This window comes from Agelaius phoeniceus, chromosome Z, assembly GCF_051311805.1.
Source record: "Agelaius phoeniceus isolate bAgePho1 chromosome Z, bAgePho1.hap1, whole genome shotgun sequence".
NCBI lineage: Eukaryota > Metazoa > Chordata > Aves > Passeriformes > Icteridae > Agelaius > Agelaius phoeniceus.
The window spans coordinates 33,044,166-33,326,351 of record NC_135303.1 but is presented as its reverse complement, the minus strand read 5'-3'; positions in this window follow the sequence as shown (position 1 = coordinate 33,326,351).

Here is a 282,186-nt window from a genome sequence, read left to right as displayed (position 1 = left end):
TGACTGAGCTCCAAAAGTGTTTGGACACTGCTCTTGGGCACAGGCTGTGATTGTTGAGGCTGCCCCGGGCAGGCCCTGCAGTTGGCCTCAGTGATCTTTCAGAATCCCTTCCAAGGCAGAAAATTCTGTGCTACTGTGATTGTGCTCTTGAGGAGATGGCATTTGACGGCCACCCCTGAGCATGAGGTAGAACCAGCCCTACGTGCACTGAAAAAAGAATCTCTAAAGATATTAAAATAGAAGGGATCTATAGGCGATGCAAATACGTAAGTAGATAAGAATTGCTGATCCCAGATGGTTTTTGAAGTTGAAAGCCTGTGTTTGCAGAGAAGCCCAGTCAAATGCTTCCATGCCCTGAACGACAGGGATGCCAGAGGAGAAGTGCCATCATTGTGGTGTTTGAAGCTTTGGAGCGGGTGTGAGCAGAGTCAGGGCATAAGGGGATTTGTTGACACTGAAGCCCTGACCTGCTCAGCCAGGAACAATTTGTTTTGGGGTCAGCACAAGATAGTTTGAGGACTGAAATGGGTGCCAAGAACGTTTAATCAGGTGATGCGTGGACGAGGATCTGCAACTGCACTGGGACACCTCTCTAGGTCCTCTATGGAAAGGTCTGTGTTTCCCCTGGAGGCAACACAATTCCTTCAGAAGCTGCACCCTGCTTTCACGTGGAAGCTCGTCTGGGGAAAGTGAGCACGCAGCCTGTGTGTCGTGCTTGGTGGGAGAGGCAGCTGGAGCCTCCTGCCCTTGTGCTAGTGCTTTGAGGGCAAACGGGGATTTTCTTACCTTGGAGGGTTCCCAAGTGCTCTGGGGATGCCCGGAGGCAGACGAGGAGACCAGGATGTCGGTGCAGAGGCCGGGTCTGGCGCTGAGTGCAGAAGGCGGCTGGTCAGGGACAGCCCAGGAGCTGATCCTGCAGCTGCTGCTCCAGCGCTGCTCCAGCAGTGTTCCAGCAAGGGCCGCAGGAGCAGGAGACAACGACAGTTGCTATGGGCACAGCCCAACATTCCATCTAGAACCCCTGGGGGAGCCATGGGACAGAAAGGGGCATGGGCCGCCTCTGCCCCTTGTACTTCTTCTGCTGCAAGTTTGCTCTGAGAAGCTTCCCATTGGGCCTTTTCTCCTCAGTCGTCTGATGAGACGGGCAAAAGCAGTGCAGGGACAGCCCTGGCTCTTCCCGGTGCTTCTCTGCAAGGTGCCTCCAGCTGAAGGTGCACAGGAGCCTGCCTCTGTGCAAGGGCCCAGACCTCATCTCCTGCCCTGGAGAACCAGAAGGGCTCCTCCCACTGGCTCTCCTCCAGCTCTGAGAGGAGCTGGAATTTGCAAGTTGCCTAGCGCAGAGCCAACTCCAAAGCTTCCTCTCAAAGTGGAGGCATTCATCCTGCCCCCTTTCTCAATTCTCCTTTTGCTGCCCAATAATGTCACTGCATGGTTTCCCTCCTTTGGGCCTCTGAGCTGGTCTCTCACCTCATCACTCCTCCCTTGAAACTTGGAGAAACAGGATCTTTTTCAGGCCAACTGATGGGGACACACACACACACACCCAGGGACAGCACACGGGCATTTCTCTAGCAAACATTCAGGCAGAATTTCTAGATCCCTCTTCCAGCTCCCTTGGAGAAGCTCGGTGGTTGTCCCAAAAGACTCTGGCATTCCTCTAAGGAAGCAACACTTACAGAATTGCCTTTCCACACTGCTGGCCTTCACATTGCTTTTAACGCCTAGATCCCAGATATGAGAAAAAGCCAGGCAGCTTTGCTGCTTTCCTGCCTGTCCTTAAGGAAAAGCAAATCTTGCTTCAGTCCCAATCTTGCTTCCTTCCCAGCCTGCATGTTACCCACTGGCCAGCAAACTGAGGGGGCAGCTGGAACAAGTCCCACTGCAAGGCAGATACTTTGTAGCCTCCAAAGCCCACCTGCACCGGCTCCATCAGACAAGGGCAAGCTTGCCTCGGCTTCCCAGAAGCAGCCTGCCAATTGCCCCCTCCCTCGCCCCCTCTCCATCCACCCTCCACAGCCCCTGCCACCAAAGCCTTGCTAGGCAGGGCCATTTGCTGGCCTCCATAAAAGAGTGACTTGGATTCTTCTTTGGCGCAAGTGCCCCAGCTGTGACAAGTCAGAGGATAATGATCACACCCGCTCGGCTTTAGCTAAGGAGATTGCTGGAGGCCCAGAGCGGGACACTGGTCCTTTCAGGAGAAACTGCAACTGAACTAGCCATGCCTTTGTGGTGCATGCCGATAGGAATTGGATAGAATCGGAGGGCTTAGAAACGTCCTCCAAGCTGGTCAGCTCCATCAGTCCCCCAAAATGAAAGAAATTTTTCTGTCTGGGCTCCAAAAAGGACTCAACCCGCTGCTTTTATGCCAGAAAATATGGTGAGACCAGACCACTCATCTAGATGCAATTCAGTGAATTAAACAAAGCCTCCCTTTCCACTCCCAGCTGAGATGTTGAGGAATCAAAGGCTGAAGCCCCAGCGGTATTTCACTGGCAGTAAAGGAGACACACCTCAGGAAGTCCTGCCAGCTGAGCAAGGGGCTGGGCCTGGGGGAGGTGGCGCCTGCCCAGCTTCTTCTCTCAGGGCAAGTGCCGTCTTTGCAACACCAGGCAAATGGAACAAACATTGCTGGAGTGCTTTCATACAGACAAACAGACAAAATGGAACAAACATTGGTTTAATGATAAAGACAGATTAGGTCTCAACAAAGGCAAAATGACAAAGAGCATATGGCAGAGCATACAAAACACCCAACCTCTGACATTTACTGATAAATCTAATAATACTAATGAGTCCTGAATAATACTAATGTACCTTAACTACTAAATTGAGGAGGTTACTATCATGTAAACTAACGAAGTAGAAGATTAAACAACCCAAAAAGCTTAAAAACCAGTCCTATTCCTATCTAACTAATATCTAACAGTTGTATTCCTATCTAACTAATCTGCCTAACTCTTGCTAGCCCTGGACAACCTGCAGGGTTCTCTAATTTGGTCTTTTCTTCTTGGGGAGAGGCTCTGCTGTCTTCCGAGGCCGATGTCTTCTGCTGTGTTTGTTCCTTTCCTTCATGCTTTCAAACACCCTGCAAGATAGGAAGCAAACCATCCATTGCTGACGCTAGTACACACCATGAAACCAAGTGCCAAGATCTCCGTTTGAGTATGAATTTCTGTCTTTTCGGGCAGTGGCACATTTGTCAATGGATCAGCACCATGAGTCTGATGGTTCTACTTTCAATGCCTTGAAATGTCTTCCTCCTTTTGCTGCATCCTCTTTTGAATTTGATCAGCAGCATCAAACCAAGCTTTGATGGATCTATTCCTACTTGTATCAACTGTGTCTTGTTGGGGCACGGCAAGGTTTCATTGTGAAGGCTGGGTTTTACCTAAGCTCTTTGGGTTTGAGGTGGGTGTTAAGCTTGAGCACGGCTGCCGGGGGCGATGCTGCAAGTGCCCCCAGCTTCCCCTGCGGTGCCTTTGAAAAGGGTCAGCCCCTTTTAGTCCAAAGGCGCAGCTTTGAGCAGAAAGAGGAGGAACTTGTGCACCGTTTGCACTGCCCGCAGGGAAAGGGGCCTCCCGCCGAAGGGGGCGGCTGGCACGGTTGGCAGCAGGGACACTGGGCGCTGCGAGCCCTCTTGCGGCTTCTCTTCCCTGGCTCCCCGTTCTCCTTTCTGGGAGGGCTTTTGCTCCTCTTTGCTTTGCCCACGCTCTGGAAATCAAAGAGTCCTTATCAATGCTTCCTTCCTCTCACAAAGCTGGAAATCAGAGCATCCAGCAGAAAAATCGATCGGCCTAAGCAAATCCTTCCAAAGCCTCAAGAGCTGAGAAAACGGCTGCCTTTGCCAATGGGCTGCGGCGGGCTGCCAAGCCAGAGCTTGGAGGAAAATACTCCTCTTTTCTACAGGCCAAAGGGGTGGGAGAAAGACCTGGCTATTTAGAGCTCTACATTTCTTATTTCTACCTTTCTGCCTAACATCTATTTCTCTCTGCTTTTCCTCCACAAATGTCTAGGCAATGGCATTTCAATTCAGTCCAATTAGGGTAGACACATGCTTAGCCATTTTCTAGTCCCCAAAATAATCTCCCTCCCTGTCTCTCTCTCTCTCTCTCTCTCTCTCTCTCTCTCACATGATGGGAAGCAAATTGCTCTTTGCCGCTAAGGAAAGATTTAGGGGAGCCACAGCACCAGCAGCTCCTTCTTGGGGACTATGCTGGCATGCTAGAAAAACTCCCTGAAAATCTGCAGCATATCCACAAAGGCAGCCTGGACTGCTGATGTCAGCAAGCAGTGGGGAATTTGGGGTCTGATTGGAGTCAGCGAGGGTGCCAGCCCTTGAGAAGCCCATCTGTAGAGAGTCAAAGCCCATTTTGGTGGCGGTGCTGCTTTCTTGGGTCAAAGTTAGGCTCCAGAATTGCATACTTCAGGGCAGTAGCACAAGGAAGGCCCGGGCAGCATCTGCTGTGCCTTTCCCAGCACATGGGACGATGTGATCCTGGCAAAGGGGCATCTGGCATGGCTCGCCAGCAGCTTTTCTCCCCTTCTCCCAGTTTCTCGACCTTCCTGGCACCTCTCCATTTTCTTGCCCCTCACCTGAGCAAGAGTGCTGGCAAGTTTATGCTCCTTTTTCCAGGAGTAGTAGTACTCCACACACTGGGCCACGGTCTTAGTCTGGATCTGTTGTGAAGAGAAAAAGAAGGAATCGCAAATGGTGTCGGGTGCACTGGGGAAAAAGTAGACTATGGAGTCAACTAGGAAGTAAAAGCATGAAGTAAATGGAGTAGGGTGTAAAATGAAATCAACATGGAGAAAGAGAGGCATCATGCAATGTCTTAAACCCTGTATGATGCTAGGTGCTAATACACGCAATGCACAGATCAACAACAAATCCACCTAGCACAGTTCTTCTTTCCCCGCTTCACTCCAGTTATGCCAGCACAGCGTCTTGTGGAAGCAGCAGCAGACCTGTGCCACAAGTCTGACAGAATAAAGCTTCATCTTCCAAAAGAGCTTGGAGAAAAGGGCTGGAGAGGCAGGATCATCCTTTTGACACAGGCTTTTGATGTCCCCTTTTCTTACTACTTGAAGATACTTGCTCCTTGAGAAGAGAGAGACTGAAGCCCAGTGCTTGTTCCCAGAAATAAGCAAGCTTTCCTGCTGCTGATCTGCTCGGGTAAAGAATGTCCCGTGGCTTTACCTGCTTCTGGATGAGATGAAAATCCTTGCCGTAGGTGTGGAAAGCCTTTTGGAAGGACTCCTTCTCCTCAGGTGTCCATCTATCAGAGCCTGGCAATAAAAAGCAGCGGCTAGTAAACAGATCCCTTGATCCACACCAAGTAGATTCCTCTGGCTGCCGAAAGAAAACGGTCGCAGGCCGTCATTCACGTGGGTGTACGTGTCTGCTCCCTCAGAAGGGCGTGAAGACAAGAGCAGGCATTGCCCGGGGAGAAGGATTGGAAAACAAGTAGAGCTGAAGGACTAGATGCTGGTGCTTTGCCCACCCACAGAGGAGACAAGACCTTGTGCTGGTGTTAAGCACAATTTCTTGAAGCAGAAACGCTTGCCACAAGAATGAAGGGGCCGGCAGCATCTGTCAGGGACGCAAGAAGCTCTGCTTTGCTTACCTGCGTAATGATAATCAGCCATGGGATGGCCTTGAGCTGTTGCAGGCCCCTCTGAGAGCAGCATCTCCAGAGCCTCCTGCAAGATCAAGAGGGAAAAGGCTTTAGCCGCCCCAGCACATTAAAAATGAGCCAAAAAATCACAGGTGCTGCCTTTCAGCTCCTTTGCCTCTCCAGACATTCAAGCGACTGTATCCCATGTGGGTGAAACACTGTCATTTGCTCCCAGTCCCTAGTTTTTGCTGCCCGACCCTTTGATCCTGGTCCCCAAGAGTGGCCTTTTGCTCACCAAGCTGAGGATTTTGCTGCTCCTGCAGCCAGAATGGCCTCAGCTGACTGAGGCTTCTGGGAATTTCCCCTCCAAATGTCTTAGAGAAGCCAAATCTCCAGGCCATTTACAAGGCAGCAGGACCTTCCGCCGCCGCCGCCTCCAGGAGGGAGATTCTCCCTGCTGGAGCCCTTTGGGCTCAGCCCTGACGCAGCTGGAGGAGACCCAGCAGGCAGCAAGTGCTCTGCTCCCTGTTAAGACCCTTCTTCCAAGAGCAGCCAGGAAAGGCTGTCCCAGTGCCCAGGCCTTCTGCATTCCCTGTGCCCTCTCCTCTGCGCCCAAACAGCCGCTTCTTACCGGAACGCTGCCGCGTGCCTGGTGCAGGCAGTGCAGGGCGCGCTCCAGGTTAGCTGCTGCCCCGGGAATGCCACGGGAGCTGGCCATGTCCAACAGTTCTCTTACTGCAAGCACAAGAAAAAACCCACCGAAAGTCAGCCTGGAGGCCAGCAAAGGGCAAAGGTTGCCATGCAAGGCAGAAGGAAAGGCCGGCAGCTAAAGACAGCAGCTTGGAGAGAGAGCATGAAAAGGAGAGCAAAGACAGAGCCAGATGAAGCAAGGGCCCACGCAGTGCTGGCTCTCCCTCCAAAGCAGCTTCTGTAAGAAGAAGTGGGGGCCAATCTCCCCTCTTCCAGTGGCAAACGGCCCTGACCAGTTTGGAGAGCAAGGTGCTTGCTCTTTCTCCTTGCCTCTAACACTTCTACATGGGAAGATGGGCGAGACAAGGAGAGAAGCAGAGCCTGCAAAAGGCTGCCTTTTTAGGCATAAGGAGCCTTTTCAAGACCCAAGTAGCTCAGGGCTGGAAGCAAAGCTTGAAGCAAAGCTACCTCTGTCAGGTTTTTCCATGTCAGAGTCATCCTCTCCCCAGGGCTTCCAGACCAGGCTTGCAGGCTCTTCATCCTCACTTGGTGCTCTGTTCTGCAGCTCTGGGAGCTCAGCCTGAAAGTCGCTGCCAACATTGATGTGTCTAAAGGAAGAAGGAGGTGGAGGTGAGAAAGGCAAGTGGTCAAGAGAGCCTTGCTGTGCACCCACAGGCTTGAACCAATCCCAGCCTGACTGTGAAAGAGCAGTTCTCCTCCTCGCCATTCTTCCAGTTTGCTGTCCTTTAACCCTAGGCCAAAACTCACGGCTGAATCTGGGCTCTTGCTTTCCTTTTCATTGTGCCTCTCCTTTCCACCTGAAAGAGATCAAAGCAATGCTCCAGTTCAAAATCCTTCTGCCAAGGATGTGTCAGTAGCCTTCCTTCTCATCCTCATCATTGCAAAGCCCGAGCTCCCGTGTCCCAGCTCCTTTCTCTTTGCTGTCATTGCTGCCTTTTTGACATGGAATGTCCTAGGCAGGACCCTCCAGCAGTCAGCAGCTTCCTCAGGAGGGCAAGCAGAAGGCCATGCACTACTCTCTTCACTCCCGGGGCCACGGAGAAGAGCCAAGAGAATGGCAGGGGAGATGTGCCAGTGCAGGCTTAGGTTGGATCGAAGGAAAAGCTTCTTCAGCCACAGGCTGCTTGGGCACTGCAACAGCCTCCCCAGGGAAGGGGGCACAGCACCAAGGCTGACTGAGCTCCAAAAGTGTTTGGACACTGCTCTTGGGCACAGGCTGTGATTGTTGAGGCTGCCCCGGGCAGGCCCTGCAGTTGGCCTCAGTGATCTTTCAGAATCCCTTCCAAGGCAGAAAATTCTGTGCTACTGTGATTGTGCTCTTGAGGAGATGGCATTTGACGGCCACCCCTGAGCATGAGGTAGAACCAGCCCTACGTGCACTGAAAAAAGAATCTCTAAAGATATTAAAATAGAAGGGATCTATAGGCGATGCAAATACGTAAGTAGATAAGAATTGCTGATCCCAGATGGTTTTTGAAGTTGAAAGCCTGTGTTTGCAGAGAAGCCCAGTCAAATGCTTCCATGCCCTGAACGACAGGGATGCCAGAGGAGAAGTGCCATCATTGTGGTGTTTGAAGCTTTGGAGCGGGTGTGAGCAGAGTCAGGGCATAAGGGGATTTGTTGACACTGAAGCCCTGACCTGCTCAGCCAGGAACAATTTGTTTTGGGGTCAGCACAAGATAGTTTGAGGACTGAAATGGGTGCCAAGAACGTTTAATCAGGTGATGCGTGGACGAGGATCTGCAACTGCACTGGGACACCTCTCTAAGTCCTCTATGGAAAGGTCTGTGTTTCCCCTGGAGGCAACACAATTCCTTCAGAAGCTGCACCCTGCTTTCACGTGGAAGCTCGTCTGGGGAAAGTGAGCACGCAGCCTGTGTGTCGTGCTTGGTGGGAGAGGCAGCTGGAGCCTCCTGCCCTTGTGCTAGTGCTTTGAGGGCAAACGGGGATTTTCTTACCTTGGAGGGTTCCCAAGTGCTCTGGGGATGCCCGGAGGCAGACGAGGAGACCAGGATGTCGGTGCAGAGGCCGGGTCTGGCGCTGAGTGCAGAAGGCGGCTGGTCAGGGACAGCCCAGGAGCTGATCCTGCAGCTGCTGCTCCAGCGCTGCTCCAGCAGTGTTCCAGCAAGGGCCGCAGGAGCAGGAGACAACGACAGTTGCTATGGGCACAGCCCAACATTCCATCTAGAACCCCTGGGGGAGCCATGGGACAGAAAGGGGCATGGGCCGCCTCTGCCCCTTGTACTTCTTCTGCTGCAAGTTTGCTCTGAGAAGCTTCCCATTGGGCCTTTTCTCCTCAGTCGTCTGATGAGACGGGCAAAAGCAGTGCAGGGACAGCCCTGGCTCTTCCCGGTGCTTCTCTGCAAGGTGCCTCCAGCTGAAGGTGCACAGGAGCCTGCCTCTGTGCAAGGGCCCAGACCTCATCTCCTGCCCTGGAGAACCAGAAGGGCTCCTCCCACTGGCTCTCCTCCAGCTCTGAGAGGAGCTGGAATTTGCAAGTTGCCTAGCGCAGAGCCAACTCCAAAGCTTCCTCTCAAAGTGGAGGCATTCATCCTGCCCCCTTTCTCAATTCTCCTTTTGCTGCCCAATAATGTCACTGCATGGTTTCCCTCCTTTGGGCCTCTGAGCTGGTCTCTCACCTCATCACTCCTCCCTTGAAACTTGGAGAAACAGGATCTTTTTCAGGCCAACTGATGGGGACACACACACACACACCCAGGGACAGCACACGGGCATTTCTCTAGCAAACATTCAGGCAGAATTTCTAGATCCCTCTTCCAGCTCCCTTGGAGAAGCTCGGTGGTTGTCCCAAAAGACTCTGGCATTCCTCTAAGGAAGCAACACTTACAGAATTGCCTTTCCACACTGCTGGCCTTCACATTGCTTTTAACGCCTAGATCCCAGATATGAGAAAAAGCCAGGCAGCTTTGCTGCTTTCCTGCCTGTCCTTAAGGAAAAGCAAATCTTGCTTCAGTCCCAATCTTGCTTCCTTCCCAGCCTGCATGTTACCCACTGGCCAGCAAACTGAGGGGGCAGCTGGAACAAGTCCCACTGCAAGGCAGATACTTTGTAGCCTCCAAAGCCCACCTGCACCGGCTCCATCAGACAAGGGCAAGCTTGCCTCGGCTTCCCAGAAGCAGCCTGCCAATTGCCCCCTCCCTCGCCCCCTCTCCATCCACCCTCCACAGCCCCTGCCACCAAAGCCTTGCTAGGCAGGGCCATTTGCTGGCCTCCATAAAAGAGTGACTTGGATTCTTCTTTGGCGCAAGTGCCCCAGCTGTGACAAGTCAGAGGATAATGATCACACCCGCTCGGCTTTAGCTAAGGAGATTGCTGGAGGCCCAGAGCGGGACACTGGTCTTTTCAGGAGAAACTGCAACTGAACTAGCCATGCCTTTGTGGTGCATGCCGATAGGAATTGGATAGAATCGGAGGGCTTAGAAACGTCCTCCAAGCTGGTCAGCTCCATCAGTCCCCCAAAATGAAAGAAATTTTTCTGTCTGGGCTCCAAAAAGGACTCAACCCGCTGCTTTTATGCCAGAAAATATGGTGAGACCAGACCACTCATCTAGATGCAATTCAGTGAATTAAACAAAGCCTCCCTTTCCACTCCCAGCTGAGATGTTGAGGAATCAAAGGCTGAAGCCCCAGCGGTATTTCACTGGCAGTAAAGGAGACACACCTCAGGAAGTCCTGCCAGCTGAGCAAGGGGCTGGGCCTGGGGGAGGTGGCGCCTGCCCAGCTTCTTCTCTCAGGGCAAGTGCCGTCTTTGCAACACCAGGCAAATGGAACAAACATTGCTGGAGTGCTTTCATACAGACAAACAGACAAAATGGAACAAACATTGGTTTAATGATAAAGACAGATTAGGTCTCAACAAAGGCAAAATGACAAAGAGCATATGGCAGAGCATACAAAACACCCAACCTCTGACATTTACTGATAAATCTAATAATACTAATGAGTCCTGAATAATACTAATGTACCTTAACTACTAAATTGAGGAGGTTACTATCATGTAAACTAACGAAGTAGAAGATTAAACAACCCAAAAAGCTTAAAAACCAGTCCTATTCCTATCTAACTAATATCTAACAGTTGTATTCCTATCTAACTAATCTGCCTAACTCTTGCTAGCCCTGGACAACCTGCAGGGTTGTCTAATTTGGTCTTTTCTTCTTGGGGAGAGGCTCTGCTGTCTTCCGAGGCCGATGTCTTCTGCTGTGTTTGTTCCTTTCCTTCATGCTTTCAAACACCCTGCAAGATAGGAAGCAAACCATCCATTGCTGACGCTAGTACACACCATGAAACCAAGTGCCAAGATCTCCGTTTGAGTATGAATTTCTGTCTTTTCGGGCAGTGGCACATTTGTCAATGGATCAGCACCATGAGTCTGATGGTTCTACTTTCAATGCCTTGAAATGTCTTCCTCCTTTTGCTGCATCCTCTTTTGAATTTGATCAGCAGCATCAAACCAAGCTTTGATGGATCTATTCCTACTTGTATCAACTGTGTCTTGTTGGGGCACGGCAAGGTTTCATTGTGAAGGCTGGGTTTTACCTAAGCTCTTTGGGTTTGAGGTGGGTGTTAAGCTTGAGCACGGCTGCCGGGGGCGATGCTGCAAGTGCCCCCAGCTTCCCCTGCGGTGCCTTTGAAAAGGGTCAGCCCCTTTTAGTCCAAAGGCGCAGCTTTGAGCAGAAAGAGGAGGAACTTGCGCACCGTTTGCACTGCCCGCAGGGAAAGGGGCCTCCCGCCGAAGGGGGCGGCTGGCGCGGTTGGCAGCAGGGACACTGGGCGCTGCGAGCCCTCTTGCGGCTTCTCTTCCCTGGCTCCCCGTTCTCCTTTCTGGGAGGGCTTTTGCTCCTCTTTGCTTTGCCCACGCTCTGGAAATCAAAGAGTCCTTATCAATGCTTCCTTCCTCTCACAAAGCTGGAAATCAGAGCATCCAGCAGAAAAATCTATCGGCCTAAGCAAATCCTTCCAAAGCCTCAAGAGCTGAGAAAACGGCTGCCTTTGCCAATGGGCTGCGGCGGGCTGCCAAGCCAGAGCTTGGAGGAAAATACTCCTCTTTTCTACAGGCCAAAGGGGTGGGAGAAAGACCTGGCTATTTAGAGCTCTACATTTCTTATTTCTACCTTTCTGCCTAACATCTATTTCTCTCTGCTTTTCCTCCACAAATGTCTAGGCAATGGCATTTCAATTCAGTCCAATTAGGGTAGACACATGCTTAGCCATTTTCTAGTCCCCAAAATAATCTCCCTCCCTGTCTCTCTCTCTCTCTCTCTCTCTCTCTCTCTCTCACATGATGGGAAGCAAATTGCTCTTTGCCGCTAAGGAAAGATTTAGGGGAGCCACAGCACCAGCAGCTCCTTCTTGGGGACTATGCTGGCATGCTAGAAAAACTCCCTGAAAATCTGCAGCATATCCACAAAGGCAGCCTGGACTGCTGATGTCAGCAAGCAGTGGGGAATTTGGGGTCTGATTGGAGTCAGCGAGGGTGCCAGCCCTTGAGAAGCCCATCTGTAGAGAGTCAAAGCCCATTTTGGTGGCGGTGCTGCTTTCTTGGGTCAAAGTTAGGCTCCAGAATTGCATACTTCAGGGCAGTAGCACAAGGAAGGCCCGGGCAGCATCTGCTGTGCCTTTCCCAGCACATGGGACGATGTGATCCTGGCAAAGGGGCATCTGGCATGGCTCGCCAGCAGCTTTTCTCCCCTTCTCCCAGTTTCTCGACCTTCCTGGCACCTCTCCATTTTCTTGCCCCTCACCTGAGCAAGAGTGCTGGCAAGTTTATGCTCCTTTTTCCAGGAGTAGTAGTACTCCACACACTGGGCCACGGTCTTAGTCTGGATCTGTTGTGAAGAGAAAAAGAAGGAATCGCAAATGGTGTCGGGTGCACTGGGGAAAAAGTAGACTATGGAGTCAACTAGGAAGTAAAAGCATGAAGTAAATGGAGTAGGGTGTAAAATGAAATCAACATGGAGAAAGAGAGGCATCATGCAATGTCTTAAACCCTGTATGATGCTAGGTGCTAATACACGCAATGCACAGATCAACAACAAATCCACCTAGCACAGTTCTTCTTTCCCCGCTTCACTCCAGTTATGCCAGCACAGCGTCTTGTGGAAGCAGCAGCAGACCTGTGCCACAAGTCTGACAGAATAAAGCTTCATCTTCCAAAAGAGCTTGGAGAAAAGGGCTGGAGAGGCAGGATCATCCTTTTGACACAGGCTTTTGATGTCCCCTTTTGTTACTACTTGAAGATACTTGCTCCTTGAGAAGAGAGAGACTGAAGCCCAGTGCTTGTTCCCAGAAATAAGCAAGCTTTCCTGCTGCTGATCTGCTCGGGTAAAGAATGTCCCGTGGCTTTACCTGCTTCTGGATGAGATGAAAATCCTTGCCGTAGGTGTGGAAAGCCTTTTGGAAGGACTCCTTCTCCTCAGGTGTCCATCTATCAGAGCCTGGCAATAAAAAGCAGCGGCTAGTAAACAGATCCCTTGATCCACACCAAGTAGATTCCTCTGGCTGCCGAAAGAAAACGGTCGCAGGCCGTCATTCACGTGGGTGTACGTGTCTGCTCCCTCAGAAGGGCGTGAAGACAAGAGCAGGCATTGCCCGGGGAGAAGGATTGGAAAACAAGTAGAGCTGAAGGACTAGATGCTGGTGCTTTGCCCACCCACAGAGGAGACAAGACCTTGTGCTGGTGTTAAGCACAATTTCTTGAAGCAGAAACGCTTGCCACAACAATGAAGGGGACGGCAGCATCTGTCAGGGACGCAAGAAGCTCTGCTTTGCTTACCTGCGTAATGATAATCAGCCATGGGATGGCCTTGAGGTGTTGCAGGCCCCTCTGAGAGCAGCATCTCCAGAGCCTCCTGCAAGATCAAGAGGGAAAAGGCTTTAGCCGCCCCAGCACATTAAAAATGAGCCAAAAAATCACAGGTGCTGCCTTTCAGCTCCTTTGCCTCTCCAGACATTCAAGCGACTGTATCCCATGTGGGTGAAACACTGTCATTTGCTCCCAGTCCCTAGTTTTTGCTGCCCGACCCTTTGATCCTGGTCCCCAAGAGTGGCCTTTTGCTCACCAAGCTGAGGATTTTGCTGCTCCTGCAGCCAGAATGGCCTCAGCTGACTGAGGCTTCTGGGAATTTCCCCTCCAAATGTCTTAGAGAACCCAAATCTCCAGGCCATTTACAAGGCAGCAGGACCTTCCGCCGCCGCCGCCTCCAGGAGGGAGATTCTCCCTGCTGGAGCCCTTTGGGCTCAGCCCTGACGCAGCTGGAGGAGACCCAGCAGGCAGCAAGTGCTCTGCTCCCTGTTAAGACCCTTCTTCCAAGAGCAGCCAGGAAAGGCTGTCCCAGTGCCCAGGCCTTCTGCATTCCCTGTGCCCTCTCCTCTGCGCCCAAACAGCCGCTTCTTACCGGAACGCTGCCGCGTGCCTGGTGCAGGCAGTGCAGGGCGCGCTCCAGGTTAGCTGCTGCCCCGGGAATGCCACGGGAGCTGGCCATGTCCAACAGTTCTCTTACTGCAAGCACAAGAAAAAACCCACCGAAAGTCAGCCTGGAGGCCAGCAAAGGGCAAAGGTTGCCATGCAAGGCAGAAGGAAAGGCCGGCAGCTAAAGACAGCAGCTTGGAGAGAGAGCATGAAAAGGAGAGCAAAGACAGAGCCAGCTGAAGCAAGGGCCCACGCAGTGCTGGCTCTCCCTCCAAAGCAGCTTCTGTAAGAAGAAGTGGGGGCCAATCTCCCCTCTTCCAGTGGCAAACGGCCCTGACCAGTTTGGAGAGCAAGGTGCTTGCTCTTTCTCCTTGCCTCTAACACTTCTACATGGGAAGATGGGCGAGACAAGGAGAGAAGCAGAGCCTGCAAAAGGCTGCCTTTTTAGGCATAAGGAGCCTTTTCAAGACCCAAGTAGCTCAGGGCTGGAAGCAAAGCTTGAAGCAAAGCTACCTCTGTCAGGTTTTTCCATGTCAGAGTCATCCTCTCCCCAGGGCTTCCAGACCAGGCTTGCAGGCTCTTCATCCTCACTTGGTGCTCTGTTCTGCAGCTCTGGGAGCTCAGCCTGAAAGTCGCTGCCAACATTGATGTGTCTAAAGGAAGAAGGAGGTGGAGGTGAGAAAGGCAAGTGGTCAAGAGAGCCTTGCTGTGCACCCACAGGCTTGAACCAATCCCAGCCTGACTGTGAAAGAGCAGTTCTCCTCCTCGCCATTCCTCCAGTTTGCTGTCCTTTAACCCTAGGCCAAAACTCACGGCTGAATCTGGGCTCTTGCTTTCCTTTTCATTGTGCCTCTCCTTTCCACCTGAAAGAGATCAAAGCAATGCTCCAGTTCAAAATCCTTCTGCCAAGGATGTGTCAGTAGCCTTCCTTCTCATCCTCATCATTGCAAAGCCCGAGCTCCCGTGTCCCAGCTCCTTTCTCTTTGCTGTCATTGCTGCCTTTTTGACATGGAATGTCCTAGGCAGGACCCTCCAGCAGTCAGCAGCTTCCTCAGGAGGGCAAGCAGAAGGCCATGCACTACTCTCTTCACTCCCGGGGCCACGGAGAAGAGCCAAGAGAATGGCAGGGGAGATGTGCCAGTGCAGGCTTAGGTTGGATCGAAGGAAAAGCTTCTTCAGCCACAGGCTGCTTGGGCACTGCAACAGCCTCCCCAGGGAAGGGGGCACAGCACCAAGGCTGACTGAGCTCCAAAAGTGTTTGGACACTGCTCTTGGGCACAGGCTGTGATTGTTGAGGCTGCCCCGGGCAGGCCCTGCAGTTGGGCTCAGTGATCTTTCAGAATCCCTTCCAAGGCAGAAAATTCTGTGCTACTGTGATTGTGCTCTTGAGGAGATGGCATTTGACGGCCACCCCTGAGCATGAGGTAGAACCAGCCCTACGTGCACTGAAAAAAGAATCTCTAAAGATATTAAAATAGAAGGGATCTATAGGCGATGCAAATACGTAAGTAGATAAGAATTGCTGATCCCAGATGGTTTTTGAAGTTGAAAGCCTGTGTTTGCAGAGAAGCCCAGTCAAATGCTTCCATGCCCTGAACGACAGGGATGCCAGAGGAGAAGTGCCATCATTGTGGTGTTTGAAGCTTTGGAGCGGGTGTGAGCAGAGTCAGGGCATAAGGGGATTTGTTGACACTGAAGCCCTGACCTGCTCAGCCAGGAACAATTTGTTTTGGGGTCAGCACAAGATAGTTTGAGGACTGAAATGGGTGCCAAGAACGTTTAATCAGGTGATGCGTGGACGAGGATCTGCAACTGCACTGGGACACCTCTCTAAGTCCTCTATGGAAAGGTCTGTGTTTCCCCTGGAGGCAACACAATTCCTTCAGAAGCTGCACCCTGCTTTCACGTGGAAGCTCGTCTGGGGAAAGTGAGCACGCAGCCTGTGTGTCGTGCTTGGTGGGAGAGGCAGCTGGAGCCTCCTGCCCTTGTGCTAGTGCTTTGAGGGCAAACGGGGATTTTCTTACCTTGGAGGGTTCCCAAGTGCTCTGGGGATGCCCGGAGGCAGACGAGGAGACCAGGATGTCGGTGCAGAGGCCGGGTCTGGCGCTGAGTGCAGAAGGCGGCTGGTCAGGGACAGCCCAGGAGCTGATCCTGCAGCTGCTGCTCCAGCGCTGCTCCAGCAGTGTTCCAGCAAGGGCCGCAGGAGCAGGAGACAACGACAGTTGCTATGGGCACAGCCCAACATTCCATCTAGAACCCCTGGGGGAGCCATGGGACAGAAAGGGGCATGGGCCGCCTCTGCCCCTTGTACTTCTTCTGCTGCAAGTTTGCTCTGAGAAGCTTCCCATTGGGCCTTTTCTCCTCAGTCGTCTGATGAGACGGGCAAAAGCAGTGCAGGGACAGCCCTGGCTCTTCCCGGTGCTTCTCTGCAAGGTGCCTCCAGCTGAAGGTGCACAGGAGCCTGCCTCTGTGCAAGGGCCCAGACCTCATCTCCTGCCCTGGAGAACCAGAAGGGCTCCTCCCACTGGCTCTCCTCCAGCTCTGAGAGGAGCTGGAATTTGCAAGTTGCCTAGTGCAGAGCCAACTCCAAAGCTTCCTCTCAAAGTGGAGGCATTCATCCTGCCCCCTTTCTCAATTCTCCTTTTGCTGCCCAATAATGTCACTGCATGGTTTCCCTCCTTTGGGCCTCTGAGCTGGTCTCTCACCTCATCACTCCTCCCTTGAAACTTGGAGAAACAGGATCTTTTTCAGGCCAACTGATGGGGACACACACACACACACCCAGGGACAGCACACGGGCATTTCTCTAGCAAACATTCAGGCAGAATTTCTAGATCCCTCTTCCAGCTCCCTTGGAGAAGCTCGGTGGTTGTCCCAAAAGACTCTGGCATTCCTCTAAGGAAGCAACACTTACAGAATTGCCTTTCCACACTGCTGGCCTTCACATTGCTTTTAACGCCTAGATCCCAGATATGAGAAAAAGCCAGGCAGCTTTGCTGCTTTCCTGCCTGTCCTTAAGGAAAAGCAAATCTTGCTTCAGTCCCAATCTTGCTTCCTTCCCAGCCTGCATGTTACCCACTGGCCAGCAAACTGAGGGGGCAGCTGGAACAAGTCCCACTGCAAGGCAGATACTTTGTAGCCTCCAAAGCCCACCTGCACCGGCTCCATCAGACAAGGGCAAGCTTGCCTCGGCTTCCCAGAAGCAGCCTGCCAATTGCCCCCTCCCTCGCCCCCTCTCCATCCACCCTCCACAGCCCCTGCCACCAAAGCCTTGCTAGGCAGGGCCATTTGCTGGCCTCCATAAAAGAGTGACTTGGATTCTTCTTTGGCGCAAGTGCCCCAGCTGTGACAAGTCAGAGGATAATGATCACACCCGCTCGGCTTTAGCTAAGGAGATTGCTGGAGGCCCAGAGCGGGACACTGGTCCTTTCAGGAGAAACTGCAACTGAACTAGCCATGCCTTTGTGGTGCATGCCGATAGGAATTGGATAGAATCGGAGGGCTTAGAAACGTCCTCCAAGCTGGTCAGCTCCATCAGTCCCCCAAAATGAAAGAAATTTTTCTGTCTGGGCTCCAAAAAGGACTCAACCCGCTGCTTTTATGCCAGAAAATATGGTGAGACCAGACCACTCATCTAGATGCAATTCAGTGAATTAAACAAAGCCTCCCTTTCCACTCCCAGCTGAGATGTTGAGGAATCAAAGGCTGAAGCCCCAGCGGTATTTCACTGGCAGTAAAGGAGACACACCTCAGGAAGTCCTGCCAGCTGAGCAAGGGGCTGGGCCTGGGGGAGGTGGCGCCTGCCCAGCTTCTTCTCTCAGGGCAAGTGCCGTCTTTGCAACACCAGGCAAATGGAACAAACATTGCTGGAGTGCTTTCATACAGACAAACAGACAAAATGGAACAAACATTGGTTTAATGATAAAGACAGATTAGGTCTCAACAAAGGCAAAATGACAAAGAGCATATGGCAGAGCATACAAAACACCCAACCTCTGACATTTACTGATAAATCTAATAATACTAATGAGTCCTGAATAATACTAATGTACCTTAACTACTAAATTGAGGAGGTTACTATCATGTAAACTAACGAAGTAGAAGATTAAACAACCCAAAAAGCTTAAAAACCAGTCCTATTCCTATCTAACTAATATCTAACAGTTGTATTCCTATCTAACTAATCTGCCTAACTCTTGCTAGCCCTGGACAACCTGCAGGGTTGTCTAATTTGGTCTTTTCTTCTTGGGGAGAGGCTCTGCTGTCTTCCGAGGCCGATGTCTTCTGCTGTGTTTGTTCCTTTCCTTCATGCTTTCAAACACCCTGCAAGATAGGAAGCAAACCATCCATTGCTCACGCTAGTACACACCATGAAACCAAGTGCCAAGATCTCCGTTTGAGTATGAATTTCTGTCTTTTCGGGCAGTGGCACATTTGTCAATGGATCAGCACCATGAGTCTGATGGTTCTACTTTCAATGCCTTGAAATGTCTTCCTCCTTTTGCTGCATCCTCTTTTGAATTTGATCAGCAGCATCAAACCAAGCTTTGATGGATCTATTCCTACTTGTATCAACTGTGTCTTGTTGGGGCACGGCAAGGTTTCATTGTGAAGGCTGGGTTTTACCTAAGCTCTTTGGGTTTGAGGTGGGTGTTAAGCTTGAGCACGGCTGCCGGGGGCGATGCTGCAAGTGCCCCCAGCTTCCCCTGCGGTGCCTTTGAAAAGGGTCAGCCCCTTTTAGTCCAAAGGCGCAGCTTTGAGCAGAAAGAGGAGGAACTTGCGCACCGTTTGCACTGCCCGCAGGGAAAGGGGCCTCCCGCCGAAGGGGGCGGCTGGCGCGGTTGGCAGCAGGGACACTGGGCGCTGCGAGCCCTCTTGCGGCTTCTCTTCCCTGGCTCCCCGTTCTCCTTTCTGGGAGGGCTTTTGCTCCTCTTTGCTTTGCCCACGCTCTGGAAATCAAAGAGTCCTTATCAATGCTTCCTTCCTCTCACAAAGCTGGAAATCAGAGCATCCAGCAGAAAAATCTATCGGCCTAAGCAAATCCTTCCAAAGCCTCAAGAGCTGAGAAAACGGCTGCCTTTGCCAATGGGCTGCGGCGGGCTGCCAAGCCAGAGCTTGGAGGAAAATACTCCTCTTTTCTACAGGCCAAAGGGGTGGGAGAAAGACCTGGCTATTTAGAGCTCTACATTTCTTATTTCTACCTTTCTGCCTAACATCTATTTCTCTCTGCTTTTCCTCCACAAATGTCTAGGCAATGGCATTTCAATTCAGTCCAATTAGGGTAGACACATGCTTAGCCATTTTCTAGTCCCCAAAATAATCTCCCTCCCTGTCTCTCTCTCTCTCTCTCTCTCTCTCTCTCTCTCACATGATGGGAAGCAAATTGCTCTTTGCCGCTAAGGAAAGATTTAGGGGAGCCACAGCACCAGCAGCTCCTTCTTGGGGACTATGCTGGCATGCTAGAAAAACTCCCTGAAAATCTGCAGCATATCCACAAAGGCAGCCTGGACTGCTGATGTCAGCAAGCAGTGGGGAATTTGGGGTCTGATTGGAGTCAGCGAGGGTGCCAGCCCTTGAGAAGCCCATCTGTAGAGAGTCAAAGCCCATTTTGGTGGCGGTGCTGCTTTCTTGGGTCAAAGTTAGGCTCCAGAATTGCATACTTCAGGGCAGTAGCACAAGGAAGGCCCGGGCAGCATCTGCTGTGCCTTTCCCAGCACATGGGACGATGTGATCCTGGCAAAGGGGCATCTGGCATGGCTCGCCAGCAGCTTTTCTCCCCTTCTCCCAGTTTCTCGACCTTCCTGGCACCTCTCCATTTTCTTGCCCCTCACCTGAGCAAGAGTGCTGGCAAGTTTATGCTCCTTTTTCCAGGAGTAGTAGTACTCCACACACTGGGCCACGGTCTTAGTCTGGATCTGTTGTGAAGAGAAAAAGAAGGAATCGCAAATGGTGTCGGGTGCACTGGGGAAAAAGTAGACTATGGAGTGAACTAGGAAGTAAAAGCATGAAGTAAATGGAGTAGGGTGTAAAATGAAATCAACATGGAGAAAGAGAGGCATCATGCAATGTCTTAAACCCTGTATGATGCTAGGTGCTAATACACGCAATGCACAGATCAACAACAAATCCACCTAGCACAGTTCTTCTTTCCCCGCTTCACTCCAGTTATGCCAGCACAGCGTCTTGTGGAAGCAGCAGCAGACCTGTGCCACAAGTCTGACAGAATAAAGCTTCATCTTCCAAAAGAGCTTGGAGAAAAGGGCTGGAGAGGCAGGATCATCCTTTTGACACAGGCTTTTGATGTCCCCTTTTGTTACTACTTGAAGATACTTGCTCCTTGAGAAGAGAGAGACTGAAGCCCAGTGCTTGTTCCCAGAAATAAGCAAGCTTTCCTGCTGCTGATCTGCTCGGGTAAAGAATGTCCCGTGGCTTTACCTGCTTCTGGATGAGATGAAAATCCTTGCCGTAGGTGTGGAAAGCCTTTTGGAAGGACTCCTTCTCCTCAGGTGTCCATCTATCAGAGCCTGGCAATAAAAAGCAGCGGCTAGTAAACAGATCCCTTGATCCACACCAAGTAGATTCCTCTGGCTGCCGAAAGAAAACGGTCGCAGGCCGTCATTCACGTGGGTGTACGTGTCTGCTCCCTCAGAAGGGCGTGAAGACAAGAGCAGGCATTGCCCGGGGAGAAGGATTGGAAAACAAGTAGAGCTGAAGGACTAGATGCTGGTGCTTTGCCCACCCACAGAGGAGACAAGACCTTGTGCTGGTGTTAAGCACAATTTCTTGAAGCAGAAACGCTTGCCACAACAATGAAGGGGACGGCAGCATCTGTCAGGGACGCAAGAAGCTCTGCTTTGCTTACCTGCGTAATGATAATCAGCCATGGGATGGCCTTGAGGTGTTGCAGGCCCCTCTGAGAGCAGCATCTCCAGAGCCTCCTGCAAGATCAAGAGGGAAAAGGCTTTAGCCGCCCCAGCACATTAAAAATGAGCCAAAAAATCACAGGTGCTGCCTTTCAGCTCCTTTGCCTCTCCAGACATTCAAGCGACTGTATCCCATGTGGGTGAAACACTGTCATTTGCTCCCAGTCCCTAGTTTTTGCTGCCCGACCCTTTGATCCTGGTCCCCAAGAGTGGCCTTTTGCTCACCAAGCTGAGGATTTTGCTGCTCCTGCAGCCAGAATGGCCTCAGCTGACTGAGGCTTCTGGGAATTTCCCCTCCAAATGTCTTAGAGAACCCAAATCTCCAGGCCATTTACAAGGCAGCAGGACCTTCCGCCGCCGCCGCCTCCAGGAGGGAGATTCTCCCTGCTGGAGCCCTTTGGGCTCAGCCCTGACGCAGCTGGAGGAGACCCAGCAGGCAGCAAGTGCTCTGCTCCCTGTTAAGACCCTTCTTCCAAGAGCAGCCAGGAAAGGCTGTCCCAGTGCCCAGGCCTTCTGCATTCCCTGTGCCCTCTCCTCTGCGCCCAAACAGCCGCTTCTTACCGGAACGCTGCCGCGTGCCTGGTGCAGGCAGTGCAGGGCGCGCTCCAGGTTAGCTGCTGCCCCGGGAATGCCACGGGAGCTGGCCATGTCCAACAGTTCTCTTACTGCAAGCACAAGAAAAAACCCACCGAAAGTCAGCCTGGAGGCCAGCAAAGGGCAAAGGTTGCCATGCAAGGCAGAAGGAAAGGCCGGCAGCTAAAGACAGCAGCTTGGAGAGAGAGCATGAAAAGGAGAGCAAAGACAGAGCCAGATGAAGCAAGGGCCCACGCAGTGCTGGCTCTCCCTCCAAAGCAGCTTCTGTAAGAAGAAGTGGGGGCCAATCTCCCCTCTTCCAGTGGCAAACGGCCCTGACCAGTTTGGAGAGCAAGGTGCTTGCTCTTTCTCCTTGCCTCTAACACTTCTACATGGGAAGATGGGCGAGACAAGGAGAGAAGCAGAGCCTGCAAAACGCTGCCTTTTTAGGCATAAGGAGCCTTTTCAAGACCCAAGTAGCTCAGGGCTGGAAGCAAAGCTTGAAGCAAAGCTACCTCTGTCAGGTTTTTCCATGTCAGAGTCATCCTCTCCCCAGGGCTTCCAGACCAGGCTTGCAGGCTCTTCATCCTCACTTGGTGCTCTGTTCTGCAGCTCTGGGAGCTCAGCCTGAAAGTCGCTGCCAACATTGATGTGTCTAAAGGAAGAAGGAGGTGGAGGTGAGAAAGGCAAGTGGTCAAGAGAGCCTTGCTGTGCACCCACAGGCTTGAACCAATCCCAGCCTGACTGTGAAAGAGCAGTTCTCCTCCTCGCCATTCCTCCAGTTTGCTGTCCTTTAACCCTAGGCCAAAACTCACGGCTGAATCTGGGCTCTTGCTTTCCTTTTCATTGTGCCTCTCCTTTCCACCTGAAAGAGATCAAAGCAATGCTCCAGTTCAAAATCCTTCTGCCAAGGATGTGTCAGTAGCCTTCCTTCTCATCCTCATCATTGCAAAGCCCGAGCTCCCGTGTCCCAGCTCCTTTCTCTTTGCTGTCATTGCTGCCTTTTTGACATGGAATGTCCTAGGCAGGACCCTCCAGCAGTCAGCAGCTTCCTCAGGAGGGCAAGCAGAAGGCCATGCACTACTCTCTTCACTCCCGGGGCCACGGAGAAGAGCCAAGAGAATGGCAGGGGAGATGTGCCAGTGCAGGCTTAGGTTGGATCGAAGGAAAAGCTTCTTCAGCCACAGGCTGCTTGGGCACTGCAACAGCCTCCCCAGGGAAGGGGGCACAGCACCAAGGCTGACTGAGCTCCAAAAGTGTTTGGACACTGCTCTTGGGCACAGGCTGTGATTGTTGAGGCTGCCCCGGGCAGGCCCTGCAGTTGGCCTCAGTGATCTTTCAGAATCCCTTCCAAGGCAGAAAATTCTGTGCTACTGTGATTGTGCTCTTGAGGAGATGGCATTTGACGGCCACCCCTGAGCATGAGGTAGAACCAGCCCTACGTGCACTGAAAAAAGAATCTCTAAAGATATTAAAATAGAAGGGATCTATAGGCGATGCAAATACGTAAGTAGATAAGAATTGCTGATCCCAGATGGTTTTTGAAGTTGAAAGCCTGTGTTTGCAGAGAAGCCCAGTCAAATGCTTCCATGCCCTGAACGACAGGGATGCCAGAGGAGAAGTGCCATCATTGTGGTGTTTGAAGCTTTGGAGCGGGTGTGAGCAGAGTCAGGGCATAAGGGGATTTGTTGACACTGAAGCCCTGACCTGCTCAGCCAGGAACAATTTGTTTTGGGGTCAGCACAAGATAGTTTGAGGACTGAAATGGGTGCCAAGAACGTTTAATCAGGTGATGCGTGGACGAGGATCTGCAACTGCACTGGGACACCTCTCTAAGTCCTCTATGGAAAGGTCTGTGTTTCCCCTGGAGGCAACACAATTCCTTCAGAAGCTGCACCCTGCTTTCACGTGGAAGCTCGTCTGGGGAAAGTGAGCACGCAGCCTGTGTGTCGTGCTTGGTGGGAGAGGCAGCTGGAGCCTCCTGCCCTTGTGCTAGTGCTTTGAGGGCAAACGGGGATTTTCTTACCTTGGAGGGTTCCCAAGTGCTCTGGGGATGCCCGGAGGCAGACGAGGAGACCAGGATGTCGGTGCAGAGGCCGGGTCTGGCGCTGAGTGCAGAAGGCGGCTGGTCAGGGACAGCCCAGGAGCTGATCCTGCAGCTGCTGCTCCAGCGCTGCTCCAGCAGTGTTCCAGCAAGGGCCGCAGGAGCAGGAGACAACGACAGTTGCTATGGGCACAGCCCAACATTCCATCTAGAACCCCTGGGGGAGCCATGGGACAGAAAGGGGCATGGGCCGCCTCTGCCCCTTGTACTTCTTCTGCTGCAAGTTTGCTCTGAGAAGCTTCCCATTGGGCCTTTTCTCCTCAGTCGTCTGATGAGACGGGCAAAAGCAGTGCAGGGACAGCCCTGGCTCTTCCCGGTGCTTCTCTGCAAGGTGCCTCCAGCTGAAGGTGCACAGGAGCCTGCCTCTGTGCAAGGGCCCAGACCTCATCTCCTGCCCTGGAGAACCAGAAGGGCTCCTCCCACTGGCTCTCCTCCAGCTCTGAGAGGAGCTGGAATTTGCAAGTTGCCTAGCGCAGAGCCAACTCCAAAGCTTCCTCTCAAAGTGGAGGCATTCATCCTGCCCCCTTTCTCAATTCTCCTTTTGCTGCCCAATAATGTCACTGCATGGTTTCCCTCCTTTGGGCCTCTGAGCTGGTCTCTCACCTCATCACTCCTCCCTTGAAACTTGGAGAAACAGGATCTTTTTCAGGCCAACTGATGGGGACACACACACACACACCCAGGGACAGCACACGGGCATTTCTCTAGCAAACATTCAGGCAGAATTTCTAGATCCCTCTTCCAGCTCCCTTGGAGAAGCTCGGTGGTTGTCCCAAAAGACTCTGGCATTCCTCTAAGGAAGCAACACTTACAGAATTGCCTTTCCACACTGCTGGCCTTCACATTGCTTTTAACGCCTAGATCCCAGATATGAGAAAAAGCCAGGCAGCTTTGCTGCTTTCCTGCCTGTCCTTAAGGAAAAGCAAATCTTGCTTCAGTCCCAATCTTGCTTCCTTCCCAGCCTGCATGTTACCCACTGGCCAGCAAACTGAGGGGGCAGCTGGAACAAGTCCCACTGCAAGGCAGATACTTTGTAGCCTCCAAAGCCCACCTGCACCGGCTCCATCAGACAAGGGCAAGCTTGCCTCGGCTTCCCAGAAGCAGCCTGCCAATTGCCCCCTCCCTCGCCCCCTCTCCATCCACCCTCCACAGCCCCTGCCACCAAAGCCTTGCTAGGCAGGGCCATTTGCTGGCCTCCATAAAAGAGTGACTTGGATTCTTCTTTGGCGCAAGTGCCCCAGCTGTGACAAGTCAGAGGATAATGATCACACCCGCTCGGCTTTAGCTAAGGAGATTGCTGGAGGCCCAGAGCGGGACACTGGTCCTTTCAGGAGAAACTGCAACTGAACTAGCCATGCCTTTGTGGTGCATGCCGATAGGAATTGGATAGAATCGGAGGGCTTAGAAACGTCCTCCAAGCTGGTCAGCTCCATCAGTCCCCCAAAATGAAAGAAATTTTTCTGTCTGGGCTCCAAAAAGGACTCAACCCGCTGCTTTTATGCCAGAAAATATGGGGAGACCAGACCACTCATCTAGATGCAATTCAGTGAATTAAACAAAGCCTCCCTTTCCACTCCCAGCTGAGATGTTGAGGAATCAAAGGCTGAAGCCCCAGCGGTATTTCACTGGCAGTAAAGGAGACACACGTCAGGAAGTCCTGCCAGCTGAGCAAGGGGCTGGGCCTGGGGGAGGTGGCGCCTGCCCAGCTTCTTCTCTCAGGGCAAGTGCCGTCTTTGCAACACCAGGCAAATGGAACAAACATTGCTGGAGTGCTTTCATACAGACAAACAGACAAAATGGAACAAACATTGGTTTAATGATAAAGACAGATTAGGTCTCAACAAAGGCAAAATGACAAAGAGCATATGGCAGAGCATACAAAACACCCAACCTCTGACATTTACTGATAAATCTAATAATACTAATGAGTCCTGAATAATACTAATGTACCTTAACTACTAAATTGAGGAGGTTACTATCATGTAAACTAACGAAGTAGAAGATTAAACAACCCAAAAAGCTTAAAAACCAGTCCTATTCCTATCTAACTAATATCTAACAGTTGTATTCCTATCTAACTAATCTGCCTAACTCTTGCTAGCCCTGGACAACCTGCAGGGTTGTCTAATTTGGTCTTTTCTTCTTGGGGAGAGGCTCTGCTGTCTTCCGAGGCCGATGTCTTCTGCTGTGTTTGTTCCTTTCCTTCATGCTTTCAAACACCCTGCAAGATAGGAAGCAAACCATCCATTGCTCACGCTAGTACACACCATGAAACCAAGTGCCAAGATCTCCGTTTGAGTATGAATTTCTGTCTTTTCGGGCAGTGGCACATTTGTCAATGGATCAGCACCATGAGTCTGATGGTTCTACTTTCAATGCCTTGAAATGTCTTCCTCCTTTTGCTGCATCCTCTTTTGAATTTGATCAGCAGCATCAAACCAAGCTTTGATGGATCTATTCCTACTTGTATCAACTGTGTCTTGTTGGGGCACGGCAAGGTTTCATTGTGAAGGCTGGGTTTTACCTAAGCTCTTTGGGTTTGAGGTGGGTGTTAAGCTTGAGCACGGCTGCCGGGGGCGATGCTGCAAGTGCCCCCAGCTTCCCCTGCGGTGCCTTTGAAAAGGGTCAGCCCCTTTTAGTCCAAAGGCGCAGCTTTGAGCAGAAAGAGGAGGAACTTGCGCACCGTTTGCACTGCCCGCAGGGAAAGGGGCCTCCCGCCGAAGGGGGCGGCTGGCGCGGTTGGCAGCAGGGACACTGGGCGCTGCGAGCCCTCTTGCGGCTTCTCTTCCCTGGCTCCCCGTTCTCCTTTCTGGGAGGGCTTTTGCTCCTCTTTGCTTTGCCCACGCTCTGGAAATCAAAGAGTCCTTATCAATGCTTCCTTCCTCTCACAAAGCTGGAAATCAGAGCATCCAGCAGAAAAATCTATCGGCCTAAGCAAATCCTTCCAAAGCCTCAAGAGCTGAGAAAACGGCTGCCTTTGCCAATGGGCTGCGGCGGGCTGCCAAGCCAGAGCTTGGAGGAAAATACTCCTCTTTTCTACAGGCCAAAGGGGTGGGAGAAAGACCTGGCTATTTAGAGCTCTACATTTCTTATTTCTACCTTTCTGCCTAACATCTATTTCTCTCTGCTTTTCCTCCACAAATGTCTAGGCAATGGCATTTCAATTCAGTCCAATTAGGGTAGACACATGCTTAGCCATTTTCTAGTCCCCAAAATAATCTCCCTCCCTGTCTCTCTCTCTCTCTCTCTCTCTCTCTCTCTCTCACATGATGGGAAGCAAATTGCTCTTTGCCGCTAAGGAAAGATTTAGGGGAGCCACAGCACCAGCAGCTCCTTCTTGGGGACTATGCTGGCATGCTAGAAAAACTCCCTGAAAATCTGCAGCATATCCACAAAGGCAGCCTGGACTGCTGATGTCAGCAAGCAGTGGGGAATTTGGGGTCTGATTGGAGTCAGCGAGGGTGCCAGCCCTTGAGAAGCCCATCTGTAGAGAGTCAAAGCCCATTTTGGTGGCGGTGCTGCTTTCTTGGGTCAAAGTTAGGCTCCAGAATTGCATACTTCAGGGCAGTAGCACAAGGAAGGCCCGGGCAGCATCTGCTGTGCCTTTCCCAGCACATGGGACGATGTGATCCTGGCAAAGGGGCATCTGGCATGGCTCGCCAGCAGCTTTTCTCCCCTTCTCCCAGTTTCTCGACCTTCCTGGCACCTCTCCATTTTCTTGCCCCTCACCTGAGCAAGAGTGCTGGCAAGTTTATGCTCCTTTTTCCAGGAGTAGTAGTACTCCACACACTGGGCCACGGTCTTAGTCTGGATCTGTTGTGAAGAGAAAAAGAAGGAATCGCAAATGGTGTCGGGTGCACTGGGGAAAAAGTAGACTATGGAGTGAACTAGGAAGTAAAAGCATGAAGTAAATGGAGTAGGGTGTAAAATGAAATCAACATGGAGAAAGAGAGGCATCATGCAATGTCTTAAACCCTGTATGATGCTAGGTGCTAATACACGCAATGCACAGATCAACAACAAATCCACCTAGCACAGTTCTTCTTTCCCCGCTTCACTCCAGTTATGCCAGCACAGCGTCTTGTGGAAGCAGCAGCAGACCTGTGCCACAAGTCTGACAGAATAAAGCTTCATCTTCCAAAAGAGCTTGGAGAAAAGGGCTGGAGAGGCAGGATCATCCTTTTGACACAGGCTTTTGATGTCCCCTTTTGTTACTACTTGAAGATACTTGCTCCTTGAGAAGAGAGAGACTGAAGCCCAGTGCTTGTTCCCAGAAATAAGCAAGCTTTCCTGCTGCTGATCTGCTCGGGTAAAGAATGTCCCGTGGCTTTACCTGCTTCTGGATGAGATGAAAATCCTTGCCGTAGGTGTGGAAAGCCTTTTGGAAGGACTCCTTCTCCTCAGGTGTCCATCTATCAGAGCCTGGCAATAAAAAGCAGCGGCTAGTAAACAGATCCCTTGATCCACACCAAGTAGATTCCTCTGGCTGCCGAAAGAAAACGGTCGCAGGCCGTCATTCACGTGGGTGTACGTGTCTGCTCCCTCAGAAGGGCGTGAAGACAAGAGCAGGCATTGCCCGGGGAGAAGGATTGGAAAACAAGTAGAGCTGAAGGACTAGATGCTGGTGCTTTGCCCACCCACAGAGGAGACAAGACCTTGTGCTGGTGTTAAGCACAATTTCTTGAAGCAGAAACGCTTGCCACAACAATGAAGGGGACGGCAGCATCTGTCAGGGACGCAAGAAGCTCTGCTTTGCTTACCTGCGTAATGATAATCAGCCATGGGATGGCCTTGAGCTGTTGCAGGCCCCTCTGAGAGCAGCATCTCCAGAGCCTCCTGCAAGATCAAGAGGGAAAAGGCTTTAGCCGCCCCAGCACATTAAAAATGAGCCAAAAAATCACAGGTGCTGCCTTTCAGCTCCTTTGCCTCTCCAGACATTCAAGCGACTGTATCCCATGTGGGTGAAACACTGTCATTTGCTCCCAGTCCCTAGTTTTTGCTGCCCGACCCTTTGATCCTGGTCCCCAAGAGTGGCCTTTTGCTCACCAAGCTGAGGATTTTGCTGCTCCTGCAGCCAGAATGGCCTCAGCTGACTGAGGCTTCTGGGAATTTCCCCTCCAAATGTCTTAGAGAAGCCAAATCTCCAGGCCATTTACAAGGCAGCAGGACCTTCCGCCGCCGCCGCCTCCAGGAGGGAGATTCTCCCTGCTGGAGCCCTTTGGGCTCAGCCCTGACGCAGCTGGAGGAGACCCAGCAGGCAGCAAGTGCTCTGCTCCCTGTTAAGACCCTTCTTCCAAGAGCAGCCAGGAAAGGCTGTCCCAGTGCCCAGGCCTTCTGCATTCCCTGTGCCCTCTCCTCTGCGCCCAAACAGCCGCTTCTTACCGGAACGCTGCCGCGTGCCTGGTGCAGGCAGTGCAGGGCGCGCTCCAGGTTAGCTGCTGCCCCGGGAATGCCACGGGAGCTGGCCATGTCCAACAGTTCTCTTACTGCAAGCACAAGAAAAAACCCACCGAAAGTCAGCCTGGAGGCCAGCAAAGGGCAAAGGTTGCCATGCAAGGCAGAAGGAAAGGCCGGCAGCTAAAGACAGCAGCTTGGAGAGAGAGCATGAAAAGGAGAGCAAAGACAGAGCCAGATGAAGCAAGGGCCCACGCAGTGCTGGCTCTCCCTCCAAAGCAGCTTCTGTAAGAAGAAGTGGGGGCCAATCTCCCCTCTTCCAGTGGCAAACGGCCCTGACCAGTTTGGAGAGCAAGGTGCTTGCTCTTTCTCCTTGCCTCTAACACTTCTACATGGGAAGATGGGCGAGACAAGGAGAGAAGCAGAGCCTGCAAAACGCTGCCTTTTTAGGCATAAGGAGCCTTTTCAAGACCCAAGTAGCTCAGGGCTGGAAGCAAAGCTTGAAGCAAAGCTACCTCTGTCAGGTTTTTCCATGTCAGAGTCATCCTCTCCCCAGGGCTTCCAGACCAGGCTTGCAGGCTCTTCATCCTCACTTGGTGCTCTGTTCTGCAGCTCTGGGAGCTCAGCCTGAAAGTCGCTGCCAACATTGATGTGTCTAAAGGAAGAAGGAGGTGGAGGTGAGAAAGGCAAGTGGTCAAGAGAGCCTTGCTGTGCACCCACAGGCTTGAACCAATCCCAGCCTGACTGTGAAAGAGCAGTTCTCCTCCTCGCCATTCCTCCAGTTTGCTGTCCTTTAACCCTAGGCCAAAACTCACGGCTGAATCTGGGCTCTTGCTTTCCTTTTCATTGTGCCTCTCCTTTCCACCTGAAAGAGATCAAAGCAATGCTCCAGTTCAAAATCCTTCTGCCAAGGATGTGTCAGTAGCCTTCCTTCTCATCCTCATCATTGCAAAGCCCGAGCTCCCGTGTCCCAGCTCCTTTCTCTTTGCTGTCATTGCTGCCTTTTTGACATGGAATGTCCTAGGCAGGACCCTCCAGCAGTCAGCAGCTTCCTCAGGAGGGCAAGCAGAAGGCCATGCACTACTCTCTTCACTCCCGGGGCCACGGAGAAGAGCCAAGAGAATGGCAGGGGAGATGTGCCAGTGCAGGCTTAGGTTGGATCGAAGGAAAAGCTTCTTCAGCCACAGGCTGCTTGGGCACTGCAACAGCCTCCCCAGGGAAGGGGGCACAGCACCAAGGCTGACTGAGCTCCAAAAGTGTTTGGACACTGCTCTTGGGCACAGGCTGTGATTGTTGAGGCTGCCCCGGGCAGGCCCTGCAGTTGGCCTCAGTGATCTTTCAGAATCCCTTCCAAGGCAGAAAATTCTGTGCTACTGTGATTGTGCTCTTGAGGAGATGGCATTTGACGGCCACCCCTGAGCATGAGGTAGAACCAGCCCTACGTGCACTGAAAAAAGAATCTCTAAAGATATTAAAATAGAAGGGATCTATAGGCGATGCAAATACGTAAGTAGATAAGAATTGCTGATCCCAGATGGTTTTTGAAGTTGAAAGCCTGTGTTTGCAGAGAAGCCCAGTCAAATGCTTCCATGCCCTGAACGACAGGGATGCCAGAGGAGAAGTGCCATCATTGTGGTGTTTGAAGCTTTGGAGCGGGTGTGAGCAGAGTCAGGGCATAAGGGGATTTGTTGACACTGAAGCCCTGACCTGCTCAGCCAGGAACAATTTGTTTTGGGGTCAGCACAAGATAGTTTGAGGACTGAAATGGGTGCCAAGAACGTTTAATCAGGTGATGCGTGGACGAGGATCTGCAACTGCACTGGGACACCTCTCTAAGTCCTCTATGGAAAGGTCTGTGTTTCCCCTGGAGGCAACACAATTCCTTCAGAAGCTGCACCCTGCTTTCACGTGGAAGCTCGTCTGGGGAAAGTGAGCACGCAGCCTGTGTGTCGTGCTTGGTGGGAGAGGCAGCTGGAGCCTCCTGCCCTTGTGCTAGTGCTTTGAGGGCAAACGGGGATTTTCTTACCTTGGAGGGTTCCCAAGTGCTCTGGGGATGCCCGGAGGCAGACGAGGAGACCAGGATGTCGGTGCAGAGGCCGGGTCTGGCGCTGAGTGCAGAAGGCGGCTGGTCAGGGACAGCCCAGGAGCTGATCCTGCAGCTGCTGCTCCAGCGCTGCTCCAGCAGTGTTCCAGCAAGGGCCGCAGGAGCAGGAGACAACGACAGTTGCTATGGGCACAGCCCAACATTCCATCTAGAACCCCTGGGGGAGCCATGGGACAGAAAGGGGCATGGGCCGCCTCTGCCCCTTGTACTTCTTCTGCTGCAAGTTTGCTCTGAGAAGCTTCCCATTGGGCCTTTTCTCCTCAGTCGTCTGATGAGACGGGCAAAAGCAGTGCAGGGACAGCCCTGGCTCTTCCCGGTGCTTCTCTGCAAGGTGCCTCCAGCTGAAGGTGCACAGGAGCCTGCCTCTGTGCAAGGGCCCAGACCTCATCTCCTGCCCTGGAGAACCAGAAGGGCTCCTCCCACTGGCTCTCCTCCAGCTCTGAGAGGAGCTGGAATTTGCAAGTTGCCTAGCGCAGAGCCAACTCCAAAGCTTCCTCTCAAAGTGGAGGCATTCATCCTGCCCCCTTTCTCAATTCTCCTTTTGCTGCCCAATAATGTCACTGCATGGTTTCCCTCCTTTGGGCCTCTGAGCTGGTCTCTCACCTCATCACTCCTCCCTTGAAACTTGGAGAAACAGGATCTTTTTCAGGCCAACTGATGGGGACACACACACACACACCCAGGGACAGCACACGGGCATTTCTCTAGCAAACATTCAGGCAGAATTTCTAGATCCCTCTTCCAGCTCCCTTGGAGAAGCTCGGTGGTTGTCCCAAAAGACTCTGGCATTCCTCTAAGGAAGCAACACTTACAGAATTGCCTTTCCACACTGCTGGCCTTCACATTGCTTTTAACGCCTAGATCCCAGATATGAGAAAAAGCCAGGCAGCTTTGCTGCTTTCCTGCCTGTCCTTAAGGAAAAGCAAATCTTGCTTCAGTCCCAATCTTGCTTCCTTCCCAGCCTGCATGTTACCCACTGGCCAGCAAACTGAGGGGGCAGCTGGAACAAGTCCCACTGCAAGGCAGATACTTTGTAGCCTCCAAAGCCCACCTGCACCGGCTCCATCAGACAAGGGCAAGCTTGCCTCGGCTTCCCAGAAGCAGCCTGCCAATTGCCCCCTCCCTCGCCCCCTCTCCATCCACCCTCCACAGCCCCTGCCACCAAAGCCTTGCTAGGCAGGGCCATTTGCTGGCCTCCATAAAAGAGTGACTTGGATTCTTCTTTGGCGCAAGTGCCCCAGCTGTGACAAGTCAGAGGATAATGATCACACCCGCTCGGCTTTAGCTAAGGAGATTGCTGGAGGCCCAGAGCGGGACACTGGTCCTTTCAGGAGAAACTGCAACTGAACTAGCCATGCCTTTGTGGTGCATGCCGATAGGAATTGGATAGAATCGGAGGGCTTAGAAACGTCCTCCAAGCTGGTCAGCTCCATCAGTCCCCCAAAATGAAAGAAATTTTTCTGTCTGGGCTCCAAAAAGGACTCAACCCGCTGCTTTTATGCCAGAAAATATGGGGAGACCAGACCACTCATCTAGATGCAATTCAGTGAATTAAACAAAGCCTCCCTTTCCACTCCCAGCTGAGATGTTGAGGAATCAAAGGCTGAAGCCCCAGCGGTATTTCACTGGCAGTAAAGGAGACACACGTCAGGAAGTCCTGCCAGCTGAGCAAGGGGCTGGGCCTGGGGGAGGTGGCGCCTGCCCAGCTTCTTCTCTCAGGGCAAGTGCCGTCTTTGCAACACCAGGCAAATGGAACAAACATTGCTGGAGTGCTTTCATACAGACAAACAGACAAAATGGAACAAACATTGGTTTAATGATAAAGACAGATTAGGTCTCAACAAAGGCAAAATGACAAAGAGCATATGGCAGAGCATACAAAACACCCAACCTCTGACATTTACTGATAAATCTAATAATACTAATGAGTCCTGAATAATACTAATGTACCTTAACTACTAAATTGAGGAGGTTACTATCATGTAAACTAACGAAGTAGAAGATTAAACAACCCAAAAAGCTTAAAAACCAGTCCTATTCCTATCTAACTAATATCTAACAGTTGTATTCCTATCTAACTAATCTGCCTAACTCTTGCTAGCCCTGGACAACCTGCAGGGTTGTCTAATTTGGTCTTTTCTTCTTGGGGAGAGGCTCTGCTGTCTTCCGAGGCCGATGTCTTCTGCTGTGTTTGTTCCTTTCCTTCATGCTTTCAAACACCCTGCAAGATAGGAAGCAAACCATCCATTGCTCACGCTAGTACACACCATGAAACCAAGTGCCAAGATCTCCGTTTGAGTATGAATTTCTGTCTTTTCGGGCAGTGGCACATTTGTCAATGGATCAGCACCATGAGTCTGATGGTTCTACTTTCAATGCCTTGAAATGTCTTCCTCCTTTTGCTGCATCCTCTTTTGAATTTGATCAGCAGCATCAAACCAAGCTTTGATGGATCTATTCCTACTTGTATCAACTGTGTCTTGTTGGGGCACGGCAAGGTTTCATTGTGAAGGCTGGGTTTTACCTAAGCTCTTTGGGTTTGAGGTGGGTGTTAAGCTTGAGCACGGCTGCCGGGGGCGATGCTGCAAGTGCCCCCAGCTTCCCCTGCGGTGCCTTTGAAAAGGGTCAGCCCCTTTTAGTCCAAAGGCGCAGCTTTGAGCAGAAAGAGGAGGAACTTGCGCACCGTTTGCACTGCCCGCAGGGAAAGGGGCCTCCCGCCGAAGGGGGCGGCTGGCGCGGTTGGCAGCAGGGACACTGGGCGCTGCGAGCCCTCTTGCGGCTTCTCTTCCCTGGCTCCCCGTTCTCCTTTCTGGGAGGGCTTTTGCTCCTCTTTGCTTTGCCCACGCTCTGGAAATCAAAGAGTCCTTATCAATGCTTCCTTCCTCTCACAAAGCTGGAAATCAGAGCATCCAGCAGAAAAATCTATCGGCCTAAGCAAATCCTTCCAAAGCCTCAAGAGCTGAGAAAACGGCTGCCTTTGCCAATGGGCTGCGGCGGGCTGCCAAGCCAGAGCTTGGAGGAAAATACTCCTCTTTTCTACAGGCCAAAGGGGTGGGAGAAAGACCTGGCTATTTAGAGCTCTACATTTCTTATTTCTACCTTTCTGCCTAACATCTATTTCTCTCTGCTTTTCCTCCACAAATGTCTAGGCAATGGCATTTCAATTCAGTCCAATTAGGGTAGACACATGCTTAGCCATTTTCTAGTCCCCAAAATAATCTCCCTCCCTGTCTCTCTCTCTCTCTCTCTCTCTCTCTCTCTCTCACATGATGGGAAGCAAATTGCTCTTTGCCGCTAAGGAAAGATTTAGGGGAGCCACAGCACCAGCAGCTCCTTCTTGGGGACTATGCTGGCATGCTAGAAAAACTCCCTGAAAATCTGCAGCATATCCACAAAGGCAGCCTGGACTGCTGATGTCAGCAAGCAGTGGGGAATTTGGGGTCTGATTGGAGTCAGCGAGGGTGCCAGCCCTTGAGAAGCCCATCTGTAGAGAGTCAAAGCCCATTTTGGTGGCGGTGCTGCTTTCTTGGGTCAAAGTTAGGCTCCAGAATTGCATACTTCAGGGCAGTAGCACAAGGAAGGCCCGGGCAGCATCTGCTGTGCCTTTCCCAGCACATGGGACGATGTGATCCTGGCAAAGGGGCATCTGGCATGGCTCGCCAGCAGCTTTTCTCCCCTTCTCCCAGTTTCTCGACCTTCCTGGCACCTCTCCATTTTCTTGCCCCTCACCTGAGCAAGAGTGCTGGCAAGTTTATGCTCCTTTTTCCAGGAGTAGTAGTACTCCACACACTGGGCCACGGTCTTAGTCTGGATCTGTTGTGAAGAGAAAAAGAAGGAATCGCAAATGGTGTCGGGTGCACTGGGGAAAAAGTAGACTATGGAGTGAACTAGGAAGTAAAAGCATGAAGTAAATGGAGTAGGGTGTAAAATGAAATCAACATGGAGAAAGAGAGGCATCATGCAATGTCTTAAACCCTGTATGATGCTAGGTGCTAATACACGCAATGCACAGATCAACAACAAATCCACCTAGCACAGTTCTTCTTTCCCCGCTTCACTCCAGTTATGCCAGCACAGCGTCTTGTGGAAGCAGCAGCAGACCTGTGCCACAAGTCTGACAGAATAAAGCTTCATCTTCCAAAAGAGCTTGGAGAAAAGGGCTGGAGAGGCAGGATCATCCTTTTGACACAGGCTTTTGATGTCCCCTTTTGTTACTACTTGAAGATACTTGCTCCTTGAGAAGAGAGAGACTGAAGCCCAGTGCTTGTTCCCAGAAATAAGCAAGCTTTCCTGCTGCTGATCTGCTCGGGTAAAGAATGTCCCGTGGCTTTACCTGCTTCTGGATGAGATGAAAATCCTTGCCGTAGGTGTGGAAAGCCTTTTGGAAGGACTCCTTCTCCTCAGGTGTCCATCTATCAGAGCCTGGCAATAAAAAGCAGCGGCTAGTAAACAGATCCCTTGATCCACACCAAGTAGATTCCTCTGGCTGCCGAAAGAAAACGGTCGCAGGCCGTCATTCACGTGGGTGTACGTGTCTGCTCCCTCAGAAGGGCGTGAAGACAAGAGCAGGCATTGCCCGGGGAGAAGGATTGGAAAACAAGTAGAGCTGAAGGACTAGATGCTGGTGCTTTGCCCACCCACAGAGGAGACAAGACCTTGTGCTGGTGTTAAGCACAATTTCTTGAAGCAGAAACGCTTGCCACAACAATGAAGGGGACGGCAGCATCTGTCAGGGACGCAAGAAGCTCTGCTTTGCTTACCTGCGTAATGATAATCAGCCATGGGATGGCCTTGAGCTGTTGCAGGCCCCTCTGAGAGCAGCATCTCCAGAGCCTCCTGCAAGATCAAGAGGGAAAAGGCTTTAGCCGCCCCAGCACATTAAAAATGAGCCAAAAAATCACAGGTGCTGCCTTTCAGCTCCTTTGCCTCTCCAGACATTCAAGCGACTGTATCCCATGTGGGTGAAACACTGTCATTTGCTCCCAGTCCCTAGTTTTTGCTGCCCGACCCTTTGATCCTGGTCCCCAAGAGTGGCCTTTTGCTCACCAAGCTGAGGATTTTGCTGCTCCTGCAGCCAGAATGGCCTCAGCTGACTGAGGCTTCTGGGAATTTCCCCTCCAAATGTCTTAGAGAAGCCAAATCTCCAGGCCATTTACAAGGCAGCAGGACCTTCCGCCGCCGCCGCCTCCAGGAGGGAGATTCTCCCTGCTGGAGCCCTTTGGGCTCAGCCCTGACGCAGCTGGAGGAGACCCAGCAGGCAGCAAGTGCTCTGCTCCCTGTTAAGACCCTTCTTCCAAGAGCAGCCAGGAAAGGCTGTCCCAGTGCCCAGGCCTTCTGCATTCCCTGTGCCCTCTCCTCTGCGCCCAAACAGCCGCTTCTTACCGGAACGCTGCCGCGTGCCTGGTGCAGGCAGTGCAGGGCGCGCTCCAGGTTAGCTGCTGCCCCGGGAATGCCACGGGAGCTGGCCATGTCCAACAGTTCTCTTACTGCAAGCACAAGAAAAAACCCACCGAAAGTCAGCCTGGAGGCCAGCAAAGGGCAAAGGTTGCCATGCAAGGCAGAAGGAAAGGCCGGCAGCTAAAGACAGCAGCTTGGAGAGAGAGCATGAAAAGGAGAGCAAAGACAGAGCCAGATGAAGCAAGGGCCCACGCAGTGCTGGCTCTCCCTCCAAAGCAGCTTCTGTAAGAAGAAGTGGGGGCCAATCTCCCCTCTTCCAGTGGCAAACGGCCCTGACCAGTTTGGAGAGCAAGGTGCTTGCTCTTTCTCCTTGCCTCTAACACTTCTACATGGGAAGATGGGCGAGACAAGGAGAGAAGCAGAGCCTGCAAAAGGCTGCCTTTTTAGGCATAAGGAGCCTTTTCAAGACCCAAGTAGCTCAGGGCTGGAAGCAAAGCTTGAAGCAAAGCTACCTCTGTCAGGTTTTTCCATGTCAGAGTCATCCTCTCCCCAGGGCTTCCAGACCAGGCTTGCAGGCTCTTCATCCTCACTTGCTGCTCTGTTCTGCAGCTCTGGGAGCTCAGCCTGAAAGTCGCTGCCAACATTGATGTGTCTAAAGGAAGAAGGAGGTGGAGGTGAGAAAGGCAAGTGGTCAAGAGAGCCTTGCTGTGCACCCACAGGCTTGAACCAATCCCAGCCTGACTGTGAAAGAGCAGTTCTCCTCCTCGCCATTCTTCCAGTTTGCTGTCCTTTAACCCTAGGCCAAAACTCACGGCTGAATCTGGGCTCTTGCTTTCCTTTTCATTGTGCCTCTCCTTTCCACCTGAAAGAGATCAAAGCAATGCTCCAGTTCAAAATCCTTCTGCCAAGGATGTGTCAGTAGCCTTCCTTCTCATCCTCATCATTGCAAAGCCCGAGCTCCCGTGTCCCAGCTCCTTTCTCTTTGCTGTCATTGCTGCCTTTTTGACATGGAATGTCCTAGGCAGGACCCTCCAGCAGTCAGCAGCTTCCTCAGGAGGGCAAGCAGAAGGCCATGCACTACTCTCTTCACTCCCGGGGCCACGGAGAAGAGCCAAGAGAATGGCAGGGGAGATGTGCCAGTGCAGGCTTAGGTTGGATCGAAGGAAAAGCTTCTTCAGCCACAGGCTGCTTGGGCACTGCAACAGCCTCCCCAGGGAAGGGGGCACAGCACCAAGGCTGACTGAGCTCCAAAAGTGTTTGGACACTGCTCTTGGGCACAGGCTGTGATTGTTGAGGCTGCCCCGGGCAGGCCCTGCAGTTGGCCTCAGTGATCTTTCAGAATCCCTTCCAAGGCAGAAAATTCTGTGCTACTGTGATTGTGCTCTTGAGGAGATGGCATTTGACGGCCACCCCTGAGCATGAGGTAGAACCAGCCCTACGTGCACTGAAAAAAGAATCTCTAAAGATATTAAAATAGAAGGGATCTATAGGCGATGCAAATACGTAAGTAGATAAGAATTGCTGATCCCAGATGGTTTTTGAAGTTGAAAGCCTGTGTTTGCAGAGAAGCCCAGTCAAATGCTTCCATGCCCTGAACGACAGGGATGCCAGAGGAGAAGTGCCATCATTGTGGTGTTTGAAGCTTTGGAGCGGGTGTGAGCAGAGTCAGGGCATAAGGGGATTTGTTGACACTGAAGCCCTGACCTGCTCAGCCAGGAACAATTTGTTTTGGGGTCAGCACAAGATAGTTTGAGGACTGAAATGGGTGCCAAGAACGTTTAATCAGGTGATGCGTGGACGAGGATCTGCAACTGCACTGGGACACCTCTCTAGGTCCTCTATGGAAAGGTCTGTGTTTCCCCTGGAGGCAACACAATTCCTTCAGAAGCTGCACCCTGCTTTCACGTGGAAGCTCGTCTGGGGAAAGTGAGCACGCAGCCTGTGTGTCGTGCTTGGTGGGAGAGGCAGCTGGAGCCTCCTGCCCTTGTGCTAGTGCTTTGAGGGCAAACGGGGATTTTCTTACCTTGGAGGGTTCCCAAGTGCTCTGGGGATGCCCGGAGGCAGACGAGGAGACCAGGATGTCGGTGCAGAGGCCGGGTCTGGCGCTGAGTGCAGAAGGCGGCTGGTCAGGGACAGCCCAGGAGCTGATCCTGCAGCTGCTGCTCCAGCGCTGCTCCAGCAGTGTTCCAGCAAGGGCCGCAGGAGCAGGAGACAACGACAGTTGCTATGGGCACAGCCCAACATTCCATCTAGAACCCCTGGGGGAGCCATGGGACAGAAAGGGGCATGGGCCGCCTCTGCCCCTTGTACTTCTTCTGCTGCAAGTTTGCTCTGAGAAGCTTCCCATTGGGCCTTTTCTCCTCAGTCGTCTGATGAGACGGGCAAAAGCAGTGCAGGGACAGCCCTGGCTCTTCCCGGTGCTTCTCTGCAAGGTGCCTCCAGCTGAAGGTGCACAGGAGCCTGCCTCTGTGCAAGGGCCCAGACCTCATCTCCTGCCCTGGAGAACCAGAAGGGCTCCTCCCACTGGCTCTCCTCCAGCTCTGAGAGGAGCTGGAATTTGCAAGTTGCCTAGCGCAGAGCCAACTCCAAAGCTTCCTCTCAAAGTGGAGGCATTCATCCTGCCCCCTTTCTCAATTCTCCTTTTGCTGCCCAATAATGTCACTGCATGGTTTCCCTCCTTTGGGCCTCTGAGCTGGTCTCTCACCTCATCACTCCTCCCTTGAAACTTGGAGAAACAGGATCTTTTTCAGGCCAACTGATGGGGACACACACACACACACCCAGGGACAGCACACGGGCATTTCTCTAGCAAACATTCAGGCAGAATTTCTAGATCCCTCTTCCAGCTCCCTTGGAGAAGCTCGGTGGTTGTCCCAAAAGACTCTGGCATTCCTCTAAGGAAGCAACACTTACAGAATTGCCTTTCCACACTGCTGGCCTTCACATTGCTTTTAACGCCTAGATCCCAGATATGAGAAAAAGCCAGGCAGCTTTGCTGCTTTCCTGCCTGTCCTTAAGGAAAAGCAAATCTTGCTTCAGTCCCAATCTTGCTTCCTTCCCAGCCTGCATGTTACCCACTGGCCAGCAAACTGAGGGGGCAGCTGGAACAAGTCCCACTGCAAGGCAGATACTTTGTAGCCTCCAAAGCCCACCTGCACCGGCTCCATCAGACAAGGGCAAGCTTGCCTCGGCTTCCCAGAAGCAGCCTGCCAATTGCCCCCTCCCTCGCCCCCTCTCCATCCACCCTCCACAGCCCCTGCCACCAAAGCCTTGCTAGGCAGGGCCATTTGCTGGCCTCCATAAAAGAGTGACTTGGATTCTTCTTTGGCGCAAGTGCCCCAGCTGTGACAAGTCAGAGGATAATGATCACACCCGCTCGGCTTTAGCTAAGGAGATTGCTGGAGGCCCAGAGCGGGACACTGGTCCTTTCAGGAGAAACTGCAACTGAACTAGCCATGCCTTTGTGGTGCATGCCGATAGGAATTGGATAGAATCGGAGGGCTTAGAAACGTCCTCCAAGCTGGTCAGCTCCATCAGTCCCCCAAAATGAAAGAAATTTTTCTGTCTGGGCTCCAAAAAGGACTCAACCCGCTGCTTTTATGCCAGAAAATATGGTGAGACCAGACCACTCATCTAGATGCAATTCAGTGAATTAAACAAAGCCTCCCTTTCCACTCCCAGCTGAGATGTTGAGGAATCAAAGGCTGAAGCCCCAGCGGTATTTCACTGGCAGTAAAGGAGACACACCTCAGGAAGTCCTGCCAGCTGAGCAAGGGGCTGGGCCTGGGGGAGGTGGCGCCTGCCCAGCTTCTTCTCTCAGGGCAAGTGCCGTCTTTGCAACACCAGGCAAATGGAACAAACATTGCTGGAGTGCTTTCATACAGACAAACAGACAAAATGGAACAAACATTGGTTTAATGATAAAGACAGATTAGGTCTCAACAAAGGCAAAATGACAAAGAGCATATGGCAGAGCATACAAAACACCCAACCTCTGACATTTACTGATAAATCTAATAATACTAATGAGTCCTGAATAATACTAATGTACCTTAACTACTAAATTGAGGAGGTTACTATCATGTAAACTAACGAAGTAGAAGATTAAACAACCCAAAAAGCTTAAAAACCAGTCCTATTCCTATCTAACTAATATCTAACAGTTGTATTCCTATCTAACTAATCTGCCTAACTCTTGCTAGCCCTGGACAACCTGCAGGGTTGTCTAATTTGGTCTTTTCTTCTTGGGGAGAGGCTCTGCTGTCTTCCGAGGCCGATGTCTTCTGCTGTGTTTGTTCCTTTCCTTCATGCTTTCAAACACCCTGCAAGATAGGAAGCAAACCATCCATTGCTGACGCTAGTACACACCATGAAACCAAGTGCCAAGATCTCCGTTTGAGTATGAATTTCTGTCTTTTCGGGCAGTGGCACATTTGTCAATGGATCAGCACCATGAGTCTGATGGTTCTACTTTCAATGCCTTGAAATGTCTTCCTCCTTTTGCTGCATCCTCTTTTGAATTTGATCAGCAGCATCAAACCAAGCTTTGATGGATCTATTCCTACTTGTATCAACTGTGTCTTGTTGGGGCACGGCAAGGTTTCATTGTGAAGGCTGGGTTTTACCTAAGCTCTTTGGGTTTGAGGTGGGTGTTAAGCTTGAGCACGGCTGCCGGGGGCGATGCTGCAAGTGCCCCCAGCTTCCCCTGCGGTGCCTTTGAAAAGGGTCAGCCCCTTTTAGTCCAAAGGCGCAGCTTTGAGCAGAAAGAGGAGGAACTTGCGCACCGTTTGCACTGCCCGCAGGGAAAGGGGCCTCCCGCCGAAGGGGGCGGCTGGCGCGGTTGGCAGCAGGGACACTGGGCGCTGCGAGCCCTCTTGCGGCTTCTCTTCCCTGGCTCCCCGTTCTCCTTTCTGGGAGGGCTTTTGCTCCTCTTTGCTTTGCCCACGCTCTGGAAATCAAAGAGTCCTTATCAATGCTTCCTTCCTCTCACAAAGCTGGAAATCAGAGCATCCAGCAGAAAAATCTATCGGCCTAAGCAAATCCTTCCAAAGCCTCAAGAGCTGAGAAAACGGCTGCCTTTGCCAATGGGCTGCGGCGGGCTGCCAAGCCAGAGCTTGGAGGAAAATACTCCTCTTTTCTACAGGCCAAAGGGGTGGGAGAAAGACCTGGCTATTTAGAGCTCTACATTTCTTATTTCTACCTTTCTGCCTAACATCTATTTCTCTCTGCTTTTCCTCCACAAATGTCTAGGCAATGGCATTTCAATTCAGTCCAATTAGGGTAGACACATGCTTAGCCATTTTCTAGTCCCCAAAATAATCTCCCTCCCTGTCTCTCTCTCTCTCTCTCTCTCTCTCTCTCTCTCACATGATGGGAAGCAAATTGCTCTTTGCCGCTAAGGAAAGATTTAGGGGAGCCACAGCACCAGCAGCTCCTTCTTGGGGACTATGCTGGCATGCTAGAAAAACTCCCTGAAAATCTGCAGCATATCCACAAAGGCAGCCTGGACTGCTGATGTCAGCAAGCAGTGGGGAATTTGGGGTCTGATTGGAGTCAGCGAGGGTGCCAGCCCTTGAGAAGCCCATCTGTAGAGAGTCAAAGCCCATTGTGGTGGCGGTGCTGCTTTCTTGGGTCAAAGTTAGGCTCCAGAATTGCATACTTCAGGGCAGCAGCACAAGGAAGGCCCGGGCAGCATCTGCTGTGCCTTTCCCAGCACATGGGACGATGTGATCCTGGCAAAGGGGCATCTGGCATGGCTCGCCAGCAGCTTTTCTCCCCTTCTCCCAGTTTCTCGACCTTCCTGGCACCTCTCCATTTTCTTGCCCCTCACCTGAGCAAGAGTGCTGGCAAGTTTATGCTCCTTTTTCCAGGAGTAGTAGTACTCCACACACTGGGCCACGGTCTTAGTCTGGATCTGTTGTGAAGAGAAAAAGAAGGAATCGCAAATGGTGTCGGGTGCACTGGGGAAAAAGTAGACTATGGAGTGAACTAGGAAGTAAAAGCATGAAGTAAATGGAGTAGGGTGTAAAATGAAATCAACATGGAGAAAGAGAGGCATCATGCAATGTCTTAAACCCTGTATGATGCTAGGTGCTAATACACGCAATGCACAGATCAACAACAAATCCACCTAGCACAGTTCTTCTTTCCCCGCTTCACTCCAGTTATGCCAGCACAGCGTCTTGTGGAAGCAGCAGCAGACCTGTGCCACAAGTCTGACAGAATAAAGCTTCATCTTCCAAAAGAGCTTGGAGAAAAGGGCTGGAGAGGCAGGATCATCCTTTTGACACAGGCTTTTGATGTCCCCTTTTGTTACTACTTGAAGATACTTGCTCCTTGAGAAGAGAGAGACTGAAGCCCAGTGCTTGTTCCCAGAAATAAGCAAGCTTTCCTGCTGCTGATCTGCTCGGGTAAAGAATGTCCCGTGGCTTTACCTGCTTCTGGATGAGATGAAAATCCTTGCCGTAGGTGTGGAAAGCCTTTTGGAAGGACTCCTTCTCCTCAGGTGTCCATCTATCAGAGCCTGGCAATAAAAAGCAGCGGCTAGTAAACAGATCCCTTGATCCACACCAAGTAGATTCCTCTGGCTGCCGAAAGAAAACGGTCGCAGGCCGTCATTCACGTGGGTGTACGTGTCTGCTCCCTCAGAAGGGCGTGAAGACAAGAGCAGGCATTGCCCGGGGAGAAGGATTGGAAAACAAGTAAAGCTGAAGGACTAGATGCTGGTGCTTTGCCCACCCACAGAGGAGACAAGACCTTGTGCTGGTGTTAAGCACAATTTCTTGAAGCAGAAACGCTTGCCACAACAATGAAGGGGCCGGCAGCATCTGTCAGGGACGCAAGAAGCTCTGCTTTGCTTACCTGCGTAATGATAATCAGCCATGGGATGGCCTTGAGCTGTTGCAGGCCCCTCTGAGAGCAGCATCTCCAGAGCCTCCTGCAAGATCAAGAGGGAAAAGGCTTTAGCCGCCCCAGCACATTAAAAATGAGCCAAAAAATCACAGGTGCTGCCTTTCAGCTCCTTTGCCTCTCCAGACATTCAAGCGACTCTATCCCATGTGGGTGAAACACTGTCATTTGCTCCCAGTCCCTAGTTTTTGCTGCCCAACCCTTTGATCCTGGTCCCCAAGAGTGGCCTTTTGCTCACCAAGCTGAGGATTTTGCTGCTCCTGCAGCCAGAATGGCCTCAGCTGACTGAGGCTTCTGGGAATTTCCCCTCCAAATGTCTTAGAGAAGCCAAATCTCCAGGCCATTTACAAGGCAGCAGGACCTTCCGCCGCCGCCGCCTCCAGGAGGGAGATTCTCCCTGCTGGAGCCCTTTGGGCTCAGCCCTGACGCAGCTGGAGGAGACCCAGCAGGCAGCAAGTGCTCTGCTCCCTGTTAAGACCCTTCTTCCAAGAGCAGCCAGGAAAGGCTGTCCCAGTGCCCAGGCCTTCTGCATTCCCTGTGCCCTCTCCTCTGCGCCCAAACAGCCGCTTCTTACCGGAACGCTGCCGCGTGCCTGGTGCAGGCAGTGCAGGGCGCGCTCCAGGTTAGCTGCTGCCCCGGGAATGCCACGGGAGCTGGCCATGTCCAACAGTTCTCTTACTGCAAGCACAAGAAAAAACCCACCGAAAGTCAGCCCGGAGGCCAGCAAAGGGCAAAGGTTGCCACGCAAGGCAGAAGGAAAGGCCGGCAGCTAAAGACAGCAGCTTGGAGAGAGAGCATGAAAAGGAGAGCAAAGACAGAGCCAGCTGAAGCAAGGGCCCACGCAGTGCTGGCTCTCCCTCCAAAGCAGCTTCTGTAAGAAGAAGTGGGGGCCAATCTCCCCTCTTCCAGTGGCAAACGGCCCTGACCAATTTGGAGAGCAAGGTGCTTGCTCTTTCTCCTTGCCTCTAACACTTCTACATGGGAAGATGGGCGAGACAAGGAGAGAAGCAGAGCCTGCAAAACGCTGCCTTTTTAGGCATAAGGAGCCTTTTCAAGACCCAAGTAGCTCAGGGCTGGAAGCAAAGCTTGAAGCAAAGCTACCTCTGTCAGGTTTTTCCATGTCAGAGTCATCCTCTCCCCAGGGCTTCCAGACCAGGCTTGCAGGCTCTTCATCCTCACTTGGTGCTCTGTTCTGCAGCTCTGGGAGCTCAGCCTGAAAGTCGCTGCCAACATTGATGTGTCTAAAGGAAGAAGGAGGTGGAGGTGAGAAAGGCAAGTGGTCAAGAGAGCCTTGCTGTGCACCCACAGGCTTGAACCAATCCCAGCCTGACTGTGAAAGAGCAGTTCTCCTCCTCGCCATTCCTCCAGTTTGCTGTCCTTTAACCCTAGGCCAAAACTCACGGCTGAATCTGGGCTCTTGCTTTCCTTTTCATTGTGCCTCTCCTTTCCACCTGAAAGAGATCAAAGCAATGCTCCAGTTCAAAATCCTTCTGCCAAGGATGTGTCAGTAGCCTTCCTTCTCATCCTCATCATTGCAAAGCCCGAGCTCCCGTGTCCCAGCTCCTTTCTCTTTGCTGTCATTGCTGCCTTTTTGACATGGAATGTCCTAGGCAGGACCCTCCAGCAGTCAGCAGCTTCCTCAGGAGGGCAAGCAGAAGGCCATGCACTACTCTCTTCACTCCCGGGGCCACGGAGAAGAGCCAAGAGAATGGCAGGGGAGATGTGCCAGTGCAGGCTTAGGTTGGATCGAAGGAAAAGCTTCTTCAGCCACAGGCTGCTTGGGCACTGCAACAGCCTCCCCAGGGAAGGGGGCACAGCACCAAGGCTGACTGAGCTCCAAAAGTGTTTGGACACTGCTCTTGGGCACAGGCTGTGATTGTTGAGGCTGCCCCGGGCAGGCCCTGCAGTTGGCCTCAGTGATCTTTCAGAATCCCTTCCAAGCCAGAAAATTCTGTGCTACTGTGATTGTGCTCTTGAGGAGATGGCATTTGACGGCCGCCCCTGAGCATGAGGTAGAACCAGCCCTACGTGCACTGAAAAAAGAATCTCTAAAGATCTTAAAATAGAAGGGATCTATAGGCGATGTAAATACGTAAGTAGATAAGAATTGCTGATCCCAGATGGTTTTTGAAGTTGAAAGCCTGTGTTTGCAGAGAAGCCCAGTCAAATGCTTCCATGCCCTGAACGACAGGGATGCCAGAGGAGAAGTGGCATCATTGTGCTGTTTGAAGCTTTGGAGCGGGTGTGAGCAGAGTCAGGGCATAAGGGGATTTGTTGACACTGAAGCCCTGACCTGCTCAGCCAGGAACAATTTGTTTTGGGGTCAGCACAAGATAGTTTGAGGACTGAAATGGGTGCCAAGAACGTTTAATCAGGTGATGCGTGGACGAGGATCTGCAACTGCACTGGGACACCTCTCTAGGTCCTCTATGGAAAGGTCTGTGTTTCCCCTGGAGGCAACACAATTCCTTCAGAAGCTGCACCCTGCTTTCACGTGGAAGCTCGTCTGGGGAAAGTGAGCACGCAGCCTGTGTGTCGTGCTTGGTGGGAGAGGCAGCTGGAGCCTCCTGCCCCTGTGCTAGTGCTTTGAGGGCAAACGGGGATTTTCTTACCTTGGAGGGTTCCCAAGTGCTCTGGGGATGCCCGGAGGCAGACGAGGAGACCAGGATGTCGGTGCAGAGGCCGGGTCTGGCGCTGAGTGCAGAAGGCGGCTGCTCAGGGACAGCCCAGGAGCTGATCCTGCAGCTGCTGCTCCAGCGCTGCTCCAGCAGCGTTCCAGCAAGGGCCGCAGGAGCAGGAGACAACGACAGTTGCTATGGGCACAGCCCAACATTCCATCTAGAACCCCCGGGGGAGCCATGGGACAGAAAGGGGCATGGGCCGCCTCTGCCCCTTGTACTTCTTCTGCTGCAAGTTTGCTCTGAGAAGCTTCCCATTGGGCCTTTTCTCCTCAGTCGTCTGATGAGACGGGCAAAAGCAGTGCAGGGACAGCCCTGGCTCTTCCCGGTGCTTCTCTGCAAGGTGCCTCCAGCTGAAGGTGCACAGGAGCCTGCCTCTGTGCAAGGGCCCAGACCTCATCTCCTGCCCTGGAGAACCAGAAGGGCTCCTCCCACTGGCTCTCCTCCAGCTCTGAGAGGAGCTGGAATTTGCAAGTTGCCTAGCGCAGAGCCAACTCCAAAGCTTCCTCTCAAAGTGGAGGCATTCATCCTGCCCCCTTTCTCAATTCTCCTTTTGCTGCCCAATAATGTCACTGCATGGTTTCCCTCCTTTGGGCCTCTGAGCTGGTCTCTCACCTCATCACTCCTCCCTTGAAACTTGGAGAAACAGGATCTTTTTCAGGCCAACTGATGGGGACACACACACACACACCCAGGGACAGCACACGGGCATTTCTCTAGCAAACATTCAGGCAGAATTTCTAGATCCCTCTTCCAGCTCCCTTGGAGAAGCTCGGTGGTTGTCCCAAAAGACTCTGGCATTCCTCTAAGGAAGCAACACTTACAGAATTGCCTTTCCACACTGCTGGCCTTCACATTGCTTTTAACGCCTAGATCCCAGATATGAGAAAAAGCCAGGCAGCTTTGCTGCTTTCCTGCCTGTCCTTAAGGAAAAGCAAATCTTGCTTCAGTCCCAATCTTGCTTCCTTCTCAGCCTGCATGTTACCCACTGGCCAGCAAACTGAGGGGGCAGCTGGAACAAGTCCCACTGCAAGGCAGATACTTTGTAGCCTCCAAAGCCCACCTGCACCGGCTCCATCAGACAAGGGCAAGCTTGCCTCGGCTTCCCAGAAGCAGCCTGCCAATTGCCCCCTCCCTCGCCCCCTCTCCATCCACCCTCCACAGCCCCTGCCACCAAAGCCTTGCTAGGCAGGGCCATTTGCTGGCCTCCATAAAAGAGTGACTTGGATTCTTCTTTGGCGCAAGTGCCCCAGCTGTGACAAGTCAGAGGATAATGATCACACCCGCTCGGCTTTAGCTAAGGAGATTGCTGGAGGCCCAGAGCGGGACACTGGTCCTTTCAGGAGAAACTGCAACTGAACTAGCCATGCCTTTGTGGTGCATGCCGATAGGAATTGGATAGAATCAGAGGGCTTAGAAACGTCCTCCAAGCTGGTCAGCTCCATCAGTCCCCCAAAATGAAAGAAATTTTTCTGTCTGGGCTCCAAAAAGGACTCAACCCGCTGCTTTTATGCCAGAAAATATGGTGAGACCAGACCACTCATCTAGATGCAATTCAGTGAATTAAACAAAGCCTCCCTTTCCACTCCCAGCTGAGATGTTGAGGAATCAAAGGCTGAAGCCCCAGCGGTATTTCACTGGCAGTAAAGGAGACACACGTCAGGAAGTCCTGCCAGCTGAGCAAGGGGCTGGGCCTGGGGGAGGTGGCGCCTGCCCAGCTTCTTCTCTCAGGGCAAGTGCCGTCTTTGCAACACCAGGCAAATGGAACAAACATTGCTGGAGTGCTTTCATACAGACAAACAGACAAAATGGAACAAACATTGGTTTAATGATAAAGACAGATTAGGTCTCAACAAAGGCAAAATGACAAAGAGCATATGGCAGAGCATACAAAACACCCAACCTCTGACATTTACTGATAAATCTAATAATACTAATGAGTCCTGAATAATACTAATGTACCTTAACTACTAAATTGAGGAGGTTACTATCATGTAAACTAACGAAGTAGAAGATTAAACAACCCAAAAAGCTTAAAAAACAGTCCTATTCCTGTCTAACTAATATCTAACAGTTGTATTCCTATCTAACTAATCTGCCTAACTCTTGCTAGCCCTGGACAACCTGCAGGGTTGTCTAATTTGGTCTTTTCTTCTTGGGGAGAGGCTCTGCTGTCTTCCGAGGCCGATGTCTTCTGCTGTGGTTGTTCCTTTCCTTCATGCTTTCAAACACCCTGCAAGATAGGAAGCAAACCATCCATTGCTGACGCTAGTACACACCATGAAACCAAGTGCCAAGATCTCCGTTTGAGTATGAATTTCTGTCTTTTCGGGCAGTGGCACATTTGTCAATGGATCAGCACCATGAGTCTGATGGTTCTACTTTCAATGCCTTGAAATGTCTTCCTCCTTTTGCTGCATCCTCTTTTGAATTTGATCAGCAGCATCAAACCAAGCTTTGATGGATCTATTCCTACTTGTATCAACTGTGTCTTGTTGGGGCACGGCAAGGTTTCATTGTGAAGGCTGGGTTTTACCTAAGCTCTTTGGGTTTGAGGTGGGTGTTAAGCTTGAGCACGGCTGCCGGGGGCGATGCTGCAAGTGCCCCCAGCTTCCCCTGCGGTGCCTTTGAAAAGGGTCAGCCCCTTTTAGTCCAAAGGCGCAGCTTTGAGCAGAAAGAGGAGGAACTTGCGCACCGTTTGCACTGCCCGCAGGGAAAGGGGCCTCCCGCCGAAGGGGGCGGCTGGCGCGGTTGGCAGCAGGGACACTGGGCGCTGCGAGCCCTCTTGCGGCTTCTCTTCCCTGGCTCCCCGTTCTCCTTTCTGGGAGGGCTTTTGCTCCTCTTTGCTTTGCCCACGCTCTGGAAATCAAAGAGTCCTTATCAATGCTTCCTTCCTCTCACAAAGCTGGAAATCAGAGCATCCAGCACAAAAATCGATCGGCCTAAGCAAATCCTTCCAAAGCCTCAAGAGCTGAGAAAACGGCTGCCTTTGCCAATGGGCTGCGGCGGGCTGCCAAGCCAGAGCTTGGAGGAAAATACTCCTCTTTTCTACAGGCCAAAGGGGTGGGAGAAAGACCTGGCTATTTAGAGCTCTACATTTCTTATTTCTACCTTTCTGCCTAACATCTATTTCTCTCTGCTTTTCCTCCACAAATGTCTAGGCAATGGCATTTCAATTCAGTCCAATTAGGGTAGACACATGCTTAGCCATTTTCTAGTCCCCAAAATAATCTCCCTCCCTGTCTCTCTCTCTCTCTCTCTCTCTCTCTCTCTCTCACATGATGGGAAGCAAATTGCTCTTTGCCGCTAAGGAAAGATTTAGGGGAGCCACAGCACCAGCAGCTCCTTCTTGGGGACTATGCTGGCATGCTAGAAAAACTCCCTGAAAATCTGCAGCATATCCACAAAGGCAGCCTGGACTGCTGATGTCAGCAAGCAGTGGGGAATTTGGGGTCTGATTGGAGTCAGCGAGGGTGCCAGCCCTTGAGAAGCCCATCTGTAGAGAGTCAAAGCCCATTGTGGTGGCGGTGCTGCTTTCTTGGGTCAAAGTTAGGCTCCAGAATTGCATACTTCAGGGCAGCAGCACAAGGAAGGCCCGGGCAGCATCTGCTGTGCCTTTCCCAGCACATGGGACGATGTGATCCTGGCAAAGGGGCATCTGGCATGGCTCGCCAGCAGCTTTTCTCCCCTTCTCCCAGTTTCTCGACCTTCCTGGCACCTCTCCATTTTCTTGCCCCTCACCTGAGCAAGAGTGCTGGCAAGTTTATGCTCCTTTTTCCAGGAGTAGTAGTACTCCACACACTGGGCCACGGTCTTAGTCTGGATCTGTTGTGAAGAGAAAAAGAAGGAATCGCAAATGGTGTCGGGTGCACTGGGGAAAAAGTAGACTATGGAGTGAACTAGGAAGTAAAAGCATGAAGTAAATGGAGTAGGGTGTAAAATGAAATCAACATGGAGAAAGAGAGGCATCATGCAATGTCTTAAACCCTGTATGATGCTAGGTGCTAATACACGCAATGCACAGATCAACAACAAATCCACCTAGCACAGTTCTTCTTTCCCCGCTTCACTCCAGTTATGCCAGCACAGCGTCTTGTGGAAGCAGCAGCAGACCTGTGCCACAAGTCTGACAGAATAAAGCTTCATCTTCCAAAAGAGCTTGGAGAAAAGGGCTGGAGAGGCAGGATCATCCTTTTGACACAGGCTTTTGATGTCCCCTTTTGTTACTACTTGAAGATACTTGCTCCTTGAGAAGAGAGAGACTGAAGCCCAGTGCTTGTTCCCAGAAATAAGCAAGCTTTCCTGCTGCTGATCTGCTCGGGTAAAGAATGTCCCGTGGCTTTACCTGCTTCTGGATGAGATGAAAATCCTTGCCGTAGGTGTGGAAAGCCTTTTGGAAGGACTCCTTCTCCTCAGGTGTCCATCTATCAGAGCCTGGCAATAAAAAGCAGCGGCTAGTAAACAGATCCCTTGATCCACACCAAGTAGATTCCTCTGGCTGCCGAAAGAAAACGGTCGCAGGCCGTCATTCACGTGGGTGTACGTGTCTGCTCCCTCAGAAGGGCGTGAAGACAAGAGCAGGCATTGCCCGGGGAGAAGGATTGGAAAACAAGTAAAGCTGAAGGACTAGATGCTGGTGCTTTGCCCACCCACAGAGGAGACAAGACCTTGTGCTGGTGTTAAGCACAATTTCTTGAAGCAGAAACGCTTGCCACAACAATGAAGGGGCCGGCAGCATCTGTCAGGGACGCAAGAAGCTCTGCTTTGCCTACCTGCGTAATGATAATCAGCCATGGGATGGCCTTGAGCTGTTGCAGGCCCCTCTGAGAGCAGCATCTCCAGAGCCTCCTGCAAGATCAAGAGGGAAAAGGCTTTAGCCGCCCCAGCACATTAAAAATGAGCCAAAAAATCACAGGTGCTGCCTTTCAGCTCCTTTGCCTCTCCAGACATTCAAGCGACTCTATCCCATGTGGGTGAAACACTGTCATTTGCTCCCAGTCCCTAGTTTTTGCTGCCCAACCCTTTGATCCTGGTCCCCAAGAGTGGCCTTTTGCTCACCAAGCTGAGGATTTTGCTGCTCCTGCAGCCAGAATGGCCTCAGCTGACTGAGGCTTCTGGGAATTTCCCCTCCAAATGTCTTAGAGAAGCCAAATCTCCAGGCCATTTACAAGGCAGCAGGACCTTCCGCCGCCGCCGCCTCCAGGAGGGAGATTCTCCCTGCTGGAGCCCTTTGGGCTCAGCCCTGACGCAGCTGGAGGAGACCCAGCAGGCAGCAAGTGCTCTGCTCCCTGTTAAGACCCTTCTTCCAAGAGCAGCCAGGAAAGGCTGTCCCAGTGCCCAGGCCTTCTGCATTCCCTGTGCCCTCTCCTCTGCGCCCAAACAGCCGCTTCTTACCGGAACGCTGCCGCGTGCCTGGTGCAGGCAGTGCAGGGCGCGCTCCAGGTTAGCTGCTGCCCCGGGAATGCCACGGGAGCTGGCCATGTCCAACAGTTCTCTTACTGCAAGCACAAGAAAAAACCCACCGAAAGTCAGCCTGGAGGCCAGCAAAGGGCAAAGGTTGCCACGCAAGGCAGAAGGAAAGGCTGGCAGCTAAAGACAGCAGCTTGGAGAGAGAGCATGAAAAGGAGAGCAAAGACAGAGCCAGCTGAAGCAAGGGCCCACGCAGTGCTGGCTCTCCCTCCAAAGCAGCTTCTGTAAGAAGAAGTGGGGGCCAATCTCCCCTCTTCCAGTGGCAAACGGCCCTGACCAGTTTGGAGAGCAAGGTGCTTGCTCTTTCTCCTTGCCTCTAACACTTCTACATGGGAAGATGGGCGAGACAAGGAGAGAAGCAGAGCCTGCAAAACGCTGCCTTTTTAGGCATAAGGAGCCTTTTCAAGACCCAAGTAGCTCAGGGCTGGAAGCAAAGCTTGAAGCAAAGCTACCTCTGTCAGGTTTTTCCATGTCAGAGTCATCCTCTCCCCAGGGCTTCCAGACCAGGCTTGCAGGCTCTTCATCCTCACTTGGTGCTCTGTTCTGCAGCTCTGGGAGCTCAGCCTGAAAGTCGCTGCCAACATTGATGTGTCTAAAGGAAGAAGGAGGTGGAGGTGAGAAAGGCAAGTGGTCAAGAGAGCCTTGCTGTGCACCCACAGGCTTGAACCAATCCCAGCCTGACTGTGAAAGAGCAGTTCTCCTCCTCGCCATTCCTCCAGTTTGCTGTCCTTTAACCCTAGGCCAAAACTCACGGCTGAATCTGGGCTCTTGCTTTCCTTTTCATTGTGCCTCTCCTTTCCACCTGAAAGAGATCAAAGCAATGCTCCAGTTCAAAATCCTTCTGCCAAGGATGTGTCAGTAGCCTTCCTTCTCATCCTCATCATTGCAAAGCCCGAGCTCCCGTGTCCCAGCTCCTTTCTCTTTGCTGTCATTGCTGCCTTTTTGACATGGAATGTCCTAGGCAGGACCCTCCAGCAGTCAGCAGCTTCCTCAGGAGGGCAAGCAGAAGGCCATGCACTACTCTCTTCACTCCCGGGGCCACGGAGAAGAGCCAAGAGAATGGCAGGGGAGATGTGCCAGTGCAGGCTTAGGTTGGATCGAAGGAAAAGCTTCTTCAGCCACAGGCTGCTTGGGCACTGCAACAGCCTCCCCAGGGAAGGGGGCACAGCACCAAGGCTGACTGAGCTCCAAAAGTGTTTGGACACTGCTCTTGGGCACAGGCTGTGATTGTTGAGGCTGCCCCGGGCAGGCCCTGCAGTTGGCCTCAGTGATCTTTCAGAATCCCTTCCAAGCCAGAAAATTCTGTGCTACTGTGATTGTGCTCTTGAGGAGATGGCATTTGATGGCCGCCCCTGAGCATGAGGTAGAACCAGCCCTACGTGCACTGAAAAAAGAATCTCTAAAGATCTTAAAATAGAAGGGATCTATAGGCGATGTAAATACGTAAGTAGATAAGAATTGCTGATCCCAGATGGTTTTTGAAGTTGAAAGCCTGTGTTTGCAGAGAAGCCCAGTCAAATGCTTCCATGCCCTGAACGACAGGGATGCCAGAGGAGAAGTGGCATCATTGTGCTGTTTGAAGCTTTGGAGCGGGTGTGAGCAGAGTCAGGGCATAAGGGGATTTGTTGACACTGAAGCCCTGACCTGCTCAGCCAGGAACAATTTGTTTTGGGGTCAGCACAAGATAGTTTGAGGACTGAAATGGGTGCCAAGAACGTTTAATCAGGTGATGCGTGGACGAGGATCTGCAACTGCACTGGGACACCTCTCTAGGTCCTCTATGGAAAGGTCTGTGTTTCCCCTGGAGGCAACACAATTCCTTCAGAAGCTGCACCCTGCTTTCACGTGGAAGCTCGTCTGGGGAAAGTGAGCACGCAGCCTGTGTGTCGTGCTTGGTGGGAGAGGCAGCTGGAGCCTCCTGCCCCTGTGCTAGTGCTTTGAGGGCAAACGGGGATTTTCTTACCTTGGAGGGTTCCCAAGTGCTCTGGGGATGCCCGGAGGCAGACGAGGAGACCAGGATGTCGGTGCAGAGGCCGGGTCTGGCGCTGAGTGCAGAAGGCGGCTGCTCAGGGACAGCCCAGGAGCTGATCCTGCAGCTGCTGCTCCAGCGCTGCTCCACCAGTGTTCCAGCAAGGGCCGCAGGAGCAGGAGACAACGACAGTTGCTATGGGCACAGCCCAACATTCCATCTAGAACCCCCGGGGGAGCCATGGGACAGAAAGAGGCATGGGCCGCCTCTGCCCCTTGTACTTCTTCTGCTGCAAGTTTGCTCTGAGAAGCTTCCCATTGGGCCTTTTCTCCTCAGTCGTCTGATGAGACGGGCAAAAGCAGTGCAGGGACAGCCCTGGCTCTTCCCGGTGCTTCTCTGCAAGGTGCCTCCAGCTGAAGGTGCACAGGAGCCTGCCTCTGTGCAAGGGCCCAGACCTCATCTCCTGCCCTGGAGAACCAGAAGGGCTCCTCCCACTGGCTCTCCTCCAGCTCTGAGAGGAGCTGGAATTTGCAAGTTGTCTAGCGCAGAGCCAACTCCAAAGCTTCCTCTCAAAGTGGAGGCATTCATCCTGCCCCCTTTCTCAATTCTCCTTTTGCTGCCCAATAATGTCACTGCATGGTTTCCCTCCTTTGGGCCTCTGAGCTGGTCTCTCACCTCATCACTCCTCCCTTGAAACTTGGAGAAACAGGATCTTTTTCAGGCCAACTGATGGGGACACACACACACACACACCCAGGGACAGCACACGGGCATTTCTCTAGCAAACATTCAGGCAGAATTTCTAGATCCCTCTTCCAGCTCCCTTGGAGAAGCTCGGTGGTTGTCCCAAAAGACTCTGGCATTCCTCTAAGGAAGCAACACTTACAGAATTGCCTTTCCACACTGCTGGCCTTCACATTGCTTTTAACGCCTAGATCCCAGATATGAGAAAAAGCCAGGCAGCTTTGCTGCTTTCCTGCCTGTCCTTAAGGAAAAGCAAATCTTGCTTCAGTCCCAATCTTGCTTCCTTCTCAGCCTGCATGTTACCCACTGGCCAGCAAACTGAGGGGGCAGCTGGAACAAGTCCCACTGCAAGGCAGATACTTTGTAGCCTCCAAAGCCCACCTGCACCGGCTCCATCAGACAAGGGCAAGCTTGCCTCGGCTTCCCAGAAGCAGCCTGCCAATTGCCCCCTCCCTCGCCCCCTCTCCATCCACCCTCCACAGCCCCTGCCACCAAAGCCTTGCTAGGCAGGGCCATTTGCTGGCCTCCATAAAAGAGTGACTTGGATTCTTCTTTGGCGCAAGTGCCCCAGCTGTGACAAGTCAGAGGATAATGATCACACCCGCTCGGCTTTAGCTAAGGAGATTGCTGGAGGCCCAGAGCGGGACACTGGTCCTTTCAGGAGAAACTGCAACTGAACTAGCCATGCCTTTGTGGTGCATGCCGATAGGAATTGGATAGAATCAGAGGGCTTAGAAACGTCCTCCAAGCTGGTCAGCTCCATCAGTCCCCCAAAATGAAAGAAATTTTTCTGTCTGGGCTCCAAAAAGGACTCAACCCGCTGCTTTTATGCCAGAAAATATGGTGAGACCAGACCACTCATCTAGATGCAATTCAGTGAATTAAACAAAGCCTCCCTTTCCACTCCCAGCTGAGATGTTGAGGAATCAAAGGCTGAAGCCCCAGCGGTATTTCACTGGCAGTAAAGGAGACACACGTCAGGAAGTCCTGCCAGCTGAGCAAGGGGCTGGGCCTGGGGGAGGTGGCGCCTGCCCAGCTTCTTCTCTCAGGGCAAGTGCCGTCTTTGCAACACCAGGCAAATGGAACAAACATTGCTGGAGTGCTTTCATACAGACAAACAGACAAAATGGAACAAACATTGGTTTAATGATAAAGACAGATTAGGTCTCAACAAAGGCAAAATGACAAAGAGCATATGGCAGAGCATACAAAACACCCAACCTCTGACATTTACTGATAAATCTAATAATACTAATGAGTCCTGAATAATACTAATGTACCTTAACTACTAAATTGAGGAGGTTACTATCATGTAAACTAACGAAGTAGAAGATTAAACAACCCAAAAAGCTTAAAAAACAGTCCTATTCCTGTCTAACTAATATCTAACAGTTGTATTCCTATCTAACTAATCTGCCTAACTCTTGCTAGCCCTGGACAACCTGCAGGGTTGTCTAATTTGGTCTTTTCTTCTTGGGGAGAGGCTCTGCTGTCTTCCGAGGCCGATGTCTTCTGCTGTGTTTGTTCCTTTCCTTCATGCTTTCAAACACCCTGCAAGATAGGAAGCAAACCATCCATTGCTCACGCTAGTACACACCATGAAACCAAGTGCCAAGATCTCCGTTTGAGTATGAATTTCTGTCTTTTCGGGCAGTGGCACATTTGTCAATGGATCAGCACCATGAGTCTGATGGTTCTACTTTCAATGCCTTGAAATGTCTTCCTCCTTTTGCTGCATCCTCTTTTGAATTTGATCAGCAGCATCAAACCAAGCTTTGATGGATCTATTCCTACTTGTATCAACTGTGTCTTGTTGGGGCACGGCAAGGTTTCATTGTGAAGGCTGGGTTTTACCTAAGCTCTTTGGGTTTGAGGTGGGTGTTAAGCTTGAGCACGGCTGCCGGGGGCGATGCTGCAAGTGCCCCCAGCTTCCCCTGCGGTGCCTTTGAAAAGGGTCAGCCCCTTTTAGTCCAAAGGCGCAGCTTTGAGCAGAAAGAGGAGGAACTTGCGCACCGTTTGCACTGCCCGCAGGGAAAGGGGCCTCCCGCCGAAGGGGGCGGCTGGCGCGGTTGGCAGCAGGGACACTGGGCGCTGCGAGCCCTCTTGCGGCTTCTCTTCCCTGGCTCCCCGTTCTCCTTTCTGGGAGGGCTTTTGCTCCTCTTTGCTTTGCCCACGCTCTGGAAATCAAAGAGTCCTTATCAATGCTTCCTTCCTCTCACAAAGCTGGAAATCAGAGCATCCAGCACAAAAATCGATCGGCCTAAGCAAATCCTTCCAAAGCCTCAAGAGCTGAGAAAACGGCTGCCTTTGCCAATGGGCTGCGGCGGGCTGCCAAGCCAGAGCTTGGAGGAAAATACTCCTCTTTTCTACAGGCCAAAGGGGTGGGAGAAAGACCTGGCTATTTAGAGCTCTACATTTCTTATTTCTACCTTTCTGCCTAACATCTATTTCTCTCTGCTTTTCCTCCACAAATGTCTAGGCAATGGCATTTCAATTCAGTCCAATTAGGGTAGACACATGCTTAGCCATTTTCTAGTCCCCAAAATAATCTCCCTCCCTGTCTCTCTCTCTCTCTCTCTCTCTCTCTCTCTCTCACATGATGGGAAGCAAATTGCTCTTTGCCGCTAAGGAAAGATTTAGGGGAGCCACAGCACCAGCAGCTCCTTCTTGGGGACTATGCTGGCATGCTAGAAAAACTCCCTGAAAATCTGCAGCATATCCACAAAGGCAGCCTGGACTGCTGATGTCAGCAAGCAGTGGGGAATTTGGGGTCTGATTGGAGTCAGCGAGGGTGCCAGCCCTTGAGAAGCCCATCTGTAGAGAGTCAAAGCCCATTTTGGTGGCGGTGCTGCTTTCTTGGGTCAAAGTTAGGCTCCAGAATTGCATACTTCAGGGCAGCAGCACAAGGAAGGCCCGGGCAGCATCTGCTGTGCCTTTCCCAGCACATGGGACGATGTGATCCTGGCAAAGGGGCATCTGGCATGGCTCGCCAGCAGCTTTTCTCCCCTTCTCCCAGTTTCTCGACCTTCCTGGCACCTCTCCATTTTCTTGCCCCTCACCTGAGCAAGAGTGCTGGCAAGTTTATGCTCCTTTTTCCAGGAGTAGTAGTACTCCACACACTGGGCCACGGTCTTAGTCTGGATCTGTTGTGAAGAGAAAAAGAAGGAATCGCAAATGGTGTCGGGTGCACTGGGGAAAAAGTAGACTATGGAGTGAACTAGGAAGTAAAAGCATGAAGTAAATGGAGTAGGGTGTAAAATGAAATCAACATGGAGAAAGAGAGGCATCATGCAATGTCTTAAACCCTGTATGATGCTAGGTGCTAATACACGCAATGCACAGATCAACAACAAATCCACCTAGCACAGTTCTTCTTTCCCCGCTTCACTCCAGTTATGCCAGCACAGCGTCTTGTGGAAGCAGCAGCAGACCTGTGCCACAAGTCTGACAGAATAAAGCTTCATCTTCCAAAAGAGCTTGGAGAAAAGGGCTGGAGAGGCAGGATCATCCTTTTGACACAGGCTTTTGATGTCCCCTTTTGTTACTACTTGAAGATACTTGCTCCTTGAGAAGAGAGAGACTGAAGCCCAGTGCTTGTTCCCAGAAATAAGCAAGCTTTCCTGCTGCTGATCTGCTCGGGTAAAGAATGTCCCGTGGCTTTACCTGCTTCTGGATGAGATGAAAATCCTTGCCGTAGGTGTGGAAAGCCTTTTGGAAGGACTCCTTCTCCTCAGGTGTCCATCTATCAGAGCCTGGCAATAAAAAGCAGCGGCTAGTAAACAGATCCCTTGATCCACACCAAGTAGATTCCTCTGGCTGCCGAAAGAAAACGGTCGCAGGCCGTCATTCACGTGGGTGTACGTGTCTGCTCCCTCAGAAGGGCGTGAAGACAAGAGCAGGCATTGCCCGGGGAGAAGGATTGGAAAACAAGTAAAGCTGAAGGACTAGATGCTGGTGCTTTGCCCACCCACAGAGGAGACAAGACCTTGTGCTGGTGTTAAGCACAATTTCTTGAAGCAGAAACGCTTGCCACAACAATGAAGGGGCCGGCAGCATCTGTCAGGGACGCAAGAAGCTCTGCTTTGCCTACCTGCGTAATGATAATCAGCCATGGGATGGCCTTGAGCTGTTGCAGGCCCCTCTGAGAGCAGCATCTCCAGAGCCTCCTGCAAGATCAAGAGGGAAAAGGCTTTAGCCGCCCCAGCACATTAAAAATGAGCCAAAAAATCACAGGTGCTGCCTTTCAGCTCCTTTGCCTCTCCAGACATTCAAGCGACTCTATCCCATGTGGGTGAAACACTGTCATTTGCTCCCAGTCCCTAGTTTTTGCTGCCCAACCCTTTGATCCTGGTCCCCAAGAGTGGCCTTTTGCTCACCAAGCTGAGGATTTTGCTGCTCCTGCAGCCAGAATGGCCTCAGCTGACTGAGGCTTCTGGGAATTTCCCCTCCAAATGTCTTAGAGAAGCCAAATCTCCAGGCCATTTACAAGGCAGCAGGACCTTCCGCCGCCGCCGCCTCCAGGAGGGAGATTCTCCCTGCTGGAGCCCTTTGGGCTCAGCCCTGACGCAGCTGGAGGAGACCCAGCAGGCAGCAAGTGCTCTGCTCCCTGTTAAGACCCTTCTTCCAAGAGCAGCCAGGAAAGGCTGTCCCAGTGCCCAGGCCTTCTGCATTCCCTGTGCCCTCTCCTCTGCGCCCAAACAGCCGCTTCTTACCGGAACGCTGCCGCGTGCCTGGTGCAGGCAGTGCAGGGCGCGCTCCAGGTTAGCTGCTGCCCCGGGAATGCCACGGGAGCTGGCCATGTCCAACAGTTCTCTTACTGCAAGCACAAGAAAAAACCCACCGAAAGTCAGCCTGGAGGCCAGCAAAGGGCAAAGGTTGCCACGCAAGGCAGAAGGAAAGGCCGGCAGCTAAAGACAGCAGCTTGGAGAGAGAGCATGAAAAGGAGAGCAAAGACAGAGCCAGCTGAAGCAAGGGCCCACGCAGTGCTGGCTCTCCCTCCAAAGCAGCTTCTGTAAGAAGAAGTGGGGGCCAATCTCCCCTCTTCCAGTGGCAAACGGCCCTGACCAGTTTGGAGAGCAAGGTGCTTGCTCTTTCTCCTTGCCTCTAACACTTCTACATGGGAAGATGGGCGAGACAAGGAGAGAAGCAGAGCCTGCAAAACGCTGCCTTTTTAGGCATAAGGAGCCTTTTCAAGACCCAAGTAGCTCAGGGCTGGAAGCAAAGCTTGAAGCAAAGCTACCTCTGTCAGGTTTTTCCATGTCAGAGTCATCCTCTCCCCAGGGCTTCCAGACCAGGCTTGCAGGCTCTTCATCCTCACTTGGTGCTCTGTTCTGCAGCTCTGGGAGCTCAGCCTGAAAGTCGCTGCCAACATTGATGTGTCTAAAGGAAGAAGGAGGTGGAGGTGAGAAAGGCAAGTGGTCAAGAGAGCCTTGCTGTGCACCCACAGGCTTGAACCAATCCCAGCCTGACTGTGAAAGAGCAGTTCTCCTCCTCGCCATTCCTCCAGTTTGCTGTCCTTTAACCCTAGGCCAAAACTCACGGCTGAATCTGGGCTCTTGCTTTCCTTTTCATTGTGCCTCTCCTTTCCACCTGAAAGAGATCAAAGCAATGCTCCAGTTCAAAATCCTTCTGCCAAGGATGTGTCAGTAGCCTTCCTTCTCATCCTCATCATTGCAAAGCCCGAGCTCCCGTGTCCCAGCTCCTTTCTCTTTGCTGTCATTGCTGCCTTTTTGACATGGAATGTCCTAGGCAGGACCCTCCAGCAGTCAGCAGCTTCCTCAGGAGGGCAAGCAGAAGGCCATGCACTACTCTCTTCACTCCCGGGGCCACGGAGAAGAGCCAAGAGAATGGCAGGGGAGATGTGCCAGTGCAGGCTTAGGTTGGATCGAAGGAAAAGCTTCTTCAGCCACAGGCTGCTTGGGCACTGCAACAGCCTCCCCAGGGAAGGGGGCACAGCACCAAGGCTGACTGAGCTCCAAAAGTGTTTGGACACTGCTCTTGGGCACAGGCTGTGATTGTTGAGGCTGCCCCGGGCAGGCCCTGCAGTTGGCCTCAGTGATCTTTCAGAATCCCTTCCAAGCCAGAAAATTCTGTGCTACTGTGATTGTGCTCTTGAGGAGATGGCATTTGATGGCCGCCCCTGAGCATGAGGTAGAACCAGCCCTACGTGCACTGAAAAAAGAATCTCTAAAGATCTTAAAATAGAAGGGATCTATAGGCGATGTAAATACGTAAGTAGATAAGAATTGCTGATCCCAGATGGTTTTTGAAGTTGAAAGCCTGTGTTTGCAGAGAAGCCCAGTCAAATGCTTCCATGCCCTGAACGACAGGGATGCCAGAGGAGAAGTGGCATCATTGTGCTGTTTGAAGCTTTGGAGCGGGTGTGAGCAGAGTCAGGGCATAAGGGGATTTGTTGACACTGAAGCCCTGACCTGCTCAGCCAGGAACAATTTGTTTTGGGGTCAGCACAAGATAGTTTGAGGACTGAAATGGGTGCCAAGAACGTTTAATCAGGTGATGCGTGGACGAGGATCTGCAACTGCACTGGGACACCTCTCTAGGTCCTCTATGGAAAGGTCTGTGTTTCCCCTGGAGGCAACACAATTCCTTCAGAAGCTGCACCCTGCTTTCACGTGGAAGCTCGTCTGGGGAAAGTGAGCACGCAGCCTGTGTGTCGTGCTTGGTGGGAGAGGCAGCTGGAGCCTCCTGCCCCTGTGCTAGTGCTTTGAGGGCAAACGGGGATTTTCTTACCTTGGAGGGTTCCCAAGTGCTCTGGGGATGCCCGGAGGCAGACGAGGAGACCAGGATGTCGGTGCAGAGGCCGGGTCTGGCGCTGAGTGCAGAAGGCGGCTGCTCAGGGACAGCCCAGGAGCTGATCCTGCAGCTGCTGCTCCAGCGCTGCTCCACCAGTGTTCCAGCAAGGGCCGCAGGAGCAGGAGACAACGACAGTTGCTATGGGCACAGCCCAACATTCCATCTAGAACCCCCGGGGGAGCCATGGGACAGAAAGAGGCATGGGCCGCCTCTGCCCCTTGTACTTCTTCTGCTGCAAGTTTGCTCTGAGAAGCTTCCCATTGGGCCTTTTCTCCTCAGTCGTCTGATGAGACGGGCAAAAGCAGTGCAGGGACAGCCCTGGCTCTTCCCGGTGCTTCTCTGCAAGGTGCCTCCAGCTGAAGGTGCACAGGAGCCTGCCTCTGTGCAAGGGCCCAGACCTCATCTCCTGCCCTGGAGAACCAGAAGGGCTCCTCCCACTGGCTCTCCTCCAGCTCTGAGAGGAGCTGGAATTTGCAAGTTGTCTAGCGCAGAGCCAACTCCAAAGCTTCCTCTCAAAGTGGAGGCATTCATCCTGCCCCCTTTCTCAATTCTCCTTTTGCTGCCCAATAATGTCACTGCATGGTTTCCCTCCTTTGGGCCTCTGAGCTGGTCTCTCACCTCATCACTCCTCCCTTGAAACTTGGAGAAACAGGATCTTTTTCAGGCCAACTGATGGGGACACACACACACACACACCCAGGGACAGCACACGGGCATTTCTCTAGCAAACATTCAGGCAGAATTTCTAGATCCCTCTTCCAGCTCCCTTGGAGAAGCTCGGTGGTTGTCCCAAAAGACTCTGGCATTCCTCTAAGGAAGCAACACTTACAGAATTGCCTTTCCACACTGCTGGCCTTCACATTGCTTTTAACGCCTAGATCCCAGATATGAGAAAAAGCCAGGCAGCTTTGCTGCTTTCCTGCCTGTCCTTAAGGAAAAGCAAATCTTGCTTCAGTCCCAATCTTGCTTCCTTCTCAGCCTGCATGTTACCCACTGGCCAGCAAACTGAGGGGGCAGCTGGAACAAGTCCCACTGCAAGGCAGATACTTTGTAGCCTCCAAAGCCCACCTGCACCGGCTCCATCAGACAAGGGCAAGCTTGCCTCGGCTTCCCAGAAGCAGCCTGCCAATTGCCCCCTCCCTCGCCCCCTCTCCATCCACCCTCCACAGCCCCTGCCACCAAAGCCTTGCTAGGCAGGGCCATTTGCTGGCCTCCATAAAAGAGTGACTTGGATTCTTCTTTGGCGCAAGTGCCCCAGCTGTGACAAGTCAGAGGATAATGATCACACCCGCTCGGCTTTAGCTAAGGAGATTGCTGGAGGCCCAGAGCGGGACACTGGTCCTTTCAGGAGAAACTGCAACTGAACTAGCCATGCCTTTGTGGTGCATGCCGATAGGAATTGGATAGAATCAGAGGGCTTAGAAACGTCCTCCAAGCTGGTCAGCTCCATCAGTCCCCCAAAATGAAAGAAATTTTTCTGTCTGGGCTCCAAAAAGGACTCAACCCGCTGCTTTTATGCCAGAAAATATGGTGAGACCAGACCACTCATCTAGATGCAATTCAGTGAATTAAACAAAGCCTCCCTTTCCACTCCCAGCTGAGATGTTGAGGAATCAAAGGCTGAAGCCCCAGCGGTATTTCACTGGCAGTAAAGGAGACACACGTCAGGAAGTCCTGCCAGCTGAGCAAGGGGCTGGGCCTGGGGGAGGTGGCGCCTGCCCAGCTTCTTCTCTCAGGGCAAGTGCCGTCTTTGCAACACCAGGCAAATGGAACAAACATTGCTGGAGTGCTTTCATACAGACAAACAGACAAAATGGAACAAACATTGGTTTAATGATAAAGACAGATTAGGTCTCAACAAAGGCAAAATGACAAAGAGCATATGGCAGAGCATACAAAACACCCAACCTCTGACATTTACTGATAAATCTAATAATACTAATGAGTCCTGAATAATACTAATGTACCTTAACTACTAAATTGAGGAGGTTACTATCATGTAAACTAACGAAGTAGAAGATTAAACAACCCAAAAAGCTTAAAAAACAGTCCTATTCCTGTCTAACTAATATCTAACAGTTGTATTCCTATCTAACTAATCTGCCTAACTCTTGCTAGCCCTGGACAACCTGCAGGGTTGTCTAATTTGGTCTTTTCTTCTTGGGGAGAGGCTCTGCTGTCTTCCGAGGCCGATGTCTTCTGCTGTGTTTGTTCCTTTCCTTCATGCTTTCAAACACCCTGCAAGATAGGAAGCAAACCATCCATTGCTCACGCTAGTACACACCATGAAACCAAGTGCCAAGATCTCCGTTTGAGTATGAATTTCTGTCTTTTCGGGCAGTGGCACATTTGTCAATGGATCAGCACCATGAGTCTGATGGTTCTACTTTCAATGCCTTGAAATGTCTTCCTCCTTTTGCTGCATCCTCTTTTGAATTTGATCAGCAGCATCAAACCAAGCTTTGATGGATCTATTCCTACTTGTATCAACTGTGTCTTGTTGGGGCACGGCAAGGTTTCATTGTGAAGGCTGGGTTTTACCTAAGCTCTTTGGGTTTGAGGTGGGTGTTAAGCTTGAGCACGGCTGCCGGGGGCGATGCTGCAAGTGCCCCCAGCTTCCCCTGCGGTGCCTTTGAAAAGGGTCAGCCCCTTTTAGTCCAAAGGCGCAGCTTTGAGCAGAAAGAGGAGGAACTTGCGCACCGTTTGCACTGCCCGCAGGGAAAGGGGCCTCCCGCCGAAGGGGGCGGCTGGCGCGGTTGGCAGCAGGGACACTGGGCGCTGCGAGCCCTCTTGCGGCTTCTCTTCCCTGGCTCCCCGTTCTCCTTTCTGGGAGGGCTTTTGCTCCTCTTTGCTTTGCCCACGCTCTGGAAATCAAAGAGTCCTTATCAATGCTTCCTTCCTCTCACAAAGCTGGAAATCAGAGCATCCAGCACAAAAATCGATCGGCCTAAGCAAATCCTTCCAAAGCCTCAAGAGCTGAGAAAACGGCTGCCTTTGCCAATGGGCTGCGGCGGGCTGCCAAGCCAGAGCTTGGAGGAAAATACTCCTCTTTTCTACAGGCCAAAGGGGTGGGAGAAAGACCTGGCTATTTAGAGCTCTACATTTCTTATTTCTACCTTTCTGCCTAACATCTATTTCTCTCTGCTTTTCCTCCACAAATGTCTAGGCAATGGCATTTCAATTCAGTCCAATTAGGGTAGACACATGCTTAGCCATTTTCTAGTCCCCAAAATAATCTCCCTCCCTGTCTCTCTCTCTCTCTCTCTCTCTCTCTCTCTCTCACATGATGGGAAGCAAATTGCTCTTTGCCGCTAAGGAAAGATTTAGGGGAGCCACAGCACCAGCAGCTCCTTCTTGGGGACTATGCTGGCATGCTAGAAAAACTCCCTGAAAATCTGCAGCATATCCACAAAGGCAGCCTGGACTGCTGATGTCAGCAAGCAGTGGGGAATTTGGGGTCTGATTGGAGTCAGCGAGGGTGCCAGCCCTTGAGAAGCCCATCTGTAGAGAGTCAAAGCCCATTTTGGTGGCGGTGCTGCTTTCTTGGGTCAAAGTTAGGCTCCAGAATTGCATACTTCAGGGCAGCAGCACAAGGAAGGCCCGGGCAGCATCTGCTGTGCCTTTCCCAGCACATGGGACGATGTGATCCTGGCAAAGGGGCATCTGGCATGGCTCGCCAGCAGCTTTTCTCCCCTTCTCCCAGTTTCTCGACCTTCCTGGCACCTCTCCATTTTCTTGCCCCTCACCTGAGCAAGAGTGCTGGCAAGTTTATGCTCCTTTTTCCAGGAGTAGTAGTACTCCACACACTGGGCCACGGTCTTAGTCTGGATCTGTTGTGAAGAGAAAAAGAAGGAATCGCAAATGGTGTCGGGTGCACTGGGGAAAAAGTAGACTATGGAGTGAACTAGGAAGTAAAAGCATGAAGTAAATGGAGTAGGGTGTAAAATGAAATCAACATGGAGAAAGAGAGGCATCATGCAATGTCTTAAACCCTGTATGATGCTAGGTGCTAATACACGCAATGCACAGATCAACAACAAATCCACCTAGCACAGTTCTTCTTTCCCCGCTTCACTCCAGTTATGCCAGCACAGCGTCTTGTGGAAGCAGCAGCAGACCTGTGCCACAAGTCTGACAGAATAAAGCTTCATCTTCCAAAAGAGCTTGGAGAAAAGGGCTGGAGAGGCAGGATCATCCTTTTGACACAGGCTTTTGATGTCCCCTTTTGTTACTACTTGAAGATACTTGCTCCTTGAGAAGAGAGAGACTGAAGCCCAGTGCTTGTTCCCAGAAATAAGCAAGCTTTCCTGCTGCTGATCTGCTCGGGTAAAGAATGTCCCGTGGCTTTACCTGCTTCTGGATGAGATGAAAATCCTTGCCGTAGGTGTGGAAAGCCTTTTGGAAGGACTCCTTCTCCTCAGGTGTCCATCTATCAGAGCCTGGCAATAAAAAGCAGCGGCTAGTAAACAGATCCCTTGATCCACACCAAGTAGATTCCTCTGGCTGCCGAAAGAAAACGGTCGCAGGCCGTCATTCACGTGGGTGTACGTGTCTGCTCCCTCAGAAGGGCGTGAAGACAAGAGCAGGCATTGCCCGGGGAGAAGGATTGGAAAACAAGTAAAGCTGAAGGACTAGATGCTGGTGCTTTGCCCACCCACAGAGGAGACAAGACCTTGTGCTGGTGTTAAGCACAATTTCTTGAAGCAGAAACGCTTGCCACAACAATGAAGGGGCCGGCAGCATCTGTCAGGGATGCAAGAAGCTCTGCTTTGCCTACCTGCGTAATGATAATCAGCCATGGGATGGCCTTGAGGTGTTGCAGGCCCCTCTGAGAGCAGCATCTCCAGAGCCTCCTGCAAGATCAAGAGGGAAAAGGCTTTAGCCGCCCCAGCACATTAAAAATGAGCCAAAAAATCACAGGTGCTGCCTTTCAGCTCCTTTGCCTCTCCAGACATTCAAGCGACTCTATCCCATGTGGGTGAAACACTGGGATTTGCTCCCAGTCCCTAGTTTTTGCTGCCCAACCCTTTGATCCTGGTCCCCAAGAGTGGCCTTTTGCTCACCAAGCTGAGGATTTTGCTGCTCCTGCAGCCAGAATGGCCTCAGCTGACTGAGGCTTCTGGGAATTTCCCCTCCAAATGTCTTAGAGAAGCCAAATCTCCAGGCCATTTACAAGGCAGCAGGACCTTCCGCCGCCGCCGCCTCCAGGAGGGAGATTCTCCCTGCTGGAGCCCTTTGGGCTCAGCCCTGACGCAGCTGGAGGAGACCCAGCAGGCAGCAAGTGCTCTGCTCCCTGTTAAGACCCTTCTTCCAAGAGCAGCCAGGAAAGGCTGTCCCAGTGCCCAGGCCTTCTGCATTCCCTGTGCCCTCTCCTCTGCGCCCAAACAGCCGCTTCTTACCGGAACGCTGCCGCGTGCCTGGTGCAGGCAGTGCAGGGCGCGCTCCAGGTTAGCTGCTGCCCCGGGAATGCCACGGGAGCTGGCCATGTCCAACAGTTCTCTTACTGCAAGCACAAGAAAAAACCCACCGAAAGTCAGCCCGGAGGCCAGCAAAGGGCAAAGGTTGCCACGCAAGGCAGAAGGAAAGGCCGGCAGCTAAAGACAGCAGCTTGGAGAGAGAGCATGAAAAGGAGAGCAAAGACAGAGCCAGCTGAAGCAAGGGCCCACGCAGTGCTGGCTCTCCCTCCAAAGCAGCTTCTGTAAGAAGAAGTGGGGGCCAATCTCCCCTCTTCCAGTGGCAAACGGCCCTGACCAATTTGGAGAGCAAGGTGCTTGCTCTTTCTCCTTGCCTCTAACACTTCTACATGGGAAGATGGGCGAGACAAGGAGAGAAGCAGAGCCTGCAAAACGCTGCCTTTTTAGGCATAAGGAGCCTTTTCAAGACCCAAGTAGCTCAGGGCTGGAAGCAAAGCTTGAAGCAAAGCTACCTCTGTCAGGTTTTTCCATGTCAGAGTCATCCTCTCCCCAGGGCTTCCAGACCAGGCTTGCAGGCTCTTCATCCTCACTTGGTGCTCTGTTCTGCAGCTCTGGGAGCTCAGCCTGAAAGTCGCTGCCAACATTGATGTGTCTAAAGGAAGAAGGAGGTGGAGGTGAGAAAGGCAAGTGGTCAAGAGAGCCTTGCTGTGCACCCACAGGCTTGAACCAATCCCAGCCTGACTGTGAAAGAGCAGTTCTCCTCCTCGCCATTCCTCCAGTTTGCTGTCCTTTAACCCTAGGCCAAAACTCACGGCTGAATCTGGGCTCTTGCTTTCCTTTTCATTGTGCCTCTCCTTTCCACCTGAAAGAGATCAAAGCAATGCTCCAGTTCAAAATCCTTCTGCCAAGGATGTGTCAGTAGCCTTCCTTCTCATCCTCATCATTGCAAAGCCCGAGCTCCCGTGTCCCAGCTCCTTTCTCTTTGCTGTCATTGCTGCCTTTTTGACATGGAATGTCCTAGGCAGGACCCTCCAGCAGTCAGCAGCTTCCTCAGGAGGGCAAGCAGAAGGCCATGCACTACTCTCTTCACTCCCGGGGCCACGGAGAAGAGCCAAGAGAATGGCAGGGGAGATGTGCCAGTGCAGGCTTAGGTTGGATCGAAGGAAAAGCTTCTTCAGCCACAGGCTGCTTGGGCACTGCAACAGCCTCCCCAGGGAAGGGGGCACAGCACCAAGGCTGACTGAGCTCCAAAAGTGTTTGGACACTGCTCTTGGGCACAGGCTGTGATTGTTGAGGCTGCCCCGGGCAGGCCCTGCAGTTGGCCTCAGTGATCTTTCAGAATCCCTTCCAAGCCAGAAAATTCTGTGCTACTGTGATTGTGCTCTTGAGGAGATGGCATTTGACGGCCGCCCCTGAGCATGAGGTAGAACCAGCCCTACGTGCACTGAAAAAAGAATCTCTAAAGATCTTAAAATAGAAGGGATCTATAGGCGATGTAAATACGTAAGTAGATAAGAATTGCTGATCCCAGATGGTTTTTGAAGTTGAAAGCCTGTGTTTGCAGAGAAGCCCAGTCAAATGCTTCCATGCCCTGAACGACAGGGATGCCAGAGGAGAAGTGGCATCATTGTGCTGTTTGAAGCTTTGGAGCGGGTGTGAGCAGAGTCAGGGCATAAGGGGATTTGTTGACACTGAAGCCCTGACCTGCTCAGCCAGGAACAATTTGTTTTGGGGTCAGCACAAGATAGTTTGAGGACTGAAATGGGTGCCAAGAACGTTTAATCAGGTGATGCGTGGACGAGGATCTGCAACTGCACTGGGACACCTCTCTAGGTCCTCTATGGAAAGGTCTGTGTTTCCCCTGGAGGCAACACAATTCCTTCAGAAGCTGCACCCTGCTTTCACGTGGAAGCTCGTCTGGGGAAAGTGAGCACGCAGCCTGTGTGTCGTGCTTGGTGGGAGAGGCAGCTGGAGCCTCCTGCCCCTGTGCTAGTGCTTTGAGGGCAAACGGGGATTTTCTTACCTTGGAGGGTTCCCAAGTGCTCTGGGGATGCCCGGAGGCAGACGAGGAGACCAGGATGTCGGTGCAGAGGCCGGGTCTGGCGCTGAGTGCAGAAGGCGGCTGGTCAGGGACAGCCCAGGAGCTGATCCTTCAGCTGCTGCTCCAGCGCTGCTCCACCAGTGTTCCAGCAAGGGCCGCAGGAGCAGGAGACAACGACAGTTGCTATGGGCACAGCCCAACATTCCATCTAGAACCCCCGGGGGAGCCATGGGACAGAAAGAGGCATGGGCCGCCTCTGCCCCTTGTACTTCTTCTGCTGCAAGTTTGCTCTGAGAAGCTTCCCATTGGGCCTTTTCTCCTCAGTCGTCTGATGAGACGGGCAAAAGCAGTGCAGGGACAGCCCTGGCTCTTCCCGGTTCTTCTTTGCAAGGTTCCTCCAGCTGAAGGTGCACAGGAGCCTGCCTCTGTGCAAGGGCCCAGACCTCATCTCCTGCCCTGGAGAACCAGAAGGGCTCCTCCCACTGGCTCTCCTCCAGCTCTGAGAGGAGCTGGAATTTGCAAGTTGCCTAGCGCAGAGCCAACTCCAAAGCTTCCTCTCAAAGTGGAGGCATTCATCCTGCCCCCTTTCTCAATTCTCCTTTTGCTGCCCAATAATGTCACTGCATGGTTTCCCTCCTTTGGGCCTCTGAGCTGGTCTCTCACCTCATCACTCCTCCCTTGAAACTTGGAGAAACAGGATCTTTTTCAGGCCAACTGATGGGGACACACACACACACACCCAGGGACAGCACACGGGCATTTCTCTAGCAAACATTCAGGCAGAATTTCTAGATCCCTCTTCCAGCTCCCTTGGAGAAGCTCGGTGGTTGTCCCAAAAGACTCTGGCATTCCTCTAAGGAAGCAACACTTACAGAATTGCCTTTCCACACTGCTGGCCTTCACATTGCTTTTAACGCCTAGATCCCAGATATGAGAAAAAGCCAGGCAGCTTTGCTGCTTTCCTGCCTGTCCTTAAGGAAAAGCAAATCTTGCTTCAGTCCCAATCTTGCTTCCTTCTCAGCCTGCATGTTACCCACTGGCCAGCAAACTGAGGGGGCAGCTGGAACAAGTCCCACTGCAAGGCAGATACTTTGTAGCCTCCAAAGCCCACCTGCACCGGCTCCATCAGACAAGGGCAAGCTTGCCTCGGCTTCCCAGAAGCAGCCTGCCAATTGCCCCCTCCCTCGCCCCCTCTCCATCCACCCTCCACAGCCCCTGCCACCAAAGCCTTGCTAGGCAGGGCCATTTGCTGGCCTCCATAAAAGAGTGACTTGGATTCTTCTTTGGCGCAAGTGCCCCAGCTGTGACAAGTCAGAGGATAATGATCACACCCGCTCGGCTTTAGCTAAGGAGATTGCTGGAGGCCCAGAGCGGGACACTGGTCCTTTCAGGAGAAACTGCAACTGAACTAGCCATGCCTTTGTGGTGCATGCCGATAGGAATTGGATAGAATCGGAGGGCTTAGAAACGTCCTCCAAGCTGGTCAGCTCCATCAGTCCCCCAAAATGAAAGAAATTTTTCTGTCTGGGCTCCAAAAAGGACTCAACCCGCTGCTTTTATGCCAGAAAATATGGTGAGACCAGACCACTCATCTAGATGCAATTCAGTGAATTAAACAAAGCCTCCCTTTCCACTCCCAGCTGAGATGTTGAGGAATCAAAGGCTGAAGCCCCAGCGGTATTTCACTGGCAGTAAAGGAGACACACCTCAGGAAGTCCTGCCAGCTGAGCAAGGGGCTGGGCCTGGGGGAGGTGGCGCCTGCCCAGCTTCTTCTCTCAGGGCAAGTGCCGTCTTTGCAACACCAGGCAAATGGAACAAACATTGCTGGAGTGCTTTCATACAGACAAACAGACAAAATGGAACAAACATTGGTTTAATGATAAAGACAGATTAGGTCTCAACAAAGGCAAAATGACAAAGAGCATATGGCAGAGCATACAAAACACCCAACCTCTGACATTTACTGATAAATCTAATAATACTAATGAGTCCTGAATAATACTAATGTACCTTAACTACTAAATTGAGGAGGTTACTATCATGTAAACTAACGAAGTAGAAGATTAAACAACCCAAAAAGCTTAAAAAACAGTCCTATTCCTGTCTAACTAATATCTAACAGTTGTATTCCTATCTAACTAATCTGCCTAACTCTTGCTAGCCCTGGACAACCTGCAGGGTTGTCTAATTTGGTCTTTTCTTCTTGGGGAGAGGCTCTGCTGTCTTCCGAGGCCGATGTCTTCTGCTGTGTTTGTTCCTTTCCTTCATGCTTTCAAACACCCTGCAAGATAGGAAGCAAACCATCCATTGCTCACGCTAGTACACACCATGAAACCAAGTGCCAAGATCTCCGTTTGAGTATGAATTTCTGTCTTTTCGGGCAGTGGCACATTTGTCAATGGATCAGCACCATGAGTCTGATGGTTCTACTTTCAATGCCTTGAAATGTCTTCCTCCTTTTGCTGCATCCTCTTTTGAATTTGATCAGCAGCATCAAACCAAGCTTTGATGGATCTATTCCTACTTGTATCAACTGTGTCTTGTTGGGGCACGGCAAGGTTTCATTGTGAAGGCTGGGTTTTACCTAAGCTCTTTGGGTTTGAGGTGGGTGTTAAGCTTGAGCACGGCTGCCGGGGGCGATGCTGCAAGTGCCCCCAGCTTCCCCTGCGGTGCCTTTGAAAAGGGTCAGCCCCTTTTAGTCCAAAGGCGCAGCTTTGAGCAGAAAGAGGAGGAACTTGCGCACCGTTTGCACTGCCCGCAGGGAAAGGGGCCTCCCGCCGAAGGGGGCGGCTGGCGCGGTTGGCAGCAGGGACACTGGGCGCTGCGAGCCCTCTTGCGGCTTCTCTTCCCTGGCTCCCCCTTCTCCTTTCTGGGAGGGCTTTTGCTCCTCTTTGCTTTGCCCACGCTCTGGAAATCAAAGAGTCCTTATCAATGCTTCCTTCCTCTCACAAAGCTGGAAATCAGAGCATCCAGCACAAAAATCGATCGGCCTAAGCAAATCCTTCCAAAGCCTCAAGAGCTGAGAAAACGGCTGCCTTTGCCAATGGGCTGCGGCGGGCTGCCAAGCCAGAGCTTGGAGGAAAATACTCCTCTTTTCTACAGGCCAAAGGGGTGGGAGAAAGACCTGGCTATTTAGAGCTCTACATTTCTTATTTCTACCTTTCTGCCTAACATCTATTTCTCTCTGCTTTTCCTCCACAAATGTCTAGGCAATGGCATTTCAATTCAGTCCAATTAGGGTAGACACATGCTTAGCCATTTTCTAGTCCCCAAAATAATCTCCCTCCCTGTCTCTCTCTCTCTCTCTCTCTCTCTCTCTCTCTCACATGATGGGAAGCAAATTGCTCTTTGCCGCTAAGGAAAGATTTAGGGGAGCCACAGCACCAGCAGCTCCTTCTTGGGGACTATGCTGGCATGCTAGAAAAACTCCCTGAAAATCTGCAGCATATCCACAAAGGCAGCCTGGACTGCTGATGTCAGCAAGCAGTGGGGAATTTGGGGTCTGATTGGAGTCAGCGAGGGTGCCAGCCCTTGAGAAGCCCATCTGTAGAGAGTCAAAGCCCATTTTGGTGGCGGTGCTGCTTTCTTGGGTCAAAGTTAGGCTCCAGAATTGCATACTTCAGGGCAGCAGCACAAGGAAGGCCCGGGCAGCATCTGCTGTGCCTTTCCCAGCACATGGGACGATGTGATCCTGGCAAAGGGGCATCTGGCATGGCTCGCCAGCAGCTTTTCTCCCCTTCTCCCAGTTTCTCGACCTTCCTGGCACCTCTCCATTTTCTTGCCCCTCACCTGAGCAAGAGTGCTGGCAAGTTTATGCTCCTTTTTCCAGGAGTAGTAGTACTCCACACACTGGGCCACGGTCTTAGTCTGGATCTGTTGTGAAGAGAAAAAGAAGGAATCGCAAATGGTGTCGGGTGCACTGGGGAAAAAGTAGACTATGGAGTGAACTAGGAAGTAAAAGCATGAAGTAAATGGAGTAGGGTGTAAAATGAAATCAACATGGAGAAAGAGAGGCATCATGCAATGTCTTAAACCCTGTATGATGCTAGGTGCTAATACACGCAATGCACAGATCAACAACAAATCCACCTAGCACAGTTCTTCTTTCCCCGCTTCACTCCAGTTATGCCAGCACAGCGTCTTGTGGAAGCAGCAGCAGACCTGTGCCACAAGTCTGACAGAATAAAGCTTCATCTTCCAAAAGAGCTTGGAGAAAAGGGCTGGAGAGGCAGGATCATCCTTTTGACACAGGCTTTTGATGTCCCCTTTTGTTACTACTTGAAGATACTTGCTCCTTGAGAAGAGAGAGACTGAAGCCCAGTGCTTGTTCCCAGAAATAAGCAAGCTTTCCTGCTGCTGATCTGCTCGGGTAAAGAATGTCCCGTGGCTTTACCTGCTTCTGGATGAGATGAAAATCCTTGCCGTAGGTGTGGAAAGCCTTTTGGAAGGACTCCTTCTCCTCAGGTGTCCATCTATCAGAGCCTGGCAATAAAAAGCAGCGGCTAGTAAACAGATCCCTTGATCCACACCAAGTAGATTCCTCTGGCTGCCGAAAGAAAACGGTCGCAGGCCGTCATTCACGTGGGTGTACGTGTCTGCTCCCTCAGAAGGGCGTGAAGACAAGAGCAGGCATTGCCCGGGGAGAAGGATTGGAAAACAAGTAAAGCTGAAGGACTAGATGCTGGTGCTTTGCCCACCCACAGAGGAGACAAGACCTTGTGCTGGTGTTAAGCACAATTTCTTGAAGCAGAAACGCTTGCCACAACAATGAAGGGGCCGGCAGCATCTGTCAGGGACGCAAGAAGCTCTGCTTTGCCTACCTGCGTAATGATAATCAGCCATGGGATGGCCTTGAGCTGTTGCAGGCCCCTCTGAGAGCAGCATCTCCAGAGCCTCCTGCAAGATCAAGAGGGAAAAGGCTTTAGCCGCCCCAGCACATTAAAAATGAGCCAAAAAATCACAGGTGCTGCCTTTCAGCTCCTTTGCCTCTCCAGACATTCAAGCGACTGTATCCCATGTGGGTGAAACACTGTCATTTGCTCCCAGTCCCTAGTTTTTGCTGCCCAACCCTTTGATCCTGGTCCCCAAGAGTGGCCTTTTGCTCACCAAGCTGAGGATTTTGCTGCTCCTGCAGCCAGAATGGCCTCAGCTGACTGAGGCTTCTGGGAATTTCCCCTCCAAATGTCTTAGAGAAGCCAAATCTCCAGGCCATTTACAAGGCAGCAGGACCTTCCGCCGCCGCCGCCTCCAGGAGGGAGATTCTCCCTGCTGGAGCCCTTTGGGCTCAGCCCTGACGCAGCTGGAGGAGACCCAGCAGGCAGCAAGTGCTCTGCTCCCTGTTAAGACCCTTCTTCCAAGAGCAGCCAGGAAAGGCTGTCCCAGTGCCCAGGCCTTCTGCATTCCCTGTGCCCTCTCCTCTGCGCCCAAACAGCCGCTTCTTACCGGAACGCTGCCGCGTGCCTGGTGCAGGCAGTGCAGGGCGCGCTCCAGGTTAGCTGCTGCCCCGGGAATGCCACGGGAGCTGGCCATGTCCAACAGTTCTCTTACTGCAAGCACAAGAAAAAACCCACCGAAAGTCAGCCTGGAGGCCAGCAAAGGGCAAAGGTTGCCACGCAAGGCAGAAGGAAAGGCCGGCAGCTAAAGACAGCAGCTTGGAGAGAGAGCATGAAAAGGAGAGCAAAGACAGAGCCAGCTGAAGCAAGGGCCCACGCAGTGCTGGCTCTCCCTCCAAAGCAGCTTCTGTAAGAAGAAGTGGGGGCCAATCTCCCCTCTTCCAGTGGCAAACGGCCCTGACCAATTTGGAGAGCAAGGTGCTTGCTCTTTCTCCTTGCCTCTAACACTTCTACATGGGAAGATGGGCGAGACAAGGAGAGAAGCAGAGCCTGCAAAACGCTGCCTTTTTAGGCATAAGGAGCCTTTTCAAGACCCAAGTAGCTCAGGGCTGGAAGCAAAGCTTGAAGCAAAGCTACCTCTGTCAGGTTTTTCCATGTCAGAGTCATCCTCTCCCCAGGGCTTCCAGACCAGGCTTGCAGGCTCTTCATCCTCACTTGGTGCTCTGTTCTGCAGCTCTGGGAGCTCAGCCTGAAAGTCGCTGCCAACATTGATGTGTCTAAAGGAAGAAGGAGGTGGAGGTGAGAAAGGCAAGTGGTCAAGAGAGCCTTGCTGTGCACCCACAGGCTTGAACCAATCCCAGCCTGACTGTGAAAGAGCAGTTCTCCTCCTCGCCATTCCTCCAGTTTGCTGTCCTTTAACCCTAGGCCAAAACTCACGGCTGAATCTGGGCTCTTGCTTTCCTTTTCATTGTGCCTCTCCTTTCCACCTGAAAGAGATCAAAGCAATGCTCCAGTTCAAAATCCTTCTGCCAAGGATGTGTCAGTAGCCTTCCTTCTCATCCTCATCATTGCAAAGCTCGAGCTCCCGTGTCCCAGCTCCTTTCTCTTTGCTGTCATTGCTGCCTTTTTGACATGGAATGTCCTAGGCAGGACCCTCCAGCAGTCAGCAGCTTCCTCAGGAGGGCAAGCAGAAGGCCATGCACTACTCTCTTCACTCCCGGGGCCACGGAGAAGAGCCAAGAGAATGGCAGGGGAGATGTGCCAGTGCAGGCTTAGGTTGGATCGAAGGAAAAGCTTCTTCAGCCACAGGCTGCTTGGGCACTGCAACAGCCTCCCCAGGGAAGGGGGCACAGCACCAAGGCTGACTGAGCTCCAAAAGTGTTTGGACACTGCTCTTGGGCACAGGCTGTGATTGTTGAGGCTGCCCCGGGCAGGCCCTGCAGTTGGGCTCAGTGATCTTTCAGAATCCCTTCCAAGCCAGAAAATTCTGTGCTACTGTGATTGTGCTCTTGAGGAGATGGCATTTGACGGCCGCCCCTGAGCATGAGGTAGAACCAGCCCTATGTGCACTGAAAAAAGAATCTCTAAAGATATTAAAATAGAAGGGATCTATAGGCGATGTAAATACGTAAGTAGATAAGAATTGCTGATCCCAGATGGTTTTTGAAGTTGAAAGCCTGTGTTTGCAGAGAAGCCCAGTCAAATGCTTCCATGCCCTGAACGACAGGGATGCCAGAGGAGAAGTGGCATCATTGTGCTGTTTGAAGCTTTGGAGCGGGTGTGAGCAGAGTCAGGGCATAAGGGGATTTGTTGACACTGAAGCCCTGACCTGCTCAGCCAGGAACAATTTGTTTTGGGGTCAGCACAAGATAGTTTGAGGACTGAAATGGGTGCCAAGAACGTTTAAGCAGGTGATGCGTGGACGAGGATCTGCAACTGCACTGGGACACCTCTCTAGGTCCTCTATGGAAAGGTCTGTGTTTCCCCTGGAGGCAACACAATTCCTTCAGAAGCTGCACCCTGCTTTCACGTGGAAGCTCGTCTGGGGAAAGTGAGCACGCAGCCTGTGTGTCGTGCTTGGTGGGAGAGGCAGCTGGAGCCTCCTGCCCTTGTGCTAGTGCTTTGAGGGCAAACGGGGATTTTCTTACCTTGGAGGGTTCCCAAGTGCTCTGGGGATGCCCGGAGGCAGACGAGGAGACCAGGATGTCGGTGCAGAGGCCGGGTCTGGCGCTGAGTGCAGAAGGCGGCTGGTCAGGGACAGCCCAGGAGCTGATCCTGCAGCTGCTGCTCCAGCGCTGCTCCAGCAGCGTTCCAGCAAGGGCCGCAGGAGCAGGAGACAACGACAGTTGCTATGGGCACAGCCCAACATTCCATCTAGAACCCCCGGGGGAGCCATGGGACAGAAAGGGGCATGGGCCGCCTCTGCCCCTTGTACTTCTTCTGCTGCAAGTTTGCTCTGAGAAGCTTCCCATTGGGCCTTTTCTCCTCAGTCGTCTGATGAGACGGGCAAAAGCAGTGCAGGGACAGCCCTGGCTCTTCCCGGTGCTTCTCTGCAAGGTGCCTCCAGCTGAAGGTGCACAGGAGCCTGCCTCTGTGCAAGGGCCCAGACCTCATCTCCTGCCCTGGAGAACCAGAAGGGCTCCTCCCACTGGCTCTCCTCCAGCTCTGAGAGGAGCTGGAATTTGCAAGTTGCCTAGCGCAGAGCCAACTCCAAAGCTTCCTCTCAAAGTGGAGGCATTCATCCTGCCCCCTTTCTCAATTCTCCTTTTGCTGCCCAATAATGTCACTGCATGGTTTCCCTCCTTTGGGCCTCTGAGCTGGTCTCTCACCTCATCACTCCTCCCTTGAAACTTGGAGAAACAGGATCTTTTTCAGGCCAACTGATGGGGACACACACACACACACCCAGGGACAGCACACGGGCATTTCTCTAGCAAACATTCAGGCAGAATTTCTAGATCCCTCTTCCAGCTCCCTTGGAGAAGCTTGGTGGTTGTCCCAAAAGACTCTGGCATTCCTCTAAGGAAGCAACACTTACAGAATTGCCTTTCCACACTGCTGGCCTTCACATTGCTTTTAACGCCTAGATCCCAGATATGAGAAAAAGCCAGGCAGCTTTGCTGCTTTCCTGCCTGTCCTTAAGGAAAAGCAAATCTTGCTTCAGTCCCAATCTTGCTTCCTTCTCAGCCTGCATGTTACCCACTGGCCAGCAAACTGAGGGGGCAGCTGGAACAAGTCCCACTGCAAGGCAGATACTTTGTAGCCTCCAAAGCCCACCTGCACCGGCTCCATCAGACAAGGGCAAGCTTGCCTCGGCTTCCCAGAAGCAGCCTGCCAATTGCCCCCTCCCTCGCCCCCTCTCCATCCACCCTCCACAGCCCCTGCCACCAAAGCCTTGCTAGGCAGGGCCATTTGCTGGCCTCCATAAAAGAGTGACTTGGATTCTTCTTTGGCGCAAGTGCCCCAGCTGTGACAAGTCAGAGGATAATGATCACACCCGCTCGGCTTTAGCTAAGGAGATTGCTGGAGGCCCAGAGCGGGACACTGGTCCTTTCAGGAGAAACTGCAACTGAACTAGCCATGCCTTTGTGGTGCATGCCGATAGGAATTGGATAGAATCGGAGGGCTTAGAAACGTCCTCCAAGCTGGTCAGCTCCATCAGTCCCCCAAAATGAAAGAAATTTTTCTGTCTGGGCTCCAAAAAGGACTCAACCCGCTGCTTTTATGCCAGAAAATATGGTGAGACCAGACCACTCATCTAGATGCAATTCAGTGAATTAAACAAAGCCTCCCTTTCCACTCCCAGCTGAGATGTTGAGGAATCAAAGGCTGAAGCCCCAGCGGTATTTCACTGGCAGTAAAGGAGACACACGTCAGGAAGTCCTGCCAGCTGAGCAAGGGGCTGGGCCTGGGGGAGGTGGCGCCTGCCCAGCTTCTTCTCTCAGGGCAAGTGCCGTCTTTGCAACACCAGGCAAATGGAACAAACATTGCTGGAGTGCTTTCATACAGACAAACAGACAAAATGGAACAAACATTGGTTTAATGATAAAGACAGATTAGGTCTCAACAAAGGCAAAATGACAAAGAGCATATGGCAGAGCATACAAAACACCCAACCTCTGACATTTACTGATAAATCTAATAATACTAATGAGTCCTGAATAATACTAATGTACCTTAACTACTAAATTGAGGAGGTTACTATCATGTAAACTAACGAAGTAGAAGATTAAACAACCCAAAAAGCTTAAAAAACAGTCCTATTCCTGTCTAACTAATATCTAACAGTTGTATTCCTATCTAACTAATCTGCCTAACTCTTGCTAGCCCTGGACAACCTGCAGGGTTCTCTAATTTGGTCTTTTCTTCTTGGGGAGAGGCTCTGCTGTCTTCCGAGGCCGATGTCTTCTGCTGTGGTTGTTCCTTTCCTTCATGCTTTCAAACACCCTGCAAGATAGGAAGCAAACCATCCATTGCTCACGCTAGTACACACCATGAAACCAAGTGCCAAGATCTCCGTTTGAGTATGAATTTCTGTCTTTTCGGGCAGTGGCACATTTGTCAATGGATCAGCACCATGAGTCTGATGGTTCTACTTTCAATGCCTTGAAATGTCTTCCTCCTTTTGCTGCATCCTCTTTTGAATTTGATCAGCAGCATCAAACCAAGCTTTGATGGATCTATTCCTACTTGTATCAACTGTGTCTTGTTGGGGCACGGCAAGGTTTCATTGTGAAGGCTGGGTTTTACCTAAGCTCTTTGGGTTTGAGGTGGGTGTTAAGCTTGAGCACGGCTGCCGGGGGCGATGCTGCAAGTGCCCCCAGCTTCCCCTGCGGTGCCTTTGAAAAGGGTCAGCCCCTTTTAGTCCAAAGGCGCAGCTTTGAGCAGAAAGAGGAGGAACTTGCGCACCGTTTGCACTGCCCGCAGGGAAAGGGGCCTCCCGCCGAAGGGGGCGGCTGGCGCGGTTGGCAGCAGGGACACTGGGCGCTGCGAGCCCTCTTGCGGCTTCTCTTCCCTGGCTCCCCGTTCTCCTTTCTGGGAGGGCTTTTGCTCCTCTTTGCTTTGCCCACGCTCTGGAAATCAAAGAGTCCTTATCAATGCTTCCTTCCTCTCACAAAGCTGGAAATCAGAGCATCCAGCACAAAAATCGATCGGCCTAAGCAAATCCTTCCAAAGCCTCAAGAGCTGAGAAAACGGCTGCCTTTGCCAATGGGCTGCGGCGGGCTGCCAAGCCAGAGCTTGGAGGAAAATACTCCTCTTTTCTACAGGCCAAAGGGGTGGGAGAAAGACCTGGCTATTTAGAGCTCTACATTTCTTATTTCTACCTTTCTGCCTAACATCTATTTCTCTCTGCTTTTCCTCCACAAATGTCTAGGCAATGGCATTTCAATTCAGTCCAATTAGGGTAGACACATGCTTAGCCATTTTCTAGTCCCCAAAATAATCTCCCTCCCTGTCTCTCTCTCTCTCTCTCTCTCTCTCTCTCTCTCTCACATGATGGGAAGCAAATTGCTCTTTGCCGCTAAGGAAAGATTTAGGGGAGCCACAGCACCAGCAGCTCCTTCTTGGGGACTATGCTGGCATGCTAGAAAAACTCCCTGAAAATCTGCAGCATATCCACAAAGGCAGCCTGGACTGCTGATGTCAGCAAGCAGTGGGGAATTTGGGGTCTGACTGGAGTCAGCGAGGGTGCCAGCCCTTGAGAAGCCCATCTGTAGAGAGTCAAAGCCCATTTTGGTGGCGGTGCTGCTTTCTTGGGTCAAAGTTAGGCTCCAGAATTGCATACTTCAGGGCAGCAGCACAAGGAAGGCCCGGGCAGCATCTGCTGTGCCTTTCCCAGCACATGGGACGATGTGATCCTGGCAAAGGGGCATCTGGCATGGCTCGCCAGCAGCTTTTCTCCCCTTCTCCCAGTTTCTCGACCTTCCTGGCACCTCTCCATTTTCTTGCCCCTCACCTGAGCAAGAGTGCTGGCAAGTTTATGCTCCTTTTTCCAGGAGTAGTAGTACTCCACACACTGGGCCACGGTCTTAGTCTGGATCTGTTGTGAAGAGAAAAAGAAGGAATCGAAAATGGTGTCGGGTGCACTGGGGAAAAAGTAGACTATGGAGTGAACTAGGAAGTAAAAGCATGAAGTAAATGGAGTAGGGTGTAAAATGAAATCAACATGGAGAAAGAGAGGCATCATGCAATGTCTTAAACCCTGTATGATGCTAGGTGCTAATACACGCAATGCACAGATCAACAACAAATCCACCTAGCACAGTTCTTCTTTCCCCGCTTCACTCCAGTTATGCCAGCACAGCGTCTTGTGGAAGCAGCAGCAGACCTGTGCCACAAGTCTGACAGAATAAAGCTTCATCTTCCAAAAGAGCTTGGAGAAAAGGGCTGGAGAGGCAGGATCATCCTTTTGACACAGGCTTTTGATGTCCCCTTTTGTTACTACTTGAAGATACTTGCTCCTTGAGAAGAGAGAGACTGAAGCCCAGTGCTTGTTCCCAGAAATAAGCAAGCTTTCCTGCTGCTGATCTGCTCGGGTAAAGAATGTCCCGTGGCTTTACCTGCTTCTGGATGAGATGAAAATCCTTGCCGTAGGTGTGGAAAGCCTTTTGGAAGGACTCCTTCTCCTCAGGTGTCCATCTATCAGAGCCTGGCAATAAAAAGCAGCGGCTAGTAAACAGATCCCTTGATCCACACCAAGTAGATTCCTCTGGCTGCCGAAAGAAAACGGTCGCAGGCCGTCATTCACGTGGGTGTACGTGTCTGCTCCCTCAGAAGGGCGTGAAGACAAGAGCAGGCATTGCCCGGGGAGAAGGATTGGAAAACAAGTAAAGCTGAAGGACTAGATGCTGGTGCTTTGCCCACCCACAGAGGAGACAAGACCTTGTGCTGGTGTTAAGCACAATTTCTTGAAGCAGAAACGCTTGCCACAACAATGAAGGGGCCGGCAGCATCTGTCAGGGACGCAAGAAGCTCTGCTTTGCTTACCTGCGTAATGATAATCAGCCATGGGATGGCCTTGAGGTGTTGCAGGCCCCTCTGAGAGCAGCATCTCCAGAGCCTCCTGCAAGATCAAGAGGGAAAAGGCTTTAGCCGCCCCAGCACATTAAAAATGAGCCAAAAAATCACAGGTGCTGCCTTTCAGCTCCTTTGCCTCTCCAGACATTCAAGCGACTCTATCCCATGTGGGTGAAACACTGTCATTTGCTCCCAGTCCCTAGTTTTTGCTGCCCAACCCTTTGATCCTGGTCCCCAAGAGTGGCCTTTTGCTCACCAAGCTGAGGATTTTGCTGCTCCTGCAGCCAGAATGGCCTCAGCTGACTGAGGCTTCTGGGAATTTCCCCTCCAAATGTCTTAGAGAAGCCAAATCTCCAGGCCATTTACAAGGCAGCAGGACCTTCCGCCGCCGCCGCCTCCAGGAGGGAGATTCTCCCTGCTGGAGCCCTTTGGGCTCAGCCCTGACGCAGCTGGAGGAGACCCAGCAGGCAGCAAGTGCTCTGCTCCCTGTTAAGACCCTTCTTCCAAGAGCAGCCAGGAAAGGCTGTCCCAGTGCCCAGGCCTTCTGCATTCCCTGTGCCCTCTCCTCTGCGCCCAAACAGCCGCTTCTTACCGGAACGCTGCCGCGTGCCTGGTGCAGGCAGTGCAGGGCGCGCTCCAGGTTAGCTGCTGCCCCGGGAATGCCACGGGAGCTGGCCATGTCCAACAGTTCTCTTACTGCAAGCACAAGAAAAAACCCACCGAAAGTCAGCCTGGAGGCCAGCAAAGGGCAAAGGTTGCCACGCAAGGCAGAAGGAAAGGCCGGCAGCTAAAGACAGCAGCTTGGAGAGAGAGCATGAAAAGGAGAGCAAAGACAGAGCCAGCTGAAGCAAGGGCCCACGCAGTGCTGGCTCTCCCTCCAAAGCAGCTTCTGTAAGAAGAAGTGGGGGCCAATCTCCCCTCTTCCAGTGGCAAACGGCCCTGACCAATTTGGAGAGCAAGGTGCTTGCTCTTTCTCCTTGCCTCTAACACTTCTACATGGGAAGATGGGCGAGACAAGGAGAGAAGCAGAGCCTGCAAAACGCTGCCTTTTTAGGCATAAGGAGCCTTTTCAAGACCCAAGTAGCTCAGGGCTGGAAGCAAAGCTTGAAGCAAAGCTACCTCTGTCAGGTTTTTCCATGTCAGAGTCATCCTCTCCCCAGGGCTTCCAGACCAGGCTTGCAGGCTCTTCATCCTCACTTGGTGCTCTGTTCTGCAGCTCTGGGAGCTCAGCCTGAAAGTCGCTGCCAACATTGATGTGTCTAAAGGAAGAAGGAGGTGGAGGTGAGAAAGGCAAGTGGTCAAGAGAGCCTTGCTGTGCACCCACAGGCTTGAACCAATCCCAGCCTGACTGTGAAAGAGCAGTTCTCCTCCTCGCCATTCCTCCAGTTTGCTGTCCTTTAACCCTAGGCCAAAACTCACGGCTGAATCTGGGCTCTTGCTTTCCTTTTCATTGTGCCTCTCCTTTCCACCTGAAAGAGATCAAAGCAATGCTCCAGTTCAAAATCCTTCTGCCAAGGATGTGTCAGTAGCCTTCCTTCTCATCCTCATCATTGCAAAGCTCGAGCTCCCGTGTCCCAGCTCCTTTCTCTTTGCTGTCATTGCTGCCTTTTTGACATGGAATGTCCTAGGCAGGACCCTCCAGCAGTCAGCAGCTTCCTCAGGAGGGCAAGCAGAAGGCCATGCACTACTCTCTTCACTCCCGGGGCCACGGAGAAGAGCCAAGAGAATGGCAGGGGAGATGTGCCAGTGCAGGCTTAGGTTGGATCGAAGGAAAAGCTTCTTCAGCCACAGGCTGCTTGGGCACTGCAACAGCCTCCCCAGGGAAGGGGGCACAGCACCAAGGCTGACTGAGCTCCAAAAGTGTTTGGACACTGCTCTTGGGCACAGGCTGTGATTGTTGAGGCTGCCCCGGGCAGGCCCTGCAGTTGGGCTCAGTGATCTTTCAGAATCCCTTCCAAGCCAGAAAATTCTGTGCTACTGTGATTGTGCTCTTGAGGAGATGGCATTTGACGGCCGCCCCTGAGCATGAGGTAGAACCAGCCCTATGTGCACTGAAAAAAGAATCTCTAAAGATATTAAAATAGAAGGGATCTATAGGCGATGTAAATACGTAAGTAGATAAGAATTGCTGATCCCAGATGGTTTTTGAAGTTGAAAGCCTGTGTTTGCAGAGAAGCCCAGTCAAATGCTTCCATGCCCTGAACGACAGGGATGCCAGAGGAGAAGTGGCATCATTGTGCTGTTTGAAGCTTTGGAGCGGGTGTGAGCAGAGTCAGGGCATAAGGGGATTTGTTGACACTGAAGCCCTGACCTGCTCAGCCAGGAACAATTTGTTTTGGGGTCAGCACAAGATAGTTTGAGGACTGAAATGGGTGCCAAGAACGTTTAATCAGGTGATGCGTGGACGAGGATCTGCAACTGCACTGGGACACCTCTCTAGGTCCTCTATGGAAAGGTCTGTGTTTCCCCTGGAGGCAACACAATTCCTTCAGAAGCTGCACCCTGCTTTCACGTGGAAGCTCGTCTGGGGAAAGTGAGCACGCAGCCTGTGTGTCGTGCTTGGTGGGAGAGGCAGCTGGAGCCTCCTGCCCTTGTGCTAGTGCTTTGAGGGCAAACGGGGATTTTCTTACCTTGGAGGGTTCCCAAGTGCTCTGGGGATGCCCGGAGGCAGACGAGGAGACCAGGATGTCGGTGCAGAGGCCGGGTCTGGCGCTGAGTGCAGAAGGCGGCTGGTCAGGGACAGCCCAGGAGCTGATCCTGCAGCTGCTGCTCCAGCGCTGCTCCAGCAGCGTTCCAGCAAGGGCCGCAGGAGCAGGAGACAACGACAGTTGCTATGGGCACAGCCCAACATTCCATCTAGAACCCCCGGGGGAGCCATGGGACAGAAAGGGGCATGGGCCGCCTCTGCCCCTTGTACTTCTTCTGCTGCAAGTTTGCTCTGAGAAGCTTCCCATTGGGCCTTTTCTCCTCAGTCGTCTGATGAGACGGGCAAAAGCAGTGCAGGGACAGCCCTGGCTCTTCCCGGTGCTTCTCTGCAAGGTGCCTCCAGCTGAAGGTGCACAGGAGCCTGCCTCTGTGCAAGGGCCCAGACCTCATCTCCTGCCCTGGAGAACCAGAAGGGCTCCTCCCACTGGCTCTCCTCCAGCTCTGAGAGGAGCTGGAATTTGCAAGTTGCCTAGCGCAGAGCCAACTCCAAAGCTTCCTCTCAAAGTGGAGGCATTCATCCTGCCCCCTTTCTCAATTCTCCTTTTGCTGCCCAATAATGTCACTGCATGGTTTCCCTCCTTTGGGCCTCTGAGCTGGTCTCTCACCTCATCACTCCTCCCTTGAAACTTGGAGAAACAGGATCTTTTTCAGGCCAACTGATGGGGACACACACACACACACCCAGGGACAGCACACGGGCATTTCTCTAGCAAACATTCAGGCAGAATTTCTAGATCCCTCTTCCAGCTCCCTTGGAGAAGCTTGGTGGTTGTCCCAAAAGACTCTGGCATTCCTCTAAGGAAGCAACACTTACAGAATTGCCTTTCCACACTGCTGGCCTTCACATTGCTTTTAACGCCTAGATCCCAGATATGAGAAAAAGCCAGGCAGCTTTGCTGCTTTCCTGCCTGTCCTTAAGGAAAAGCAAATCTTGCTTCAGTCCCAATCTTGCTTCCTTCTCAGCCTGCATGTTACCCACTGGCCAGCAAACTGAGGGGGCAGCTGGAACAAGTCCCACTGCAAGGCAGATACTTTGTAGCCTCCAAAGCCCACCTGCACCGGCTCCATCAGACAAGGGCAAGCTTGCCTCGGCTTCCCAGAAGCAGCCTGCCAATTGCCCCCTCCCTCGCCCCCTCTCCATCCACCCTCCACAGCCCCTGCCACCAAAGCCTTGCTAGGCAGGGCCATTTGCTGGCCTCCATAAAAGAGTGACTTGGATTCTTCTTTGGCGCAAGTGCCCCAGCTGTGACAAGTCAGAGGATAATGATCACACCCGCTCGGCTTTAGCTAAGGAGATTGCTGGAGGCCCAGAGCGGGACACTGGTCCTTTCAGGAGAAACTGCAACTGAACTAGCCATGCCTTTGTGGTGCATGCCGATAGGAATTGGATAGAATCGGAGGGCTTAGAAACGTCCTCCAAGCTGGTCAGCTCCATCAGTCCCCCAAAATGAAAGAAATTTTTCTGTCTGGGCTCCAAAAAGGACTCAACCCGCTGCTTTTATGCCAGAAAATATGGTGAGACCAGACCACTCATCTAGATGCAATTCAGTGAATTAAACAAAGCCTCCCTTTCCACTCCCAGCTGAGATGTTGAGGAATCAAAGGCTGAAGCCCCAGCGGTATTTCACTGGCAGTAAAGGAGACACACGTCAGGAAGTCCTGCCAGCTGAGCAAGGGGCTGGGCCTGGGGGAGGTGGCGCCTGCCCAGCTTCTTCTCTCAGGGCAAGTGCCGTCTTTGCAACACCAGGCAAATGGAACAAACATTGCTGGAGTGCTTTCATACAGACAAACAGACAAAATGGAACAAACATTGGTTTAATGATAAAGACAGATTAGGTCTCAACAAAGGCAAAATGACAAAGAGCATATGGCAGAGCATACAAAACACCCAACCTCTGACATTTACTGATAAATCTAATAATACTAATGAGTCCTGAATAATACTAATGTACCTTAACTACTAAATTGAGGAGGTTACTATCATGTAAACTAACGAAGTAGAAGATTAAACAACCCAAAAAGCTTAAAAAACAGTCCTATTCCTGTCTAACTAATATCTAACAGTTGTATTCCTATCTAACTAATCTGCCTAACTCTTGCTAGCCCTGGACAACCTGCAGGGTTCTCTAATTTGGTCTTTTCTTCTTGGGGAGAGGCTCTGCTGTCTTCCGAGGCCGATGTCTTCTGCTGTGGTTGTTCCTTTCCTTCATGCTTTCAAACACCCTGCAAGATAGGAAGCAAACCATCCATTGCTCACGCTAGTACACACCATGAAACCAAGTGCCAAGATCTCCGTTTGAGTATGAATTTCTGTCTTTTCGGGCAGTGGCACATTTGTCAATGGATCAGCACCATGAGTCTGATGGTTCTACTTTCAATGCCTTGAAATGTCTTCCTCCTTTTGCTGCATCCTCTTTTGAATTTGATCAGCAGCATCAAACCAAGCTTTGATGGATCTATTCCTACTTGTATCAACTGTGTCTTGTTGGGGCACGGCAAGGTTTCATTGTGAAGGCTGGGTTTTACCTAAGCTCTTTGGGTTTGAGGTGGGTGTTAAGCTTGAGCACGGCTGCCGGGGGCGATGCTGCAAGTGCCCCCAGCTTCCCCTGCGGTGCCTTTGAAAAGGGTCAGCCCCTTTTAGTCCAAAGGCGCAGCTTTGAGCAGAAAGAGGAGGAACTTGCGCACCGTTTGCACTGCCCGCAGGGAAAGGGGCCTCCCGCCGAAGGGGGCGGCTGGCGCGGTTGGCAGCAGGGACACTGGGCGCTGCGAGCCCTCTTGCGGCTTCTCTTCCCTGGCTCCCCGTTCTCCTTTCTGGGAGGGCTTTTGCTCCTCTTTGCTTTGCCCACGCTCTGGAAATCAAAGAGTCCTTATCAATGCTTCCTTCCTCTCACAAAGCTGGAAATCAGAGCATCCAGCACAAAAATCGATCGGCCTAAGCAAATCCTTCCAAAGCCTCAAGAGCTGAGAAAACGGCTGCCTTTGCCAATGGGCTGCGGCGGGCTGCCAAGCCAGAGCTTGGAGGAAAATACTCCTCTTTTCTACAGGCCAAAGGGGTGGGAGAAAGACCTGGCTATTTAGAGCTCTACATTTCTTATTTCTACCTTTCTGCCTAACATCTATTTCTCTCTGCTTTTCCTCCACAAATGTCTAGGCAATGGCATTTCAATTCAGTCCAATTAGGGTAGACACATGCTTAGCCATTTTCTAGTCCCCAAAATAATCTCCCTCCCTGTCTCTCTCTCTCTCTCTCTCTCTCTCTCTCTCTCTCACATGATGGGAAGCAAATTGCTCTTTGCCGCTAAGGAAAGATTTAGGGGAGCCACAGCACCAGCAGCTCCTTCTTGGGGACTATGCTGGCATGCTAGAAAAACTCCCTGAAAATCTGCAGCATATCCACAAAGGCAGCCTGGACTGCTGATGTCAGCAAGCAGTGGGGAATTTGGGGTCTGACTGGAGTCAGCGAGGGTGCCAGCCCTTGAGAAGCCCATCTGTAGAGAGTCAAAGCCCATTTTGGTGGCGGTGCTGCTTTCTTGGGTCAAAGTTAGGCTCCAGAATTGCATACTTCAGGGCAGCAGCACAAGGAAGGCCCGGGCAGCATCTGCTGTGCCTTTCCCAGCACATGGGACGATGTGATCCTGGCAAAGGGGCATCTGGCATGGCTCGCCAGCAGCTTTTCTCCCCTTCTCCCAGTTTCTCGACCTTCCTGGCACCTCTCCATTTTCTTGCCCCTCACCTGAGCAAGAGTGCTGGCAAGTTTATGCTCCTTTTTCCAGGAGTAGTAGTACTCCACACACTGGGCCACGGTCTTAGTCTGGATCTGTTGTGAAGAGAAAAAGAAGGAATCGAAAATGGTGTCGGGTGCACTGGGGAAAAAGTAGACTATGGAGTGAACTAGGAAGTAAAAGCATGAAGTAAATGGAGTAGGGTGTAAAATGAAATCAACATGGAGAAAGAGAGGCATCATGCAATGTCTTAAACCCTGTATGATGCTAGGTGCTAATACACGCAATGCACAGATCAACAACAAATCCACCTAGCACAGTTCTTCTTTCCCCGCTTCACTCCAGTTATGCCAGCACAGCGTCTTGTGGAAGCAGCAGCAGACCTGTGCCACAAGTCTGACAGAATAAAGCTTCATCTTCCAAAAGAGCTTGGAGAAAAGGGCTGGAGAGGCAGGATCATCCTTTTGACACAGGCTTTTGATGTCCCCTTTTGTTACTACTTGAAGATACTTGCTCCTTGAGAAGAGAGAGACTGAAGCCCAGTGCTTGTTCCCAGAAATAAGCAAGCTTTCCTGCTGCTGATCTGCTCGGGTAAAGAATGTCCCGTGGCTTTACCTGCTTCTGGATGAGATGAAAATCCTTGCCGTAGGTGTGGAAAGCCTTTTGGAAGGACTCCTTCTCCTCAGGTGTCCATCTATCAGAGCCTGGCAATAAAAAGCAGCGGCTAGTAAACAGATCCCTTGATCCACACCAAGTAGATTCCTCTGGCTGCCGAAAGAAAACGGTCGCAGGCCGTCATTCACGTGGGTGTACGTGTCTGCTCCCTCAGAAGGGCGTGAAGACAAGAGCAGGCATTGCCCGGGGAGAAGGATTGGAAAACAAGTAAAGCTGAAGGACTAGATGCTGGTGCTTTGCCCACCCACAGAGGAGACAAGACCTTGTGCTGGTGTTAAGCACAATTTCTTGAAGCAGAAACGCTTGCCACAACAATGAAGGGGCCGGCAGCATCTGTCAGGGACGCAAGAAGCTCTGCTTTGCTTACCTGCGTAATGATAATCAGCCATGGGATGGCCTTGAGGTGTTGCAGGCCCCTCTGAGAGCAGCATCTCCAGAGCCTCCTGCAAGATCAAGAGGGAAAAGGCTTTAGCCGCCCCAGCACATTAAAAATGAGCCAAAAAATCACAGGTGCTGCCTTTCAGCTCCTTTGCCTCTCCAGACATTCAAGCGACTCTATCCCATGTGGGTGAAACACTGTCATTTGCTCCCAGTCCCTAGTTTTTGCTGCCCAACCCTTTGATCCTGGTCCCCAAGAGTGGCCTTTTGCTCACCAAGCTGAGGATTTTGCTGCTCCTGCAGCCAGAATGGCCTCAGCTGACTGAGGCTTCTGGGAATTTCCCCTCCAAATGTCTTAGAGAAGCCAAATCTCCAGGCCATTTACAAGGCAGCAGGACCTTCCGCCGCCGCCGCCTCCAGGAGGGAGATTCTCCCTGCTGGAGCCCTTTGGGCTCAGCCCTGACGCAGCTGGAGGAGACCCAGCAGGCAGCAAGTGCTCTGCTCCCTGTTAAGACCCTTCTTCCAAGAGCAGCCAGGAAAGGCTGTCCCAGTGCCCAGGCCTTCTGCATTCCCTGTGCCCTCTCCTCTGCGCCCAAACAGCCGCTTCTTACCGGAACGCTGCCGCGTGCCTGGTGCAGGCAGTGCAGGGCGCGCTCCAGGTTAGCTGCTGCCCCGGGAATGCCACGGGAGCTGGCCATGTCCAACAGTTCTCTTACTGCAAGCACAAGAAAAAACCCACCGAAAGTCAGCCCGGAGGCCAGCAAAGGGCAAAGGTTGCCACGCAAGGCAGAAGGAAAGGCCGGCAGCTAAAGACAGCAGCTTGGAGAGAGAGCATGAAAAGGAGAGCAAAGACAGAGCCAGCTGAAGCAAGGGCCCACGCAGTGCTGGCTCTCCCTCCAAAGCAGCTTCTGTAAGAAGAAGTGGGGGCCAATCTCCCCTCTTCCAGTGGCAAACGGCCCTGACCAGTTTGGAGAGCAAGGTGCTTGCTCTTTCTCCTTGCCTCTAACACTTCTACATGGGAAGATGGGCGAGACAAGGAGAGAAGCAGAGCCTGCAAAACGCTGCCTTTTTAGGCATAAGGAGCCTTTTCAAGACCCAAGTAGCTCAGGGCTGGAAGCAAAGCTTGAAGCAAAGCTACCTCTGTCAGGTTTTTCCATGTCAGAGTCATCCTCTCCCCAGGGCTTCCAGACCAGGCTTGCAGGCTCTTCATCCTCACTTGCTGCTCTGTTCTGCAGCTCTGGGAGCTCAGCCTGAAAGTCGCTGCCAACATTGATGTGTCTAAAGGAAGAAGGAGGTGGAGGTGAGAAAGGCAAGTGGTCAAGAGAGCCTTGCTGTGCACCCACAGGCTTGAACCAATCCCAGCCTGACTGTGAAAGAGCAGTTCTCCTCCTCGCCATTCCTCCAGTTTGCTGTCCTTTAACCCTAGGCCAAAACTCACGGCTGAATCTGGGCTCTTGCTTTCCTTTTCATTGTGCCTCTCCTTTCCACCTGAAAGAGATCAAAGCAATGCTCCAGTTCAAAATCCTTCTGCCAAGGATGTGTCAGTAGCCTTCCTTCTCATCCTCATCATTGCAAAGCCCGAGCTCCCGTGTCCCAGCTCCTTTCTCTTTGCTGTCATTGCTGCCTTTTTGACATGGAATGTCCTAGGCAGGACCCTCCAGCAGTCAGCAGCTTCCTCAGGAGGGCAAGCAGAAGGCCATGCACTACTCTCTTCACTCCCGGGGCCACGGAGAAGAGCCAAGAGAATGGCAGGGGAGATGTGCCAGTGCAGGCTTAGGTTGGATCGAAGGAAAAGCTTCTTCAGCCAGAGGCTGCTTGGGCACTGCAACAGCCTCCCCAGGGAAGGGGGCACAGCACCAAGGCTGACTGAGCTCCAAAAGTGTTTGGACACTGCTCTTGGGCACAGGCTGTGATTGTTGAGGCTGCCCCGGGCAGGCCCTGCAGTTGGCCTCAGTGATCTTTCAGAATCCCTTCCAAGCCAGAAAATTCTGTGCTACTGTGATTGTGCTCTTGAGGAGATGGCATTTGACGGCCGCCCCTGAGCATGAGGTAGAACCAGCCCTACGTGCACTGAAAAAAGAATCTCTAAAGATCTTAAAATAGAAGGGATCTATAGGCGATGTAAATACGTAAGTAGATAAGAATTGCTGATCCCAGATGGTTTTTGAAGTTGAAAGCCTGTGTTTGCAGAGAAGCCCAGTCAAATGCTTCCATGCCCTGAACGACAGGGATGCCAGAGGAGAAGTGGCATCATTGTGCTGTTTGAAGCTTTGGAGCGGGTGTGAGCAGAGTCAGGGCATAAGGGGATTTGTTGACACTGAAGCCCTGACCTGCTCAGCCAGGAACAATTTGTTTTGGGGTCAGCACAAGATAGTTTGAGGACTGAAATGGGTGCCAAGAACGTTTAATCAGGTGATGCGTGGACGAGGATCTGCAACTGCACTGGGACACCTCTCTAGGTCCTCTATGGAAAGGTCTGTGTTTCCCCTGGAGGCAACACAATTCCTTCAGAAGCTGCACCCTGCTTTCACGTGGAAGCTCGTCTGGGGAAAGTGAGCACGCAGCCTGTGTGTCGTGCTTGGTGGGAGAGGCAGCTGGAGCCTCCTGCCCCTGTGCTAGTGCTTTGAGGGCAAACGGGGATTTTCTTACCTTGGAGGGTTCCCAAGTGCTCTGGGGATGCCCGGAGGCAGACGAGGAGACCAGGATGTCGGTGCAGAGGCCGGGTCTGGCGCTGAGTGCAGAAGGCGGCTGCTCAGGGACAGCCCAGGAGCTGATCCTGCAGCTGCTGCTCCAGCGCTGCTCCAGCAGCGTTCCAGCAAGGGCCGCAGGAGCAGGAGACAACGACAGTTGCTATGGGCACAGCCCAACATTCCATCTAGAACCCCCGGGGGAGCCATGGGACAGAAAGGGGCATGGGCCGCCTCTGCCCCTTGTACTTCTTCTGCTGCAAGTTTGCTCTGAGAAGCTTCCCATTGGGCCTTTTCTCCTCAGTCGTCTGATGAGACGGGCAAAAGCAGTGCAGGGACAGCCCTGGCTCTTCCCGGTGCTTCTCTGCAAGGTGCCTCCAGCTGAAGGTGCACAGGAGCCTGCCTCTGTGCAAGGGCCCAGACCTCATCTCCTGCCCTGGAGAACCAGAAGGGCTCCTCCCACTGGCTCTCCTCCAGCTCTGAGAGGAGCTGGAATTTGCAAGTTGCCTAGCGCAGAGCCAACTCCAAAGCTTCCTCTCAAAGTGGAGGCATTCATCCTGCCCCCTTTCTCAATTCTCCTTTTGCTGCCCAATAATGTCACTGCATGGTTTCCCTCCTTTGGGCCTCTGAGCTGGTCTCTCACCTCATCACTCCTCCCTTGAAACTTGGAGAAACAGGATCTTTTTCAGGCCAACTGATGGGGACACACACACACACACCCAGGGACAGCACACGGGCATTTCTCTAGCAAACATTCAGGCAGAATTTCTAGATCCCTCTTCCAGCTCCCTTGGAGAAGCTCGGTGGTTGTCCCAAAAGACTCTGGCATTCCTCTAAGGAAGCAACACTTACAGAATTGCCTTTCCACACTGCTGGCCTTCACATTGCTTTTAACGCCTAGATCCCAGATATGAGAAAAAGCCAGGCAGCTTTGCTGCTTTCCTGCCTGTCCTTAAGGAAAAGCAAATCTTGCTTCAGTCCCAATCTTGCTTCCTTCTCAGCCTGCATGTTACCCACTGGCCAGCAAACTGAGGGGGCAGCTGGAACAAGTCCCACTGCAAGGCAGATACTTTGTAGCCTCCAAAGCCCACCTGCACCGGCTCCATCAGACAAGGGCAAGCTTGCCTCGGCTTCCCAGAAGCAGCCTGCCAATTGCCCCCTCCCTCGCCCCCTCTCCATCCACCCTCCACAGCCCCTGCCACCAAAGCCTTGCTAGGCAGGGCCATTTGCTGGCCTCCATAAAAGAGTGACTTGGATTCTTCTTTGGCGCAAGTGCCCCAGCTGTGACAAGTCAGAGGATAATGATCACACCCGCTCGGCTTTAGCTAAGGAGATTGCTGGAGGCCCAGAGCGGGACACTGGTCCTTTCAGGAGAAACTGCAACTGAACTAGCCATGCCTTTGTGGTGCATGCCGATAGGAATTGGATAGAATCGGAGGGCTTAGAAACGTCCTCCAAGCTGGTCAGCTCCATCAGTCCCCCAAAATGAAAGAAATTTTTCTGTCTGGGCTCCAAAAAGGACTCAACCCGCTGCTTTTATGCCAGAAAATATGGTGAGACCAGACCACTCATCTAGATGCAATTCAGTGAATTAAACAAAGCCTCCCTTTCCACTCCCAGCTGAGATGTTGAGGAATCAAAGGCTGAAGCCCCAGCGGTATTTCACTGGCAGTAAAGGAGACACACCTCAGGAAGTCCTGCCAGCTGAGCAAGGGGCTGGGCCTGGGGGAGGTGGCGCCTGCCCAGCTTCTTCTCTCAGGGCAAGTGCCGTCTTTGCAACACCAGGCAAATGGAACAAACATTGCTGGAGTGCTTTCATACAGACAAACAGACAAAATGGAACAAACATTGGTTTAATGATAAAGACAGATTAGGTCTCAACAAAGGCAAAATGACAAAGAGCATATGGCAGAGCATACAAAACACCCAACCTCTGACATTTACTGATAAATCTAATAATACTAATGAGTCCTGAATAATACTAATGTACCTTAACTACTAAATTGAGGAGGTTACTATCATGTAAACTAACGAAGTAGAAGATTAAACAACCCAAAAAGCTTAAAAAACAGTCCTATTCCTGTCTAACTAATATCTAACAGTTGTATTCCTATCTAACTAATCTGCCTAACTCTTGCTAGCCCTGGACAACCTGCAGGGTTGTCTAATTTGGTCTTTTCTTCTTGGGGAGAGGCTCTGCTGTCTTCCGAGGCCGATGTCTTCTGCTGTGGTTGTTCCTTTCCTTCATGCTTTCAAACACCCTGCAAGATAGGAAGCAAACCATCCATTGCTCACGCTAGTACACACCATGAAACCAAGTGCCAAGATCTCCGTTTGAGTATGAATTTCTGTCTTTTCGGGCAGTGGCACATTTGTCAATGGATCAGCACCATGAGTCTGATGGTTCTACTTTCAATGCCTTGAAATGTCTTCCTCCTTTTGCTGCATCCTCTTTTGAATTTGATCAGCAGCATCAAACCAAGCTTTGATGGATCTATTCCTACTTGTATCAACTGTGTCTTGTTGGGGCACGGCAAGGTTTCATTGTGAAGGCTGGGTTTTACCTAAGCTCTTTGGGTTTGAGGTGGGTGTTAAGCTTGAGCACGGCTGCCGGGGGCGATGCTGCAAGTGCCCCCAGCTTCCCCTGCGGTGCCTTTGAAAAGGGTCAACCCCTTTTAGTCCAAAGGCGCAGCTTTGAGCAGAAAGAGGAGGAACTTGCGCACCGTTTGCACTGCCCGCAGGGAAAGGGGCCTCCCGCCGAAGGGGGCGGCTGGCGCGGTTGGCAGCAGGGACACTGGGCGCTGCGAGCCCTCTTGCGGCTTCTCTTCCCTGGCTCCCCCTTCTCCTTTCTGGGAGGGCTTTTGCTCCTCTTTGCTTTGCCCACGCTCTGGAAATCAAAGAGTCCTTATCAATGCTTCCTTCCTCTCACAAAGCTGGAAATCAGAGCATCCAGCAGAAAAATCGATCGGCCTAAGCAAATCCTTCCAAAGCCTCAAGAGCTGAGAAAACAGCTGCCTTTGCCAATGGGCTGCGGCGGGCTGCCAAGCCAGAGCTTGGAGGAAAATACTCCTCTTTTCTACAGGCCAAAGGGGTGGGAGAAAGACCTGGCTATTTAGAGCTCTACATTTCTTATTTCTACCTTTCTGCCTAACATCTATTTCTCTCTGCTTTTCCTCCACAAATGTCTAGGCAATGGCATTTCAATTCAGTCCAATTAGGGTAGACACATGCTTAGCCATTTTCTAGTCCCCAAAATAATCTCCCTCCCTGTCTCTCTCTCTCTCTCTCTCTCTCTCTCTCTCTCACATGATGGGAAGCAAATTGCTCTTTGCCGCTAAGGAAAGATTTAGGGGAGCCACAGCACCAGCAGCTCCTTCTTGGGGACTATGCTGGCATGCTAGAAAAACTCCCTGAAAATCTGCAGCATATCCACAAAGGCAGCCTGGACTGCTGATGTCAGCAAGCAGTGGGGAATTTGGGGTCTGATTGGAGTCAGCGAGGGTGCCAGCCCTTGAGAAGCCCATCTGTAGAGAGTCAAAGCCCATTTTGGTGGCGGTGCTGCTTTCTTGGGTCAAAGTTAGGCTCCAGAATTGCATACTTCAGGGCAGCAGCACAAGGAAGGCCCGGGCAGCATCTGCTGTGCCTTTCCCAGCACATGGGACGATGTGATCCTGGCAAAGGGGCATCTGGCATGGCTCGCCAGCAGCTTTTCTCCCCTTCTCCCAGTTTCTCGACCTTCCTGGCACCTCTCCATTTTCTTGCCCCTCACCTGAGCAAGAGTGCTGGCAAGTTTATGCTCCTTTTTCCAGGAGTAGTAGTACTCCACACACTGGGCCACGGTCTTAGTCTGGATCTGTTGTGAAGAGAAAAAGAAGGAATCGAAAATGGTGTCGGGTGCACTGGGGAAAAAGTAGACTATGGAGTGAAGTAGGAAGTAAAAGCATGAAGTAAATGGAGTAGGGTGTAAAATGAAATCAACATGGAGAAAGAGAGGCATCATGCAATGTCTTAAACCCTGTATGATGCTAGGTGCTAATACACGCAATGCACAGATCAACAACAAATCCACCTAGCACAGTTCTTCTTTCCCCGCTTCACTCCAGTTATGCCAGCACAGCGTCTTGTGGAAGCAGCAGCAGACCTGTGCCACAAGTCTGACAGAATAAAGCTTCATCTTCCAAAAGAGCTTGGAGAAAAGGGCTGGAGAGGCAGGATCATCCTTTTGACACAGGCTTTTGATGTCCCCTTTTGTTACTACTTGAAGATACTTGCTCCTTGAGAAGAGAGAGACTGAAGCCCAGTGCTTGTTCCCAGAAATAAGCAAGCTTTCCTGCTGCTGATCTGCTCGGGTAAAGAATGTCCCGTGGCTTTACCTGCTTCTGGATGAGATGAAAATCCTTGCCGTAGGTGTGGAAAGCCTTTTGGAAGGACTCCTTCTCCTCAGGTGTCCATCTATCAGAGCCTGGCAATAAAAAGCAGCGGCTAGTAAACAGATCCCTTGATCCACACCAAGTAGATTCCTCTGGCTGCCGAAAGAAAACGGTCGCAGGCCGTCATTCACGTGGGTGTACGTGTCTGCTCCCTCAGAAGGTCGTGAAGACAAGAGCAGGCATTGCCCGGGGAGAAGGATTGGAAAACAAGTAAAGCTGAAGGACTAGATGCTGGTGCTTTGCCCACCCACAGAGGAGACAAGACCTTGTGCTGGTGTTAAGCACAATTTCTTGAAGCAGAAACGCTTGCCACAACAATGAAGGGGCCGGCAGCATCTGTCAGGGACGCAAGAAGCTCTGCTTTGCTTACCTGCGTAATGATAATCAGCCATGGGATGGCCTTGAGGTGTTGCAGGCCCCTCTGAGAGCAGCATCTCCAGAGCCTCCTGCAAGATCAAGAGGGAAAAGGCTTTAGCCGCCCCAGCACATTAAAAATGAGCCACAAAATCACAGGTGCTGCCTTTCAGCTCCTTTGCCTCTCCAGACATTCAAGCGACTCTATCCCATGTGGGTGAAACACTGTCATTTGCTCCCAGTCCCTAGTTTTTGCTGCCCAACCCTTTGATCCTGGTCCCCAAGAGTGGCCTTTTGCTCACCAAGCTGAGGATTTTGCTGCTCCTGCAGCCAGAATGGCCTCAGCTGACTGAGGCTTCTGGGAATTTCCCCTCCAAATGTCTTAGAGAAGCCAAATCTCCAGGCCATTTACAAGGCAGCAGGACCTTCCGCCGCCGCCGCCTCCAGGAGGGAGATTCTCCCTGCTGGAGCCCTTTGGGCTCAGCCCTGACGCAGCTGGAGGAGACCCAGCAGGCAGCAAGTGCTCTGCTCCCTGTTAAGACCCTTCTTCCAAGAGCAGCCAGGAAAGGCTGTCCCAGTGCCCAGGCCTTCTGCATTCCCTGTGCCCTCTCCTCTGCGCCCAAACAGCCGCTTCTTACCGGAACGCTGCCGCGTGCCTGGTGCAGGCAGTGCAGGGCGCGCTCCAGGTTAGCTGCTGCCCCGGGAATGCCACGGGAGCTGGCCATGTCCAACAGTTCTCTTACTGCAAGCACAAGAAAAAACCCACCGAAAGTCAGCCCGGAGGCCAGCAAAGGGCAAAGGTTGCCACGCAAGGCAGAAGGAAAGGCCGGCAGCTAAAGACAGCAGCTTGGAGAGAGAGCATGAAAAGGAGAGCAAAGACAGAGCCAGCTGAAGCAAGGGCCCACGCAGTGCTGGCTCTCCCTCCAAAGCAGCTTCTGTAAGAAGAAGTGGGGGCCAATCTCCCCTCTTCCAGTGGCAAACGGCCCTGACCAGTTTGGAGAGCAAGGTGCTTGCTCTTTCTCCTTGCCTCTAACACTTCTACATGGGAAGATGGGCGAGACAAGGAGAGAAGCAGAGCCTGCAAAACGCTGCCTTTTTAGGCATAAGGAGCCTTTTCAAGACCCAAGTAGCTCAGGGCTGGAAGCAAAGCTTGAAGCAAAGCTACCTCTGTCAGGTTTTTCCATGTCAGAGTCATCCTCTCCCCAGGGCTTCCAGACCAGGCTTGCAGGCTCTTCATCCTCACTTGGTGCTCTGTTCTGCAGCTCTGGGAGCTCAGCCTGAAAGTCGCTGCCAACATTGATGTGTCTAAAGGAAGAAGGAGGTGGAGGTGAGAAAGGCAAGTGGTCAAGAGAGCCTTGCTGTGCACCCACAGGCTTGAACCAATCCCAGCCTGACTCTGAAAGAGCAGTTCTCCTCCTCGCCATTCCTCCAGTTTGCTGTCCTTTAACCCTAGGCCAAAACTCACGGCTGAATCTGGGCTCTTGCTTTCCTTTTCATTGTGCCTCTCCTTTCCACCTGAAAGAGATCAAAGCAATGCTCCAGTTCAAAATCCTTCTGCCAAGGATGTGTCAGTAGCCTTCCTTCTCATCCTCATCATTGCAAAGCTCGAGCTCCCGTGTCCCAGCTCCTTTCTCTTTGCTGTCATTGCTGCCTTTTTGACATGGAATGTCCTAGGCAGGACCCTCCAGCAGTCAGCAGCTTCCTCAGGAGGGCAAGCAGAAGGCCATGCACTACTCTCTTCACTCCCGGGGCCACGGAGAAGAGCCAAGAGAATGGCAGGGGAGATGTGCCAGTGCAGGCTTAGGTTGGATCGAAGGAAAAGCTTCTTCAGCCACAGGCTGCTTGGGCACTGCAACAGCCTCCCCAGGGAAGGGGGCACAGCACCAAGGCTGACTGAGCTCCAAAAGTGTTTGGACACTGCTCTTGGGCACAGGCTGTGATTGTTGAGGCTGCCCCGGGCAGGCCCTGCAGTTGGCCTCAGTGATCTTTCAGAATCCCTTCCAAGCCAGAAAATTCTGTGCTACTGTGATTGTGCTCTTGAGGAGATGGCATTTGACGGCCGCCCCTGAGCATGAGGTAGAACCAGCCCTACGTGCACTGAAAAAAGAATCTCTAAAGATCTTAAAATAGAAGGGATCTATAGGCGATGTAAATACGTAAGTAGATAAGAATTGCTGATCCCAGATGGTTTTTGAAGTTGAAAGCCTGTGTTTGCAGAGAAGCCCAGTCAAATGCTTCCATGCCCTGAACGACAGGGATGCCAGAGGAGAAGTGGCATCATTGTGCTGTTTGAAGCTTTGGAGCGGGTGTGAGCAGAGTCAGGGCATAAGGGGATTTGTTGACACTGAAGCCCTGACCTGCTCAGCCAGGAACAATTTGTTTTGGGGTCAGCACAAGATAGTTTGAGGACTGAAATGGGTGCCAAGAACGTTTAATCAGGTGATGCGTGGACGAGGATCTGCAACTGCACTGGGACACCTCTCTAGGTCCTCTATGGAAAGGTCTGTGTTTCCCCTGGAGGCAACACAATTCCTTCAGAAGCTGCACCCTGCTTTCACGTGGAAGCTCGTCTGGGGAAAGTGAGCACGCAGCCTGTGTGTCGTGCTTGGTGGGAGAGGCAGCTGGAGCCTCCTGCCCCTGTGCTAGTGCTTTGAGGGCAAACGGGGATTTTCTTACCTTGGAGGGTTCCCAAGTGCTCTGGGGATGCCCGGAGGCAGACGAGGAGACCAGGATGTCGGTGCAGAGGCCGGGTCTGGCGCTGAGTGCAGAAGGCGGCTGCTCAGGGACAGCCCAGGAGCTGATCCTGCAGCTGCTGCTCCAGCGCTGCTCCAGCAGCGTTCCAGCAAGGGCCGCAGGAGCAGGAGACAACGACAGTTGCTATGGGCACAGCCCAACATTCCATCTAGAACCCCCGGGGGAGCCATGGGACAGAAAGGGGCATGGGCCGCCTCTGCCCCTTGTACTTCTTCTGCTGCAAGTTTGCTCTGAGAAGCTTCCCATTGGGCCTTTTCTCCTCAGTCGTCTGATGAGACGGGCAAAAGCAGTGCAGGGACAGCCCTGGCTCTTCCCGGTGCTTCTCTGCAAGGTGCCTCCAGCTGAAGGTGCACAGGAGCCTGCCTCTGTGCAAGGGCCCAGACCTCATCTCCTGCCCTGGAGAACCAGAAGGGCTCCTCCCACTGGCTCTCCTCCAGCTCTGAGAGGAGCTGGAATTTGCAAGTTGCCTAGCGCAGAGCCAACTCCAAAGCTTCCTCTCAAAGTGGAGGCATTCATCCTGCCCCCTTTCTCAATTCTCCTTTTGCTGCCCAATAATGTCACTGCATGGTTTCCCTCCTTTGGGCCTCTGAGCTGGTCTCTCACCTCATCACTCCTCCCTTGAAACTTGGAGAAACAGGATCTTTTTCAGGCCAACTGATGGGGACACACACACACACACCCAGGGACAGCACACGGGCATTTCTCTAGCAAACATTCAGGCAGAATTTCTAGATCCCTCTTCCAGCTCCCTTGGAGAAGCTCGGTGGTTGTCCCAAAAGACTCTGGCATTCCTCTAAGGAAGCAACACTTACAGAATTGCCTTTCCACACTGCTGGCCTTCACATTGCTTTTAACGCCTAGATCCCAGATATGAGAAAAAGCCAGGCAGCTTTGCTGCTTTCCTGCCTGTCCTTAAGGAAAAGCAAATCTTGCTTCAGTCCCAATCTTGCTTCCTTCTCAGCCTGCATGTTACCCACTGGCCAGCAAACTGAGGGGGCAGCTGGAACAAGTCCCACTGCAAGGCAGATACTTTGTAGCCTCCAAAGCCCACCTGCACCGGCTCCATCAGACAAGGGCAAGCTTGCCTCGGCTTCCCAGAAGCAGCCTGCCAATTGCCCCCTCCCTCGCCCCCTCTCCATCCACCCTCCACAGCCCCTGCCACCAAAGCCTTGCTAGGCAGGGCCATTTGCTGGCCTCCATAAAAGAGTGACTTGGATTCTTCTTTGGCGCAAGTGCCCCAGCTGTGACAAGTCAGAGGATAATGATCACACCCGCTCGGCTTTAGCTAAGGAGATTGCTGGAGGCCCAGAGCGGGACACTGGTCCTTTCAGGAGAAACTGCAACTGAACTAGCCATGCCTTTGTGGTGCATGCCGATAGGAATTGGATAGAATCGGAGGGCTTAGAAACGTCCTCCAAGCTGGTCAGCTCCATCAGTCCCCCAAAATGAAAGAAATTTTTCTGTCTGGGCTCCAAAAAGGACTCAACCCGCTGCTTTTATGCCAGAAAATATGGTGAGACCAGACCACTCATCTAGATGCAATTCAGTGAATTAAACAAAGCCTCCCTTTCCACTCCCAGCTGAGATGTTGAGGAATCAAAGGCTGAAGCCCCAGCGGTATTTCACTGGCAGTAAAGGAGACACACCTCAGGAAGTCCTGCCAGCTGAGCAAGGGGCTGGGCCTGGGGGAGGTGGCGCCTGCCCAGCTTCTTCTCTCAGGGCAAGTGCCGTCTTTGCAACACCAGGCAAATGGAACAAACATTGCTGGAGTGCTTTCATACAGACAAACAGACAAAATGGAACAAACATTGGTTTAATGATAAAGACAGATTAGGTCTCAACAAAGGCAAAATGACAAAGAGCATATGGCAGAGCATAGACAACACCCAACCTCTGACATTTACTGATAAATCTAATAATACTAATGAGTCCTGAATAATACTAATGTACCTTAACTACTAAATTGAGGAGGTTACTATCATGTAAACTAACGAAGTAGAAGATTAAACAACCCAAAAAGCTTAAAAAACAGTCCTATTCCTGTCTAACTAATATCTAACAGTTGTATTCCTATCTAACTAATCTGCCTAACTCTTGCTAGCCCTGGACAACCTGCAGGGTTGTCTAATTTGGTCTTTTCTTCTTGGGGAGAGGCTCTGCTGTCTTCCGAGGCCGATGTCTTCTGCTGTGGTTGTTCCTTTCCTTCATGCTTTCAAACACCCTGCAAGATAGGAAGCAAACCATCCATTGCTCACGCTAGTACACACCATGAAACCAAGTGCCAAGATCTCCGTTTGAGTATGAATTTCTGTCTTTTCGGGCAGTGGCACATTTGTCAATGGATCAGCACCATGAGTCTGATGGTTCTACTTTCAATGCCTTGAAATGTCTTCCTCCTTTTGCTGCATCCTCTTTTGAATTTGATCAGCAGCATCAAACCAAGCTTTGATGGATCTATTCCTACTTGTATCAACTGGGTCTTGTTGGGGCACGGCAAGGTTTCATTGTGAAGGCTGGGTTTTACCTAAGCTCTTTGGGTTTGAGGTGGGTGTTAAGCTTGAGCACGGCTGCCGGGGGCGATGCTGCAAGTGCCCCCAGCTTCCCCTGCGGTGCCTTTGAAAAGGGTCAGCCCCTTTTAGTCCAAAGGCGCAGCTTTGAGCAGAAAGAGGAGGAACTTGCGCACCGTTTGCACTGCCCGCAGGGAAAGGGGCCTCCCGCCGAAGGGGGCGGCTGGCGCGGTTGGCAGCAGGGACACTGGGCGCTGCGAGCCCTCTTGCGGCTTCTCTTCCCTGGCTCCCCCTTCTCCTTTCTGGGAGGGCTTTTGCTCCTCTTTGCTTTGCCCACGCTCTGGAAATCAAAGAGTCCTTATCAATGCTTCCTTCCTCTCACAAAGCTGGAAATCAGAGCATCCAGCAGAAAAATCGATCGGCCTAAGCAAATCCTTCCAAAGCCTCAAGAGCTGAGAAAACGGCTGCCTTTGCCAATGGGCTGCGGCGGGCTGCCAAGCCAGAGCTTGGAGGAAAATACTCCTCTTTTCTACAGGCCAAAGGGGTGGGAGAAAGACCTGGCTATTTAGAGCTCTACATTTCTTATTTCTACCTTTCTGCCTAACATCTATTTCTCTCTGCTTTTCCTCCACAAATGTCTAGGCAATGGCATTTCAATTCAGTCCAATTAGGGTAGACACATGCTTAGCCATTTTCTAGTCCCCAAAATAATCTCCCTCCCTGTCTCTCTCTCTCTCTCTCTCTCTCTCTCTCTCTCACATGATGGGAAGCAAATTGCTCTTTGCCGCTAAGGAAAGATTTAGGGGAGCCACAGCACCAGCAGCTCCTTCTTGGGGACTATGCTGGCATGCTAGAAAAACTCCCTGAAAATCTGCAGCATATCCACAAAGGCAGCCTGGACTGCTGATGTCAGCAAGCAGTGGGGAATTTGGGGTCTGATTGGAGTCAGCGAGGGTGCCAGCCCTTGAGAAGCCCATCTGTAGAGAGTCAAAGCCCATTTTGGTGGCGGTGCTGCTTTCTTGGGTCAAAGTTAGGCTCCAGAATTGCATACTTCAGGGCAGCAGCACAAGGAAGGCCCGGGCAGCATCTGCTGTGCCTTTCCCAGCACATGGGACGATGTGATCCTGGCAAAGGGGCATCTGGCATGGCTCGCCAGCAGCTTTTCTCCCCTTCTCCCAGTTTCTCGACCTTCCTGGCACCTCTCCATTTTCTTGCCCCTCACCTGAGCAAGAGTGCTGGCAAGTTTATGCTCCTTTTTCCAGGAGTAGTAGTACTCCACACACTGGGCCACGGTCTTAGTCTGGATCTGTTGTGAAGAGAAAAAGAAGGAATCGAAAATGGTGTTGGGTGCACTGGGGAAAAAGTAGACTATGGAGTGAAGTAGGAAGTAAAAGCATGAATGAAATGGAGTAGGGTGTAAAATGAAATCAACATGGAGAAAGAGAGGCATCATGCAATGTCTTAAACCCTGTATGATGCTAGGTGCTAATACACGCAATGCACAGATCAACAACAAATCCACCTAGCACAGTTCTTCTTTCCCCGCTTCACTCCAGTTATGCCAGCACAGCGTCTTGTGGAAGCAGCAGCAGACCTGTGCCACAAGTCTGACAGAATAAAGCTTCATCTTCCAAAAGAGCTTGGAGAAAAGGGCTGGAGAGGCAGGATCATCCTTTTGACACAGGCTTTTGATGTCCCCTTTTGTTACTACTTGAAGATACTTGCTCCTTGAGAAGAGAGAGACTGAAGCCCAGTGCTTGTTCCCAGAAATAAGCAAGCTTTCCTGCTGCTGATCTGCTCGGGTAAAGAATGTCCCGTGGCTTTACCTGCTTCTGGATGAGATGAAAATCCTTGCCGTAGGTGTGGAAAGCCTTTTGGAAGGACTCCTTCTCCTCAGGTGTCCATCTATCAGAGCCTGGCAATAAAAAGCAGCGGCTAGTAAACAGATCCCTTGATCCACACCAAGTAGATTCCTCTGGCTGCCGAAAGAAAACGGTCGCAGGCCGTCATTCACGTGGGTGTACGTGTCTGCTCCCTCAGAAGGTCGTGAAGACAAGAGCAGGCATTGCCCGGGGAGAAGGATTGGAAAACAAGTAAAGCTGAAGGACTAGATGCTGGTGCTTTGCCCACCCACAGAGGAGACAAGACCTTGTGCTGGTGTTAAGCACAATTTCTTGAAGCAGAAACGCTTGCCACAACAATGAAGGGGCCGGCAGCATCTGTCAGGGACGCAAGAAGCTCTGCTTTGCTTACCTGCGTAATGATAATCAGCCATGGGATGGCCTTGAGGTGTTGCAGGCCCCTCTGAGAGCAGCATCTCCAGAGCCTCCTGCAAGATCAAGAGGGAAAAGGCTTTAGCTGCCCCAGCACATTAAAAATGAGCCAAAAAATCACAGGTGCTGCCTTTCAGCTCCTTTGCCTCTCCAGACATTCAAGCGACTCTATCCCATGTGGGTGAAACACTGTCATTTGCTCCCAGTCCCTAGTTTTTGCTGCCCAACCCTTTGATCCTGGTCCCCAAGAGTGGCCTTTTGCTCACCAAGCTGAGGATTTTGCTGCTCCTGCAGCCAGAATGGCCTCAGCTGACTGAGGCTTCTGGGAATTTCCCCTCCAAATGTCTTAGAGAAGCCAAATCTCCAGGCCATTTACAAGGCAGCAGGACCTTCCGCCGCCGCCGCCTCCAGGAGGGAGATTCTCCCTGCTGGAGCCCTTTGGGCTCAGCCCTGACGCAGCTGGAGGAGACCCAGCAGGCAGCAAGTGCTCTGCTCCCTGTTAAGACCCTTCTTCCAAGAGCAGCCAGGAAAGGCTGTCCCAGTGCCCAGGCCTTCTGCATTCCCTGTGCCCTCTCCTCTGCGCCCAAACAGCCGCTTCTTACCGGAACGCTGCCGCGTGCCTGGTGCAGGCAGTGCAGGGCGCGCTCCAGGTTAGCTGCTGCCCCGGGAATGCCACGGGAGCTGGCCATGTCCAACAGTTCTCTTACTGCAAGCACAAGAAAAAACCCACCGAAAGTCAGCCTGGAGGCCAGCAAAGGGCAAAGGTTGCCACGCAAGGCAGAAGGAAAGGCCGGCAGCTAAAGACAGCAGCTTGGAGAGAGAGCATGAAAAGGAGAGCAAAGACAGAGCCAGCTGAAGCAAGGGCCCACGCAGTGCTGGCTCTCCCTCCAAAGCAGCTTCTGTAAGAAGAAGTGGGGGCCAATCTCCCCTCTTCCAGTGGCAAACGGCCCTGACCAGTTTGGAGAGCAAGGTGCTTGCTCTTTCTCCTTGCCTCTAACACTTCTACATGGGAAGATGGGCGAGACAAGGAGAGAAGCAGAGCCTGCAAAAGGCTGCCTTTTTAGGCATAAGGAGCCTTTTCAAGACCCAAGTAGCTCAGGGCTGGAAGCAAAGCTTGAAGCAAAGCTACCTCTGTCAGGTTTTTCCATGTCAGAGTCATCCTCTCCCCAGGGCTTCCAGACCAGGCTTGCAGGCTCTTCATCCTCACTTGCTGCTCTGTTCTGCAGCTCTGGGAGCTCAGCCTGAAAGTCGCTGCCAACATTGATGTGTCTAAAGGAAGAAGGAGGTGGAGGTGAGAAAGGCAAGTGGTCAAGAGAGCCTTGCTGTGCACCCACAGGCTTGAACCAATCCCAGCCTGACTGTGAAAGAGCAGTTCTCCTCCTCGCCATTCCTCCAGTTTGCTGTGCTTTAACCCTAGGCCAAAACTCACGGCTGAATCTGGGCTCTTGCTTTCCTTTTCATTGTGCCTCTCCTTTCCACCTGAAAGAGATCAAAGCAATGCTCCAGTTCAAAATCCTTCTGCCAAGGATGTGTCAGTAGCCTTCCTTCTCATCCTCATCATTGCAAAGCTCGAGCTCCCGTGTCCCAGCTCCTTTCTCTTTGCTGTCATTGCTGCCTTTTTGACATGGAATGTCCTAGGCAGGACCCTCCAGCAGTCAGCAGCTTCCTCAGGAGGGCAAGCAGAAGGCCATGCACTACTCTCTTCACTCCCGGGGCCACGGAGAAGAGCCAAGAGAATGGCAGGGGAGATGTGCCAGTGCAGGCTTAGGTTGGATCGAAGGAAAAGCTTCTTCAGCCACAGGCTGCTTGGGCACTGCAACAGCCTCCCCAGGGAAGGGGGCACAGCACCAAGGCTGACTGAGCTCCAAAAGTGTTTGGACACTGCTCTTGGGCACAGGCTGTGATTGTTGAGGCTGCCCCGGGCAGGCCCTGCAGTTGGCCTCAGTGATCTTTCAGAATCCCTTCCAAGGCAGAAAATTCTGTGCTACTGTGATTGTGCTCTTGAGGAGATGGCATTTGACGGCCGCCCCTGAGCATGAGGTAGAACCAGCCCTACGTGCACTGAAAAAAGAATCTCTAAAGATCTTAAAATAGAAGGGATCTATAGGCGATGTAAATACGTAAGTAGATAAGAATTGCTGATCCCAGATGGTTTTTGAAGTTGAAAGCCTGTGTTTGCAGAGAAGCCCAGTCAAATGCTTCCATGCCCTGAACGACAGGGATGCCAGAGGAGAAGTGGCATCATTGTGCTGTTTGAAGCTTTGGAGCGGGTGTGAGCAGAGTCAGGGCATAAGGGGATTTGTTGACACTGAAGCCCTGACCTGCTCAGCCAGGAACAATTTGTTTTGGGGTCAGCACAAGATAGTTTGAGGACTGAAATGGGTGCCAAGAACGTTTAATCAGGTGATGCGTGGACGAGGATCTGCAACTGCACTGGGACACCTCTCTAAGTCCTCTATGGAAAGGTCTGTGTTTCCCCTGGAGGCAACACAATTCCTTCAGAAGCTGCACCCTGCTTTCACGTGGAAGCTCGTCTGGGGAAAGTGAGCACGCAGCCTGTGTGTCGTGCTTGGTGGGAGAGGCAGCTGGAGCCTCCTGCCCTTGTGCTAGTGCTTTGAGGGCAAACGGGGATTTTCTTACCTTGGAGGGTTCCCAAGTGCTCTGGGGATGCCCGGAGGCAGACGAGGAGACCAGGATGTCGGTGCAGAGGCCGGGTCTGGCGCTGAGTGCAGAAGGCGGCTGGTCAGGGACAGCCCAGGAGCTGATCCTGCAGCTGCTGCTCCAGCGCTGCTCCAGCAGTGTTCCAGCAAGGGCCGCAGGAGCAGGAGACAACGACAGTTGCTATGGGCACAGCCCAACATTCCATCTAGAACCCCTGGGGGAGCCATGGGACAGAAAGGGGCATGGGCCGCCTCTGCCCCTTGTACTTCTTCTGCTGCAAGTTTGCTCTGAGAAGCTTCCCATTGGGCCTTTTCTCCTCAGTCGTCTGATGAGACGGGCAAAAGCAGTGCAGGGACAGCCCTGGCTCTTCCCGGTGCTTCTCTGCAAGGTGCCTCCAGCTGAAGGTGCACAGGAGCCTGCCTCTGTGCAAGGGCCCAGACCTCATCTCCTGCCCTGGAGAACCAGAAGGGCTCCTCCCACTGGCTCTCCTCCAGCTCTGAGAGGAGCTGGAATTTGCAAGTTGCCTAGCGCAGAGCCAACTCCAAAGCTTCCTCTCAAAGTGGAGGCATTCATCCTGCCCCCTTTCTCAATTCTCCTTTTGCTGCCCAATAATGTCACTGCATGGTTTCCCTCCTTTGGGCCTCTGAGCTGGTCTCTCACCTCATCACTCCTCCCTTGAAACTTGGAGAAACAGGATCTTTTTCAGGCCAACTGATGGGGACACACACACACACACCCAGGGACAGCACACGGGCATTTCTCTAGCAAACATTCAGGCAGAATTTCTAGATCCCTCTTCCAGCTCCCTTGGAGAAGCTCGGTGGTTGTCCCAAAAGACTCTGGCATTCCTCTAAGGAAGCAACACTTACAGAATTGCCTTTCCACACTGCTGGCCTTCACATTGCTTTTAACGCCTAGATCCCAGATATGAGAAAAAGCCAGGCAGCTTTGCTGCTTTCCTGCCTGTCCTTAAGGAAAAGCAAATCTTGCTTCAGTCCCAATCTTGCTTCCTTCCCAGCCTGCATGTTACCCACTGGCCAGCAAACTGAGGGGGCAGCTGGAACAAGTCCCACTGCAAGGCAGATACTTTGTAGCCTCCAAAGCCCACCTGCACCGGCTCCATCAGACAAGGGCAAGCTTGCCTCGGCTTCCCAGAAGCAGCCTGCCAATTGCCCCCTCCCTCGCCCCCTCTCCATCCACCCTCCACAGCCCCTGCCACCAAAGCCTTGCTAGGCAGGGCCATTTGCTGGCCTCCATAAAAGAGTGACTTGGATTCTTCTTTGGCGCAAGTGCCCCAGCTGTGACAAGTCAGAGGATAATGATCACACCCGCTCGGCTTTAGCTAAGGAGATTGCTGGAGGCCCAGAGCGGGACACTGGTCTTTTCAGGAGAAACTGCAACTGAACTAGCCATGCCTTTGTGGTGCATGCCGATAGGAATTGGATAGAATCGGAGGGCTTAGAAACGTCCTCCAAGCTGGTCAGCTCCATCAGTCCCCCAAAATGAAAGAAATTTTTCTGTCTGGGCTCCAAAAAGGACTCAACCCGCTGCTTTTATGCCAGAAAATATGGTGAGACCAGACCACTCATCTAGATGCAATTCAGTGAATTAAACAAAGCCTCCCTTTCCACTCCCAGCTGAGATGTTGAGGAATCAAAGGCTGAAGCCCCAGCGGTATTTCACTGGCAGTAAAGGAGACACACCTCAGGAAGTCCTGCCAGCTGAGCAAGGGGCTGGGCCTGGGGGAGGTGGCGCCTGCCCAGCTTCTTCTCTCAGGGCAAGTGCCGTCTTTGCAACACCAGGCAAATGGAACAAACATTGCTGGAGTGCTTTCATACAGACAAACAGACAAAATGGAACAAACATTGGTTTAATGATAAAGACAGATTAGGTCTCAACAAAGGCAAAATGACAAAGAGCATATGGCAGAGCATAGACAACACCCAACCTCTGACATTTACTGATAAATCTAATAATACTAATGAGTCCTGAATAATACTAATGTACCTTAACTACTAAATTGAGGAGGTTACTATCATGTAAACTAACGAAGTAGAAGATTAAACAACCCAAAAAGCTTAAAAAACAGTCCTATTCCTGTCTAACTAATATCTAACAGTTGTATTCCTATCTAACTAATCTGCCTAACTCTTGCTAGCCCTGGACAACCTGCAGGGTTGTCTAATTTGGTCTTTTCTTCTTGGGGAGAGGCTCTGCTGTCTTCCGAGGCCGATGTCTTCTGCTGTGGTTGTTCCTTTCCTTCATGCTTTCAAACACCCTGCAAGATAGGAAGCAAACCATCCATTGCTCACGCTAGTACACACCATGAAACCAAGTGCCAAGATCTCCGTTTGAGTATGAATTTCTGTCTTTTCGGGCAGTGGCACATTTGTCAATGGATCAGCACCATGAGTCTGATGGTTCTACTTTCAATGCCTTGAAATGTCTTCCTCCTTTTGCTGCATCCTCTTTTGAATTTGATCAGCAGCATCAAACCAAGCTTTGATGGATCTATTCCTACTTGTATCAACTGTGTCTTGTTGGGGCACGGCAAGGTTTCATTGTGAAGGCTGGGTTTTACCTAAGCTCTTTGGGTTTGAGGTGGGTGTTAAGCTTGAGCACGGCTGCCGGGGGCGATGCTGCAAGTGCCCCCAGCTTCCCCTGCGGTGCCTTTGAAAAGGGTCAGCCCCTTTTAGTCCAAAGGCGCAGCTTTGAGCAGAAAGAGGAGGAACTTGCGCACCGTTTGCACTGCCCGCAGGGAAAGGGGCCTCCCGCCGAAGGGGGCGGCTGGCGCGGTTGGCAGCAGGGACACTGGGCGCTGCGAGCCCTCTTGCGGCTTCTCTTCCCTGGCTCCCCCTTCTCCTTTCTGGGAGGGCTTTTGCTCCTCTTTGCTTTGCCCACGCTCTGGAAATCAAAGAGTCCTTATCAATGCTTCCTTCCTCTCACAAAGCTGGAAATCAGAGCATCCAGCAGAAAAATCTATCGGCCTAAGCAAATCCTTCCAAAGCCTCAAGAGCTGAGAAAACGGCTGCCTTTGCCAATGGGCTGCGGCGGGCTGCCAAGCCAGAGCTTGGAGGAAAATACTCCTCTTTTCTACAGGCCAAAGGGGTGGGAGAAAGACCTGGCTATTTAGAGCTCTACATTTCTTATTTCTACCTTTCTGCCTAACATCTATTTCTCTCTGCTTTTCCTCCACAAATGTCTAGGCAATGGCATTTCAATTCAGTCCAATTAGGGTAGACACATGCTTAGCCATTTTCTAGTCCCCAAAATAATCTCCCTCCCTGTCTCTCTCTCTCTCTCTCTCTCTCTCTCTCTCTCACATGATGGGAAGCAAATTGCTCTTTGCCGCTAAGGAAAGATTTAGGGGAGCCACAGCACCAGCAGCTCCTTCTTGGGGACTATGCTGGCATGCTAGAAAAACTCCCTGAAAATCTGCAGCATATCCACAAAGGCAGCCTGGACTGCTGATGTCAGCAAGCAGTGGGGAATTTGGGGTCTGATTGGAGTCAGCGAGGGTGCCAGCCCTTGAGAAGCCCATCTGTAGAGAGTCAAAGCCCATTTTGGTGGCGGTGCTGCTTTCTTGGGTCAAAGTTAGGCTCCAGAATTGCATACTTCAGGGCAGTAGCACAAGGAAGGCCCGGGCAGCATCTGCTGTGCCTTTCCCAGCACATGGGACGATGTGATCCTGGCAAAGGGGCATCTGGCATGGCTCGCCAGCAGCTTTTCTCCCCTTCTCCCAGTTTCTCGACCTTCCTGGCACCTCTCCATTTTCTTGCCCCTCACCTGAGCAAGAGTGCTGGCAAGTTTATGCTCCTTTTTCCAGGAGTAGTAGTACTCCACACACTGGGCCACGGTCTTAGTCTGGATCTGTTGTGAAGAGAAAAAGAAGGAATCGCAAATGGTGTCGGGTGCACTGGGGAAAAAGTAGACTATGGAGTGAAGTAGGAAGTAAAAGCATGAATGAAATGGAGTAGGGTGTAAAATGAAATCAACATGGAGAAAGAGAGGCATCATGCAATGTCTTAAACCCTGTATGATGCTAGGTGCTAATACACGCAATGCACAGATCAACAACAAATCCACCTAGCACAGTTCTTCTTTCCCCGCTTCACTCCAGTTATGCCAGCACAGCGTCTTGTGGAAGCAGCAGCAGACCTGTGCCACAAGTCTGACAGAATAAAGCTTCATCTTCCAAAAGAGCTTGGAGAAAAGGGCTGGAGAGGCAGGATCATCCTTTTGACACAGGCTTTTGATGTCCCCTTTTGTTACTACTTGAAGATACTTGCTCCTTGAGAAGAGAGAGACTGAAGCCCAGTGCTTGTTCCCAGAAATAAGCAAGCTTTCCTGCTGCTGATCTGCTCGGGTAAAGAATGTCCCGTGGCTTTACCTGCTTCTGGATGAGATGAAAATCCTTGCCGTAGGTGTGGAAAGCCTTTTGGAAGGACTCCTTCTCCTCAGGTGTCCATCTATCAGAGCCTGGCAATAAAAAGCAGCGGCTAGTAAACAGATCCCTTGATCCACACCAAGTAGATTCCTCTGGCTGCCGAAAGAAAACGGTCGCAGGCCGTCATTCACGTGGGTGTACGTGTCTGCTCCCTCAGAAGGTCGTGAAGACAAGAGCAGGCATTGCCCGGGGAGAAGGATTGGAAAACAAGTAAAGCTGAAGGACTAGATGCTGGTGCTTTGCCCACCCACAGAGGAGACAAGACCTTGTGCTGGTGTTAAGCACAATTTCTTGAAGCAGAAACGCTTGCCACAACAATGAAGGGGCCGGCAGCATCTGTCAGGGACGCAAGAAGCTCTGCTTTGCTTACCTGCGTAATGATAATCAGCCATGGGATGGCCTTGAGGTGTTGCAGGCCCCTCTGAGAGCAGCATCTCCAGAGCCTCCTGCAAGATCAAGAGGGAAAAGGCTTTAGCTGCCCCAGCACATTAAAAATGAGCCAAAAAATCACAGGTGCTGCCTTTCAGCTCCTTTGCCTCTCCAGACATTCAAGCGACTCTATCCCATGTGGGTGAAACACTGTCATTTGCTCCCAGTCCCTAGTTTTTGCTGCCCAACCCTTTGATCCTGGTCCCCAAGAGTGGCCTTTTGCTCACCAAGCTGAGGATTTTGCTGCTCCTGCAGCCAGAATGGCCTCAGCTGACTGAGGCTTCTGGGAATTTCCCCTCCAAATGTCTTAGAGAAGCCAAATCTCCAGGCCATTTACAAGGCAGCAGGACCTTCCGCCGCCGCCGCCTCCAGGAGGGAGATTCTCCCTGCTGGAGCCCTTTGGGCTCAGCCCTGACGCAGCTGGAGGAGACCCAGCAGGCAGCAAGTGCTCTGCTCCCTGTTAAGACCCTTCTTCCAAGAGCAGCCAGGAAAGGCTGTCCCAGTGCCCAGGCCTTCTGCATTCCCTGTGCCCTCTCCTCTGCGCCCAAACAGCCGCTTCTTACCGGAACGCTGCCGCGTGCCTGGTGCAGGCAGTGCAGGGCGCGCTCCAGGTTAGCTGCTGCCCCGGGAATGCCACGGGAGCTGGCCATGTCCAACAGTTCTCTTACTGCAAGCACAAGAAAAAACCCACCGAAAGTCAGCCTGGAGGCCAGCAAAGGGCAAAGGTTGCCACGCAAGGCAGAAGGAAAGGCCGGCAGCTAAAGACAGCAGCTTGGAGAGAGAGCATGAAAAGGAGAGCAAAGACAGAGCCAGCTGAAGCAAGGGCCCACGCAGTGCTGGCTCTCCCTCCAAAGCAGCTTCTGTAAGAAGAAGTGGGGGCCAATCTCCCCTCTTCCAGTGGCAAACGGCCCTGACCAGTTTGGAGAGCAAGGTGCTTGCTCTTTCTCCTTGCCTCTAACACTTCTACATGGGAAGATGGGCGAGACAAGGAGAGAAGCAGAGCCTGCAAAACGCTGCCTTTTTAGGCATAAGGAGCCTTTTCAAGACCCAAGTAGCTCAGGGCTGGAAGCAAAGCTTGAAGCAAAGCTACCTCTGTCAGGTTTTTCCATGTCAGAGTCATCCTCTCCCCAGGGCTTCCAGACCAGGCTTGCAGGCTCTTCATCCTCACTTGCTGCTCTGTTCTGCAGCTCTGGGAGCTCAGCCTGAAAGTCGCTGCCAACATTGATGTGTCTAAAGGAAGAAGGAGGTGGAGGTGAGAAAGGCAAGTGGTCAAGAGAGCCTTGCTGTGCACCCACAGGCTTGAACCAATCCCAGCCTGACTGTGAAAGAGCAGTTCTCCTCCTCGCCATTCCTCCAGTTTGCTGTCCTTTAACCCTAGGCCAAAACTCACGGCTGAATCTGGGCTCTTGCTTTCCTTTTCATTGTGCCTCTCCTTTCCACCTGAAAGAGATCAAAGCAATGCTCCAGTTCAAAATCCTTCTGCCAAGGATGTGTCAGTAGCCTTCCTTCTCATCCTCATCATTGCAAAGCTCGAGCTCCCGTGTCCCAGCTCCTTTCTCTTTGCTGTCATTGCTGCCTTTTTGACATGGAATGTCCTAGGCAGGACCCTCCAGCAGTCAGCAGCTTCCTCAGGAGGGCAAGCAGAAGGCCATGCACTACTCTCTTCACTCCCGGGGCCACGGAGAAGAGCCAAGAGAATGGCAGGGGAGATGTGCCAGTGCAGGCTTAGGTTGGATCGAAGGAAAAGCTTCTTCAGCCAGAGGCTGCTTGGGCACTGCAACAGCCTCCCCAGGGAAGGGGGCACAGCACCAAGGCTGACTGAGCTCCAAAAGTGTTTGGACACTGCTCTTGGGCACAGGCTGTGATTGTTGAGGCTGCCCCGGGCAGGCCCTGCAGTTGGCCTCAGTGATCTTTCAGAATCCCTTCCAAGCCAGAAAATTCTGTGCTACTGTGATTGTGCTCTTGAGGAGATGGCATTTGACGGCCGCCCCTGAGCATGAGGTAGAACCAGCCCTACGTGCACTGAAAAAAGAATCTCTAAAGATCTTAAAATAGAAGGGATCTATAGGCGATGTAAATACGTAAGTAGATAAGAATTGCTGATCCCAGATGGTTTTTGAAGTTGAAAGCCTGTGTTTGCAGAGAAGCCCAGTCAAATGCTTCCATGCCCTGAACGACAGGGATGCCAGAGGAGAAGTGGCATCATTGTGCTGTTTGAAGCTTTGGAGCGGGTGTGAGCAGAGTCAGGGCATAAGGGGATTTGTTGACACTGAAGCCCTGACCTGCTCAGCCAGGAACAATTTGTTTTGGGGTCAGCACAAGATAGTTTGAGGACTGAAATGGGTGCCAAGAACGTTTAATCAGGTGATGCGTGGACGAGGATCTGCAACTGCACTGGGACACCTCTCTAGGTCCTCTATGGAAAGGTCTGTGTTTCCCCTGGAGGCAACACAATTCCTTCAGAAGCTGCACCCTGCTTTCACGTGGAAGCTCGTCTGGGGAAAGTGAGCACGCAGCCTGTGTGTCGTGCTTGGTGGGAGAGGCAGCTGGAGCCTCCTGCCCCTGTGCTAGTGCTTTGAGGGCAAACGGGGATTTTCTTACCTTGGAGGGTTCCCAAGTGCTCTGGGGATGCCCGGAGGCAGACGAGGAGACCAGGATGTCGGTGCAGAGGCCGGGTCTGGCGCTGAGTGCAGAAGGCGGCTGCTCAGGGACAGCCCAGGAGCTGATCCTGCAGCTGCTGCTCCAGCGCTGCTCCAGCAGCGTTCCAGCAAGGGCCGCAGGAGCAGGAGACAACGACAGTTGCTATGGGCACAGCCCAACATTCCATCTAGAACCCCCGGGGGAGCCATGGGACAGAAAGGGGCATGGGCCGCCTCTGCCCCTTGTACTTCTTCTGCTGCAAGTTTGCTCTGAGAAGCTTCCCATTGGGCCTTTTCTCCTCAGTCGTCTGATGAGACGGGCAAAAGCAGTGCAGGGACAGCCCTGGCTCTTCCCGGTGCTTCTCTGCAAGGTGCCTCCAGCTGAAGGTGCACAGGAGCCTGCCTCTGTGCAAGGGCCCAGACCTCATCTCCTGCCCTGGAGAACCAGAAGGGCTCCTCCCACTGGCTCTCCTCCAGCTCTGAGAGGAGCTGGAATTTGCAAGTTGCCTAGCGCAGAGCCAACTCCAAAGCTTCCTCTCAAAGTGGAGGCATTCATCCTGCCCCCTTTCTCAATTCTCCTTTTGCTGCCCAATAATGTCACTGCATGGTTTCCCTCCTTTGGGCCTCTGAGCTGGTCTCTCACCTCATCACTCCTCCCTTGAAACTTGGAGAAACAGGATCTTTTTCAGGCCAACTGATGGGGACACACACACACACACCCAGGGACAGCACACGGGCATTTCTCTAGCAAACATTCAGGCAGAATTTCTAGATCCCTCTTCCAGCTCCCTTGGAGAAGCTCGGTGGTTGTCCCAAAAGACTCTGGCATTCCTCTAAGGAAGCAACACTTACAGAATTGCCTTTCCACACTGCTGGCCTTCACATTGCTTTTAACGCCTAGATCCCAGATATGAGAAAAAGCCAGGCAGCTTTGCTGCTTTCCTGCCTGTCCTTAAGGAAAAGCAAATCTTGCTTCAGTCCCAATCTTGCTTCCTTCCCAGCCTGCATGTTACCCACTGGCCAGCAAACTGAGGGGGCAGCTGGAACAAGTCCCACTGCAAGGCAGATACTTTGTAGCCTCCAAAGCCCACCTGCACCGGCTCCATCAGACAAGGGCAAGCTTGCCTCGGCTTCCCAGAAGCAGCCTGCCAATTGCCCCCTCCCTCGCCCCCTCTCCATCCACCCTCCACAGCCCCTGCCACCAAAGCCTTGCTAGGCAGGGCCATTTGCTGGCCTCCATAAAAGAGTGACTTGGATTCTTCTTTGGCGCAAGTGCCCCAGCTGTGACAAGTCAGAGGATAATGATCACACCCGCTCGGCTTTAGCTAAGGAGATTGCTGGAGGCCCAGAGCGGGACACTGGTCCTTTCAGGAGAAACTGCAACTGAACTAGCCATGCCTTTGTGGTGCATGCCGATAGGAATTGGATAGAATCGGAGGGCTTAGAAACGTCCTCCAAGCTGGTCAGCTCCATCAGTCCCCCAAAATGAAAGAAATTTTTCTGTCTGGGCTCCAAAAAGGACTCAACCCGCTGCTTTTATGCCAGAAAATATGGTGAGACCAGACCACTCATCTAGATGCAATTCAGTGAATTAAACAAAGCCTCCCTTTCCACTCCCAGCTGAGATGTTGAGGAATCAAAGGCTGAAGCCCCAGCGGTATTTCACTGGCAGTAAAGGAGACACACCTCAGGAAGTCCTGCCAGCTGAGCAAGGGGCTGGGCCTGGGGGAGGTGGCGCCTGCCCAGCTTCTTCTCTCAGGGCAAGTGCCGTCTTTGCAACACCAGGCAAATGGAACAAACATTGCTGGAGTGCTTTCATACAGACAAACAGACAAAATGGAACAAACATTGGTTTAATGATAAAGACAGATTAGGTCTCAACAAAGGCAAAATGACAAAGAGCATATGGCAGAGCATACAAAACACCCAACCTCTGACATTTACTGATAAATCTAATAATACTAATGAGTCCTGAATAATACTAATGTACCTTAACTACTAAATTGAGGAGGTTACTATCATGTAAACTAACGAAGTAGAAGATTAAACAACCCAAAAAGCTTAAAAAACAGTCCTATTCCTGTCTAACTAATATCTAACAGTTGTATTCCTATCTAACTAATCTGCCTAACTCTTGCTAGCCCTGGACAACCTGCAGGGTTCTCTAATTTGGTCTTTTCTTCTTGGGGAGAGGCTCTGCTGTCTTCCGAGGCCGATGTCTTCTGCTGTGTTTGTTCCTTTCCTTCATGCTTTCAAACACCCTGCAAGATAGGAAGCAAACCATCCATTGCTCACGCTAGTACACACCATGAAACCAAGTGCCAAGATCTCCGTTTGAGTATGAATTTCTGTCTTTTCGGGCAGTGGCACATTTGTCAATGGATCAGCACCATGAGTCTGATGGTTCTACTTTCAATGCCTTGAAATGTCTTCCTCCTTTTGCTGCATCCTCTTTTGAATTTGATCAGCAGCATCAAACCAAGCTTTGATGGATCTATTCCTACTTGTATCAACTGGGTCTTGTTGGGGCACGGCAAGGTTTCATTGTGAAGGCTGGGTTTTACCTAAGCTCTTTGGGTTTGAGGTGGGTGTTAAGCTTGAGCACGGCTGCCGGGGGCGATGCTGCAAGTGCCCCCAGCTTCCCCTGCGGTGCCTTTGAAAAGGGTCAGCCCCTTTTAGTCCAAAGGCGCAGCTTTGAGCAGAAAGAGGAGGAACTTGCGCACCGTTTGCACTGCCCGCAGGGAAAGGGGCCTCCCGCCGAAGGGGGCGGCTGGCGCGGTTGGCAGCAGGGACACTGGGCGCTGCGAGCCCTCTTGCGGCTTCTCTTCCCTGGCTCCCCGTTCTCCTTTCTGGGAGGGCTTTTGCTCCTCTTTGCTTTGCCCACGCTCTGGAAATCAAAGAGTCCTTATCAATGCTTCCTTCCTCTCACAAAGCTGGAAATCAGAGCATCCAGCAGAAAAATCTATCGGCCTAAGCAAATCCTTCCAAAGCCTCAAGAGCTGAGAAAACGGCTGCCTTTGCCAATGGGCTGCGGCGGGCTGCCAAGCCAGAGCTTGGAGGAAAATACTCCTCTTTTCTACAGGCCAAAGGGGTGGGAGAAAGACCTGGCTATTTAGAGCTCTACATTTCTTATTTCTACCTTTCTGCCTAACATCTATTTCTCTCTGCTTTTCCTCCACAAATGTCTAGGCAATGGCATTTCAATTCAGTCCAATTAGGGTAGACACATGCTTAGCCATTTTCTAGTCCCCAAAATAATCTCCCTCCCTGTCTCTCTCTCTCTCTCTCTCTCTCTCTCTCTCTCACATGATGGGAAGCAAATTGCTCTTTGCCGCTAAGGAAAGATTTAGGGGAGCCACAGCACCAGCAGCTCCTTCTTGGGGACTATGCTGGCATGCTAGAAAAACTCCCTGAAAATCTGCAGCATATCCACAAAGGCAGCCTGGACTGGTGATGTCAGCAAGCAGTGGGGAATTTGGGGTCTGATTGGAGTCAGCGAGGGTGCCAGCCCTTGAGAAGCCCATCTGTAGAGAGTCAAAGCCCATTTTGGTGGCGGTGCTGCTTTCTTGGGTCAAAGTTAGGCTCCAGAATTGCATACTTCAGGGCAGCAGCACAAGGAAGGCCCGGGCAGCATCTGCTGTGCCTTTCCCAGCACATGGGACGATGTGATCCTGGCAAAGGGGCATCTGGCATGGCTCGCCAGCAGCTTTTCTCCCCTTCTCCCAGTTTCTCGACCTTCCTGGCACCTCTCCATTTTCTTGCCCCTCACCTGAGCAAGAGTGCTGGCAAGTTTATGCTCCTTTTTCCAGGAGTAGTAGTACTCCACACACTGGGCCACGGTCTTAGTCTGGATCTGTTGTGAAGAGAAAAAGAAGGAATCGAAAATGGTGTTGGGTGCACTGGGGAAAAAGTAGACTATGGAGTGAAGTAGGAAGTAAAAGCATGAAGTAAATGGAGTAGGGTGTAAAATGAAATCAACATGGAGAAAGAGAGGCATCATGCAATGTCTTAAAGCGTGTCTTATGCTAGGTGCTAATACACGCAATGCACAGATCAACAACAAATCCACCTAGCACAGTTCTTCTTTCCCCACTTCACTCCAGTTATGCCAGCACAGCGTCTTGTGGAAGCAGCAGCAGACCTGTGCCACAAGTCTGACAGAATAAAGCTTCATCTTCCAAAAGAGCTTGGAGAAAAGGGCTGGAGAGGCAGGATCATCCTTTTGACACAGGCTTTTGATGTCCCCTTTTGTTACTACTTGAAGATACTTGCTCCTTGAGAAGAGAGAGACTGAAGCCCAGTGCTTGTTCCCAGAAATAAGCAAGCTTTCCTGCTGCTGATCTGCTCGGGTAAAGAATGTCCCGTGGCTTTACCTGCTTCTGGATGAGATGAAAATCCTTGCCGTAGGTGTGGAAAGCCTTTTGGAAGGACTCCTTCTCCTCAGGTGTCCATCTATCAGAGCCTGGCAATAAAAAGCAGCGGCTAGTAAACAGATCCCTTGATCCACACCAAGTAGATTCCTCTGGCTGCCGAAAGAAAACGGTCGCAGGCCGTCATTCACGTGGGTGTACGTGTCTGCTCCCTCAGAAGGGCGTGAAGACAAGAGCAGGCATTGCCCGGGGAGAAGGATTGGAAAACAAGTAAAGCTGAAGGACTAGATGCTGGTGCTTTGCCCACCCACAGAGGAGACAAGACCTTGTGCTGGTGTTAAGCACAATTTCTTGAAGCAGAAACGCTTGCCACAACAATGAAGGGGCCGGCAGCATCTGTCAGGGACGCAAGAAGCTCTGCTTTGCTTACCTGCGTAATGATAATCAGCCATGGGATGGCCTTGAGCTGTTGCAGGCCCCTCTGAGAGCAGCATCTCCAGAGCCTCCTGCAAGATCAAGAGGGAAAAGGCTTTAGCTGCCCCAGCACATTAAAAATGAGCCAAAAAATCACAGGTGCTGCCTTTCAGCTCCTTTGCCTCTCCAGACATTCAAGCGACTCTATCCCATGTGGGTGAAACACTGTCATTTGCTCCCAGTCCCTAGTTTTTGCTGCCCAACCCTTTGATCCTGGTCCCCAAGAGTGGCCTTTTGCTCACCAAGCTGAGGATTTTGCTGCTCCTGCAGCCAGAATGGCCTCAGCTGACTGAGGCTTCTGGGAATTTCCCCTCCAAATGTCTTAGAGAAGCCAAATCTCCAGGCCATTTACAAGGCAGCAGGACCTTCCGCCGCCGCCGCCTCCAGGAGGGAGATTCTCCCTGCTGGAGCCCTTTGGGCTCAGCCCTGACGCAGCTGGAGGAGACCCAGCAGGCAGCAAGTGCTCTGCTCCCTGTTAAGACCCTTCTTCCAAGAGCAGCCAGGAAAGGCTGTCCCAGTGCCCAGGCCTTCTGCATTCCCTGTGCCCTCTCCTCTGCGCCCAAACAGCCGCTTCTTACCGGAACGCTGCCGCGTGCCTGGTGCAGGCAGTGCAGGGCGCGCTCCAGGTTAGCTGCTGCCCCGGGAATGCCACGGGAGCTGGCCATGTCCAACAGTTCTCTTACTGCAAGCACAAGAAAAAACCCACCGAAAGTCAGCCCGGAGGCCAGCAAAGGGCAAAGGTTGCCACGCAAGGCAGAAGGAAAGGCCGGCAGCTAAAGACAGCAGCTTGGAGAGAGAGCATGAAAAGGAGAGCAAAGACAGAGCCAGCTGAAGCAAGGGCCCACGCAGTGCTGGCTCTCCCTCCAAAGCAGCTTCTGTAAGAAGAAGTGGGGGCCAATCTCCCCTCTTCCAGTGGCAAACGGCCCTGACCAGTTTGGAGAGCAAGGTGCTTGCTCTTTCTCCTTGCCTCTAACACTTCTACATGGGAAGATGGGCGAGACAAGGAGAGAAGCAGAGCCTGCAAAACGCTGCCTTTTTAGGCATAAGGAGCCTTTTCAAGACCCAAGTAGCTCAGGGCTGGAAGCAAAGCTTGAAGCAAAGCTACCTCTGTCAGGTTTTTCCATGTCAGAGTCATCCTCTCCCCAGGGCTTCCAGACCAGGCTTGCAGGCTCTTCATCCTCACTTGGTGCTCTGTTCTGCAGCTCTGGGAGCTCAGCCTGAAAGTCGCTGCCAACATTGATGTGTCTAAAGGAAGAAGGAGGTGGAGGTGAGAAAGGCAAGTGGTCAAGAGAGCCTTGCTGTGCACCCACAGGCTTGAACCAATCCCAGCCTGACTGTGAAAGAGCAGTTCTCCTCCTCGCCATTCCTCCAGTTTGCTGTGCTTTAACCCTAGGCCAAAACTCACGGCTGAATCTGGGCTCTTGCTTTCCTTTTCATTGTGCCTCTCCTTTCCACCTGAAAGAGATCAAAGCAATGCTCCAGTTCAAAATCCTTCTGCCAAGGATGTGTCAGTAGCCTTCCTTCTCATCCTCATCATTGCAAAGCCCGAGCTCCCGTGTCCCAGCTCCTTTCTCTTTGCTGTCATTGCTGCCTTTTTGACATGGAATGTCCTAGGCAGGACCCTCCAGCAGTCAGCAGCTTCCTCAGGAGGGCAAGCAGAAGGCCATGCACTACTCTCTTCACTCCCGGGGCCACGGAGAAGAGCCAAGAGAATGGCAGGGGAGATGTGCCAGTGCAGGCTTAGGTTGGATCGAAGGAAAAGCTTCTTCAGCCACAGGCTGCTTGGGCACTGCAACAGCCTCCCCAGGGAAGGGGGCACAGCACCAAGGCTGACTGAGCTCCAAAAGTGTTTGGACACTGCTCTTGGGCACAGGCTGTGATTGTTGAGGCTGCCCCGGGCAGGCCCTGCAGTTGGCCTCAGTGATCTTTCAGAATCCCTTCCAAGCCAGAAAATTCTGTGCTACTGTGATTGTGCTCTTGAGGAGATGGCATTTGACGGCCACCCCTGAGCATGAGGTAGAACCAGCCCTACGTGCACTGAAAAAAGAATCTCTAAAGATATTAAAATAGAAGGGATCTATAGGCGATGCAAATACGTAAGTAGATAAGAATTGCTGATCCCAGATGGTTTTTGAAGTTGAAAGCCTGTGTTTGCAGAGAAGCCCAGTCAAATGCTTCCATGCCCTGAACGACAGGGATGCCAGAGGAGAAGTGGCATCATTGTGGTGTTTGAAGCTTTGGAGCGGGTGTGAGCAGAGTCAGGGCATAAGGGGATTTGTTGACACTGAAGCCCTGACCTGCTCAGCCAGGAACAATTTGTTTTGGGGTCAGCACAAGATAGTTTGAGGACTGAAATGGGTGCCAAGAACGTTTAATCAGGTGATGCGTGGACGAGGATCTGCAACTGCACTGGGACACCTCTCTAGGTCCTCTATGGAAAGGTCTGTGTTTCCCCTGGAGGCAACACAATTCCTTCAGAAGCTGCACCCTGCTTTCACGTGGAAGCTCGTCTGGGGAAAGTGAGCACGCAGCCTGTGTGTCGTGCTTGGTGGGAGAGGCAGCTGGAGCCTCCTGCCCCTGTGCTAGTGCTTTGAGGGCAAACGGGGATTTTCTTACCTTGGAGGGTTCCCAAGTGCTCTGGGGATGCCCGGAGGCAGACGAGGAGACCAGGATGTCGGTGCAGAGGCCGGGTCTGGCGCTGAGTGCAGAAGGCGGCTGCTCAGGGACAGCCCAGGAGCTGATCCTGCAGCTGCTGCTCCAGCGCTGCTCCAGCAGCGTTCCAGCAAGGGCCGCAGGAGCAGGAGACAACGACAGTTGCTATGGGCACAGCCCAACATTCCATCTAGAACCCCCGGGGGAGCCATGGGACAGAAAGGGGCATGGGCCGCCTCTGCCCCTTGTACTTCTTCTGCTGCAAGTTTGCTCTGAGAAGCTTCCCATTGGGCCTTTTCTCCTCAGTCGTCTGATGAGACGGGCAAAAGCAGTGCAGGGACAGCCCTGGCTCTTCCCGGTGCTTCTCTGCAAGGTGCCTCCAGCTGAAGGTGCACAGGAGCCTGCCTCTGTGCAAGGGCCCAGACCTCATCTCCTGCCCTGGAGAACCAGAAGGGCTCCTCCCACTGGCTCTCCTCCAGCTCTGAGAGGAGCTGGAATTTGCAAGTTGCCTAGCGCAGAGCCAACTCCAAAGCTTCCTCTCAAAGTGGAGGCATTCATCCTGCCCCCTTTCTCAATTCTCCTTTTGCTGCCCAATAATGTCACTGCATGGTTTCCCTCCTTTGGGCCTCTGAGCTGGTCTCTCACCTCATCACTCCTCCCTTGAAACTTGGAGAAACAGGATCTTTTTCAGGCCAACTGATGGGGACACACACACACACACCCAGGGACAGCACACGGGCATTTCTCTAGCAAACATTCAGGCAGAATTTCTAGATCCCTCTTCCAGCTCCCTTGGAGAAGCTCGGTGGTTGTCCCAAAAGACTCTGGCATTCCTCTAAGGAAGCAACACTTACAGAATTGCCTTTCCACACTGCTGGCCTTCACATTGCTTTTAACGCCTAGATCCCAGATATGAGAAAAAGCCAGGCAGCTTTGCTGCTTTCCTGCCTGTCCTTAAGGAAAAGCAAATCTTGCTTCAGTCCCAATCTTGCTTCCTTCTCAGCCTGCATGTTACCCACTGGCCAGCAAACTGAGGGGGCAGCTGGAACAAGTCCCACTGCAAGGCAGATACTTTGTAGCCTCCAAAGCCCACCTGCACCGGCTCCATCAGACAAGGGCAAGCTTGCCTCGGCTTCCCAGAAGCAGCCTGCCAATTGCCCCCTCCCTCGCCCCCTCTCCATCCACCCTCCACAGCCCCTGCCACCAAAGCCTTGCTAGGCAGGGCCATTTGCTGGCCTCCATAAAAGAGTGACTTGGATTCTTCTTTGGCGCAAGTGCCCCAGCTGTGACAAGTCAGAGGATAATGATCACACCCGCTCGGCTTTAGCTAAGGAGATTGCTGGAGGCCCAGAGCGGGACACTGGTCCTTTCAGGAGAAACTGCAACTGAACTAGCCATGCCTTTGTGGTGCATGCCGATAGGAATTGGATAGAATCGGAGGGCTTAGAAACGTCCTCCAAGCTGGTCAGCTCCATCAGTCCCCCAAAATGAAAGAAATTTTTCTGTCTGGGCTCCAAAAAGGACTCAACCCGCTGCTTTTATGCCAGAAAATATGGTGAGACCAGACCACTCATCTAGATGCAATTCAGTGAATTAAACAAAGCCTCCCTTTCCACTCCCAGCTGAGATGTTGAGGAATCAAAGGCTGAAGCCCCAGCGGTATTTCACTGGCAGTAAAGGAGACACACCTCAGGAAGTCCTGCCAGCTGAGCAAGGGGCTGGGCCTGGGGGAGGTGGCGCCTGCCCAGCTTCTTCTCTCAGGGCAAGTGCCGTCTTTGCAACACCAGGCAAATGGAACAAACATTGCTGGAGTGCTTTCATACAGACAAACAGACAAAATGGAACAAACATTGGTTTAATGATAAAGACAGATTAGGTCTCAACAAAGGCAAAATGACAAAGAGCATATGGCAGAGCATACAAAACACCCAACCTCTGACATTTACTGATAAATCTAATAATACTAATGAGTCCTGAATAATACTAATGTACCTTAACTACTAAATTGAGGAGGTTACTATCATGTAAACTAACGAAGTAGAAGATTAAACAACCCAAAAAGCTTAAAAAACAGTCCTATTCCTGTCTAACTAATATCTAACAGTTGTATTCCTATCTAACTAATCTGCCTAACTCTTGCTAGCCCTGGACAACCTGCAGGGTTGTCTAATTTGGTCTTTTCTTCTTGGGGAGAGGCTCTGCTGTCTTCCGAGGCCGATGTCTTCTGCTGTGGTTGTTCCTTTCCTTCATGCTTTCAAACACCCTGCAAGATAGGAAGCAAACCATCCATTGCTCACGCTAGTACACACCATGAAACCAAGTGCCAAGATCTCCGTTTGAGTATGAATTTCTGTCTTTTCGGGCAGTGGCACATTTGTCAATGGATCAGCACCATGAGTCTGATGGTTCTACTTTCAATGCCTTGAAATGTCTTCCTCCTTTTGCTGCATCCTCTTTTGAATTTGATCAGCAGCATCAAACCAAGCTTTGATGGATCTATTCCTACTTGTATCAACTGTGTCTTGTTGGGGCACGGCAAGGTTTCATTGTGAAGGCTGGGTTTTACCTAAGCTCTTTGGGTTTGAGGTGGGTGTTAAGCTTGAGCACGGCTGCCGGGGGCGATGCTGCAAGTGCCCCCAGCTTCCCCTGCGGTGCCTTTGAAAAGGGTCAGCCCCTTTTAGTCCAAAGGCGCAGCTTTGAGCAGAAAGAGGAGGAACTTGCGCACCGTTTGCACTGCCCGCAGGGAAAGGGGCCTCCCGCCGAAGGGGGCGGCTGGCGCGGTTGGCAGCAGGGACACTGGGCGCTGCGAGCCCTCTTGCGGCTTCTCTTCCCTGGCTCCCCCTTCTCCTTTCTGGGAGGGCTTTTGCTCCTCTTTGCTTTGCCCACGCTCTGGAAATCAAAGAGTCCTTATCAATGCTTCCTTCCTCTCACAAAGCTGGAAATCAGAGCATCCAGCAGAAAAATCTATCGGCCTAAGCAAATCCTTCCAAAGCCTCAAGAGCTGAGAAAACGGCTGCCTTTGCCAATGGGCTGCGGCGGGCTGCCAAGCCAGAGCTTGGAGGAAAATACTCCTCTTTTCTACAGGCCAAAGGGGTGGGAGAAAGACCTGGCTATTTAGAGCTCTACATTTCTTATTTCTACCTTTCTGCCTAACATCTATTTCTCTCTGCTTTTCCTCCACAAATGTCTAGGCAATGGCATTTCAATTCAGTCCAATTAGGGTAGACACATGCTTAGCCATTTTCTAGTCCCCAAAATAATCTCCCTCCCTGTCTCTCTCTCTCTCTCTCTCTCTCTCTCTCTCTCACATGATGGGAAGCAAATTGCTCTTTGCCGCTAAGGAAAGATTTAGGGGAGCCACAGCACCAGCAGCTCCTTCTTGGGGACTATGCTGGCATGCTAGAAAAACTCCCTGAAAATCTGCAGCATATCCACAAAGGCAGCCTGGACTGCTGATGTCAGCAAGCAGTGGGGAATTTGGGGTCTGATTGGAGTCAGCGAGGGTGCCAGCCCTTGAGAAGCCCATCTGTAGAGAGTCAAAGCCCATTTTGGTGGCGGTGCTGCTTTCTTGGGTCAAAGTTAGGCTCCAGAATTGCATACTTCAGGGCAGTAGCACAAGGAAGGCCCGGGCAGCATCTGCTGTGCCTTTCCCAGCACATGGGACGATGTGATCCTGGCAAAGGGGCATCTGGCATGGCTCGCCAGCAGCTTTTCTCCCCTTCTCCCAGTTTCTCGACCTTCCTGGCACCTCTCCATTTTCTTGCCCCTCACCTGAGCAAGAGTGCTGGCAAGTTTATGCTCCTTTTTCCAGGAGTAGTAGTACTCCACACACTGGGCCACGGTCTTAGTCTGGATCTGTTGTGAAGAGAAAAAGAAGGAATCGCAAATGGTGTCGGGTGCACTGGGGAAAAAGTAGACTATGGAGTGAAGTAGGAAGTAAAAGCATGAATGAAATGGAGTAGGGTGTAAAATGAAATCAACATGGAGAAAGAGAGGCATCATGCAATGTCTTAAACCCTGTATGATGCTAGGTGCTAATACACGCAATGCACAGATCAACAACAAATCCACCTAGCACAGTTCTTCTTTCCCCGCTTCACTCCAGTTATGCCAGCACAGCGTCTTGTGGAAGCAGCAGCAGACCTGTGCCACAAGTCTGACAGAATAAAGCTTCATCTTCCAAAAGAGCTTGGAGAAAAGGGCTGGAGAGGCAGGATCATCCTTTTGACACAGGCTTTTGATGTCCCCTTTTGTTACTACTTGAAGATACTTGCTCCTTGAGAAGAGAGAGACTGAAGCCCAGTGCTTGTTCCCAGAAATAAGCAAGCTTTCCTGCTGCTGATCTGCTCGGGTAAAGAATGTCCCGTGGCTTTACCTGCTTCTGGATGAGATGAAAATCCTTGCCGTAGGTGTGGAAAGCCTTTTGGAAGGACTCCTTCTCCTCAGGTGTCCATCTATCAGAGCCTGGCAATAAAAAGCAGCGGCTAGTAAACAGATCCCTTGATCCACACCAAGTAGATTCCTCTGGCTGCCGAAAGAAAACGGTCGCAGGCCGTCATTCACGTGGGTGTACGTGTCTGCTCCCTCAGAAGGTCGTGAAGACAAGAGCAGGCATTGCCCGGGGAGAAGGATTGGAAAACAAGTAAAGCTGAAGGACTAGATGCTGGTGCTTTGCCCACCCACAGAGGAGACAAGACCTTGTGCTGGTGTTAAGCACAATTTCTTGAAGCAGAAACGCTTGCCACAACAATGAAGGGGCCGGCAGCATCTGTCAGGGACGCAAGAAGCTCTGCTTTGCTTACCTGCGTAATGATAATCAGCCATGGGATGGCCTTGAGGTGTTGCAGGCCCCTCTGAGAGCAGCATCTCCAGAGCCTCCTGCAAGATCAAGAGGGAAAAGGCTTTAGCTGCCCCAGCACATTAAAAATGAGCCAAAAAATCACAGGTGCTGCCTTTCAGCTCCTTTGCCTCTCCAGACATTCAAGCGACTCTATCCCATGTGGGTGAAACACTGTCATTTGCTCCCAGTCCCTAGTTTTTGCTGCCCAACCCTTTGATCCTGGTCCCCAAGAGTGGCCTTTTGCTCACCAAGCTGAGGATTTTGCTGCTCCTGCAGCCAGAATGGCCTCAGCTGACTGAGGCTTCTGGGAATTTCCCCTCCAAATGTCTTAGAGAAGCCAAATCTCCAGGCCATTTACAAGGCAGCAGGACCTTCCGCCGCCGCCGCCTCCAGGAGGGAGATTCTCCCTGCTGGAGCCCTTTGGGCTCAGCCCTGACGCAGCTGGAGGAGACCCAGCAGGCAGCAAGTGCTCTGCTCCCTGTTAAGACCCTTCTTCCAAGAGCAGCCAGGAAAGGCTGTCCCAGTGCCCAGGCCTTCTGCATTCCCTGTGCCCTCTCCTCTGCGCCCAAACAGCCGCTTCTTACCGGAACGCTGCCGCGTGCCTGGTGCAGGCAGTGCAGGGCGCGCTCCAGGTTAGCTGCTGCCCCGGGAATGCCACGGGAGCTGGCCATGTCCAACAGTTCTCTTACTGCAAGCACAAGAAAAAACCCACCGAAAGTCAGCCTGGAGGCCAGCAAAGGGCAAAGGTTGCCACGCAAGGCAGAAGGAAAGGCCGGCAGCTAAAGACAGCAGCTTGGAGAGAGAGCATGAAAAGGAGAGCAAAGACAGAGCCAGCTGAAGCAAGGGCCCACGCAGTGCTGGCTCTCCCTCCAAAGCAGCTTCTGTAAGAAGAAGTGGGGGCCAATCTCCCCTCTTCCAGTGGCAAACGGCCCTGACCAGTTTGGAGAGCAAGGTGCTTGCTCTTTCTCCTTGCCTCTAACACTTCTACATGGGAAGATGGGCGAGACAAGGAGAGAAGCAGAGCCTGCAAAACGCTGCCTTTTTAGGCATAAGGAGCCTTTTCAAGACCCAAGTAGCTCAGGGCTGGAAGCAAAGCTTGAAGCAAAGCTACCTCTGTCAGGTTTTTCCATGTCAGAGTCATCCTCTCCCCAGGGCTTCCAGACCAGGCTTGCAGGCTCTTCATCCTCACTTGCTGCTCTGTTCTGCAGCTCTGGGAGCTCAGCCTGAAAGTCGCTGCCAACATTGATGTGTCTAAAGGAAGAAGGAGGTGGAGGTGAGAAAGGCAAGTGGTCAAGAGAGCCTTGCTGTGCACCCACAGGCTTGAACCAATCCCAGCCTGACTGTGAAAGAGCAGTTCTCCTCCTCGCCATTCCTCCAGTTTGCTGTCCTTTAACCCTAGGCCAAAACTCACGGCTGAATCTGGGCTCTTGCTTTCCTTTTCATTGTGCCTCTCCTTTCCACCTGAAAGAGATCAAAGCAATGCTCCAGTTCAAAATCCTTCTGCCAAGGATGTGTCAGTAGCCTTCCTTCTCATCCTCATCATTGCAAAGCTCGAGCTCCCGTGTCCCAGCTCCTTTCTCTTTGCTGTCATTGCTGCCTTTTTGACATGGAATGTCCTAGGCAGGACCCTCCAGCAGTCAGCAGCTTCCTCAGGAGGGCAAGCAGAAGGCCATGCACTACTCTCTTCACTCCCGGGGCCACGGAGAAGAGCCAAGAGAATGGCAGGGGAGATGTGCCAGTGCAGGCTTAGGTTGGATCGAAGGAAAAGCTTCTTCAGCCAGAGGCTGCTTGGGCACTGCAACAGCCTCCCCAGGGAAGGGGGCACAGCACCAAGGCTGACTGAGCTCCAAAAGTGTTTGGACACTGCTCTTGGGCACAGGCTGTGATTGTTGAGGCTGCCCCGGGCAGGCCCTGCAGTTGGCCTCAGTGATCTTTCAGAATCCCTTCCAAGCCAGAAAATTCTGTGCTACTGTGATTGTGCTCTTGAGGAGATGGCATTTGACGGCCGCCCCTGAGCATGAGGTAGAACCAGCCCTACGTGCACTGAAAAAAGAATCTCTAAAGATCTTAAAATAGAAGGGATCTATAGGCGATGTAAATACGTAAGTAGATAAGAATTGCTGATCCCAGATGGTTTTTGAAGTTGAAAGCCTGTGTTTGCAGAGAAGCCCAGTCAAATGCTTCCATGCCCTGAACGACAGGGATGCCAGAGGAGAAGTGGCATCATTGTGCTGTTTGAAGCTTTGGAGCGGGTGTGAGCAGAGTCAGGGCATAAGGGGATTTGTTGACACTGAAGGCCTGACCTGCTCAGCCAGGAACAATTTGTTTTGGGGTCAGCACAAGATAGTTTGAGGACTGAAATGGGTGCCAAGAACGTTTAATCAGGTGATGCGTGGACGAGGATCTGCAACTGCACTGGGACACCTCTCTAGGTCCTCTATGGAAAGGTCTGTGTTTCCCCTGGAGGCAACACAATTCCTTCAGAAGCTGCACCCTGCTTTCACGTGGAAGCTCGTCTGGGGAAAGTGAGCACGCAGCCTGTGTGTCGTGCTTGGTGGGAGAGGCAGCTGGAGCCTCCTGCCCCTGTGCTAGTGCTTTGAGGGCAAACGGGGATTTTCTTACCTTGGAGGGTTCCCAAGTGCTCTGGGGATGCCCGGAGGCAGACGAGGAGACCAGGATGTCGGTGCAGAGGCCGGGTCTGGCGCTGAGTGCAGAAGGCGGCTGCTCAGGGACAGCCCAGGAGCTGATCCTGCAGCTGCTGCTCCAGCGCTGCTCCAGCAGCGTTCCAGCAAGGGCCGCAGGAGCAGGAGACAACGACAGTTGCTATGGGCACAGCCCAACATTCCATCTAGAACCCCCGGGGGAGCCATGGGACAGAAAGGGGCATGGGCCGCCTCTGCCCCTTGTACTTCTTCTGCTGCAAGTTTGCTCTGAGAAGCTTCCCATTGGGCCTTTTCTCCTCAGTCGTCTGATGAGACGGGCAAAAGCAGTGCAGGGACAGCCCTGGCTCTTCCCGGTGCTTCTCTGCAAGGTGCCTCCAGCTGAAGGTGCACAGGAGCCTGCCTCTGTGCAAGGGCCCAGACCTCATCTCCTGCCCTGGAGAACCAGAAGGGCTCCTCCCACTGGCTCTCCTCCAGCTCTGAGAGGAGCTGGAATTTGCAAGTTGCCTAGCGCAGAGCCAACTCCAAAGCTTCCTCTCAAAGTGGAGGCATTCATCCTGCCCCCTTTCTCAATTCTCCTTTTGCTGCCCAATAATGTCACTGCATGGTTTCCCTCCTTTGGGCCTCTGAGCTGGTCTCTCACCTCATCACTCCTCCCTTGAAACTTGGAGAAACAGGATCTTTTTCAGGCCAACTGATGGGGACACACACACACACACCCAGGGACAGCACACGGGCATTTCTCTAGCAAACATTCAGGCAGAATTTCTAGATCCCTCTTCCAGCTCCCTTGGAGAAGCTCGGTGGTTGTCCCAAAAGACTCTGGCATTCCTCTAAGGAAGCAACACTTACAGAATTGCCTTTCCACACTGCTGGCCTTCACATTGCTTTTAACGCCTAGATCCCAGATATGAGAAAAAGCCAGGCAGCTTTGCTGCTTTCCTGCCTGTCCTTAAGGAAAAGCAAATCTTGCTTCAGTCCCAATCTTGCTTCCTTCCCAGCCTGCATGTTACCCACTGGCCAGCAAACTGAGGGGGCAGCTGGAACAAGTCCCACTGCAAGGCAGATACTTTGTAGCCTCCAAAGCCCACCTGCACCGGCTCCATCAGACAAGGGCAAGCTTGCCTCGGCTTCCCAGAAGCAGCCTGCCAATTGCCCCCTCCCTCGCCCCCTCTCCATCCACCCTCCACAGCCCCTGCCACCAAAGCCTTGCTAGGCAGGGCCATTTGCTGGCCTCCATAAAAGAGTGACTTGGATTCTTCTTTGGCGCAAGTGCCCCAGCTGTGACAAGTCAGAGGATAATGATCACACCCGCTCGGCTTTAGCTAAGGAGATTGCTGGAGGCCCAGAGCGGGACACTGGTCCTTTCAGGAGAAACTGCAACTGAACTAGCCATGCCTTTGTGGTGCATGCCGATAGGAATTGGATAGAATCGGAGGGCTTAGAAACGTCCTCCAAGCTGGTCAGCTCCATCAGTCCCCCAAAATGAAAGAAATTTTTCTGTCTGGGCTCCAAAAAGGACTCAACCCGCTGCTTTTATGCCAGAAAATATGGTGAGACCAGACCACTCATCTAGATGCAATTCAGTGAATTAAACAAAGCCTCCCTTTCCACTCCCAGCTGAGATGTTGAGGAATCAAAGGCTGAAGCCCCAGCGGTATTTCACTGGCAGTAAAGGAGACACACCTCAGGAAGTCCTGCCAGCTGAGCAAGGGGCTGGGCCTGGGGGAGGTGGCGCCTGCCCAGCTTCTTCTCTCAGGGCAAGTGCCGTCTTTGCAACACCAGGCAAATGGAACAAACATTGCTGGAGTGCTTTCATACAGACAAACAGACAAAATGGAACAAACATTGGTTTAATGATAAAGACAGATTAGGTCTCAACAAAGGCAAAATGACAAAGAGCATATGGCAGAGCATACAAAACACCCAACCTCTGACATTTACTGATAAATCTAATAATACTAATGAGTCCTGAATAATACTAATGTACCTTAACTACTAAATTGAGGAGGTTACTATCATGTAAACTAACGAAGTAGAAGATTAAACAACCCAAAAAGCTTAAAAAACAGTCCTATTCCTGTCTAACTAATATCTAACAGTTGTATTCCTATCTAACTAATCTGCCTAACTCTTGCTAGCCCTGGACAACCTGCAGGGTTCTCTAATTTGGTCTTTTCTTCTTGGGGAGAGGCTCTGCTGTCTTCCGAGGCCGATGTCTTCTGCTGTGTTTGTTCCTTTCCTTCATGCTTTCAAACACCCTGCAAGATAGGAAGCAAACCATCCATTGCTCACGCTAGTACACACCATGAAACCAAGTGCCAAGATCTCCGTTTGAGTATGAATTTCTGTCTTTTCGGGCAGTGGCACATTTGTCAATGGATCAGCACCATGAGTCTGATGGTTCTACTTTCAATGCCTTGAAATGTCTTCCTCCTTTTGCTGCATCCTCTTTTGAATTTGATCAGCAGCATCAAACCAAGCTTTGATGGATCTATTCCTACTTGTATCAACTGGGTCTTGTTGGGGCACGGCAAGGTTTCATTGTGAAGGCTGGGTTTTACCTAAGCTCTTTGGGTTTGAGGTGGGTGTTAAGCTTGAGCACGGCTGCCGGGGGCGATGCTGCAAGTGCCCCCAGCTTCCCCTGCGGTGCCTTTGAAAAGGGTCAGCCCCTTTTAGTCCAAAGGCGCAGCTTTGAGCAGAAAGAGGAGGAACTTGCGCACCGTTTGCACTGCCCGCAGGGAAAGGGGCCTCCCGCCGAAGGGGGCGGCTGGCGCGGTTGGCAGCAGGGACACTGGGCGCTGCGAGCCCTCTTGCGGCTTCTCTTCCCTGGCTCCCCGTTCTCCTTTCTGGGAGGGCTTTTGCTCCTCTTTGCTTTGCCCACGCTCTGGAAATCAAAGAGTCCTTATCAATGCTTCCTTCCTCTCACAAAGCTGGAAATCAGAGCATCCAGCAGAAAAATCTATCGGCCTAAGCAAATCCTTCCAAAGCCTCAAGAGCTGAGAAAACGGCTGCCTTTGCCAATGGGCTGCGGCGGGCTGCCAAGCCAGAGCTTGGAGGAAAATACTCCTCTTTTCTACAGGCCAAAGGGGTGGGAGAAAGACCTGGCTATTTAGAGCTCTACATTTCTTATTTCTACCTTTCTGCCTAACATCTATTTCTCTCTGCTTTTCCTCCACAAATGTCTAGGCAATGGCATTTCAATTCAGTCCAATTAGGGTAGACACATGCTTAGCCATTTTCTAGTCCCCAAAATAATCTCCCTCCCTGTCTCTCTCTCTCTCTCTCTCTCTCTCTCTCTCTCACATGATGGGAAGCAAATTGCTCTTTGCCGCTAAGGAAAGATTTAGGGGAGCCACAGCACCAGCAGCTCCTTCTTGGGGACTATGCTGGCATGCTAGAAAAACTCCCTGAAAATCTGCAGCATATCCACAAAGGCAGCCTGGACTGGTGATGTCAGCAAGCAGTGGGGAATTTGGGGTCTGATTGGAGTCAGCGAGGGTGCCAGCCCTTGAGAAGCCCATCTGTAGAGAGTCAAAGCCCATTTTGGTGGCGGTGCTGCTTTCTTGGGTCAAAGTTAGGCTCCAGAATTGCATACTTCAGGGCAGCAGCACAAGGAAGGCCCGGGCAGCATCTGCTGTGCCTTTCCCAGCACATGGGACGATGTGATCCTGGCAAAGGGGCATCTGGCATGGCTCGCCAGCAGCTTTTCTCCCCTTCTCCCAGTTTCTCGACCTTCCTGGCACCTCTCCATTTTCTTGCCCCTCACCTGAGCAAGAGTGCTGGCAAGTTTATGCTCCTTTTTCCAGGAGTAGTAGTACTCCACACACTGGGCCACGGTCTTAGTCTGGATCTGTTGTGAAGAGAAAAAGAAGGAATCGAAAATGGTGTTGGGTGCACTGGGGAAAAAGTAGACTATGGAGTGAAGTAGGAAGTAAAAGCATGAAGTAAATGGAGTAGGGTGTAAAATGAAATCAACATGGAGAAAGAGAGGCATCATGCAATGTCTTAAAGCGTGTCTTATGCTAGGTGCTAATACACGCAATGCACAGATCAACAACAAATCCACCTAGCACAGTTCTTCTTTCCCCACTTCACTCCAGTTATGCCAGCACAGCGTCTTGTGGAAGCAGCAGCAGACCTGTGCCACAAGTCTGACAGAATAAAGCTTCATCTTCCAAAAGAGCTTGGAGAAAAGGGCTGGAGAGGCAGGATCATCCTTTTGACACAGGCTTTTGATGTCCCCTTTTGTTACTACTTGAAGATACTTGCTCCTTGAGAAGAGAGAGACTGAAGCCCAGTGCTTGTTCCCAGAAATAAGCAAGCTTTCCTGCTGCTGATCTGCTCGGGTAAAGAATGTCCCGTGGCTTTACCTGCTTCTGGATGAGATGAAAATCCTTGCCGTAGGTGTGGAAAGCCTTTTGGAAGGACTCCTTCTCCTCAGGTGTCCATCTATCAGAGCCTGGCAATAAAAAGCAGCGGCTAGTAAACAGATCCCTTGATCCACACCAAGTAGATTCCTCTGGCTGCCGAAAGAAAACGGTCGCAGGCCGTCATTCACGTGGGTGTACGTGTCTGCTCCCTCAGAAGGGCGTGAAGACAAGAGCAGGCATTGCCCGGGGAGAAGGATTGGAAAACAAGTAAAGCTGAAGGACTAGATGCTGGTGCTTTGCCCACCCACAGAGGAGACAAGACCTTGTGCTGGTGTTAAGCACAATTTCTTGAAGCAGAAACGCTTGCCACAACAATGAAGGGGCCGGCAGCATCTGTCAGGGACGCAAGAAGCTCTGCTTTGCTTACCTGCGTAATGATAATCAGCCATGGGATGGCCTTGAGCTGTTGCAGGCCCCTCTGAGAGCAGCATCTCCAGAGCCTCCTGCAAGATCAAGAGGGAAAAGGCTTTAGCTGCCCCAGCACATTAAAAATGAGCCAAAAAATCACAGGTGCTGCCTTTCAGCTCCTTTGCCTCTCCAGACATTCAAGCGACTCTATCCCATGTGGGTGAAACACTGTCATTTGCTCCCAGTCCCTAGTTTTTGCTGCCCAACCCTTTGATCCTGGTCCCCAAGAGTGGCCTTTTGCTCACCAAGCTGAGGATTTTGCTGCTCCTGCAGCCAGAATGGCCTCAGCTGACTGAGGCTTCTGGGAATTTCCCCTCCAAATGTCTTAGAGAAGCCAAATCTCCAGGCCATTTACAAGGCAGCAGGACCTTCCGCCGCCGCCGCCTCCAGGAGGGAGATTCTCCCTGCTGGAGCCCTTTGGGCTCAGCCCTGACGCAGCTGGAGGAGACCCAGCAGGCAGCAAGTGCTCTGCTCCCTGTTAAGACCCTTCTTCCAAGAGCAGCCAGGAAAGGCTGTCCCAGTGCCCAGGCCTTCTGCATTCCCTGTGCCCTCTCCTCTGCGCCCAAACAGCCGCTTCTTACCGGAACGCTGCCGCGTGCCTGGTGCAGGCAGTGCAGGGCGCGCTCCAGGTTAGCTGCTGCCCCGGGAATGCCACGGGAGCTGGCCATGTCCAACAGTTCTCTTACTGCAAGCACAAGAAAAAACCCACCGAAAGTCAGCCCGGAGGCCAGCAAAGGGCAAAGGTTGCCACGCAAGGCAGAAGGAAAGGCCGGCAGCTAAAGACAGCAGCTTGGAGAGAGAGCATGAAAAGGAGAGCAAAGACAGAGCCAGCTGAAGCAAGGGCCCACGCAGTGCTGGCTCTCCCTCCAAAGCAGCTTCTGTAAGAAGAAGTGGGGGCCAATCTCCCCTCTTCCAGTGGCAAACGGCCCTGACCAGTTTGGAGAGCAAGGTGCTTGCTCTTTCTCCTTGCCTCTAACACTTCTACATGGGAAGATGGGCGAGACAAGGAGAGAAGCAGAGCCTGCAAAACGCTGCCTTTTTAGGCATAAGGAGCCTTTTCAAGACCCAAGTAGCTCAGGGCTGGAAGCAAAGCTTGAAGCAAAGCTACCTCTGTCAGGTTTTTCCATGTCAGAGTCATCCTCTCCCCAGGGCTTCCAGACCAGGCTTGCAGGCTCTTCATCCTCACTTGGTGCTCTGTTCTGCAGCTCTGGGAGCTCAGCCTGAAAGTCGCTGCCAACATTGATGTGTCTAAAGGAAGAAGGAGGTGGAGGTGAGAAAGGCAAGTGGTCAAGAGAGCCTTGCTGTGCACCCACAGGCTTGAACCAATCCCAGCCTGACTGTGAAAGAGCAGTTCTCCTCCTCGCCATTCCTCCAGTTTGCTGTGCTTTAACCCTAGGCCAAAACTCACGGCTGAATCTGGGCTCTTGCTTTCCTTTTCATTGTGCCTCTCCTTTCCACCTGAAAGAGATCAAAGCAATGCTCCAGTTCAAAATCCTTCTGCCAAGGATGTGTCAGTAGCCTTCCTTCTCATCCTCATCATTGCAAAGCCCGAGCTCCCGTGTCCCAGCTCCTTTCTCTTTGCTGTCATTGCTGCCTTTTTGACATGGAATGTCCTAGGCAGGACCCTCCAGCAGTCAGCAGCTTCCTCAGGAGGGCAAGCAGAAGGCCATGCACTACTCTCTTCACTCCCGGGGCCACGGAGAAGAGCCAAGAGAATGGCAGGGGAGATGTGCCAGTGCAGGCTTAGGTTGGATCGAAGGAAAAGCTTCTTCAGCCACAGGCTGCTTGGGCACTGCAACAGCCTCCCCAGGGAAGGGGGCACAGCACCAAGGCTGACTGAGCTCCAAAAGTGTTTGGACACTGCTCTTGGGCACAGGCTGTGATTGTTGAGGCTGCCCCGGGCAGGCCCTGCAGTTGGCCTCAGTGATCTTTCAGAATCCCTTCCAAGGCAGAAAATTCTGTGCTACTGTGATTGTGCTCTTGAGGAGATGGCATTTGACGGCCACCCCTGAGCATGAGGTAGAACCAGCCCTACGTGCACTGAAAAAAGAATCTCTAAAGATATTAAAATAGAAGGGATCTATAGGCGATGCAAATACGTAAGTAGATAAGAATTGCTGATCCCAGATGGTTTTTGAAGTTGAAAGCCTGTGTTTGCAGAGAAGCCCAGTCAAATGCTTCCATGCCCTGAACGACAGGGATGCCAGAGGAGAAGTGCCATCATTGTGGTGTTTGAAGCTTTGGAGCGGGTGTGAGCAGAGTCAGGGCATAAGGGGATTTGTTGACACTGAAGCCCTGACCTGCTCAGCCAGGAACAATTTGTTTTGGGGTCAGCACAAGATAGTTTGAGGACTGAAATGGGTGCCAAGAACGTTTAATCAGGTGATGCGTGGACGAGGATCTGCAACTGCACTGGGACACCTCTCTAGGTCCTCTATGGAAAGGTCTGTGTTTCCCCTGGAGGCAACACAATTCCTTCAGAAGCTGCACCCTGCTTTCACGTGGAAGCTCGTCTGGGGAAAGTGAGCACGCAGCCTGTGTGTCGTGCTTGGTGGGAGAGGCAGCTGGAGCCTCCTGCCCCTGTGCTAGTGCTTTGAGGGCAAACGGGGATTTTCTTACCTTGGAGGGTTCCCAAGTGCTCTGGGGATGCCCGGAGGCAGACGAGGAGACCAGGATGTCGGTGCAGAGGCCGGGTCTGGCGCTGAGTGCAGAAGGCGGCTGCTCAGGGACAGCCCAGGAGCTGATCCTGCAGCTGCTGCTCCAGCGCTGCTCCAGCAGCGTTCCAGCAAGGGCCGCAGGAGCAGGAGACAACGACAGTTGCTATGGGCACAGCCCAACATTCCATCTAGAACCCCCGGGGGAGCCATGGGACAGAAAGGGGCATGGGCCGCCTCTGCCCCTTGTACTTCTTCTGCTGCAAGTTTGCTCTGAGAAGCTTCCCATTGGGCCTTTTCTCCTCAGTCGTCTGATGAGACGGGCAAAAGCAGTGCAGGGACAGCCCTGGCTCTTCCCGGTGCTTCTCTGCAAGGTGCCTCCAGCTGAAGGTGCACAGGAGCCTGCCTCTGTGCAAGGGCCCAGACCTCATCTCCTGCCCTGGAGAACCAGAAGGGCTCCTCCCACTGGCTCTCCTCCAGCTCTGAGAGGAGCTGGAATTTGCAAGTTGCCTAGCGCAGAGCCAACTCCAAAGCTTCCTCTCAAAGTGGAGGCATTCATCCTGCCCCCTTTCTCAATTCTCCTTTTGCTGCCCAATAATGTCACTGCATGGTTTCCCTCCTTTGGGCCTCTGAGCTGGTCTCTCACCTCATCACTCCTCCCTTGAAACTTGGAGAAACAGGATCTTTTTCAGGCCAACTGATGGGGACACACACACACACACCCAGGGACAGCACACGGGCATTTCTCTAGCAAACATTCAGGCAGAATTTCTAGATCCCTCTTCCAGCTCCCTTGGAGAAGCTCGGTGGTTGTCCCAAAAGACTCTGGCATTCCTCTAAGGAAGCAACACTTACAGAATTGCCTTTCCACACTGCTGGCCTTCACATTGCTTTTAACGCCTAGATCCCAGATATGAGAAAAAGCCAGGCAGCTTTGCTGCTTTCCTGCCTGTCCTTAAGGAAAAGCAAATCTTGCTTCAGTCCCAATCTTGCTTCCTTCCCAGCCTGCATGTTACCCACTGGCCAGCAAACTGAGGGGGCAGCTGGAACAAGTCCCACTGCAAGGCAGATACTTTGTAGCCTCCAAAGCCCACCTGCACCGGCTCCATCAGACAAGGGCAAGCTTGCCTCGGCTTCCCAGAAGCAGCCTGCCAATTGCCCCCTCCCTCGCCCCCTCTCCATCCACCCTCCACAGCCCCTGCCACCAAAGCCTTGCTAGGCAGGGCCATTTGCTGGCCTCCATAAAAGAGTGACTTGGATTCTTCTTTGGCGCAAGTGCCCCAGCTGTGACAAGTCAGAGGATAATGATCACACCCGCTCGGCTTTAGCTAAGGAGATTGCTGGAGGCCCAGAGCGGGACACTGGTCCTTTCAGGAGAAACTGCAACTGAACTAGCCATGCCTTTGTGGTGCATGCCGATAGGAATTGGATAGAATCGGAGGGCTTAGAAACGTCCTCCAAGCTGGTCAGCTCCATCAGTCCCCCAAAATGAAAGAAATTTTTCTGTCTGGGCTCCAAAAAGGACTCAACCCGCTGCTTTTATGCCAGAAAATATGGTGAGACCAGACCACTCATCTAGATGCAATTCAGTGAATTAAACAAAGCCTCCCTTTCCACTCCCAGCTGAGATGTTGAGGAATCAAAGGCTGAAGCCCCAGCGGTATTTCACTGGCAGTAAAGGAGACACACCTCAGGAAGTCCTGCCAGCTGAGCAAGGGGCTGGGCCTGGGGGAGGTGGCGCCTGCCCAGCTTCTTCTCTCAGGGCAAGTGCCGTCTTTGCAACACCAGGCAAATGGAACAAACATTGCTGGAGTGCTTTCATACAGACAAACAGACAAAATGGAACAAACATTGGTTTAATGATAAAGACAGATTAGGTCTCAACAAAGGCAAAATGACAAAGAGCATATGGCAGAGCATACAAAACACCCAACCTCTGACATTTACTGATAAATCTAATAATACTAATGAGTCCTGAATAATACTAATGTACCTTAACTACTAAATTGAGGAGGTTACTATCATGTAAACTAACGAAGTAGAAGATTAAACAACCCAAAAAGCTTAAAAAACAGTCCTATTCCTGTCTAACTAATATCTAACAGTTGTATTCCTATCTAACTAATCTGCCTAACTCTTGCTAGCCCTGGACAACCTGCAGGGTTGTCTAATTTGGTCTTTTCTTCTTGGGGAGAGGCTCTGCTGTCTTCCGAGGCCGATGTCTTCTGCTGTGTTTGTTCCTTTCCTTCATGCTTTCAAACACCCTGCAAGATAGGAAGCAAACCATCCATTGCTCACGCTAGTACACACCATGAAACCAAGTGCCAAGATCTCCGTTTGAGTATGAATTTCTGTCTTTTCGGGCAGTGGCACATTTGTCAATGGATCAGCACCATGAGTCTGATGGTTCTACTTTCAATGCCTTGAAATGTCTTCCTCCTTTTGCTGCATCCTCTTTTGAATTTGATCAGCAGCATCAAACCAAGCTTTGATGGATCTATTCCTACTTGTATCAACTGGGTCTTGTTGGGGCACGGCAAGGTTTCATTGTGAAGGCTGGGTTTTACCTAAGCTCTTTGGGTTTGAGGTGGGTGTTAAGCTTGAGCACGGCTGCCGGGGGCGATGCTGCAAGTGCCCCCAGCTTCCCCTGCGGTGCCTTTGAAAAGGGTCAGCCCCTTTTAGTCCAAAGGCGCAGCTTTGAGCAGAAAGAGGAGGAACTTGCGCACCGTTTGCACTGCCCGCAGGGAAAGGGGCCTCCCGCCGAAGGGGGCGGCTGGCGCGGTTGGCAGCAGGGACACTGGGCGCTGCGAGCCCTCTTGCGGCTTCTCTTCCCTGTCTCCCCGTTCTCCTTTCTGGGAGGGCTTTTGCTCCTCTTTGCTTTGCCCACGCTCTGGAAATCAAAGAGTCCTTATCAATGCTTCCTTCCTCTCACAAAGCTGGAAATCAGAGCATCCAGCAGAAAAATCTATCGGCCTAAGCAAATCCTTCCAAAGCCTCAAGAGCTGAGAAAACGGCTGCCTTTGCCAATGGGCTGCGGCGGGCTGCCAAGCCAGAGCTTGGAGGAAAATACTCCTCTTTTCTACAGGCCAAAGGGGTGGGAGAAAGACCTGGCTATTTAGAGCTCTACATTTCTTATTTCTACCTTTCTGCCTAACATCTATTTCTCTCTGCTTTTCCTCCACAAATGTCTAGGCAATGGCATTTCAATTCAGTCCAATTAGGGTAGACACATGCTTAGCCATTTTCTAGTCCCCAAAATAATCTCCCTCCCTGTCTCTCTCTCTCTCTCTCTCTCTCTCTCTCTCTCACATGATGGGAAGCAAATTGCTCTTTGCCGCTAAGGAAAGATTTAGGGGAGCCACAGCACCAGCAGCTCCTTCTTGGGGACTATGCTGGCATGCTAGAAAAACTCCCTGAAAATCTGCAGCATATCCACAAAGGCAGCCTGGACTGCTGATGTCAGCAAGCAGTGGGGAATTTGGGGTCTGATTGGAGTCAGCGAGGGTGCCAGCCCTTGAGAAGCCCATCTGTAGAGAGTCAAAGCCCATTTTGGTGGCGGTGCTGCTTTCTTGGGTCAAAGTTAGGCTCCAGAATTGCATACTTCAGGGCAGCAGCACAAGGAAGGCCCGGGCAGCATCTGCTGTGCCTTTCCCAGCACATGGGACGATGTGATCCTGGCAAAGGGGCATCTGGCATGGCTCGCCAGCAGCTTTTCTCCCCTTCTCCCAGTTTCTCGACCTTCCTGGCACCTCTCCATTTTCTTGCCCCTCACCTGAGCAAGAGTGCTGGCAAGTTTATGCTCCTTTTTCCAGGAGTAGTAGTACTCCACACACTGGGCCACGGTCTTAGTCTGGATCTGTTGTGAAGAGAAAAAGAAGGAATCGAAAATGGTGTTGGGTGCACTGGGGAAAAAGTAGACTATGGAGTGAAGTAGGAAGTAAAAGCATGAATGAAATGGAGTAGGGTGTAAAATGAAATCAACATGGAGAAAGAGAGGCATCATGCAATGTCTTAAAGCGTGTCTTATGCTAGGTGCTAATACACGCAATGCACAGATCAACAACAAATCCACCTAGCACAGTTCTTCTTTCCCCGCTTCACTCCAGTTATGCCAGCACAGCGTCTTGTGGAAGCAGCAGCAGACCTGTGCCACAAGTCTGACAGAATAAAGCTTCATCTTCCAAAAGAGCTTGGAGAAAAGGGCTGGAGAGGCAGGATCATCCTTTTGACACAGGCTTTTGATGTCCCCTTTTGTTACTACTTGAAGATACTTGCTCCTTGAGAAGAGAGAGACTGAAGCCCAGTGCTTGTTCCCAGAAATAAGCAAGCTTTCCTGCTGCTGATCTGCTCGGGTAAAGAATGTCCCGTGGCTTTACCTGCTTCTGGATGAGATGAAAATCCTTGCCGTAGGTGTGGAAAGCCTTTTGGAAGGACTCCTTCTCCTCAGGTGTCCATCTATCAGAGCCTGGCAATAAAAAGCAGCGGCTAGTAAACAGATCCCTTGATCCACACCAAGTAGATTCCTCTGGCTGCCGAAAGAAAACGGTCGCAGGCCGTCATTCACGTGGGTGTACGTGTCTGCTCCCTCAGAAGGGCGTGAAGACAAGAGCAGGCATTGCCCGGGGAGAAGGATTGGAAAACAAGTAAAGCTGAAGGACTAGATGCTGGTGCTTTGCCCACCCACAGAGGAGACAAGACCTTGTGCTGGTGTTAAGCACAATTTCTTGAAGCAGAAACGCTTGCCACAACAATGAAGGGGACGGCAGCATCTGTCAGGGACGCAAGAAGCTCTGCTTTGCTTACCTGCGTAATGATAATCAGCCATGGGATGGCCTTGAGCTGTTGCAGGCCCCTCTGAGAGCAGCATCTCCAGAGCCTCCTGCAAGATCAAGAGGGAAAAGGCTTTAGCCGCCCCAGCACATTAAAAATGAGCCAAAAAATCACAGGTGCTGCCTTTCAGCTCCTTTGCCTCTCCAGACATTCAAGCGACTGTATCCCATGTGGGTGAAACACTGTCATTTGCTCCCAGTCCCTAGTTTTTGCTGCCCAACCCTTTGATCCTGGTCCCCAAGAGTGGCCTTTTGCTCACCAAGCTGAGGATTTTGCTGCTCCTGCAGCCAGAATGGCCTCAGCTGACTGAGGCTTCTGGGAATTTCCCCTCCAAATGTCTTAGAGAAGCCAAATCTCCAGGCCATTTACAAGGCAGCAGGACCTTCCGCCGCCGCCGCCTCCAGGAGGGAGATTCTCCCTGCTGGAGCCCTTTGGGCTCAGCCCTGACGCAGCTGGAGGAGACCCAGCAGGCAGCAAGTGCTCTGCTCCCTGTTAAGACCCTTCTTCCAAGAGCAGCCAGGAAAGGCTGTCCCAGTGCCCAGGCCTTCTGCATTCCCTGTGCCCTCTCCTCTGCGCCCAAACAGCCGCTTCTTACCGGAACGCTGCCGCGTGCCTGGTGCAGGCAGTGCAGGGCGCGCTCCAGGTTAGCTGCTGCCCCGGGAATGCCACGGGAGCTGGCCATGTCCAACAGTTCTCTTACTGCAAGCACAAGAAAAAACCCACCGAAAGTCAGCCTGGAGGCCAGCAAAGGGCAAAGGTTGCCACGCAAGGCAGAAGGAAAGGCCGGCAGCTAAAGACAGCAGCTTGGAGAGAGAGCATGAAAAGGAGAGCAAAGACAGAGCCAGCTGAAGCAAGGGCCCACGCAGTGCTGGCTCTCCCTCCAAAGCAGCTTCTGTAAGAAGAAGTGGGGGCCAATCTCCCCTCTTCCAGTGGCAAACGGCCCTGACCAGTTTGGAGAGCAAGGTGCTTGCTCTTTCTCCTTGCCTCTAACACTTCTACATGGGAAGATGGGCGAGACAAGGAGAGAAGCAGAGCCTGCAAAACGCTGCCTTTTTAGGCATAAGGAGCCTTTTCAAGACCCAAGTAGCTCAGGGCTGGAAGCAAAGCTTGAAGCAAAGCTACCTCTGTCAGGTTTTTCCATGTCAGAGTCATCCTCTCCCCAGGGCTTCCAGACCAGGCTTGCAGGCTCTTCATCCTCACTTGCTGCTCTGTTCTGCAGCTCTGGGAGCTCAGCCTGAAAGTCGCTGCCAACATTGATGTGTCTAAAGGAAGAAGGAGGTGGAGGTGAGAAAGGCAAGTGGTCAAGAGAGCCTTGCTGTGCACCCACAGGCTTGAACCAATCCCAGCCTGACTGTGAAAGAGCAGTTCTCCTCCTCGCCATTCCTCCAGTTTGCTGTCCTTTAACCCTAGGCCAAAACTCACGGCTGAATCTGGGCTCTTGCTTTCCTTTTCATTGTGCCTCTCCTTTCCACCTGAAAGAGATCAAAGCAATGCTCCAGTTCAAAATCCTTCTGCCAAGGATGTGTCAGTAGCCTTCCTTCTCATCCTCATCATTGCAAAGCTCGAGCTCCCGTGTCCCAGCTCCTTTCTCTTTGCTGTCATTGCTGCCTTTTTGACATGGAATGTCCTAGGCAGGACCCTCCAGCAGTCAGCAGCTTCCTCAGGAGGGCAAGCAGAAGGCCATGCACTACTCTCTTCACTCCCGGGGCCACGGAGAAGAGCCAAGAGAATGGCAGGGGAGATGTGCCAGTGCAGGCTTAGGTTGGATCGAAGGAAAAGCTTCTTCAGCCACAGGCTGCTTGGGCACTGCAACAGCCTCCCCAGGGAAGGGGGCACAGCACCAAGGCTGACTGAGCTCCAAAAGTGTTTGGACACTGCTCTTGGGCACAGGCTGTGATTGTTGAGGCTGCCCCGGGCAGGCCCTGCAGTTGGGCTCAGTGATCTTTCAGAATCCCTTCCAAGCCAGAAAATTCTGTGCTACTGTGATTGTGCTCTTGAGGAGATGGCATTTGACGGCCGCCCCTGAGCATGAGGTAGAACCAGCCCTATGTGCACTGAAAAAAGAATCTCTAAAGATCTTAAAATAGAAGGGATCTATAGGCGATGTAAATACGTAAGTAGATAAGAATTGCTGATCCCAGATGGTTTTTGAAGTTGAAAGCCTGTGTTTGCAGAGAAGCCCAGTCAAATGCTTCCATGCCCTGAACGACAGGGATGCCAGAGGAGAAGTGCCATCATTGTGGTGTTTGAAGCTTTGGAGCGGGTGTGAGCAGAGTCAGGGCATAAGGGGATTTGTTGACACTGAAGCCCTGACCTGCTCAGCCAGGAACAATTTGTTTTGGGGTCAGCACAAGATAGTTTGAGGACTGAAATGGGTGCCAAGAACGTTTAATCAGGTGATGCGTGGACGAGGATCTGCAACTGCACTGGGACACCTCTCTAGGTCCTCTATGGAAAGGTCTGTGTTTCCCCTGGAGGCAACACAATTCCTTCAGAAGCTGCACCCTGCTTTCACGTGGAAGCTCGTCTGGGGAAAGTGAGCACGCAGCCTGTGTGTCGTGCTTGGTGGGAGAGGCAGCTGGAGCCTCCTGCCCCTGTGCTAGTGCTTTGAGGGCAAACGGGGATTTTCTTACCTTGGAGGGTTCCCAAGTGCTCTGGGGATGCCCGGAGGCAGACGAGGAGACCAGGATGTCGGTGCAGAGGCCGGGTCTGGCGCTGAGTGCAGAAGGCGGCTGGTCAGGGACAGCCCAGGAGCTGATCCTGCAGCTGCTGCTCCAGCGCTGCTCCAGCAGCGTTCCAGCAAGGGCCGCAGGAGCAGGAGACAACGACAGTTGCTATGGGCACAGCCCAACATTCCATCTAGAACCCCCGGGGGAGCCATGGGACAGAAAGGGGCATGGGCCGCCTCTGCCCCTTGTACTTCTTCTGCTGCAAGTTTGCTCTGAGAAGCTTCCCATTGGGCCTTTTCTCCTCAGTCGTCTGATGAGACGGGCAAAAGCAGTGCAGGGACAGCCCTGGCTCTTCCCGGTGCTTCTCTGCAAGGTGCCTCCAGCTGAAGGTGCACAGGAGCCTGCCTCTGTGCAAGGGCCCAGACCTCATCTCCTGCCCTGGAGAACCAGAAGGGCTCCTCCCACTGGCTCTCCTCCAGCTCTGAGAGGAGCTGGAATTTGCAAGTTGCCTAGCGCAGAGCCAACTCCAAAGCTTCCTCTCAAAGTGGAGGCATTCATCCTGCCCCCTTTCTCAATTCTCCTTTTGCTGCCCAATAATGTCACTGCATGGTTTCCCTCCTTTGGGCCTCTGAGCTGGTCTCTCACCTCATCACTCCTCCCTTGAAACTTGGAGAAACAGGATCTTTTTCAGGCCAACTGATGGGGACACACACACACACACCCAGGGACAGCACACGGGCATTTCTCTAGCAAACATTCAGGCAGAATTTCTAGATCCCTCTTCCAGCTCCCTTGGAGAAGCTCGGTGGTTGTCCCAAAAGACTCTGGCATTCCTCTAAGGAAGCAACACTTACAGAATTGCCTTTCCACACTGCTGGCCTTCACATTGCTTTTAACGCCTAGATCCCAGATATGAGAAAAAGCCAGGCAGCTTTGCTGCTTTCCTGCCTGTCCTTAAGGAAAAGCAAATCTTGCTTCAGTCCCAATCTTGCTTCCTTCCCAGCCTGCATGTTACCCACTGGCCAGCAAACTGAGGGGGCAGCTGGAACAAGTCCCACTGCAAGGCAGATACTTTGTAGCCTCCAAAGCCCACCTGCACCGGCTCCATCAGACAAGGGCAAGCTTGCCTCGGCTTCCCAGAAGCAGCCTGCCAATTGCCCCCTCCCTCGCCCCCTCTCCATCCACCCTCCACAGCCCCTGCCACCAAAGCCTTGCTAGGCACGGCCATTTGCTGGCCTCCATAAAAGAGTGACTTGGATTCTTCTTTGGCGCAAGTGCCCCAGCTGTGACAAGTCAGAGGATAATGATCACACCCGCTCGGCTTTAGCTAAGGAGATTGCTGGAGGCCCAGAGCGGGACACTGGTCCTTTCAGGAGAAACTGCAACTGAACTAGCCATGCCTTTGTGGTGCATGCCGATAGGAATTGGATAGAATCGGAGGGCTTAGAAACGTCCTCCAAGCTGGTCAGCTCCATCAGTCCCCCAAAATGAAAGAAATTTTTCTGTCTGGGCTCCAAAAAGGACTCAACCCGCTGCTTTTATGCCAGAAAATATGGTGAGACCAGACCACTCATCTAGATGCAATTCAGTGAATTAAACAAAGCCTCCCTTTCCACTCCCAGCTGAGATGTTGAGGAATCAAAGGCTGAAGCCCCAGCGGTATTTCACTGGCAGTAAAGGAGACACACCTCAGGAAGTCCTGCCAGCTGAGCAAGGGGCTGGGCCTGGGGGAGGTGGCGCCTGCCCAGCTTCTTCTCTCAGGGCAAGTGCCGTCTTTGCAACACCAGGCAAATGGAACAAACATTGCTGGAGTGCTTTCATACAGACAAACAGACAAAATGGAACAAACATTGGTTTAATGATAAAGACAGATTAGGTCTCAACAAAGGCAAAATGACAAAGAGCATATGGCAGAGCATAGACAACACCCAACCTCTGACATTTACTGATAAATCTAATAATACTAATGAGTCCTGAATAATACTAATGTACCTTAACTACTAAATTGAGGAGGTTACTATCATGTAAACTAACGAAGTAGAAGATTAAACAACCCAAAAAGCTTAAAAAACAGTCCTATTCCTGTCTAACTAATATCTAACAGTTGTATTCCTATCTAACTAATCTGCCTAACTCTTGCTAGCCCTGGACAACCTGCAGGGTTGTCTAATTTGGTCTTTTCTTCTTGGGGAGAGGCTCTGCTGTCTTCCGAGGCCGATGTCTTCTGCTGTGTTTGTTCCTTTCCTTCATGCTTTCAAACACCCTGCAAGATAGGAAGCAAACCATCCATTGCTCACGCTAGTACACACCATGAAACCAAGTGCCAAGATCTCCGTTTGAGTATGAATTTCTGTCTTTTCGGGCAGTGGCACATTTGTCAATGGATCAGCACCATGAGTCTGATGGTTCTACTTTCAATGCCTTGAAATGTCTTCCTCCTTTTGCTGCATCCTCTTTTGAATTTGATCAGCAGCATCAAACCAAGCTTTGATGGATCTATTCCTACTTGTATCAACTGGGTCTTGTTGGGGCACGGCAAGGTTTCATTGTGAAGGCTGGGTTTTACCTAAGCTCTTTGGGTTTGAGGTGGGTGTTAAGCTTGAGCACGGCTGCCGGGGGCGATGCTGCAAGTGCCCCCAGCTTCCCCTGCGGTGCCTTTGAAAAGGGTCAGCCCCTTTTAGTCCAAAGGCGCAGCTTTGAGCAGAAAGAGGAGGAACTTGCGCACCGTTTGCACTGCCCGCAGGGAAAGGGGCCTCCCGCCGAAGGGGGCGGCTGGCGCGGTTGGCAGCAGGGACACTGGGCGCTGCGAGCCCTCTTGCGGCTTCTCTTCCCTGTCTCCCCGTTCTCCTTTCTGGGAGGGCTTTTGCTCCTCTTTGCTTTGCCCACGCTCTGGAAATCAAAGAGTCCTTATCAATGCTTCCTTCCTCTCACAAAGCTGGAAATCAGAGCATCCAGCAGAAAAATCTATCGGCCTAAGCAAATCCTTCCAAAGCCTCAAGAGCTGAGAAAACGGCTGCCTTTGCCAATGGGCTGCGGCGGGCTGCCAAGCCAGAGCTTGGAGGAAAATACTCCTCTTTTCTACAGGCCAAAGGGGTGGGAGAAAGACCTGGCTATTTAGAGCTCTACATTTCTTATTTCTACCTTTCTGCCTAACATCTATTTCTCTCTGCTTTTCCTCCACAAATGTCTAGGCAATGGCATTTCAATTCAGTCCAATTAGGGTAGACACATGCTTAGCCATTTTCTAGTCCCCAAAATAATCTCCCTCCCTGTCTCTCTCTCTCTCTCTCTCTCTCTCTCTCTCTCACATGATGGGAAGCAAATTGCTCTTTGCCGCTAAGGAAAGATTTAGGGGAGCCACAGCACCAGCAGCTCCTTCTTGGGGACTATGCTGGCATGCTAGAAAAACTCCCTGAAAATCTGCAGCATATCCACAAAGGCAGCCTGGACTGCTGATGTCAGCAAGCAGTGGGGAATTTGGGGTCTGATTGGAGTCAGCGAGGGTGCCAGCCCTTGAGAAGCCCATCTGTAGAGAGTCAAAGCCCATTTTGGTGGCGGTGCTGCTTTCTTGGGTCAAAGTTAGGCTCCAGAATTGCATACTTCAGGGCAGCAGCACAAGGAAGGCCCGGGCAGCATCTGCTGTGCCTTTCCCAGCACATGGGACGATGTGATCCTGGCAAAGGGGCATCTGGCATGGCTCGCCAGCAGCTTTTCTCCCCTTCTCCCAGTTTCTCGACCTTCCTGGCACCTCTCCATTTTCTTGCCCCTCACCTGAGCAAGAGTGCTGGCAAGTTTATGCTCCTTTTTCCAGGAGTAGTAGTACTCCACACACTGGGCCACGGTCTTAGTCTGGATCTGTTGTGAAGAGAAAAAGAAGGAATCGAAAATGGTGTTGGGTGCACTGGGGAAAAAGTAGACTATGGAGTGAAGTAGGAAGTAAAAGCATGAATGAAATGGAGTAGGGTGTAAAATGAAATCAACATGGAGAAAGAGAGGCATCATGCAATGTCTTAAACCCTGTATGATGCTAGGTGCTAATACACGCAATGCACAGATCAACAACAAATCCACCTAGCACAGTTCTTCTTTCCCCGCTTCACTCCAGTTATGCCAGCACAGCGTCTTGTGGAAGCAGCAGCAGACCTGTGCCACAAGTCTGACAGAATAAAGCTTCATCTTCCAAAAGAGCTTGGAGAAAAGGGCTGGAGAGGCAGGATCATCCTTTTGACACAGGCTTTTGATGTCCCCTTTTGTTACTACTTGAAGATACTTGCTCCTTGAGAAGAGAGAGACTGAAGCCCAGTGCTTGTTCCCAGAAATAAGCAAGCTTTCCTGCTGCTGATCTGCTCGGGTAAAGAATGTCCCGTGGCTTTACCTGCTTCTGGATGAGATGAAAATCCTTGCCGTAGGTGTGGAAAGCCTTTTGGAAGGACTCCTTCTCCTCAGGTGTCCATCTATCAGAGCCTGGCAATAAAAAGCAGCGGCTAGTAAACAGATCCCTTGATCCACACCAAGTAGATTCCTCTGGCTGCCGAAAGAAAACGGTCGCAGGCCGTCATTCACGTGGGTGTACGTGTCTGCTCCCTCAGAAGGGCGTGAAGACAAGAGCAGGCATTGCCCGGGGAGAAGGATTGGAAAACAAGTAAAGCTGAAGGACTAGATGCTGGTGCTTTGCCCACCCACAGAGGAGACAAGACCTTGTGCTGGTGTTAAGCACAATTTCTTGAAGCAGAAACGCTTGCCACAACAATGAAGGGGCCGGCAGCATCTGTCAGGGACGCAAGAAGCTCTGCTTTGCTTACCTGCGTAATGATAATCAGCCATGGGATGGCCTTGAGCTGTTGCAGGCCCCTCTGAGAGCAGCATCTCCAGAGCCTCCTGCAAGATCAAGAGGGAAAAGGCTTTAGCCGCCCCAGCACATTAAAAATGAGCCAAAAAATCACAGGTGCTGCCTTTCAGCTCCTTTGCCTCTCCAGACATTCAAGCGACTCTATCCCATGTGGGTGAAACACTGTCATTTGCTCCCAGTCCCTAGTTTTTGCTGCCCAACCCTTTGATCCTGGTCCCCAAGAGTGGCCTTTTGCTCACCAAGCTGAGGATTTTGCTGCTCCTGCAGCCAGAATGGCCTCAGCTGACTGAGGCTTCTGGGAATTTCCCCTCCAAATGTCTTAGAGAAGCCAAATCTCCAGGCCATTTACAAGGCAGCAGGACCTTCCGCCGCCGCCGCCTCCAGGAGGGAGATTCTCCCTGCTGGAGCCCTTTGGGCTCAGCCCTGACGCAGCTGGAGGAGACCCAGCAGGCAGCAAGTGCTCTGCTCCCTGTTAAGACCCTTCTTCCAAGAGCAGCCAGGAAAGGCTGTCCCAGTGCCCAGGCCTTCTGCATTCCCTGTGCCCTCTCCTCTGCGCCCAAACAGCCGCTTCTTACCGGAACGCTGCCGCGTGCCTGGTGCAGGCAGTGCAGGGCGCGCTCCAGGTTAGCTGCTGCCCCGGGAATGCCACGGGAGCTGGCCATGTCCAACAGTTCTCTTACTGCAAGCACAAGAAAAAACCCACCGAAAGTCAGCCTGGAGGCCAGCAAAGGGCAAAGGTTGCCACGCAAGGCAGAAGGAAAGGCCGGCAGCTAAAGACAGCAGCTTGGAGAGAGAGCATGAAAAGGAGAGCAAAGACAGAGCCAGCTGAAGCAAGGGCCCACGCAGTGCTGGCTCTCCCTCCAAAGCAGCTTCTGTAAGAAGAAGTGGGGGCCAATCTCCCCTCTTCCAGTGGCAAACGGCCCTGACCAGTTTGGAGAGCAAGGTGCTTGCTCTTTCTCCTTGCCTCTAACACTTCTACATGGGAAGATGGGCGAGACAAGGAGAGAAGCAGAGCCTGCAAAACGCTGCCTTTTTAGGCATAAGGAGCCTTTTCAAGACCCAAGTAGCTCAGGGCTGGAAGCAAAGCTTGAAGCAAAGCTACCTCTGTCAGGTTTTTCCATGTCAGAGTCATCCTCTCCCCAGGGCTTCCAGACCAGGCTTGCAGGCTCTTCATCCTCACTTGCTGCTCTGTTCTGCAGCTCTGGGAGCTCAGCCTGAAAGTCGCTGCCAACATTGATGTGTCTAAAGGAAGAAGGAGGTGGAGGTGAGAAAGGCAAGTGGTCAAGAGAGCCTTGCTGTGCACCCACAGGCTTGAACCAATCCCAGCCTGACTGTGAAAGAGCAGTTCTCCTCCTCGCCATTCCTCCAGTTTGCTGTCCTTTAACCCTAGGCCAAAACTCACGGCTGAATCTGGGCTCTTGCTTTCCTTTTCATTGTGCCTCTCCTTTCCACCTGAAAGAGATCAAAGCAATGCTCCAGTTCAAAATCCTTCTGCCAAGGATGTGTCAGTAGCCTTCCTTCTCATCCTCATCATTGCAAAGCTCGAGCTCCCGTGTCCCAGCTCCTTTCTCTTTGCTGTCATTGCTGCCTTTTTGACATGGAATGTCCTAGGCAGGACCCTCCAGCAGTCAGCAGCTTCCTCAGGAGGGCAAGCAGAAGGCCATGCACTACTCTCTTCACTCCCGGGGCCACGGAGAAGAGCCAAGAGAATGGCAGGGGAGATGTGCCAGTGCAGGCTTAGGTTGGATCGAAGGAAAAGCTTCTTCAGCCAGAGGCTGCTTGGGCACTGCAACAGCCTCCCCAGGGAAGGGGGCACAGCACCAAGGCTGACTGAGCTCCAAAAGTGTTTGGACACTGCTCTTGGGCACAGGCTGTGATTGTTGAGGCTGCCCCGGGCAGGCCCTGCAGTTGGGCTCAGTGATCTTTCAGAATCCCTTCCAAGCCAGAAAATTCTGTGCTACTGTGATTGTGCTCTTGAGGAGATGGCATTTGACGGCCGCCCCTGAGCATGAGGTAGAACCAGCCCTATGTGCACTGAAAAAAGAATCTCTAAAGATCTTAAAATAGAAGGGATCTATAGGCGATGTAAATACGTAAGTAGATAAGAATTGCTGATCCCAGATGGTTTTTGAAGTTGAAAGCCTGTGTTTGCAGAGAAGCCCAGTCAAATGCTTCCATGCCCTGAACGACAGGGATGCCAGAGGAGAAGTGGCATCATTGTGCTGTTTGAAGCTTTGGAGCGGGTGTGAGCAGAGTCAGGGCATAAGGGGATTTGTTGACACTGAAGCCCTGACCTGCTCAGCCAGGAACAATTTGTTTTGGGGTCAGCACAAGATAGTTTGAGGACTGAAATGGGTGCCAAGAACGTTTAATCAGGTGATGCGTGGACGAGGATCTGCAACTGCACTGCGACACCTCTCTAGGTCCTCTATGGAAAGGTCTGTGTTTCCCCTGGAGGCAACACAATTCCTTCAGAAGCTGCACCCTGCTTTCACGTGGAAGCTCGTCTGGGGAAAGTGAGCATGCAGCCTGTGTGTCGTGCTTGGTGGGAGAGGCAGCTGGAGCCTCCTGCCCCTGTGCTAGTGCTTTGAGGGCAAACGGGGATTTTCTTACCTTGGAGGGTTCCCAAGTGCTCTGGGGATGCCCGGAGGCAGACGAGGAGACCAGGATGTCGGTGCAGAGGCCGGGTCTGGCGCTGAGTGCAGAAGGCGGCTGGTCAGGGACAGCCCAGGAGCTGATCCTGCAGCTGCTGCTCCAGCGCTGCTCCAGCAGCGTTCCAGCAAGGGCCGCAGGAGCAGGAGACAACGACAGTTGCTATGGGCACAGCCCAACATTCCATCTAGAACCCCCGGGGGAGCCATGGGACAGAAAGGGGCATGGGCCGCCTCTGCCCCTTGTACTTCTTCTGCTGCAAGTTTGCTCTGAGAAGCTTCCCATTGGGCCTTTTCTCCTCAGTCGTCTGATGAGACGGGCAAAAGCAGTGCAGGGACAGCCCTGGCTCTTCCCGGTGCTTCTCTGCAAGGTGCCTCCAGCTGAAGGTGCACAGGAGCCTGCCTCTGTGCAAGGGCCCAGACCTCATCTCCTGCCCTGGAGAACCAGAAGGGCTCCTCCCACTGGCTCTCCTCCAGCTCTGAGAGGAGCTGGAATTTGCAAGTTGCCTAGCGCAGAGCCAACTCCAAAGCTTCCTCTCAAAGTGGAGGCATTCATCCTGCCCCCTTTCTCAATTCTCCTTTTGCTGCCCAATAATGTCACTGCATGGTTTCCCTCCTTTGGGCCTCTGAGCTGGTCTCTCACCTCATCACTCCTCCCTTGAAACTTGGAGAAACAGGATCTTTTTCAGGCCAACTGATGGGGACACACACACACACACCCAGGGACAGCACACGGGCATTTCTCTAGCAAACATTCAGGCAGAATTTCTAGATCCCTCTTCCAGCTCCCTTGGAGAAGCTCGGTGGTTGTCCCAAAAGACTCTGGCATTCCTCTAAGGAAGCAACACTTACAGAATTGCCTTTCCACACTGCTGGCCTTCACATTGCTTTTAACGCCTAGATCCCAGATATGAGAAAAAGCCAGGCAGCTTTGCTGCTTTCCTGCCTGTCCTTAAGGAAAAGCAAATCTTGCTTCAGTCCCAATCTTGCTTCCTTCTCAGCCTGCATGTTACCCACTGGCCAGCAAACTGAGGGGGCAGCTGGAACAAGTCCCACTGCAAGGCAGATACTTTGTAGCCTCCAAAGCCCACCTGCACCGGCTCCATCAGACAAGGGCAAGCTTGCCTCGGCTTCCCAGAAGCAGCCTGCCAATTGCCCCCTCCCTCGCCCCCTCTCCATCCACCCTCCACAGCCCCTGCCACCAAAGCCTTGCTAGGCAGGGCCATTTGCTGGCCTCCATAAAAGAGTGACTTGGATTCTTCTTTGGCGCAAGTGCCCCAGCTGTGACAAGTCAGAGGATAATGATCACACCCACTCGGCTTTAGCTAAGGAGATTGCTGGAGGCCCAGAGCGGGACACTGGTCCTTTCAGGAGAAACTGCAACTGAACTAGCCATGCCTTTGTGGTGCATGCCGATAGGAATTGGATAGAATCGGAGGGCTTAGAAACGTCCTCCAAGCTGGTCAGCTCCATCAGTCCCCCAAAATGAAAGAAATTTTTCTGTCTGGGCTCCAAAAAGGACTCAACCCGCTGCTTTTATGCCAGAAAATATGGTGAGACCAGACCACTCATCTAGATGCAATTCAGTGAATTAAACAAAGCCTCCCTTTCCACTCCCAGCTGAGATGTTGAGGAATCAAAGGCTGAAGCCCCAGCGGTATTTCACTGGCAGTAAAGGAGACACACCTCAGGAAGTCCTGCCAGCTGAGCAAGGGGCTGGGCCTGGGGGAGGTGGCGCCTGCCCAGCTTCTTCTCTCAGGGCAAGTGCCGTCTTTGCAACACCAGGCAAATGGAACAAACATTGCTGGAGTGCTTTCATACAGACAAACAGACAAAATGGAACAAACATTGGTTTAATGATAAAGACAGATTAGGTCTCAACAAAGGCAAAATGACAAAGAGCATATGGCAGAGCATAGACAACACCCAACCTCTGACATTTACTGATAAATCTAATAATACTAATGAGTCCTGAATAATACTAATGTACCTTAACTACTAAATTGAGGAGGTTACTATCATGTAAACTAACGAAGTAGAAGATTAAACAACCCAAAAAGCTTAAAAAACAGTCCTATTCCTATCTAACTAATATCTAACAGTTGTATTCCTATCTAACTAATCTGCCTAACTCTTGCTAGCCCTGGACAACCTGCAGGGTTGTCTAATTTGGTCTTTTCTTCTTGGGGAGAGGCTCTGCTGTCTTCCGAGGCCGATGTCTTCTGCTGTGTTTGTTCCTTTCCTTCATGCTTTCAAACACCCTGCAAGATAGGAAGCAAACCATCCATTGCTCACGCTAGTACACACCATGAAACCAAGTGCCAAGATCTCCGTTTGAGTATGAATTTCTGTCTTTTCGGGCAGTGGCACATTTGTCAATGGATCAGCACCATGAGTCTGATGGTTCTACTTTCAATGCCTTGAAATGTCTTCCTCCTTTTGCTGCATCCTCTTTTGAATTTGATCAGCAGCATCAAACCAAGCTTTGATGGATCTATTCCTACTTGTATCAACTGGGTCTTGTTGGGGCACGGCAAGGTTTCATTGTGAAGGCTGGGTTTTACCTAAGCTCTTTGGGTTTGAGGTGGGTGTTAAGCTTGAGCACGGCTGCCGGGGGCGATGCTGCAAGTGCCCCCAGCTTCCCCTGCGGTGCCTTTGAAAAGGGTCAGCCCCTTTTAGTCCAAAGGCGCAGCTTTGAGCAGAAAGAGGAGGAACTTGCACACCGTTTGCACTGCCCGCAGGGAAAGGGGCCTCCCGCCGAAGGGGGCGGCTGGCGCGGTTGGCAGCAGGGACACTGGGCGCTGCGAGCCCTCTTGCGGCTTCTCTTCCCTGGCTCCCCCTTCTCCTTTCTGGGAGGGCTTTTGCTCCTCTTTGCTTTGCCCACGCTCTGGAAATCAAAGAGTCCTTATCAATGCTTCCTTCCTCTCACAAAGCTGGAAATCAGAGCATCCAGCACAAAAATCTATCGGCCTAAGCAAATCCTTCCAAAGCCTCAAGAGCTGAGAAAACGGCTGCCTTTGCCAATGGGCTGCGGCGGGCTGCCAAGCCAGAGCTTGGAGGAAAATACTCCTCTTTTCTACAGGCCAAAGGGGTGGGAGAAAGACCTGGCTATTTAGAGCTCTACATTTCTTATTTCTACCTTTCTGCCTAACATCTATTTCTCTCTGCTTTTCCTCCACAAATGTCTAGGCAATGGCATTTCAATTCAGTCCAATTAGGGTAGACACATGCTTAGCCATTTTCTAGTCCCCAAAATAATCTCCCTCCCTGTGTCTCTCTCTCTCTCTCTCTCTCTCTCTCACATGATGGGAAGCAAATTGCTCTTTGCCGCTAAGGAAAGATTTAGGGGAGCCACAGCACCAGCAGCTCCTTCTTGGGGACTATGCTGGCATGCTAGAAAAACTCCCTGAAAATCTGCAGCATATCCACAAAGGCAGCCTGGACTGGTGATGTCAGCAAGCAGTGGGGAATTTGGGGTCTGATTGGAGTCAGCGAGGGTGCCAGCCCTTGAGAAGCCCATCTGTAGAGAGTCAAAGCCCATTTTGGTGGCGGTGCTGCTTTCTTGGGTCAAAGTTAGGCTCCAGAATTGCATACTTCAGGGCAGCAGCACAAGGAAGGCCTGGGCAGCATCTGCTGTGCCTTTCCCAGCACATGGGACGATGTGATCCTGGCAAAGGGGCATCTGGCATGGCTCGCCAGCAGCTTTTCTCCCCTTCTCCCAGTTTCTCGACCTTCCTGGCACCTCTCCATTTTCTTGCCCCTCACCTGAGCAAGAGTGCTGGCAAGTTTATGCTCCTTTTTCCAGGAGTAGTAGTACTCCACACACTGGGCCACGGTCTTAGTCTGGATCTGTTGTGAAGAGAAAAAGAAGGAATCGAAAATGGTGTCGGGTGCACTGGGGAAAAAGTAGACTATGGAGTGAACTAGGAAGTAAAAGCATGAAGTAAATGGAGTAGGGTGTAAAATGAAATCAACATGGAGAAAGAGAGGCATCATGCAATGTCTTAAACCCTGTATGATGCTAGGTGCTAATACACGCAATGCACAGATCAACAACAAATCCACCTAGCACAGTTCTTCTTTCCCCGCTTCACTCCAGTTATGCCAGCACAGCGTCTTGTGGAAGCAGCAGCAGACCTGTGCCACAAGTCTGACAGAATAAAGCTTCATCTTCCAAAAGAGCTTGGAGAAAAGGGCTGGAGAGGCAGGATCATCCTTTTGACACAGGCTTTTGATGTCCCCTTTTGTTACTACTTGAAGATACTTGCTCCTTGAGAAGAGAGAGACTGAAGCCCAGTGCTTGTTCCCAGAAATAAGCAAGCTTTCCTGCTGCTGATCTGCTCGGGTAAAGAATGTCCCGTGGCTTTACCTGCTTCTGGATGAGATGAAAATCCTTGCCGTAGGTGTGGAAAGCCTTTTGGAAGGACTCCTTCTCCTCAGGTGTCCATCTATCAGAGCCTGGCAATAAAAAGCAGCGGCTAGTAAACAGATCCCTTGATCCACACCAAGTAGATTCCTCTGGCTGCCGAAAGAAAACGGTCGCAGGCCGTCATTCACGTGGGTGTACGTGTCTGCTCCCTCAGAAGGGCGTGAAGACAAGAGCAGGCATTGCCCGGGGAGAAGGATTGGAAAACAAGTAAAGCTGAAGGACTAGATGCTGGTGCTTTGCCCACCCACAGAGGAGACAAGACCTTGTGCTGGTGTTAAGCACAATTTCTTGAAGCAGAAACGCTTGCCACAACAATGAAGGGGACGGCAGCATCTGTCAGGGACGCAAGAAGCTCTGCTTTGCTTACCTGCGTAATGATAATCAGCCATGGGATGGCCTTGAGCTGTTGCAGGCCCCTCTGAGAGCAGCATCTCCAGAGCCTCCTGCAAGATCAAGAGGGAAAAGGCTTTAGCCGCCCCAGCACATTAAAAATGAGCCAAAAAATCACAGGTGCTGCCTTTCAGCTCCTTTGCCTCTCCAGACATTCAAGCGACTCTATCCCATGTGGGTGAAACACTGTCATTTGCTCCCAGTCCCTAGTTTTTGCTGCCCAACCCTTTGATCCTGGTCCCCAAGAGTGGCCTTTTGCTCACCAAGCTGAGGATTTTGCTGCTCCTGCAGCCAGAATGGCCTCAGCTGACTGAGGCTTCTGGGAATTTCCCCTCCAAATGTCTTAGAGAAGCCAAATCTCCAGGCCATTTACAAGGCAGCAGGACCTTCCGCCGCCGCCGCCTCCAGGAGGGAGATTCTCCCTGCTGGAGCCCTTTGGGCTCAGCCCTGACGCAGCTGGAGGAGACCCAGCAGGCAGCAAGTGCTCTGCTCCCTGTTAAGACCCTTCTTCCAAGAGCAGCCAGGAAAGGCTGTCCCAGTGCCCAGGCCTTCTGCATTCCCTGTGCCCTCTCCTCTGCGCCCAAACAGCCGCTTCTTACCGGAACGCTGCCGCGTGCCTGGTGCAGGCAGTGCAGGGCGCGCTCCAGGTTAGCTGCTGCCCCGGGAATGCCACGGGAGCTGGCCATGTCCAACAGTTCTCTTACTGCAAGCACAAGAAAAAACCCACCGAAAGTCAGCCTGGAGGCCAGCAAAGGGCAAAGGTTGCCACGCAAGGCAGAAGGAAAGGCCGGCAGCTAAAGACAGCAGCTTGGAGAGAGAGCATGAAAAGGAGAGCAAAGACAGAGCCAGCTGAAGCAAGGGCCCACGCAGTGCTGGCTCTCCCTCCAAAGCAGCTTCTGTAAGAAGAAGTGGGGGCCAATCTCCCCTCTTCCAGTGGCAAACGGCCCTGACCAGTTTGGAGAGCAAGGTGCTTGCTCTTTCTCCTTGCCTCTAACACTTCTACATGGGAAGATGGGCGAGACAAGGAGAGAAGCAGAGCCTGCAAAACGCTGCCTTTTTAGGCATAAGGAGCCTTTTCAAGACCCAAGTAGCTCAGGGCTGGAAGCAAAGCTTGAAGCAAAGCTACCTCTGTCAGGTTTTTCCATGTCAGAGTCATCCTCTCCCCAGGGCTTCCAGACCAGGCTTGCAGGCTCTTCATCCTCACTTGCTGCTCTGTTCTGCAGCTCTGGGAGCTCAGCCTGAAAGTCGCTGCCAACATTGATGTGTCTAAAGGAAGAAGGAGGTGGAGGTGAGAAAGGCAAGTGGTCAAGAGAGCCTTGCTGTGCACCCACAGGCTTGAACCAATCCCAGCCTGACTGTGAAAGAGCAGTTCTCCTCCTCGCCATTCCTCCAGTTTGCTGTCCTTTAACCCTAGGCCAAAACTCACGGCTGAATCTGGGCTCTTGCTTTCCTTTTCATTGTGCCTCTCCTTTCCACCTGAAAGAGATCAAAGCAATGCTCCAGTTCAAAATCCTTCTGCCAAGGATGTGTCAGTAGCCTTCCTTCTCATCCTCATCATTGCAAAGCTCGAGCTCCCGTGTCCCAGCTCCTTTCTCTTTGCTGTCATTGCTGCCTTTTTGACATGGAATGTCCTAGGCAGGACCCTCCAGCAGTCAGCAGCTTCCTCAGGAGGGCAAGCAGAAGGCCATGCACTACTCTCTTCACTCCCGGGGCCACGGAGAAGAGCCAAGAGAATGGCAGGGGAGATGTGCCAGTGCAGGCTTAGGTTGGATCGAAGGAAAAGCTTCTTCAGCCAGAGGCTGCTTGGGCACTGCAACAGCCTCCCCAGGGAAGGGGGCACAGCACCAAGGCTGACTGAGCTCCAAAAGTGTTTGGACACTGCTCTTGGGCACAGGCTGTGATTGTTGAGGCTGCCCCGGGCAGGCCCTGCAGTTGGGCTCAGTGATCTTTCAGAATCCCTTCCAAGCCAGAAAATTCTGTGCTACTGTGATTGTGCTCTTGAGGAGATGGCATTTGACGGCCGCCCCTGAGCATGAGGTAGAACCAGCCCTATGTGCACTGAAAAAAGAATCTCTAAAGATCTTAAAATAGAAGGGATCTATAGGCGATGTAAATACGTAAGTAGATAAGAATTGCTGATCCCAGATGGTTTTTGAAGTTGAAAGCCTGTGTTTGCAGAGAAGCCCAGTCAAATGCTTCCATGCCCTGAACGACAGGGATGCCAGAGGAGAAGTGGCATCATTGTGCTGTTTGAAGCTTTGGAGCGGGTGTGAGCAGAGTCAGGGCATAAGGGGATTTGTTGACACTGAAGCCCTGACCTGCTCAGCCAGGAACAATTTGTTTTGGGGTCAGCACAAGATAGTTTGAGGACTGAAATGGGTGCCAAGAACGTTTAATCAGGTGATGCGTGGACGAGGATCTGCAACTGCACTGCGACACCTCTCTAGGTCCTCTATGGAAAGGTCTGTGTTTCCCCTGGAGGCAACACAATTCCTTCAGAAGCTGCACCCTGCTTTCACGTGGAAGCTCGTCTGGGGAAAGTGAGCATGCAGCCTGTGTGTCGTGCTTGGTGGGAGAGGCAGCTGGAGCCTCCTGCCCCTGTGCTAGTGCTTTGAGGGCAAACGGGGATTTTCTTACCTTGGAGGGTTCCCAAGTGCTCTGGGGATGCCCGGAGGCAGACGAGGAGACCAGGATGTCGGTGCAGAGGCCGGGTCTGGCGCTGAGTGCAGAAGGCGGCTGCTCAGGGACAGCCCAGGAGCTGATCCTGCAGCTGCTGCTCCAGCGCTGCTCCAGCAGCGTTCCAGCAAGGGCCGCAGGAGCAGGAGACAACGACAGTTGCTATGGGCACAGCCCAACATTCCATCTAGAACCCCCGGGGGAGCCATGGGACAGAAAGGGGCATGGGCCGCCTCTGCCCCTTGTACTTCTTCTGCTGCAAGTTTGCTCTGAGAAGCTTCCCATTGGGCCTTTTCTCCTCAGTCGTCTGATGAGACGGGCAAAAGCAGTGCAGGGACAGCCCTGGCTCTTCCCGGTGCTTCTCTGCAAGGTGCCTCCAGCTGAAGGTGCACAGGAGCCTGCCTCTGTGCAAGGGCCCAGACCTCATCTCCTGCCCTGGAGAACCAGAAGGGCTCCTCCCACTGGCTCTCCTCCAGCTCTGAGAGGAGCTGGAATTTGCAAGTTGCCTAGCGCAGAGCCAACTCCAAAGCTTCCTCTCAAAGTGGAGGCATTCATCCTGCCCCCTTTCTCAATTCTCCTTTTGCTGCCCAATAATGTCACTGCATGGTTTCCCTCCTTTGGGCCTCTGAGCTGGTCTCTCACCTCATCACTCCTCCCTTGAAACTTGGAGAAACAGGATCTTTTTCAGGCCAACTGATGGGGACACACACACACACACCCAGGGACAGCACACGGGCATTTCTCTAGCAAACATTCAGGCAGAATTTCTAGATCCCTCTTCCAGCTCCCTTGGAGAAGCTCGGTGGTTGTCCCAAAAGACTCTGGCATTCCTCTAAGGAAGCAACACTTACAGAATTGCCTTTCCACACTGCTGGCCTTCACATTGCTTTTAACGCCTAGATCCCAGATATGAGAAAAAGCCAGGCAGCTTTGCTGCTTTCCTGCCTGTCCTTAAGGAAAAGCAAATCTTGCTTCAGTCCCAATCTTGCTTCCTTCTCAGCCTGCATGTTACCCACTGGCCAGCAAACTGAGGGGGCAGCTGGAACAAGTCCCACTGCAAGGCAGATACTTTGTAGCCTCCAAAGCCCACCTGCACCGGCTCCATCAGACAAGGGCAAGCTTGCCTCGGCTTCCCAGAAGCAGCCTGCCAATTGCCCCCTCCCTCGCCCCCTCTCCATCCACCCTCCACAGCCCCTGCCACCAAAGCCTTGCTAGGCAGGGCCATTTGCTGGCCTCCATAAAAGAGTGACTTGGATTCTTCTTTGGCGCAAGTGCCCCAGCTGTGACAAGTCAGAGGATAATGATCACACCCGCTCGGCTTTAGCTAAGGAGATTGCTGGAGGCCCAGAGCGGGACACTGGTCCTTTCAGGAGAAACTGCAACTGAACTAGCCATGCCTTTGTGGTGCATGCCGATAGGAATTGGATAGAATCGGAGGGCTTAGAAACGTCCTCCAAGCTGGTCAGCTCCATCAGTCCCCCAAAATGAAAGAAATTTTTCTGTCTGGGCTCCAAAAAGGACTCAACCCGCTGCTTTTATGCCAGAAAATATGGTGAGACCAGACCACTCATCTAGATGCAATTCAGTGAATTAAACAAAGCCTCCCTTTCCACTCCCAGCTGAGATGTTGAGGAATCAAAGGCTGAAGCCCCAGCGGTATTTCACTGGCAGTAAAGGAGACACACCTCAGGAAGTCCTGCCAGCTGAGCAAGGGGCTGGGCCTGGGGGAGGTGGCGCCTGCCCAGCTTCTTCTCTCAGGGCAAGTGCCATCTTTGCAACACCAGGCAAATGGAACAAACATTGCTGGAGTGCTTTCATACAGACAAACAGACAAAATGGAACAAACATTGGTTTAATGATAAAGACAGATTAGGTCTCAACAAAGGCAAAATGACAAAGAGCATATGGCAGAGCATACAAAACACCCAACCTCTGACATTTACTGATAAATCTAATAATACTAATGAGTCCTGAATAATACTAATGTACCTTAACTACTAAATTGAGGAGGTTACTATCATGTAAACTAACGAAGTAGAAGATTAAACAACCCAAAAAGCTTAAAAAACAGTCCTATTCCTATCTAACTAATATCTAACAGTTGTATTCCTATCTAACTAATCTGCCTAACTCTTGCTAGCCCTGGACAACCTGCAGGGTTGTCTAATTTGGTCTTTTCTTCTTGGGGAGAGGCTCTGCTGTCTTCCGAGGCCGATGTCTTCTGCTGTGTTTGTTCCTTTCCTTCATGCTTTCAAACACCCTGCAAGATAGGAAGCAAACCATCCATTGCTCACGCTAGTACACACCATGAAACCAAGTGCCAAGATCTCCGTTTGAGTATGAATTTCTGTCTTTTCGGGCAGTGGCACATTTGTCAATGGATCAGCACCATGAGTCTGATGGTTCTACTTTCAATGCCTTGAAATGTCTTCCTCCTTTTGCTGCATCCTCTTTTGAATTTGATCAGCAGCATCAAACCAAGCTTTGATGGATCTATTCCTACTTGTATCAACTGGGTCTTGTTGGGGCACGGCAAGGTTTCATTGTGAAGGCTGGGTTTTACCTAAGCTCTTTGGGTTTGAGGTGGGTGTTAAGCTTGAGCACGGCTGCCGGGGGCGATGCTGCAAGTGCCCCCAGCTTCCCCTGCGGTGCCTTTGAAAAGGGTCAGCCCCTTTTAGTCCAAAGGCGCAGCTTTGAGCAGAAAGAGGAGGAACTTGCGCACCGTTTGCACTGCCCGCAGGGAAAGGGGCCTCCCGCCGAAGGGGGCGGCTGGCGCGGTTGGCAGCAGGGACACTGGGCGCTGCGAGCCCTCTTGCGGCTTCTCTTCCCTGTCTCCCCGTTCTCCTTTCTGGGAGGGCTTTTGCTCCTCTTTGCTTTGCCCACGCTCTGGAAATCAAAGAGTCCTTATCAATGCTTCCTTCCTCTCACAAAGCTGGAAATCAGAGCATCCAGCAGAAAAATCTATCGGCCTAAGCAAATCCTTCCAAAGCCTCAAGAGCTGAGAAAACGGCTGCCTTTGCCAATGGGCTGCGGCGGGCTGCCAAGCCAGAGCTTGGAGGAAAATACTCCTCTTTTCTACAGGCCAAAGGGGTGGGAGAAAGACCTGGCTATTTAGAGCTCTACATTTCTTATTTCTACCTTTCTGCCTAACATCTATTTCTCTCTGCTTTTCCTCCACAAATGTCTAGGCAATGGCATTTCAATTCAGTCCAATTAGGGTAGACACATGCTTAGCCATTTTCTAGTCCCCAAAATAATCTCCCTCCCTGTGTCTCTCTCTCTCTCTCTCTCTCTCTCTCACATGATGGGAAGCAAATTGCTCTTTGCCGCTAAGGAAAGATTTAGGGGAGCCACAGCACCAGCAGCTCCTTCTTGGGGACTATGCTGGCATGCTAGAAAAACTCCCTGAAAATCTGCAGCATATCCACAAAGGCAGCCTGGACTGGTGATGTCAGCAAGCAGTGGGGAATTTGGGGTCTGATTGGAGTCAGCGAGGGTGCCAGCCCTTGAGAAGCCCATCTGTAGAGAGTCAAAGCCCATTTTGGTGGCGGTGCTGCTTTCTTGGGTCAAAGTTAGGCTCCAGAATTGCATACTTCAGGGCAGCAGCACAAGGAAGGCCTGGGCAGCATCTGCTGTGCCTTTCCCAGCACATGGGACGATGTGATCCTGGCAAAGGGGCATCTGGCATGGCTCGCCAGCAGCTTTTCTCCCCTTCTCCCAGTTTCTCGACCTTCCTGGCACCTCTCCATTTTCTTGCCCCTCACCTGAGCAAGAGTGCTGGCAAGTTTATGCTCCTTTTTCCAGGAGTAGTAGTACTCCACACACTGGGCCACGGTCTTAGTCTGGATCTGTTGTGAAGAGAAAAAGAAGGAATCGCAAATGGTGTCGGGTGCACTGGGGAAAAAGTAGACTATGGAGTGAACTAGGAAGTAAAAGCATGAAGTAAATGGAGTAGGGTGTAAAATGAAATCAACATGGAGAAAGAGAGGCATCATGCAATGTCTTAAACCCTGTATGATGCTAGGTGCTAATACACGCAATGCACAGATCAACAACAAATCCACCTAGCACAGTTCTTCTTTCCCCGCTTCACTCCAGTTATGCCAGCACAGCGTCTTGTGGAAGCAGCAGCAGACCTGTGCCACAAGTCTGACAGAATAAAGCTTCATCTTCCAAAAGAGCTTGGAGAAAAGGGCTGGAGAGGCAGGATCATCCTTTTGACACAGGCTTTTGATGTCCCCTTTTGTTACTACTTGAAGATACTTGCTCCTTGAGAAGAGAGAGACTGAAGCCCAGTGCTTGTTCCCAGAAATAAGCAAGCTTTCCTGCTGCTGATCTGCTCGGGTAAAGAATGTCCCGTGGCTTTACCTGCTTCTGGATGAGATGAAAATCCTTGCCGTAGGTGTGGAAAGCCTTTTGGAAGGACTCCTTCTCCTCAGGTGTCCATCTATCAGAGCCTGGCAATAAAAAGCAGCGGCTAGTAAACAGATCCCTTGATCCACACCAAGTAGATTCCTCTGGCTGCCGAAAGAAAACGGTCGCAGGCCGTCATTCACGTGGGTGTACGTGTCTGCTCCCTCAGAAGGTCGTGAAGACAAGAGCAGGCATTGCCCGGGGAGAAGGATTGGAAAACAAGTAAAGCTGAAGGACTAGATGCTGGTGCTTTGCCCACCCACAGAGGAGACAAGACCTTGTGCTGGTGTTAAGCACAATTTCTTGAAGCAGAAACGCTTGCCACAACAATGAAGGGGCCGGCAGCATCTGTCAGGGACGCAAGAAGCTCTGCTTTGCTTACCTGCGTAATGATAATCAGCCATGGGATGGCCTTGAGCTGTTGCAGGCCCCTCTGAGAGCAGCATCTCCAGAGCCTCCTGCAAGATCAAGAGGGAAAAGGCTTTAGCCGCCCCAGCACATTAAAAATGAGCCAAAAAATCACAGGTGCTGCCTTTCAGCTCCTTTGCCTCTCCAGACATTCAAGCGACTCTATCCCATGTGGGTGAAACACTGTCATTTGCTCCCAGTCCCTAGTTTTTGCTGCCCAACCCTTTGATCCTGGTCCCCAAGAGTGGCCTTTTGCTCACCAAGCTGAGGATTTTGCTGCTCCTGCAGCCAGAATGGCCTCAGCTGACTGAGGCTTCTGGGAATTTCCCCTCCAAATGTCTTAGAGAACCCAAATCTCCAGGCCATTTACAAGGCAGCAGGACCTTCCGCCGCCGCCGCCTCCAGGAGGGAGATTCTCCCTGCTGGAGCCCTTTGGGCTCAGCCCTGACGCAGCTGGAGGAGACCCAGCAGGCAGCAAGTGCTCTGCTCCCTGTTAAGACCCTTCTTCCAAGAGCAGCCAGGAAAGGCTGTCCCAGTGCCCAGGCCTTCTGCATTCCCTGTGCCCTCTCCTCTGCGCCCAAACAGCCGCTTCTTACCGGAACGCTGCCGCGTGCCTGGTGCAGGCAGTGCAGGGCGCGCTCCAGGTTAGCTGCTGCCCCGGGAATGCCACGGGAGCTGGCCATGTCCAACAGTTCTCTTACTGCAAGCACAAGAAAAAACCCACCGAAAGTCAGCCCGGAGGCCAGCAAAGGGCAAAGGTTGCCACGCAAGGCAGAAGGAAAGGCCGGCAGCTAAAGACAGCAGCTTGGAGAGAGAGCATGAAAAGGAGAGCAAAGACAGAGCCAGCTGAAGCAAGGGCCCACGCAGTGCTGGCTCTCCCTCCAAAGCAGCTTCTGTAAGAAGAAGTGGGGGCCAATCTCCCCTCTTCCAGTGGCAAACGGCCCTGACCAGTTTGGAGAGCAAGGTGCTTGCTCTTTCTCCTTGCCTCTAACACTTCTACATGGGAAGATGGGCGAGACAAGGAGAGAAGCAGAGCCTGCAAAACGCTGCCTTTTTAGGCATAAGGAGCCTTTTCAAGACCCAAGTAGCTCAGGGCTGGAAGCAAAGCTTGAAGCAAAGCTACCTCTGTCAGGTTTTTCCATGTCAGAGTCATCCTCTCCCCAGGGCTTCCAGACCAGGCTTGCAGGCTCTTCATCCTCACTTGCTGCTCTGTTCTGCAGCTCTGGGAGCTCAGCCTGAAAGTCGCTGCCAACATTGATGTGTCTAAAGGAAGAAGGAGGTGGAGGTGAGAAAGGCAAGTGGTCAAGAGAGCCTTGCTGTGCACCCACAGGCTTGAACCAATCCCAGCCTGACTGTGAAAGAGCAGTTCTCCTCCTCGCCATTCCTCCAGTTTGCTGTCCTTTAACCCTAGGCCAAAACTCACGGCTGAATCTGGGCTCTTGCTTTCCTTTTCATTGTGCCTCTCCTTTCCACCTGAAAGAGATCAAAGCAATGCTCCAGTTCAAAATCCTTCTGCCAAGGATGTGTCAGTAGCCTTCCTTCTCATCCTCATCATTGCAAAGCCCGAGCTCCCGTGTCCCAGCTCCTTTCTCTTTGCTGTCATTGCTGCCTTTTTGACATGGAATGTCCTAGGCAGGACCCTCCAGCAGTCAGCAGCTTCCTCAGGAGGGCAAGCAGAAGGCCATGCACTACTCTCTTCACTCCCGGGGCCACGGAGAAGAGCCAAGAGAATGGCAGGGGAGATGTGCCAGTGCAGGCTTAGGTTGGATCGAAGGAAAAGCTTCTTCAGCCACAGGCTGCTTGGGCACTGCAACAGCCTCCCCAGGGAAGGGGGCACAGCACCAAGGCTGACTGAGCTCCAAAAGTGTTTGGACACTGCTCTTGGGCACAGGCTGTGATTGTTGAGGCTGCCCCGGGCAGGCCCTGCAGTTGGGCTCAGTGATCTTTCAGAATCCCTTCCAAGCCAGAAAATTCTGTGCTACTGTGATTGTGCTCTTGAGGAGATGGCATTTGACGGCCGCCCCTGAGCATGAGGTAGAACCAGCCCTACGTGCACTGAAAAAAGAATCTCTAAAGATCTTAAAATAGAAGGGATCTATAGGCGATGTAAATACGTAAGTAGATAAGAATTGCTGATCCCAGATGGTTTTTGAAGTTGAAAGCCTGTGTTTGCAGAGAAGCCCAGTCAAATGCTTCCATGCCCTGAACGACAGGGATGCCAGAGGAGAAGTGGCATCATTGTGCTGTTTGAAGCTTTGGAGCGGGTGTGAGCAGAGTCAGGGCATAAGGGGATTTGTTGACACTGAAGCCCTGACCTGCTCAGCCAGGAACAATTTGTTTTGGGGTCAGCACAAGATAGTTTGAGGACTGAAATGGGTGCCAAGAACGTTTAATCAGGTGATGCGTGGACGAGGATCTGCAACTGCACTGGGACACCTCTCTAGGTCCTCTATGGAAAGGTCTGTGTTTCCCCTGGAGGCAACACAATTCCTTCAGAAGCTGCACCCTGCTTTCACGTGGAAGCTCGTCTGGGGAAAGTGAGCACGCAGCCTGTGTGTCGTGCTTGGTGGGAGAGGCAGCTGGAGCCTCCTGCCCCTGTGCTAGTGCTTTGAGGGCAAACGGGGATTTTCTTACCTTGGAGGGTTCCCAAGTGCTCTGGGGATGCCCGGAGGCAGACGAGGAGACCAGGATGTCGGTGCAGAGGCCGGGTCTGGCGCTGAGTGCAGAAGGCGGCTGCTCAGGGACAGCCCAGGAGCTGATCCTGCAGCTGCTGCTCCAGCGCTGCTCCAGCAGCGTTCCAGCAAGGGCCGCAGGAGCAGGAGACAACGACAGTTGCTATGGGCACAGCCCAACATTCCATCTAGAACCCCCGGGGGAGCCATGGGACAGAAAGGGGCATGGGCCGCCTCTGCCCCTTGTACTTCTTCTGCTGCAAGTTTGCTCTGAGAAGCTTCCCATTGGGCCTTTTCTCCTCAGTCGTCTGATGAGACGGGCAAAAGCAGTGCAGGGACAGCCCTGGCTCTTCCCGGTGCTTCTCTGCAAGGTGCCTCCAGCTGAAGGTGCACAGGAGCCTGCCTCTGTGCAAGGGCCCAGACCTCATCTCCTGCCCTGGAGAACCAGAAGGGCTCCTCCCACTGGCTCTCCTCCAGCTCTGAGAGGAGCTGGAATTTGCAAGTTGCCTAGCGCAGAGCCAACTCCAAAGCTTCCTCTCAAAGTGGAGGCATTCATCCTGCCCCCTTTCTCAATTCTCCTTTTGCTGCCCAATAATGTCACTGCATGGTTTCCCTCCTTTGGGCCTCTGAGCTGGTCTCTCACCTCATCACTCCTCCCTTGAAACTTGGAGAAACAGGATCTTTTTCAGGCCAACTGATGGGGACACACACACACACACCCAGGGACAGCACACGGGCATTTCTCTAGCAAACATTCAGGCAGAATTTCTAGATCCCTCTTCCAGCTCCCTTGGAGAAGCTCGGTGGTTGTCCCAAAAGACTCTGGCATTCCTCTAAGGAAGCAACACTTACAGAATTGCCTTTCCACACTGCTGGCCTTCACATTGCTTTTAACGCCTAGATCCCAGATATGAGAAAAAGCCAGGCAGCTTTGCTGCTTTCCTGCCTGTCCTTAAGGAAAAGCAAATCTTGCTTCAGTCCCAATCTTGCTTCCTTCTCAGCCTGCATGTTACCCACTGGCCAGCAAACTGAGGGGGCAGCTGGAACAAGTCCCACTGCAAGGCAGATACTTTGTAGCCTCCAAAGCCCACCTGCACCGGCTCCATCAGACAAGGGCAAGCTTGCCTCGGCTTCCCAGAAGCAGCCTGCCAATTGCCCCCTCCCTCGCCCCCTCTCCATCCACCCTCCACAGCCCCTGCCACCAAAGCCTTGCTAGGCAGGGCCATTTGCTGGCCTCCATAAAAGAGTGACTTGGATTCTTCTTTGGCGCAAGTGCCCCAGCTGTGACAAGTCAGAGGATAATGATCACACCCGCTCGGCTTTAGCTAAGGAGATTGCTGGAGGCCCAGAGCGGGACACTGGTCCTTTCAGGAGAAACTGCAACTGAACTAGCCATGCCTTTGTGGTGCATGCCGATAGGAATTGGATAGAATCGGAGGGCTTAGAAACGTCCTCCAAGCTGGTCAGCTCCATCAGTCCCCCAAAATGAAAGAAATTTTTCTGTCTGGGCTCCAAAAAGGACTCAACCCGCTGCTTTTATGCCAGAAAATATGGTGAGACCAGACCACTCATCTAGATGCAATTCAGTGAATTAAACAAAGCCTCCCTTTCCACTCCCAGCTGAGATGTTGAGGAATCAAAGGCTGAAGCCCCAGCGGTATTTCACTGGCAGTAAAGGAGACACACCTCAGGAAGTCCTGCCAGCTGAGCAAGGGGCTGGGCCTGGGGGAGGTGGCGCCTGCCCAGCTTCTTCTCTCAGGGCAAGTGCCGTCTTTGCAACACCAGGCAAATGGAACAAACATTGCTGGAGTGCTTTCATACAGACAAACAGACAAAATGGAACAAACATTGGTTTAATGATAAAGACAGATTAGGTCTCAACAAAGGCAAAATGACAAAGAGCATATGGCAGAGCATACAAAACACCCAACCTCTGACATTTACTGATAAATCTAATAATACTAATGAGTCCTGAATAATACTAATGTACCTTAACTACTAAATTGAGGAGGTTACTATCATGTAAACTAACGAAGTAGAAGATTAAACAACCCAAAAAGCTTAAAAACCAGTCCTATTCCTGTCTAACTAATATCTAACAGTTGTATTCCTATCTAACTAATCTGCCTAACTCTTGCTAGCCCTGGACAACCTGCAGGGTTGTCTAATTTGGTCTTTTCTTCTTGGGGAGAGGCTCTGCTGTCTTCCGAGGCCGATGTCTTCTGCTGTGTTTGTTCCTTTCCTTCATGCTTTCAAACACCCTGCAAGATAGGAAGCAAACCATCCATTGCTCACGCTAGTACACACCATGAAACCAAGTGCCAAGATCTCCGTTTGAGTATGAATTTCTGTCTTTTCGGGCAGTGGCACATTTGTCAATGGATCAGCACCATGAGTCTGATGGTTCTACTTTCAATGCCTTGAAATGTCTTCCTCCTTTTGCTGCATCCTCTTTTGAATTTGATCAGCAGCATCAAACCAAGCTTTGATGGATCTATTCCTACTTGTATCAACTGGGTCTTGTTGGGGCACGGCAAGGTTTCATTGTGAAGGCTGGGTTTTACCTAAGCTCTTTGGGTTTGAGGTGGGTGTTAAGCTTGAGCACGGCTGCCGGGGGCGATGCTGCAAGTGCCCCCAGCTTCCCCTGCGGTGCCTTTGAAAAGGGTCAGCCCCTTTTAGTCCAAAGGCGCAGCTTTGAGCAGAAAGAGGAGGAACTTGCGCACCGTTTGCACTGCCCGCAGGGAAAGGGGCCTCCCGCCGAAGGGGGCGGCTGGCGCGGTTGGCAGCAGGGACACTGGGCGCTGCGAGCCCTCTTGCGGCTTCTCTTCCCTGGCTCCCCCTTCTCCTTTCTGGGAGGGCTTTTGCTCCTCTTTGCTTTGCCCACGCTCTGGAAATCAAAGAGTCCTTATCAATGCTTCCTTCCTCTCACAAAGCTGGAAATCAGAGCATCCAGCACAAAAATCGATCGGCCTAAGCAAATCCTTCCAAAGCCTCAAGAGCTGAGAAAACGGCTGCCTTTGCCAATGGGCTGCGGCGGGCTGCCAAGCCAGAGCTTGGAGGAAAATACTCCTCTTTTCTACAGGCCAAAGGGGTGGGAGAAAGACCTGGCTATTTAGAGCTCTACATTTCTTATTTCTACCTTTCTGCCTAACATCTATTTCTCTCTGCTTTTCCTCCACAAATGTCTAGGCAATGGCATTTCAATTCAGTCCAATTAGGGTAGACACATGCTTAGCCATTTTCTAGTCCCCAAAATAATCTCCCTCCCTGTCTCTCTCTCTCTCTCTCTCTCTCTCTCTCTCTCACATGATGGGAAGCAAATTGCTCTTTGCCGCTAAGGAAAGATTTAGGGGAGCCACAGCACCAGCAGCTCCTTCTTGGGGACTATGCTGGCATGCTAGAAAAACTCCCTGAAAATCTGCAGCATATCCACAAAGGCAGCCTGGACTGGTGATGTCAGCAAGCAGTGGGGAATTTGGGGTCTGATTGGAGTCAGCGAGGGTGCCAGCCCTTGAGAAGCCCATCTGTAGAGAGTCAAAGCCCATTTTGGTGGCGGTGCTGCTTTCTTGGGTCAAAGTTAGGCTCCAGAATTGCATACTTCAGGGCAGCAGCACAAGGAAGGCCCGGGCAGCATCTGCTGTGCCTTTCCCAGCACATGGGACGATGTGATCCTGGCAAAGGGGCATCTGGCATGGCTCGCCAGCAGCTTTTCTCCCCTTCTCCCAGTTTCTCGACCTTCCTGGCACCTCTCCATTTTCTTGCCCCTCACCTGAGCAAGAGTGCTGGCAAGTTTATGCTCCTTTTTCCAGGAGTAGTAGTACTCCACACACTGGGCCACGGTCTTAGTCTGGATCTGTTGTGAAGAGAAAAAGAAGGAATCGCAAATGGTGTCGGGTGCACTGGGGAAAAAGTAGACTATGGAGTGAACTAGGAAGTAAAAGCATGAAGTAAATGGAGTAGGGTGTAAAATGAAATCAACATGGAGAAAGAGAGGCATCATGCAATGTCTTAAAGCGTGTCTTATGCTAGGTGCTAATACACGCAATGCACAGATCAACAACAAATCCACCTAGCACAGTTCTTCTTTCCCCGCTTCACTCCAGTTATGCCAGCACAGCGTCTTGTGGAAGCAGCAGCAGACCTGTGCCACAAGTCTGACAGAATAAAGCTTCATCTTCCAAAAGAGCTTGGAGAAAAGGGCTGGAGAGGCAGGATCATCCTTTTGACACAGGCTTTTGATGTCCCCTTTTGTTACTACTTGAAGATACTTGCTCCTTGAGAAGAGAGAGACTGAAGCCCAGTGCTTGTTCCCAGAAATAAGCAAGCTTTCCTGCTGCTGATCTGCTCGGGTAAAGAATGTCCCGTGGCTTTACCTGCTTCTGGATGAGATGAAAATCCTTGCCGTAGGTGTGGAAAGCCTTTTGGAAGGACTCCTTCTCCTCAGGTGTCCATCTATCAGAGCCTGGCAATAAAAAGCAGCGGCTAGTAAACAGATCCCTTGATCCACACCAAGTAGATTCCTCTGGCTGCCGAAAGAAAACGGTCGCAGGCCGTCATTCACGTGGGTGTACGTGTCTGCTCCCTCAGAAGGTCGTGAAGACAAGAGCAGGCATTGCCCGGGGAGAAGGATTGGAAAACAAGTAAAGCTGAAGGACTAGATGCTGGTGCTTTGCCCACCCACAGAGGAGACAAGACCTTGTGCTGGTGTTAAGCACAATTTCTTGAAGCAGAAACGCTTGCCACAACAATGAAGGGGCCGGCAGCATCTGTCAGGGACACAAGAAGCTCTGCTTTGCTTACCTGCGTAATGATAATCAGCCATGGGATGGCCTTGAGGTGTTGCAGGCCCCTCTGAGAGCAGCATCTCCAGAGCCTCCTGCAAGATCAAGAGGGAAAAGGCTTTAGCCGCCCCAGCACATTAAAAATGAGCCAAAAAATCACAGGTGCTGCCTTTCAGCTCCTTTGCCTCTCCAGACATTCAAGCGACTCTATCCCATGTGGGTGGAACACTGTCATTTGCTCCCAGTCCCTAGTTTTTGCTGCCCGACCCTTTGATCCTGGTCCCCAAGAGTGGCCTTTTGCTCACCAAGCTGAGGATTTTGCTGCTCCTGCAGCCAGAATGGCCTCAGCTGACTGAGGCTTCTGGGAATTTCCCCTCCAAATGTCTTAGAGAACCCAAATCTCCAGGCCATTTACAAGGCAGCAGGACCTTCCACCGCCGCCGCCTCCAGGAGGGAGATTCTCCCTGCTGGAGCCCTTTGGGCTCAGCCCTGACGCAGCTGGAGGAGACCCAGCAGGCAGCAAGTGCTCTGCTCCCTGTTAAGACCCTTCTTCCAAGAGCAGCCAGGAAAGGCTGTCCCAGTGCCCAGGCCTTCTGCATTCCCTGTGCCCTCTCCTCTGCGCCCAAACAGCCGCTTCTTACCGGAACGCTGCCGCGTGCCTGGTGCAGGCAGTGCAGGGCGCGCTCCAGGTTAGCTGCTGCCCCGGGAATGCCACGGGAGCTGGCCATGTCCAACAGTTCTCTTACTGCAAGCACAAGAAAAAACCCACCGAAAGTCAGCCTGGAGGCCAGCAAAGGGCAAAGGTTGCCACGCAAGGCAGAAGGAAAGGCCGGCAGCTAAAGACAGCAGCTTGGAGAGAGAGCATGAAAAGGAGAGCAAAGACAGAGCCAGCTGAAGCAAGGGCCCACGCAGTGCTGGCTCTCCCTCCAAAGCAGCTTCTGTAAGAAGAAGTGGGGGCCAATCTCCCCTCTTCCAGTGGCAAACGGCCCTGACCAGTTTGGAGAGCAAGGTGCTTGCTCTTTCTCCTTGCCTCTAACACTTCTACATGGGAAGATGGGCGAGACAAGGAGAGAAGCAGAGCCTGCAAAACGCTGCCTTTTTAGGCATAAGGAGCCTTTTCAAGACCCAAGTAGCTCAGGGCTGGAAGCAAAGCTTGAAGCAAAGCTACCTCTGTCAGGTTTTTCCATGTCAGAGTCATCCTCTCCCCAGGGCTTCCAGACCAGGCTTGCAGGCTCTTCATCCTCACTTGGTGCTCTGTTCTGCAGCTCTGGGAGCTCAGCCTGAAAGTCGCTGCCAACATTGATGTGTCTAAAGGAAGAAGGAGGTGGAGGTGAGAAAGGCAAGTGGTCAAGAGAGCCTTGCTGTGCACCCACAGGCTTGAACCAATCCCAGCCTGACTGTGAAAGAGCAGTTCTCCTCCTCGCCATTCCTCCAGTTTGCTGTCCTTTAACCCTAGGCCAAAACTCACGGCTGAATCTGGGCTCTTGCTTTCCTTTTCATTGTGCCTCTCCTTTCCACCTGAAAGAGATCAAAGCAATGCTCCAGTTCAAAATCCTTCTGCCAAGGATGTGTCAGTAGCCTTCCTTCTCATCCTCATCATTGCAAAGCCCGAGCTCCCGTGTCCCAGCTCCTTTCTCTTTGCTGTCATTGCTGCCTTTTTGACATGGAATGTCCTAGGCAGGACCCTCCAGCAGTCAGCAGCTTCCTCAGGAGGGCAAGCAGAAGGCCATGCACTACTCTCTTCACTCCCGGGGCCACGGAGAAGAGCCAAGAGAATGGCAGGGGAGATGTGCCAGTGCAGGCTTAGGTTGGATCGAAGGAAAAGCTTCTTCAGCCAGAGGCTGCTTGGGCACTGCAACAGCCTCCCCAGGGAAGGGGGCACAGCACCAAGGCTGACTGAGCTCCAAAAGTGTTTGGACACTGCTCTTGGGCACAGGCTGTGATTGTTGAGGCTGCCCCGGGCAGGCCCTGCAGTTGGGCTCAGTGATCTTTCAGAATCCCTTCCAAGCCAGAAAATTCTGTGCTACTGTGATTGTGCTCTTGAGGAGATGGCATTTGACGGCCGCCCCTGAGCATGAGGTAGAACCAGCCCTATGTGCACTGAAAAAAGAATCTCTAAAGATCTTAAAATAGAAGGGATCTATAGGCGATGTAAATACGTAAGTAGATAAGAATTGCTGATCCCAGATGGTTTTTGAAGTTGAAAGCCTGTGTTTGCAGAGAAGCCCAGTCAAATGCTTCCATGCCCTGAACGACAGGGATGCCAGAGGAGAAGTGGCATCATTGTGCTGTTTGAAGCTTTGGAGCGGGTGTGAGCAGAGTCAGGGCATAAGGGGATTTGTTGACACTGAAGCCCTGACCTGCTCAGCCAGGAACAATTTGTTTTGGGGTCAGCACAAGATAGTTTGAGGACTGAAATGGGTGCCAAGAACGTTTAATCAGGTGATGCGTGGACGAGGATCTGCAACTGCACTGGGACACCTCTCTAGGTCCTCTATGGAAAGGTCTGTGTTTCCCCTGGAGGCAACACAATTCCTTCAGAAGCTGCACCCTGCTTTCACGTGGAAGCTCGTCTGGGGAAAGTGAGCATGCAGCCTGTGTGTCGTGCTTGGTGGGAGAGGCAGCTGGAGCCTCCTGCCCCTGTGCTAGTGCTTTGAGGGCAAACGGGGATTTTCTTACCTTGGAGGGTTCCCAAGTGCTCTGGGGATGCCCGGAGGCAGACGAGGAGACCAGGATGTCGGTGCAGAGGCCGGGTCTGGCGCTGAGTGCAGAAGGCGGCTGCTCAGGGACAGCCCAGGAGCTGATCCTGCAGCTGCTGCTCCAGCGCTGCTCCAGCAGCGTTCCAGCAAGGGCCGCAGGAGCAGGAGACAACGACAGTTGCTATGGGCACAGCCCAACATTCCATCTAGAACCCCCGGGGGAGCCATGGGACAGAAAGGGGCATGGGCCGCCTCTGCCCCTTGTACTTCTTCTGCTGCAAGTTTGCTCTGAGAAGCTTCCCATTGGGCCTTTTCTCCTCAGTCGTCTGATGAGACGGGCAAAAGCAGTGCAGGGACAGCCCTGGCTCTTCCCGGTGCTTCTCTGCAAGGTGCCTCCAGCTGAAGGTGCACAGGAGCCTGCCTCTGTGCAAGGGCCCAGACCTCATCTCCTGCCCTGGAGAACCAGAAGGGCTCCTCCCACTGGCTCTCCTCCAGCTCTGAGAGGAGCTGGAATTTGCAAGTTGCCTAGCGCAGAGCCAACTCCAAAGCTTCCTCTCAAAGTGGAGGCATTCATCCTGCCCCCTTTCTCAATTCTCCTTTTGCTGCCCAATAATGTCACTGCATGGTTTCCCTCCTTTGGGCCTCTGAGCTGGTCTCTCACCTCATCACTCCTCCCTTGAAACTTGGAGAAACAGGATCTTTTTCAGGCCAACTGATGGGGACACACACACACACACCCAGGGACAGCACACGGGCATTTCTCTAGCAAACATTCAGGCAGAATTTCTAGATCCCTCTTCCAGCTCCCTTGGAGAAGCTCGGTGGTTGTCCCAAAAGACTCTGGCATTCCTCTAAGGAAGCAACACTTACAGAATTGCCTTTCCACACTGCTGGCCTTCACATTGCTTTTAACGCCTAGATCCCAGATATGAGAAAAAGCCAGGCAGCTTTGCTGCTTTCCTGCCTGTCCTTAAGGAAAAGCAAATCTTGCTTCAGTCCCAATCTTGCTTCCTTCTCAGCCTGCATGTTACCCACTGGCCAGCAAACTGAGGGGGCAGCTGGAACAAGTCCCACTGCAAGGCAGATACTTTGTAGCCTCCAAAGCCCACCTGCACCGGCTCCATCAGACAAGGGCAAGCTTGCCTCGGCTTCCCAGAAGCAGCCTGCCAATTGCCCCCTCCCTCGCCCCCTCTCCATCCACCCTCCACAGCCCCTGCCACCAAAGCCTTGCTAGGCACGGCCATTTGCTGGCCTCCATAAAAGAGTGACTTGGATTCTTCTTTGGCGCAAGTGCCCCAGCTGTGACAAGTCAGAGGATAATGATCACACCCACTCGGCTTTAGCTAAGGAGATTGCTGGAGGCCCAGAGCGGGACACTGGTCCTTTCAGGAGAAACTGCAACTGAACTAGCCATGCCTTTGTGGTGCATGCCGATAGGAATTGGATAGAATCGGAGGGCTTAGAAACGTCCTCCAAGCTGGTCAGCTCCATCAGTCCCCCAAAATGAAAGAAATTTTTCTGTCTGGGCTCCAAAAAGGACTCAACCCGCTGCTTTTATGCCAGAAAATATGGTGAGACCAGACCACTCATCTAGATGCAATTCAGTGAATTAAACAAAGCCTCCCTTTCCACTCCCAGCTGAGATGTTGAGGAATCAAAGGCTGAAGCCCCAGCGGTATTTCACTGGCAGTAAAGGAGACACACCTCAGGAAGTCCTGCCAGCTGAGCAAGGGGCTGGGCCTGGGGGAGGTGGCGCCTGCCCAGCTTCTTCTCTCAGGGCAAGTGCCATCTTTGCAACACCAGGCAAATGGAACAAACATTGCTGGAGTGCTTTCATACAGACAAACAGACAAAATGGAACAAACATTGGTTTAATGATAAAGACAGATTAGGTCTCAACAAAGGCAAAATGACAAAGAGCATATGGCAGAGCATAGACAACACCCAACCTCTGACATTTACTGATAAATCTAATAATACTAATGAGTCCTGAATAATACTAATGTACCTTAACTACTAAATTGAGGAGGTTACTATCATGTAAACTAACGAAGTAGAAGATTAAACAACCCAAAAAGCTTAAAAACCAGTCCTATTCCTATCTAACTAATATCTAACAGTTGTATTCCTATCTAACTAATCTGCCTAACTCTTGCTAGCCCTGGACAACCTGCAGGGTTGTCTAATTTGGTCTTTTCTTCTTGGGGAGAGGCTCTGCTGTCTTCCGAGGCCGATGTCTTCTGCTGTGTTTGTTCCTTTCCTTCATGCTTTCAAACACCCTGCAAGATAGGAAGCAAACCATCCATTGCTCACGCTAGTACACACCATGAAACCAAGTGCCAAGATCTCCGTTTGAGTATGAATTTCTGTCTTTTCGGGCAGTGGCACATTTGTCAATGGATCAGCACCATGAGTCTGATGGTTCTACTTTCAATGCCTTGAAATGTCTTCCTCCTTTTGCTGCATCCTCTTTTGAATTTGATCAGCAGCATCAAACCAAGCTTTGATGGATCTATTCCTACTTGTATCAACTGGGTCTTGTTGGGGCACGGCAAGGTTTCATTGTGAAGGCTGGGTTTTACCTAAGCTCTTTGGGTTTGAGGTGGGTGTTAAGCTTGAGCACGGCTGCCGGGGGCGATGCTGCAAGTGCCCCCAGCTTCCCCTGCGGTGCCTTTGAAAAGGGTCAGCCCCTTTTAGTCCAAAGGCGCAGCTTTGAGCAGAAAGAGGAGGAACTTGCGCACCGTTTGCACTGCCCGCAGGGAAAGGGGCCTCCCGCCGAAGGGGGCGGCTGGCGCGGTTGGCAGCAGGGACACTGGGCGCTGCGAGCCCTCTTGCGGCTTCTCTTCCCTGTCTCCCCGTTCTCCTTTCTGGGAGGGCTTTTGCTCCTCTTTGCTTTGCCCACGCTCTGGAAATCAAAGAGTCCTTATCAATGCTTCCTTCCTCTCACAAAGCTGGAAATCAGAGCATCCAGCAGAAAAATCTATCGGCCTAAGCAAATCCTTCCAAAGCCTCAAGAGCTGAGAAAACGGCTGCCTTTGCCAATGGGCTGCGGCGGGCTGCCAACACAGAGCTTGGAGGAAAATACTCCTCTTTTCTACAGGCCAAAGGGGTGGGAGAAAGACCTGGCTATTTAGAGCTCTACATTTCTTATTTCTACCTTTCTGCCTAACATCTATTTCTCTCTGCTTTTCCTCCACAAATGTCTAGGCAATGGCATTTCAATTCAGTCCAATTAGGGTAGACACATGCTTAGCCATTTTCTAGTCCCCAAAATAATCTCCCTCCCTGTCTCTCTCTCTCTCTCTCTCTCTCTCTCTCTCTCACATGATGGGAAGCAAATTGCTCTTTGCCGCTAAGGAAAGATTTAGGGGAGCCACAGCACCAGCAGCTCCTTCTTGGGGACTATGCTGGCATGCTAGAAAAACTCCCTGAAAATCTGCAGCATATCCACAAAGGCAGCCTGGACTGGTGATGTCAGCAAGCAGTGGGGAATTTGGGGTCTGATTGGAGTCAGCGAGGGTGCCAGCCCTTGAGAAGCCCATCTGTAGAGAGTCAAAGCCCATTTTGGTGGCGGTGCTGCTTTCTTGGGTCAAAGTTAGGCTCCAGAATTGCATACTTCAGGGCAGCAGCACAAGGAAGGCCTGGGCAGCATCTGCTGTGCCTTTCCCAGCACATGGGACGATGTGATCCTGGCAAAGGGGCATCTGGCATGGCTCGCCAGCAGCTTTTCTCCCCTTCTCCCAGTTTCTCGACCTTCCTGGCACCTCTCCATTTTCTTGCCCCTCACCTGAGCAAGAGTGCTGGCAAGTTTATGCTCCTTTTTCCAGGAGTAGTAGTACTCCACACACTGGGCCACGGTCTTAGTCTGGATCTGTTGTGAAGAGAAAAAGAAGGAATCGAAAATGGTGTCGGGTGCACTGGGGAAAAAGTAGACTATGGAGTGAACTAGGAAGTAAAAGCATGAAGTAAATGGAGTAGGGTGTAAAATGAAATCAACATGGAGAAAGAGAGGCATCATGCAATGTCTTAAACCCTGTATGATGCTAGGTGCTAATACACGCAATGCACAGATCAACAACAAATCCACCTAGCACAGTTCTTCTTTCCCCGCTTCACTCCAGTTATGCCAGCACAGCGTCTTGTGGAAGCAGCAGCAGACCTGTGCCACAAGTCTGACAGAATAAAGCTTCATCTTCCAAAAGAGCTTGGAGAAAAGGGCTGGAGAGGCAGGATCATCCTTTTGACACAGGCTTTTGATGTCCCCTTTTGTTACTACTTGAAGATACTTGCTCCTTGAGAAGAGAGAGACTGAAGCCCAGTGCTTGTTCCCAGAAATAAGCAAGCTTTCCTGCTGCTGATCTGCTCGGGTAAAGAATGTCCCGTGGCTTTACCTGCTTCTGGATGAGATGAAAATCCTTGCCGTAGGTGTGGAAAGCCTTTTGGAAGGACTCCTTCTCCTCAGGTGTCCATCTATCAGAGCCTGGCAATAAAAAGCAGCGGCTAGTAAACAGATCCCTTGATCCACACCAAGTAGATTCCTCTGGCTGCCGAAAGAAAACGGTCGCAGGCCGTCATTCACGTGGGTGTACGTGTCTGCTCCCTCAGAAGGTCGTGAAGACAAGAGCAGGCATTGCCCGGGGAGAAGGATTGGAAAACAAGTAAAGCTGAAGGACTAGATGCTGGTGCTTTGCCCACCCACAGAGGAGACAAGACCTTGTGCTGGTGTTAAGCACAATTTCTTGAAGCAGAAACGCTTGCCACAACAATGAAGGGGCCGGCAGCATCTGTCAGGGACGCAAGAAGCTCTGCTTTGCTTACCTGCGTAATGATAATCAGCCATGGGATGGCCTTGAGCTGTTGCAGGCCCCTCTGAGAGCAGCATCTCCAGAGCCTCCTGCAAGATCAAGAGGGAAAAGGCTTTAGCCGCCCCAGCACATTAAAAATGAGCCAAAAAATCACAGGTGCTGCCTTTCAGCTCCTTTGCCTCTCCAGACATTCAAGCGACTGTATCCCATGTGGGTGAAACACTGTCATTTGCTCCCAGTCCCTAGTTTTTGCTGCCCAACCCTTTGATCCTGGTCCCCAAGAGTGGCCTTTTGCTCACCAAGCTGAGGATTTTGCTGCTCCTGCAGCCAGAATGGCCTCAGCTGAGTGAGGCTTCTGGGAATTTCCCCTCCAAATGTCTTAGAGAAGCCAAATCTCCAGGCCATTTACAAGGCAGCAGGACCTTCCGCCACCGCCGCCTCCAGGAGGGAGATTCTCCCTGCTGGAGCCCTTTGGGCTCAGCCCTGACGCAGCTGGAGGAGACCCAGCAGGCAGCAAGTGCTCTGCTCCCTGTTAAGACCCTTCTTCCAAGAGCAGCCAGGAAAGGCTGTCCCAGTGCCCAGGCCTTCTGCATTCCCTGTGCCCTCTCCTCTGCGCCCAAACAGCCGCTTCTTACCGGAACGCTGCCGCGTGCCTGGTGCAGGCAGTGCAGGGCGCGCTCCAGGTTAGCTGCTGCCCCGGGAATGCCACGGGAGCTGGCCATGTCCAACAGTTCTCTTACTGCAAGCACAAGAAAAAACCCACCGAAAGTCAGCCCGGAGGCCAGCAAAGGGCAAAGGTTGCCACGCAAGGCAGAAGGAAAGGCCGGCAGCTAAAGACAGCAGCTTGGAGAGAGAGCATGAAAAGGAGAGCAAAGACAGAGCCAGCTGAAGCAAGGGCCCACGCAGTGCTGGCTCTCCCTCCAAAGCAGCTTCTGTAAGAAGAAGTGGGGGCCAATCTCCCCTCTTCCAGTGGCAAACGGCCCTGACCAGTTTGGAGAGCAAGGTGCTTGCTCTTTCTCCTTGCCTCTAACACTTCTACATGGGAAGATGGGCGAGACAAGGAGAGAAGCAGAGCCTGCAAAAGGCTGCCTTTTTAGGCATAAGGAGCCTTTTCAAGACCCAAGTAGCTCAGGGCTGGAAGCAAAGCTTGAAGCAAAGCTACCTCTGTCAGGTTTTTCCATGTCAGAGTCATCCTCTCCCCAGGGCTTCCAGACCAGGCTTGCAGGCTCTTCATCCTCACTTGGTGCTCTGTTCTGCAGCTCTGGGAGCTCAGCCTGAAAGTCGCTGCCAACATTGATGTGTCTAAAGGAAGAAGGAGGTGGAGGTGAGAAAGGCAAGTGGTCAAGAGAGCCTTGCTGTGCACCCACAGGCTTGAACCAATCCCAGCCTGACTCTGAAAGAGCAGTTCTCCTCCTCGCCATTCCTCCAGTTTGCTGTCCTTTAACCCTAGGCCAAAACTCACGGCTGAATCTGGGCTCTTGCTTTCCTTTTCATTGTGCCTCTCCTTTCCACCTGAAAGAGATCAAAGCAATGCTCCAGTTCAAAATCCTTCTGCCAAGGATGTGTCAGTAGCCTTCCTTCTCATCCTCATCATTGCAAAGCCCGAGCTCCCGTGTCCCAGCTCCTTTCTCTTTGCTCTCATTGCTGCCTTTTTGACATGGAATGTCCTAGGCAGGACCCTCCAGCAGTCAGCAGCTTCCTCAGGAGGGCAAGCAGAAGGCCATGCACTACTCTCTTCACTCCCGGGGCCACGGAGAAGAGCCAAGAGAATGGCAGGGGAGATGTGCCAGTGCAGGCTTAGGTTGGATCGAAGGAAAAGCTTCTTCAGCCACAGGCTGCTTGGGCACTGCAACAGCCTCCCCAGGGAAGGGGGCACAGCACCAAGGCTGACTGAGCTCCAAAAGTGTTTGGACACTGCTCTTGGGCACAGGCTGTGATTGTTGAGGCTGCCCCGGGCAGGCCCTGCAGTTGGGCTCAGTGATCTTTCAGAATCCCTTCCAAGCCAGAAAATTCTGTGCTACTGTGATTGTGCTCTTGAGGAGATGGCATTTGACGGCCGCCCCTGAGCATGAGGTAGAACCAGCCCTACCTGCACTGAAAAAAGAATCTCTAAAGATCTTAAAATAGAAGGGATCTATAGGCGATGTAAATACGTAAGTAGATAAGAATTGCTGATCCCAGATGGTTTTTGAAGTTGAAAGCCTGTGTTTGCAGAGAAGCCCAGTCAAATGCTTCCATGCCCTGAACGACAGGGATGCCAGAGGAGAAGTGGCATCATTGTGCTGTTTGAAGCTTTGGAGCGGGTGTGAGCAGAGTCAGGGCATAAGGGGATTTGTTGACACTGAAGCCCTGACCTGCTCAGCCAGGAACAATTTGTTTTGGGGTCAGCACAAGATAGTTTGAGGACTGAAATGGGTGCCAAGAACGTTTAATCAGGTGATGCGTGGACGAGGATCTGCAACTGCACTGGGACACCTCTCTAGGTCCTCTATGGAAAGGTCTGTGTTTCCCCTGGAGGCAACACAATTCCTTCAGAAGCTGCACCCTGCTTTCACGTGGAAGCTCGTCTGGGGAAAGTGAGCACGCAGCCTGTGTGTCGTGCTTGGTGGGAGAGGCAGCTGGAGCCTCCTGCCCCTGTGCTAGTGCTTTGAGGGCAAACGGGGATTTTCTTACCTTGGAGGGTTCCCAAGTGCTCTGGGGATGCCCGGAGGCAGACGAGGAGACCAGGATGTCGGTGCAGAGGCCGGGTCTGGCGCTGAGTGCAGAAGGCGGCTGGTCAGGGACAGCCCAGGAGCTGATCCTGCAGCTGCTGCTCCAGCGCTGCTCCAGCAGCGTTCCAGCAAGGGCCGCAGGAGCAGGAGACAACGACAGTTGCTATGGGCACAGCCCAACATTCCATCTAGAACCCCCGGGGGAGCCATGGGACAGAAAGGGGCATGGGCCGCCTCTGCCCCTTGTACTTCTTCTGCTGCAAGTTTGCTCTGAGAAGCTTCCCATTGGGCCTTTTCTCCTCAGTCGTCTGATGAGACGGGCAAAAGCAGTGCAGGGACAGCCCTGGCTCTTCCCGGTGCTTCTCTGCAAGGTGCCTCCAGCTGAAGGTGCACAGGAGCCTGCCTCTGTGCAAGGGCCCAGACCTCATCTCCTGCCCTGGAGAACCAGAAGGGCTCCTCCCACTGGCTCTCCTCCAGCTCTGAGAGGAGCTGGAATTTGCAAGTTGCCTAGCGCAGAGCCAACTCCAAAGCTTCCTCTCAAAGTGGAGGCATTCATCCTGCCCCCTTTCTCAATTCTCCTTTTGCTGCCCAATAATGTCACTGCATGGTTTCCCTCCTTTGGGCCTCTGAGCTGGTCTCTCACCTCATCACTCCTCCCTTGAAACTTGGAGAAACAGGATCTTTTTCAGGCCAACTGATGGGGACACACACACACACACCCAGGGACAGCACACGGGCATTTCTCTAGCAAACATTCAGGCAGAATTTCTAGATCCCTCTTCCAGCTCCCTTGGAGAAGCTCGGTGGTTGTCCCAAAAGACTCTGGCATTCCTCTAAGGAAGCAACACTTACAGAATTGCCTTTCCACACTGCTGGCCTTCACATTGCTTTTAACGCCTAGATCCCAGATATGAGAAAAAGCCAGGCAGCTTTGCTGCTTTCCTGCCTGTCCTTAAGGAAAAGCAAATCTTGCTTCAGTCCCAATCTTGCTTCCTTCTCAGCCTGCATGTTACCCACTGGCCAGCAAACTGAGGGGGCAGCTGGAACAAGTCCCACTGCAAGGCAGATACTTTGTAGCCTCCAAAGCCCACCTGCACCGGCTCCATCAGACAAGGGCAAGCTTGCCTCGGCTTCCCAGAAGCAGCCTGCCAATTGCCCCCTCCCTCGCCCCCTCTCCATCCACCCTCCACAGCCCCTGCCACCAAAGCCTTGCTAGGCAGGGCCATTTGCTGGCCTCCATAAAAGAGTGACTTGGATTCTTCTTTGGCGCAAGTGCCCCAGCTGTGACAAGTCAGAGGATAATGATCACACCCGCTCGGCTTTAGCTAAGGAGATTGCTGGAGGCCCAGAGCGGGACACTGGTCCTTTCAGGAGAAACTGCAACTGAACTAGCCATGCCTTTGTGGTGCATGCCGATAGGAATTGGATAGAATCGGAGGGCTTAGAAACGTCCTCCAAGCTGGTCAGCTCCATCAGTCCCCCAAAATGAAAGAAATTTTTCTGTCTGGGCTCCAAAAAGGACTCAACCCGCTGCTTTTATGCCAGAAAATATGGTGAGACCAGACCACTCATCTAGATGCAATTCAGTGAATTAAACAAAGCCTCCCTTTCCACTCCCAGCTGAGATGTTGAGGAATCAAAGGCTGAAGCCCCAGCGGTATTTCACTGGCAGTAAAGGAGACACACCTCAGGAAGTCCTGCCAGCTGAGCAAGGGGCTGGGCCTGGGGGAGGTGGCGCCTGCCCAGCTTCTTCTCTCAGGGCAAGTGCCGTCTTTGCAACACCAGGCAAATGGAACAAACATTGCTGGAGTGCTTTCATACAGACAAACAGACAAAATGGAACAAACATTGGTTTAATGATAAAGACAGATTAGGTCTCAACAAAGGCAAAATGACAAAGAGCATATGGCAGAGCATACAAAACACCCAACCTCTGACATTTACTGATAAATCTAATAATACTAATGAGTCCTGAATAATACTAATGTACCTTAACTACTAAATTGAGGAGGTTACTATCATGTAAACTAACGAAGTAGAAGATTAAACAACCCAAAAAGCTTAAAAAACAGTCCTATTCCTGTCTAACTAATATCTAACAGTTGTATTCCTATCTAACTAATCTGCCTAACTCTTGCTAGCCCTGGACAACCTGCAGGGTTGTCTAATTTGGTCTTTTCTTCTTGGGGAGAGGCTCTGCTGTCTTCCGAGGCCGATGTCTTCTGCTGTGTTTGTTCCTTTCCTTCATGCTTTCAAACACCCTGCAAGATAGGAAGCAAACCATCCATTGCTCACGCTAGTACACACCATGAAACCAAGTGCCAAGATCTCCGTTTGAGTATGAATTTCTGTCTTTTCGGGCAGTGGCACATTTGTCAATGGATCAGCACCATGAGTCTGATGGTTCTACTTTCAATGCCTTGAAATGTCTTCCTCCTTTTGCTGCATCCTCTTTTGAATTTGATCAGCAGCATCAAACCAAGCTTTGATGGATCTATTCCTACTTGTATCAACTGGGTCTTGTTGGGGCACGGCAAGGTTTCATTGTGAAGGCTGGGTTTTACCTAAGCTCTTTGGGTTTGAGGTGGGTGTTAAGCTTGAGCACGGCTGCCGGGGGCGATGCTGCAAGTGCCCCCAGCTTCCCCTGCGGTGCCTTTGAAAAGGGTCAGCCCCTTTTAGTCCAAAGGCGCAGCTTTGAGCAGAAAGAGGAGGAACTTGCGCACCGTTTGCACTGCCCGCAGGGAAAGGGGCCTCCCGCCGAAGGGGGCGGCTGGCGCGGTTGGCAGCAGGGACACTGGGCGCTGCGAGCCCTCTTGCGGCTTCTCTTCCCTGGCTCCCCCTTCTCCTTTCTGGGAGGGCTTTTGCTCCTCTTTGCTTTGCCCACGCTCTGGAAATCAGAGTCCTTATCAATGCTTCCTTCCTCTCACAAAGCTGGAAATCAGAGCATCCAGCACAAAAATCGATCGGCCTAAGCAAATCCTTCCAAAGCCTCAAGAGCTGAGAAAACGGCTGCCTTTGCCAATGGGCTGCGGCGGGCTGCCAAGCCAGAGCTTGGAGGAAAATACTCCTCTTTTCTACAGGCCAAAGGGGTGGGAGAAAGACCTGGCTATTTAGAGCTCTACATTTCTTATTTCTACCTTTCTGCCTAACATCTATTTCTCTCTGCTTTTCCTCCACAAATGTCTAGGCAATGGCATTTCAATTCAGTCCAATTAGGGTAGACACATGCTTAGCCATTTTCTAGTCCCCAAAATAATCTCCCTCCCTGTCTCTCTCTCTCTCTCTCTCTCTCTCTCTCTCTCACATGATGGGAAGCAAATTGCTCTTTGCCGCTAAGGAAAGATTTAGGGGAGCCACAGCACCAGCAGCTCCTTCTTGGGGACTATGCTGGCATGCTAGAAAAACTCCCTGAAAATCTGCAGCATATCCACAAAGGCAGCCTGGACTGCTGATGTCAGCAAGCAGTGGGGAATTTGGGGTCTGATTGGAGTCAGCGAGGGTGCCAGCCCTTGAGAAGCCCATCTGTAGAGAGTCAAAGCCCATTTTGGTGGCGGTGCTGCTTTCTTGGGTCAAAGTTAGGCTCCAGAATTGCATACTTCAGGGCAGCAGCACAAGGAAGGCCCGGGCAGCATCTGCTGTGCCTTTCCCAGCACATGGGACGATGTGATCCTGGCAAAGGGGCATCTGGCATGGCTCGCCAGCAGCTTTTCTCCCCTTCTCCCAGTTTCTCGACCTTCCTGGCACCTCTCCATTTTCTTGCCCCTCACCTGAGCAAGAGTGCTGGCAAGTTTATGCTCCTTTTTCCAGGAGTAGTAGTACTCCACACACTGGGCCACGGTCTTAGTCTGGATCTGTTGTGAAGAGAAAAAGAAGGAATCGCAAATGGTGTCGGGTGCACTGGGGAAAAAGTAGACTATGGAGTGAACTAGGAAGTAAAAGCATGAATGAAATGGAGTAGGGTGTAAAATGAAATCAACATGGAGAAAGAGAGGCATCATGCAATGTCTTAAACCCTGTATGATGCTAGGTGCTAATACACGCAATGCACAGATCAACAACAAATCCACCTAGCACAGTTCTTCTTTCCCCGCTTCACTCCAGTTATGCCAGCACAGCGTCTTGTGGAAGCAGCAGCAGACCTGTGCCACAAGTCTGACAGAATAAAGCTTCATCTTCCAAAAGAGCTTGGAGAAAAGGGCTGGAGAGGCAGGATCATCCTTTTGACACAGGCTTTTGATGTCCCCTTTTGTTACTACTTGAAGATACTTGCTCCTTGAGAAGAGAGAGACTGAAGCCCAGTGCTTGTTCCCAGAAATAAGCAAGCTTTCCTGCTGCTGATCTGCTCGGGTAAAGAATGTCCCGTGGCTTTACCTGCTTCTGGATGAGATGAAAATCCTTGCCGTAGGTGTGGAAAGCCTTTTGGAAGGACTCCTTCTCCTCAGGTGTCCATCTATCAGAGCCTGGCAATAAAAAGCAGCGGCTAGTAAACAGATCCCTTGATCCACACCAAGTAGATTCCTCTGGCTGCCGAAAGAAAACGGTCGCAGGCCGTCATTCACGTGGGTGTACGTGTCTGCTCCCTCAGAAGGTCGTGAAGACAAGAGCAGGCATTGCCCGGGGAGAAGGATTGGAAAACAAGTAAAGCTGAAGGACTAGATGCTGGTGCTTTGCCCACCCACAGAGGAGACAAGACCTTGTGCTGGTGTTAAGCACAATTTCTTGAAGCAGAAACGCTTGCCACAACAATGAAGGGGCCGGCAGCATCTGTCAGGGACGCAAGAAGCTCTGCTTTGCTTACCTGCGTAATGATAATCAGCCATGGGATGGCCTTGAGCTGTTGCAGGCCCCTCTGAGAGCAGCATCTCCAGAGCCTCCTGCAAGATCAAGAGGGAAAAGGCTTTAGCCGCCCCAGCACATTAAAAATGAGCCAAAAAATCACAGGTGCTGCCTTTCAGCTCCTTTGCCTCTCCAGACATTCAAGCGACTGTATCCCATGTGGGTGAAACACTGTCATTTGCTCCCAGTCCCTAGTTTTTGCTGCCCAACCCTTTGATCCTGGTCCCCAAGAGTGGCCTTTTGCTCACCAAGCTGAGGATTTTGCTGCTCCTGCAGCCAGAATGGCCTCAGCTGAGTGAGGCTTCTGGGAATTTCCCCTCCAAATGTCTTAGAGAAGCCAAATCTCCAGGCCATTTACAAGGCAGCAGGACCTTCCGCCACCGCCGCCTCCAGGAGGGAGATTCTCCCTGCTGGAGCCCTTTGGGCTCAGCCCTGACGCAGCTGGAGGAGACCCAGCAGGCAGCAAGTGCTCTGCTCCCTGTTAAGACCCTTCTTCCAAGAGCAGCCAGGAAAGGCTGTCCCAGTGCCCAGGCCTTCTGCATTCCCTGTGCCCTCTCCTCTGCGCCCAAACAGCCGCTTCTTACCGGAACGCTGCCGCGTGCCTGGTGCAGGCAGTGCAGGGCGCGCTCCAGGTTAGCTGCTGCCCCGGGAATGCCACGGGAGCTGGCCATGTCCAACAGTTCTCTTACTGCAAGCACAAGAAAAAACCCACCGAAAGTCAGCCCGGAGGCCAGCAAAGGGCAAAGGTTGCCACGCAAGGCAGAAGGAAAGGCCGGCAGCTAAAGACAGCAGCTTGGAGAGAGAGCATGAAAAGGAGAGCAAAGACAGAGCCAGCTGAAGCAAGGGCCCACGCAGTGCTGGCTCTCCCTCCAAAGCAGCTTCTGTAAGAAGAAGTGGGGGCCAATCTCCCCTCTTCCAGTGGCAAACGGCCCTGACCAGTTTGGAGAGCAAGGTGCTTGCTCTTTCTCCTTGCCTCTAACACTTCTACATGGGAAGATGGGCGAGACAAGGAGAGAAGCAGAGCCTGCAAAACGCTGCCTTTTTAGGCATAAGGAGCCTTTTCAAGACCCAAGTAGCTCAGGGCTGGAAGCAAAGCTTGAAGCAAAGCTACCTCTGTCAGGTTTTTCCATGTCAGAGTCATCCTCTCCCCAGGGCTTCCAGACCAGGCTTGCAGGCTCTTCATCCTCACTTGGTGCTCTGTTCTGCAGCTCTGGGAGCTCAGCCTGAAAGTCGCTGCCAACATTGATGTGTCTAAAGGAAGAAGGAGGTGGAGGTGAGAAAGGCAAGTGGTCAAGAGAGCCTTGCTGTGCACCCACAGGCTTGAACCAATCCCAGCCTGACTCTGAAAGAGCAGTTCTCCTCCTCGCCATTCCTCCAGTTTGCTGTCCTTTAACCCTAGGCCAAAACTCACGGCTGAATCTGGGCTCTTGCTTTCCTTTTCATTGTGCCTCTCCTTTCCACCTGAAAGAGATCAAAGCAATGCTCCAGTTCAAAATCCTTCTGCCAAGGATGTGTCAGTAGCCTTCCTTCTCATCCTCATCATTGCAAAGCCCGAGCTCCCGTGTCCCAGCTCCTTTCTCTTTGCTCTCATTGCTGCCTTTTTGACATGGAATGTCCTAGGCAGGACCCTCCAGCAGTCAGCAGCTTCCTCAGGAGGGCAAGCAGAAGGCCATGCACTACTCTCTTCACTCCCGGGGCCACGGAGAAGAGCCAAGAGAATGGCAGGGGAGATGTGCCAGTGCAGGCTTAGGTTGGATCGAAGGAAAAGCTTCTTCAGCCACAGGCTGCTTGGGCACTGCAACAGCCTCCCCAGGGAAGGGGGCACAGCACCAAGGCTGACTGAGCTCCAAAAGTGTTTGGACACTGCTCTTGGGCACAGGCTGTGATTGTTGAGGCTGCCCCGGGCAGGCCCTGCAGTTGGGCTCAGTGATCTTTCAGAATCCCTTCCAAGCCAGAAAATTCTGTGCTACTGTGATTGTGCTCTTGAGGAGATGGCATTTGACGGCCGCCCCTGAGCATGAGGTAGAACCAGCCCTATGTGCACTGAAAAAAGAATCTCTAAAGATCTTAAAATAGAAGGGATCTATAGGCGATGTAAATACGTAAGTAGATAAGAATTGCTGATCCCAGATGGTTTTTGAAGTTGAAAGCCTGTGTTTGCAGAGAAGCCCAGTCAAATGCTTCCATGCCCTGAACGACAGGGATGCCAGAGGAGAAGTGGCATCATTGTGCTGTTTGAAGCTTTGGAGCGGGTGTGAGCAGAGTCAGGGCATAAGGGGATTTGTTGACACTGAAGCCCTGACCTGCTCAGCCAGGAACAATTTGTTTTGGGGTCAGCACAAGATAGTTTGAGGACTGAAATGGGTGCCAAGAACGTTTAATCAGGTGATGCGTGGACGAGGATCTGCAACTGCACTGGGACACCTCTCTAGGTCCTCTATGGAAAGGTCTGTGTTTCCCCTGGAGGCAACACAATTCCTTCAGAAGCTGCACCCTGCTTTCACGTGGAAGCTCGTCTGGGGAAAGTGAGCACGCAGCCTGTGTGTCGTGCTTGGTGGGAGAGGCAGCTGGAGCCTCCTGCCCCTGTGCTAGTGCGTTGAGGGCAAACGGGGATTTTCTTACCTTGGAGGGTTCCCAAGTGCTCTGGGGATGCCCGGAGGCAGACGAGGAGACCAGGATGTCGGTGCAGAGGCCGGGTCTGGCGCTGAGTGCAGAAGGCGGCTGCTCAGGGACAGCCCAGGAGCTGATCCTGCAGCTGCTGCTCCAGCGCTGCTCCAGCAGCGTTCCAGCAAGGGCCGCAGGAGCAGGAGACAACGACAGTTGCTATGGGCACAGCCCAACATTCCATCTAGAACCCCCGGGGGAGCCATGGGACAGAAAGGGGCATGGGCCGCCTCTGCCCCTTGTACTTCTTCTGCTGCAAGTTTGCTCTGAGAAGCTTCCCATTGGGCCTTTTCTCCTCAGTCGTCTGATGAGACGGGCAAAAGCAGTGCAGGGACAGCCCTGGCTCTTCCCGGTGCTTCTCTGCAAGGTGCCTCCAGCTGAAGGTGCACAGGAGCCTGCCTCTGTGCAAGGGCCCAGACCTCATCTCCTGCCCTGGAGAACCAGAAGGGCTCCTCCCACTGGCTCTCCTCCAGCTCTGAGAGGAGCTGGAATTTGCAAGTTGCCTAGCGCAGAGCCAACTCCAAAGCTTCCTCTCAAAGTGGAGGCATTCATCCTGCCCCCTTTCTCAATTCTCCTTTTGCTGCCCAATAATGTCACTGCATGGTTTCCCTCCTTTGGGCCTCTGAGCTGGTCTCTCACCTCATCACTCCTCCCTTGAAACTTGGAGAAACAGGATCTTTTTCAGGCCAACTGATGGGGACACACACACACACACCCAGGGACAGCACACGGGCATTTCTCTAGCAAACATTCAGGCAGAATTTCTAGATCCCTCTTCCAGCTCCCTTGGAGAAGCTCGGTGGTTGTCCCAAAAGACTCTGGCATTCCTCTAAGGAAGCAACACTTACAGAATTGCCTTTCCACACTGCTGGCCTTCACATTGCTTTTAACGCCTAGATCCCAGATATGAGAAAAAGCCAGGCAGCTTTGCTGCTTTCCTGCCTGTCCTTAAGGAAAAGCAAATCTTGCTTCAGTCCCAATCTTGCTTCCTTCTCAGCCTGCATGTTACCCACTGGCCAGCAAACTGAGGGGGCAGCTGGAACAAGTCCCACTGCAAGGCAGATACTTTGTAGCCTCCAAAGCCCACCTGCACCGGCTCCATCAGACAAGGGCAAGCTTGCCTCGGCTTCCCAGAAGCAGCCTGCCAATTGCCCCCTCCCTCGCCCCCTCTCCATCCACCCTCCACAGCCCCTGCCACCAAAGCCTTGCTAGGCAGGGCCATTTGCTGGCCTCCATAAAAGAGTGACTTGGATTCTTCTTTGGCGCAAGTGCCCCAGCTGTGACAAGTCAGAGGATAATGATCACACCCGCTCGGCTTTAGCTAAGGAGATTGCTGGAGGCCCAGAGCGGGACACTGGTCCTTTCAGGAGAAACTGCAACTGAACTAGCCATGCCTTTGTGGTGCATGCCGATAGGAATTGGATAGAATCGGAGGGCTTAGAAACGTCCTCCAAGCTGGTCAGCTCCATCAGTCCCCCAAAATGAAAGAAATTTTTCTGTCTGGGCTCCAAAAAGGACTCAACCCGCTGCTTTTATGCCAGAAAATATGGTGAGACCAGACCACTCATCTAGATGCAATTCAGTGAATTAAACAAAGCCTCCCTTTCCACTCCCAGCTGAGATGTTGAGGAATCAAAGGCTGAAGCCCCAGCGGTATTTCACTGGCAGTAAAGGAGACACACCTCAGGAAGTCCTGCCAGCTGAGCAAGGGGCTGGGCCTGGGGGAGGTGGCGCCTGCCCAGCTTCTTCTCTCAGGGCAAGTGCCGTCTTTGCAACACCAGGCAAATGGAACAAACATTGCTGGAGTGCTTTCATACAGACAAACAGACAAAATGGAACAAACATTGGTTTAATGATAAAGACAGATTAGGTCTCAACAAAGGCAAAATGACAAAGAGCATATGGCAGAGCATACAAAACACCCAACCTCTGACATTTACTGATAAATCTAATAATACTAATGAGTCCTGAATAATACTAATGTACCTTAACTACTAAATTGAGGAGGTTACTATCATGTAAACTAACGAAGTAGAAGATTAAACAACCCAAAAAGCTTAAAAAACAGTCCTATTCCTGTCTAACTAATATCTAACAGTTGTATTCCTATCTAACTAATCTGCCTAACTCTTGCTAGCCCTGGACAACCTGCAGGGTTGTCTAATTTGGTCTTTTCTTCTTGGGGAGAGGCTCTGCTGTCTTCCGAGGCCGATGTCTTCTGCTGTGTTTGTTCCTTTCCTTCATGCTTTCAAACACCCTGCAAGATAGGAAGCAAACCATCCATTGCTCACGCTAGTACACACCATGAAACCAAGTGCCAAGATCTCCGTTTGAGTATGAATTTCTGTCTTTTCGGGCAGTGGCACATTTGTCAATGGATCAGCACCATGAGTCTGATGGTTCTACTTTCAATGCCTTGAAATGTCTTCCTCCTTTTGCTGCATCCTCTTTTGAATTTGATCAGCAGCATCAAACCAAGCTTTGATGGATCTATTCCTACTTGTATCAACTGGGTCTTGTTGGGGCACGGCAAGGTTTCATTGTGAAGGCTGGGTTTTACCTAAGCTCTTTGGGTTTGAGGTGGGTGTTAAGCTTGAGCACGGCTGCCGGGGGCGATGCTGCAAGTGCCCCCAGCTTCCCCTGCGGTGCCTTTGAAAAGGGTCAGCCCCTTTTAGTCCAAAGGCGCAGCTTTGAGCAGAAAGAGGAGGAACTTGCGCACCGTTTGCACTGCCCGCAGGGAAAGGGGCCTCCCGCCGAAGGGGGCGGCTGGCGCGGTTGGCAGCAGGGACACTGGGCGCTGCGAGCCCTCTTGCGGCTTCTCTTCCCTGGCTCCCCCTTCTCCTTTCTGGGAGGGCTTTTGCTCCTCTTTGCTTTGCCCACGCTCTGGAAATCAGAGTCCTTATCAATGCTTCCTTCCTCTCACAAAGCTGGAAATCAGAGCATCCAGCACAAAAATCGATCGGCCTAAGCAAATCCTTCCAAAGCCTCAAGAGCTGAGAAAACGGCTGCCTTTGCCAATGGGCTGCGGCGGGCTGCCAAGCCAGAGCTTGGAGGAAAATACTCCTCTTTTCTACAGGCCAAAGGGGTGGGAGAAAGACCTGGCTATTTAGAGCTCTACATTTCTTATTTCTACCTTTCTGCCTAACATCTATTTCTCTCTGCTTTTCCTCCACAAATGTCTAGGCAATGGCATTTCAATTCAGTCCAATTAGGGTAGACACATGCTTAGCCATTTTCTAGTCCCCAAAATAATCTCCCTCCCTGTCTCTCTCTCTCTCTCTCTCTCTCTCTCTCTCTCACATGATGGGAAGCAAATTGCTCTTTGCCGCTAAGGAAAGATTTAGGGGAGCCACAGCACCAGCAGCTCCTTCTTGGGGACTATGCTGGCATGCTAGAAAAACTCCCTGAAAATCTGCAGCATATCCACAAAGGCAGCCTGGACTGCTGATGTCAGCAAGCAGTGGGGAATTTGGGGTCTGATTGGAGTCAGCGAGGGTGCCAGCCCTTGAGAAGCCCATCTGTAGAGAGTCAAAGCCCATTTTGGTGGCGGTGCTGCTTTCTTGGGTCAAAGTTAGGCTCCAGAATTGCATACTTCAGGGCAGCAGCACAAGGAAGGCCCGGGCAGCATCTGCTGTGCCTTTCCCAGCACATGGGACGATGTGATCCTGGCAAAGGGGCATCTGGCATGGCTCGCCAGCAGCTTTTCTCCCCTTCTCCCAGTTTCTCGACCTTCCTGGCACCTCTCCATTTTCTTGCCCCTCACCTGAGCAAGAGTGCTGGCAAGTTTATGCTCCTTTTTCCAGGAGTAGTAGTACTCCACACACTGGGCCACGGTCTTAGTCTGGATCTGTTGTGAAGAGAAAAAGAAGGAATCGCAAATGGTGTCGGGTGCACTGGGGAAAAAGTAGACTATGGAGTGAACTAGGAAGTAAAAGCATGAATGAAATGGAGTAGGGTGTAAAATGAAATCAACATGGAGAAAGAGAGGCATCATGCAATGTCTTAAACCCTGTATGATGCTAGGTGCTAATACACGCAATGCACAGATCAACAACAAATCCACCTAGCACAGTTCTTCTTTCCCCGCTTCACTCCAGTTATGCCAGCACAGCGTCTTGTGGAAGCAGCAGCAGACCTGTGCCACAAGTCTGACAGAATAAAGCTTCATCTTCCAAAAGAGCTTGGAGAAAAGGGCTGGAGAGGCAGGATCATCCTTTTGACACAGGCTTTTGATGTCCCCTTTTGTTACTACTTGAAGATACTTGCTCCTTGAGAAGAGAGAGACTGAAGCCCAGTGCTTGTTCCCAGAAATAAGCAAGCTTTCCTGCTGCTGATCTGCTCGGGTAAAGAATGTCCCGTGGCTTTACCTGCTTCTGGATGAGATGAAAATCCTTGCCGTAGGTGTGGAAAGCCTTTTGGAAGGACTCCTTCTCCTCAGGTGTCCATCTATCAGAGCCTGGCAATAAAAAGCAGCGGCTAGTAAACAGATCCCTTGATCCACACCAAGTAGATTCCTCTGGCTGCCGAAAGAAAACGGTCGCAGGCCGTCATTCACGTGGGTGTACGTGTCTGCTCCCTCAGAAGGTCGTGAAGACAAGAGCAGGCATTGCCCGGGGAGAAGGATTGGAAAACAAGTAAAGCTGAAGGACTAGATGCTGGTGCTTTGCCCACCCACAGAGGAGACAAGACCTTGTGCTGGTGTTAAGCACAATTTCTTGAAGCAGAAACGCTTGCCACAACAATGAAGGGGCCGGCAGCATCTGTCAGGGACACAAGAAGCTCTGCTTTGCTTACCTGCGTAATGATAATCAGCCATGGGATGGCCTTGAGGTGTTGCAGGCCCCTCTGAGAGCAGCATCTCCAGAGCCTCCTGCAAGATCAAGAGGGAAAAGGCTTTAGCCGCCCCAGCACATTAAAAATGAGCCAAAAAATCACAGGTGCTGCCTTTCAGCTCCTTTGCCTCTCCAGACATTCAAGCGACTGTATCCCATGTGGGTGGAACACTGTCATTTGCTCCCAGTCCCTAGTTTTTGCTGCCCGACCCTTTGATCCTGGTCCCCAAGAGTGGCCTTTTGCTCACCAAGCTGAGGATTTTGCTGCTCCTGCAGCCAGAATGGCCTCAGCTGACTGAGGCTTCTGGGAATTTCCCCTCCAAATGTCTTAGAGAACCCAAATCTCCAGGCCATTTACAAGGCAGCAGGACCTTCCACCGCCGCCGCCTCCAGGAGGGAGATTCTCCCTGCTGGAGCCCTTTGGGCTCAGCCCTGACGCAGCTGGAGGAGACCCAGCAGGCAGCAAGTGCTCTGCTCCCTGTTAAGACCCTTCTTCCAAGAGCAGCCAGGAAAGGCTGTCCCAGTGCCCAGGCCTTCTGCATTCCCTGTGCCCTCTCCTCTGCGCCCAAACAGCCGCTTCTTACCGGAACGCTGCCGCGTGCCTGGTGCAGGCAGTGCAGGGCGCGCTCCAGGTTAGCTGCTGCCCCGGGAATGCCACGGGAGCTGGCCATGTCCAACAGTTCTCTTACTGCAAGCACAAGAAAAAACCCACCGAAAGTCAGCCTGGAGGCCAGCAAAGGGCAAAGGTTGCCACGCAAGGCAGAAGGAAAGGCCGGCAGCTAAAGACAGCAGCTTGGAGAGAGAGCATGAAAAGGAGAGCAAAGACAGAGCCAGCTGAAGCAAGGGCCCACGCAGTGCTGGCTCTCCCTCCAAAGCAGCTTCTGTAAGAAGAAGTGGGGGCCAATCTCCCCTCTTCCAGTGGCAAACGGCCCTGACCAGTTTGGAGAGCAAGGTGCTTGCTCTTTCTCCTTGCCTCTAACACTTCTACATGGGAAGATGGGCGAGACAAGGAGAGAAGCAGAGCCTGCAAAACGCTGCCTTTTTAGGCATAAGGAGCCTTTTCAAGACCCAAGTAGCTCAGGGCTGGAAGCAAAGCTTGAAGCAAAGCTACCTCTGTCAGGTTTTTCCATGTCAGAGTCATCCTCTCCCCAGGGCTTCCAGACCAGGCTTGCAGGCTCTTCATCCTCACTTGGTGCTCTGTTCTGCAGCTCTGGGAGCTCAGCCTGAAAGTCGCTGCCAACATTGATGTGTCTAAAGGAAGAAGGAGGTGGAGGTGAGAAAGGCAAGTGGTCAAGAGAGCCTTGCTGTGCACCCACAGGCTTGAACCAATCCCAGCCTGACTGTGAAAGAGCAGTTCTCCTCCTCGCCATTCCTCCAGTTTGCTGTCCTTTAACCCTAGGCCAAAACTCACGGCTGAATCTGGGCTCTTGCTTTCCTTTTCATTGTGCCTCTCCTTTCCACCTGAAAGAGATCAAAGCAATGCTCCAGTTCAAAATCCTTCTGCCAAGGATGTGTCAGTAGCCTTCCTTCTCATCCTCATCATTGCAAAGCCCGAGCTCCCGTGTCCCAGCTCCTTTCTCTTTGCTGTCATTGCTGCCTTTTTGACATGGAATGTCCTAGGCAGGACCCTCCAGCAGTCAGCAGCTTCCTCAGGAGGGCAAGCAGAAGGCCATGCACTACTCTCTTCACTCCCGGGGCCACGGAGAAGAGCCAAGAGAATGGCAGGGGAGATGTGCCAGTGCAGGCTTAGGTTGGATCGAAGGAAAAGCTTCTTCAGCCACAGGCTGCTTGGGCACTGCAACAGCCTCCCCAGGGAAGGGGGCACAGCACCAAGGCTGACTGAGCTCCAAAAGTGTTTGGACACTGCTCTTGGGCACAGGCTGTGATTGTTGAGGCTGCCCCGGTCAGGCCCTGCAGTTGGGCTCAGTGATCTTTCAGAATCCCTTCCAAGCCAGAAAATTCTGTGCTACTGTGATTGTGCTCTTGAGGAGATGGCATTTGACGGCCGCCCCTGAGCATGAGGTAGAACCAGCCCTATGTGCACTGAAAAAAGAATCTCTAAAGATCTTAAAATAGAAGGGATCTATAGGCGATGTAAATACGTAAGTAGATAAGAATTGCTGATCCCAGATGGTTTTTGAAGTTGAAAGCCTGTGTTTGCAGAGAAGCCCAGTCAAATGCTTCCATGCCCTGAACGACAGGGATGCCAGAGGAGAAGTGGCATCATTGTGCTGTTTGAAGCTTTGGAGCGGGTGTGAGCAGAGTCAGGGCATAAGGGGATTTGTTGACACTGAAGCCCTGACCTGCTCAGCCAGGAACAATTTGTTTTGGGGTCAGCACAAGATAGTTTGAGGACTGAAATGGGTGCCAAGAACGTTTAATCAGGTGATGCGTGGACGAGGATCTGCAACTGCACTGGGACACCTCTCTAGGTCCTCTATGGAAAGGTCTGTGTTTCCCCTGGAGGCAACACAATTCCTTCAGAAGCTGCACCCTGCTTTCACGTGGAAGCTCGTCTGGGGAAAGTGAGCACGCAGCCTGTGTGTCGTGCTTGGTGGGAGAGGCAGCTGGAGCCTCCTGCCCCTGTGCTAGTGCTTTGAGGGCAAACGGGGATTTTCTTACCTTGGAGGGTTCCCAAGTGCTCTGGGGATGCCCGGAGGCAGACGAGGAGACCAGGATGTCGGTGCAGAGGCCGGGTCTGGCGCTGAGTGCAGAAGGCGGCTGCTCAGGGACAGCCCAGGAGCTGATCCTGCAGCTGCTGCTCCAGCGCTGCTCCAGCAGCGTTCCAGCAAGGGCCGCAGGAGCAGGAGACAACGACAGTTGCTATGGGCACAGCCCAACATTCCATCTAGAACCCCCGGGGGAGCCATGGGACAGAAAGGGGCATGGGCCGCCTCTGCCCCTTGTACTTCTTCTGCTGCAAGTTTGCTCTGAGAAGCTTCCCATTGGGCCTTTTCTCCTCAGTCGTCTGATGAGACGGGCAAAAGCAGTGCAGGGACAGCCCTGGCTCTTCCCGGTGCTTCTCTGCAAGGTGCCTCCAGCTGAAGGTGCACAGGAGCCTGCCTCTGTGCAAGGGCCCAGACCTCATCTCCTGCCCTGGAGAACCAGAAGGGCTCCTCCCACTGGCTCTCCTCCAGCTCTGAGAGGAGCTGGAATTTGCAAGTTGCCTAGCGCAGAGCCAACTCCAAAGCTTCCTCTCAAAGTGGAGGCATTCATCCTGCCCCCTTTCTCAATTCTCCTTTTGCTGCCCAATAATGTCACTGCATGGTTTCCCTCCTTTGGGCCTCTGAGCTGGTCTCTCACCTCATCACTCCTCCCTTGAAACTTGGAGAAACAGGATCTTTTTCAGGCCAACTGATGGGGACACACACACACACACCCAGGGACAGCACACGGGCATTTCTCTAGCAAACATTCAGGCAGAATTTCTAGATCCCTCTTCCAGCTCCCTTGGAGAAGCTCGGTGGTTGTCCCAAAAGACTCTGGCATTCCTCTAAGGAAGCAACACTTACAGAATTGCCTTTCCACACTGCTGGCCTTCACATTGCTTTTAACGCCTAGATCCCAGATATGAGAAAAAGCCAGGCAGCTTTGCTGCTTTCCTGCCTGTCCTTAAGGAAAAGCAAATCTTGCTTCAGTCCCAATCTTGCTTCCTTCCCAGCCTGCATGTTACCCACTGGCCAGCAAACTGAGGGGGCAGCTGGAACAAGTCCCACTGCAAGGCAGATACTTTGTAGCCTCCAAAGCCCACCTGCACCGGCTCCATCAGACAAGGGCAAGCTTGCCTCGGCTTCCCAGAAGCAGCCTGCCAATTGCCCCCTCCCTCGCCCCCTCTCCATCCACCCTCCACAGCCCCTGCCACCAAAGCCTTGCTAGGCAGGGCCATTTGCTGGCCTCCATAAAAGAGTGACTTGGATTCTTCTTTGGCGCAAGTGCCCCAGCTGTGACAAGTCAGAGGATAATGATCACACCCGCTCGGCTTTAGCTAAGGAGATTGCTGGAGGCCCAGAGCGGGACACTGGTCCTTTCAGGAGAAACTGCAACTGAACTAGCCATGCCTTTGTGGTGCATGCCGATAGGAATTGGATAGAATCGGAGGGCTTAGAAACGTCCTCCAAGCTGGTCAGCTCCATCAGTCCCCCAAAATGAAAGAAATTTTTCTGTCTGGGCTCCAAAAAGGACTCAACCCGCTGCTTTTATGCCAGAAAATATGGTGAGACCAGACCACTCATCTAGATGCAATTCAGTGAATTAAACAAAGCCTCCCTTTCCACTCCCAGCTGAGATGTTGAGGAATCAAAGGCTGAAGCCCCAGCGGTATTTCACTGGCAGTAAAGGAGACACACCTCAGGAAGTCCTGCCAGCTGAGCAAGGGGCTGGGCCTGGGGGAGGTGGCGCCTGCCCAGCTTCTTCTCTCAGGGCAAGTGCCGTCTTTGCAACACCAGGCAAATGGAACAAACATTGCTGGAGTGCTTTCATACAGACAAACAGACAAAATGGAACAAACATTGGTTTAATGATAAAGACAGATTAGGTCTCAACAAAGGCAAAATGACAAAGAGCATATGGCAGAGCATACAAAACACCCAACCTCTGACATTTACTGATAAATCTAATAATACTAATGAGTCCTGAATAATACTAATGTACCTTAACTACTAAATTGAGGAGGTTACTATCATGTAAACTAACGAAGTAGAAGATTAAACAACCCAAAAAGCTTAAAAAACAGTCCTATTCCTGTCTAACTAATATCTAACAGTTGTATTCCTATCTAACTAATCTGCCTAACTCTTGCTAGCCCTGGACAACCTGCAGGGTTGTCTAATTTGGTCTTTTCTTCTTGGGGAGAGGCTCTGCTGTCTTCCGAGGCCGATGTCTTCTGCTGTGGTTGTTCCTTTCCTTCATGCTTTCAAACACCCTGCAAGATAGGAAGCAAACCATCCATTGCTCACGCTAGTACACACCATGAAACCAAGTGCCAAGATCTCCGTTTGAGTATGAATTTCTGTCTTTTCGGGCAGTGGCACATTTGTCAATGGATCAGCACCATGAGTCTGATGGTTCTACTTTCAATGCCTTGAAATGTCTTCCTCCTTTTGCTGCATCCTCTTTTGAATTTGATCAGCAGCATCAAACCAAGCTTTGATGGATCTATTCCTACTTGTATCAACTGGGTCTTGTTGGGGCACGGCAAGGTTTCATTGTGAAGGCTGGGTTTTACCTAAGCTCTTTGGGTTTGAGGTGGGTGTTAAGCTTGAGCACGGCTGCCGGGGGCGATGCTGCAAGTGCCCCCAGCTTCCCCTGCGGTGCCTTTGAAAAGGGTCAGCCCCTTTTAGTCCAAAGGCGCAGCTTTGAGCAGAAAGAGGAGGAACTTGCACACCGTTTGCACTGCCCGCAGGGAAAGGGGCCTCCCGCCGAAGGGGGCGGCTGGCGCGGTTGGCAGCAGGGACACTGGGCGCTGCGAGCCCTCTTGCGGCTTCTCTTCCCTGGCTCCCCCTTCTCCTTTCTGGGAGGGCTTTTGCTCCTCTTTGCTTTGCCCACGCTCTGGAAATCAAAGAGTCCTTATCAATGCTTCCTTCCTCTCACAAAGCTGGAAATCAGAGCATCCAGCAGAAAAATCGATCGGCCTAAGCAAATCCTTCCAAAGCCTCAAGAGCTGAGAAAACGGCTGCCTTTGCCAATGGGCTGCGGCGGGCTGCCAACACAGAGCTTGGAGGAAAATACTCCTCTTTTCTACAGGCCAAAGGGGTGGGAGAAAGACCTGGCTATTTAGAGCTCTACATTTCTTATTTCTACCTTTCTGCCTAACATCTATTTCTCTCTGCTTTTCCTCCACAAATGTCTAGGCAATGGCATTTCAATTCAGTCCAATTAGGGTAGACACATGCTTAGCCATTTTCTAGTCCCCAAAATAATCTCCCTCCCTGTCTCTCTCTCTCTCTCTCTCTCTCTCTCTCTCTCTCACATGATGGGAAGCAAATTGCTCTTTGCCGCTAAGGAAAGATTTAGGGGAGCCACAGCACCAGCAGCTCCTTCTTGGGGACTATGCTGGCATGCTAGAAAAACTCCCTGAAAATCTGCAGCATATCCACAAAGGCAGCCTGGACTGGTGATGTCAGCAAGCAGTGGGGAATTTGGGGTCTGATTGGAGTCAGCGAGGGTGCCAGCCCTTGAGAAGCCCATCTGTAGAGAGTCAAAGCCCATTTTGGTGGCGGTGCTGCTTTCTTGGGTCAAAGTTAGGCTCCAGAATTGCATACTTCAGGGCAGCAGCACAAGGAAGGCCCGGGCAGCATCTGCTGTGCCTTTCCCAGCACATGGGACGATGTGATCCTGGCAAAGGGGCATCTGGCATGGCTCGCCAGCAGCTTTTCTCCCCTTCTCCCAGTTTCTCGACCTTCCTGGCACCTCTCCATTTTCTTGCCCCTCACCTGAGCAAGAGTGCTGGCAAGTTTATGCTCCTTTTTCCAGGAGTAGTAGTACTCCACACACTGGGCCACGGTCTTAGTCTGGATCTGTTGTGAAGAGAAAAAGAAGGAATCGCAAATGGTGTCGGGTGCACTGGGGAAAAAGTAGACTATGGAGTGAACTAGGAAGTAAAAGCATGAATGAAATGGAGTAGGGTGTAAAATGAAATCAACATGGAGAAAGAGAGGCATCATGCAATGTCTTAAACCCTGTATGATGCTAGGTGCTAATACACGCAATGCACAGATCAACAACAAATCCACCTAGCACAGTTCTTCTTTCCCCGCTTCACTCCAGTTATGCCAGCACAGCGTCTTGTGGAAGCAGCAGCAGACCTGTGCCACAAGTCTGACAGAATAAAGCTTCATCTTCCAAAAGAGCTTGGAGAAAAGGGCTGGAGAGGCAGGATCATCCTTTTGACACAGGCTTTTGATGTCCCCTTTTGTTACTACTTGAAGATACTTGCTCCTTGAGAAGAGAGAGACTGAAGCCCAGTGCTTGTTCCCAGAAATAAGCAAGCTTTCCTGCTGCTGATCTGCTCGGGTAAAGAATGTCCCGTGGCTTTACCTGCTTCTGGATGAGATGAAAATCCTTGCCGTAGGTGTGGAAAGCCTTTTGGAAGGACTCCTTCTCCTCAGGTGTCCATCTATCAGAGCCTGGCAATAAAAAGCAGCGGCTAGTAAACAGATCCCTTGATCCACACCAAGTAGATTCCTCTGGCTGCCGAAAGAAAACGGTCGCAGGCCGTCATTCACGTGGGTGTACGTGTCTGCTCCCTCAGAAGGTCGTGAAGACAAGAGCAGGCATTGCCCGGGGAGAAGGATTGGAAAACAAGTAAAGCTGAAGGACTAGATGCTGGTGCTTTGCCCACCCACAGAGGAGACAAGACCTTGTGCTGGTGTTAAGCACAATTTCTTGAAGCAGAAACGCTTGCCACAACAATGAAGGGGCCGGCAGCATCTGTCAGGGACGCAAGAAGCTCTGCTTTGCTTACCTGCGTAATGATAATCAGCCATGGGATGGCCTTGAGGTGTTGCAGGCCCCTCTGAGAGCAGCATCTCCAGAGCCTCCTGCAAGATCAAGAGGGAAAAGGCTTTAGCCGCCCCAGCACATTAAAAATGAGCCAAAAAATCACAGGTGCTGCCTTTCAGCTCCTTTGCCTCTCCAGACATTCAAGCGACTGTATCCCATGTGGGTGGAACACTGTCATTTGCTCCCAGTCCCTAGTTTTTGCTGCCCGACCCTTTGATCCTGGTCCCCAAGAGTGGCCTTTTGCTCACCAAGCTGAGGATTTTGCTGCTCCTGCAGCCAGAATGGCCTCAGCTGACTGAGGCTTCTGGGAATTTCCCCTCCAAATGTCTTAGAGAACCCAAATCTCCAGGCCATTTACAAGGCAGCAGGACCTTCCGCCGCCGCCGCCTCCAGGAGGGAGATTCTCCCTGCTGGAGCCCTTTGGGCTCAGCCCTGACGCAGCTGGAGGAGACCCAGCAGGCAGCAAGTGCTCTGCTCCCTGTTAAGACCCTTCTTCCAAGAGCAGCCAGGAAAGGCTGTCCCAGTGCCCAGGCCTTCTGCATTCCCTGTGCCCTCTCCTCTGCGCCCAAACAGCCGCTTCTTACCGGAACGCTGCCGCGTGCCTGGTGCAGGCAGTGCAGGGCGCGCTCCAGGTTAGCTGCTGCCCCGGGAATGCCACGGGAGCTGGCCATGTCCAACAGTTCTCTTACTGCAAGCACAAGAAAAAACCCACCGAAAGTCAGCCTGGAGGCCAGCAAAGGGCAAAGGTTGCCACGCAAGGCAGAAGGAAAGGCCGGCAGCTAAAGACAGCAGCTTGGAGAGAGAGCATGAAAAGGAGAGCAAAGACAGAGCCAGCTGAAGCAAGGGCCCACGCAGTGCTGGCTCTCCCTCCAAAGCAGCTTCTGTAAGAAGAAGTGGGGGCCAATCTCCCCTCTTCCAGTGGCAAACGGCCCTGACCAGTTTGGAGAGCAAGGTGCTTGCTCTTTCTCCTTGCCTCTAACACTTCTACATGGGAAGATGGGCGAGACAAGGAGAGAAGCAGAGCCTGCAAAACGCTGCCTTTTTAGGCATAAGGAGCCTTTTCAAGACCCAAGTAGCTCAGGGCTGGAAGCAAAGCTTGAAGCAAAGCTACCTCTGTCAGGTTTTTCCATGTCAGAGTCATCCTCTCCCCAGGGCTTCCAGACCAGGCTTGCAGGCTCTTCATCCTCACTTGGTGCTCTGTTCTGCAGCTCTGGGAGCTCAGCCTGAAAGTCGCTGCCAACATTGATGTGTCTAAAGGAAGAAGGAGGTGGAGGTGAGAAAGGCAAGTGGTCAAGAGAGCCTTGCTGTGCACCCACAGGCTTGAACCAATCCCAGCCTGACTGTGAAAGAGCAGTTCTCCTCCTCGCCATTCCTCCAGTTTGCTGTCCTTTAACCCTAGGCCAAAACTCACGGCTGAATCTGGGCTCTTGCTTTCCTTTTCATTGTGCCTCTCCTTTCCACCTGAAAGAGATCAAAGCAATGCTCCAGTTCAAAATCCTTCTGCCAAGGATGTGTCAGTAGCCTTCCTTCTCATCCTCATCATTGCAAAGCCCGAGCTCCCGTGTCCCAGCTCCTTTCTCTTTGCTGTCATTGCTGCCTTTTTGACATGGAATGTCCTAGGCAGGACCCTCCAGCAGTCAGCAGCTTCCTCAGGAGGGCAAGCAGAAGGCCATGCACTACTCTCTTCACTCCCGGGGCCACGGAGAAGAGCCAAGAGAATGGCAGGGGAGATGTGCCAGTGCAGGCTTAGGTTGGATCGAAGGAAAAGCTTCTTCAGCCAGAGGCTGCTTGGGCACTGCAACAGCCTCCCCAGGGAAGGGGGCACAGCACCAAGGCTGACTGAGCTCCAAAAGTGTTTGGACACTGCTCTTGGGCACAGGCTGTGATTGTTGAGGCTGCCCCGGGCAGGCCCTGCAGTTGGGCTCAGTGATCTTTCAGAATCCCTTCCAAGCCAGAAAATTCTGTGCTACTGTGATTGTGCTCTTGAGGAGATGGCATTTGACGGCCGCCCCTGAGCATGAGGTAGAACCAGCCCTATGTGCACTGAAAAAAGAATCTCTAAAGATCTTAAAATAGAAGGGATCTATAGGCGATGTAAATACGTAAGTAGATAAGAATTGCTGATCCCAGATGGTTTTTGAAGTTGAAAGCCTGTGTTTGCAGAGAAGCCCAGTCAAATGCTTCCATGCCCTGAACGACAGGGATGCCAGAGGAGAAGTGGCATCATTGTGCTGTTTGAAGCTTTGGAGCGGGTGTGAGCAGAGTCAGGGCATAAGGGGATTTGTTGACACTGAAGCCCTGACCTGCTCAGCCAGGAACAATTTGTTTTGGGGTCAGCACAAGATAGTTTGAGGACTGAAATGGGTGCCAAGAACGTTTAATCAGGTGATGCGTGGACGAGGATCTGCAACTGCACTGGGACACCTCTCTAGGTCCTCTATGGAAAGGTCTGTGTTTCCCCTGGAGGCAACACAATTCCTTCAGAAGCTGCACCCTGCTTTCACGTGGAAGCTCGTCTGGGGAAAGTGAGCACGCAGCCTGTGTGTCGTGCTTGGTGGGAGAGGCAGCTGGAGCCTCCTGCCCCTGTGCTAGTGCTTTGAGGGCAAACGGGGATTTTCTTACCTTGGAGGGTTCCCAAGTGCTCTGGGGATGCCCGGAGGCAGACGAGGAGACCAGGATGTCGGTGCAGAGGCCGGGTCTGGCGCTGAGTGCAGAAGGCGGCTGCTCAGGGACAGCCCAGGAGCTGATCCTGCAGCTGCTGCTCCAGCGCTGCTCCAGCAGCGTTCCAGCAAGGGCCGCAGGAGCAGGAGACAACGACAGTTGCTATGGGCACAGCCCAACATTCCATCTAGAACCCCCGGGGGAGCCATGGGACAGAAAGGGGCATGGGCCGCCTCTGCCCCTTGTACTTCTTCTGCTGCAAGTTTGCTCTGAGAAGCTTCCCATTGGGCCTTTTCTCCTCAGTCGTCTGATGAGACGGGCAAAAGCAGTGCAGGGACAGCCCTGGCTCTTCCCGGTGCTTCTCTGCAAGGTGCCTCCAGCTGAAGGTGCACAGGAGCCTGCCTCTGTGCAAGGGCCCAGACCTCATCTCCTGCCCTGGAGAACCAGAAGGGCTCCTCCCACTGGCTCTCCTCCAGCTCTGAGAGGAGCTGGAATTTGCAAGTTGCCTAGCGCAGAGCCAACTCCAAAGCTTCCTCTCAAAGTGGAGGCATTCATCCTGCCCCCTTTCTCAATTCTCCTTTTGCTGCCCAATAATGTCACTGCATGGTTTCCCTCCTTTGGGCCTCTGAGCTGGTCTCTCACCTCATCACTCCTCCCTTGAAACTTGGAGAAACAGGATCTTTTTCAGGCCAACTGATGGGGACACACACACACACACCCAGGGACAGCACACGGGCATTTCTCTAGCAAACATTCAGGCAGAATTTCTAGATCCCTCTTCCAGCTCCCTTGGAGAAGCTCGGTGGTTGTCCCAAAAGACTCTGGCATTCCTCTAAGGAAGCAACACTTACAGAATTGCCTTTCCACACTGCTGGCCTTCACATTGCTTTTAACGCCTAGATCCCAGATATGAGAAAAAGCCAGGCAGCTTTGCTGCTTTCCTGCCTGTCCTTAAGGAAAAGCAAATCTTGCTTCAGTCCCAATCTTGCTTCCTTCCCAGCCTGCATGTTACCCACTGGCCAGCAAACTGAGGGGGCAGCTGGAACAAGTCCCACTGCAAGGCAGATACTTTGTAGCCTCCAAAGCCCACCTGCACCGGCTCCATCAGACAAGGGCAAGCTTGCCTCGGCTTCCCAGAAGCAGCCTGCCAATTGCCCCCTCCCTCGCCCCCTCTCCATCCACTCTCCACAGCCCCTGCCACCAAAGCCTTGCTAGGCAGGGCCATTTGCTGGCCTCCATAAAAGAGTGACTTGGATTCTTCTTTGGCGCAAGTGCCCCAGCTGTGACAAGTCAGAGGATAATGATCACACCCGCTCGGCTTTAGCTAAGGAGATTGCTGGAGGCCCAGAGCGGGACACTGGTCCTTTCAGGAGAAACTGCAACTGAACTAGCCATGCCTTTGTGGTGCATGCCGATAGGAATTGGATAGAATCGGAGGGCTTAGAAACGTCCTCCAAGCTGGTCAGCTCCATCAGTCCCCCAAAATGAAAGAAATTTTTCTGTCTGGGCTCCAAAAAGGACTCAACCCGCTGCTTTTATGCCAGAAAATATGGTGAGACCAGACCACTCATCTAGATGCAATTCAGTGAATTAAACAAAGCCTCCCTTTCCACTCCCAGCTGAGATGTTGAGGAATCAAAGGCTGAAGCCCCAGCGGTATTTCACTGGCAGTAAAGGAGACACACCTCAGGAAGTCCTGCCAGCTGAGCAAGGGGCTGGGCCTGGGGGAGGTGGCGCCTGCCCAGCTTCTTCTCTCAGGGCAAGTGCCGTCTTTGCAACACCAGGCAAATGGAACAAACATTGCTGGAGTGCTTTCATACAGACAAACAGACAAAATGGAACAAACATTGGTTTAATGATAAAGACAGATTAGGTCTCAACAAAGGCAAAATGACAAAGAGCATATGGCAGAGCATACAAAACACCCAACCTCTGACATTTACTGATAAATCTAATAATACTAATGAGTCCTGAATAATACTAATGTACCTTAACTACTAAATTGAGGAGGTTACTATCATGTAAACTAACGAAGTAGAAGATTAAACAACCCAAAAAGCTTAAAAAACAGTCCTATTCCTGTCTAACTAATATCTAACAGTTGTATTCCTATCTAACTAATCTGCCTAACTCTTGCTAGCCCTGGACAACCTGCAGGGTTCTCTAATTTGGTCTTTTCTTCTTGGGGAGAGGCTCTGCTGTCTTCCGAGGCCGATGTCTTCTGCTGTGTTTGTTCCTTTCCTTCATGCTTTCAAACACCCTGCAAGATAGGAAGCAAACCATCCATTGCTCACGCTAGTACACACCATGAAACCAAGTGCCAAGATCTCCGTTTGAGTATGAATTTCTGTCTTTTCGGGCAGTGGCACATTTGTCAATGGATCAGCACCATGAGTCTGATGGTTCTACTTTCAATGCCTTGAAATGTCTTCCTCCTTTTGCTGCATCCTCTTTTGAATTTGATCAGCAGCATCAAACCAAGCTTTGATGGATCTATTCCTACTTGTATCAACTGGGTCTTGTTGGGGCACGGCAAGGTTTCATTGTGAAGGCTGGGTTTTACCTAAGCTCTTTGGGTTTGAGGTGGGTGTTAAGCTTGAGCACGGCTGCCGGGGGCGATGCTGCAAGTGCCCCCAGCTTCCCCTGCGGTGCCTTTGAAAAGGGTCAGCCCCTTTTAGTCCAAAGGCGCAGCTTTGAGCAGAAAGAGGAGGAACTTGCGCACCGTTTGCACTGCCCGCAGGGAAAGGGGCCTCCCGCCGAAGGGGGCGGCTGGCGCGGTTGGCAGCAGGGACACTGGGCGCTGCGAGCCCTCTTGCGGCTTCTCTTCCCTGGCTCCCCCTTCTCCTTTCTGGGAGGGCTTTTGCTCCTCTTTGCTTTGCCCACGCTCTGGAAATCAAAGAGTCCTTATCAATGCTTCCTTCCTCTCACAAAGCTGGAAATCAGAGCATCCAGCAGAAAAATCGATCGGCCTAAGCAAATCCTTCCAAAGCCTCAAGAGCTGAGAAAACGGCTGCCTTTGCCAATGGGCTGCGGCGGGCTGCCAACACAGAGCTTGGAGGAAAATACTCCTCTTTTCTACAGGCCAAAGGGGTGGGAGAAAGACCTGGCTATTTAGAGCTCTACATTTCTTATTTCTACCTTTCTGCCTAACATCTATTTCTCTCTGCTTTTCCTCCACAAATGTCTAGGCAATGGCATTTCAATTACGTCCAATTAGGGTAGACACATGCTTAGCCATTTTCTAGTCCCCAAAATAATCTCCCTCCCTGTCTCTCTCTCTCTCTCTCTCTCTCTCTCTCTCTCACATGATGGGAAGCAAATTGCTCTTTGCCGCTAAGGAAAGATTTAGGGGAGCCACAGCACCAGCAGCTCCTTCTTGGGGACTATGCTGGCATGCTAGAAAAACTCCCTGAAAATCTGCAGCATATCCACAAAGGCAGCCTGGACTGCTGATGTCAGCAAGCAGTGGGGAATTTGGGGTCTGATTGGAGTCAGCGAGGGTGCCAGCCCTTGAGAAGCCCATCTGTAGAGAGTCAAAGCCCATTTTGGTGGCGGTGCTGCTTTCTTGGGTCAAAGTTAGGCTCCAGAATTGCATACTTCAGGGCAGCAGCACAAGGAAGGCCCGGGCAGCATCTGCTGTGCCTTTCCCAGCACATGGGACGATGTGATCCTGGCAAAGGGGCATCTGGCATGGCTCGCCAGCAGCTTTTCTCCCCTTCTCCCAGTTTCTCGACCTTCCTGGCACCTCTCCATTTTCTTGCCCCTCACCTGAGCAAGAGTGCTGGCAAGTTTATGCTCCTTTTTCCAGGAGTAGTAGTACTCCACACACTGGGCCACGGTCTTAGTCTGGATCTGTTGTGAAGAGAAAAAGAAGGAATCGCAAATGGTGTCGGGTGCACTGGGGAAAAAGTAGACTATGGAGTGAACTAGGAAGTAAAAGCATGAATGAAATGGAGTAGGGTGTAAAATGAAATCAACATGGAGAAAGAGAGGCATCATGCAATGTCTTAAACCCTGTATGATGCTAGGTGCTAATACACGCAATGCACAGATCAACAACAAATCCACCTAGCACAGTTCTTCTTTCCCCGCTTCACTCCAGTTATGCCAGCACAGCGTCTTGTGGAAGCAGCAGCAGACCTGTGCCACAAGTCTGACAGAATAAAGCTTCATCTTCCAAAAGAGCTTGGAGAAAAGGGCTGGAGAGGCAGGATCATCCTTTTGACACAGGCTTTTGATGTCCCCTTTTGTTACTACTTGAAGATACTTGCTCCTTGAGAAGAGACAGACTGAAGCCCAGTGCTTGTTCCCAGAAATAAGCAAGCTTTCCTGCTGCTGATCTGCTCGGGTAAAGAATGTCCCGTGGCTTTACCTGCTTCTGGATGAGATGAAAATCCTTGCCGTAGGTGTGGAAAGCCTTTTGGAAGGACTCCTTCTCCTCAGGTGTCCATCTATCAGAGCCTGGCAATAAAAAGCAGCGGCTAGTAAACAGATCCCTTGATCCACACCAAGTAGATTCCTCTGGCTGCCGAAAGAAAACGGTCGCAGGCCGTCATTCACGTGGGTGTACGTGTCTGCTCCCTCAGAAGGGCGTGAAGACAAGAGCAGGCATTGCCCGGGGAGAAGGATTGGAAAACAAGTAAAGCTGAAGGACTAGATGCTGGTGCTTTGCCCACCCACAGAGGAGACAAGACCTTGTGCTGGTGTTAAGCACAATTTCTTGAAGCAGAAACGCTTGCCACAACAATGAAGGGGACGGCAGCATCTGTCAGGGACGCAAGAAGCTCTGCTTTGCTTACCTGCGTAATGATAATCAGCCATGGGATGGCCTTGAGCTGTTGCAGGCCCCTCTGAGAGCAGCATCTCCAGAGCCTCCTGCAAGATCAAGAGGGAAAAGGCTTTAGCCGCCCCAGCACATTAAAAATGAGCCAAAAAATCACAGGTGCTGCCTTTCAGCTCCTTTGCCTCTCCAGACATTCAAGCGACTCTATCCCATGTGGGTGAAACACTGTCATTTGCTCCCAGTCCCTAGTTTTTGCTGCCCAACCCTTTGATCCTGGTCCCCAAGAGTGGCCTTTTGCTCACCAAGCTGAGGATTTTGCTGCTCCTGCAGCCAGAATGGCCTCAGCTGACTGAGGCTTCTGGGAATTTCCCCTCCAAATGTCTTAGAGAACCCAAATCTCCAGGCCATTTACAAGGCAGCAGGACCTTCCGCCGCCACCGCCTCCAGGAGGGAGATTCTCCCTGCTGGAGCCCTTTGGGCTCAGCCCTGACGCAGCTGGAGGAGACCCAGCAGGCAGCAAGTGCTCTGCTCCCTGTTAAGACCCTTCTTCCAAGAGCAGCCAGGAAAGGCTGTCCCAGTGCCCAGGCCTTCTGCATTCCCTGTGCCCTCTCCTCTGCGCCCAAACAGCCGCTTCTTACCGGAACGCTGCCGCGTGCCTGGTGCAGGCAGTGCAGGGCGCGCTCCAGGTTAGCTGCTGCCCCGGGAATGCCACGGGAGCTGGCCATGTCCAACAGTTCTCTTACTGCAAGCACAAGAAAAAACCCACCGAAAGTCAGCCTGGAGGCCAGCAAAGGGCAAAGGTTGCCACGCAAGGCAGAAGGAAAGGCCGGCAGCTAAAGACAGCAGCTTGGAGAGAGAGCATGAAAAGGAGAGCAAAGACAGAGCCAGCTGAAGCAAGGGCCCACGCAGTGCTGGCTCTCCCTCCAAAGCAGCTTCTGTAAGAAGAAGTGGGGGCCAATCTCCCCTCTTCCAGTGGCAAACGGCCCTGACCAGTTTGGAGAGCAAGGTGCTTGCTCTTTCTCCTTGCCTCTAACACTTCTACATGGGAAGATGGGCGAGACAAGGAGAGAAGCAGAGCCTGCAAAACGCTGCCTTTTTAGGCATAAGGAGCCTTTTCAAGACCCAAGTAGCTCAGGGCTGGAAGCAAAGCTTGAAGCAAAGCTACCTCTGTCAGGTTTTTCCATGTCAGAGTCATCCTCTCCCCAGGGCTTCCAGACCAGGCTTGCAGGCTCTTCATCCTCACTTGGTGCTCTGTTCTGCAGCTCTGGGAGCTCAGCCTGAAAGTCGCTGCCAACATTGATGTGTCTAAAGGAAGAAGGAGGTGGAGGTGAGAAAGGCAAGTGGTCAAGAGAGCCTTGCTGTGCACCCACAGGCTTGAACCAATCCCAGCCTGACTGTGAAAGAGCAGTTCTCCTCCTCGCCATTCCTCCAGTTTGCTGTCCTTTAACCCTAGGCCAAAACTCACGGCTGAATCTGGGCTCTTGCTTTCCTTTTCATTGTGCCTCTCCTTTCCACCTGAAAGAGATCAAAGCAATGCTCCAGTTCAAAATCCTTCTGCCAAGGATGTGTCAGTAGCCTTCCTTCTCATCCTCATCATTGCAAAGCCCGAGCTCCCGTGTCCCAGCTCCTTTCTCTTTGCTCTCATTGCTGCCTTTTTGACATGGAATGTCCTAGGCAGGACCCTCCAGCAGTCAGCAGCTTCCTCAGGAGGGCAAGCAGAAGGCCATGCACTACTCTCTTCACTCCCGGGGCCACGGAGAAGAGCCAAGAGAATGGCAGGGGAGATGTGCCAGTGCAGGCTTAGGTTGGATCGAAGGAAAAGCTTCTTCAGCCAGAGGCTGCTTGGGCACTGCAACAGCCTCCCCAGGGAAGGGGGCACAGCACCAAGGCTGACTGAGCTCCAAAAGTGTTTGGACACTGCTCTTGGGCACAGGCTGTGATTGTTGAGGCTGCCCCGGGCAGGCCCTGCAGTTGGGCTCAGTGATCTTTCAGAATCCCTTCCAAGCCAGAAAATTCTGTGCTACTGTGATTGTGCTCTTGAGGAGATGGCATTTGACGGCCGCCCCTGAGCATGAGGTAGAACCAGCCCTACGTGCACTGAAAAAAGAATCTCTAAAGATCTTAAAATAGAAGGGATCTATAGGCGATGTAAATACGTAAGTAGATAAGAATTGCTGATCCCAGATGGTTTTTGAAGTTGAAAGCCTGTGTTTGCAGAGAAGCCCAGTCAAATGCTTCCATGCCCTGAACGACAGGGATGCCAGAGGAGAAGTGGCATCATTGTGCTGTTTGAAGCTTTGGAGCGGGTGTGAGCAGAGTCAGGGCATAAGGGGATTTGTTGACACTGAAGCCCTGACCTGCTCAGCCAGGAACAATTTGTTTTGGGGTCAGCACAAGATAGTTTGAGGACTGAAATGGGTGCCAAGAACGTTTAATCAGGTGATGCGTGGACGAGGATCTGCAACTGCACTGGGACACCTCTCTAGGTCCTCTATGGAAAGGTCTGTGTTTCCCCTGGAGGCAACACAATTCCTTCAGAAGCTGCACCCTGCTTTCACGTGGAAGCTCGTCTGGGGAAAGTGAGCACGCAGCCTGTGTGTCGTGCTTGGTGGGAGAGGCAGCTGGAGCCTCCTGCCCCTGTGCTAGTGCTTTGAGGGCAAACGGGGATTTTCTTACCTTGGAGGGTTCCCAAGTGCTCTGGGGATGCCCGGAGGCAGACGAGGAGACCAGGATGTCGGTGCAGAGGCCGGGTCTGGCGCTGAGTGCAGAAGGCGGCTGCTCAGGGACAGCCCAGGAGCTGATCCTGCAGCTGCTGCTCCAGCGCTGCTCCAGCAGCGTTCCAGCAAGGGCCGCAGGAGCAGGAGACAACGACAGTTGCTATGGGCACAGCCCAACATTCCATCTAGAACCCCCGGGGGAGCCATGGGACAGAAAGGGGCATGGGCCGCCTCTGCCCCTTGTACTTCTTCTGCTGCAAGTTTGCTCTGAGAAGCTTCCCATTGGGCCTTTTCTCCTCAGTCGTCTGATGAGACGGGCAAAAGCAGTGCAGGGACAGCCCTGGCTCTTCCCGGTGCTTCTCTGCAAGGTGCCTCCAGCTGAAGGTGCACAGGAGCCTGCCTCTGTGCAAGGGCCCAGACCTCATCTCCTGCCCTGGAGAACCAGAAGGGCTCCTCCCACTGGCTCTCCTCCAGCTCTGAGAGGAGCTGGAATTTGCAAGTTGCCTAGCGCAGAGCCAACTCCAAAGCTTCCTCTCAAAGTGGAGGCATTCATCCTGCCCCCTTTCTCAATTCTCCTTTTGCTGCCCAATAATGTCACTGCATGGTTTCCCTCCTTTGGGCCTCTGAGCTGGTCTCTCACCTCATCACTCCTCCCTTGAAACTTGGAGAAACAGGATCTTTTTCAGGCCAACTGATGGGGACACACACACACACACCCAGGGACAGCACACGGGCATTTCTCTAGCAAACATTCAGGCAGAATTTCTAGATCCCTCTTCCAGCTCCCTTGGAGAAGCTCGGTGGTTGTCCCAAAAGACTCTGGCATTCCTCTAAGGAAGCAACACTTACAGAATTGCCTTTCCACACTGCTGGCCTTCACATTGCTTTTAACGCCTAGATCCCAGATATGAGAAAAAGCCAGGCAGCTTTGCTGCTTTCCTGCCTGTCCTTAAGGAAAAGCAAATCTTGCTTCAGTCCCAATCTTGCTTCCTTCCCAGCCTGCATGTTACCCACTGGCCAGCAAACTGAGGGGGCAGCTGGAACAAGTCCCACTGCAAGGCAGATACTTTGTAGCCTCCAAAGCCCACCTGCACCGGCTCCATCAGACAAGGGCAAGCTTGCCTCGGCTTCCCAGAAGCAGCCTGCCAATTGCCCCCTCCCTCGCCCCCTCTCCATCCACTCTCCACAGCCCCTGCCACCAAAGCCTTGCTAGGCAGGGCCATTTGCTGGCCTCCATAAAAGAGTGACTTGGATTCTTCTTTGGCGCAAGTGCCCCAGCTGTGACAAGTCAGAGGATAATGATCACACCCGCTCGGCTTTAGCTAAGGAGATTGCTGGAGGCCCAGAGCGGGACACTGGTCCTTTCAGGAGAAACTGCAACTGAACTAGCCATGCCTTTGTGGTGCATGCCGATAGGAATTGGATAGAATCGGAGGGCTTAGAAACGTCCTCCAAGCTGGTCAGCTCCATCAGTCCCCCAAAATGAAAGAAATTTTTCTGTCTGGGCTCCAAAAAGGACTCAACCCGCTGCTTTTATGCCAGAAAATATGGTGAGACCAGACCACTCATCTAGATGCAATTCAGTGAATTAAACAAAGCCTCCCTTTCCACTCCCAGCTGAGATGTTGAGGAATCAAAGGCTGAAGCCCCAGCGGTATTTCACTGGCAGTAAAGGAGACACACCTCAGGAAGTCCTGCCAGCTGAGCAAGGGGCTGGGCCTGGGGGAGGTGGCGCCTGCCCAGCTTCTTCTCTCAGGGCAAGTGCCGTCTTTGCAACACCAGGCAAATGGAACAAACATTGCTGGAGTGCTTTCATACAGACAAACAGACAAAATGGAACAAACATTGGTTTAATGATAAAGACAGATTAGGTCTCAACAAAGGCAAAATGACAAAGAGCATATGGCAGAGCATACAAAACACCCAACCTCTGACATTTACTGATAAATCTAATAATACTAATGAGTCCTGAATAATACTAATGTACCTTAACTACTAAATTGAGGAGGTTACTATCATGTAAACTAACGAAGTAGAAGATTAAACAACCCAAAAAGCTTAAAAAACAGTCCTATTCCTATCTAACTAATATCTAACAGTTGTATTCCTATCTAACTAATCTGCCTAACTCTTGCTAGCCCTGGACAACCTGCAGGGTTGTCTAATTTGGTCTTTTCTTCTTGGGGAGAGGCTCTGCTGTCTTCCGAGGCCGATGTCTTCTGCTGTGTTTGTTCCTTTCCTTCATGCTTTCAAACACCCTGCAAGATAGGAAGCAAACCATCCATTGCTCACGCTAGTACACACCATGAAACCAAGTGCCAAGATCTCCGTTTGAGTATGAATTTCTGTCTTTTCGGGCAGTGGCACATTTGTCAATGGATCAGCACCATGAGTCTGATGGTTCTACTTTCAATGCCTTGAAATGTCTTCCTCCTTTTGCTGCATCCTCTTTTGAATTTGATCAGCAGCATCAAACCAAGCTTTGATGGATCTATTCCTACTTGTATCAACTGTGTCTTGTTGGGGCACGGCAAGGTTTCATTGTGAAGGCTGGGTTTTACCTAAGCTCTTTGGGTTTGAGGTGGGTGTTAAGCTTGAGCACGGCTGCCGGGGGCGATGCTGCAAGTGCCCCCAGCTTCCCCTGCGGTGCCTTTGAAAAGGGTCAGCCCCTTTTAGTCCAAAGGCGCAGCTTTGAGCAGAAAGAGGAGGAACTTGCGCACCGTTTGCACTGCCCGCAGGGAAAGGGGCCTCCCGCCGAAGGGGGCGGCTGGCGCGGTTGGCAGCAGGGACACTGGGCGCTGCGAGCCCTCTTGCGGCTTCTCTTCCCTGGCTCCCCGTTCTCCTTTCTGGGAGGGCTTTTGCTCCTCTTTGCTTTGCCCACGCTCTGGAAATCAAAGAGTCCTTATCAATGCTTCCTTCCTCTCACAAAGCTGGAAATCAGAGCATCCAGCACAAAAATCTATCGGCCTAAGCAAATCCTTCCAAAGCCTCAAGAGCTGAGAAAACGGCTGCCTTTGCCAATGGGCTGCGGCGGGCTGCCAAGCCAGAGCTTGGAGGAAAATACTCCTCTTTTCTACAGGCCAAAGGGGTGGGAGAAAGACCTGGCTATTTAGAGCTCTACATTTCTTATTTCTACCTTTCTGCCTAACATCTATTTCTCTCTGCTTTTCCTCCACAAATGTCTAGGCAATGGCATTTCAATTCAGTCCAATTAGGGTAGACACATGCTTAGCCATTTTCTAGTCCCCAAAATAATCTCCCTCCCTGTCTCTCTCTCTCTCTCTCTCTCTCTCTCACATGATGGGAAGCAAATTGCTCTTTGCCGCTAAGGAAAGATTTAGGGGAGCCACAGCACCAGCAGCTCCTTCTTGGGGACTATGCTGGCATGCTAGAAAAACTCCCTGAAAATCTGCAGCATATCCACAAAGGCAGCCTGGACTGCTGATGTCAGCAAGCAGTGGGGAATTTGGGGTCTGATTGGAGTCAGCGAGGGTGCCAGCCCTTGAGAAGCCCATCTGTAGAGAGTCAAAGCCCATTTTGGTGGCGGTGCTGCTTTCTTGGGTCAAAGTTAGGCTCCAGAATTGCATACTTCAGGGCAGCAGCACAAGGAAGGCCCGGGCAGCATCTGCTGTGCCTTTCCCAGCACATGGGACGATGTGATCCTGGCAAAGGGGCATCTGGCATGGCTCGCCAGCAGCTTTTCTCCCCTTCTCCCAGTTTCTCGACCTTCCTGGCACCTCTCCATTTTCTTGCCCCTCACCTGAGCAAGAGTGCTGGCAAGTTTATGCTCCTTTTTCCAGGAGTAGTAGTACTCCACACACTGGGCCACGGTCTTAGTCTGGATCTGTTGTGAAGAGAAAAAGAAGGAATCGAAAATGGTGTCGGGTGCACTGGGGAAAAAGTAGACTATGGAGTGAACTAGGAAGTAAAAGCATGAAGTAAATGGAGTAGGGTGTAAAATGAAATCAACATGGAGAAAGAGAGGCATCATGCAATGTCTTAAAGCGTGTCTTATGCTAGGTGCTAATACACGCAATGCACAGATCAACAACAAATCCACCTAGCACAGTTCTTCTTTCCCCACTTCACTCCAGTTATGCCAGCACAGCGTCTTGTGGAAGCAGCAGCAGACCTGTGCCACAAGTCTGACAGAATAAAGCTTCATCTTCCAAAAGAGCTTGGAGAAAAGGGCTGGAGAGGCAGGATCATCCTTTTGACACAGGCTTTTGATGTCCCCTTTTGTTACTACTTGAAGATACTTGCTCCTTGAGAAGAGAGAGACTGAAGCCCAGTGCTTGTTCCCAGAAATAAGCAAGCTTTCCTGCTGCTGATCTGCTCGGGTAAAGAATGTCCCGTGGCTTTACCTGCTTCTGGATGAGATGAAAATCCTTGCCGTAGGTGTGGAAAGCCTTTTGGAAGGACTCCTTCTCCTCAGGTGTCCATCTATCAGAGCCTGGCAATAAAAAGCAGCGGCTAGTAAACAGATCCCTTGATCCACACCAAGTAGATTCCTCTGGCTGCCGAAAGAAAACGGTCGCAGGCCGTCATTCACGTGGGTGTACGTGTCTGCTCCCTCAGAAGGTCGTGAAGACAAGAGCAGGCATTGCCCGGGGAGAAGGATTGGAAAACAAGTAAAGCTGAAGGACTAGATGCTGGTGCTTTGCCCACCCACAGAGGAGACAAGACCTTGTGCTGGTGTTAAGCACAATTTCTTGAAGCAGAAACGCTTGCCACAACAATGAAGGGGACGGCAGCATCTGTCAGGGACGCAAGAAGCTCTGCTTTGCTTACCTGCGTAATGATAATCAGCCATGGGATGGCCTTGAGCTGTTGCAGGCCCCTCTGAGAGCAGCATCTCCAGAGCCTCCTGCAAGATCAAGAGGGAAAAGGCTTTAGCCGCCCCAGCACATTAAAAATGAGCCAAAAAATCACAGGTGCTGCCTTTCAGCTCCTTTGCCTCTCCAGACATTCAAGCGACTCTATCCCATGTGGGTGAAACACTGTCATTTGCTCCCAGTCCCTAGTTTTTGCTGCCCAACCCTTTGATCCTGGTCCCCAAGAGTGGCCTTTTGCTCACCAAGCTGAGGATTTTGCTGCTCCTGCAGCCAGAATGGCCTCAGCTGACTGAGGCTTCTGGGAATTTCCCCTCCTAAGGTCTTAGAGAACCCAAATCTCCAGGCCATTTACAAGGCAGCAGGACCTTCCGCCGCCGCCGCCTCCAGGAGGGAGATTCTCCCTGCTGGAGCCCTTTGGGCTCAGCCCTGACGCAGCTGGAGGAGACCCAGCAGGCAGCAAGTGCTCTGCTCCCTGTTAAGACCCTTCTTCCAAGAGCAGCCAGGAAAGGCTGTCCCAGTGCCCGGGCCTTCTGCATTCCCTGTGCCCTCTCCTCTGCGCCCAAACAGCCGCTTCTTACCGGAACGCTGCCGCGTGCCTGGTGCAGGCAGTGCAGGGCGCGCTCCAGGTTAGCTGCTGCCCCGGGAATGCCACGGGAGCTGGCCATGTCCAACAGTTCTCTTACTGCAAGCACAAGAAAAAACCCACCGAAAGTCAGCCTGGAGGCCAGCAAAGGGCAAAGGTTGCCACGCAAGGCAGAAGGAAAGGCCGGCAGCTAAAGACAGCAGCTTGGAGAGAGAGCATGAAAAGGAGAGCAAAGACAGGGCCAGCTGAAGCAAGGGCCCACGCAGTGCTGGCTCTCCCTCCAAAGCAGCTTCTGTAAGAAGAAGTGGGGGCCAATCTCCCCTCTTCCAGTGGCAAACGGCCCTGACCAGTTTGGAGAGCAAGGTGCTTGCTCTTTCTCCTTGCCTCTAACACTTCTACATGGGAAGATGGGCGAGACAAGGAGAGAAGCAGAGCCTGCAAAACGCTGCCTTTTTAGGCATAAGGAGCCTTTTCAAGACCCAAGTAGCTCAGGGCTGGAAGCAAAGCTTGAAGCAAAGCTACCTCTGTCAGGTTTTTCCATGTCAGAGTCATCCTCTCCCCAGGGCTTCCAGACCAGGCTTGCAGGCTCTTCATCCTCACTTGCTGCTCTGTTCTGCAGCTCTGGGAGCTCAGCCTGAAAGTCGCTGCCAACATTGATGTGTCTAAAGGAAGAAGGAGGTGGAGGTGAGAAAGGCAAGTGGTCAAGAGAGCCTTGCTGTGCACCCACAGGCTTGAACCAATCCCAGCCTGACTGTGAAAGAGCAGTTCTCCTCCTCGCCATTCCTCCAGTTTGCTGTCCTTTAACCCTAGGCCAAAACTCACGGCTGAATCTGGGCTCTTGCTTTCCTTTTCATTGTGCCTCTCCTTTCCACCTGAAAGAGATCAAAGCAATGCTCCAGTTCAAAATCCTTCTGCCAAGGATGTGTCAGTAGCCTTCCTTCTCATCCTCATCATTGCAAAGCCCGAGCTCCCGTGTCCCAGCTCCTTTCTCTTTGCTGTCATTGCTGCCTTTTTGACATGGAATGTCCTAGGCAGGACCCTCCAGCAGTCAGCAGCTTCCTCAGGAGGGCAAGCAGAAGGCCATGCACTACTCTCTTCACTCCCGGGGCCACGGAGAAGAGCCAAGAGAATGGCAGGGGAGATGTGCCAGTGCAGGCTTAGGTTGGATCGAAGGAAAAGCTTCTTCAGCCACAGGCTGCTTGGGCACTGCAACAGCCTCCCCAGGGAAGGGGGCACAGCACCAAGGCTGACTGAGCTCCAAAAGTGTTTGGACACTGCTCTTGGGCACAGGCTGTGATTGTTGAGGCTGCCCCGGGCAGGCCCTGCAGTTGGGCTCAGTGATCTTTCAGAATCCCTTCCAAGCCAGAAAATTCTGTGCTACTGTGATTGTGCTCTTGAGGAGATGGCATTTGACGGCCGCCCCTGAGCATGAGGTAGAACCAGCCCTATGTGCACTGAAAAAAGAATCTCTAAAGATCTTAAAATAGAAGGGATCTATAGGCGATGTAAATACGTAAGTAGATAAGAATTGCTGATCCCAGATGGTTTTTGAAGTTGAAAGCCTGTGTTTGCAGAGAAGCCCAGTCAAATGCTTCCATGCCCTGAACGACAGGGATGCCAGAGGAGAAGTGGCATCATTGTGCTGTTTGAAGCTTTGGAGCGGGTGTGAGCAGAGTCAGGGCATAAGGGGATTTGTTGACACTGAAGCCCTGACCTGCTCAGCCAGGAACAATTTGTTTTGGGGTCAGCACAAGATAGTTTGAGGACTGAAATGGGTGCTAAGAACGTTTAATCAGGTGATGCGTGGACGAGGATCTGCAACTGCACTGGGACACCTCTCTAGGTCCTCTATGGAAAGGTCTGTGTTTCCCCTGGAGGCAACACAATTCCTTCAGAAGCTGCACCCTGCTTTCACGTGGAAGCTCGTCTGGGGAAAGTGAGCACGCAGCCTGTGTGTCGTGCTTGGTGGGAGAGGCAGCTGGAGCCTCCTGCCCCTGTGCTAGTGCTTTGAGGGCAAACGGGGATTTTCTTACCTTGGAGGGTTCCCAAGTGCTCTGGGGATGCCCGGAGGCAGACGAGGAGACCAGGATGTCGGTGCAGAGGCCGGGTCTGGCGCTGAGTGCAGAAGGCGGCTGCTCAGGGACAGCCCAGGAGCTGATCCTGCAGCTGCTGCTCCAGCGCTGCTCCAGCAGCGTTCCAGCAAGGGCCGCAGGAGCAGGAGACAACGACAGTTGCTATGGGCACAGCCCAACATTCCATCTAGAACCCCCGGGGGAGCCATGGGACAGAAAGGGGCATGGGCCGCCTCTGCCCCTTGTACTTCTTCTGCTGCAAGTTTGCTCTGAGAAGCTTCCCATTGGGCCTTTTCTCCTCAGTCGTCTGATGAGACGGGCAAAAGCAGTGCAGGGACAGCCCTGGCTCTTCCCGGTGCTTCTCTGCAAGGTGCCTCCAGCTGAAGGTGCACAGGAGCCTGCCTCTGTGCAAGGGCCCAGACCTCATCTCCTGCCCTGGAGAACCAGAAGGGCTCCTCCCACTGGCTCTCCTCCAGCTCTGAGAGGAGCTGGAATTTGCAAGTTGCCTAGCGCAGAGCCAACTCCAAAGCTTCCTCTCAAAGTGGAGGCATTCATCCTGCCCCCTTTCTCAATTCTCCTTTTGCTGCCCAATAATGTCACTGCATGGTTTCCCTCCTTTGGGCCTCTGAGCTGGTCTCTCACCTCATCACTCCTCCCTTGAAACTTGGAGAAACAGGATCTTTTTCAGGCCAACTGATGGGGACACACACACACACACCCAGGGACAGCACACGGGCATTTCTCTAGCAAACATTCAGGCAGAATTTCTAGATCCCTCTTCCAGCTCCCTTGGAGAAGCTCGGTGGTTGTCCCAAAAGACTCTGGCATTCCTCTAAGGAAGCAACACTTACAGAATTGCCTTTCCACACTGCTGGCCTTCACATTGCTTTTAACGCCTAGATCCCAGATATGAGAAAAAGCCAGGCAGCTTTGCTGCTTTCCTGCCTGTCCTTAAGGAAAAGCAAATCTTGCTTCAGTCCCAATCTTGCTTCCTTCCCAGCCTGCATGTTACCCACTGGCCAGCAAACTGAGGGGGCAGCTGGAACAAGTCCCACTGCAAGGCAGATACTTTGTAGCCTCCAAAGCCCACCTGCACCGGCTCCATCAGACAAGGGCAAGCTTGCCTCGGCTTCCCAGAAGCAGCCTGCCAATTGCCCCCTCCCTCGCCCCCTCTCCATCCACCCTCCACAGCCCCTGCCACCAAAGCCTTGCTAGGCAGGGCCATTTGCTGGCCTCCATAAAAGAGTGACTTGGATTCTTCTTTGGCGCAAGTGCCCCAGCTGTGACAAGTCAGAGGATAATGATCACACCCGCTCGGCTTTAGCTAAGGAGATTGCTGGAGGCCCAGAGCGGGACACTGGTCCTTTCAGGAGAAACTGCAACTGAACTAGCCATGCCTTTGTGGTGCATGCCGATAGGAATTGGATAGAATCGGAGGGCTTAGAAACGTCCTCCAAGGTGGTCAGCTCCATCAGTCCCCCAAAATGAAAGAAATTTTTCTGTCTGGGCTCCAAAAAGGACTCAACCCGCTGCTTTTATGCCAGAAAATATGGTGAGACCAGACCACTCATCTAGATGCAATTCAGTGAATTAAACAAAGCCTCCCTTTCCACTCCCAGCTGAGATGTTGAGGAATCAAAGGCTGAAGCCCCAGCGGTATTTCACTGGCAGTAAAGGAGACACACGTCAGGAAGTCCTGCCAGCTGAGCAAGGGGCTGGGCCTGGGGGAGGTGGCGCCTGCCCAGCTTCTTCTCTCAGGGCAAGTGCCGTCTTTGCAACACCAGGCAAATGGAACAAACATTGCTGGAGTGCTTTCATACAGACAAACAGACAAAATGGAACAAACATTGGTTTAATGATAAAGACAGATTAGGTCTCAACAAAGGCAAAATGACAAAGAGCATATGGCAGAGCATACAAAACACCCAACCTCTGACATTTACTGATAAATCTAATAATACTAATGAGTCCTGAATAATACTAATGTACCTTAACTACTAAATTGAGGAGGTTACTATCATGTAAACTAACGAAGTAGAAGATTAAACAACCCAAAAAGCTTAAAAAACAGTCCTATTCCTATCTAACTAATATCTAACAGTTGTATTCCTATCTAACTAATCTGCCTAACTCTTGCTAGCCCTGGACAACCTGCAGGGTTGTCTAATTTGGTCTTTTCTTCTTGGGGAGAGGCTCTGCTGTCTTCCGAGGCCGATGTCTTCTGCTGTGTTTGTTCCTTTCCTTCATGCTTTCAAACACCCTGCAAGATAGGAAGCAAACCATCCATTGCTCACGCTAGTACACACCATGAAACCAAGTGCCAAGATCTCCGTTTGAGTATGAATTTCTGTCTTTTCGGGCAGTGGCACATTTGTCAATGGATCAGCACCATGAGTCTGATGGTTCTACTTTCAATGCCTTGAAATGTCTTCCTCCTTTTGCTGCATCCTCTTTTGAATTTGATCAGCAGCATCAAACCAAGCTTTGATGGATCTATTCCTACTTGTATCAACTGTGTCTTGTTGGGGCACGGCAAGGTTTCATTGTGAAGGCTGGGTTTTACCTAAGCTCTTTGGGTTTGAGGTGGGTGTTAAGCTTGAGCACGGCTGCCGGGGGCGATGCTGCAAGTGCCCCCAGCTTCCCCTGCGGTGCCTTTGAAAAGGGTCAGCCCCTTTTAGTCCAAAGGCGCAGCTTTGAGCAGAAAGAGGAGGAACTTGCGCACCGTTTGCACTGCCCGCAGGGAAAGGGGCCTCCCGCCGAAGGGGGCGGCTGGCGCGGTTGGCAGCAGGGACACTGGGCGCTGCGAGCCCTCTTGCGGCTTCTCTTCCCTGGCTCCCCGTTCTCCTTTCTGGGAGGGCTTTTGCTCCTCTTTGCTTTGCCCACGCTCTGGAAATCAAAGAGTCCTTATCAATGCTTCCTTCCTCTCACAAAGCTGGAAATCAGAGCATCCAGCACAAAAATCTATCGGCCTAAGCAAATCCTTCCAAAGCCTCAAGAGCTGAGAAAACGGCTGCCTTTGCCAATGGGCTGCGGCGGGCTGCCAAGCCAGAGCTTGGAGGAAAATACTCCTCTTTTCTACAGGCCAAAGGGGTGGGAGAAAGACCTGGCTATTTAGAGCTCTACATTTCTTATTTCTACCTTTCTGCCTAACATCTATTTCTCTCTGCTTTTCCTCCACAAATGTCTAGGCAATGGCATTTCAATTCAGTCCAATTAGGGTAGACACATGCTTAGCCATTTTCTAGTCCCCAAAATAATCTCCCTCCCTGTCTCTCTCTCTCTCTCTCTCTCTCTCTCACATGATGGGAAGCAAATTGCTCTTTGCCGCTAAGGAAAGATTTAGGGGAGCCACAGCACCAGCAGCTCCTTCTTGGGGACTATGCTGGCATGCTAGAAAAACTCCCTGAAAATCTGCAGCATATCCACAAAGGCAGCCTGGACTGCTGATGTCAGCAAGCAGTGGGGAATTTGGGGTCTGATTGGAGTCAGCGAGGGTGCCAGCCCTTGAGAAGCCCATCTGTAGAGAGTCAAAGCCCATTTTGGTGGCGGTGCTGCTTTCTTGGGTCAAAGTTAGGCTCCAGAATTGCATACTTCAGGGCAGCAGCACAAGGAAGGCCCGGGCAGCATCTGCTGTGCCTTTCCCAGCACATGGGACGATGTGATCCTGGCAAAGGGGCATCTGGCATGGCTCGCCAGCAGCTTTTCTCCCCTTCTCCCAGTTTCTCGACCTTCCTGGCACCTCTCCATTTTCTTGCCCCTCACCTGAGCAAGAGTGCTGGCAAGTTTATGCTCCTTTTTCCAGGAGTAGTAGTACTCCACACACTGGGCCACGGTCTTAGTCTGGATCTGTTGTGAAGAGAAAAAGAAGGAATCGAAAATGGTGTCGGGTGCACTGGGGAAAAAGTAGACTATGGAGTGAACTAGGAAGTAAAAGCATGAAGTAAATGGAGTAGGGTGTAAAATGAAATCAACATGGAGAAAGAGAGGCATCATGCAATGTCTTAAAGCGTGTCTTATGCTAGGTGCTAATACACGCAATGCACAGATCAACAACAAATCCACCTAGCACAGTTCTTCTTTCCCCACTTCACTCCAGTTATGCCAGCACAGCGTCTTGTGGAAGCAGCAGCAGACCTGTGCCACAAGTCTGACAGAATAAAGCTTCATCTTCCAAAAGAGCTTGGAGAAAAGGGCTGGAGAGGCAGGATCATCCTTTTGACACAGGCTTTTGATGTCCCCTTTTCTTACTACTTGAAGATACTTGCTCCTTGAGAAGAGAGAGACTGAAGCCCAGTGCTTGTTCCCAGAAATAAGCAAGCTTTCCTGCTGCTGATCTGCTCGGGTAAAGAATGTCCCGTGGCTTTACCTGCTTCTGGATGAGATGAAAATCCTTGCCGTAGGTGTGGAAAGCCTTTTGGAAGGACTCCTTCTCCTCAGGTGTCCATCTATCAGAGCCTGGCAATAAAAAGCAGCGGCTAGTAAACAGATCCCTTGATCCACACCAAGTAGATTCCTCTGGCTGCCGAAAGAAAACGGTCGCAGGCCGTCATTCACGTGGGTGTACGTGTCTGCTCCCTCAGAAGGTCGTGAAGACAAGAGCAGGCATTGCCCGGGGAGAAGGATTGGAAAACAAGTAAAGCTGAAGGACTAGATGCTGGTGCTTTGCCCACCCACAGAGGAGACAAGACCTTGTGCTGGTGTTAAGCACAATTTCTTGAAGCAGAAACGCTTGCCACAACAATGAAGGGGACGGCAGCATCTGTCAGGGACGCAAGAAGCTCTGCTTTGCTTACCTGCGTAATGATAATCAGCCATGGGATGGCCTTGAGCTGTTGCAGGCCCCTCTGAGAGCAGCATCTCCAGAGCCTCCTGCAAGATCAAGAGGGAAAAGGCTTTAGCCGCCCCAGCACATTAAAAATGAGCCAAAAAATCACAGGTGCTGCCTTTCAGCTCCTTTGCCTCTCCAGACATTCAAGCGACTCTATCCCATGTGGGTGAAACACTGTCATTTGCTCCCAGTCCCTAGTTTTTGCTGCCCAACCCTTTGATCCTGGTCCCCAAGAGTGGCCTTTTGCTCACCAAGCTGAGGATTTTGCTGCTCCTGCAGCCAGAATGGCCTCAGCTGACTGAGGCTTCTGGGAATTTCCCCTCCTAAGGTCTTAGAGAACCCAAATCTCCAGGCCATTTACAAGGCAGCAGGACCTTCCGCCGCCGCCGCCTCCAGGAGGGAGATTCTCCCTGCTGGAGCCCTTTGGGCTCAGCCCTGACGCAGCTGGAGGAGACCCAGCAGGCAGCAAGTGCTCTGCTCCCTGTTAAGACCCTTCTTCCAAGAGCAGCCAGGAAAGGCTGTCCCAGTGCCCGGGCCTTCTGCATTCCCTGTGCCCTCTCCTCTGCGCCCAAACAGCCGCTTCTTACCGGAACGCTGCCGCGTGCCTGGTGCAGGCAGTGCAGGGCGCGCTCCAGGTTAGCTGCTGCCCCGGGAATGCCACGGGAGCTGGCCATGTCCAACAGTTCTCTTACTGCAAGCACAAGAAAAAACCCACCGAAAGTCAGCCTGGAGGCCAGCAAAGGGCAAAGGTTGCCACGCAAGGCAGAAGGAAAGGCCGGCAGCTAAAGACAGCAGCTTGGAGAGAGAGCATGAAAAGGAGAGCAAAGACAGGGCCAGCTGAAGCAAGGGCCCACGCAGTGCTGGCTCTCCCTCCAAAGCAGCTTCTGTAAGAAGAAGTGGGGGCCAATCTCCCCTCTTCCAGTGGCAAACGGCCCTGACCAGTTTGGAGAGCAAGGTGCTTGCTCTTTCTCCTTGCCTCTAACACTTCTACATGGGAAGATGGGCGAGACAAGGAGAGAAGCAGAGCCTGCAAAACGCTGCCTTTTTAGGCATAAGGAGCCTTTTCAAGACCCAAGTAGCTCAGGGCTGGAAGCAAAGCTTGAAGCAAAGCTACCTCTGTCAGGTTTTTCCATGTCAGAGTCATCCTCTCCCCAGGGCTTCCAGACCAGGCTTGCAGGCTCTTCATCCTCACTTGCTGCTCTGTTCTGCAGCTCTGGGAGCTCAGCCTGAAAGTCGCTGCCAACATTGATGTGTCTAAAGGAAGAAGGAGGTGGAGGTGAGAAAGGCAAGTGGTCAAGAGAGCCTTGCTGTGCACCCACAGGCTTGAACCAATCCCAGCCTGACTCTGAAAGAGCAGTTCTCCTCCTCGCCATTCCTCCAGTTTGCTGTCCTTTAACCCTAGGCCAAAACTCACGGCTGAATCTGGGCTCTTGCTTTCCTTTTCATTGTGCCTCTCCTTTCCACCTGAAAGAGATCAAAGCAATGCTCCAGTTCAAAATCCTTCTGCCAAGGATGTGTCAGTAGCCTTCCTTCTCATCCTCATCATTGCAAAGCCCGAGCTCCCGTGTCCCAGCTCCTTTCTCTTTGCTGTCATTGCTGCCTTTTTGACATGGAATGTCCTAGGCAGGACCCTCCAGCAGTCAGCAGCTTCCTCAGGAGGGCAAGCAGAAGGCCATGCACTACTCTCTTCACTCCCGGGGCCACGGAGAAGAGCCAAGAGAATGGCAGGGGAGATGTGCCAGTGCAGGCTTAGGTTGGATCGAAGGAAAAGCTTCTTCAGCCACAGGCTGCTTGGGCACTGCAACAGCCTCCCCAGGGAAGGGGGCACAGCACCAAGGCTGACTGAGCTCCAAAAGTGTTTGGACACTGCTCTTGGGCACAGGCTGTGATTGTTGAGGCTGCCCCGGGCAGGCCCTGCAGTTGGGCTCAGTGATCTTTCAGAATCCCTTCCAAGCCAGAAAATTCTGTGCTACTGTGATTGTGCTCTTGAGGAGATGGCATTTGACGGCCGCCCCTGAGCATGAGGTAGAACCAGCCCTATGTGCACTGAAAAAAGAATCTCTAAAGATCTTAAAATAGAAGGGATCTATAGGCGATGTAAATACGTAAGTAGATAAGAATTGCTGATCCCAGATGGTTTTTGAAGTTGAAAGCCTGTGTTTGCAGAGAAGCCCAGTCAAATGCTTCCATGCCCTGAACGACAGGGATGCCAGAGGAGAAGTGGCATCATTGTGCTGTTTGAAGCTTTGGAGCGGGTGTGAGCAGAGTCAGGGCATAAGGGGATTTGTTGACACTGAAGCCCTGACCTGCTCAGCCAGGAACAATTTGTTTTGGGGTCAGCACAAGATAGTTTGAGGACTGAAATGGGTGCTAAGAACGTTTAATCAGGTGATGCGTGGACGAGGATCTGCAACTGCACTGGGACACCTCTCTAGGTCCTCTATGGAAAGGTCTGTGTTTCCCCTGGAGGCAACACAATTCCTTCAGAAGCTGCACCCTGCTTTCACGTGGAAGCTCGTCTGGGGAAAGTGAGCACGCAGCCTGTGTGTCGTGCTTGGTGGGAGAGGCAGCTGGAGCCTCCTGCCCCTGTGCTAGTGCTTTGAGGGCAAACGGGGATTTTCTTACCTTGGAGGGTTCCCAAGTGCTCTGGGGATGCCCGGAGGCAGACGAGGAGACCAGGATGTCGGTGCAGAGGCCGGGTCTGGCGCTGAGTGCAGAAGGCGGCTGCTCAGGGACAGCCCAGGAGCTGATCCTGCAGCTGCTGCTCCAGCGCTGCTCCAGCAGCGTTCCAGCAAGGGCCGCAGGAGCAGGAGACAACGACAGTTGCTATGGGCACAGCCCAACATTCCATCTAGAACCCCCGGGGGAGCCATGGGACAGAAAGGGGCATGGGCCGCCTCTGCCCCTTGTACTTCTTCTGCTGCAAGTTTGCTCTGAGAAGCTTCCCATTGGGCCTTTTCTCCTCAGTCGTCTGATGAGACGGGCAAAAGCAGTGCAGGGACAGCCCTGGCTCTTCCCGGTGCTTCTCTGCAAGGTGCCTCCAGCTGAAGGTGCACAGGAGCCTGCCTCTGTGCAAGGGCCCAGACCTCATCTCCTGCCCTGGAGAACCAGAAGGGCTCCTCCCACTGGCTCTCCTCCAGCTCTGAGAGGAGCTGGAATTTGCAAGTTGCCTAGCGCAGAGCCAACTCCAAAGCTTCCTCTCAAAGTGGAGGCATTCATCCTGCCCCCTTTCTCAATTCTCCTTTTGCTGCCCAATAATGTCACTGCATGGTTTCCCTCCTTTGGGCCTCTGAGCTGGTCTCTCACCTCATCACTCCTCCCTTGAAACTTGGAGAAACAGGATCTTTTTCAGGCCAACTGATGGGGACACACACACACACACCCAGGGACAGCACACGGGCATTTCTCTAGCAAACATTCAGGCAGAATTTCTAGATCCCTCTTCCAGCTCCCTTGGAGAAGCTCGGTGGTTGTCCCAAAAGACTCTGGCATTCCTCTAAGGAAGCAACACTTACAGAATTGCCTTTCCACACTGCTGGCCTTCACATTGCTTTTAACGCCTAGATCCCAGATATGAGAAAAAGCCAGGCAGCTTTGCTGCTTTCCTGCCTGTCCTTAAGGAAAAGCAAATCTTGCTTCAGTCCCAATCTTGCTTCCTTCCCAGCCTGCATGTTACCCACTGGCCAGCAAACTGAGGGGGCAGCTGGAACAAGTCCCACTGCAAGGCAGATACTTTGTAGCCTCCAAAGCCCACCTGCACCGGCTCCATCAGACAAGGGCAAGCTTGCCTCGGCTTCCCAGAAGCAGCCTGCCAATTGCCCCCTCCCTCGCCCCCTCTCCATCCACCCTCCACAGCCCCTGCCACCAAAGCCTTGCTAGGCAGGGCCATTTGCTGGCCTCCATAAAAGAGTGACTTGGATTCTTCTTTGGCGCAAGTGCCCCAGCTGTGACAAGTCAGAGGATAATGATCACACCCGCTCGGCTTTAGCTAAGGAGATTGCTGGAGGCCCAGAGCGGGACACTGGTCCTTTCAGGAGAAACTGCAACTGAACTAGCCATGCCTTTGTGGTGCATGCCGATAGGAATTGGATAGAATCGGAGGGCTTAGAAACGTCCTCCAAGCTGGTCAGCTCCATCAGTCCCCCAAAATGAAAGAAATTTTTCTGTCTGGGCTCCAAAAAGGACTCAACCCGCTGCTTTTATGCCAGAAAATATGGTGAGACCAGACCACTCATCTAGATGCAATTCAGTGAATTAAACAAAGCCTCCCTTTCCACTCCCAGCTGAGATGTTGAGGAATCAAAGGCTGAAGCCCCAGCGGTATTTCACTGGCAGTAAAGGAGACACACCTCAGGAAGTCCTGCCAGCTGAGCAAGGGGCTGGGCCTGGGGGAGGTGGCGCCTGCCCAGCTTCTTCTCTCAGGGCAAGTGCCGTCTTTGCAACACCAGGCAAATGGAACAAACATTGCTGGAGTGCTTTCATACAGACAAACAGACAAAATGGAACAAACATTGGTTTAATGATAAAGACAGATTAGGTCTCAACAAAGGCAAAATGACAAAGAGCATATGGCAGAGCATACAAAACACCCAACCTCTGACATTTACTGATAAATCTAATAATACTAATGAGTCCTGAATAATACTAATGTACCTTAACTACTAAATTGAGGAGGTTACTATCATGTAAACTAACTAAGTAGAAGATTAAACAACCCAAAAAGCTTAAAAAACAGTCCTATTCCTGTCTAACTAATATCTAACAGTTGTATTCCTATCTAACTAATCTGCCTAACTCTTGCTAGCCCTGGACAACCTGCAGGGTTCTCTAATTTGGTCTTTTCTTCTTGGGGAGAGGCTCTGCTGTCTTCCGAGGCCGATGTCTTCTGCTGTGTTTGTTCCTTTCCTTCATGCTTTCAAACACCCTGCAAGATAGGAAGCAAACCATCCATTGCTCACGCTAGTACACACCATGAAACCAAGTGCCAAGATCTCCGTTTGAGTATGAATTTCTGTCTTTTCGGGCAGTGGCACATTTGTCAATGGATCAGCACCATGAGTCTGATGGTTCTACTTTCAATGCCTTGAAATGTCTTCCTCCTTTTGCTGCATCCTCTTTTGAATTTGATCAGCAGCATCAAACCAAGCTTTGATGGATCTATTCCTACTTGTATCAACTGGGTCTTGTTGGGGCACGGCAAGGTTTCATTGTGAAGGCTGGGTTTTACCTAAGCTCTTTGGGTTTGAGGTGGGTGTTAAGCTTGAGCACGGCTGCCGGGGGCGATGCTGCAAGTGCCCCCAGCTTCCCCTGCGGTGCCTTTGAAAAGGGTCAGCCCCTTTTAGTCCAAAGGCGCAGCTTTGAGCAGAAAGAGGAGGAACTTGCGCACCGTTTGCACTGCCCGCAGGGAAAGGGGCCTCCCGCCGAAGGGGGCGGCTGGCGCGGTTGGCAGCAGGGACACTGGGCGCTGCGAGCCCTCTTGCGGCTTCTCTTCCCTGGCTCCCCCTTCTCCTTTCTGGGAGGGCTTTTGCTCCTCTTTGCTTTGCCCACGCTCTGGAAATCAAAGAGTCCTTATCAATGCTTTCTTCCTCTCACAAAGCTGGAAATCAGAGCATCCAGCAGAAAAATCTATCGGCCTAAGCAAATCCTTCCAAAGCCTCAAGAGCTGAGAAAACGGCTGCCTTTGCCAATGGGCTGCGGCGGGCTGCCAAGCCAGAGCTTGGAGGAAAATACTCCTCTTTTCTACAGGCCAAAGGGGTGGGAGAAAGACCTGGCTATTTAGAGCTCTACATTTCTTATTTCTACCTTTCTGCCTAACATCTATTTCTCTCTGCTTTTCCTCCACAAATGTCTAGGCAATGGCATTTCAATTCAGTCCAATTAGGGTAGACACATGCTTAGCCATTTTCTAGTCCCCAAAATAATCTCCCTCCCTGTCTCTCTCTCTCTCTCTCTCTCTCTCTCTCACATGATGGGAAGCAAATTGCTCTTTGCCGCTAAGGAAAGATTTAGGGGAGCCACAGCACCAGCAGCTCCTTCTTGGGGACTATGCTGGCATGCTAGAAAAACTCCCTGAAAATCTGCAGCATATCCACAAAGGCAGCCTGGACTGCTGATGTCAGCAAGCAGTGGGGAATTTGGGGTCTGATTGGAGTCAGCGAGGGTGCCAGCCCTTGAGAAGCCCATCTGTAGAGAGTCAAAGCCCATTTTGGTGGCGGTGCTGCTTTCTTGGGTCAAAGTTAGGCTCCAGAATTGCATACTTCAGGGCAGCAGCACAAGGAAGGCCCGGGCAGCATCTGCTGTGCCTTTCCCAGCACATGGGACGATGTGATCCTGGCAAAGGGGCATCTGGCATGGCTCGCCAGCAGCTTTTCTCCCCTTCTCCCAGTTTCTCGACCTTCCTGGCACCTCTCCATTTTCTTGCCCCTCACCTGAGCAAGAGTGCTGGCAAGTTTATGCTCCTTTTTCCAGGAGTAGTAGTACTCCACACACTGGGCCACGGTCTTAGTCTGGATCTGTTGTGAAGAGAAAAAGAAGGAATCGCAAATGGTGTCGGGTGCACTGGGGAAAAAGTAGACTATGGAGTGAACTAGGAAGTAAAAGCATGAAGTAAATGGAGTAGGGTGTAAAATGAAATCAACATGGAGAAAGAGAGGCATCATGCAATGTCTTAAACCCTGTATGATGCTAGGTGCTAATACACGCAATGCACAGATCAACAACAAATCCACCTAGCACAGTTCTTCTTTCCCCGCTTCACTCCAGTTATGCCAGCACAGCGTCTTGTGGAAGCAGCAGCAGACCTGTGCCACAAGTCTGACAGAATAAAGCTTCATCTTCCAAAAGAGCTTGGAGAAAAGGGCTGGAGAGGCAGGATCATCCTTTTGACACAGGCTTTTGATGTCCCCTTTTGTTACTACTTGAAGATACTTGCTCCTTGAGAAGAGAGAGACTGAAGCCCAGTGCTTGTTCCCAGAAATAAGCAAGCTTTCCTGCTGCTGATCTGCTCGGGTAAAGAATGTCCCGTGGCTTTACCTGCTTCTGGATGAGATGAAAATCCTTGCCGTAGGTGTGGAAAGCCTTTTGGAAGGACTCCTTCTCCTCAGGTGTCCATCTATCAGAGCCTGGCAATAAAAAGCAGCGGCTAGTAAACAGATCCCTTGATCCACACCAAGTAGATTCCTCTGGCTGCCGAAAGAAAACGGTCGCAGGCCGTCATTCACGTGGGTGTACGTGTCTGCTCCCTCAGAAGGTCGTGAAGACAAGAGCAGGCATTGCCCGGGGAGAAGGATTGGAAAACAAGTAAAGCTGAAGGACTAGATGCTGGTGCTTTGCCCACCCACAGAGGAGACAAGACCTTGTGCTGGTGTTAAGCACAATTTCTTGAAGCAGAAACGCTTGCCACAACAATGAAGGGGACGGCAGCATCTGTCAGGGACGCAAGAAGCTCTGCTTTGCTTACCTGCGTAATGATAATCAGCCATGGGATGGCCTTGAGCTGTTGCAGGCCCCTCTGAGAGCAGCATCTCCAGAGCCTCCTGCAAGATCAAGAGGGAAAAGGCTTTAGCCGCCCCAGCACATTAAAAATGAGCCAAAAAATCACAGGTGCTGCCTTTCAGCTCCTTTGCCTCTCCAGACATTCAAGCGACTCTATCCCATGTGGGTGAAACACTGTCATTTGCTCCCAGTCCCTAGTTTTTGCTGCCCAACCCTTTGATCCTGGTCCCCAAGAGTGGCCTTTTGCTCACCAAGCTGAGGATTTTGCTGCTCCTGCAGCCAGAATGGCCTCAGCTGAGTGAGGCTTCTGGGAATTTCCCCTCCAAATGTCTTAGAGAACCCAAATCTCCAGGCCATTTACAAGGCAGCAGGACCTTCCGCCACCGCCGCCTCCAGGAGGGAGATTCTCCCTGCTGGAGCCCTTTGGGCTCAGCCCTGACGCAGCTGGAGGAGACCCAGCAGGCAGCAAGTGCTCTGCTCCCTGTTAAGACCCTTCTTCCAAGAGCAGCCAGGAAAGGCTGTCCCAGTGCCCAGGCCTTCTGCATTCCCTGTGCCCTCTCCTCTGCGCCCAAACAGCCGCTTCTTACCGGAACGCTGCCGCGTGCCTGGTGCAGGCAGTGCAGGGCACGCTCCAGGTTAGCTGCTGCCCCGGGAATGCCACGGGAGCTGGCCATGTCCAACAGTTCTCTTACTGCAAGCACAAGAAAAAACCCACCGAAAGTCAGCCTGGAGGCCAGCAAAGGGCAAAGGTTGCCATGCAAGGCAGAAGGAAAGGCCGGCAGCTAAAGACAGCAGCTTGGAGAGAGAGCATGAAAAGGAGAGCAAAGACAGGGCCAGCTGAAGCAAGGGCCCACGCAGTGCTGGCTCTCCCTCCAAAGCAGCTTCTGTAAGAAGAAGTGGGGGCCAATCTCCCCTCTTCCAGTGGCAAACGGCCCTGACCAGTTTGGAGAGCAAGGTGCTTGCTCTTTCTCCTTGCCTCTAACACTTCTACATGGGAAGATGGGCGAGACAAGGAGAGAAGCAGAGCCTGCAAAACGCTGCCTTTTTAGGCATAAGGAGCCTTTTCAAGACCCAAGTAGCTCAGGGCTGGAAGCAAAGCTTGAAGCAAAGCTACCTCTGTCAGGTTTTTCCATGTCAGAGTCATCCTCTCCCCAGGGCTTCCAGACCAGGGTTGCAGGCTCTTCATCCTCACTTGGTGCTCTGCTCTGCAGCTCTGGGACCTCAGCCTGAAAGTCGCTGCCAACATTGATGTGTCTAAAGGAAGAAGGAGGTGGAGGTGAGAAAGGCAAGTGGTCAAGAGAGCCTTGCTGTGCACCCACAGGCTTGAACCAATCCCAGCCTGACTCTGAAAGAGCAGTTCTCCTCCTCGCCATTCCTCCAGTTTGCTGTCCTTTAACCCTAGGCCAAAACTCACGGCTGAATCTGGGCTCTTGCTTTCCTTTTCATTGTGCCTCTCCTTTCCACCTGAAAGAGATCAAAGCAATGCTCCAGTTCAAAGTCCTTCTGCCAAGGATGTGTCAGTAGCCTTCCTTCTCATCCTCATCATTGCAAAGCCCGAGCTCCCATGTCCCAGCTCCTTTCTCTTTGCTGTCATTGCTGCCTTTTTGACATGGAATGTCCTAGGCAGGACCCTCCAGCAGTCAGCAGCTTCCTCAGGAGGGCAAGCAGAAGGCCATGCACTACTCTCTTCACTCCCGGGGCCACGGAGAAGAGCCAAGAGAATGGCAGGGGAGATGTGCCAGTGCAGGCTTAGGTTGGATCGAAGGAAAAGCTTCTTCAGCCACAGGCTGCTTGGGCACTGCAACAGCCTCCCCAGGGAAGGGGGCACAGCACCAAGGCTGACTGAGCTCCAAAAGTGTTTGGACACTGCTCTTGGGCACAGGCTGTGATTGTTGAGGCTGCCCCGGGCAGGCCCTGCAGTTGGGCTCAGTGATCTTTCAGAATCCCTTCCAAGCCAGAAAATTCTGTGCTACTGTGATTGTGCTCTTGAGGAGATGGCATTTGACGGCCGCCCCTGAGCATGAGGTAGAACCAGCCCTACCTGCACTGAAAAAAGAATCTCTAAAGATATTAAAATAGAATGGATCTATAGGCGATGTAAATACGTAAGTAGATAAGAATTGCTGATCCCAGATGGTTTTTGAAGTTGAAAGCCTGTGTTTGCAGAGAAGCCCAGTCAAATGCTTCCATGCCCTGAACGACAGGGATGCCAGAGGAGAAGTGGCATCATTGTGCTGTTTGAAGCTTTGGAGCGGGTGTGAGCAGAGTCAGGGCATAAGGGGATTTGTTGACACTGAAGCCCTGACCTGCTCAGCCAGGAACAATTTGTTTTGGGGTCAGCACAAGATAGTTTGAGGACTGAAATGGGTGCCAAGAACGTTTAATCAGGTGATGCGTGGACGAGGATCTGCAACTGCACTGGGACACCTCTCTAGGTCCTCTATGGAAAGGTCTGTGTTTCCCCTGGAGGCAACACAATTCCTTCAGAAGCTGCACCCTGCTTTCACGTGGAAGCTCGTCTGGGGAAAGTGAGCACGCAGCCTGTGTGTCGTGCTTGGTGGGAGAGGCAGCTGGAGCCTCCTGCCCCTGTGCTAGTGCTTTGAGGGCAAACGGGGATTTTCTTACCTTGGAGGGTTCCCAAGTGCTCTGGGGATGCCCGGAGGCAGACGAGGAGACCAGGATGTCGGTGCAGAGGCCGGGTCTGGCGCTGAGTGCAGAAGGCGGCTGCTCAGGGACAGCCCAGGAGCTGATCCTGCAGCTGCTGCTCCAGCGCTGCTCCAGCAGCGTTCCAGCAAGGGCCGCAGGAGCAGGAGACAACGACGGTTGCTATGGGCACAGCCCAACATTCCATCTAGAACCCCCGGGGGAGCCATGGGACAGAAAGGGGCATGGGCCGCCTCTGCCCCTTGTACTTCTTCTGCTGCAAGTTTGCTCTGAGAAGCTTCCCATTGGGCCTTTTCTCCTCAGTCGTCTGATGAGACGGGCAAAAGCAGTGCAGGGACAGCCCTGGCTCTTCCCGGTGCTTCTCTGCAAGGTGCCTCCAGCTGAAGGTGCACAGGAGCCTGCCTCTGTGCAAGGGCCCAGACCTCATCTCCTGCCCTGGAGAACCAGAAGGGCTCCTCCCACTGGCTCTCCTCCAGCTCTGAGAGGAGCTGGAATTTGCAAGTTGCCTAGCGCAGAGCCAACTCCAAAGCTTCCTCTCAAAGTGGAGGCATTCATCCTGCCCCCTTTCTCAATTCTCCTTTTGCTGCCCAATAATGTCACTGCATGGTTTCCCTCCTTTGGGCCTCTGAGCTGGTCTCTCACCTCATCACTCCTCCCTTGAAACTTGGAGAAACAGGATCTTTTTCAGGCCAACTGATGGGGACACACACACACACACCCAGGGACAGCACACGGGCATTTCTCTAGCAAACATTCAGGCAGAATTTCTAGATCCCTCTTCCAGCTCCCTTGGAGAAGCTCGGTGGTTGTCCCAAAAGACTCTGGCATTCCTCTAAGGAAGCAACACTTACAGAATTGCCTTTCCACACTGCTGGCCTTCACATTGCTTTTAACGCCTAGATCCCAGATATGAGAAAAAGCCAGGCAGCTTTGCTGCTTTCCTGCCTGTCCTTAAGGAAAAGCAAATCTTGCTTCAGTCCCAATCTTGCTTCCTTCCCAGCCTGCATGTTACCCACTGGCCAGCAAACTGAGGGGGCAGCTGGAACAAGTCCCACTGCAAGGCAGATACTTTGTAGCCTCCAAAGCCCACCTGCACCGGCTCCATCAGACAAGGGCAAGCTTGCCTCGGCTTCCCAGAAGCAGCCTGCCAATTGCCCCCTCCCTCGCCCCCTCTCCATCCACCCTCCACAGCCCCTGCCACCAAAGCCTTGCTAGGCAGGGCCGTTTGCTGGCCTGTCCCATTCTGGTAACACTTTGGATAACTTCCAATGGTTGTCACCTATTGCTAGTAGGGAGGATAGAAAAGGTTGCTGTAGTTTAACCAAGTCACTTCCCACTGTGATTAATTTTTTCAGCACCACTTCTGAATCGATGGTATTTAGTACTCTCAGTCCAGTCTCTAGCAGCCCAGTGAGATCCCTTTTACTCTTAAAGTTAGAGGGCAATCGTTTCTGAACCTATGTTGTCCAGTCCATAAAAGGATTTCTGAGAAATGGGGCACACTCCGGTCAGATGTCCGAAGCATTTACTTGTATTCCCATTCCTACTCGCTTCAGAGACCATTCTGGATTAACCAGCAGTCTCTGAATTCCTGTTTTCTTAATAGCATACGGCCCAATTCTAGGAATCATAGGAACTGTAGGCTCCTCTTCTACTTCTGGAATAATTGGCTTTTGGGCCAATAACAGCTTTCTTTTGCATTGGTGGGGTAGTTCTGGTCTTGTTCTTAGGATATTCAGTACACACTTGAGTGATGTTAAAGTCAAGATCATACCTTCTTACTGCACACCCCTCTATTTTTAGTCTAAACTCTGGACACTTACTCAAACATTTGTCACAGCATTCAGAGCTAATCCGAATGAGTTTCACAGGTGGATGGTAAGCCTCATGGAAGCCATCTTGCACCAATGCATAGTTACATCCCTAAACATTTCTCCCTTCTCACAAATGTGCATTCGTGACCTTTAGAATCTCATTTATGGCCTTAGGAGAGTGGGAATCGTAGGCCCTCCCTTGGCACCAGTATATTCCAGTTACGTTGTACCCCATGGTATTGCATTGGCTCCTGTTCCAACCATGGCAATGGATATAATGGTTACGACCTTCTCCATTATGTCTATGATTTCTCTAAGTCCATTTATTCGCTGTTCCGGGTGAGCTTCAGCCTCAGTTCATTGTCGCCTGGTATCACTTTCCGGACTCTCTCAGGGGCTTTCTTCACTCGGGAGTGATGGGTCCAGGCCTTCTGTTCTTTGATTTTGATTGTAGTAAAGGTGGTGAGGAGCACTTGGAATGGTCCTTGCCACTGCAGTTCCAGGGTCTTTTCTGCAAAAGATTTAACATATACATAATCCCCAGGTTGTACATCGTGTACTGGTCCATCTAATTATCTGGTTTGAGCTCCAGCCACATATTTTTCAATTTCTCTCAGTTGTTTATTCAGGGCTACCATATACTTGTGTAGGGTTTCCTCCCCTACTTGTGTAGCTGTGGTTCCTTCTTGAACTGCATATAGTCTCCCATAATATTTCAAAGGGGCTCAATTTTTCTTTTGTCCTTGTTTTTTTCCAAATTTGCAATAATGCTAATGGGAGAGCCTGGGGCCAAGGAAGGTTTGCCTCCTGTCCCAATCTTACAATTTGCTGCTTAATCAAATGATTCATCTTTTCCACCTGCCCACTTGATTGAGGATGATATGGAGCAGCTCCAAGTCTATTCCCAGGTGGTGGCTAATTTGTTGCTAAATTTTTCAAATAAAGTACAGCCCTCTATCTGAGGATATGGTGGCTGGAACTCCAAACTTCAGTATTATTTCTTGCAACAGCACTTTGGTTACTGTGCGCCGGCAGTTCATATACAGACACAAACGGGACGGGGCTGCTATGACAAGCGTCTTGAGCTATTTATTTTCAGCATCAGTCTCATTACAGGGTTAAGGCAATGAAGAGATGCTAACAGCAATGAAGGGATGCTAACAGCTCGCTGGTCAGGTAGCAGGCTAAAGAAACTTAACGTTACAACATACCATAAAGCTGTCTTAGCCAATTACATAGAGCAAAAGCATACTGACAGTAGTTCTATCCAATCACTTTAAGCACATATAGCTTTGGTTAAAACAATGGTGACCTATTCTTGCATACAATAGCCCGTTTATAAGAGACAAAGCACAGAGCACCATTCACATTTAACCTTCTAAATATCTACTAAATAAACTTGGTGCAACTTAGAAAGCTAAACTACACAGCTCTATTGTTCTATTTCCCATGTCTTCGCTATAGCTTAGATATCTTTTCTGCTGCTTTAGCACTGTTCAGTATTTCGGCTGTAACTGAGGCCTGTCTTCTGCAGTTTTCCCAAAACCTTCTGATTTTATGGATTCCCACAGTTATCTCTCATGCCTTAGCTGTCCTAGTAGGGAAAGTTTCTGGCCAACCTGAAAAGGTATCAGTCAATACCAGGAGATAACGATATGCCCCCTTCCTGGCTAATTCTGTGAAATTGATTTACCACTGTTGCCCAGGTCTGCAACCTTTCCCAGATTGTCCAACTTTAGGCTTTGGGATGTTTTTAGGATTAGTTTGGAGGCAAAGGCTACACTGATGAGTTATCTGAATTACTGTGCCCTGTAGGTTCCTGGCCATAATTTTCCTTTCAGATGGTTATAGAGGGGATCTACTCGCCAATGTGTTTTTTCATCTTCCTTTTGCACTAATGACTACAGCAAGTAGGAAGGCATTGCAAGTTTCCCTTCCTCTGTTACAGGCCATCCTTCTTGATTATAATCTGCTTTTTCTCTTTTAATAAGTTTCTTATCCTTTTTATTGTACACTGGCTTACCTTCAATATTTTGAAATTTTTCCATCTGGGATCGATGTTGCCTCAATTGTCTCCTCAAATACCTCACCTTTGGCTGTGTCTTTTGCCTCTCTTTCTGCCAGCATGTTTCCTTCTTCCAATTCAGAGCTCTTTTGTTGGTGTGCCTTAATGTGCATGACAGCTACATTCTTAGGTAGTTGTACTGCATCTAGTACTCTCAGTACCTCTTGTGCATGTTTAATATTCTTCCTTTGTGAATTCAACAGTCCTCTCTCTCTCCAAATGGCTCCATGTACATGAACCACTCCAAATGCATACCTTGAGTCTGTGTAGATGTTAATCTCTTTTCCTTTTGCCAGCTCTAAGGCTCAAGTTAAGGCAACTGTTTCAGCCTTTTGTGCAGAGGTGTTTGCTGGCAAAGGTCCAGGGACTCCATTACCTCTCTGCTTGTAGTAACCACATACCCAGCATGCCTTTTTTCACTGATGACATAGCTGCTTCCATCAGTAAACCAGGTCTCAGCATCTTCAGGTGGGGTGTCCTTCAGATCTGGGCAGCTGGGGTAGGTGGCTTCAGTGGTCTCTAGACAGTCATGGATCACTGGTTCTCCCATACTCCCGCTGAGGAAGGAAGCTGGGCTCACAATGTTAGTTATCACGATTTCAATATCATCTTGTTCTACTAGTATAGCTTGGTACTTCAGAAACCTCTGTGGGACGAGCCAATGTCCCCCTTTTGCCTCAAGGACTGCAGACACCATGTGGGATATTAGCACAGTCATCTTCTGGCCTGGGGTGAATTTGCACGCTTCTTGGATGTTCACTGCCACTGCTGCAACGGCTCTGAAACACCTTGGCCATCCTTTAGCTGCCGTGTCCAGCTGTTTGGAGAGATAAGCCACTGCTCTCTGGTACAGGCCTAAGTTCTGTGCTAATATTCCAAAGGCAATCCCTTCTTTTTCGTGGGAAAACAGGAAAAATGGTTTACTCGCATCTGGAAGTCCCAGAGCTGGAGCTGACATGAGGGCCTTCTTTAGCTGGTTGAAGGCTTGGGTTGCTTCTTTTGTCTACTGAAGATCTCTGCTCCCTTCTGTGATCAGGGCATATAAAGGTTTAACAAGCAACCTATAGTTATAAATCCATGGCCTGCACCACCCAGTCATGCCTAAAAGGGTTCTCAGTTCTTTCACTGTCTGAGGTCTCAGGGTCTGGCATATTGCTTCTTTGTGATCCTGCCCCGAGGTCCTTTGTTCAGCACTCACTTCATAACCTGGGTAAACAACTGTTTGCCTCACCATTTGGGCTTTCTTCTGGGACACTTGATACCCCTGTAGGCCCAAAAAGTTTAGGACGCTTACTGTTCAGTCCACACGTCTCCTGGGTCTGGGCAGCTATCAGGAGGTCATCCTCATACTGGAGCAACTGTCCTTCTCCTGGTGGAGGTTGCCAAGACTCTAAATCCTTGGCAAGTGTCTCCCCAAATATAGTGGGGGAGTTCTCGTACCCCTTTGGTAGTACACACCATGTGAGCTGGTTCCTCCATCCAGTTCTGGGATTCTCCCATTCAAATGCAAAAATCTTCTGGCTGGCTTCATGGAGAGGGAGGCAAAAGAAAACATCCTTTAAATCTAAAATGGTAAGCCAGGCTAGTTCAGGTGTTAAACGAGTTAACAAGGTATAGGGAAGGATTAGCAACTACTGGATACAAGTCTTCAGTTATTTTGTGAACAGCCCTCAGATCTTCTACTAACCTGTATCACCCATCAGGCCTCTTTACTGGCAAAATGGGAGTGTTAAAATCAGAATGGCATTCTTTTAACAGTCCTGTTTGCAAAAAGTTTTCTATGATTGGGCTAATCCCTTCTCTGTCTTCCTTCTTTAGGGGGTATTGTTTACCCCTCACTGGTCGTTCTCCTTCTTGGAGCTTGATTTCTGTGGATAATGCATTCTTTGCTCTGCCTGGTATATTAGAAGCCCATACCCCAGGGAATACCTGATCCATTATTTTCTTGAAGTTTTCCTCTTCTTCAAGAGAAATTTCAGTTTCTTTGGTTATTAACATTAGGCTTAACAACTCCACATATTTTTGGTCCATTACCTCTAAACTAAACTAATTTCTCTGTTTTTAAATAGTATTTTTGCATCCAGTTGCTCTAGCAGATCCCTGCCCAAAAGTGCAGATGGAGCATTAGGCATATATAAGAGTCAGTGAATCCCCCGTTGCTTTCCCAATTTATACCTTAATGGTTTGCAAAAATATGCTTTTTCAGATTGACCAGGAGCCCTCTTTACTATAACATTATAATTTGTTAGAGGTATTAGAGCCTTATTCAACACTGAAAATGTTGCCCCTGTGTCCACTAAAACTTCCACTTCCTTTTCTTCATTCCTCAGTTTAACTATAACCAGAGGGTCCCCTAGGGTAGGGCTCTCCAGTCCTCCTCAGTCCTCCTTCATATGAACAACCACCCTTTCTCCTCTCCAATCGCCATTTCTCTGTTCATCACCCCTTCTTTGTTCTGGGCACTGGTTTTTCCAGTGTCCAAATTTCTTGCAAAATGCACATCTTTTCCGAGTCAGGGTGGTCCTTGTCTTGGCGGGCCTTGCTCATGTTTCTCCCTTTCTCCCTCCCTTACTACTGCTACTAATTTCTTCATCCCTTATCTATACCCTTCTTCCTGATTACTAAAGACTCTCCATGCTTCATCCAATACAGTCTCCAAGTCCTGGCTATTTGGGCCCCGGATCTTCTGGAGTTTCCACCTGATATCTCCTGTGGATTGTCCTAAAAATAAATTGATTAGTTGTTGTGTCCCTTCATCTGATCCAGGGTCCAGGGATTGTGTCCCTGCATTGTGTCCCACAGGTGATCTAAAAGTTCAGAAGGTGTTTGAGAGGGACCTTGTTTAGCAGCATATAAGGCTGACCAATTTATGGTTTTAGGAATTGCTCGTTCTAGTCCTTTCACTATAAAGTCTCCGTATCTCTTAAGTTGTGCTAATTCATTGGGTTCATTGGGATCCCACATCGGATCCTGAAGAGGAAATAGATCTTTGATATACTCTTGTGCTGTCACACAAGCATCTTCAGCTAAATCTTTGGCTACCTTCAAAACCAACTGCTTCTCTGTTTCTGTCAAGGCATCAAGTAGTAACTGCATGTCTGCCCAATCAGGTGAATGCTGCTTAATCATAAACTTCAACCTTTTAGCAACCCCTATTGGGTCATTCTGATAACCCTTAGCAGTCCTTTCCCAAGCCTCCAAATCCATTGAGTAAAAGGGGACCTCAATTATCTTTGGTTCCCTTTTAGGGTTGTAGCTTGCCTTAAGGGTACTTGTATAACTCCTTTAGTTTGTTTTCTGGCTATTTGTGAGTTCATTCTAGTTTGCTTTCTGGTCCTTAATGCTATCAGACCTTGTGGGGAAAGCTTGGGGCTTGGTTCAGATTCATCCCATTCACTATCGCTACTAGGCAACGGTGGGTAAAGCCTCCATGGTTCCCTTGAGTCAGGAGTTGGTGGGGAAACCTCTACCTCAATTACTGTTTTTCCCAGGGCAGATGAACCAGAAGATAAGTTAGGGCAGGCTAAAGTTGGTGAGGGTTCTGATTTTACTCATTCCTCTACCCTCCCTCCTTCCTGTTTTCTAGGGGGTGGTAAAAGTGCCTCTACCATCCCTTGTTCTAAGATCTCTGTTGGATGCAATTTACTTGGGTGTGAGCATCTTTCATTTATTGAGCATGTGCTACAACACCGTTTGAGCTTTTCCCTGTTAGCTTTATTATCCTTTTCAAGAGCCAGTACCAGTGGATCAGATGGTGGCCTAATCCCACAATCCCTTTGCCACTTGGGGTGACTTTGAAGGCTGATATCAGCATAAGTCACCTCTTGCCACTTCTGCTCACGCCTAAGGAAAAGCATTAACTGTAATAGTGTCTCACAGTCCAGTGTACCACTTGCTGGCCACTTCAGTCCTCCATCAGGTCTATCGAGTGTCCACCACTGTGTGCAAAATTTGACAAGTTCTCTTTTAGTTTCACTCCCACCATAGCCCACCAGCTCTTTCTAGTGTGTTAAGATACACCCTAGAGGTCTTCCTCTGGGAATCTCTTTGCTCTCATTTGCCCCCAAAGCTTAAGATTTTATTTTTCACAACGGCTTTTGACCTTATCCCAGTTCTTTAGTTTCACTTGGGTTCCCTCTGGTACAAAAATATGCTGGCCACACTCAACTCTAAGAATTTCCACTGGTTTCTTTAAGGTTCCTGAAACCCCATTTTCCCACAACTCGAATATTTTACTGCTGCTGTGGGCCTCCCGACCAATTGCCAACAAAATTCGTATAGCTGTCTGGGTAGTCTTTTGTTCTTTTGTAAGACAGGGAGCACAAGTTCCTCTCTTAGGTATTAGCTACCTATACCTTTGTGGGACCCACAGACTGCACACGGAAACACAATCCATGGGTTACAGTAGCAATCTTCCTCTGGGCAGGGGAATACCCCTGAACCAAGCTCTGGATTCTTGTGCCTCCTGTTCCTGGTCATCTAGTTGTGCTAGCAATCAAAAGGGATAAAACAGCTTGTTAATTAATTTTTCTCTTTCCTTTAAAAGAAAGGCTTAGCAATATGTCCTTCAAAACAGGGTTCGGAGCAGCAGCTAAGGAAAGAACTCACAGTTCGACAAAAGTGGGGGGGGGGAACCTCCTTTTTCTTCAATCTAAGAAAACCACACAATGTAGTCAGGCACTCTACCCAAGGTGCAGGTTATTCATTACTTATTAAATCAGGTCCTCTGTTATGCTTTGCTCTGGGTATATTGCTATTAAAATACGTTTAAAAATTGTAAGTAACTTTTCATACACTGTAGCGAGTGTGCAGCTGAAAGCCAAGGCTATCTCTTGTCCCGCTGTAACCAAAGAACAGATGGGAACCTTGCAAAGTATCAGCCGAGTTTCGGCAGAAATTTCACGATTCCGCGTTGCACCAACAACTGTGTGAATCACTACTATTACCCGTTCCAAAGCTTTTCGGATTCCCCACCAAATTTCTCTCACCCTAAGATCAAAAATGTTACAAACCACGGAGTTCAACTGCGTACCTCGGCACCAAAGAAACCCCTCCGCTGCCTCTCCCAGCAGTAGTTCAGGGCGCTCTGCTTTCTGCATTCAACCAAAGCCTGAGTTTCTTTTTCTGGCAGAGACCTGACTCCAAACACAAATAGTTTAGGCTCACAAAGAAAACAGCTAGGGGTTTTTTCATGACCCCAAACACACTCAACAAAAAATTTAACAAGGTCTTGCTAAAAATCACACAAATTTTGGCCGGCGCACAGCACACAAATCCCTCCACAAGAAGTGGGAGGGGGGGGGGAGGGTAAGCCACCAACAGTTTAAAGTATTACCACACACTCCAGCAACTGCAAACCTCACATAAAAGTAAAAATCATCAAAACACTCACTTGCCAAACTCTCTCAGGGGTTAAAAAGACATATCCCGAGGCTACAAAGCCTGGACTCCCCTCCGGTTACCCGAGAAACAAATGACTCCCAGATAACCAGGACTCTTTTAACTAAGAAGTGAACGAATTTAGCTCACTCAAAGCCCTTTTCACCTAACAATACATCAAGTAAAATTTTACAGCCAAAAACACATACGACCCAGGCCCACACACAGCCTAATTCCCCTCTAACACGCAGTCCAAGCACAGTACAAACACTTTAAATCAGTCTGCTCTCCCAAACAAAGTGTCCCTCCACAAATCAGGTGGGGGTTTCAAAAACCTTTTGCAACTTCAAGCTTATAAAACTCTCAAAAACACTTACAAAGGTTAATAACACACCCCAAATCAGACAAATTATAATACTTACAACACAAACTCTCACAAACCACAGCAAATACGGTACATAAATAGTTTTCTACAAACCAAACACACAAAATCACAAAACCACCAAACAAACATAGATCCGTTTACAATACACACACAGAGTGGGGCCACAACCAAGATTGTCTGCAACCCACAACGGGACCCTTCGTGTCCCAAAAATTCGGACTAGCCACTCAAATGATGGATCACTGAGGTGCACCTTTAGATTACAGACTGAAACTGGAGCCACCACTGCTCCGATCCAAATTCACAACACTGCTGCCGCCGTCTCCACTAGGAGACACAGACTACCAGACCCCTGGGTCCCCACTACGGGACACGGATCCCCAGATCCCCACTACGGGACACAAGTTACCAGACCACTGCAACGAGACATCTCTCGTGTCTTATTTACTGCTTATATAATAAGGTACCTTTCCCCAAATAGAAACATACATTTTGTTTCCAGCAGGTTCTGGTCTTTCCCCAGGTAGTCAGTGGGATCGCAGGATCCCTCTTCCTGGAAATTTCTGGTGGGCGCCCAGAAGAGTCCCGGACTCCCACTGGCCCCACAGCCAGAGAGAGAAGATTTGCTACCTGGCTCGCCAGATGATTTATCAAAAATATGGATATTGATCTAGTACCGATATCCAACTGTGTCGGACAAAGACTCTCTAACAGTTTAATGCTAGAAAGTGTATGTTTATTGTGAAGAGTGCAGGACAACTCCCAAATACACACCGCAATTTACAGGTGATTACAGAGTCCTTTTATCTATACAAGTATAGAATACCCAAAATACAAATGCATAGTCATAACTTTGGTACATCCCATTCCCTGCTTCGTATGGTAATTAGTTCAAAAAATTTAAGCATGTGCAGTTTGCTCCTTTAAATGGGTATGTGGTCCCTTTCATGGGGAGGGGTCCCAAAATCAGGAAGTAAATGAAGTCTTCCTCATTCTGACCTTTCTACCATTTCAATGCAAATATGACAAATGAACCCTTGGTAGAACTCCCATTCCCTGTCCTCAATTACTAGTTAACTACTAACTCTTAACTTCATCAAGGCCGACCCATTTTTTTTAATTAACTCTAATAAACCTTATCTCTAACTAAAACCTCAGCCGCTTCTAAAATCCCTAAATTCCTTGAAGTTTATGTCTCAAGAAGATGCTCTGATGGAGCCCTTGGTTTTAGCAGGACTGGCAATACAAACTCCAAAGCCTCCAGAGCCCTGGAATGTTCCCTCCTGTGTCATGGCGTGCCTAAGCTGCTCAGTGCTTGGAAGCTGTGTGCTCCCGACAGGCTGTCCCATTCCTGGCTTTGCGCTGCTTCCAGGTGGCCCAAGGCCCTCCCCCTTGGCAGAGGGGCCCTGCCCCGCCCCGCCCCACGCACCCCCTGACAGCTGCCCCACACTGCCCTACCTGCCTTGCAGAGATGTTATTCCCCTGTGCCCTGGTGTCCCACAGTGCCAGCTGCAGTTCAGAGCAGGGCAGGAGGAGGGACCAGGCCCTGCTTGTCCCCCCTTGCTGGCAATCACTTGGTATAGAAGAGTAAAGGAGGGCTGAAATGGGACATCCTCCTAACAGTGGCCTCTCTTAATTAAACCTTTGGGACACCAAAGTGCTCTGCCCTGAGGGCCCACACTGGGCTTTCCATGCTAAGGTGCCATGCTTCCTTCTCTAAGCCCTACACATGGCTGGTTGCTGTGAGCTGACTTGGAAATGGGGAAAATGAGATACTTTCAAATGGAGGGAACTCTTCTGGGTAACAAGTGCAGTGTTTCAGCAAGAGAATTTCAAGGTAGTTCTGGGCCCTTCAGCAATTGCATAGATTTTCAGATGCCACCCTCAGCATTCAAAGTGGGAAGAGCCCAGGTAAAGCTCCTTTCAAGGCCCTGTGCTGTCCACCATCAGAGGACATGTCTGCGCTGAGTCACCAGGAAAGCAAGCTAAGCCAAGGCTCATGGGGTGAACAGAGTTGATTTGCAGAGGAGTTGCGTGCACTTTTTTCCCCCTCCCACCAGGATTTTGTTCCACTTTCAAGATGCCTCCTGTGTCTGCGTCAAGATTTTGACAGAGAAGGGAATGACTGCATCTCATTTGTACTGGGATGTGGCTATCCAAATTTCTGCACGGAATCTTACAGGGAGCATGGAGCTTGGGCAAACATCTGTCCCACTGTCAGCAATGGAGAAAGACAGGGAAGCTGACTCAGTGATCAGAATCCGATTTTATTGTGGGATACAAGCACTCATAGACTATTTTAGGGAGACTAGTAAGGTGTACTACAATGATTAGGTTGAAATCACATACACAAACTTATGCATATAACAGCATCTCTTGCTTGCATTGTTCTATAGGATTTTCTTTTTCTGCTAAACCTGTCTCATTAAATCTTCTTGCTATCTCGATCTAATTTTCAAAGTTCCGTTTGCTTTTGCCAAGGCATTTTATCTATCAATTCTCTTATGCCAATAAGGTCCAAAGTACTCTCTGTCTCGTGCACCCCAATATCTCCCCCTTCTGTGTCAACCAAAACCACCCCTTTAATGGTCTTATTAATTAATCTCTGCACACATTGAAACAAGCAAGGTATCACGATTAATATAATTATTATCAAAATCACCACATGCATACCTATCCTAAAGAAATCCTTTAGCCAGGGAGCTAGACCCCAGCCACTAAACAGGTTATCTAGCCAAAATCCAGATTCTACTCATAGTTTAAACACACTATCCTTCAGCTGTTGTTTGCTTTTATGGATAGATTCCAAGTGATCAGAAAGGTTCACGCAACACATTCTATCAAAATCTTCGCAGCCATGACCTTGTGCTTGGAGCACAAAAATCTATTGCAGCTCTATTTTGCAAAGTAGCATGCCTTATACTACACACATCCATTAATAGGTTTGACAAAGCAGAGCTAGTGGCATTTGTCTGTTTTGCCAGCCAGCAAGCCATCTCATTTAATTGGATTAAGGCCTTTTTTGCAGCCAATTTTGGCAAAAGTAAATAGGCCAAATTCATTTGGGTCTCAGACCACAGAGACACTTCATCATTGCAGTATTTATCAAATGCATGTAAACTGCACCTTATTCTGTGGGGATATTTGTGCTGTAAAATCATGGATGTGTTAGGTGTTAGCACAGTCAATCGTCCCAGACTACAGGAACCTCCTTGTACGTGCAAAGGGATTGCAGCCCAGGCCTGATCTCCACAGACCAAAAACATTCCTGATGGCAGCCTTAGGGGGGCATTGCTAGATTTAGAAGGGCTGCCAGAATTGTAATTACACCAAAAGGTTTGATTCTTATACACAGGGTGATAGGGAGAAACATCCCAAGCTTTAGACTGATTTCTTCCTGTGTATTTAAAATCAACACAAAAATCCATTTTTACAGAACCCAGGAGCTCCAAGGGGAGCTTCTTGGGGATCCAAGGGTGCTTCAGGAAGGTAGGGGGTCCACTGATCTCATGCATCAACAGGATTTGAACTCTGCACCACACTTTCAGTATTTTTTGGTATTGGCCAATTGTCTAATGGCAAGGCCAACTAGACAGGTTGAAAATGGATTTTCTGGGGATGCAGTGGCCAAGCATAGGGTATCTTGTTTTGTTGCATTGGCTAGAGTTATCCAAACATTTGTTTTGGGTTGGTCAACAGGCCAAGCTGTGTTAGTAAAACAAAGCAGTGCTAACAAGCATAAGCAGAGCATCCATTTTAACTCCATTCTATGTTGCAGCAAAAAAACCCCTTTTTTGATTTTAATTTCCAAGCATATCTTTTAGCACATTCCCTTTTTGTCCTCTCCCAAGCTTGTTCAGGGACTGGCCAGATATAAGGCACTACATTTTTTTATTTGCACTCTACTTTGCAAAGATGGCTATTTTCAGCTTCCTCAAAACTTCCCTCCTGAGAATAGGGAGGCGAGGGCTATCCCTTTCCTCGTGGCCTACTACAGTTAAAAATTCAATGGCTTTATACTTTATTTGTAACTCCACGTCATAACATGATGCACACCATGCTTTTGCCAAAAGGGCTCCGTGATACCACCGATCTCCACACTTTTTACATTGACATAAAACCCAGGGTCCACAGTTTCCTTTGCAGGTGGGACAGAAGATGTTGGTCATGAGCTGCAGTCTCTGTGTGGTTCCTCCTCCCCCTCCTCTTCTGAGAGCTGGGTAGCAGCCTGGTCTCTGTCAGGTGCTGTTAGAGGTTCCCAGAATGGTTTCACATTTCTTGCAGGGATCCAACGAGGTCCCTTTTCTGTGGAAATACAAGCAAACCCCCCCTCCTCCCCCCCCTCCCCCCGCCATGTGACCAAAGGGTAAGGGCCAAGGATTTTGCCAGATTCTAGGTCACAGATCAGTACCAGTGGTTTTTCCTTGCAGGAAAGAGATGTGGATGATGCAAAATGCCTAGTCATAGGGGGATTTAAATCCATCATGGAACAGTTAAAAAAATTAAAAACATATAGGGCTTTCTGTAGTCTTTCAGCAGGTGTATCTCTGGCTCCTGCCTTCTGTTGGGCCAGGAGATGCTTGAGGGAGCCATGGGCTTGCTCTATAATGGACTGCCTGCTGGGTGAGTGGGGTATGCCTGTCTTGCGGGTAATTCCCCATAAAGAGAAAAAATTTGCAACTTTATGGGAAATGTATGAGGGGCCATTATCTGTCTTAATCTGTTGCAGAATTCCTAATGTGGCAAAGGCAGCAGTGAAATGATGACAAGTGTTCTCTGCTGTTTCTCCTGTGTGGGCTGAGGCAAACAGAGCACCTGAAAAGGTATCAATGGAAGCATGCACAAATTTCAAACGACCAAATTCAGGAAAGTGTGTCACGTCTGTTTGCCAAATTTGTAGGCTCTGTAAGCCTCTCAGGTTGACCCCTGTGCATTAGGAAGAGAGCAATGCTGACAATCAGGACACATAGCAATGATACCAGAAGCTTGTTCTGGAGTAAGCTCAAAAAGCCTTACTAAAGCCCCAGCATTCTGGTGAAAAAATGAGTGATTTACCTGAGCGTGCTCTATTTTGTTTGGCAAAACATGTTGCACCAATAAGGTTAACAAGTCTGCCTGGGTGTTGCCTTCTGTAAGAAACCCAGACAAATTGGAATGCGACCTTATATGCATAACAAAGTAAGGAACAGCCCTTTGATCCAAAAGAAAAACTAGTAGTTTCAACCAGTAAAAAAGAACATAATTTCTAACTTGTTTGAAGACAGAGGCTTCTGCTCTAGGCACAATTTCGGCTACATAGGCAGAGTTTGTTATTAGGTTAAAAGGTGAGCTGAATTTCTGAAACACTCTGACTACAGCAGCTAATTCTACAATTTGTGGAGACCCTTCAAAAACAGCAATATCAGATTGCCAGGTTCCGGTATCAGAATCCCTCCACACAATCACTGATTTATGGGTTTTCTCAGAACCATCCGTGAATATTGTCACAGCTTGCAAAGGAGTGTCACTTCTCCGTGGCTTTGGGACCAAGTTAAAAGAACAGCTTAACATCTTGTGCCTAGGTGGATGGATAGATATCTGCCCTGGGTAATCTGCTAAAGCAATTTGCAATTTCTCAGATTTCTGTAGCAACCAGTCCAAACAGAACTTTGTAAGAGGTAAAAAGATGCGGTCAAAATCCCTTCCAGCCAAGGAGGTTAGTCTTTGACGAGCTTTGACAATTAACACGGCCATAAGTTCATCTTGCATGGAAATAGTCTTGGGCGTATTGTTAGGCAAAAAAGACCCATTCAATAATTAACAGATGGTCTGGTTTTTCTGAGTCCCATTGAAATATCAAGGCACATGCTTGCCTGTCAGGGTTTAGAATATTAGCCAAAGTGGTAACTCTGGAGCCCAGCAAGCTGACTGTCTCTGTGAGATAGCATCAGCTACCTTTTGAAGCACAGCTTGTGCCTTTGTGTCCAAATGTCTAGGTGATAAGAGAGGTCAGGCTCTCTCTTTAGCTGGGCAAACAATGGCTCCAATTCTGCATTTGAAATTCCAAGCAAGGGATGAACCCAGTTTATAGTCCCTAGTAATTTTTGTGCAATCGTGCAGAGTTTTGATTTCAGCTAAAATTTGCAAAGGTTGTGCCGAAATTGAGTGTGCTCCAATGCGCCAGCCCAGATATTTCCATGGGGAAATACGGGTCTGTAGTATATGGTAGAGATAATTCATGCTATAGAAGTAGATATATATATGTGTATAAAATATTGGAAAGATCAAAAGTTATGTTTCTGACCACTCTGGCTAGGAAGAGAGTTCTATTCTTATTTTAACCAGTTCCCGGACAGCAGTAAGATAATATCAGGTCTTTTAGCGTATGAATGGAATGGTCCCTGGCTGTTATGGGCGATTTCCTCTGGCTCCAACTTCGGGAGATAGCATCAGGACCTTCCCAGAATGGAATGTCTGGAGGAGCTCACAAGACATACACCTGGACATTACTTCATGGCGGTACTCAGAAACTAGTACATGTGAATGCATCTTCTGCCTGGACACTCAGACGTTCCTCTGCATCTCTGAGCTCACCTTTGTCTGTTTCTACATCTGTATGGATTCAACTATACATAAGAAGGAACACAAAGAAATATGTGGTCATCCCTGCCCCAGGCAGAATAAACTGTATATAAGCTGGCCACTGGAAGCACTCGGGGTGTACCTCTGGGGAAACGCTGTCTCTCTGTCAGCCGGAACCCTAGGTCACCCAGCGCTGTTCCCGGGACTGACGCTGTCTTGGCTGTGGTAATTTTTCCTTTTTTTCAAAATTTCTATTTTTGTTATTGATCTCATAAATCTTTGTTAAATTTTTCATAAATTTGGCTACCAATTTGATCATTTATAACAGGTCTTTTTAACCTTTTCAGAAGCAATGGTCAGACCTGGCAATGGGACAGCCTGGCTGACAGCCAGCACAGCTTCTTCAATTCCAATCACAGTTTCTGCAGAGATCAAAATATCATCCATGTAATGATACAACAGAACATCAGGCATACGTTCCCAGATCGGACATAGGGTCCTTGCAACATAACGTTGGCAAATAGTGGGGCTGTTGCGCACGCCTTGCAGTAATACTGTCCAATGATATCGAATTAGTGGTTCCTGCATATTAATGGTTGGCAGAGAAAAGATGAATTTTGGCACATCGTCTGGATGCAGTGGAATATCAAAGAAACAATTTTTTAAATCAATCACTGTCAAATGCCAGTTTCTGGGGATCACGGGAGGGGAAGGGACCCCCGGCTGGAGGGCTCCCATTTCTTCTATTACTTCATTTATTTTCCGCAAGTCATGCAACAGCCTCCACCCCCCAGATTGCTTTCTAATCACAAACATGGGGAAATTCCAAGTGCTATTAGACGGGACCATATGTCCGTTTTCCAGCTGTATTTGTACAAGTTCTTGTAATATGCACAGTTTGTCTAATGACAGGAGCCACTGGTTCACCCACACAGGATCAGAAGTCTTCCAAGTCAGTTTGGGGGTGTCGCACATCCCAATAACCCCTAGATGAAAATTTGAATGCATAAAAATCCCCCACTCTGTTAAGACATCCCTTCCCCACAAAACCAGAGGAACAGAAAGCACAAAAGGTTTTACTCTGGCTATCTGCTTATCAGGCCCTGCTATCTGCACTAAGTGTTGCCTCTGCACGCTTTCATGGTTCTCACCCATGCCCTAAAGTATCTGAGGCACAGCCATCAGTGGCTACTCACCGGGCTATTGGCTTTTTGAGATAACAATCACATTGGCTCCGGTATCAATAAGTCCTGCCACGACTATGTCTTTACCTTTCAGAGTCCCTTTGAATTGGCATGTTGGAATGCTCAGAGGTAATACATTGTGTCCCTAAAATCTGTGGGACCCCTGTAGAACCAAAACCCCCCTCCCTTTATTCAGCTACCGGGGGTGCAGGCAGGGGTGCTGCAGGAAAGGGTATAAGTTGAGCTATATTGCTCCTACACAGGGCGGATGGGGGGGTCCAAGCCATCATCTTTATTTCCCCAAGGGAATCAGAGTCTATAGCCCCAGGAAGAACAAACAACCCAGTTATCGAGGTGGAAGATCTGCCTATAATCAAAGTGTGCATATTCTGTCCTGGCGGTCTGAAAACTCCTGTGAGAAGCAAATGGACAGATGAATCAAGCAATGTTACTGTGTCGGAGGTTGCCAGGTCCGTTCCTGCGCTGCCTGGAGTGGCTGGTTGTAAGTCAGCGACAATTGCTCGGCGGGCGAGGGCAGGGCCGATTGGAAGTTCACGGTTGCTCCCAGCTGCTGCGTCGGCTGTGGAATTTGTGTCCTCGCACGTCGCCGTCCCGCGCTGCGAGAGAAGTTTCCCTGCAAAGGCTGGCCATTGGGGTGGAACTTGGAGCGACATCTATTAGCAAGGGGAGGGCCTTTCCCGCAGCAAGGGCATACATCCGGAGCTTTAGGTTTCTGCGTTCTTTGGCAGTTTCTGTGGATATGTCCACATTCCCCGCAGCCAAAACAAGCCACCTGTTTCCCAGGGGTTAATTTCAGGATGGCAAAAGCATCCACTATGCCTTGCCCACAGCTTGATTTGTGACTGCTGTGGTGTGTTGTAATGTCCCCAAGCGGTGGCACACTTGTATCATTTGGAGTAAAGTGGGTTCAGGTTCAGGGGGGTAAAGATTTTAAAAGCTGCTTACAGTCCAGGTTGCTGTTCTCGATGGCCAGTTTGAGGAGTATAATCTCCCTGGCTTGCTCGCTATCGATTTGTCTCTCCAATATTTGTTTCCATTTGTCCACACACTGCAAGTAAGGCTCTTGCGGACCTTGTTTGATATTCATGAAGGAACTGTTGTGGAGTTTTGGCATCAGGAACCTTAAGGAATGCCAGGCGAGCTGCCCTAATATCCTGTAGGGCTTCTCTCGGTAAGGTGCCTCGGCCATTAGGCTTGGTATGCGCCCCCTCCCCCGCAAGGTGGTCAACAGTTAAGGAAGCCAGGGCTTGGCTTGCATGCCCTGCATACATTGCAATTAAATTTTCCAGTGCTTTTTTCCATTGCGGCATAAATATAGCACATTGTGTCAGTGTGAGCAACAGATGTGCAAAAAATTTACCATCATGAGGAGTCATGAGGTGAATAGCAAAGGTTGCTCTTAACAAATTACTGAAGTAGGGGGACCCCAGCCCACTCCACAGCGGTATGTACGGCACAGTTCCTTAATTTCTGAATGATCTAGGGGCTCCTATTGTGGATTTTCCCCCCTCCAGGTGAATTGCTCAGGGGCCAGAAAGATTTCTGCAGCAGTGTCAAGGTCTCTGTCCTTAAGGGCTTTCCTTTTTATCCAGAACCAATTGTTACGCGTATCTGAAGGGAGTAAGCTCGCATCTTTTTCAGGGTCAGGGTTGAAAGAGTCCAGCTCCCCTTCACTGCTAGAGTCAGTGTCTGTCGCATAAGCCATAAGAGCCCGGCGGCTCTGGGATGGCTGGCGGTGTGGCGGTGGGACTGGGGGTGGTGACCGGGCTCTATCCCTGGCACTCGCTAGGGAGGGCGTGCGGACAGGGGATGGGGAGCAGGATCTGGGCAGGTTTTGATCCGGCGCAGTTGCTGGGACTGGCTCAGGGTAGCCTCATAATCTGTAGCCTCGCAGTCTTCCCTGTACCCTCCCAGTTTTTAATTGCGTCCATGACCGCCTTCCAAGCAGGAAGCATTCGGAGCTCTGGCTCGTGCACAGGCAGCATAGCAAGGTCATAGAGCTTTATACCGACCTTGTCCCAGAAGTGGGGAGTAAATACAGAAGAAGGGGTAGTGTTGGGGACCATGCGTGACACCCATCGTAGAAGTGACTTAAGGTCATGCTTTGGGATGGGGGAGCCACGCCTGTCCAGAAGGGCAAGCATGGTTTCATAGACGTCCCTCTCTTTGGACATTTCCTTTCCCATTCCTTTAGATCCCCTGGCTCATCTGTCAAGTTGCAGCAGACAGGGATTGCGGGCCCAAATGCTGTTCTCTCACCGTCACGATCAGTTCCAGGGACTCGCTGACTGCCCACCAGTCAGGCCGGGTTTTCTTCTTCACTTGGGGCACCGAATGTGCAATGGGGAAATATGGGGAGACTGACTTGGTGATCAGAATCCGATTTCATTGTGGGATACAAGTACTTATATACTATTTTAGGGAGACTAGTAATGTGTACTACAATGATTGGGTTGAAGTCACATCCACAAACTTATGCATATAACATCTCTTGCTTGCATTGTTTAATAAGAGCTTCTTTTTCTGGTAAACCTATCTAATTAAACCTTCTTGCTATCTAGATCTAGTTTTCAAAGTTCTGTTTGCTTTTGCTGAGGAATTTTATCTATTATTCTCATATGCTAATAAGGTCCAAAGTATTCTCTGTCTTGTGCACCCCAATAGCTGCTCACGGCAGCCTTTTCATTCTGCAAGCTCTGTCTGGAGAGTGAGTTCCCCCCCTGTTTGGTCCTGGAGACCAGGGCCTTTCATCTGCAGTCCCAGGTGGCACCAAGGGCTGCCCAGTGCCTCAGGCTGGTGTGACCCTAGCACAAACAACAGGAGACAGTGGTAAGCGGTTGTTCCTAAAGTCACATTCTTCAGGGACAATGTGCCGTATGTGTCCTTTGTCCAGCCCAGTCCCAGACCTAGGGATCAGATGCAGGCACTGCTGCTGCTGCTGCCGCTGAAATCAGCGAGGATTTGGTAGTTGGTTTCCATCCCCACAGAACGGGTCACTTATGAAGCCAGGTGCTGATGGTGCCCTGCAGATCTCTGGGCTGCACGGCTGTGAGGGAGCTGTCCCTTGTTGTTATTCTTCATCAGAGAAAGCCCTGCTGGCAAGATTGGCGTCTGTGGAATATTATTCCCAATATTTCCGGGTGGGACGTGCCTGGCCTCATCTGACCCTTGCTGCTGGGCCAAATGTGGCAGCTGTGCTGTTTCACCTCAGAGATACCTTTGGCTGGCTGGATGCTTCAGCTAGACACTTGGAACAAATCCAGGTATTGTAGAAACTCAGTTTACCTCTGGTGGAAAAGTTTCAGGCGACGGTGAAGAGAAAAAGGAGAGGATTCTATCAAAGAGTTTTCATCCAGAGTTTTATTCCAGGATGATAGACCTCTGAATCTTGTAACATCTCCCAACAGAATCCCGACTGCATGGTCCCGTCTCCTTTTAAGCCTGGGGACAGGGGGAGGGGAAAGCAGAGGTTGGCACACCTGGGGGTTGGGATAGGTGAAACAGGAAATGGCATCACACTGACCCATGCGTCAACAGAGCAAACCGGGAGTGTGCGAGTCTCTTCCATCTGTGTCTGTGGAGAGTGGTGACCTTTGAGATTAAGTGGGACAAAGTCAATTGCTTGTGGTCCCTCTGTGTATCTCCATGTTTGGTAATGCTGCTTGTTTGGTAAATCTGCCCGTAGCACAGCAGCAGGGGAAAAAGCCTCTCAGCTCTGCAGGTGCGATAAGCTGCCTCTGATGCACAGAAAAGCTGCATGTTGTCTTTATGAGGCAGAGAAGAACTGGTTTAGCAGTGAGAGAAGGTGGAATGATTCTTCTGATCTTTCCTTCTGTCTCGTACAGGCAGATCTCTGTGGCTCATAGGTGTGCCCCCGACTGGCAGCAAACGGGGGAATCCCCGGCGCCACAGCCAGGTGGGGCCATGAGATGCCGGGACCCACCGGGAGCACAGCCCTGGGTGGGCTCACCTGCAAATTGTGGGCAGACTGTGTCTTGGAGGTAGGTGCCACAGGCAAATCCATCAGTTTTGCCTCACCGGTGGCCAGGTCACAGAGGATGCTCTGCGGTTTGATATCCCGCTGCAGGACCCCACAGCTGCTGCAGTCTTGCACAGCCTCAGCACCTGGAGGAACAGCCCCTGCACCACCTCCTCCAACACGGAGCCCCCATGCCAGAAGGAAATCAAAGAGGTCCTGCGACCGCTCAGGGCACTCCATCACCAACGAGAAGTTATTAGGGAGCTCACATCAATCCATGAGCTGAACAACACCATGGAACCCAGTGGACACTTTGTCCAGCAGCTCCATCTCCCTGGGTACGTGGGTTCCGTCGGGCTCCAAGAAGACCACAAAGCTGTCAGTGAGGCTGATGCCGTGCCAGGGGTCTAGAAGCCCTCACCCAGCTCAGGATGCTCTGAGCCCTCCACTGAGCTCACGCCGCTCTCCCTCCAGGCGTCCTGGCGGCTTCCACTCTGCCGGGCCTGGGCTTACCCTTCCTGTCTTGTGCCGGGTTCTGCCGCTGGCCCCGGTCACTCACCAGCTCGCCCTAATGACGGATGCGATCCCGCAGCACACTTTTGATGGCCACCTGTGAGCCAAGAGGAGCAGCAGGCTGAGTTCAGATCCCGCCCTGCCGAGCCCCGTCCTCCACCTCCGCCGCCCACCACCATCCCCTCCACCCACCGGGGTAGCGTCCGCTGTCCACGTCCCCGAGCAGACGTTGCTGAAGCCACTGTGCAGCAGCAGCAGCAGCAAACCCAGCAGAATCGCTCTTGCAGGGCCTCCTGCGCTTTCCCTGCGGGTGAGATGTGGCTGTCGGCGTTCGGGCCGGGGCTGGGAACGGTCCCCGGCACCACCCTACGGCTCCCCAAGCGCCCCGGGCCGGGCTTCCCCATCTGAACGGGGCACCGGCCGTTCGGGCCGGGCGGCTGCTCTCTCCAGCTGCGGAGCTCGGTCTGGGCAAAGCGCTGCCGACTCCTCTATGGACTTCATCATTTGAGCAATGCTGCTCCAATCCGCAGACCATGAAACAAAAAGGGAAAAATCACCCACTTGCAAGAATGCCCAGAGTGTGCAGTGAAAAGAGGAAAAAAATGGACCCTTGCACAAGTCCCAGACTTAGATGCAACTCAAATGGAAAAATAAAGACGCTTGCATGACTTTGCAGGCTGTGCAAAAAAAGGAGAACGGAAGGACACTTACACTAGTTCTCAGACTGTACAGCAAAACAGGGGGAAAAAAAAGGGACACCTGCACAAATCCCCAGACTGTACAAGAGAAAGGAAGAAAAAGGGAGACCTGCATGTGTCTGCAGACTCTACAATCGCAGAGAACAAAAAGGATGCCTACACACACCCTGCTGGGCAAGAGACACCCCCTTTTTACCTGAAGCTTTTGGCAGGAGCTTTACCAAACATTTGGCATCTTTATGCCATTTTGGCTTCAATATGCTGCCCCAGCAGAAAACTTCTACTTACCCGTCGCACCATTAAAAACTTTGTGCGATAACACCAACAAGAAAGCCCTGCCAACTGCTCTGTGGGTTCACTCCATCATTTGATCAGTGCTGCTCGAGTCTGCAGGCCAGGAAACAAAATGGAACAAGAACCCACTTGCACAAGTCCCCAGACTGTGCAAGGAAAAGGGGAAAAAGGGGACACCCGCAGCAATCGGCCGACTGTAGAAGAAGAAGGCAAAAATAAAAGACACCTGCACATATCTGAAAACCCTACAATCGCAGAGGATGGAAAAAAGGATGCCTGCATTTGTCCACAGATTTTACAACAGCAGGCGACACAAAGGACTCCTTTGACAGGGCGCACACTGTCCCAAAGCAGCACAAAACCTGCTTGCAGTGCATAACCCATAGCTCAAAGGATCCAAGAGTAACACAGAACAGGCACCAAGCCCACACCCCCTGTACTTTGGCCACCAGTGCTTCTGACTAAAACTAGTTCCCTAAATTGGAATGCCTGTCATTCCTGCCCATTTCCTGCATGGACTAACATCAACCAGCACATCCTAGGGCTCACTGAAGGAAGAACGACTTTCTGCTGGGGAAAAAATGCTGACCAACAAACTACCCATATGTGTTTGCAGGACACTGGAGCAGCGTTTGTGTTGTCAATATGGCAGAGACACATCCTCTGCATGGGGCAGTGCCCATGTCCTGTGCATGGCAATCGGTGCCCTTGGAGCAGCCCTCACAGTGGGGCTGCACCCATGGGCGCATTTGCCCGTTCTCTCCACTTCCACCAGCTCCCAAGTCAGCCCTTCTCTTGAAAAAGTTCTCTATCCAACACTGAGCTCGTGGTGCCTTTGCAAAAACCCACTTCCTTTGGCTTGTGGGAAACCTGCAAGTTCAGATTCCTCCGTGGATGTGGGTTTGAAATCTCTGTCATGCCCATTTTGGATACCTGCTGCACAGTACTGCATTTTTCACTCATTTGCTGCACTCTCATTTCTGGCCTGCAGGAGCTGAGTCAGTTGATCCTGGTTTTCCTCAGCTAACTTAGTCTTTGCTTTTCTGGCCTGCACAGCTCACTGAACCCCAAACTCCACATCTACCAAGGACAGCTGCAAGCACCAAATGGGGCAGACGATCCCAAGTGCAGGTTCTGTGGAATTCTCCTCCACCATTTCGTTCTAGACCTCCTCAGAACATGCCTCAGGCGCCAGCCTCACGGGTAACAGGAGAAGGCCGCAAGTCAAGAGCAGCAGTTCAGCCAATGGCTACAGGAAGCAGAGGAATTTGGAAGGCAGGTGAGTGCTGGAGATGGTGGAGGCCTGCCAAGCTGCCTGCTCTTGTCTTCCTGCTGAAATCCTGAACTGCAGTGATCTTGAGAGCACTACTTGAGCCTAATTCCCACTGGAATCAGCATTTCTTACATGGATTGGCATTTGCTGAGGAACAGCTTATACTGCTCATCCTCCTGGCAGCTAACCCGGGCCATGTGTTAGAAAGGAGGAAGCTAAGTGAGTCTGTGGCGTTTCCTGGCAGGAACAAAGCCCTGTGACAGCCAGCAGCATTCTCAGGCTGCTCTCAGAGGAAAATCCCAACAAGTTGAAGACACCTGGGTAAAGGAGTGAATACGATTGTGAGCTATGCTGGCCTGCAATAGCAAGGTCCCAGACATGAAGGTAAGGGGCACATAGTGTCCTCGTGTCCTGTTTCTGCATCTTTCTGGGAAGCAAAGGAATCCTGCCTCCGCCTGTGAGGAATTCAGCCTGGGAACTAATAGTTCCCTTCTGGTTTGGCTTTTGCCTTTTTTTCTTTTGGACAGCATTGCTTTGTAACATCAGCCGAGCCTGTCCCCAGGGTGCCTGATTGGACCCTGTCGGCAAAGGAAGTGCAGGAAGCCTGGAGAGGAGGCACCTGTGCTTGAGGAGGCTTTGTGGCCTGCTAGCTCAGCACAGGACTGGGAATGAAAACAGCTAAATCCTGCACTCCATGGGAAGGTTCCCTTGCCGGTCAGCGTGCGCTGAAGCTGTGCTTTGCCCTGGCGCTGTGCCTTGTGGACAGACAGTCCCGTGCGTGGCTGCGCAGCTGCCCGAGGCTCTCCTCCCTCACAGAGGGGCCCCGCCCCGCCCCGGGCGCCCCCTGGCGGCTGCCCCGCCCCGCCGGCCCCGCGCAGGGGCGCTCCCTTCCCATGGCGCCGCCCAGCGGCAGCCGCCCCTCACTGCAGGCACGGAGGAGGGACCGGGCCCTGCTGCTCCTCCTGTCACGTGTCTCCTTTCTTTTCCAAGACGGAAGAAGACTCGAAAGGAAGCGTTTTCCAGCTGTGTCCCTCTGCTTTACTTGGTGGGGGCCGACAGTCTCCCCTGAAGGTGGCCCTAGTGCATCCATAAGTGCTGGCGCAGGAAAAGGCCCCTTCCTTCTCCCACCAGCTGTCATTAGTGCCTCAAAAGCACCGCCCAGCTCTGGAAGGAGAAACAGCCCAAGGCACAGTGGTGCCATCCCTGCTCAGCCGGGGCTGTCTCGCACAGCAGCAGCAGCAGCAGCGGCAGCAGCAGCAGCAGCAGCAGCAGCAGCAGCAGCAGCAGGGCTTGCCTTGGCTTCACCTGGGAAGCCAGAAGCCTCTGTAAATCAGCACGTTCCCAGGCTGCATCAGCTCCTGATGCTGGGTGAATCCTGCGAGCCCTGACCATTTCCAAAATGTTATAGAGGCAGAAGTGTCGACATACATGCAGAACAACCAGCATCCAATAAATGTGTATAACTATGGGGGTTTCTGTGGCATCATTAGGGCTTTCATGCTGATAGTGCCTCCTGCACAGGCTGTGTGCAATGCCGTTACTGGGCCAGCTTCCTCCCCAAGCTGTCACCCCCATTCTCTGGCTGCGGTTGCATCTCAAAGCACAGTTGCCCAAGTTCCTGAGTTCCAGCTCTCAGGCTGGAGCACCAATCCGTGCTGTTGCACATGAACAAATGATCTGTCTCCACTTCACTTTGCTGACAGAGACCACTTTTGCTAAGACTATATAGGATGTAGAAAGTAGAGGAAAAAATTGGTTGGAAACTCTTGGGGTGGGGGCAGGCTGCTAGAGCTTTCTGTAGCTTTCCTTTGAGGAAACGGCAGTGTTTTGTCAATGGCGGGCAGAAAACGGTATGCATGGCACTGGGGACAGTTTTAAGAGTGCTGCATACGTGAAACTCTTCCCTGATCTCTAGCCTAGAGGAAATTGAGGTCTCCCAGCAACATTTTAAAGCTTGGGGATTATGACACCAGTAAGGCGCAAATGTGCTGTCTGTAGATCCAAAGGTGTTCCCCATCTAATCAGAGATTTCTTGAGAATTGTCCTGACTTTCAGTCTGACACGCAGAGGGAATCTGCATCAGGACAATATGCAGCCTCCCACATGTCACATGTGGTGCCTGACCAGCTGCTCTCTCTGCTACACTTGCTGGGCTCATGCCAGTGGTGGTCCTGGGGCTGGGAAACACCTGGACTTGTGTAGAGCCCTTCCAAAATGCTACCATGGCTGCAAAAGCAGGCAAAGAGCAAAAGCCCAGATCTTTCTCCATTCTTTTTAGTTTTTAACAGAGAAAGAAAATCACTGGTGGTTTTCCAGGCACTTGCTGCTAATGCTGAAGCAATTATTTTTAGGAGGGAGACAAAAACTGGTTTCAAGGGCAGAGGAGAGGAGGGGGAAGGAAGCTTCCGAACTTTGGAAAGCTTGTGGTGGCTCTGTTTTCCTGAGCCTGCCTTCCTCAGGTGTGCCCACCAGCTGGACCACCCATTTGGTCTCTGCCTCATAACTCCCTTTTAGCTGGGACTTGCCCATTTTGGTGCACTGGTCACTGGTTTCCTCCCCCCACCAGCTTCTATGTCGTCCCACACTGGGATTTTACGTTCTTTTCCTTCTTCCTGTGCGTCCATTAGAGTCATATCCCTGTGACTGCCAGATGCCTACTGCAGGGAAGCTGCCAGAAGTGAGGCACAGGCCCCAAAGGCTTCTTTGAGGTGCCGTCATTGTGCAGCAGCAGTGTGCTGCATGTGCAGCAGGTTGGTTACATGGCTTTTTCACCCCACTCAGGTGTCATTCTTCCTTCAGCGAGCCCTACAATTTGCTGGTTGATGTTAGCCATGCAGCAAATGGGCAGGAATGACTGGCATTCCAATGGAGGGAAGTCTCCGGGATACCAGCAAAGCACAATTTCATCCAAAGAATTTAAGCAATTGTTCTTGGTTTTAGTCAGAAGTGCTGCTGGGCAGAAGGGCACGTGGCCTTTGGTTTCCTCACATCCTGGCTCTTTCTCAGAGTCCAGCTTGGTGCACAAGGCGTATGGGCTTGGTGCCTGTTTTGTGTTACTCTTGGATCTTTTCAGCTGTGGGTTACGGACTGCAAGGGGGTTTTGTGCTTCTTTGGGGCAGAGAACTTTCTGGGCTTTTCTTTTGCGTTAGCTGTAGAGAAGGTTTGGTTGCTATGCATGGATTCACTGACCAACCCACAGCAGCTGCTATTGTGATGTCAGCAGAGGGCTGCCACATCAGGGCCTTGTCAGCAGGAGGTTGTTCTGCTGCCTGCAAGGCCTCAGCGTCCAGAGCAGCTCTTGGCACGCTCGGTGCAGGAGGATCACCTCGACTGAGCAGTTCTCAGCTTACAGCGGGTGTTCTTCTGCTTCTGTATTTTCTTGCACAGTCCGTGGACTCGTGCAAGTGTCCTGTTTTTCCCTTTTTCCCTTGCACGGTCTTAAGACCTGTGCAAGTGGGGTTTTGTTTCCATTTTTGTTTCCCGGCCTACGGACTTGAGCAGCACTGCTCAAGCGATGGAGCGAGTCCGTAGAGCACTCAGCAGCGCCTTTTCATTGGCGGCTTCTCGGAAAGCTTTTCGTCGTTTGACTGGTAAATAGAAGATTTTTTCCTTGGGGCAGCGTGTTGGAAAAACAAGGGCATCAAGATGCCATAGGTTTGGTAAAGTTCCTGTCAACAGCTTCAGCTGAAAAAGGGTGTCTCTGGCCCAGCAGGGTGTAGGAACTTCCAAAATGCAGACTGGGAGAGCTTTGCAGGCGTCCTTCTAAAAACTGCGCTTCTCTGCAGAGCTGAGGAAAAGCATCTTTTTTCTGCATTCCCTCCTTAAAGGATGTGCCTGTCTAACTGGGCCCCTCTGTGTGCTACAAGAGCCACTGGCTTTGCACTGAAGGGCAAAGTGCCGAGCAGTTTGTGTGTGCTCCTGAAGCCCGGAGCTGGGCCTGTGCTGTGTCCCAGCAGAACTGCAAGCGCTAAGAGGGGTTTGCTGGAAGCTTTTGTGGGGAATTGTTTACAGCAACCATGAGGGACATGCTGCATGCAATGTACAAAAAGAAAAAGCAAGTCTAGGAAAGAGAGGAGAAAAAAGCTGCTTTAGCTGTAGGCTGGACAATGAGCTCCCATGCAGGCACTGACTGCTAAGGAACAATTTACATCTTCATCACCAAGTTCCTAGTTCCTTAGTGGCAAAGCCGAGCAAAAGGTAGACACAGCCTAGGGTATTGGCCTGCTGTCCTGCTTGCTGTGCTAAAGAAGTGTTGCTCCTGGAGGGATGTTGTGAAAGGAAAATGCTCTCTGCTTGGGTGGACTTGTTCTGTGGGATTCCTCAGCACAAACAGTTTTCTAACAGTGCCTGGTTCATTTTCCCTTGCCCCCTGGCAGGTTGCATCAGGCGTGGAAGGAGTGAAGTCCAGGGTTTGGTGAGTGGGAAGGGCACCCTTGACATTCCTGCTGTCTGAGGATTTGGAGAAAGCTGTGGGCTTGGCCTGGCAGGCCGAAGGAAAGTCCACATCAAAGTCTGCATGAACATGACCAGAAGGATTCCATCAGTTTCCTCCTTTTCCACTGAAGAGCTTTGAACTAATGAAAGTCAAGCTTTGCAGACAGGAGGCTGCATGCTAATTATAGCCTAGCTAAAGTATCTCCTTCAGAAGCGTGTGCAATCCTGTCTAAACATTAGTCTCATTAGCCCACTTGAATTGCGTTTTAATGAGTGAGCATCCCACTTTTATCCAAATTCATGACTTCTCTTCAGGACATCTGGGGATAGAGCTCAGGAGAAGTCAGGTTCCAAATGACAGGTTCCTCCCTGTCCCTCATGCTGCTGCCTGTCTGCAGAGCAGCACCGCAGCAGCAGAACCTGCTCTGGCTCGCTCTCTTCCTCCAGAGACTAAAGGGGAGGCAAAAGACAACAAAGGTGTTGTCAGTCCAAGGCCTGAGCATACTGCAGCAATCAGTGGCAGCTTTGGCTGGTTCAGTGCAAAGCTTTGGTGCAGTGCAGGGCTGCAAGTTTCTGAGCAGGCAGCACTTGCCCTTTGTGGCTGAGGATGCTGTGGGCTGGAGTCCTGCCATGACCTAGCTCTTCAGCCCAGCCACGGACCACCCACGTGAAATGGCATCTGAACTTTTACATGCAGGCATCATTGTCCTGGCATTCTCACAGGGACTGTGAACTTCCCTTGGTGTCAGATATGCGGTAGCATGATGTCCTTAAGGGCCACTGCTGTGAAAGGCAGCCCCTTTGTGCCCAGAGTCTGTGCAGGCTCCCTGCTGTCAGCAGAGAGAGAGGTCCCAAGGCGCAGTTCACAGCCTTGTGGGGTGTGGAGGAGCCACTGTTGCCTGCAGGGACCTACCCCTCTCCACGCCCTATCTAGGTAGCTACAGGCCCTGCTTTGACTGCACCCTTGACTTTGACGTGACCCAAATTTGTTGAGAAGACTCCTGAGCAGCTCTGTGTGGCAGAGACAAGGTCTGTCTGTGAAGGGCTGGAATGCAGTTCCTATTGGCTGCTCTCTAAGGCCTGAAATCCTGAGGGGAAGCCACGTGAGCAGAGCAGAGCAGGGGAATGTTCCCTGCTTCTACTCAGACACTTCCAGAGCAACTCAAGGGTTAGTTGGGACATAAACACCACATAAATACCACATGAACAGCCCCACACATGAGCTTTTGCCTTCAGTGAGCTGTGTCACTGCTTGCTGCTTCTGCCAGCTCTCAGGAGCCAACTTGCCTGCTCCTTATTGCTTGTTTGTGCTTTTTCCCCGCCCATTCCTTGCAGGCCCCACTAGGAGAGGTCCTTGCCAGTCAGGACTCCTTGGCCCAGGCAGGAAAGGCGGAGCGGCAGGAGAGCACGGATGCGGTGCGCGGCATCCAGGAGTTCAGGTGTGTGTTAAGCTTTTTCGCTTTCTCTCAGCAAGGGTGGACATTGCTGGGCTTTAGGAAGCCAAGTGTCAAAGAACAAATTTGGCTTTCTCATCCTTTGACTTGCTCAGCACAGACAGGGGAAGGCAGCCCAGGGCAGGTCTGGCTGCTGACCCAGCTAGAGCAGAGCTGCCGGCTGGGACTCACTTCTTAAACCTTGACAAAAAGCATTCTGAACTAGACCAGAGTAAAAAGCAAGGGAGGTTCAGGCTGGCCTTAAGGACAGCAAAGCATTGAACTGCAAAGGCAGTCATGCAGCAGAACAAGCGCCTCAGAGAGCTTGTGCAGATTCCACCCCTGGAAATTCAAAAGTCTCAGATGGACAGAGCCTTTAGCAGCCTGTCCAGATGCTGACCTCAATTGCTTGGAACTGAAGACTGGGCTAGATGCTTCCTGGGGTCTCTGCCAGCCTAAACCATCCTTTGATAATTGGATTGGAAAATCATACCCACCTCCTCCCCAAGTTATAGCTTGCAGGCTCTTTCCTTATTTCACTAGTGAGAGCAATAGGAATTGTGGGAGTATTCATCTGAACTTCCCAAGTGTGTCTTAGCCAAAGAAAACCTTTTGCAAGTCTGGTATCCACTGTAATCAGAACGGAGCAGGCAGGAAGCTCTGTAATCAGCAGGCAGGAAGCTGCTACGCTGAGAGTACCTGAGCTTTCTGGAAATGTTCTGTGGAAGCTTGTTTGACTTCCTCAGTGGTAACTCTTTCACCTGCACAAAGGACAAAGAGAGATACTGGTCTAGGGAGGGAATTGCAGCATTCTCTTGAGGTGGAAGTAGGGGGCTGTTGGAAGCCCCTGAGACTGCCTTACGTGGGACATGGTATGTAGTCCTGGTTTTGCAAGGAGACCGTGTTGCAATTAAAGGCTTGTTTGTCTGTCTGCTTGTCCTAGATGGAAGCAGTTGGCTGCATTTGAGAGAAAGCGCCACTCCTCACTAGAGACGGTGTCTGAAGTGGTGGCAGAGACGGAGCAGGATGAATGGCAGCCTCAAAGGGATCTGCTGAAGGAAGCCGTTCCTCTGGCAGTACCAAAGGTATGCTCCCTTTGTTCCTAGGCAGCACTTGTGGGAGAGGGATTTGTCCTAGCAAGACCCCCCCCGAATGCTGCTTCTGGCAGCAAGCTGAGACAGAGACTGTGCTGTTGTTGTTGCTGTTCCTCTTGAAAAATGGCGCCCCCCCACTTCCAGGTTTGCCGCCCACAGCGGCCAGCCCGCAGGGGTCTGGAGAAGCTGCTCCAGGAGTTCTCTCGCCAGGTGTGCAGAGAGAAGGCGGTGCTGGCGCAAGAGAACGCTGCCCTGGAAGTCCGACTGGCAGCCACGGAGCGGGACCTATGAGGCCTTTCAGAGCAGCTGGCAGAGGCCAGGTAAGGGCAGGGAGGAGACCCTGGGTGGGACATTATTGAAGGTCTGTAATTACAAAGATGCTGGGCATGATGTTGTGATTTACAGCCTTCTGTGTGCTCTCCAGATGTTTCTCGGACAGAGTATCAAAGAGACACAAGCAAAAAGAAAAGGATACTGTGATCTGAATGTTATTTTTCTGCTAGCTCAAGCTCTCACAGATCTTTTTGAGTACCTGCTTGGGAGCCCTTGCACATTCCTGTGACAAGTGCAAAGCAAGCCAACTTGGCACTGCATTGAGTACCAGGGAAACCGTGCAGATGTTTGCTAAAACTGGAAGTTTCCCTCTGTTTTGCTTTCTCCTTGGGTGCATCTGACCGTCAATCTTTCCTTGCCAAGTAGTTTGACATGGGATTTTTGGAATTCAAGGCTCTTCCATGTGAATGTTGTGAGTAGGGTGCTGATGCCTCAGATGGAGCTGGAGGGTCATGCTGAAAATCTTGAGACCCTTCAGAGCTCGCTCCTGTGAAGTATAGTGCGGGACCTAGATCTGCTTACAAACAGCAGCAGCAGCAGAAGGGAAAGGTCTTGTGACTTCTTGACAGTGTCTGGGGATTCTTGCTGAGCACTGATTCTTGCCCACTTGTCCATCCACCTCTGAAACCTGTCCAAGTCCCTTTGGCTGCTGCTTCTTCCTTTTTAAAGAGTGCCAAGATATTTGGGCACTGCTGGCTTAGTTAGCCAAAAATAAAGGTAGCGAGTGGTCTTGTTCGTCAAATTGCAGTCATTTAAATAGCAGGAAATGGTTTCTACCCTGAGATAGTTCTTCTTCAGATAAAAACCTAATTTGGCTTCCCTACTCATGCTGCTGAAAGCCGGAGGCTTCACTATATCGTTTGGTGAATTCCCTTAGTCCCTTTTACTCAGAGAGTGCCTGGCAAACAAAGTACCGGTCCGTACACTATGAATGGCACGAAACATTGATGAGTCAGCCAGGAGAGCACTGTTCTGTCCCCCTGCAGAGTGACTTGGAAGTACTGATGAGCTCAGGGCTGTGAGCAGAGGCTGGGCTTTTGCTCCTTTGCAGATACTTGGTGGGCACACCCATGTGTGATAGGTCAGGCAACAGCAATTTGAGCTTTGGCTGCTGAGATCAAACTCAGGGGGGCGTTCTGTGCTGGTCTAGATCATGAGGAAAGGCTGCCCAGTCACCTGGAGAGGCCTGCTTTACTATGTGAAGTGGTAAAATAGTCCTGCTGTATCTGAGTTGCCATGCAAGACGTTTTCCATACTAAGGTGTAGGATCTTAAGGCACAGGTTACTGGAGAAACTGTCCCTGTGTGCCAGGAACAATTGCTCTTCATCTTCACACCTTGTAGGTCAGAGAAGGAGAGCCTGCAAAGCAGCCTGCTGGAGGCTCAGCAGCACATATCGGAGCTGGAGATGGCCAGGAGCCGTGTGCAAGCCCAAGTGCGCGCAGCCACGCAGGCCCAGGAGGCCATACTCGGTGAGAGGCTCGTGCGCTTTGTTTCTGCTGATGGCCCTGCCTAGTGCAGCTGCTCCCAAGCCAGCTCTGTCCGCAAGGCTCCTGAGGAGTGAAGGAGCTGAGGGCAGGTCCCTCCTTGCCTGAAACGGAAAGGGCTTCACTTCAGCACATTCCTCTGCTTGTGGAGTCTCTGACTCTTGCCATGTGTCATGTTTGCAGAGGATGTGAGGGGCCTTCTTCGTGAGCTGCTGGCTGTAAGATCTCTCAACCAGCAGCAAAGTGAAGACGTGGCTCAACAGCTCCGCTGGGCAGAGGAGCAGTGCAGGAAGGCTCTGAGACTCTGGCAACCTGCTCAGAAAGTGGAAGAAAAAAAGCTCGTGCAAAAACTGGTAAGGAACAATACGCACCTGAAGGGTGCACAGAGCCTGGCACTGTGCTTCCAGGCTCCAGCCCTGAGCACCAGGAAGAAGAGCTAGGATGGAAGGGCTAGAGCTGGGTAGAGAAGCAGAAGGAAGTGGCTGAATAGAAGCGCTTTTGGGACTGGCAAAGAGGAAACCTGAGCGTGATGGCAGGTGCCAGTAAGATTTCTCTTGATGGAATATCAAGGACAAGCTGCAGGCAGAACTGCAGGAAGCTCAGAGGAAGATGAAGGCAATGGAGAAGAGGCACCAAGAAGAATTGCAAAGGATGCACAAGGTCCTGCTGCAGTACAGTCTGGCTGAACAAAAGCAGGTGAGTGAAAGAGCAGGAGGCAGTGCACTCATGCAACAAGTGGTCTCTGCCCTTGTTGCCTTTCCCCTGCAGAGCAGCAGGTGGATGGGGAAATGTCTCTGAGTGCCACACTCTGTGGTCTCCATGGCAGCTGGTCAGAAGGACACTTACTGGGCCACTGAATCTCAGCTGCTGCCCTGGGCAGCAGGGCTGGTGCCTTGGCCAGTGGGCCAGCAATCCTGTGCATGTATTTCTGCTGGCCTCTTAGAGCTTGCTTTGTTTTTTGAGGGGTTTGTTCAGGTGAGCATGGGAGCCACACAGATTCTGAACAAGTTGTCCCTGTCCATGGTGAATGCAGTCCGCAGAACGGGGTGAAATGTACAGTCGTTCTTTCCCTGTCACAGTCTCTCCTATGGCTGGCTGTGACAAGCTGTAGTCTCTGACTGCTCTTTGGGTTTGACTTGAGGAGGAAGAGTTGACAGCTCAGCTTGCAGCCTAACACCAGTGTTGTTCCTAAGGGCTTGCCTTTGAAATGCTGTGTCTGGGCCATCGCTGCCAGGCACCCTTCTGACACAAACAAATTTCTTGTCCCAGAGGGACGCAGGATCTGCCATCAAAGCTGCCGCAGCAGCAGCATCCTCTGAAGAAGCCTCCTCTCCGCAGCCTGAAAACCCGAGCGTAAGCAGTTCGCCCCGCTTGAGCCACGAGAGAGAGAAGCACTTCCTGAAGCTGCTGAGTACGTCCTGGGGATTTCTTGTGCAATCCAGCAGTGTATTATAGTGTGTGTGCCTCAGCATGAGCTGTAGCACATGCTCCTCCTCACTCTGGTGTCAGACTGACATTTTGGACTCCCTACAGAAGCCAGTGTTGTGCTTGGAGGCAGCCAGAGAGCACTGTGAGGCGTTCCTTTTGCCTTAAAGGCAAAAGCTGGGAGTGGGTGGGCTTTACCTGAGCTTCCTTGTGCAGTAAAGACAAGAGCTGGGATTGTGTCCCGAGCAGCAGAAGTCATTGACTCAGTGAAGGTCATTGAGTCAGTGAAGGTGTGTGTGCTAGTCCTGCCAAACTGATGAGAACACTTGGCTTCCTGGATTCCCTTTAGACTCCTGACTTGTCACCAATCATTGAAGACTAAATACTTCAGCGAAATTGATTGGCTGTGCGGCTGATTTAATGCTGGTGTTATTTTTATGACTTTCAGTACTTCTACTATTCCTTCTATGGTTTGGTTTGATAAGAATTCTACATTTTGGTCAGCCTGACCTCCTTGAAGAGAACATCAGGTGACAGCATAAATAAGAGTGGAAGTGGTCTTTTTCAGTATGCACTACAAGTTAAAAAGTTCCATTCTTAGAACAATCCCAAGGTATCTGAGAGGAAGAGTTGTTTTGAAGTGCCCCAAAAGAAGAAAACCAGGACATTTTGTTACAACCCCTGTTTGATATTTTAGTTATGTCCTTAGGAAGACGCATCAAAGAGACACATCTATGTGGCGTGGTCAGATAAAACTGCCCTGCAAGCAATTCTCAGGAGGAAGCCTGCAGCCCCTCTGTTGCATGTTCTTCCTGTACCAGGCACTTTGTCACTGCTAATGCCCAGCTGGTAAATATTCTTGGAATATTGAGCATTGGCCTCAATCCCGGCACAGATTCACGCAGTCTAGGAAAGCACACCAAGGCTTAGTGACTCTGCAGTAAAACTGAGTTGCTTCTTACAACTAGTAAGAGCTGCCAGTGCAGTGCTGTCAGAGAATAACCGGTCAGGTACAGAACAGAGCCCAGTTCACTCAAGTGTCTGCATCTCCTGGGGAAAAGCCACTTGGGTAAGCATTCAGGCAGGCAGTCAAGTCCACACACACCACACTCACCACGGCAAGCTCAGCACACAGAGGCAGAGAGGCCTTTTATAAGGTCAGTTCCAGACAGGCTTTTTTGAACATGCCAAATGGGAACCAGAGGCAAAAGATGAGCCATGTCCTCTGCACAAGGTTCCAGTAGGGGCGGGCATGAGGGCGGTACCAAGGGGAAGGGCAAAGGGAATTGGCTGTCAGGGAAGAAGGGGCCATCCACCAGGGATATCACAACCAATGAGGAAACAAGGAAAGAAGAAACCAGGGAAAGTTGGGACCTATGGGGAAAGGAAGTGGGATGTATCGGTGTTATGCAAGCGTCCATGAGGAAGACTCATGGAAGTCCATGAAGACTTTTCTGTCTGCCCAGGTGGGGTGGAACTCCATTGTAAGTATTCCTCCCTTCATGGGAGGGCTCTGGGGATTTCCCTGAGGGACAAGGAATCAGAGGATTCCACAGTCAACAGCTTGTAACACAGCTGGCTCTGGCTCTGGCTTCTTCACAGTGGCTGTCAGTGGCCATTGGTGGGCTTTGCCCAGCTTTTTGTCATACCTGCCCTGCCACTGACAGTGGTGTGACTGCAGAGGCTGCAGCCTTCCTTAGCTGTGAGGTTTCAGCTGCCTTCACCTGGACTCGTGAGAGGATCAGCATCTCATTTGTGCAGGTGTCTGTGTCACAGCAGCGCCTGAGGAGCGGCGCTGTCCTTGTGGCCCATCTGGGCTGTGGCCTGTGGGAAGATGGGACCCGTGGGTGGTTTTAAGGGGCCGAGTGCAGTGCTAGTGACTGCTGCTGCCCAGGCTGAAGACAAGGCCTTGTAGTTCTTCACTACATGGGGAACGGGCAAAGTAGTCTTCAGAACTCACAAGAGAGTGTTTCTTCCCAAGAAAATGAAGGGTCCAGAGTTTTCAGCCCTCCTTCCCGTTTGTAGATGACAACCACTTGCCTTGGTGTCCATTCTTTTCTGGTCTCTGTCTGTTCTGATGGTTTTTCCATGGGCTTAGTTTCCCTTCAAGGCAACCCTCCAAAGGAGTGTGGGAGAATCAGACTCTGTGCAGGCCAGAGCTGCCTGTCTTGCTGGGGCTGCTGCTGTTGTTGTTGTTGTTCTTGTTGATGTTACTGTTAGCCAAGCGACCAGAAATTGCTCAGAGCCCCAGAGAGTGGAGCTGGGTTTCAGCTGTCCTGGAAGTCAGGATCTCTGTTTTGAAGTTTGCTTCTTGCAATTTGTTTCTTTCAGGGCATGTTGTGAGTGTGGGAGGTCCGGAAAAGAAGTACACGGGATGGAGACCTATTGGCAGTGGGTGAGTGCAGCCAGGCTTACTTCTACAGAACCATGGGCCAGGAAGTTTGGTGGTGCAAGATCACATGGGAAGTCAGGCAAGCTGCAAGCATCTTCAGACTCTAGCTTTAGCTTGTCCCTGTCTCAGTGCTGAGGCAGTACCAGGCATCATCAAAGATAATTGGATGATGACAATGTCTTGGCTGCCTCAAGGAGCAGGACCTGGAAGCCCTCCTGTCTTCCAAGATGTGCCACCAGTTTGCCTGTTTTTCCGGGAGACATGGTTTTATATGATTCCAAGTAATATGGCCACATTCATGAAGGAGGAAAACCTGAGAGAGCAGTTTCGCACCTGTTAGCTGTCAGATAACAGCTCTCAGTAGCATTTCTTAGTAGTATTTTGCTGATTAAAATATTCAGTGGTTGGGAAAATAACAGAGGCTGTGTGGTGTTGCCTGAGTTTGGCAGGTAGGATCAAAAGAGAGTGGCGAGAAGGCCCAGCAGGCCTGTGTGTTTCATTGGCTGGACAGGCACGCCACAGGCACAGACACGAGAAGGAAAAGGCAAAGAACACCCCTGCATGCATAATCTAGTGTGTACATTTGAGATTAGTAGCAGCCCTTTTTCTTCCTGTTGGACTCAGCTTTTCTCTGGGACACTCTGCATGGCAGAGGGCTGCTGGGCTGCTGGGCCATTGGCTGAAGAGCAGACAAAGCCTGGTGTTTTAGAGGCACTGCAGGCAGCAGAGAGCTCCTGCCCTGGGCTGCCTTTTGCTTCTGAGCACTGAACAACTTCTTTGTTCTTGCCACTGCTCTGTTTCTAGGGGTTTTGGAACTGTTTATAAGGCCTTCAATGCTGCCACAGGACAAGCGGTAAGTGCCCATGCGGATTTTGCAGCTCTTGAGTGCTTTCCCTTGGGATGTGATCTGTGGCCAGAGCTTTGGGCTGCCTGTCTTTGCTGCAAAGGCTGTCCCGCAGAAGCAGCCTGTCTAGAGGCAGGCTGCAAAATGCATTTTGGACAGACTTTGTCCTTCCCACCTACCTGAATGAATGCAAGGATGGCAGTGGTGTCTTTCAGAGAAGGACACCCTAGCTTGGACCTACTGGATAAATATGCATAGATTAGCTGATAGAAGGAACGAGCATTCTGGCCAAATTCAAACAAAATATCAGTTCCGACACACAGATATTTTGTTTTTTATCATATGGTTCAGTTGGAAAATATCATGCAAGACCTAAAGAAGGAGAGATCTTGTGCGGAGCACAGTCTTGCCTTTCAGTCCTAGGGAACCTAGTTCACTTACTCACTCACATACGCACACGCACACACACACACGCACACACACGCATAGATCAATGAGAAGAAGTTGATGCAGAGCCTTAAATAGTACAACCTCGTGTTGGTCCTGTGTGGGTGACATTCCACTAGAGAGATGCTGTCTGTACCGCACAGACATGGCAGTGTCTTGGAGCATCCTGCGGCTCTTTGGGGCTAAAAGTTCCAAGTTCTGAATTCTGGTTTTTGGCTCTCAGCACATACATTTCATCTTTCTTAATGGTAAGGAATTAGATAAGGTAGTTCCTTATCCACCTGCAGCACTGGGCGCAGGAACTGCACTTGGAGGGAGGTCTAGGAGGCATCCAAAAGACCAAAGCCCTGTGCTTATAAGCTGGGGCGCATCCACAGTGTACCACAGAAAGGGTTATTCATTTTTAAACCCATTAAATAATTTCAAGTCTTAACCTTGTTCAGGATTGTTCTTCAGAGTTGCAAAACCCAAACTGAAGAAGTTCGGATGTTCTAGGATTGTAACTTACTTTGAGTCGCTTTGGAGTTCTTCTTTGGACAGCACTTTCCCTGTCATGTATGTGTGTGTTTACTTTGGCACACAATGGAAATGGCAGCCGTCTCTGAAAGGCTGGTCAAAGCCCCTAGAAATGCTACCGTATTTCCAGTGGTTTCAATTTGTCTTCAAAGGAGCAAAATTATTTTTGGCTTGCAAGATGTGTGTAAGCGATGATAGTAGTGCTAAACAAAGTCTCTTAGAGAAGTCTGTGGGTGCAGAGAGTGCTGTTAGCGCTTTGTGGTTGATGGTTCAGAGTCCCTTTTGACCGAGGTGTCAAGGCATCCAGGCCTGTGAGTGCACGGAGAAAGAGGCTCTGTTGATGTCTGTCCCTTATGGCTTTCGATGTCATCGTAGGTGGCCATAAAGCAACTTAGTCTCCAGCACCAGAGTTGTAAGAAAGTGTTGAAGGAAATCCTGGTCATGCGGGAAAATAGAAACCCCAACATTGTCACCTACATTGAAAGGTAAGTGGTTCTGGCAGAAAATGGATCTTTCAATTAACATCAATCCACTCCTGTATGAGGCATGGGAGGAGATTGCATTTTGTCCCCATCAGTGGTTCCTGGCATAAACAGCTTGAAGATTGATCTCAGAAACCTGGCTCTCTTACTAAGCCAGCAGCCTGTATGTTCACAGGCTGCACATTGTTTTGCTGTTTTGGGGCGTGATTTTTTCCAAGTGTTGGAGGAGAAGTGCTGAGAAAGCATCCCAGAGATGATTTCCCTTGCACTGTTCCCACTATTTTCCATTGCCTTGCATGCCAAAAGACAAGGCAAGGAGGCACATAATTTGCCAGGTTTGAAATTGCTTTTCCTGTTGGTGACTGTCCTTTCTGCAAAGTTTTCCAAAGGGTGTTGGCAGTGCTGCACACCCATGTGCCCTGTGTAAAAGCTGTGAAAACTGTGTCTCCTTGCTGCTGGAGTTAATGGTGCAGTTTGTGTATGAAGATGATGAAGCAGCTGCTGGGATGTGTCCGCTTCCAGATTGATCTTTGCCCTCACCAAACTGCCTTTTTCCCCTTCTTGCCACCTAAGCCATCTCGTTTTCCACGGGTGTGCCTTCCTCATTGAGGCAGCAGAGCAGGCAGGCCCTGGATAGCCTGGGTGGAGTGTGTCTTCATTTGATTCTGTCTTCATTTCCCAGTGACCTGGAAACAAAACTCAGCTGCAGTCTTTTCTTCCATACGGCAATTTAGCTGTGCACATTCAGCTCCACGCTGTTGCTTTCATCTTGCAGCTACCTTGTCCATGACGCTGTCCTGCTGGTGTTGGAATATATGGATGGAGGCTCCTTAGCTGATGTGGTCAGCCTGGGAAGCATGGCTGTAGGACACATAGCAACAGTGTGTCGGGAGGTAAGGGGTCCTGTTTGTGCTTGGGATGGCTTGGATGGGCTCAGTGAGTGATTCCATGTTCAGAGCTTTCTTTCTGTGTTGCTCTCATGCTTCAGAGAAGAAGGGGCATCTGCACTGAACTGCCTGCCAGTGTCCCTGTCCTTACTGTAGTCTGTTCTTTACTCTTAGCTACTGTTGTTGAACTCCCTGTCTCTTTTTCATTTTTATTTTCTGTTCTGCCCGTGCCTCTCCAAGCCTTTGCCCAGTACCTTTCTGCGTTGCCTTCTTTGCCTGTAAGTGCAAAGGTGCTGGTGTGTGAGTTTTCAACCAGCGGCAAAGCCAAAGAGAGACTCACCTGTCACAGGTCTCCACTTCAAAGGATGGCATAGCACCCAGCATGGTGCTTGCCGCTGAAAACTGACCAATGAGCTACTTCCAGGTTCTGTCGAGGCAGACATATAACCCTTGTCCTGCAGCCTCCCGCCCGACAGTGATCCCCTTGGTACCCAAGGCAGGGACTTTTTCTCTTTTGGCAAACCCTTGTTTGTCCTCCAGATGGGGAGAGCGCATCCGCTGCAGCAGCGGTCATTCTGACTGCCCTTGCAGGGGACAGTCTCCAGCAACGACTGATGTTTCCCCTCAAAAGCTAATATGCCTCCTTTGGAAAGATCCTGCTCTCCTAGTGTTGCAGCAGCAAGCTCTTCCTCTTGCCAGCACTCTCTGCTCCTTTGGGATCTGTGAACCTTCAGGAGCAGCCTCCATTTGCGTGTGATGCAATCAGATCAGGCTGACTTTTGGCTTCCTGTTTCTTTTTTCTCTCACAGTGCCTGCAAGGCTTGGCTTTCCTTCATGCCAACCAGGTGATCCACAGAGACATCAAAAGTGACAACATCCTTCTGGGCCGGGATGGCTCCGTCAAGTTGGGTGGGTATTCCCGGTCAGGCGCAGCGCTCCGGGGAGGCGGTGTGGGGCTGCTTGGGAGTGGCTGCTGGGTGCCCAGCAGTGGCGCTGGTGAGAGTGCAGGGAGTGCTCTGCAAGCCCAGGGCGCAGCTGGAAGGTGCTGAGTGGTCTAGAGGGCAACAAGGTGCCAAGAGTAACTCTGGTTTCTGTGTGTGTTCCTTCCAAAGGGAGGGAGTTACAGTGTAAACGTCCAGGGGAATGAGGAAAAGCCAGGGTGGGAATGGTGGGTGGGTTGTTAAGTGGACAAATGTCCTTGGCTGCAGCCCTGAGGAAAGAGAGCCCAGCTGCTTTTCCAGCTCGATTCACCCACTTCATTCTGGGACTGAGAGTGAGGAACTCTTTTCCTTGGTTTCCTACTTGAAGCAGTGTTTGTTTTTCTCCTCAGCTGATTTTGGCATCTGTGCTCTGCTCAGCCCTGAGCAGAGTAAACGGAGGTCAATGGTCGGCACCACCTGCTGGATGGCACCCGAGGTGGTGAGAGGAGAGCCCTACGGCCCCAAAGTGGACACCTGGTCCCTTGGCATCGTGGGAATTAAAATGGCCAAAGGAGAGGCTCCTTATATTCGGGAAAACAGTGACAGGGTAAGGTGAAAATACGCTCAGATAGCCGTGTCCTTCTGGTCCTTGTCTATTAAACAAAATCCCATTCCCACAGCCTGAAGTGCTTCCAGCAAGGCCCACTTCTAAAACCGTCCCTTGGACTCCCATCAGCTGTCAAGGCTAGACCTGGTGCAGCTTGGAATAGCTGGGGCTGCACTGGGACCTTTCTTCCTTTGGGAGAGAAGGCTCATGTCTAACCGTCTGCTAAGGCGAGAAATTGCCACTGTAGACTGCAGCTTAAAAGATGGGGTCTAGGGGAGCACTGAAGGCTATGGAAGAATCACGTAGAATCTCCTGTTTCCTTTCACTTCAGGCTAACTACCTGATAGGCAAGATCGGGGTACCAAATCTGCACCAGCTCAGGCTACCCCGTGGCTTGTGTGAATTTCTGGGCTGCTGCCTGCAGATGGATGTGGACAGGCGAGGCTCTGCCAAGGAACTTCTGCAGGTACAAGGCAAAGGGGCTGCAGGCCAAACAGCTGTTCCCTGTCAGGGTTTGCTCCTTGGCCAAACTCCAGGCAATCAGATGGGCCCCCACATAGTAATCTCTGCTCTGGATGCTTTTCAAATGGAAACCAAGTAGGATCCAAGACTGCTTGAGGTTAGAAGGGATCTGTGAATGTCATCTACTCCAAAGCCACGGCCCCTGGCAAGGACATCTTCAAGTAGATCAGATTGCTCAGAGTGCCATCCAACCTTGAATGTTGCCAGGCTTGGGGCTTCTCCCAGCTCTCTTGGCAGGCTGGGCCAGTGTTCCAGCATTCTCCTCATAAACAGCTTCTTCCTTAGAGCCAATGTGAATTGAGTGTCTTTTAGCTTCAAACCGTTGCCCCTTGTCCTCTTGCAATTGGCCCTGCTAAAAGATATGTCCCCATCTTTCTTGGAAGGCCCTACAGCTATGGAAAGGTCTCCATGGGGCTTCCTCTTCTCCAGGCTAAACAAGCACAACTCTCACTGCTTTTCCTTAGAGGAGAATTCCCACCCTCTGGTCTTTTCTGTGGCCCTCTTTTGCTCTCGGCTGGTGTATTCAGGTTTACCTGGTAGCAAAGGAACCGAAGTATTGCAATGCCAGGGACGGGGTTTGAGGAACACAATGAAAGCAGTCCCTGCCAAGCGGTTTTAGATTGGTCGGTGGGAAGGCGGGGGCTGTGGGGGAGCTCACTGGGAGCATCTGAGGGCACCCAGCTTGTCCCTCCTGTCGCACTCTTAGAGGTTTCTGCCAGCCAAACGGGGACAGCTGTGCAGGATTTGTGCCAGCCCCATGTGCTGCCTGGCCCGGTCAAGTAGATGAGAATCGCTGTGGCTTTGCTGCCAGGTCTTGTGGCAGACAAGGAGCTGCTGACCAGGACACTTCCTTGGCTGTGCCTGCTGTGAAGGAAGATGCCAGCTGGCACAGGATAGGGGGTGCATGCCGAGGCAGACACTGCTCTTCCTGCAAGCCAGAGCTGAGCACATCTGTGCCCTGCTGCTTGTGTCCTTGCTCCTGGCTTGCTGCTGAAAACCTGCATGTCCAGCGGTTCTGAGAACAACATGTGGGATCAATAATTTTCAGAGCTCTTGGGAGTCTCTTGAGGAATGCCTTATGCCCCAGATCTCTCTTGGTCACTCAAATAGCCCATGTCTAGAGCAAAGAGGATCTTGAATAAGTCTGTTGGCTTTCTTGAAAGGAACAAAACCTTTGGACAGCAGGCAGCAATCCCACAGTGATATCAGGACCAAAGTCCCAGGAAGTGACGCCACTTTGAGGAATGGACTAGTGCAGTTCTGGGCCATGTTTCCTGCAATAGCAGCATCCTGGACATGAAGGCAGATGTGCTGCTGGTGCCCTCAGTCTGATGTCTGTGTATTTCTGGGCACCAGAGGAATCCATCCTGACCCTGTTAGGAACTCAGTTTGGAAAAGAATGGCTCCTTTTTCCTTTGTCTCTTTTAATATGGTTTGTTTTGTTTCTTTTTCCCTTTGGGCAGCATCCATTTCTCCAATCAGCGGAGCCTCTCTTAAGCCTCTTCTGACAGGCTGATTGCTGTCATCCCTGCAGCAAGGAAATGCAGGAAGCAAAGGAGATGACAAGGACAACTTCAGCACTTGGAGAACAGAGCCTCTGAGAGCAGGTAGAAATCCTGAGGAGAGAGGGGCCAGGAAACAGGCAGCCATCAGAGCAGGAAAGCATGGTGGCATCTCCTTTTCTCCCAGCTGCTGACACTCCCTCTAACTTTTGGATTAGAACAGCATTGCTGGAGGGCACAAAGTCACTAGTGATATGCACTTTTCAGTTGGGGGGTGGTGTGAGGCATGAAGCTTCCACTGATTCTTGGGGGAGATGGCTGGGACTTCATGTGGAAGTGTCTTTCTCCCCTCACCAGGAGCTGGAAGGGCAGTGTTTGGTGGCACAGCAGCTGCTGGCACAAGGGGCAAACTTCCTGGCAGAGGTACAGAAGGAGCAGGAGAAAAATCTGCTTGAGATGAAGCAAGAAGTTGCCACCATGCAAGCTGAACAAGAAGAGGTGCGAAGCAGAGCCAGTCAAAAGGCAAAGGCTGTGAAAAGAGAGCTTGTGTGTTGTTTTGGACTGCTCTGCGCTCCTTATGGGCACTGTTTCTCTGGACACTGTCTGTCTGGGTGGCATTGTCCCTTGGTAAACTGTGCTGGAGAGACCTTGGTGCCAAGAGGGCAAGGACCGGTCAGGTGAGAGGCTACCAGAGTGCAGGTTTGAGGAAGGCAGGAATGGCGTTGCAGGCCCAGAGAATGGGAAAGCCAGAGCTTTGTCTCAGAAGGAGGGAGGTCCCACAGGAAGCCCCCTGCAGAGCCAGGCCAGAGCCGTGGGAGTGGGCTGCCAGTCAGGCTGCTGAGGAGGTGCCTGAAGCTGCTGAGTACGTCCTGTGCATCCTTTGTCTGATCAAGCAGTGTACCGTGTGGGTGCCTCAGCATGAGCTGTAGCACATGTTCCTCCTCACTTGGTGCTGGACAGACATTTGGACTCTCTACAGAAGCCATTGTGGTGCTTGGAAGCTGGCAGGGAGCACTCGGGGCGTTCCTTTTGCCATTGAGGCAAAAGGTGGGAGTGGGTGGGCTTTGCCTGAGCTTCCCTGTGCAGTAAAGACAAAAGCTGGGATTGTTTTGCAAGCAGCAGAAGGCTGCGACCTAGCCAATGACTCAGTGAAGGTGTGTGTGTGTTAGTCCTGCCAAACTGATCAGAACACTTGGCTTCCTAGATTCCCTTTAGACTCCTGACTGGTAACCAGTCATTGGAGACAAAATACTTCAGAGAAATTGCTTGGCTGTGGGGCTGGTTTAATGCTGGTGCTGTTTCTATGACTGTTTGTACTTCTGTTATTCTCTCTGCAGGCTGCATGGGCCCCGCCATCTAAATCCCCACTTGTTGTGGTTTGTTTCTAGAATGTTCTGTTTCCCCCATGTTATGGTGTTAATGGTTCTGCCTTTGTTCCCCTCCCTTCCACAGTTACTTGTCAATCTCCCAACCCCTCCCCGGATGCCCCAGTTACTGATGTATCATTTTAATTCCCCGCCTCCGGCTGCCTGCCAGTCACCCAGCTCTCCTGCCTCTATCTCCAGAACCTTCTAGCCTGTCTGGGGAAGGGTGATACATAGGTGACAGACATAAAGGGAGAACCAATTGTAACAAACTGAGGGAGGGGCCCTGGCCCCTGAACCAATCACCTGATGCCTTGGCTAGAAGGTTCTAGAGATAGAGGCAGGAGAGCTGGGTGACTGGCAGGCAGCTGGGGGTGGGGAATTAAAATGATACATCAGTAACTGGGGCCACCGGGGAGGGGTTGGGAAATTGACAAGTAACTGTGGAAAAAGGCAGAACCATTAACACCATAACATGGGGGAGACAGAACATTCTAGAAACAAACCACAACACCCACTCTAAGAGCTTTTCAAATGAAAATGAAGGAAACGTGCAGCGAAGCAATTGAGGAAGCAGAAGAGATGATCAGGACCACTTCAGGATTACTTTCTGCAATGGCAGCTTGGAGCTGGACTGACAATAATAGTCCTACACACCCTCAAGCCTGTTGGAAGATTCCCTTCGTGTCAGACAGGGAATAAGGCTCTACATTCACTTCTGAATTGGCCATTCTTTCTTAAAGATGGAAAGTCCTTCCTAAGGGCATTCTGGTGTGGTTTGGAATTGGGAACAGTCTCCGTTCCTTGATCAGCTGCAACCTACACTGCCTTTGGAATGCTGCCCATTGGCCAGTTTTTGCCCAGCCGAGGACTTTTTCGATGAGGAAGAAAGTGCAAATGCATTTCCAGCCAAAAGCCAGTGAAGAGCAGGGCAGCCTGTGAGAGCCGGTCTGAAGTTCCCCTCATTTGCCTCATGACTGTCTCAAGGACCGAGTTGGGGACGCTGAGGAGCCTGATTGGAATCCTGGCCTGCGGTGCTGGATAAAGGCCAGAAATCCTGAGGCCCCTGAGCAGAGTTCTGGCCTGCCAAGCAATTGTTGACAGCTGTGTCTACAGTGACTGCTTCCAGCAGGGCCTGCCAGGGGGCGAGGCACCCCATGTGCTTGCACCTGCTTGGCGACAATAGCCCAGGAATTTTCCCGCCTCTTGGCCCGGTTGGACTTTTCTGGGGTAACCTTTGGTGGTCCAAAGAAGACCCCTCATCTGCTTTTCAACCACCGTGACAGATAGACTGAGATGGAAGAAGCCTCTCTCTCAAGGACTGAGACATGAGAAGCTCCCCCCTCCCAAGGACTGAGACTGAAACCCCCAACACGGGGGAGCTGTGTGGGGGAGCCGACCTGACCACAGCAAGATATTTGCCTGCAAGTGTGGCCATTGGACCAAGAAGACATTGCTCCTCTCCTACTGCTGAGAACATGGACTACCTGTTATGTCTATTCTTTATTGGATCTTTTTCCCCCTCAGCGGTTTCAATAGACTTTCTTCAAGATCTGTTTCCCCCCCCCAGCAATGGACTATAACAGAATCTTGAGTTAACCAGAACCTTTGAGAGCTTCCCAACATGACTAGGTGAACTCCATCAGCTGGATTACAAGGACTTTGTCTTTCTACACTTGCTAGCTATATCCCCTCTCTCTCTCTCCTCTTTTGTCTGTCTTTTTCCTCTCCCTTAATCCCTCTATGGCATTTGCTGTGCTCATTCAATAAAGGTGCTTTTGTTTGGATTAATACTGAAATCCCCACTGTGTTGTGTTTTGCACTCTGAGATCAGGAAAATGACCCATCACAGCTCCCTGCTCGCGTGAGCGGATCGTGACACAGCCAGAACATCCTGTGCAGATCCAGGCTTTCAGCTGTGCCCATGGATGCTTTTGGTTCCTGCTCGGTGTAGCCGGCACATCTCCCCTGTGACTGCTCCCGTCTCCCAGGTGGCCGTGGCTAATAGGTATGAGGCTCTGAGAGTGCAACGAAGAAGGCAGGCATGTCTGCTGGCAGTACAGGAGAGCAGAGAGAAAGTGCGTGGCAGGACCCTGGCCGGCACCTGCTGTACCTGCTCTTTGTCAACGGTACAGGACTGGTGGGTGATGCCGCACTTGAGGTTGTCTGGGGCTCAGCAATGATGGAAAGTCTGTGTGCTTGCGTGGTTTTGTCCCTCTTACTGTGCCTTCTGTTGTCCCTGTGCTCCGCGATGTCTACCCAGGGCTGTGTAGCTGAGTGGCACAGCTGAAGTGCAGGAGAGCCTCATTTGTTTGCCTTTTGAGATGGCTTCTTGTCATCACTGGAGAGAGACAGGAAGACTGACTCGGTGATCAGAATCCGATTTTCTTGTGGGATACAAGCATTTATAGACTATTTTAGGGAGACTAGTACTGTGTACTACAATGATTAGGTTGAAGTCACATACACGAACTTATGCATATAACAGCATCTCTTGCTTGCATTGTTCTATAGGATTTTCTTTTTCTGGTAAACCTGTCTAATTAAATCTTCTTGCTATCTAGATCTAATTTTCAAAGTTCCGTTTGCTTTTGCCAAGGCATTTTATCTATCAATTCTCTTATCCTAATAAGGTCCAAAGTACTCTCTGTCTTGTGCACCCCAATATCTCCCCCTTCTGTGTCAACCAAAACCACTCCTTTAATGGTCTTATTAATTAATCTCTGCACACATTGAAGCAAGCAAGGTATCATGATTAATATAATTATTATCAAAATTACCACATACATACCCATCCTAAAAAGAATCATTTAGTTAAAAACTCCAGCCACTAAAATCTCAGGCTTGATCTTTATAAACTAAAAACATTCCTGATGGCAGCTGCATTACTGGATTTAGAAAGTCTGCCAGAAGTGTAATTGTACTGCAAGTTTAATTCTTATAGATAGGGTGATAGGGAGAAGCATTTTTAGACTGATTCCTTCCCATGTATTTAAAATGAAGACAAAAATGCAATTTCACAGAACCCAGGAATTCTAATCCTTGGGTTTCCACCAATGGTGTGGTTCATGAGGTTAAGGGATCCAATTTGATGTGATTTGATCTGCTTTCAAAAAAAATTTTTTCGTGTAAAGTTCTGGAGGAGCTATATTCCCCCCTGTTTCTTTTGCTTTTTAATAACATGTGTGTTTCTCATTATGAACATGAGAAGGTAACATCAAAGCAAAACAGTATGTAATATAACAATAAACTTTTACTAAGTAAAAATTAATCAGATAATAGATACAATTATAGCACATGAGAAATAGAATGGTGTTTTAAAAGAATACATGATCAATTTCTTGAATATTGTACCATTACTTAGAGTCTGTAGTAATCGGCAAGCTTTATTTTTTTAAAGTGAGGGCTTGAAAAATCATTCTCGGGTAAGATTTCTAAGTTCACCTTAAACGGAGGTTTAGCTGTTCTAGGTCTAAATTTGGTAAGCCAAAATTACTTGAATATAATTTTCGTGCAGAAAATTTTCTCTACTAGTTAAAGCTAGGACTTGGCTAGGGTCTAGGCTTTTAACCGGAAGAGTCTTTTTAATATATTTTAGAAACCTCTTAGTAGTTAGAAAAATAATAGATGTCTTATAAATAGTTATAGAACAATAAGTGAAGGTTTGAAAAGTAGCTGGTTTTCTCATTTATCGTTAGTTAAATAGTTAGTTAATGGGACCATAGACAAATAGCAAATGAAAAAAGTAATGTTGGTTATAAAAAGACAGCAAATTCACATCACAAAATCAACACCATAATCAGGGTTACTTGATATATCAGTAAAAATGGTCTTAAGAAATTAAGGTAATATTTCCCTAGACATATATGACATTAAAGCAAAAAAGTAAAAGAAGGCAATAAATAACTCCTAACTAATTACAGTCCTAATATGGAATTGTTTCTCATTCTTCAGTATTGCTTCTAAAAAATAAAATAGCAAAAACTGTTCTTATTTCTAGAGCAAAATAGTGTTATCTTGTAATTTAAAGGAGCAAATTTTGACAAAAATTCATTCAGACTTTATGTCATTCACTTGTTATAGCAAA